The sequence below is a fragment of the Pinus tabuliformis genome, chromosome 3_1 (assembly GCF_031772625.1).
Source record: "Pinus tabuliformis cultivar Carrire ecotype Pingquan chromosome 3_1, CPIR1, whole genome shotgun sequence".
Lineage (NCBI taxonomy): Eukaryota > Viridiplantae > Streptophyta > Pinopsida > Pinales > Pinaceae > Pinus > Pinus tabuliformis.
The window spans coordinates 70459698-70748055 of NC_142301.1; the positions used below are offsets into that span (position 1 = coordinate 70459698).

General features: G+C 39.0%; 1 protein-coding gene across 1 annotated transcript; it reads right to left on the bottom strand.

Moving 5' to 3' along the window:
* Window positions 1-2812: 2812 nt before the first annotated feature.
* LOC149185829 (Transducin/WD40 repeat-like superfamily protein) lies at window positions 2813-196675 on the bottom strand. The gene is made up of 10 exons (XM_089410806.1): window positions 196499-196675; window positions 195844-196356; window positions 105394-105606; window positions 105020-105220; window positions 102272-102379; window positions 102027-102164; window positions 101683-101934; window positions 3592-3912; window positions 3330-3513; window positions 2813-3163 (listed from the first exon to the last, which is right to left on the bottom strand). Exons 1-9 carry the CDS (start codon window positions 196529-196531, stop codon window positions 3346-3348), a joined length of 1947 nt encoding a protein of 648 aa, XP_089266932.1. The 5' UTR covers window positions 196532-196675; the 3' UTR covers window positions 2813-3163; window positions 3330-3345.
* Between the last annotated feature and the right edge of the window lie 91683 nt (window positions 196676-288358).

Genomic DNA, 288358 nt, shown 5'->3' on the forward strand with positions numbered 1-288358 from the left:
TGCATCATGGTGTGATAAAATACAAATTTACTCCATTCAATTTTTTTTTCATATGTTGGTTGATGTGTTAGGTGAATTGAACAAATTGAACAAAAGACTTTTCAAGAAGAGAATGTAGACATTACAAGTATTGGATTAGCTTTTGAAGTAACTATAAGTACATTGTCTGGATGGTTTTTGAGAAAATAAACATCTACAAAAAGTACAACATATCTTTAAAAAAATTCAAGTGATTCTCAATATAGATACATTGAAATTAAAAATGAAGAGGTAGTCATAGATGGACATGAATTAGAATACATCTCTATTTCAGCTATAAAGAGATTATATGGATATAAGGAAACAAACTATGAAACTTCATATTGAAGGCACACAAGAGTTGTCAACCACTCACAGAGGGTTATATTGAGTCTCTCATAGACCTTTGAATGAAAGATTTTCATATCTTCATCTTTTTAATGTAGCAAAATTGTTCAGTCCTTGCTATTATTCAGAAGATCGTCATATTCATGAGAAAAAATCAAAGTGTTGGCTTTTAAAGCTTTTTCAACATTTTTAGCATACAATATCAAAAGATGATGGGTTTGTACCTTTATTTGATGTTATAGCATGTAAAAGAGAGTTGCACCCTTTTGTTAGAAAATCAAGGCTAGGATTGAATACACTAAATGTATAAATGAGAATATCTTTGGATGGACTTGAATTCTCTAATATTGGTTGGAATGTAATATATCGTATATGGAAATATACAAAGTCAAAAAGAATTATTGAGCTTTGAGAGTTAATAAGTTAATCTTCTTAATCTTTTATTATGACTTGTTTTTCTCTTGCAATGCAATTCTAATTGTGTATGGAATCTTCTCAAGCATGTTCAGGGGAGAATTGAAGTCAAAATACCTTTAGTAAGCTGAATTTTGACTACAAAAGATTTTAAAGTTTATATTTTCAAATCAAACTACGTATGTGTTTTGGGGACCTCAAAATGTAGTTATTGATGAGGTTTTTGTAATACCTTTGAAAATGTTTGATTTCCAATGAAGTATACTTGCAATCTAAATTTGAAGATTCTCCTTATAAAATGGTTGAACAAAATGAGGTAACATTATTTAATTGGTCAATACTTTCATTATATTTTTTCACTATAATCTTTAATGTTTGAATGTATAAAGTTTTAACTGACATATAAATTAAATATAAACTATGTGTATCCTGCCATATTTCATATATTTTGTCTAATTAAATATTATTTCTTACAAGAAGGTAGTTTGTAATTTCTTTTTCTTATAATAAGGTAAATTATAAAAAGATTGACCTTCAGGTGGAAACATTTGTCATTAGTCATTCCAGTTGGAACATTGGTGGCCATTTTCATGAGGAAATAAATGAGTAAGTTTTTTATTTCTTAAATAAAAAATATTTTGATAATTTAAAAATGATTTTTTGAAAGGAGTGTTTCTCTATAACCTATTTTCTTTTCCTTCTAATTATTTAGACGTTTTTTAATGTTATTGATACAATTATGCATTTCAACGTGCTATAAGAAAAATAACAAATTTTTCCATGTTGTTTAAAGTTATTAGGACATCTTCACTAATATTTTATAATACTTTACTTTGTAAGATAATACCAGAAACAACGATATTTATTATTATTAATATTTATTTATATTTGGTTTCTTTAAAAAAAAAAAATCTAAAAACATGTGTTCATCTATAAATAAAAAATAAATTATATGTAATATAAAAATAATTTGACAATCTTATACTTAAAACGTAAATTTACCAGCATGGAAAACAAACAACTATCCTCAAAAAAATCCATTGGACACGCAAAAAACAATTGGAAATTCTAGGCCTGCTTCCTCACAGACACTGCTGCACACAAGAACCTAGGCAAACTGCTGCCATATATGCTGTTGTACAGATCTGCATTAAATGCACCCTTTCTGCTGCTGCTGTATGAGCCTGCTGATTATGTGCCCCCTGGCACCATGAAAAACATTATCGGAGCTAAGCAACGTAAAAATATAACACAAACTTCATCTCCAAATAAGAAATCACTTATAAATAAAGACGCATATAAATCGGGCTTTCTAATAAAAACCTCAGCTTCAGACAACAATTGGCACTGGGGAAAAATCGTGATACTGTTTCCCTGCCATATATTTAGAAATAATTTCATGTTACAATATAGCAATATGACCTTGGATCAAGAGAAACCTCATCTTTTACATCACTGTTAGCAACTACTCAGCACATGCATTTGAAGAATTGAAGCGTCAACAAATGGAGAATATGAAACTTTCACCCCTCCCCTCTGCAGTGCCATTCGTGAACATGCCTCTGGGTTGGAATATGAAACTTTCCCCCTCCCCTCTGCAGTGTTATTCGTGAACATGCCTCTGGGTTGGATGGCTTCTTGTAATACAATATCATATCCTATTCTTCGTTGTTATCAGCAATGACCCTCGCTTCATAGGTGGCATCTGGGTACCTTTCAAACATTCGATATATTGCTTCTTAACAAGTTGAAAGTCCAGCTAAGCTCCAATTTTTTAGTTCAATTTGCGTGATAATGTAAGTAGAATGATTAGGAACTAAACTTGAAAACAATCACCAAAGTAGCATTTCAGAACAATAACCTAACCATAAATGCACAAGAAGTCTGTCCGAGTATATTGACAATTCTCCCATCATGGTATGCAAGATAGTATGTGTTTTTCACCCTATTTCCAAACAATACACCAGTGTCTTGCAAGCGTTTTTCAATGATATTATAAAAAGCTCAACACGGAAGAATTGCACTGCCAGTATTAAGAAATAGAGAAAGGATTGATAATATAATAAACTAAGTATTTCATAAACAAATTATAAATCATATAAACCGAAAATGTCTTGCCACCTCTCCAAAGCTTACATGATTACATTAAGTTAAGATGTTAAACTAGGACAACCCTGTTGGGTATTCAATTGCAGACATTACAAGAATCAGTTAGATAATATACAAACAAAACATTATAGACAAGATCTCTTGTTTGGCCTTGTCATAATGCAAATTTAATATTGTAGACCAGCTCTCTTATTTTTGCCTTGTCAACTGCACTCTATTCAATAGTATGTTGCACTGAAATTGGAAATTGATAGACCCGGATGAATATGACCCACTGCAATTGCAATTGACAATAAAAATAAGCTACAATCTATTTTAGTTGATATAATATTTAGCCAATGAATTTACGAAGAGAACAATGGATTGCCAAGCAGCACAAACATAAAGCTAAAAAGTCAACACTATCTGAAAATTCAGGCCAAAAAGGATATCATAGATACCATCATCAGTTATATATCATTTCTGTTCCTCCTCAGAATCAGTTTCAGCAAAAACCGTTTCCGGCTGTGTCTGTGCATAAGCAGGTGCAATAAACTTGGGATCTTTTGCAGCAACATCAGCATATTTCAGTATAGCCTCTCTTGGGTCTTCCTCCATCCACGTCTCCTTAATCAGCCCCCCTTCCTGTAATCACAAAATTGGACATTAACTGATTGCCATTCATGAGACATAGCAAATATGCAACTCTTCAAAATACCATACCTTGAGAAGGTATTGTGTCAACAAACTGCCCTTCGTTGATCCAACCCTCCCACCAAAACCAGGACCTGTGACTGGCAAATCTGGCCTCTGTGACTTGATGGGATCCATCCGTGCTTTTTCCCGTTGCCTCTTACGACTTGGTTCATCTCGAAACAAGGGAAGAGCATGTGGGTTGTGAATAACAGGTTTGGCTTCAAAATCATCCAAGGACTTTTTCCTGGGTGCTCTTGCAACACAAACAAGTGCCCCCCTCTCACTCAAAGCTGGATCATATAGTATATGTGCTCCACCTTCTTTTTTATCCCCAACTGTAGCAAAGACCTTCATAAAAAGTATAGCACATTCAAACTATTCAACTTCAAAATACCAGTAAGAGAAATTTGAAACAAAAATCAACTCACATGTCATGCAGAATACGTAAAACACTTTTATACGGAACCCACAACATTTTAATCATTTCAACATTGAAAATAGTGCTGATTTCTGAAAATTGAAGTAAACATTGAAACAATATGCCAAAAATAAACATGAAAAGGTTAAGCAACACTGCCTAGAAGAAATACATATACTAAGAAATAGAATGCATTTGTGCCAATTCTTGAACAATTTCCCACCAACAGATTTTTGCCAAGATAAAAGGCAAGTCTTTGTTGAAGTTAACTACCCAGTTCAATATCAAAATCACAGAAAGATATGAAACTTGAATTTGAAACTAGCAATTTCAAAAGGATGAAATGATTTTCATTACCAAAAGAATACCTGGTAGGTGCATTTATTTGTTGTTAATAACTTGGTAAAAAGAGAACAGTTGAAAATTGGATTATCGCTTATACATGGTAAGTAAGAAATGAGAGACCAGCATATTTTTAATTTTTTTATTTAGCATTACACACATGCAAGCCCCTGGACAAAAACACATCTCCCCCCACTCAAGGTACAGAGCACAGCACATTTTTTTGCCTGAGAGTTTATATCCTAGTTTCTAAAGACAAGGATAAATATTGTTGGGAAAAAATAAACTTTGTTAAACCACAGCCAAAAGCCACTTAAGCAATATTTGAACCAGTCAGATGCTGCAGATTTTTAAATCACATTTTGGTATCCAAGCTCCAATATTAGATCAATCTACAGAGTGGAGTTGATTGATCAGTTCCTTGGTGTTTCTCTTACTTCCATTAGTCCCATATGCATACAAGCTTATTGCAGTTTTACTTGCCTGTGTCAATATGCTTTGCTCTAACATGCAACACATGTTTAACTGCTGACAATTTATGTACACCGAGCTCGACTGTGAGGGACAAAGTGGAGTTGGAGCAGTTCCACGTCTTTTGATTTCTCACTTGAATCAAGTTAGGAGGTTTCCTTTCTCATTTCTAGTTTCAAAATTCAAATACATGGAGAGTCTCATATTTTGCCATTTATGTTTAGCTACATTGAATATATCACCCTTACAGTTTCATTTGAATCTGAGTTATTGTAATATTTGAGATTATGACGATATGGTGCATATACCCCTAGAATGGGGACAAGCCACAGATACAAGCTTTCAAAATCGTCAGAGCTTCAAAAACGGCACTTCCAAAACTTCAAGAAATGGGAAACAACAGATAATAGATCTTAGTCGCATAACATGAGGACACAGAACAAGGAGCACACAGAAAAATGGGTGTCTAACACAAAACACGTTGACCCTGGAAACAGGACACATAGGACATGTTTTATACATATTTTAAGAATTACAAATACAAAAATAAAATATAGACATAAAGATCCAACTAGAACTTTTACAAAATATTAATACAACTAGTTACTACATCAATGACTATCAAATCACAAACACACAAGCAACTAGAACCATAAACTGCAGTTTTCTCTCTAAGTCATCTAAATCAAAATGTATTACATAGATATTGAATCACTAATACTATAGGTAGGAATGCCAATGGCAAATACAAAATAGGGTAAATACTAGAACCATATATGGAAGAATCTCGTAGCTCATGACCATTAGTAGTCCTCCTCCATGTCAGAATCATCAAAATCACCACCACTACCACTGCTCTCCTCTCTGTCACCCCCCGCTCTCCCAACCCTCCTCATCCTCCTCTATATCCTGTTAGATTTTGTGGGCACTAAACTCAATGCGCGCACACACAAGATCCGGCAACAGTCTGAAATTAACTTTAACCCAGCAAATTAACTGAAAAACACTGATGTGCCTAACCAGAAACAAATTATCCACAGCGAAACTTATAAAACCAGCAATTAGATCATGCACAGTAAATATATTACGCACATTCTACCCAATCAACGTTCTTCATTAAATTCTTCTCAAAACCTACTCAGGGTCCCTTGCTAGGAATCAGGATAATGGCCTTTGAAGAAATTACAATTACCTTAGATCTGATCCAGCAGATCAAGCCCTAGATCTGTCCAATCTAGATCTCGTTTGTTATTTCATGCTCTTTCCTCGGACCCGGCATAACTGAGTATCTCACTCTCAACAAACCTGCAATATTACTCATGCAGATCTCTTGCTTGAGAGAATCTCTCTCTCAATGTCTCGTGCCCTTGCACATCTCTATGCCTTTCTCAGCCCTCTTAACTCTGCTCGACCCTCTCAGCCTTGCTCGGCCCACTCAGCGCTCTCACCCCTGCTCAACCCTTTCAGCCCAACTCGACTCTCCTTACTGTCAACAGGCCCTCTTGACACTCCACGAGGCCTCTCAGCCCTCTTCATTGTCAACAGGCCTCCTCGGCCTTCTCCTAGTAGAGCTCAAAGGAACATCTCACTTCTCCTCCAAATCTACAAGTTGTGTCCCCACTGTTGGTGTTGTTGGTCCATACTAAACCTTAGGAGCCTCTTGCTCCTGATCCTCTACCCCCGATGGCTCGCTCAGCCCTCTCGGCGCTTCTAGCCCTTCACAGGTCTTCTCGACCCGTCACAGACTCTCTCAGCTCTCTTTCCAAGCTGCACAAATGAACCACTCAACCTTATGCTTTTCCAAAGGGTGCAATACCATGGGTCTATAACATGGATTATCAAAATACAATGAGCAATACCATGGGTCATCAGAATACCATGGGTAATACAATGGGTCTATAGGTGCAAAGCCCAATCACTTAGCCCACTTGCCCCACATGTGAAAATCCTCTCAATGCTACCCAAAACATCAACACTCCCTCTTAGCGAGGGATGTATTCTCACAACACCACTTGGAAGTGGCTCTGCCTTCCAACCTGGAACACATTTCCACCCTTGATCTGCTACTTATGTCACAGGGTTCGCCGAACTTGAACCTTCAGGTTCGAAATTCGGCGAATCTAAAAAAAAAAAAAAAAAAAATTCGTTCAGGTTCGTCGAACCTAAAGGGGAACCTCATTCGAATTCGAACCCCATGTGAACCGAATCGAATTCGAACCTCAACGCGAACTTGAAGGCGAATTTTATCGAATTTGAAAAAAAAAATTGGGATTCGATCTTAGGGTTCGTGGGTTTTATTTAACTATTTAGCAAAAAAACCATGGGCGCACAATGGTTAGAACTTAGCCCGTGGGCCGTAGCCATGAGGATCAATCTGAGTGTGACTCGAGTCTCATGCATCTTGCAAACTAGAAACTTGAGTCGTGACTACGTGTTGTGTGCTGCGTGAGTCGTGTTGCGTGAGTCATGCTGCGTGCTGCGTCTTGCATCCTGGAGTGAAGCACTGAGACTTGAGCAAAAGAACGATGTGGGATGCAACTTACCCTAGTTCCACAGGCTGCAAACAAATGTCATATTCTGATATTCAAACCCTGCAAAAATCCTTGCAATTATTTATGTAGCATAAATGACCAATTCGTCACCAAAGCCCAATTTTGCATTTTCCAGTGCTTCATCAATCCAATTTCTGTTGAGCCCAATAGGGAGTTTTTCATTTAATATTATTCTAACAGAATTGTCTTATTCGAAATGCATCTTGGGTGTGAAACTAATTCTTGACAGTGAGATTGAGGTACTGTGTTAAAGCATCAAAGCATTGACTAAAGATCTTTAAATGGTGAAAATATTTTCCAGGGGTAGGAAGATTCATTAGCAATTTTGATGACCCCAAGAAATCTCCATATATAAATGGCAAACAACCTGAGAACCTGAGATTGTATAGCAGATTGTTTTCTAACATTTGCTAGATTGGTATGTCATTGGATGACTGAAGGATCCTCTTTCCCTCATTTTCCCTCCAAATCTCATCTTCCAAATTCTAAAATAATGACGGGAAAAGAGGGTCCACCTGTTCTTCACACAGTTGGAATATTACATCAAGAACAGAAAACAAAACATCCCTTGTAGCATTGAGAAGCAAAGTTTGTGTCCATCCTGGTTTCTTATCAGAACATTTAGAAACCTCTTTATGAAATTTTTTATTCGTCTTTTCATCGGTGACTCTCCTATCTAAGTAAATGAGAGGTAGAGGCATAATATTACCTTCTCTTTGTTCATCAATTGTTACCATACAAGCACCTGCCATTTTTGCTTGTGCATCCCTATTGTATTTGTGACCACTCAGAGCTCTGGAAAGGCAGAATCAAACACTATATTGTTTACAAGATTGTGTCAATTCACATTTACCTACCTTGAAATTTGGTAAATGTTCTTTTTCATAAATTGTCTTCAAACACTATATTTCATTTTTTCATTTGCAAACTACTATTGTATATGTTTACATTTAACTAGATGTTAGAATGATTACATTATTCATGTATGTTTACTAATAAGAATTTGTATTCATGTGTTTATGGACCGATTTTGAAATTTTTATAATTTTGTTATCTATATATATATATATATATATATATTTTGAAAAATATGTATAGTCGAACCTAATGTCAAACCTCATACGAACCTGATCAGAAAGTTTGAATTCGAATCGAACTTAATCGTTGTCGAACTCGAATTCGAACCCGAACCGTGTGACATAGTCTGCTACCACATCTGCTCCATATGACACATAAGCAATTATGGTTGTATGACAGGGATTGTTCTTTGAAGGCATCTTGCTCCTAGAAGCCTCCCACTTTTGGGCATCGTGCATGGCCATCTTGTACCATGACTTCCTAAACCTGAAGGTTGTCTTCATCTAGGTTGTTGACTCCCTCTGAAGACTGACTCCCTCCTGAGCCTGCTCACTCCCTCGGAAGCCTAACTCACTCTAACTCCCAATTGCAAGCCTTCTTGGCCCTCAAGGTTTCTGCTTGACCTTCACTCCAAGTTTCTCACTTGCATCTCCAAGGGTGTTAGAAACCAAGACAATACTACAATACTAAGAGGGGAGTGAATCAGTATTGTCCTGCTTTCTAACAAAGGGCTATCTCAGTTGTCTAAAGTATTTGCCCGAGCTACAAACTCTAACACTCCCTCTTAGTGAGGAATGTAATTATGGAAGAACCATCTAGAACTAGCTTACCCTTTGGTTCTTGCGCATCGTCCCAAGCCCCATTCTCCATCTTGTATCTCCCAGTGCTAGGTCTATTGAGAAATCTAGGGCAGCTATTTTGGGTGATTTTTCTTACTTTGATAACTGCTTGTGATGTATTTTTACTTGACTTGGTTAGCTTCTTCTTTCACTTGATTACTATTATTATTATCTTCATCAAATAGCTACCAAACCATAAAGAACGATAAGACAAAGGACACAAGATATAAGCGATCAGCCATGGCCAAAACCTCTCCAACTAAAAGACAACCCACAAGAATTCTTCTCTTCTTATAGAACCTTCAATAGACGAATTCCAAGACCAATGACCCTTGACCAAGACCCTCCAAGACCAAGTCAAACCTTTATTCCTTAACGAGCTTTCCTTCCAGCAATTTCGACCTCCCAGTAGATTCTTCTGCAACTTCGACCTACCCAACGAATTCTTCTACAACTTCGACCTACCCAGAAATTCTTATGCAACTTTGCACTGCCCAACAAATTCTCCCGGGATTTCCACCCAACAATTTCTTCCTAGCACTTCGACTTGCCCAGCAATACTTTGACTTCCCAACAATACTTTGATTTTCCCAGCAGCACTTCGACTTCCGTAGCAACACTTCGACTTTCCCAACAGCACTTTGACTAGCCCAGCAACACTTCGACTTGCCCAGCAATAGTAGAAGCCCTAACACAAGAGATAAAGAGAGGCCCAAAACTTCGATCTTGTTTTACTTCTCCTTTTTCATCCTTTTGCAACCTCTATCTTCAGGAGATTGAACTTGCTTGAGTGAGTGTGCTAATGAGGTCAAGTTCCTTCTTATTTATAGGCTTTTGAGGGGTACGAATTGCTTCCTTTAGGCCGACTTGTCCACTTGTGTAGGTCGACTTGATGACAAGGTCTTGGAGGGTCTTTTGACTCTATTTTGACTCAAATAAATTTTTCTTTTCAATATGTAACATGCCCAAAAGGGTCTTTCATACATGACAATGACTCATTTGACTTGTAGACTCAATGACAAACCCTAGAAGCACTCAATGGGTGCTTGACCTAAAAATAAATTTCCCTTGAGCATGAAACCCATGCCTCAAGAATAACAATAATAAATTTATTTTTCTCATTACATAAAATACATAAAATCATGATTACATATGTCATTATGAAGATCGAACCTAGTTACATATTTCAACAAGGTCTCTCTCACATTGTTGCCAAATCCTTGACTAGTATGGTCTCCCTCTCTCCACCAATCCTACTTGAAAATCTTTGTACATTCTATGAGGTTTCTGCTAGTGGCCCTCCCAATTGCTACCAGCTCCATCTGCTTGTACTTGTCATGGCAAATCCTTTGCCTAGCAACTCTTGTTGCCCAATGCATCCCGCAATTATTTGATCAAGCCCAACGCAACATTCTTCCAATGACGTGATCCTCCTATGAACAATCTACTCCATGTCTCACTAGGCTTGTTGATCCTCACCTTCACAACCCATACAAGCAGTCTGCCATACTTAGCCAACTCTCTTGGCATGGGTATTCAAAACATTGTTGCTAGCTACAACAATTCCTACAGCTACCTCTCAGAGTTGTCACCTGTGCAAATCTCAAATCCAACTACTTTTCTCAAAGACCATGCTTTGATACCATGTTAGATTTTGTGGGCACTAGACTCAGTGCACGTGCACAGCCACACACACACACACACCAAATCTGGTAACCGTCTCAAATTAACTTTAACCCAACTAATTAACTAAAACACATTGATGTCCCTATCTAAAAACAAATTACACACAGCAGAACTTATAAAACTAGCAATTATATCATGCACAATAAATGTATTATAACACATTCTGCCCAATCAATAGTTCTTTCATTAAATTATTCTCAAAACCTACTCGAGCTACCTTATTGGGATAATGGCCCTCAAGGAAATTACATTTACAACAATTACCCTAGATTTGATCTACAAAATCAAACCTAGATCTTTCCTCGATTTGGCTAACCTACATCTCCTTTGCTACTTCGTGCTCTTTCCTCCAACCCGACACCATTGAGTATCTCATTCATAACAAACCTGCTATTGAGAAATCTAGGGCAGCTAGATTAGGGGTGATTTCTCTTAACTTGATAACTACTCGTGACATTCTTTAACTTCAACTTGTAGAATTTATAATTAACTTCTTCTCTTGATTATTATATTGTTCTTATCATCAAACAGCTACCAAAAACATGAAGATCAATAGAACAAGTGGACACAAGATATAGGTTGCTAGCCAGGGCCAAAACCTCTCCTAGAGAGGAAAACCCACAAGAATTCTTCTCTTCTTATAGAATCTTCAAATTACGAATTCCAAGACCTTTAGACCCTTAGATCAAGACCCCTCCAAGACCATGTCAACCTTCTTTTAGATGAGCTTCTCTTGCACAAAGTCAACCCAAGTCAAACTTCTTCAAAACTGCTACAACTTCACTTTTGATCTTACAAAAATAGGGAAACTCAAGCAGAGTAAGACTTATAAGAATTACTTTGAATTCAGTATGAAGATTATTGAGCAGCAGATCTGAAACACAAGATTTCTTCTCCTCAACTGAACATGCGAGCACTACGACCTCTCTCTTCAGGTCTTCAAAACGCCTTCGCCTTACAGTTCCAGGTTCTTTCAGATGACAGAAACTGTCCTCAGACAGGCGGCCCAGTAGGCTTCAATATTAATTCAAAAGAAAAACTTACAGAGCTTGAAATATTACAATATCAGATTGAGAAGCACTCCGACCGATGCCTCTCTGTTTTCATTCATCCTCCTTTTATAACTCTCTAAGGAATCTAAATCTACCTAAGACATGACGCAAAAGTGGAAATAATTGAGGGTCCTGTCGGTATTTCTTTCACCGACGGTGTCTACTCAACCTTTCCAGTACAATAATTTAGCTACAACATGTGACCACATTATCACATTGCTAGCTAATTGTACAAAGATTCTACCAGTCTCCTTTCGGACTCCGGTCAGAATCGTAGTCATCAAACTCATCATCACTAGAGGACAATTGTCTTTCAAATGCTTTCTTTTCAAGATTCACGAGATAGTTGTATTCCACCATCTTTTCGTATTCTTTGTCCCAACTGAAATCATTCGGATCCTGTGCATCTGGATAGCTGTCTTGGAAAGCCTGAAAAGTAGATTCTTCAATTTTGCCTTTACCTTTGGCATCTGCTTTAGCTTTAGATGTCTATCCTTGGTCCGAATTTACTTTAATTTTGTGGAGGTTTTGTTGTTGTGGAGTAAACATTACGTCTTGCTTCTCCCACTTGTTAAGAAAGGGTAATGGATTGATATCAATATCCAAAAAGGAATCTTTAAAAACTTTTCGGAACGCCGGAGAAGGCTGAACTACCAACTCAACACCATCTAGAAGCTCCCATTTGAATATTTGAAACATATTAGTAACCGATTCCACTGAATGTTGCACCCAAGATTTACAGTTTTCATTAATGAATGCTTTAGATTGCCATCCGAGTTCAAAAATTACTGAAGTACAAATTTTATTTGAAATCAACAAACTGATTAGATGAACGACATTAGTATTCCAGTTTCCTGAAATAATGCTGACCGTGATTAACGCAGTGTGGTTAATCATAAAGCGTAAAACCTTGGGTTCTCCTTGAAGTTCATCTAATTGTTGCAACACCTGTCTTTTCTGTTAGTTTTAACATCCCAAAATCTTTAAACCAAAGAGCCAGTTGTTTAATTCTCTCAATATTATTACTGGTCTTTATTTCTCCTATAGTTTCTTGACAGAAAACCTGTGAAAATGGATTTGGAGAAATTTGTTCTCGAAACCGTAAACTCTGATAATCCCAAGGAGATGAGAAAGTCCTTAGGTATTGTAGAGTTCGTTGAACACATTGGGATGTTCTTATCGATGGCTTTTTTCGACAAAATCCTCCTTTGATTTCCCAATCAGCAAAATTTTCAAAAATTTCATATTGAGGGAAAGTATCATTGGGGGCATAATTTTCATCATTTCGCTGTAAAAAGGATGCTTCTAGTTCTTCAAAAATATCAGGAATCCTTAGCGACCGAAGATATCTTTCTAAGTCTGCTTTGATTGGGATGGCTTCTAAATCTAGCATTTGAGCTCCTGTATATATGCTTAAAGCAAAATCCACCCCTCCAATCAACTGATAATAATTTAATGCCTTTAAAATCCAAATCATATTTTCAGTGAATTGGGATTACCACATATCAGTCAAATGTTTAAAATAAATCTTCACTTCTATATTGGGCAAAGGATATATATTAACCAAATCAATATCTAATCCCAAAGATATGCCAACATTTTTTGAAGTCCATGCTTGACATCTTCTAATCCACTGATTTCTTCTTAGTCGCAGACCTACCACTTTCTTAATTTCTTCTGTCAAATGGCTTGCATGATTTTCCAGAATTCTGAATCTCTCAACAAATGTGCTAAAATTGTCATCCTGAGGCCCCTTTCTGGGTAAAATAAAATGACTTTGCAGAGCTGAAACAAAGGCTTTATTCATGTCTCTGGTTGAAGAGTCTGCTAAAAAATTGGAATTGTCAGGTATCCACTCGACATCAAAATCAAATTGCTGGAACCAAATCTGCCAAGAGAGTAACCTTCCTCTAGCAAGTTGTCTTGAAATTTTGGCAGATAAGAAATATTTAAAATTCATAGAATCAGTCCTTATGAGAAATTTCACCGGTGCCAGATATAATTCAAATTTTTGTATTCCATTAAATATTGCTAACGTTTCTTTTTCAGCAATATAATAATTCTTTTGGCTAGGAGAGAATTCACCTGATGCATATGCACAAAGTATTTCTTCTTCCTTTCCATCTTCATTCTTCCTTCGCTCAAAAAGAACAGCTGCCCAGAATTCATCAGAAGCATCTGTTTGTAGAATCAGAAGGCCATTACCTGGTGGTTGAAGCTTGGGAAGCTTTTGACATTCTGATTTGAGTTCCTTAACTGTTGCAGTGGCTTCTGCTGACCATCCTTCTCGAAGATGCTTTCGGATTGGGGTTGTTTTTTCTGACAATCTGGGAATGTATCTGTGCACATAATTCAAGACACCTAAGAATCTTTGAATAGTTTTAGTGTCTTTTAATTCATCTGGAAACTGAGACAGTTTTGTAAGAATATGGGGCTGCATCTGAATTTGTCCATTAACCACATTAATCCCCAAGAAATCTATATTGTCTTGGAATAAAACCATCTTTTTCTCAGACAGGACTATACCATGCTTTTGAACTTCAGTGATAAAAATTTCTAAATGCTTTACATGAGTCTCTAAATCTGGACTATGTACAAGAATATCATCAATATATGTTACAATAAAATCATATTTCCCAAAAATAAAATCCATTCGTCTCTGAAAGAATGCAGGAGCATTTTTTAGACCAAATGGAACCACCTTCCACTGATAAAAACCTGCAGGACATGTAAATGCAGTTTTGTGTCTATCCTCTTCCTGGATCTGTATTTGGTAGTATCCCGATTTCATGTCGAATTTACTGAATACTCTGCTATGCTGAATTTTCTGCATGATTGTTTCTGGTCTTGGTAGAGGGTAATGAAAACCTTGAGTTATGGCATTCAGAGGTTTATAATTAATTACCATTCTTGGTTTACCTCTGACTATTTCTGAGTGATTTCTAACCAGAAATGTTGAACAAGAATAGTGAGACATACTAGGTTCAATAAGGTTCATACTAAGCAGCTCACTTATTTGTTTTCTGATTTCTTGTTCATCTGCAGGGGTGCATGGGATCAATTTTCCTTTGACTCCATTATCGTGTAGAGTCACTATTTCTTGTTTTGGACTTTCAACGGTCCAAAACTGCTGAGGATTATTTGAACAGCTTTCCATCAGTCTTTTATGTATATCAATCTGCTCTTCGGACCATTTTGGGTCAATGCAAGCCTTTTGTTTTGACTCCACTCGTTTCTCATATAATTGCAGAACCTCTTGCCAATTGTTGGAGTCTTTAATGGGTTTGCGTGCGCCTACTTTCTTTTGACTATTCTCATTTCTTGCCTCAGAATTTGCTATGGATAGTCTGGGCACAGCAACAACCTTCTTTTTTAAATTAATTATCAGTTTATCTTCACTGATAGTAACTGGTAATACAGAATTGATAAAAGGCATGCCAAGCATTAAACTTGCAGATGGATCAAAATGCTGAATAGCAGAAATTTTAACAATACTCCCCCCAACTTTTAAAGGAATATTATCCACATAGTGTGTTAACTGAACAGATCCTCCAATGGTTTCAGAGACTAGAATGTTTTGTAGTGGCTTCCAAAGAGATTTAAATAGAGAGGGTCGAGCCAAATTATTAGATCCACCAGTATCAATAAAAGCATCTACATTTATCCATTCATGACGAACTTGGACTTGGACTGGAATGTAGATCAGACTATTGGTTTTGATGATCTTTTTTAAGAGAGCATTTTCTTCGACTCTGTTAAACGTTGGGACTGGACAACTGGTAGAAGCAGCAGTACTCTTTTTATATGGACAAAAAGAATTAAGTTCAGGCAATTTCTGAATTGGCTGCTTACCTATTGGCTTTTCATCAACAGTTGTATCCTGAGAGTCGTCTTCAGAAACATCTGTAGTTTCTTCTATTTCTTCAGTTTCACTGCTGTTAGTCTGATCACTGTAGTGTAGTTCTTCAGAAAAATCACTATCTGTACAAGAAGGGCAAATATTCATTTTCTGTACAATAGGCGGATTGTCTTCTTCATCTGAAGCTTCTGTTAAGATATATACATCAGAAACTTCATCGTCTGACGCAACTAAAGACCAATCATCTTGAAATTCCTCTATATCAACACAGGCTTTTAGCTTGGAGGAGGAATTGTTAGGACATTTTCTAGCAAAGTGGCCTTCCTGCTTGCAAATGAAACAACAATTGTTGTTTCTTGGGTTTTTTCTCTTTTTCAAAAATTTAAATTTTTGGAAAGGCTTCCAGGGATTGGAGACTCTTTTGGGTCTAAATTTTCCATATCTCTTTGATTTCTTCTTCTTTCTAAATGGTGTCCAGGGCAGCATTGTTTTGCAGACCTCTGAACTAGGTGTAATATCATGTGCTTTCTTCTGCCAGCACAGATATTTAACCTTTTCGGTACATCTAAAGAGAAGATCAACCCAATAGATTTGATCTATCCTTTTATTCTGAACATCAAGATCTTTCATAATTAGATCTCCTAAATTTCCGGGAAGCTTGGACAAAAATGCAATTTTTTGAGCTATGTCATTGGAAAGATTTGCTTTAAAGACTTTTGCCATAAAATCTTTACCAAATTGATCAAGATATTTCAAATCTTTTAATTCCATACGGCTTAAGTCTATAAGCAATTGTTTTTTCTCATCCACTGGCTCAGGGACAAATTGTGTCTTTAGTAAAAGCTCTAGAGTGGCCAGTCCTGCTTCCATGACAGCTCTCCGTTCTTCATCAGATGGTCCTATCCACCAATCATATACAATGCCAGGCCATTCTTTTCTCTGCTAGGACCATGATAGAAACATTATCTAATTTGGTGGTGACCTGCATCTAATATAGAGCACCAATCCATATCCTGATTGATTCTTCAAGATTTGAAGAGTTATCTAAATCAAGAATATACCCACTAGTGTTTGCAGCATATAAATCTTCTTCAATGCGTGGGTATTTTGGAACTTCTTTCAGGACATGAGCTTTATTCTGATTGTTTATCGAAGGGAGAATAAAAGAAGGAAACTTAGAGGCTGCCTGATCTAGAGTCATGATTTCTTTCTTTGAGGAAAATTGTTTATCAGCTTTATAGGCTTCCCCCTTTACACTAGCCAACTTACTTGAAGGTTTTGAAGTTGACCCTTCTGCACTAGTGGCTGTAAAGGCTCCTTCGATATCTTCATCCTCTTCTTCTCTATCCCAATAATTGGGAGTGCTCATATCAAAAGTAAATTTGGAACTTCTTGTGCTTTTTTCTTTTGTCTTCTTCTTCTTCTTTCCTCCTTTGCAGATTTCTCAGACTGTTGTTCTTCATATAGTAATCTAATATTTGCATTAATTAATTCTGATTGTCTACCCAAATCATCAAGAACATCTTCTGCATGTGCACACTAGGTGGTAAGATAGTTTCCTATCTGGTGGACTTCGTCAAGATCAATGGGGCTTTGAGAGTTATGTTCAAGGAGTGGTGCACATTCAGCTCGGGTTGGTGGTTGTCTAGACTGAGAGGAAGAAGTACAGAACTTTGTTTTTGGTGGCCATTTTCCACCTTTGACATATCTATGATTTGCATATTGAAATTCTTCAACAAGAGAGAAATTAGATACATATGTTCTAAACATCTTATTAATGGCAAGGAATGGCTTTTCTTCTGGAATGTACAACTAGTCTGATGAAGTAGATACAATGGACTCTGTAGATGGATGGCTATATACATTTTTTGAAACAGATTTACGACCGTTGGTTACTGGTTGCTCAGTTTCAAAGATGGCTGGTAGCACGTCTTTTAGGCATAAAAATAGGTAGAGGTATTGATGATCTATCAGGCAATATTCGGACATGGCCATCGCTTACAGACATTCTTCTTATTTTGTTTTTCGGAGTGTCTGTTGATGCCAAAGATTTGTATTGAATATACCAGTCATTAGGAAGAGGTTCTGTATCATACGTAACTCCTTCTGCCTGAGCATTACTGACTCCAACTGTGACACAATATTTCAATACAGGTTGCTTTAACTTGCGATGGACAGTATTTGTAAGCTGGAAAGATGCTTGGACTAACACAGAAAGAAATTCACTGCCTTCTATCATTTCAAGACCTTGGACTCCGACTAATAATTTCCAACAATCTTTAGATGTGGATCAGACAGATTGATAGAATAATCGGGGAAAATGGTACCATGTTGACAACCAGAAGACAGATTTCCTAATATTGTTCCGATACGAGCATGGTCATAGTCCTGATATCGAGTGTCAAACACCTCAAATATACATGGAGTATTAAGGCCATGACGAAACAGTGGACCTAGTCCTATCCTTATTCCTCCAAAATGCAGATAAGCAAACCATTTTTCAGCTACATATTTTTTGAATTTTTTTATTTCATCCTCGGAAAACAAACTTAAACCAACAATTTGGACAGAAGGGCCAGAAATCTTAAGTTTTAGCTCAACTTCTTTCAAATAACTCTTCTTCAATAGACTGAACAAAGATGGAACTTGATATATTTCTTTTGAACTTAACACAGGGGGGTTCCAATTCTCAGGATCTTCAACTATTTCATGTTCATTTAAATCATTTTCAACAGAACGAGAATCTACCTTAGTAACAATGCGTCTATCAATATTTGAAAATGATCTTAAGAAGTTAGCCATGATTATAAACTAGACCAGAGATTGACTAAAGCAGCTTTTATCTACTCAGCAATTGTATGACAAGAGCTTTTCGAAGGCTTCCTGGCTGGCTTTAGGCTCTGTCTGTAGTTTATAAACTTAGGACCTGAACGGGGCTCTGATACCAAAAATAGGGAAACTCAAGTAGAGTAAGACTTGAAAGACTTACTTTGAATTCAGTATGAAGATTATTGAGCAACAGATCTGAAACACAGGATTTTAAATTCAAACCTGCAACTTCTGACTGCATATCTCAGCCTTACTGCAAAAACCCTAATTCAGACGTGTGAGTGAAAAGATGGTAAAAGAGGTCTTCTTCCTTCGCTTAGGGTGCTTCTTTCTCCTTAGAATTTTGGCTTCCAAGCTTGATCCTTTTGATACCAAACTTTGGCTCCTTTAGATGACTGCAATTTTATCTTGTAGCAACAAAATGTGCCCTAATTTCTTCGCACGTGTGAGGGAGAGAGTAAAATTTCAAAATTTTGTTTCTCCTTCTTGAGATTAGCCCTTCACTTGTTCTTTCTTCTTCTTTTCTTGCTTGATCGAACCTCTTGGATGCTCTACTTAAATGAGGTTGAATGCACTTACCTTTCCATGAGGCTCGAATTGCCCTTAATGACGATGACTTTTTCTCTGTAGGCAGCCTTGATTTTGGAGGGGTACTATGACACATTTTGACTCTAAATAAATTATTTTGACATGATACAAGATGCCCAATGGGGTATTTTACATATGACAATGACTCTTTTGACTCCTAGATTCTATGACAAAACCCTGGAAGCACACAATGGGTGCTTGACCTAAAAACAAATTGACTTAGAGCATGAAACCCATGTTATAAAATAACAATAATAAATTTTCTCTCTTTTACAACAAATACATAAGATCAATAGTACAAAAGACATTATGAAGACCAAACCTAGTTACATTTTTCAACACCTGCAATATTACTCATGCAAATCTCTTGCTTATTTGAGCGAATCTCTCTCAATGTCTCATGGCCCTGCACATCTTTGTGCCTTGCTTCACCCTCCAGCCCTTCCAACCCTCTCATCCCTCTCGACTCTACTCAACCCTACTTGGCCCTCTTAACTCTACTCAACCCAACTCGACTCTCTCGGCCTCCAAAGGCCCCTCTAAACCCTCTTCGTTGTCAATAGGACCTCTCTACCTACTCGACCTTCTCCTAGTAGAGCTCAAAGGAACATCTTACTACTCCAAATCTACAAGTCGTGTCCGTGTTGTTGGTGTTGCTAGTCCATACTCAACCTTAGGAGCCTTTTGCTCTTGATCCTCTAGCCTACTAGCTTGCTCAACCTTCTCGACCCTTCTAGCCCTTTACAAGCCCTCTTTGCCCTTCACGGGCTTTCTTGGCTCTCTTGCCAAGCTACATGCATGAATCACTCACTCTTGTACTTGTACTTTTCCAAAGAGTGCAATACCATGGCTTATCAAAATACTCTGGGTAATACCATTGGTCATCAGAATACCATGGGTCTATAGGTGCAAAGCCCCATCACTTAGCCCACTTGTCCCACGCGTGAGAACACTCACAATGCTAACTAAAATAGCAACATATCCAATCCAAGATCTACATCCACTAGTGTGGAGGATGATCCTTCAGGAGGATCACCATCATCAAAATTGACAAATGTAGTTCAAGCAACTTCATGCATAATTTCAATGTGAACGTGCAAAAAGTGGTTTGAAAATTTTCTTTAGTAGTCGCTTAAGAAAAGTGGGAAATAGTTCTATCTTGTAATTCACATTAAAAATGAAAGGAAAAGTGAAAGACTTATGTTTTAAAATCAACTAGGCTTACGAATCTAAATGAAATGGATGGCTCAGGTTGATCTGCTGATCAAAGCAACAAGCGACACGCTGAGCTCTAGGGTATTTCAAATGGTAGAGCAATGTGTTGAATAAAGTTGTCATTGATGGCATCATAGTTGAATTGTTGAATCAAACCCTACCTCTAGATATTGTGCAAACCCTGGGACACTAAAACCCTAACTCTAAGCTATATGATAAAACCCTAAAGCCCTAGCCCTAAATTGTTAATGCAAGCCCTAGAATTAATGTTTGATATATGATGCCCTAGACTTGTTAAAGATGCCCATGATGCCTTGTTGAAGATGCCCTAATCCTAATAAATGAAGAACATGTGTGAAGGAGTCATTATCTTGCAAGTCCTAAACTTGGCACCCTAAGTCTATAAAGGAGCCCTAGCATTATCCAAAACATAATGATAAAACCCTAAAGGTTGCCATGGATGAAATAATAATGGCAGTTCACAAATATTATTTTATTGATGGTGAAATGACCTTAATTAAGGATGGAGTTAGCATAAGCTCGTAGAAGACATTGAGCTCTTTCCAACGAGCACTTACAAGCTTCTAACTCCTCATAGGCTGAGAGAAAATGATTTTACAAGTTGGAATATAATAATTTTTTATGCTAGCCAACATGAGCCTACATATGCAAGTCGACCCCTCCTCCAAAAGATGTGTCTCTTAGCAAAAAGGTCAAAACGTGTATAAATGAAAGGTTGAACTCGTCTTTCTAGCATCCAACTCGGTGAAGATAACCACATGAGCAGAAAAGAAGAAACTTAGTTCACAACTCGTGAACTAGAAGGACTAAATAAATCAAAATTTGTTGGACCTGTCTGATTGTGATTGGGTATATCTCTAGACTTGTAGCATAGACCTGTGGAAGCTCGGATAAAACTGTGGAGGCTTGGTTAAGCAACAAAACTTATAGCTTGTTGGCTTGAATGTAAAAATACACAAGAGGTATTTGGTAATAATAAATTATTATATATATAAATGTATAAGTGATGTTGAATGTTACAATGAGGACCCGCATATATACTAGACAGGTGTCCCTTCACAATTAAAAGACATGCATGTTCACTTAACTTGATGACTAATTAACATAATCATTATTTGATTATTTATCATTTATTTTATTTTTATTTATTTATTTTGTTATGAATTATTTTCATAACATTGCATTTTCCTTCGAAAAGCTTTGTCCTCAAAGCTTATTTGCTAATAATTTCTTCCTTGCCCATGTCTTCCTAGTATGTGTAAGTCATCGGTACTAATGTCTTGGAATCCAGGAATTTTGATTCCTCCTTTAGATTTTTTTTATAATAATAATATATATATAGTTTTTATTTATTTATTTAATAATTTAATTAAATAATTCTAGTTAATTAAATATTTTTAATTAATTTTAATAATTTTAATTAATTAACTAAATTATGTGAATATGTAATTTACGGTGTAGTATACACTGAGCAAAACTCAACCCACGCTGTAACTATGCGGTAACACTTATATCAACCCACGTTGTAACTATGCGGTAACACTTATATCGACCCACGCTGTAACTATGCAGTAACGTTGCCACGCTATACGGTGTATCAATGGAATTAAGCATATATATATTGACTAGATTATAATAGACCAAGCCACTAAAAGACACCTCATTGACTTTTATCGTAACCGTTGACCAAAAGACGCAACCCTCGTCACACCGGTCGACAGAGACTTTACCGCAAGCGAAATGTCAACAGGGTTCTGTGTTGGTGTGGACGCGTTCATACTCAGGGTGCAGCAACTGGACGAGAAATCGAAGCCGAGATAGCGGCACAGGCCATTGGGGGACCGGTCGTCCTCCGCCACTTCTTTGTGATCCACAGGCACGTAGGCCGTTGGGCGACCTGTCGTCCTCCGCCACTTCTTTGTGATCCATAGGCACGTAGGGGTAAAACGGCAGAGCCTCGAACACCACGACCTGCAGATAATGCATCTGTTTCAACTTTTCGACTATGAAAGTGACAACAAATAATTCGATGTTTTTTTTATTTCTAGAATTTGATAAAACGGTTTTGATTTCTGCGATGATTTTCTGCTCGACGTGGGGGTGGTTGTGTAGAAGCCAAAAGACCCAAGAGAGCGCCACGAAAGAAGTGTCGTGGCCTGCTAGAATGAAATTAATGCATATGTCGTGTAAAAAACGGTGGAAATATGGATTCCCTTTTTCCTCCTTGAGTTGCATGAATATTGTGAGCAGATCCGGGCCGGCCTGATCGGTCGTCATGGTCTCTGCTAATTGTTATTTTTCTGGGCTCTATGACACAACCTACAAAATCATTAACCATAGCTCTTTCGTTGTCCATCGGTGAAAGTCGATGTTGAAGTAATGCCAACCTTGCATGTGACTTTGTCGTAGCCTTGACCTCAAGGATACCCGCAATAGATATACTTACAGGGTTTCCATAGCCTGTCTAGAAAAGAAATTGATGAGAATCAGTTTCAGGAATGGAGAACTTGCTCTTGTCCACAATTTGACCTGGCACATCAAAAGAGAAAATAGGGTTGTCCATGCACATGGAAGCAGATCCAATGCACTCTTGAAACTGGTATTGACCAACATATCCTACATAGTTTTTCTATTTTTCTTTGCCATCCCATGCATCACTGATAATAAGATCACCTCCCATGCTGGTTGTGCCAAGAACAGTGTCTACTTTTCTGGTAGCAAATGGTGATGATTCTGAGGGATTTTGAGGAGCTAACTAAAACATGCCAACAGTGTGATTGTCTTCATTGATGCCATGAGTGTTGTCTTCACTGAGAGTGGACTTCACTTTCTGTGTAGAGGAGCTTGCCAACTTTACAATATTTCCTGTAGCAGCATTAAGCACAGATATAGTATTACCAATTGTTTGAGGCCTGGAACTACCATGTGATTCTATTACATCTAAAGGAGGAACTATAGACGAGGATGATATTACCAGGCCATTTTCTGCAGCATCATCACACACTTTGATGGCTTTACCCATTACTTAGGGTTTGTGCTTTCCATGTGATTCACGTGCTCCTGAATTAGTATCTTTGCAAACAATAGACTGTGCTCTCATGATGGAAGATAAATTTGAAACAGTCATGGGATTTCCTACACAATTGTTGTTGTCTCATTCGTCATATGAGTTCTACATGTCTTACGTAGCCGTTGCCCACTCTCACATGAAGCTTCAAGGATGGTCGGAGGTGACACTTCCTCCAGAAGTTCCTTTATATGCGTTGTATGCACCTTAACATGATTTTTTTCTTCTTCCCCTTTTTTCTCTTTATCATCATTAATGCCTTCTTCAACATCTTCCTCATTGTTATGATATTGTTTATCTTCTTGTTTCTCAAGGTAGTCCTCATCCACATCATCTTCATCTAGATCCTCATCTTGATCGATATCCTTTTCATATTCATCATTATCTATCACATCTTCATGTTCATGATCAAAGTTTTCTTCTCCTGCTTCACCTTGTTTCGTTTCTCCACTGTTGCAAGCATCTTCCTTATTAATGATTTCCTTTAGACATGCTTTAAAGTTTAACTTTTGCATATGATTTTTCTAAATGTTGAATTTTACTAAACTGCTCAATGCATTCAGGATGTAAACGTAATGGCATATTGTGCGGCGAACAACGTTCAAAGTCTCGCTTGGTTATATTGTGTGGCATGGCTCTGATACTACTGAAGCAACAAAACTTATAGCTTGTTGGCTTGAATGTAAAAATACACAAGAGGTATTTGGTAATAATAAATTATTATATATATAAATGTATAAGTGGTGTTGAATGTTGCAATGAGGACCCACATATATACTAGGCAGGTGTCCTTCACAATTGGGCATGTCTTTTAGACATGCATTTTCACTTAACTTGATGACGAATTATTATTATCATTATTTGATTATTTATCATTTATATTATTTATGTTTATTTATTTTGTTATCAATTATATTCATAACACTCGGATCGACCTGTAGAGGGTCGGTTTTACAAACCTGTGGAGGCTCGGATTCATTAACCTGTGATAGCTTCAGATCTGAGGGGTCAGACTTAGCATTCATATCTCGTGAACTCACATAATATTAATGAAGAAATTGCGTATTTGAAGAAGTTGTGTATCTGTAGAAATTATGAACCTGTTAATTGAAAGAAGTGTTGGACTGTTGATTGGACTAGAGATCTGGCAAGACAGTGACGTATCTATTGCAAAGGAAATTGCTGGCCCGAATCACATCTTTAAGAATAAAAGCACACTCTACGGAAGTTGTCAGTTCCTCGTCGGCTTTTCCTCTCACATGTCGGCTCACCTTAAAGACATATCAACAAACCACTATAAATGCTCAATGTCTCTTCCATTTTGACCTTAGCTCGGATCAGTGAAAAAGAAGCAGAGTTTGGTGAAGGACAGAAAAAATCTCGAATCCGAGGCTAGAAAGAAAAAAAAAGGTGACTGGAATTTCGGATCTGTGGAATACATTTGCGCTTTGGATCTCTACAACAATTATCTCTGTTGCCTTTTGTAGACCTTGAATCAACGGCAAACTCTAATTTGTCTAAAAAAAGAATTTGGATTCGTTCCTGAACAAAGTTTACACCAGTTTGAAAACAGATATTTATGCACACTCTTGATGTCCTTTGAAGCAGTCATAAAGATCCTTTGGAGCGGTATTTTGAAGACTTTTCTAGTGCTTCTTGTAATGACAATTTGAAGAAGACTTTGATGATAGTCTGAGCAAATTTTGAAGGTTTTCTAGAACAGATCTTGGAGCTTGTGTGCAGTCCGGAGACACCTTTTAGAACGAGAATTGAAGGCACCTTGAAGTACCTTGTGGAGGAGTCTTGAAGACACGTTGGTGGAGTATCAACCTAAAGCAGATTTTGAAGCTAGTTCTGTAGCATCTTATTGAACAAAACTTGATTAGACCTTAAAGTGATCTTAAAGGAGTATTGGAGGACAAACAAGATGCATGTTGAAGTAGCCTTGTTGAAGTGTGTTGAAGAAAATGTAACTAGGTCCGGTTTTCATTATGACTTGTAATTATAATATTATGAAGAAAATTATTATTCCTTGCATCATGGGTTTCATGAGCAAGATGTGTTTACCATATGTCAAAGACTTCTTCTTGACATCTTTAGGAATTTATGTTTCATCATAAATATTATGAAAGTCACGCTCCAAGACAAGTGTCACTATCCTCGTGCAAATCCACTTTACAAAATGCAGTGATCTCCTTGATATGCCGGTCTAGATTCAAGGCACACCTGTTGGCTCAACACACCGTCGTTGACCCATATATATAAGGAGTAATGTGGAGTCAATTGAGAGAAGTCTTCGGATCAGTTCATATATTACAATCAGCGAACAAGGAAACGAATACACAGTGAACAAGGTAATATCTCAGAAGTGTCAAGTTCTCGGAAGTCTGTTCCTGGAATACACAGACAGCATGTCAAGTTCTTCGAAGTTTGTTCTCAGAATACATAGAAAGCATGTCATGCTCTCAGAAGTTTGTAAGCCATCCACAGTGATATATCTTGAAAGTCTGTAATCCATCCACTGTGATAAATCTCAGAAGTCTCTCGAAAGTCTGTAAGCCATCCACTGTGATATATCTCGGAACTCATTGAAGAACTGTGCAAATATATACACAGTGATTGCAGTCAATACAACTCTCGGTGGTGGTCTACCTTATCACTATTGTATGGAATGACATAATCGAAGAACTGTGGCAGCCAAGCAAAGAAGGTGTTGAAGACAGTGACTAGACAGTGAAGACATAAGGAGAAGGAGTACAGTGATATCAAGACTGAATTGTAGACCAAACAGAGCAAAGGATAGTGACAAACATCTTCGAGGTAACCTTGTGTCTATTTTGTCAAGGGTCTTGGTATTCATCATCTAAAGATCTATAAGAAGAGATTCAAGGGTTTTACTCTCAAGAGGAGAGGTTTTGCCCTAGCTTGGAGCGAACATCCTGTGTACTTCTATTGTTGATCTTCTATTTTTGATAATCATTTGATGATTGAAGAACACTAACATAACAAATTTAAATGAAGAAGACAACACAAATTGTTATCAATAAGTCTGAGAAGAATCACTAAGTCATGAATTTCCCTAGATTCTTCAACATGGTATCGGAGCTATGGTTCATGAAGGAGATCAACTATATCACGGAAAAGCTTGTGAAGAAGTCTTCATCCCAGTGAAGGGTCACGATGCCTATATATCACAGTCTTGGTTAGAAGGGTCTCAGTGCTATCACAGTCAACACTGTCTCGGAAGAAGTGTCTATATCACAGTCACAGAGGAAATATCTACAATACAGAGATGTCTATATCACAACCTCGGTCTCAGGCATATCACAGTCTCAGAAGAATCACAGTATGTCACAATCCCGGGTATGATGAAAACACAATGCTAGTTCAGACTCGAAGCAGTCATGAGGATGTGGTGTCAATAAAAAGAATGCCACTGCAAATTCAGAAATAAGAAAGATGCCACTTCAAAGACATCACCTTGACTTAAGTCATAACACGACAGCAATCTTAGAACTCTCCTCAAATACACCACAGTTTTGATAATACTTCAGTCTCAGCCCATGAGGATGCTCCAGTCTCAGCCTATGGTGATGCTACAGTCTCTTCCTAACCTGGAGATACCATAGTAAGAAAGGTCTCACTGATTCAATGTCATCAATGATCCTCTAAAGATCTGAAGTAACCAAGTAAGTATTGAAGTAACCAAGTCAAAGGCCACTATTAACTATTCTAAGGAAGGACTTGCTAAAAGATCAAGGAGTATGAAGGAAGGTATCACAAAGGTTTGTCAAAAGTCAATGGTATGTCTATTATAAAGTTTTGTTATTCTCTTTGTCAAATCCTATCTACACTACTAACGCTCATCTTGTTTAGCTCTCTTGAATCGTAAAAGATTCTTGTTTGAGGTCATTCATCATCCGATGAATCTACCACCCTATTACTCTCTAAATTGTTTGAATGAAAATAACCTTGAAAGTTCTCTAGAAACCCTAACCTAAGCGCATATTGATAGGATGTCAATCCCTAAACCTTCTTAAAGATATTAATGATAAAAATTGCTACACTGAATACAGTGATGTGTGGTGAGGCGGTTGGGTTCGTTGGGTGAAACCCATGAGGTCAGGTTTCAAATCACATTGAGTATACTGTCTTGCTATGGTGTGTGGCTCAAGGAGTAGGCTCCCTCATCAGCGTGAGTCTCGACTCTTGCCAAAATCATAAGAAATTAGTATATCTGGCTTGCAGGTTGTTGGATGTACTCTTGGTGTTATAGTGGCAGCTACGAGAATTGATCATGGGTCTTCCTTAGATTAGGTCTAGCAGTTACCGATTCACCACGTTGTTAAAAAAAAAAAATTGCTACACTAATTGACATTAATTGATGATGTGTGAAACCCTAAACCTAATTAGGGCTATCAATGAAGAAATTCCTATACTGGTTGATTTATTGGTAATGTCATATTCGAGTTTTTTATATGATCATGGAAGCTCTAACCTATTAAGGTTGAACCCTTGAAGCTCTAATAGAATAAGGATTTGTTTTAACAATGAATCAAAACACTAAGTTTTGGTTAGGTCTAAAAGCAAGATCCGTGCCATGAAAAGTCCTAGGAATGAAACCCTAGGTACATATTTATTTTCCTAGCTTAGTCTTGGTCAATGTATTGTCTAACTATATGATGATGGCTATGTGTTGATCAATTTTTCTAAAGATTATGGGATCCAGATAGTCAAGCCCTGCTCAAAGTTTTAAAGTTCTAGGATGATGATTGAAATCTAGGGTTTGTAACTAAATCCTAGTAATGATTAAATTCTCTAGTATGTGTATTCATCTGAATCTATAAATTGTGCGCTGAGAATTTATAGATGGAAAATCTAGGGTTTACCTCAAACCCTAGTAAGAAACTCTTTATATATGTTGATAATTGATTGAAAATCTAGGGTTTACATCAAACCCTAGTAGAAGCAATTCATGCTGATAAAATCTAGGGTTTACCGAAAACTCTAGTAGATAGTCTATCATATGGTTTCTCAAGTTATCTAATCATGATTGAATTGTTGATATGACTTAGGGTTTGTATCAAACCTGGTCTAGATGATTGAAGTAATTAAGAGTGTAATCTCTTGTTGATTATGAAAATTATAAATGCTTCTGCTACTATAAAGTTTTTGTTATGACCAATTCGTGCTTCTACAGAATTGGTTTGTACTTGTTGTCTAAGTGGTGCAGGTACATCATATTGGTAAAGAAGCTAGTAAAAGAAGTTGACATGATCAACATGAGATCAAGGAAGTTGTTGGAAGAAGCCTATATGACCTAAAGGTAAAATGAGGTATGTATGCTTGTATTTAATTTTATAATGTCATGTCATATGGTTGCAGGTAACATGGATCACTACTTCTATCTTAAGAAGCATGATCAAGAGAAAAAGGATCTCCTCCTCTGAAAAGATGCAGAAAAGCATAAGTCACACTAGATGAAATCAACATAATATGTTCTCATATAAAGTATGAGGTGGTTGACTACAATTACAAGAACTCTGATTAGAAACCCCTGGGAATGGAATGAGTGAGGAAGGAAGAGATCGTGAGCTATGCAACCATGATGAAGGCAATCAACATCCAAAAGACCAAGAAGAATTGACTAGGAAATCTCCCAGAAAGATATAAAGATTCTGATGAAAGTCTGAAAAAGATGGAGACCCTTGACGATGTATATCTTTGGGAAATGTGTCAACAAGTATGCAGGATCTTGATACTTACTGAAAAGATGTCATGATAAAGAGCCATCTTGAAAGGTACGATTTGATTTAATGCTATGTTTTGATTCCTTGAATAATATCTAGATGAAGGTCATGCAGGGATACCAGAACAAGATTTGTAAGTACAAGTAAATCCAACATTCATGCGATGAATAGAAACTCCTGAAAGAAGCGTGAAGAGAAAGAAGTAGCCATAAGAAGAAGGTTCCAGGAAGGCCACTTTCCATGAAGAAAGGAATGACATGACGGAATAAGAAGGAAAGGGGAAAGTAATCGATGGTCGTTGCCCTGCAAGGAAGAAGCTCGAGTAAATTTCATGACATCAAGGAAAGAAGTTGATCAAGCAACTGAAGGACCCACGAAGAAGAAGTTGTTGATGAAAGAAGAATCCCTAATTAAGAGGGAGCCTGAATTGAGTCACCCCTGATTAAAAGGGAGTGATAGATGTGTTTTACCATTTCATGTGTCATGCACTAGACCAGCACTAACAGCATGCACTAGACCAGCACTAACAGCCGTAAGTCTTAGTGAAGGCCATGAATGGAAATGTAAACACATGATAGACACAACATTCTTGTCTTCACCAGGGAAGAAAGAATGGAGGATTAAGTAATCATTTGGCATCTGATACTCTTTGAGGATGTGTAAGGTATCCAAGATAAGAGTAGGCAAGAGGATAGATATTCTTTGATGGATGGGGACCCAAGATAAGAATAGTCCTAAAAGGTCATACTCAGTGAACACCTGGGTGGGTATGTACCTTGAGAGACAATGATGAAGGTGTCTATCATCATTGGTCTCGCCAACATTGTGCTCTGATCTATTGAGAGATAGAGTTGTTAGTCAAGGCCTTGCTATGTGACAATGTTGGTTATAATGATGCTATATAGATGGATTACTAGTCCGACTCTTTTTATGAGATCTCTTTAGTGTTGAATAGCCTTGTACCATTTAATGAATACCTCCCTAGTTAAGAGGGAGTGTTGAAGAAAATGTAACTAGGTTCAGTTTTCATTATGACTTGTAATTATAATATTATGAAGAAAATTATTATTCCTTGCATCATGGGTTTCATGAGCAAGATGTGTTTACCATAGGTCAAAGACTTCTTCTTGATGTCTTTAGGATTTTATGTTTCATCATAAGTATTATAAAAGTCATAAGGTCAAAGGTTTACACTCCAAGACAAGTGTCACTATCCTCATGCAAATCCGCTCTACAAAATGCAGTGATCTCCTTGATATGTCAGCCTAGATTCAAGGCACTCTTGTCGGCTCAATACACCATTGTTGACCCATATATATAAGGAGTAATGTGGAGTCAATTGAAAGAAGTCTTTGGATCAGTTCATATATTACAGTCGGCAAAGGAGGAAACGAATATACAGTGAGCAAGGTAATATCTCAGAAGTGTCAAGTTCTTGGAAGTTTGTTCTTGAAATACATAGAAAGCATGTCAAGTTCTCGGAAGTCTGTTCTCGGAATACATAGATAGCGTGTCAAGCTCTCGGAAGTTTCTAAGCCATCCACGGTGATATATCTCGGAAGTTGGTAAGCTATCCAATGTGATAAATCTCGGAAGTCTCTTGGAAGTCCGTAAACCATCCACTATGATATATCTAGGAACTCATTGAAGAAATGTGCAAATATATACACAGTGACTGCTTTCAATACCAATGTTGCGAACATCACGATTTTTTAAGTCTACTGATAACATCACCCAATTTTTATGAAGTTCTTTTTCGAAAAAATCACCGAAAAAATCGCGATTCGAGCAGAAAAAATCATGGCCCTCCAGGACAACGTATTTTAAAAGCGATTTCATGAGTTTTATTCTAAGTTGCACGAAACAGGGAAACAGGGACGAGTTTCCGAAACGGGCACAGGTACAAAACCTGACCCCCCAAAATTTTGGAAACGGGGAAACACAATTTATATATATATATATATATATATATATATATATATATATATTAGGACATTTAAGAAATAATGTGCAATCATAAAGCATATATGATACATTCTAATTTATTACATTATGATTAAATTGTCAATTGTCAATACATAAACTATAAGTCTCTAAATTTACATCACATTTACTCATGAATTATCACATAATGAAAATAGCAATATCCAAAATCAGCCACGAGAAATTTCTAATTTCTTGTCTCGTGCTTCATTGGGAGTCTCCTCCTACATAGTCGAACGACCTTAGTGCTCTTGATTAAATACAAGTTCCATACCCTAGTAACCTACGTGCTCTTGATTTTTGGGAGTCTTCCCTGCATAGAGGGGTTGGTTCTCTTCATTAAATACAAGTTCCATGCCCTAGTACATGACAAAATCCAATGGAAACATTGCAATCCCCCCAATCTTGAAATCCTGAAAAACAAATAAGTCTGCTAGATTTTGACTGAGATCTAAAATTCTACTTTCTCCATATGAAATCCAATGAGGGCGAAACCACTCTCAAACAGCCTAAGTCAATTCATGGTAATGTTAAAAATTTAAGTAAAAGGATGAAAATGAAAAATAAAGGAGAATGTCACTTTTACTTTAAGAATTTAACACTACCATGAACTGCATATCAACACCAGGGCCATAGGCTTGAACATTAGGCTGCGCCACTCAAAAAAATCCTCTTTTTTATAACTTGAGAGGCATCTAGAAGCATCCATAAGATATTTTAGTCGGCCAATAAAAAATTAGAAGCGAAAAAATAAAAAATAAAATACAAGAAAAAGTCAAGTTAGAAGAGGAAACTTCGTCGTACGACCTAGAAACTCGTTTCCAACTGTACTGGCCACGTTTCCTCCTCGAGAAACAGGCCAATACGGCCGGAAACGAGTTTCCAGGTCGTACGATACGAGTTTCCTCGTTTCTGTTTCGTTTTTGGCCGGAAACAGACTCTTCTCCAACGTTTCCGGCAACTTAGGTTTTATTTGTCATTTTTAGCAGACAACGGACTTGTTTGAGCGCTGAGGAGGAGAGGAAGGCGACTACTAGGGTAGAGGAGGAGAAAAACGGGAGATTTTAGCATCCCAAGCAAGAGAAATTCGTGTTTGGACCAAATTTCTTTGGAAAACCATGGTTTCAACTATGTTGTAGGAAACGTGGGGCAGTGGTATGTTTCTGTATGGAAACTGGTACGAAACGGTGAAACGCGTTTGGTACGGCCGTGAAATGCGTTTCCGGCCGTACTGCCACGTTTCACGAAACTGAAACGTGGCCAGTACGGCCATAAACGCGTTTCACGGCAGTATGACCCACGTTTCAGCTTTTACTTGTGTTTCCCAAAATCGCGATACGCTTTTGAAAATCGTGACACGACCTCGGATTCGACGTGTCAGAAAAGGACACGACGTGTCATATGATTTGGACACGAATCTGGACCGAATCGTGTCGGATTCTCTGGATTCAGGATTCGTAGGGGGTTTAGGACGAATCCGGTGACTTAAGACTCAAGATGTTTGAGCGTGGTTTCACCCGCATTGGATTTCATATGGAGAAAGTAGAATTTTAGATCTCACTCAAAATCCAGCAAACTTACCTGTTAGAAGAGGAAACTTCGTCGTACGACCTAGAAACTCGTTTCCAACTGTACTGGCCACGTTTCCTCCTCGAGAAACAGGCCAATACGGCCGGAAACGAGTTTCCAGGTCGTACGATACGAGTTTCCTCGTTTCTGTTTCGTTTTTGGCCGAAAACAAACTCTTCTCCAACGTTTCCTGCAACTTAGGTTTTATTTGTCATTTTTAGCAAACAACGGACTTGTTTGAGCGCTGAGGAGGAGAAGAAGGCGACTACTAGGGTAGAGGAGGAGAAAAACGGGAGATTTTAGCATCCCGAGCAAGAGAAATTCGTGTTTGGACCAAATTTCTTTGGAAAACCATGGTTTCAGCTATGTTGTAGGAAACGTGGGGCAGTGGTATGTTTCTGTATGGAAACTGGTACGAAACGGTGAAACGCGTTTGGTACGGCCGTGAAATGCGTTTCCGGCCGTACTGCCACGTTTCACGAAACTGAAACGTGGCCAGTACGGCCATAAACGCGTTTCACGGCAGTATGACCCACGTTTCAACGTTTACTTGTGTTTCCCAAAATCGCGACATGTTTTTGAAAATCGTGACACGACCTCGGATTCGACGTGTCAGAAAAGGACACGACGTGTCATATGATTTGGACACGAATCCGGACCGAATCGTGTCGGATTCTCTAGATTCAGGATTCGTAGGGGGTTTAGGACGAATCCGGTGACTTAGGACTCAAGATGTTTGAGCGTGGTTTCGCCCGCATTGGATTTCATATGGAGAAAGTAGAATTTTAGATCTCACTCAAAATCCAGCAAACTTACCTGTTTTTCAGGATTTCAAGATTGGGGGGATTGCAATGTTTCCATTGGAATTTATCATGTACTAGGGTATGGAACTTTTTATTTAATCAAGAGAACCAAGCCCTCTATGCAGGGGAAACTCCCAATAATCAAGAGCATGTAGGGTACTAGGATATGAAACTTGTATTTAATCAAGAGCACTGAGGTCGTTCGACTATGTAAGAGGAGACTCCCAATACAACAGTGGTCCTTCTAAAGAATGGGATGTGGATGCAGAAAATCCTGATTTGGATCTCTCTCTTGCAACCTTATCGTCTTTATTGTACTTGCAGCCTCATATATTAATATAAATAAACGCTGATTTTGAGATTTGGATATATAATAAAGGTTGCTTTTGGATATTCCAATATTTTATTTTCATTATTTGATCATTCATGAGTAAATGTGATGTAAATTAAATCTTAATGTTTAAATGTAATAAATTATAATGTATCATTTATGCTTTATGATTGCACATATATATATATATATATATATATATATATATATATTCACATTTCCCCGTTTCCAAAATATGGGGAGGTCGCGTTTTGTATCGCTTCCCGTGTCGGAAACTCATACCCGTTTCCCCGTTTTGTGTAACCTAGGTTTCTAGGTATGGGCACCAAATTTGGCTTCTTCTTTTTTTCTTGTTTTTGCTTGGGTTTCTATAACCCATTGATTATCAATGATCTTTAAGCGAATTTTTTATTTTTATTTTTTTGCATAGAGTGGAGAGGATTTATTTTGGTCAAAAATGCAAAAACTTGATTGTTAGATTTATTAGTTTAATTTTTTCTTGTGCTTTATTTTTTGCATCATTTTTTATTGGGTTTGAATGCGCATTATTTCTATTATTGTTGGATTGAGTTGAGGTTTTATTGGTCAAAAATTCAATGTGTTGTGTTATGTATGTAATTTTTTTTTAACTTGCAATTCTTCTTGTGCCATAGGTTCAAGTTTCAAGTTTCAACTTCAAACCAGTGTTGTGAAAATCGCGAAATTTATACGAATTTATCGCGGGTATTTTTTTTGCCCAATTTTTTGGAAATTGTCACGAGTTTTCAAATTATCGTGATTTTTTGGAAATTATCGCGATAAAATCGGAAATTATCGCGAGGGTTCGTGGCAACGAGATTTTACAACAATTTTTAATTTTTTTGTGAATTCATTTGCACAGTCACGCGCACGGAGGGCAGAGGAGCATTGGAGAGGTGTGGGAGACATTGCTGGAGAGGGTTTGAAGCTTTTCCAAGTGCTTAAAGGAGAAAATCAAGAGGAGGAGACTGATTTCTCCATAGAAACGGTATGGGGATCAATTTTTTTTGCTTTCATTGTTTTTAAACATTGTTTTTGTATTTTTCATTGTTTTTGGTTGGGTAACTTGGTATGGGCACCAATTTGTTTTTGTTTTCATTGTTTTTAAACATTGTTTTTGTATTTTTTCAATGTTTTTTGTTGGGTAACTTGGTATGACTATGGGCACCAACTTTTTTTCGTTTTCATTGTTTTTAAACATTGTTTATGTCTTTTTTCATTGTTTTTGGTTGGGTAACTTGGGTTTGGAATGGTTGTTTTTGGTTGGGTAACTTGGGTTTTCATTGTACAATGTAAAAATTAAAAATTAAAAATTAAAATACTAAATTGTAAATTTGTAACTTGTAAATACTAAATTGTAATCCTTATTTTCCCATAGGTTCACAACTTCATTGAAACACTATTCAAGTTTGCAACTTCAAAGTTCAAAACCAAACATGCCAAGGAAATTGGATCCTTTCTGGGAATATGGTGAACCTAAAGCTCCGAATGATAGACTAAACTTGACTTGCAAGTTGTGTGGCCACCCTATGTCCGGGGGGGTGTACAAGTTGAAGTTTCACCTTGCACAAATCCCTAGAAATGATGTGGGGCCTTGTTCAAATACAAATCTTGAACTCATCCAAAGAGCCATGAAAGCATTGGAAGTTTTAGACCAAAGTAGAGAGGCCAAAGAAGAAATCAAAAAGGAACTAAAAAGGTCAGTTGAAGCAAGTGGCACTGGTTCTACTGCAGCATCAACCAATCCGGTAGCTGCCACATCATTTTTTGTTCCTCGAACCACACCTGGTTCACAGCCATCTATCAGTTCAATGCTAAAAAGAACTGAGAAAGAACAAGCTGACAAGTTGCTGGCAAAATTTCTCCTCTGGAGTGATATTCCTTTCAGCGTTTTAAGGAATAATCCATTTTTCCAACCTGCTGTTGATGTTATTGCAAGTGTTGGCCCAGGGTACAAAATCCCTTCTTATCATGATTTCAGAGGCCGAATTCTTCAAAATGAAAAGCTTGACTGCACCCTAAGATTGGAGGATTTTAGGGCATCATGGGCACAAACAGGACGCACTGTTATGTCAGATGGTTGGACTGACCAAAAGGGGAGAACCCTTATAAACTTCTTGGTTAGTTGTCCCAAGGGGACCATGTTTATCAAATCTGTTGATGCATCTGCACAAATCAAAGATGCAAGAACCTTATGTGATTTGCTAGATGTTTTATTTTGGAGGTGGGTACAGAAAATGTTGTCCAAGTCATAACGTACAATGCTACAAATTATGTTGCTGCTGGCAGGATGCTTATGGATAGGCATCCTACTTTATTTTGGACACCTTGTGCTGCACACTGTATTGATTTAATGTTGGAGGACATAGGGAAAATTCCCTTTGTCAAAGATAGTTGATTCATCCAAAAGCATTACAAAAATTATATATAACCATACATCTATGCTTAGCTTGATGAGAAGATTCACCAACAACAAAGAGTTGGTGCGCCCCGCCATTACACGGTTTGCCACGAGTTTCATATCTCTTCAATCCCTCTTGAATTCTATGTGGGATGTGAAGAGAATGTTTCTTTCAGAGGAGTGGCGTGCTTTGCCAATGAGCCGCAAACCAGAGGGAGAGGCCGTATGTAGACTAGTTTCATACCAGGAAGACTTCTGGGCGGGAGTGCAGGAGGTGTGCGCCATTACTGAACCTTTGGTAAAGGTTCTTCGATTGGTTGATGGTGAGAAGCCCGCAATGGGCTATTTGTATGAGGCCATGGACAGGGCCAAAGAAGCCATTCGGGCCTACTATGATGATAAGGGAGATGATGGGTTTCAGAGACAACTCCTCCTATGGGGAGTGATTGATGAGCGATGGAACAACACACTCCATCGTCCCATTCATGCTGTTGGGCTTTTCCTGAACCCTGCATTTTCTTACGCATGTGGGTTTCTATTTGATGTTGAGACCATGGATGGATTCTTAGCCTGTGTCCAGAAGATGGTGCGATCTCCAGAACAACATATAGATATCTCTAAAGAAATTGAGACATATAGGATGGCAGGTGGCACATTTGGCTTTGAGATGGCTATCATTGATAGGACGATTAAAATGCTAGGTATTTTTTAGTTTGTAACTTTGTTTCAAATTTCATTGTCTCTTCAAATTCCATTTTTTTCTTATGTTTATTTAAAATTTTATTTGTAATTTTGTTGTAGATGCATGGTGGAGAATGTATGGTGGCAGAGTACCCCTTCTGCAAAAGCTTGCCATTCACATCCTCAGCCAAACATGTAGCTCCTCAGGATGTGAGCGCAACTGGAGTGTATTTGAAAAAATACACAACAAGAAGCGCAACAAGTTAACACTTAAACATTTAAAATATTGCAAATTTCCAAATAAATTTTTGAATTCATTAAACAATATTTTTTTTATAATTATTGATTATTATTTCATGATCTTTGTATAGGTTGGCGTCCCAACGACTTAATGACATGGTCTACGTCTACTACAATCTTCGATTGTGGGTGAGGCAGCTTGAGAGGACACCTAATGTGGAGGCCATCTCATTGGATAGGATTGACACCACTGCTGCATGGAGGGTTGAGACCGAGAGGCCTCTCATGGAGTCTGCTGATGATTGGTTAGTGCAGGATGTAGTGGAGGGGGAGGAGGAGCAGGAGCAAGAGGAGGAACAGGAGGAGGAGGTGACACCACCTGCCCGGGCTACCCTTGCCACTAGTAGAGGACGTGGTCTACCTCCTATAGCTCCTACTTCTAGTTCTTCAGCTTCTAGAGCACATCAAACTCCATTGCCATCTCCATTAGCATGGGCACCAGCATCTACATCTAGAGGGAAAGGGAAAGCTATGGCATTTTCTTGCAAGAGAGGCAGAGGAAATCAATAGGATTAGACTTGAGTTATTTTCTTCATTTTATTGTATATGACATTATGACATTATGAGATACATTATTATATTTTTTGTTGATATTTTGAGGCTGAGTTGGGACTCAAGAGTTAGGACTTACTATTCAGGACATGATTCAATGTTATGTGTGATTTTAGCACTAGAAATGATCTTAAACATCTTATATATTAGTTCTTTTATCATATTTATGTGTCAATGTATTTATTTTATGTTGTAGATGGTTTAAATATTAAAAAAAATGAAAAAAAAATGAAAAAAATGAATATTTTTGTACCTAACAATTATTTCCCAATTATTTCCGATTATTTCCCGATAATTACGATTTTTTCAAATTTTTCCCTCGCGCCGATATTATCCCGATAACGCTTAATGCAACATTGCTTCAAACTTCATCTTACATTAAAACTCAAGAGTTCAACCAAGTTACAAACATGCCAAGGAAATTGGACCCTCTATGGGAATTTGATAAACCTGATGGAGGGTTTGATAGATCAAACTTGTCTTGCAAGTTGTGTGGGCATCATATGACAGGGGAGGTTTATAGATTGAAGTATCACCTTGCACAAATCCCTGGACATGAGGTAGGGCCTTGCACCAATACAAATGCGGAAATCATCTGAAGAGCCCTTAGATCATTGGAAGAATTAGAGCAAGCCAAACTGTCCAAGTCAAATCCAAGGAAGCAACTAGCAGGGAGAGTGTTAGGAGGTGAATATGAAAATAGCACTGGTTCTACTTCAATATCAATATCTACAACCAACCCTGTAGCTACCTCATCATTTTTTGTTCCTAGAACCACAGCTGGTTCACAACCATCTATCTCTTCAATGCTTAAAAAAAAAGAGAAAGAAAAAGCTGACAAGTTGTTGGGCAAGTTTCTCCTTTGGAGTGATATTCCTTTCAGCGTTGCAAGGAATAATCCATTTTTTCAGCCTAGTGTTGATGCTATTTCAATTGTTGGCCCAGGGTACAAAATCTCTTCTTATGATGACTTTAGAGGCCGCATTCTTCAAGATGAAAAGGTTGACCGCACCAAAAGATTGGAGTTTAGGGCATCATGGGCACAAATAGGATACACTATGATGTCTGATGGTTGGACCAATCAAAAAAGGAGAAGCTTTATGAACTTCTTGGTTAATTGTCCCAAGGGACAATGTTTACGAAATCTATTGATGCATCTGCACATATCAAAGATGCAAAATTATTATGTGATTTGTTGGATGTGTTTATTTTGGAGGTGGGTGCAAAACATGTTGTCCAAGTCATAACGGACAATGCTGCAAATTATGTTGTTGTTGGCAAGATGCTTATGGAGAGGCATCCTACTTTATTTTGGACACCTTATGTTGCACATTGTATTGATTTGATGTTGGAGAACATAAGAAAAATTTCCTTTGTCAAAAATATTATTGACTCATCAAAAAACATTACAAAATTTATATATAATCATGCATATGTGCTTCATTTTATGAGAAAAATCACCAACAAGAAGGAGTTGGTACACTCCGCCATTACACGGTTTGCCACTAGTTTCATATTTCTTCAATCCCTCTTGAATTCTATGTGGGATGTGAAGAAAATGTTTTTCAAGTGAGTGGCGTGCTTTGACATTTAACCGCAAACCAAAGGGAGAGGCCATATGCAGATTAGTTTCATACCAATAAAACTTTTGGGCGGGAGTGCAGGAGGTGTGCAGCGTAATTGAACCTTTGGTAAAGTTCTTCGATTAGTTGATGGTGACAAGCCCACAATGGGGTATTTGTATGAGGCCATGGACAGGGCCAAAGAATCCATTCAGACCTACTATGATGATAAGGGAGATGAGGAGTTTCAGAAACAACTCCTCCTATGGGAAGTGATTGGTGAACGATAGAACAACACACTCCATTGTCCCATTCATGTTGCAGGGATCTACCTGAACCCGGCATTTTCTTACCCATGTGGATTATTATTTGATGTTGAGATCATGGATGGATTCTTCCCGTGTTTAGAGGATGGTGCGATCTCCAGCAAAACGTGCAAAAATCTCCAAAGAAATGGAGATATACAAGATGGCAAGTGGCACATTTAGCTTTGAGATGGCTTTGGTTGATAGGAAAACTAAAATGCCAAGTATTTTTTAGTTTGTTTCAAATTTCATTGTCTCTTCATGTTCATAACTTCATATTTTGCTTCAACTTTCAAATTTCAATTTTTTTCTTAATGTTTATCTTATTTGTAATTTTGTTGTAGATACATGGTGGAGAAGCTATGGTGCTAGAGTACCCTATCTGCGAAAGCTTTCCATTCGAATCCTCAGCCAAACGTGTAGCTCCTCAGGATGCGAGCGCAACTGGAGTGTATTTGAAAAAATACACAACAAGAAGCGCAACAAGTTAAACTTAAAACTTAAAATATTCCAAATTTCCAATTAATTTTTGAATTCATTAAATAATTTTTTTTTATAATTATCATTTTATGATCTTTGTAAGGGTTGGAGTCCCAGCAACTTAATAACATGGTCTATGTCTACTACAATCTTCGATTGTGGATAAGGCAACTTGAGATGATACTTGATATGGAGGTCATCTCATTGGATGGGATTGACACCACTGCTGCATAGAAGGTTGAGGCCAAGAAGCCTCTCATGGAGTCTACTGATGATTGGTTAAAGCTGGAGTCTACTGATGATTGGTTAAAGCAGGAGGTAGTGGAAGGCGTAGAGGGGGAGGAGGAGGAAGAGGAAAAAGAGAAACAGGAGGAGGAGGTGACACCACCTACCCAAGCTACCTCTGCCACCAGTAGAGGACGTGGTCTACCTCCTATAGCTCCTAGTTCTTCAACTTCTTGAGTACAGCAAAGTCCACTGCCAACTCCACTGACAACTACATCTAGAAGGAAAGGGAAAGCTATTGCATTTTCTCGCAAGAAAGGGAAATCAGTAGTATTAGTTATTTGGTTCATTTCATTGTATATGACATTATGACTCATGATATGAGATACATTATTATATTTTTTGTTGATATTTTGAGGCTGAGTTGGGACTCAAGAGTCCGGACTTACTATTCAAGACATGATTCACTGTTATGTGTGATGTAGCACTAAAAATGATATTACACATCTTATATATTAGTTCTTTTATCATATTTATGTGTCAATGTATTTATTTTATGTTGTAGATGCTTTAGATATTAAAAAAATTGAAAAAAAAATGAATATTTTCGTATTTTCCGATTTTTATCGATTTTTCCCCCTCGCCGATTTAATCTCGATCGCGACTTTCACAACATTGTTAATACAACTCTCTGTGGTGGTCTACCTTATCATTATCGTATGGAATGACGTAATCGAAGAACTGTGGCAGCGAAGCGAAGAAGTTGTCGAAGACGGTGACTGGACAGTGAAGACATAAACAGGAGGAGTACAATGATATCAAGACAATGAATTGTAGACCAAACAGAGCAAAGGTTAGTGACAAACATCTTGGAGGTAACCTTGTGTCTATTTTGTCAAGGGTCTTGGTATTCATCATCTAAATATCTATAAGAAGAGATTCAAGGGTTTTACTCTCAAGAAGAGAGGTTTTGCCCTGGCTTGGAGCCAACATCTTGTGTATTTGTTCTATTGTTGATCTTCTATTTTTTATAATTGTTTGATGATTGAAGAACACTAACATAACAAAGTTAATGAAGAAGACAAAACAAACTTGTTGATTTGTGGTAGCATCGGATGTGCTCTAGCCATGAAAATCGGTGGAGAGTGTTATAGATCTGACCTGAAAATAAATGATAATAGAAATATAGCCAAAAATAACAAGATCTGAATAGATAGAAATGTTTCTTTATTGATCAAACCCTTGAAGTAGGGAAACACCATACATTTACTCTTTAAGGAAGGATAACACTCCACAAGTCATATGCTCGTTCATACAATATTCCTTGACATCTCTCAATGGGGAATCTCTAGCTTCTATATAGGCTTCATACATACAATATCATGGGTCATTACCATGGTTCCATCAATACCATCTATCTAATACAATGGGCTTATTACATTATTGCTATCTACTTGTGGTCCCTTACATGATACGGGTTAACCATTTTATTTATTACTATGGCCCATCTCATTATTACATTATTCGCTTAGGTACCTCCCTCTGTACCCCATTACTATCCCCTCTAGGTATACTACATTCCACCCCCCTTAAACATGTTTCATCCCCGAAACATAAGAAGAACACAAATAATAAGATCTACTCAAAAGAATAGTCCATTGGTACTATCCACATGCATCTAGCCATCCATGAGGAAGATGAACCCTCGATCTAGTTGGTGCCTCGCTCGCTTGAGATGGAAGTTGATCCTGGCGACTCTTCTGTGTTGGTGTGTTGTGGGTGGATATTCACCCCTCTATCTGTCATGCGGGTGTTGTTGTCCTTGTTGCTGATTCGTTGCCATCTTGTAGGTTGTTTCTTGCGGGGTGATGTGGGTAGTGATATGCTGAAGTTTTAACCAACGGTGTATCTTTCTTTAATTCACCACCTAATGGACCCTGATTGGTATCTGGTACATGTTGTGGCGCCTGTTGTTGTTGCTTATCTTCCAATATTACTTCAACCACGGATTCCTCATCTGATATATCTGTACCTGTAACATTTTATGCTTCAGCCTCCTTGGACTCTCCCTGTATTTCTCGTACCTAGTTTGATGTTTGTGTTTGATTGTCGACCATCAAGGGCTCATCATCTGATGTGTCAGCCCTGGGAACATCTTCTGCTTTAGCCTCCTTAGACTCTACATGTTTATTGATAGAAATATCTTGTAATGTAATTTTCTTCTTTTTATACCAGAGCTTTAGGAATTTCTTCTGCACATTATTATTGATAGTACCCACAGATTCCATTCAAATGTATCCCAAAACAACATCCCCATTAGCTATATCTGAAGCATAAAAATCAGAATGCAATAATACATACTTGTCCATAGAAATCTTCAAATCTTTATAAACATGCACCTCCTCATTATTAACCTATGTGTGCTCCAATTGTTTTGCTGGAACTTACAATTGTTTTGCCAAATTGATATTTATAAAATTTTGCTTGCAATTAGGATTTATAGACACAATGATCTTCTCCATTTGAATATATCCATGAACATGTAATAAGCAGATACAAGTAGAAAAAGACCCCACATGTTTCTCCTTATCTTGTTTTCTAGCATAAGACCATCTGTCTAAAACAAATTTCTCAAATTCTTCATCGGGCAGGTTGAAACACTTCTTTCTGTTAAGTAATTCTCACCATGTGGCCGCCTCATCTTTAAAATTAACCACTACAAAAAAATTTCAATGTTTTGTCCATAATGACTTTTGTTTTTCTATGAATTCTTCAATATTAGGACCATTATCTTTTCCTGTAAAATATAGAACCGCCATGAAGAGGGTTTTGAAAAAACTCACTTACTTGGCGAAAATTTAAAATGGCTACAATTTAGTTAATATTGCTCAGAATCCCTATTATGACCTGTTTTCGGAAATGGAACAACCATTCTGCATCTTCCCATGCAATAGAAATCCCGATTTAGGCACTAAAATTTGAGATTCACGCTGCAACTGTCCCGCCGTCACAAAAATTTCTGAACAAAAAAAAAAAACTGATTATAAATCCATGATATCTCCCTCATTCGTACTCCGATTCAACCGATTTTTTTTTGAAATTGGGTATTTTTTCGCAAAGAACCCAAATCTGCAATTAGATTCTGCAAATGTTACTCCAGAATGTACAAATATGATCTACAAACTCGCCACGCCGAAAAATGTCTGCAACATCGTTGATTTTTAAATTAGCGATATCTCCCTCATCTGAACTCCAATTCAGCCGATTTTTTTTTCAAATTGGTTATTTTTTCGCAAACAACCCAGATCTGGAATTAGATTCTGCCAATTTTGCACCAGAATGTACAGATCTGATCTGCAAACTTGTCGCCCCAAAAAGTTCCTACAAAAATAAAATAAAAAAATCCGCTTTGCCCAAGAAAGTGCTCTGATACCATTTGTTATTGATCTGACCTAAAAATATATAAAAATGATACCAATATACCCAATAATTGTAAATAAACACCAGAAATAACAAGATCTAAATAGATAGAAATGCTTCTTTATTGATCAAAACCCTTAAAGTAGGACAACACCATACAATCATTCCTTAAGGAAGGAGAACACTCCACAAGCCATATGCTTGTCCATACAATATTCCTTGACATCTCTCAATGGGAAGTCTTTAGCCTCTACAATCACTCCTTAAGAAAGGAGAACACTCCACAAGCCATATGCTTGTCCATATAATATTCCTTGACATCTCTCAATGGGAAGTCTCTAGCCTCTATATAGGCCTCATACATACAATACCATGGGTCATTACCATGGTTCCCTCGATACCATCTATCTAATACAATGGGCTTATTACATTATTGCCAACTACTTGTGGTCCCTTACATGATTCGGAATAACCACTTTATTTATTACTATGGCCCATCCCATTATTACATTATTCCCTTGGGTACCTCCCTTTGTATCTAATACTATCCTCCCTAGGTATACTACAGCATGACAACTCTGAAAAAGGAAGAAAAAGATCAAAGGACCCTTGACACCTATGAAGGCCTTGGAGATATGAAAGGTGCAGACAACTGATTCTACTCTACAAAGATGTCATGATGAAGAAGCCATCCAATAAAAGCACCATTTAATGTTGAAGCGATATCAAGATGAAGTCATGAAGGGCTACTAGATCAAAGCATGGGAACAAGCGAGTACAAAGAAGCATCCATGCAAAGAGTAGTGTGAAGCATAAACAAGATGACAAGGAATAAACAAATGACAAGAGAACCTGATATATGACACGAAGGCCACTTTCCACGAAGGAAGTAATGACATGACTAACCAGGAAGGAAAGTGATCAATGGATGATGCCCTACCAGGAAGAAGTTCGAACAAAGACTTAATGACATCAAAGGAAGGAAAGAAATCAAGCAGCTGAAGGACCCACGAAGAAGAAGTTGTTGATGAATGGACGAGTCCCTAGCTAAGAGGGAGTTATAACAAGTTCCCAATTACAAAGGAACTTGGGCAAGTACCTTGTCAGAGGATACTTGGGCATGTCTTCCTCAATTGAGAGGAAGAGATAGACACAACATTCTTGTCTTCGCTTGGGAAGAAAGAATGGGAGGATTGGGTAATCATCTGGCATCTGATACTCTTTTGAGAATGTGTAGGGCATTGAAGACAAGAGTAGGCAAGAGGACAGATATTCTTTCAGGGTTGGAAACCCAAAATAAGAATAGTCCTAGAAAGTCATACTCAGTGAACACTCGGGTGGGTATGTATCTTGAGAGACAATGACTAAGGTGTCTATAAGTCATTGGTCTCACCAACATTGTGCTCTGATTTATTAAGAGATAGAGTTGTCAGTCAAGGCCTTGTGGAAACAATGTTGGTTATTATGATGCTATAACAGATGGATTGCAAATCCGGTTTCTCTTATGTGAATTCTTCAAGATTGAAACATAGCCAAACACCTTGTAATGTTGTATGAATACCTCCTTAGTTAAGAGGGAGCGTTGAAGGAAATGTAACTAGGTTCAGTCTTCATAAATGTACTTTTGATATTTGTATTTATTGAAAAAAAGAAATATTATTTTTATAATATATGTCAATGAGTTTCTTGCTCATTGAAATAGGTCTAGCACATGTTAAAGTGCTATAGGTGAGTCAAATAGTCAAAAGAAAATGTTGAAGACCTTAAGGGCATGTTACACCATGTATGTTTATATATTAGAGTCAAGAGAATACCTCCAAGCAAAGTTAGCAAGTCTCCTCCATGTAACGACACCTACAAAAGAAGTAATCTGAATTATAAATGTCTAGTCGGCCTAAAAGGAGGGAGAGTCCCCCATATATAGAGCTTGTCCACTCCATTACAATGTCAAGTAAGAACCTTTGAAATCTGCGAAGAGAAGGCACAAGGAAAGGATAGAAAAGAGAGAAGAAAGGGTCTCCAAGTGTAGCGAAAAGGAAGGGTACACAACCAACCTCAAGAGGATTGTTTCTAGGACAAGCCGTAGTCACACATGCGAAGATAAAGAGGGTATCTTTGCTGCCTTAGCAGCCCTCCACCACAGTCACACATATTTCATTGGTTGGGCTAGAAAAGTAGGCTTATAAGGCCTCTCACTCAAGTGAAAAGGAAGCACACTCAAGCGAAGAAGAAAGGAGGACCTCCACATAAGAATCTTGAAGGAATCCCCTCACACATTCGAAGAAACAGTGATACACTGCTGTCATATCAAACCTGCATCTACATCTCAAGAAGGGGCTCAGTTGGAGGAAGGATAAAGTGCTCTTCATATGTAAAGGAATCTACCAAAGAAAAAAGAGGAATATCACTTATAGAAGATACCTAACAAAGACTAATATCAGTAGTCGGAAGAAGGTCGAAGTGCCAGGAAGCAAAGTGTCGGGAGAAGGAAGACTAAGTGTCAGGGAACGAAGTGCAGAAAGGAGGAAGGACTTGACTTGTGCTTGGAGGACATTCTTGTCAGGGGTCTAGGGTTTGGCATTGATCAATAAGAAGCTTCAATAAGAGAAACTTACTAAAGGGTTTTCCTCTCAAGAGAAGAGAGGTTTTGGCCCTGGCAGAGAGCCAACATCTTGTGTTCTTGTTCTTATGGTTTTGGTAGCATTTTGATGAAGTACACACACATGCATTAATAAGAAGAAGAAGATTAAGCTAACAAGAAAAAGTAAAAAGACTTCACAAATTGTTATCTAGTCAAGAAGAATCACACTACACCTAATTGCCCTAGATTCTTCAACAGTTTCCACCTAAAAATTCTGGTGTCTATTGTCTATTGCTTGTTTATGCTTTTGAATTGATGTTGAAGATTGATTAATGCTATGAAAAGATTAATAAGTTACTAATCGCTAAGAAATATTGATTCACCCCTTAGTATTTCCAACACAAAGGCCCAACCGCAAAATGAAGAACCTCCAAACAAACTTCTTGGGGTTACAAGCCTCAATCGCAAAAGCAACGAACTTAATGTATGGTTGATGGCCAAAGGCCGAGATCGGAGAGTGAGACTCTGATACCAATGTGATTGTTCTGCAAAGTGTGCAGGAACATGTTATCGTGAGAAGCAAAGCAAGGTGGACCTTCAGGATATTTTATGTGGCGGATACTCACAAACTGCCTCATAACTTCGAGTTATTAGAGTTTTTTATGAAGTGCTCAGCCATAGGACTTTCCCCATGGCTCCAGAAAAGGCTAACAAAATTCTTTGAAGGTTGTGCATAGACTGGCCTATATTTATATGGGATTCGTTGGTCAAATCGTGAATCAATCAAATCTTCTTCAAGCTCGGAAGGTGGAAGTTGGAGAAAATGTCTCTTATATGTGCTACCAAGGTGGAAGAAACCAATGCACCCAGTTATCTATTCAGCCTATTCACACGTTGTTTCAGGCTCTAAAGTGTTAATAAAAATGGTTGTTTCAAGATCTCATAGAATTGAAGAAGTTCAAATGGTACAAAAGCCAGTGAAAGGTTCTTGCTTTCTGTTATGAATAAAATATAGACATAAATAATGTAAATATAAATAATAATAACATATCATAAAGGCAAAAAGATGATGGTGAGGAGCGATGAGGGTTTTGGCTGCAGGAGTTGGAATCGAACCAGGGCAGCCTAGGCCGATGGCCTAAGGCGCTGCAGACAAGATTACAAGCCGGATGACGGAGGCAGGATCGTACGAGGTGGGTCAGCGTGGGTCTACAACGAGGCAGATGACTGGAAGGCGAGCATGATGAGGACAGCTGGGAGTTAACAGCAGGGCGGCCTCGGAACGTGGAGATTTTACCCTTCACTGCGCAGGGAGATGGTTTTAATCCTGGGGGCAAATGTGCTGGCACCATCTCCAGTTTACCCGAGGCTCAATATAGAATTCGTAGGAGGAAACGGACCGTTAGCGGTTTCCTGTAAGTGTCTGCAGCAGATTAATTACCATGGTAAAACCTAGAGAAGCAGTCGACCTAGACCCTGCACCGGAAGACATTTTGTCGGTTTGGGGCAAGGAGATAACCGCCCAGAATATTGACAAGTTTTTTGGGTCAGCTGGCAGTCATGCAACCGAGAAATTCGCTCCGGAAGGCTCATGGAGTAACAGAGCACCAAAAGGGTTATTGGAGGAAAGCTTGGAGCTGGCCGGGCTGAACAGTCAAGGAGAAAGGGGTCTGCAGGAGCCGGTTTTCAGGAGGAGGGTTTCCATCTGACAGGAAAACCCTACGTTTCTCAAGTAAGTAAAGAAAAACCCTATTTTACTGCTCCTTTCTTATCTGGAGGGCTTGAAGACATTGTTAATTACAAGGCGAAACAAGGGATCTGGAGATCTGTGGGAGGAGGTCTAAAATCTGACATAGCAGCGGCAGAGGGGGGTAGGACGCCGGCAGTTACCAGATCCATAATCGCAAAAGGGTCGTTTAGCCCCAGTCTGGGTACTGGTTTGGTTGGTTTAGGAGCGGGTGAACCCTCGGAGCTCAGGAAGGAACCCTATGGATCGGATATTGGATCGCTGGAAGAGGGCACCGGTTTTGCAGAGGGACTAGACAAAGGAACTGGAGGAAGAACCTCAGCAGACAATTCAGCCAAGGGAAGGCACACCCAGGACAAGGCCGAGCACGAACAACTAGAAGAAGCGGTCAAGAGTGCCTCAAAAGCACAAGATAGGGAGGAGAATTCTGAGAAAGAAAAGACCGGGGAGAAAAGGAAAAAACAGAAGCCCATCAAGAAGAAAAAATTCGAAGCCAACTTAGTTTTGGGTATGGATGTCCAGGTAGAAGATGCATTAGAGGTGGTTGAATGCACTCTGGTAGGGAGAGCTAGGGGTAAGAGTTACTCAGGCAAATTCATAAAACATTGGGCGGAACAACAGTGGAAGACGGCCCCGGTTAAAAGTTTCAAGGTAGCAGTTCTAGTGAAAGGGTGGTTTATGGTGAGATTCGAGAGCAAGGAAGCGGCGGACTGGGTAGTGGGGAGGAATTGGGCTTTTGGGAATCGCCCAGTGCTATTCAAACGGTGGACTCCGCTATTTGACGCGAAAAGGGAGAAGGTTGATGAGTTTCCTGTTTGGGTTCGGGCACCTGGACTACCCCCGTTCCTCTGGGTGGAATCGGTGTTTAGATCTATAGGAAACTTCCTCGGCACATTCCTGGAGGCGGACATGTCCTTTATACAAACACACAACAGAGCCATGGCTCGGATCCTGGTCAGTTTAAACCCAAGAGAAGGTCTTGCGGAAACCATCAATCTTCAGTACAAAGATTATGTCTTTGAACAACCGCTGGACTATGAACATCTACCATTTAGATGTCATAGATGCCACGAATACGGCCACCTGGCAAGAGACTGTCCATTGGGCAATCACAGAAGGACTCAGAAGATTGTCGAACAGGAGGAGAAGATAGCGGAGTTGAAAAAGGATTCCGGGACAGAAGAGATATCTGAGGAGGACTCTATGGATGTGGACAAAAATCACAGAAGGGAAACCTGAGGAACAGGCCCGAGAAGATCCGCCAGGTAGAGAGGAAGCGGCTGAGGACCAGCGCGGATCAGAGAACCTGACAAAGGAGCCCATCAATGAAACAGCAGTCACCCCGGTCGAAGACTCAAAGGGTATGCAACTAGACTCAAGTAATCCATCTTTATCTCCTTCAGAAATTAAAGATGCTTGCTTGATATCTGGCTCACAAATCAATAACTGTATCTATGATGAACAATTAAATGTTGATAACATCACTGCTGCTATTCCTTCATTAGACCTGAACTGTGACGATGTTCCAAGTAAGAATAAGGAACCTGTTCCCTCCTCCCCTGTATGTCATTATAATCTATGATCCCTTGATAAAAAGCCTGCGAACCTAGAACCGGTCGGTGGTTTAGGTCCAACCTCGTCTCAGGCTTTTAAAAGGAAGGCTAGGGGCAGGAAATCAAACCTGTCCAAAGCACAGGTAAAAGCAAAGTTTGATGTGGCTGACGGAAAGCAAATGTCTATCCCTGGGGCGCTTAGAGCAGTGAATCCCTATGAGAATGTAATTAAATGATTTTTTTATCCTAGAACTGCAGGGGTTTAGCCAGTAAACCCAAAAAACTGGCTCTCAAGGAGATAGTTATGCGTTATAATCCTGATGTTCTTCTACTGCAAGAGACTCTCGGTAAAAGTTTAGATGTGGAGATGACCCTAAGATCTATTCTTCCAGGCTGGCACTTTCTAGCAGTAGATTCTGTCAGACATTCGGGTGGAGTGGCCATGGGGTTCAGGGAAGGAAGGCTGCAATCACTTAACCATTGGGGAATGGCTCATGCGCTAGGGATGGAGTTCCAATCACCAGAGTTCGGTTTCCCCCTGTTGATTTTAAACATCTACGGGCCATGCCAGGGAAGGGTAAACTTCTGGACCGATCTACTGTCAAAATCAATGCTGAAAAGACAAAATTTGATTATAGGGGGTGATTTAAACTTCTCGATGGGGAATGCTGAAGCCTGGGGTCCTTCGGCCAGAGAAGACCCGCTCTCTGAGTTCTTCTTAAACTCACTCTGCTCTCATAACCTGATTGATGTAAACCTAATCAAATTAAAGCCTACCTGGAGGAATCGAAGAGCAGGGGATGAAAGAATAGCAAAGAGATTGGACCGCTTCCTGATATGTGAAGATTTGTCATCCAGAATTCCAATGTTTAGACAATGGGTGGGTGAGGGAGGAAATTCGGACCACTTCCCAGTTCTTCTTGAGCTCTCCAAACCTCCCCATAAACCAGCGGCTCCATTTAAGTTCAATGCATCTTGGTTGCAAGAGGATTCCTACAATAGACTCTTCCGGGAGACATGGAAATCCCCAGATAGGAATTCAATGGAGAGTAAAGGTTTCCTATTCATGGAAAACTTAAAAAGACTAAAGAAAGCTACTATGGATTGGGCGAAGATCAGAAAGCAAAAGCAGAATGAGGAAATTACCCAAATCGATGCAGAACTACGGGAACTGGAAGGCACTGAGTCGGATGGGTATTCAACGCAGGAATCCAAGGAAAGAATTTTGATGCTTGAAAGGCACAGGAACCAAATATTGCTGGCCAGAGAGGAGGATTGGAGGCTGAAGAGCAGGGCGATTTGGCTTAAAGTCGGGGATGAAAATACGAAATTCTTCCATAATTATGCAAAAGGGAGGAAAAACGCAAACACGATATGGAAGCTAAAAGATGATGAGGGCAGAGAGGCCAACACTTTTGAGTCTCTCTCCAATATGGGAAGGAATCATTTTCAAAACCTGTTTGCTGACCAAGGAGAGATAACATTAGCAGAAGTAATCAGAACTGCCCAATGTTTTCCCCGGTATGTAGAGGAGGAAGAAGCAGAGAATTTAAACAGAGAAGTCTCCAAGGAGGAAGTGGAAAGCATTATAAAATCAATGGCAAAAGATAAGAGCCTGGGCCCGGACAGGTGGACCATAGAACTCTTCCAACATTTTTTCGAACAGATCGGAGCAGAATTAACTGAGGTGGTGGAAGAGTCGAGGAGGAAAGGAGAGATTTACGCCCCTTTTAACTCAACATTCATAGCCCTAATTCCTAAAAAGGAGGATCCGGAATCTTTTGAAGATTTCAGGCCTATATCATTGTGTAACAGTATATATAAAATTATTGCAAAAGTGATAGCTGTCCGTTTAAAACCGATTCTGTCAAAATGCATTTCAAGTGAACAGTTTGGATTCCTGGACGGTCGACAAATCCATGAAGCCATTGGCGTAGCGCAGGAGACAATTCACAGTATCAGGCAGACGAACAGGAAAGGAGCTGTGATTAAAATTGATTTGTCAAAAGCCTATGACAGGATCAGCTGGACATATTTGAGGATGTTATTAACTCATCTAGGCTTTAACCTGGATTTCATCAATTGGGTAATGGGATGCATCACTAGTGTCAGTTTTGCAGTTTTAATTAATGGGGCAGCATCCTCCTTTTTCAAAGGGCAAAGAGGACTAAGACAGGGATGCCCTTTGTCGCCTCTGCTCTTTCTTCTAGTAGCTGAAGGCTTAAGTCAACTGATTCTGGAGGCCAGAAGAGAAGGTTCGGTAAAAGGTTTGGAAGTTGTTGTAAATATGTTCATTTCACACCTCCTCTTTGTAGATGATATTTTATTATTTACGAATGGGAACTTGACTGAAATTAAGGAACTAAAAAACATTCTTGATCTGTTCATGAAAGCGACAGGGATGCAAGTAAATCTCAGAAAGTCTCAGCTAATCATGGAAGGCTTCAATAGACATGAGAAACACCTGATTACTTCTTTTCTGCCTTTTGATGTATATAACATGGAAAATCCCTTCAAGTATTTGGGCTTCTGGCTGAAGCCAAATGCTTACAAAAAACAGGATTGGAACTGGCTGTTAGCTAAAATCGAAGCAAAAATCTCACATTGGAGTTATAAGTGGCTATCTAGAGCAGGTAGGTTGACCTTAGTCAACTCTGTGTTACAAGCTATGCCAGTTTTTTGGGCAGCTTTGACTTGGGTTCCTAAAGGGACTCTGGACAAGATAAGAAGGATCTGCAGCAGATTTCTTTGGTCCGGCTCAAAGGAGGACTCAGTACTTCCTTGGGTCGCATGGGAGAAAGTGGCGAGGCCAAAAGAATGGGGAGGATGGGGAATCAAAAATCTCTCTGATTTTAGCCTCTCCTTGGCTGCCAAATCTGGTTGGAGAATCATCAACACGGAAAACCTTTGGACGAGAGTGGTGAAGCGGAAATATATAGACCCTGTCCCTCTTGAAGAATGGATCAGGAATCCAAATAAGAAAGGAAGGAATGTTTCGGTGGTATGGAAAGCTACTACAGAGGCTTTTAAAGTTATCGAACAAGGTTTGGCTTGGCAGGTTGGAAATGGAGAAAATCTGAGAATAGGAAAGGATCCGTGGGTCGGTTGCAATGGAAATTTCGCTCTTTCCCCAGGACTGGTCAGACATCTTGAATCCAAGGGCATCCTTTTTCTAAATCAGGTTGAGAAAATCGGTCAGTCCACAATCTGGGGGCAAGCGTGGAAAACAGGAGAAGAACTAGATCTCAGACCTTTCTGGTGGAACGAGTGGAAGGCATTTACTCAAGAACTCTCCAGAACAAATGTAAGACTGAAAGGCAGTCCAGATCAATTGGTATGGGCTCATGCGGAATCCGGAGCTTACTCTCCAAAGTTCGGTTATAAATTTTTAATGTCAAAGAAAGGATGGGAAGAACCGGAATGGTGGGCCAAATTGTTATGGAAACTCAAATGCCCAAAAAAAGCCAGGCTATTCTTTTGGTGTATCCTCAAAAGGAAGATTCCAACATGGGACATTCTCCAATCCAGATATAAGCAAGGCCCGGGGAGATGCCCCTTATGTAAAGCTGACTCTGAGACTATAAGACATCTGTTTTTAGAATGCCCTTCTGTCAAAAAGATATGGGGGGAGGTCCAAAATCTTATTCAAAAACCGTTAAATTGGGAAGGGGAAAATTTATCCGATGTTTGGGAAAAGTGGTGGCGGCAGTATTCAGAGGGGAATTTATGGAATCTACCCCCCATCATTTGCTGGGGAGTCTGGATTGCAAGGAACAGGTGCATTTTTTCAGACAAGGAAACCCCTGCTGAAATAACTGCACTTCAATGTACTGCAATTCTCTCAAATATTCCAGAATCAGAGGAGGCAAGGAACCCCAAACAAATAAGAGAAGAACAAATCAAAGCAGGGGTCCCATGGGCCTATTTTGATGGGGCTTCTCAGAACAATTCAGCAGGAGCAGGGATGATCATTCACCTAAATGAAAACCAAATTTTAAAAGCTTCAGTGGGTCTAGGCTCCGGATCAAACAACTTTGCTGAATTATCTGCCTTAAAGCTCCTTCTTTGTTGGCTTATTCACAGGAACATCTTCACAGTTCAGATCTTTGGGGACTCTTTAAATGTTGTAAAATGGGTTAATGGACAAAGTAGATGTCAAAATTATATGCTGAGACCTTTATTAGAAGAAATTCTGAATCTAAAGATTTCATTTAATGTTTTTTCACTTTGCCATATATACAGGGAACGGAATGAAGCAGCAGACAAGCTTTCTAAGGAAGGTTTACAGCAAAATATGGGCAGCTGGCGAATAGCAGAGGAAGATTATGGTCAGATCCGTGTGTCGGATCAGCCTCCCTATGCATAGTCTTTTTTTTGTTTTTGTCTGATGATATATATATACTACCAAAACTGTTGTAACTGGTTGCGAGTACAGCTGCCTTTTGGCAAACTGTTGGTATTTTTTTTCTGATTTTCATGGTATCTATTTCCAAATTTGGGTTGTTTTCCTCATTGAGGAGACCCACGAGTAGATACGTGACTTAGAACATTGTTCAGTTTTGGTTTATATGGGCTGATTTTAGTGATTATCTGGAAATGGGAGCTGAAATCTTTTGGCCCAGGTTCCAGAGCCTTCTTTTCCCAGCTTTTGTACAGAAAAGGTAGTCTCTTTTCTGGAATAGCTTTATGATCTGATCATACAGCGAACTGAATGCATTTGCATATACTATGTAACTTTTTATCGATCATGAATAAAAAGTTCGATTTTTTCTTTGGAAAAAAAAAACATATCATAAATAATAATTAATTAGTAATTAGTAATTAATTAATGAAGAGATATGTCCCTAAGGACATCATCGTTCATAAAGGGACAACTACCTAGAGTATATAAGCAGGCCCTCACTTTCATTTGTAACATCATTCTCATTCATACACTATAATATATATTCTTGTATCTTCAATGGAGATCTTCATATTCCAAGTCTTCTAGAATGTTTACCTTGCTATAACGAACCTTGTTCGTAAAATTGGTATCAGAGCATTCCTCTGAGTATACGAACTTTGTTCATTACATTGGTATCAGAGCATTCCTCTGAAGTATACGAACTTTTTCATTACATTGGTATCAGAGCCATATCAAAATCGTCTAGCCACCATTCTAGCTTTTTCTCTCTCCCCTACTCAAACCACGATGACCAGCCACCGTCCTTGTCATTGCACCCCATCTATCGCTCAACAGACAGGCACCACCTTAACTGTTGTTGGGTTATTTTCATCCAGCTGCCATTCAAGATTTTTCTCTCTCTCGCCTACCCAAACCACAACGCCCAGCCACTATCCTTGTCATTGCTCCCTATCTATCGCTCAACAGACAAGCACCTCATTAACTGTTGTTGGGTTATTTTCGTCCAGCCGCCGAGTCGTGTCACTGCCACATTGTACGATTTATGTAAAACCTATACGTTTTGTTTCAAACACCAATTCGTACAGTTCCCTCGACCTCCATGTTGATCATCTTTCCTATCCACTGGGTCTGATCCTTCATGGCCATTCATCACTTCTTCGACGTACTCGACCGTCACGACCAGTCATCTTGCCACCCATCCGTACAGTCGACTCCGTTGAAGGAAATGTAACTAGGTTCGATCTTCATAAATGTACTTTTGATATTTGTATTTATTCAAGAAAAGAAATATTATTTTTATAATATATGTCAATGAGTTTCTTGCTCATTGAAATAGGTCTAGCACTAGTTAAAGTGCTATAGGTGAGTCAAATAGTCAAAAGGAAATGTTGAAGGCCTTAAGGGCTTGTTACACCTTGTATGAATATGTATTAGGGTCATAAGAAGTCCTCCAAGAAAAGTCAAAAGTCTTCTCCAAGCAATGGCACCATCAAAAGAAGCAACCAAAATCATGTCAAGCAAGTCGGCCTCAAGTCTTCATGTCGGCCTCTAGTCGGCCTAAAAGAAGGAGATAGACTCCTATATAAGGAGCCATTTGACCTCCTCAAAAGAGCATAAGATCATCTCTGAAATCTGCGAGAAAGAGGATAAGAAAAGGGTACGAAAAGACAAGGGAAGAGGCCTCCTAGTATAGCGAAGAAGAAGGAAGAAACACTGAAGGTTTAAGGACTTTTCTAGGGCTAAAAGACAGTCACATGTGCGAAGAAGGAGAGGGTCTTCCTACTGCCATAACTACCCTCTATCAATACATACAAACTCCATTGTTTGGGTGCAGATCATAGGCCTAAAGGGCCTCCCACTCAAGCGAGAAAGAAAGGAAGGAGAGTGAAGTAAATAGGGCTGATCTAAAGCTTATAACAGCCACACGTGCAAGAAAAGAAGGAAAATATGCAGTCATCACAGCCACATATATCTCATTGTTTAGAGTTCAAACTAGGCCTACAAAGGCTTATCTCTCAAGCGTGGAAGAAGGGTATGCAAACAAAGAAGGGAAGACAAGTCTAACATAGTTTTGTGAGGAGAATCACTCACACGTGCAGAGAATTAGGGTTGCATTGTTGCTGCCCTAAGCTTGCAACAGTTGCCAGAAGAAGTGTCGAAGGGAGGAAGACAAAGTCCTGTAAGAGGAAGTGATCTTGAAAGGACTTGAGTTGTGTTTGGAGGATCTTCTTGTAAGGGGTCTAGTCTGTCTAGGGTTTGGCATTGATCAAGAGAAGCTTCAATAAGAGAAATTCACTAAAGGGTTTTCCTCTCAAGAGAAGAGAGGTTTTGGCCCTGGTAGAGAGCCAACATCTTATGTTCTTGTTTTTATGTTTTGGTAGTAGTTTATATGCTCTAATAAGAAGAAGCTAACAAGGAAAAGTAAAAATACTCCACAAATTGTTACCAAAGTAAAGAAGAATCACACTACACTACTTTGCCCTAGATTCTTCAACATCGTATCGGAGCTAAGGTGATACATAAAGGAAAGGGCAACTCAAGAACACTCATCAAGGAGAAGCATCTACAAAGTCGAAGCATCAAGCCTAGAAGTCTCAATCACTTCGACGACAAGAAGGGTCTACAATCCATCATTCATCAAGGAGGTCTACAAAGCCAAAAGAAGAGCCTTACATAAAGGCACCTACAGAAGAGAGGATTGAAGTAGGACCTACATCAAGCTACAAGTCATCAAGCAAATCTCATCATCTAGCAAGTCCACTTGAAGAAGGCAACTTGAAGAACATCAAAATCCAAGGAAGGCAAGCCATCAAGTCTTCAAGGAGGAAGCAAATCCACTACATTTCAAGATCTATCAAGTAAGTACATGTCCCCTTCTGAATATACATCAATGTCTTTTTGCAAGGAAAGCAATAAATTGGTAAGTACCAATAACTTTCTTGCATGGAAGAAGAGGATTGATCTACTTCTCAAGGAGAATGGACTCGTAGAACATGTCAAAGGGAATATCACTATCCCTGCTAAGGAACAAACTCAAGCCTTAGCCAAGTACAATAAGGATGAGCCAAGAGCTCAAAGGATTCTGATAAAATCAATCAAAGACTCTCTCATTCCTTATGTCTCCAAGTTTGAGACATCAAAAAAAATTTATGATAAGCTAGTAGAGATATTCTCGGTATCCATAACCGGAGAAGTAATATCTCTAAGGAATGAATTGTACAAGATGAAGATAACAAAGGAAGGAATAGCTCCCTACTTCATGAAAATCTCTAAAATGAGAGATCAACTTCAAGAGCTTGGGGAAGTCATGTCTGACAGCAAGATGACAACTGTAGTACTCAATGCTCTACCTGAGGAGTGGGGAAACTTCACATCAACCATATATGCCAAGAAGGAAGCAACCACTCTCAGTGAAATGTGGTCTCTATGCAGAACAGAGGAAACCAGACTTAAGGCAAAGGAAGATGCAAGATCAAAGGAGCAAGCATTTGCTACCATGGCCAAGAGAAAGGGAAAATTTGGCAAATTTGGTCCACGAAGAACAAACAGCAAAGACATGTTCAAAATCCAATGTTTTCGATGCCAAGAATATGGACACTACAAAAGGAATTGTCCTAAGCTTAAGAAGGACAACAACAACAAAAGAAAAAGGGAAGAAGCTAACATGACTCAAGAGATGAAAGAAGAAGAAAAAAGCAAAAGAAGGAAGATCCTCCGGATCTCTACTATGACTAGGTCAAACTCTTTACTTCTAGACTTCTTTCAAAGTTTTGAGTAGTATAGGAGCATGTACTAATAGAATAAAATTGCATGGCTAGAAACATCCTCTAGAATCTACAAGCATGATGTACATAGAGTTCTAGATACTCATGAGGATGTAGGATTTATAATAAGAATAAAAAATGCATGGGTAGAAATATCTTCTAGAATATAGGAGCATGGCAGATATAGCTCAAGATATTCATATAGAAGAGGCATGCCTAGAATATGACCTCATCCACGATGAAAGGAAAATTGATCATGATTACGAATCCTAGAAGACCTCCATCATTAAAAGGAAAAGAAGCATTTGCAAGGCAAGGATATTTAAGATCCTATCTTCAAAAGAAGGTTCATAAACCCAAGCAGATGTCTCATTAGGAATCTCATTCATGGGATTCAAGAAAAGGATGATATGCAGGCAAGCTAAGATGAAGCAAGAAGGGCCACACCAAGGACAGTCAAATGAAACTAAGATGATCAAAGGAGAATCAAGATGAGGTATGTATGCATCAAAGTTTAGTCATGTTATCATTTGTATATTATTGAGTCATGGGATAATTCTATAACATGATCAAGAATGAAAGAACCTCTTTCACCAAGAACATGCTCGAAGGGATGTACAACAATGCAATGAAGGTCAACAAAAAAATATGCTCACATAAGGAGCATAAGATTGCTGACTAAAAAGCAAGAAGAAATGTTGACAAGTCTAGAAAGGCAAGCAATGAAGGAATACTCTCACAAGAAGCATTAGATGGTTGGCCTATCTATCTAAGAAGAAGCATATGAAGAAAGAGATCAATCATGTGAAGAACATCATGATCACCAAGAATCACAATTTGACAAGATACTTTGAAGATATCTCCCAAAAGAAGGCAAGACAACTCTGACAAAGGAAGGAAGGACCCTTGACACCTATGAAGGCCTTGGAGATATGAAATATGCAGATAATTGATTCTACTCTACAAAGATGTCATGATGAAAAAGCCATCCAACAAAAGGAAGAGCAATGTTGAAACAAGATCAGGATGAAGTCACGATGGGCTACTAGGTCGAAGCATGTAAATAAGCAAGTACAATGAAGCATCCATGAGAAGAGTATTCCGAAGCATGGACAAGATGACAAAGGAGTAGCCAAGATGACAAGAAAACCTGATGAATGACAAGAAAGCCACTTTCCACAAAGAAAACAATGACATGACAAACCAGGAAGGAAAGTGATCGATGGATGGTGCCCTACCTAGAAGAAGTTCGAACAAAGACTTCATGACATCAAAGAAAGGAAGGAGATCAAGCAGCTGAAGGACCCACGAAGAAGAAGTTGTTGATGAATGAAAGAGTCCCTAGTTAAGAGGGAGCTCTGACAAGTCCCTGATCAAGAGGGAGTTTTGGATCACCCTTGATTACAAAGGAGTGACATTTGTGTTTTCCATCTCATGGGTCATGCACTAGACCATGACTAACAGCCGTAAGTCTAGATGAAGGCCATGAATGGAAATATAGACACAAGATAGACACAACATTCTTGTCTTCACTTGGGAAGAAAGAATGGAAGGATTAGGTAATCATCTGGCATCTGATACTCTTTGAGGATGTGGAGGACATCCAAGAGAAGAGTAGGAAAAAGGACCGATATTCTTTGAGGGTTGGGAACCCAAGATAAGAATAGTCCTAAAAGGTCATACTCGGAGAACACCGGGGTGGGTATGTCCCTTGAGAGACAATGATGAAGGTGTCTATAAATCATTGGTCTCGCCAGCATTGTAGCTCATGGTCTCGTAAAGAGATGGTGTTGTTAGTCAAGGCTTTACAGTATGACAATGTTGATGAATATGATGCTATAACAGATGGATTGCAAATCCGATTTCTCTTATGTGAATTCTGCAAGGCTGATAATAGCCAAACACCTTGGAATATTGTATGAATACCTCCCTAGTTAAGGGGGAGTGTTGAAGGAAATGTAACTAGGTTCGGTCTTCGTAAATGTACGTTTGATATTTGTATTTATTCAAGAAAATAAATATTATTTTTATAACATATTTCAATGAGTTTCTTGCTCATTGAAATAGGTCTAGCACTAGTTAAAGTGCTATAGGTGAGTCAAATAGTCAAAAGGAAATGTTGAAGCCCTTAAGGGCTTGTTACACCTTGTATGAATATGTATTAGGGTCATAAGAAGTCCTCCAAGGAAAGTCACAACTCTTCTCCAAGCAATGGCACCATCAAAAGAAGCAATCTGAATCATGTCAAGCAAGTCGGCCTCAAGTCTTCATTGTTGGAAATACTAAGAGGGGGGGTGAATCAGTGTTTCTTTTTAATTGTTCCTTGTTTCACCAAAACATTTATATATGGAACACAGAAATAGATAGCTGGAATACATGCTTTTATTAACACTGATGACGACTACGTGTCAACGACCCATAGCAATACACCCCCTTTTTTTCGCAAAAGGGATAGCGCTTGAACAATGTGTCTGTGTCGTTCAACTATCATCACCAACCTGATCATGTTATATTGTAAACCCAGTCTGCATGTATAAATTGTAAATAATCTCAGCAGATTGTGTCATGTATGTAATTGCCTAGGTAAACCTAATTTTCGGGTGATGATTTACATTCCAGAAGGTTTTTTGTCTCACCGATCCATGATCGGCAGAGTTTTCCTTCAGCCTTACCCCAAAGCCGAAATGGATTTTGTCATTAGAATCTTAGGGGAGTCCTAATGTGTTAGATCGAGTCTATGTAAAGGTGATTTGGAAATAATCCTAACTATTTGGTTAAGTTATTTTATTACAAATTGCTTAATCTGCTAGATTATGTTTGTGTCACAGAACTGGGTAGTTTATGAGGGGCTATATCAAATGGGTTTTCCCCCTTGAGATGTAAAAATGTAAAATGTCTTGAGGGTTAGAAAAATAATTTATCCCCTCATAAGTCCTAAGTCCTAGGTAATTTTAAATTTTCCAAAGGGTAAATTCGAGGGTTTTTTAAAAAATTAAATTTTAAAAGGTCCAGGGACTTAGGTTAATTGATTATTTTGCTAAAATTTTATGCCCTTGGTCCCTAAGGTTAAGTCAAAGTCAAACTTTTGAGGAAATTAATTCAAAATTTTAATTTTTGAATTAATTAAAATGCATTTAATTGATAATTTCGAAATTTCCTCAATATTTAAAATTTTGACAGATGAGATTAAAAGAAGTTTTGATCCTCATCAACGGTCGAGATCACTTTGACAAGGATCACTCGAACTAGCCGTTGGAAGATTTGTCTTTAAATAGGAGGTCAGTTGTCAATTGAGATCATTCGATCTTGAAGTCGTGTGCTAAGTGAAAGCTCTCTTGTAATCGGTTTTCATGTGCAATAAAGAAAGACTTTGGGGTTAATTTCTGCTAGTGTTACTCTTCGTGGAAATGTTGTAAGATGTTTTATTTTCATGCATAGATTTACTTTCAACCATTGATGATAGCTTTATGAAGAGTGATTTAAGCACAAGTATCTTGTTTGGTCACTGGGGTTTGAATGCTAGTTTAAATTCTAAATATAATGGCAGGTATCTCCATTAGATCTGAATTTTATTGTCGTTTTCTCTCTCTATGTTAATGGTTGAATCGAGTTGTGCAGGAAATTTTTTATTTTGAGATCATCGGGCGTTCGAGGAAGTTTTCAGTTGGACCAGCCAACTCCCGATCAGCATTTTCTGAAGGGCCCAGCTTGATTGAATCCCAGGCTTGTCATTAGAACTTCCATTGTTGATGCATGAAGGGTTTCCTCTGAAGCACCTCACTTTACATTTAAACTTTGAAACATATGTGTGGCAAAATGATAGATCTGGCTGCTTAGAGCCTTTAGCCTGTGAATATTGTAATTATTTAGCTGGTTTTTGGGGTTTTTAGCTTCATATTTTGTTTCTGGGCGTTTTGTTTTTGCCATTGCAGGTTGCAGATCTAAAGAGGAGATTTTGTTCGAAGCCAGATCTAAGCCCTGGAGAGTAAGATCTAGCCTCAGAATCAGCTCTTGCAGGGATATTTATTCAATGTTCCACCAAGGTTCCGGGACGAGGGGGCGAGGGAGCGAGGGGGCGTGGGAGCGGCCTATGCAAAAGCTCCCTACCATTTTTTAGGAAACGTGGGGGAGCGTCAGGGTCTTAAAAATTTATAAATATAAAATATAATTTATTAATTGAGTCCACTATGACAATTTGGTTTGGCTTGAAAAGCTGCAAAGCATGATCATTGATATGAATATCATTTGACATTATCCAAATTTATAATATCATATAAAATAATAAATTTAAAATTCTAATTCAGCTTGGTCAAATTCTAATTTAGATTTTGGTCAGACAGAGGGAGAGCTTCAGCTTGATAAGGTAGCCACTGAATTCTGTGAAAAGGTAAATAAACAGATCAGGAACACTGCATTGGCAGTAGAAGGGGCAACTACAATGGGTTGTCCAGCTGTATTGGATCCAACAGCTAGAAAGTTTGTTATATTATATATAATATAGACAGTACACCATATGCTGAAAGAAGAGTTTTAGTTCTAGGAGAGATGAGAAGATCACATGAAAGAGTTTCTGATAGTTTACTACCAAATGACATTGACTGCAGGATGACCATCTGCGAACCAACTTGGGCGACCAACGATGGCATGGATAATTTGTCTACCTTATTAGAGCAATGCCATGCAGTTCAAACTTCAAACTAGCAGTGTATTTCAGGGGTGAAAATAATTTTCAGACCTGAGAATTCAAGCTGAGCCACTGTGCTCTGTGTAAATTTTGTAACTGTATAAATTCATATATAATGATAGTTCCTAAGATTTCTTGTTGCCCATAGTATTTTGTCATGCTTGCAATAAACACATGTTAGTCTATAGTCCACCCAACTATTTCCCACATGACATAGGTGCTGCTTCCATAGTTTGTATGTCAAATGTCATGCAAATTAAAAAGACAAACTGAATGTCATATTCTTTGCTTGTCACTCCAGTTATCTCCCCACTGTAATCCAGCCATCACTTGAGAAAAAAAGGAGAAGTTTTAAAAGGGAAAATTCATGTACGTGCTATATGGTCCAGCAAATTTCCATGATACTGACCCTCTAAAATAACGCTTGTTGAAACCAAAAGACAGCACAAGACGTTATCCCCATACAGAACATGAGTAGCTTTGTACCACTTTAGGTCTATTAAATCATAAACTATAAGCAAGGCCATTTTTTTGGGAGCGTGGGGAAACGTCCCCTCAGGGAAGGGAAACGTTTCCCTGGCAAGTCCCCCCGAGTTTCCTCCATTTTGGGAGCGTGGGGAAACGTCCCCTACTCGTCCCCAAGTCCCCGGAGCGCGGGGGAGCGAGGAAACTAGACCCCTAGGAGGGGGGGCGAGTCCCCGTGGAACACTGTATTTATTTCAAATCTGGAAAAATAAATAAATAAATAAAAACAAAAAAAATTGTGGAGTTTTTATCAGGAAATCTGACGCAGGAAAATTTAAAATTTTTATTAAGATTTGTTATGAATATAATTCATAACAATTAGATAAATAAAATGAATATAATTATTAAATAATTAAATATTATTTAGGTTAAATAATCATTAAATTAAGTGAAATGTCTAAAAGACATGCCCATTCACGAAAGGTCACCTGCTGAGGTATAAAAAGTTAAAAACAGGGCCTCATTATAACATTTATATCATTTTATACAATTATATATATTAATAAATTATTATTATTAAATACCTGTGTGTATTTTTACATTCAAGTTTTCAAGCTATCAGTCTTTGTGCTTCAGCATAGTTTTTATGCTACAGTGGTATCAGAGCCATGGCACACGATATAATCATGCAGGCCTTTGAACGCAATTCGCCGCAGAATGTGCCATTAAGTTCACATCCTGATTACGTTGAACAGTTTAGTATTCAAGAAGCATTTCAGCGTTTAGAAAAATCATTTGCAGAAATTAAAGCATGCCGAAAGGAAATTTCAGTTGAAGAGGAAGGGGTTAGTGAAGGTGAGGATAACCAAAGTGAGGTCAGTGAGTGTCTATCTAGTGAAGATGAAGGTGAAGAAGAAGAAGCTGTAGAAGATTCTAAAAATTCTAATTCAGAGACTGAATCTAAACCTACTAGGGAATGCAAAGAAAAAAATGATGAAGACTTTGAATTCAATTGGGAATGTGAAAAGGACAACTCAGACTCGGAATCCAATTGGGAATATGAAGAAGAAGAAAAAGAAAATGATTTTGATGAAGAAATAAAAACTGATATAAAAAATGAGGACCAAGGTGTGCTTGTCAATATGTTTTCTAAGTTATCTGTAACCTCAACCTCAACCTCAACCTCCAACGATGGAGATAGTATAGTCCCATTACATATAAAAATTGCAAGGAACTGTCTATGGAAGAGGCACCTCATCTTTGAAACGGAAATGGAAAATTTTGGAGATGAGGATGTGAAGTTTTTATGCTGTGGGGTTCCCTCTCCAACAGCTAACTGTTTCTTTTTCTTGTTTTCCCTTCTCCTCCCTGTTACGTTCGTTCACATATTGATGGAATCTCAGAGGATGATGGAGGATGATCTGCAAAGAAATGGCATTGCGAAGATTAAGATGACAGACATGGAGAATTCCAGAAACTATTTGCAGCAACTATGTGCCCGAGAAGTGAACTATCAACATCAAGCTATTAGGTTAAAGGGAAAGCATTTATTCACAGGATTTCACGCCAAGAAGATATACCAAATGTTCACACCAGATGGGAAACCTCAGATGATTAGATGCCTTGCTGCATCGGATAGATTATTGTTTGTGATGGGAGTACAAGCAAAAGTGGTGGCAATTACTCATGATCAGAATTATAACCCTCCACTGATATATCAAGTCAAGCCTGAAATAGCAGAAGATGATGTGAAACTGGTTTACTCTACTATGTTTTATGATAGTGAGAATGAAAAGTCAATCTACAAGGCTCTTGAAAAGGGTGAAGGAGAGCTTAAGGTTTTGTATGTGACACCAGACAAGATATCAAAGAAGTGGAGAAAGACATGAAACAAAGTTTTTCCGGCAGTAGTGGTGCTTCGAGCAACTTGCACCCAGGCCTTTGATACAGAGGTTGAGAGCAGTAGAAACGACACAAGTTTCATAGTCGACAAAACACGTGGGATCATTCTCACCAAACGTCGTGTGGTCAATCCTAGACCTATTGTTGTCGACGCTACGTTCCTCAATCGTGAGGAGATTCCTGTTTATCCTTTTTACCGTGACCCTGTTCACGATTTTGGATTTTTGCGTTTTGATCCAGTGTCGCTTCAGTTTATGAAATGTGAAGAAATCCCTCTTGCGCCAGAAGCTGCGGTGGTTGGATTGGATATCCGGGTGGTGGGTAATGACGGTGATGGAAGTCTTTCCATTATGACAGGAACCTTGGACCGAATGGATCAAGAGGCCCCTCACTATAAGAATAATGGCTATAACGACTTCAATACATTTTATTTTCAAGCAGCGTCAAGGATATACGGAGGGACAAGGGGTGCACCTGTAATTAAATGTGAAGGTCGAGCAGTAGCACTGAATGCTGGCGGCAAAAATGACAGTTGTACAACATATTTTCTTCCGCTGGACAAAGTGCAAAGAGCGTTGAAAATTATACAAAACTCTAATGATGGTAGTGCTGTTGATATTCCTCGAGGCACGCTCCAAATGACCCTTGTTCACAAAGGATTTGATGAGGCGCATCAATTAAGGCTTCAACGTGAGACTGAAGAGCTTGCGAGACAGACCTCTCCTTCCGAAACGGGAATTCTTGTTATAGCTTCAGTGGTCCCTGGAGGTCCTGCTAGTGCTCACAAGATGCCTTTGAACGTCGGGTGTGTCCCTAGTCAAACACTGGGTCATACGATACGTCGGATCAATTTTTATACTCCGGATCAACACCAATTTTGCCAATTTTCTATTCCATTAATTCTCCCTCACGCAATTCATCGTTTAACTGTGGGTCAAACGCTGGGTCAAATGCTAGTGCGTCACGGTGTTTCGGATTCATGGCATGATGATATATAGTTTGGTTATAATTAAAAGAAAAATTAATATAGAATATTAAAAAAAAAATCAATCAGTATTAATAAAAATTATATATATATATATATATATATTATTATTATTATAAAAAAAAGGTTAAAAAAAAATCCAAGGAAATATTATCGATGAGCTATAAGACAAGAGGATGGCCAAATTATACACATTAAGACGCCAAACACTAAATGAAGAAAATTCACAACAATATAGCTTTTAGGGAGAGGCTATGTTATGAATATAATTCATAACAATTAGATAAATAGAATAAATATAACAATTAAATAATTAAATATCATTTAGATTAAATAATCATTAAATTAAGTGAAAAGGCATGTCTAAAAAACATGCCCATTCACGAAAGGTCACCTGCTAAGGTATAAAAGCAGGGCATCATTGTAACATTTATATCATCTTATACAATTATATACATTAATAAATTATTATTATTATTAAATACCTGTGTGTATTTTTACATTCAAGTTTTCAAGCTATCAGTCTTTGTGCTTCAGCATAGTCTTTATGCTACAAGATTTTTGGAGAGTTTTAAGGGTTTCCTAGGCCATGTCTGCTGCTACCTAGGATTTCATTTTCACAGAAAAATTTTGAAATTTTTTTTAAGGTGTACAGTGTAAAACCCTCGAGCTGTTGCCCACAATCCCTGCAGCTTTCCTCATTGATCCCTCACGCAGTGCTTTTCCTCCCTCATCACTGCCATCGCAGTTTCCTTTTGCTGCCCATCATATCACACTGCTGCCATTGATCTCCACGCATCCCTAATCTCTGTGTGATCTCCTTGCATGCAGCGTGCCTTCACCCGCGAGCTGCTCTTCCTTCTCGCAGTCTCTCCCGCAGTATCTCTCTATCATTCCCACGCTGCAAATCCATCCAGCCTTTCTTCCTCTCGTGCATCTCAGCTCCACCCATCCACTGGCCATTTCCCTTCACGCAGTCATCTTCAGCTTCAACATCCAACGCTCAGCTCCTTCCTTGTTCCATCGCTCCTTTGCTACCTCTCGACAACTATCCATCCACACAAACCCACAAATCAAAGCACGCAGCTCCACATCTGCCCATTATCGCTGCAACTCTTCGCTCCACATCCCTCAGGTTTTACGCAGCTCGCATCGCTCAGCCTTCTTCGAGCTAAACTATCGTCGACCAAACCTGCAAACACACATGAAAGTCATTGTTTGATGAGCGTCCTATACTCCTCAGCCTTCCGCATAGCCCTCTTCACGATTTGCCTACAAACAAGCTGTCGCAGACCTCCATTCTCTCTTCCGCCGTCAACCTATACTTGCAGTCACATAACCAAACATTCGATTGTGATTTCTTTGTCTATACGTTTTTAGTTTTCATGGTTAGGGTTAATTCATTTTTTTTTCAATTTCATTTTTGTGTTATATATACTTTAGTTTAGTTTACTTATACATGTTTTAACTTTTATTAGATTAACATTATATTTAGGATTCATTAGGTTCCATAAGAAATTTCGATTTTTTGTTTTCGTTTAGATTTTGATTTTTGTTTTATTTCGAATTTGATACAAAAAATCTATAAAATATAAAATAAAATAAAAAAACTCCTAAAAGGCATAAAAAATGGTTAAGTCTTTAGGTTTTGATTTATTTTGTTTAGACTTTCGTATAAAATAAAATTAAAAATTAAAAAGTCCAAAAACATTTAAAAAAATATATAAACTTTTGAGCAAACTAGATGTGTTTGGTCACTTTAAAATTGAAAATCTTTTGTTGATCATTTATTGCATTAAGACTTGCTTAGCAAATTAAAAAATATATATATTTTCTAAGTTTGCGGATTTAAAACTTCTTTGTGCTAAAGTTTTTGTGGTATTCGTCATAGTTAAATGTGCTTAGATTCTTATATATAAAGATTAACTATTCGAAAATGGTGATTGGTTAGCATTTGAATTTCATGGTTGAGTAATGAATTCGTATCTTTAGAAATTTAATTGCTGGAGCACTGCTAAGTTGTTAAAATTGATAGTTATTGCTTGAATATTCTGATGTTCGTTACATGTTAGATGTTTGGCAAATATTTTCAAGCAATCGTTAATTATTTCCTAAACAATAGCTGATAATCATTTACTTGGATCATCGATTTCATAAGGCACTGGTGTTAATTATTTAAAAAATATAATCAAGCTCTAAATCTCGCTGAGCCTTAATCAAGCATTTGATTGCCTCACTGTGTCTCCCAAGTCGATTGATTCCCAGCTGGTTCTCCTTCACCCCATTCATCCATAGGGTCTACCCCCCTTAGCTTACTGTTGGGAGACAGCTTAAACAGAGAGATCGGGAATAAGGGTGACATCACCCTATCTGAGCGTTGTCGTAGTGTTTGGACACTCTGTGTGAAAACATTTTTTGGCACCGTTGTCGGGAATAGAGTTTTTCTGTCCTTGGTTTCTTCGACATTCATCTCATTTCTTTCCTCTCATCCTTTCGTCTCTTGCCAGGATAAGTTTCTTGTCCTTTGCTCTTTCCTTTCGGGTTTTTTTGTGTTAGACTTTTTGTCCGGGTGGCGACTCCACTTCATCTATCTTCCGCAAGGGTGTATACTAGAAGACATCCAAGAAGTTTTGTTAATCCTGCTCCTGATCCTGATCCTGAAAGAGCTCTCAGAGTATGATTACACAAACTCTCTTCTCGTACACTTCTTGTTAATATCGGACAAGAAGCCCTCTCTGATATCCGCTTGCTTTTTACTAGCCTGGTCGAGCACGACATCATGGACATATTCGCCTCTTGTAACTTTGCTAACATTCAAGGTTATCCCAATGATATTCCTAAGCATGGGATGGACAAATTGCCTATCTTTCAGGGCAGTAATGAAATTAGCGCTAATTCTCATCTAAAATCTTTTAGTTCGTGGCTGGGTAAATATGCAAGGGCTACTGATTTTAATCATGAAGATGTTAAAATGACCCTTTTTGTTCTTACTTTGGAGGGCGATGCTTTAGATTGGTTTACGGAAAAGCCTCAAAATTCATTTGACTCTTTGCAATCAATTGTTAATGCCTTTAAGGAAAAGTATGGAGATAAGAGAGAAGGAAGACACCTTGTGAAAGCTATTAGTATCATTAAAAAGAGAGAAAATGAAACCGCAGAAAAATTTAACAAGAGGTTTAATGATATTATTAAGGAATTACCTTAAGATTATAAACCTACCGACAAATCTCTTCTAGACTTTTATATTGATGCCTTTAGCCCTGAGCCCTCTTATGAGCTAAGACATGTTAAACTTCCTGATTATAGGGATTGTCAAGCTTTAGCAGTAGACCTTGAAAAAGATAAGGCAACATCTGGGAAGTCTAAAATCCCAGGTTTTGATAGGCATTCAATGAAATTGAAAGAACCTAAAGGAAAAGAGGTTCAAGAACCTGATAATGACCTTGTTCAGAAATTGATGCAAAAGATTGAAAGCATGGAGATTAGCCAAGCGAAATTAACCTCTAACCATGCTAAGGAAATGGCTACTTTGCAGAATAGGTTGGTCCAAATGGAAAGAACTCAAACACAATTTCCAGCCTAGAAATAATAATAATAATCGAAACAATAATTGGCAAAAAAAGGGTCAATCTAGTGAGCAGAGACCACCTAATCCGCTTGAACATACTAATTTGGTTGATGATGCTCCGTCTTACTATCGGGCTTGTGATGCTCTTCATGAGGAGACTACTTGCCCCATCGTTAGAAGAATTTTGGATAATGGAATGTTTGGGGCAGGTAATCAAATAAATGTAGTGGGTAAAGAGTTTCCTTTGTCTATGAAAGATTGGATGGAAGTTAAGGAAAACAGCCGAGATGTTATGCGTCCCGCATCAACTTTTCGTATAAATAATTTTGAGAATGAAGATGATATCATGGTTAAATTATATGGTGAAAAACCTTCTCCAGAGCAAATCATGGAAATTGCTAAAGATAAGGGTTTAACTTATCAAAGAAGGGATAAAGATCAAAGTGGGAATCAGATTCCCCCTCGAATTTTTAACCCAGGTTCAAACTCTAGATTAGATGTCTATTTGGGAAGTTGGTTTAATAATGCAAAAATCTGGGTTCCTGTCTCCGAGATTGTGAAAATTCCTTCACAAAGAGCTAAGTTACTAAAAGTTATTGAAGGTCCTCAAGTAAATGTTTCTCAACAAAAAGCCCCGGAGGTTGATTATCAGGATGCTCCTATATATTTGCAAAGTTTAGATTCAGATAACAAGGATCATCAGCCATTCTTTATTACTTTGATGGTCAATGGATATAAACTAAATAATTGCATGCTGGATTCTGGATTCTGGTGCATCAACTTGTGTCATGACCAAGAGGGTCATGGAACAGCTTAATTTAAGAGTTTCTAGGCCTTACTACAATATATGTGCCATGGATTCTAAGTAGATTGAGGTTCACGATCTAGTCAAATATTTACAAGTTCATTTATTAGTTTACCCTGACATTATGATTGTTATGGACATAGTTGTTGTTGATGTGCCTGATGCTTGGGGTATGCTTTTATCTAGAAAATGGGCCTCTGATCTAGGAGTGAGTATTCAAATGAATTGGTCATATGCTATGATTCCTTCTCCTAGAGGTGATGGATTTGTGAGACTTAATAGAGAGCCCGAGAGAAGATTCCATGTTGAAGACGCTAAAAGACTTCATAATGAGATAATTAAAGAACAATCTGACATTGGGAATTATGTTATCATGTCTAATTTCATAATTCTTCCCGATGATAAAGTTGATAAAAAGATTACGGATCTCAATGATAAAGTTTGGTACATGTATTTTGATGGTGCATCGTCTAGGCATGGTAAAGGTGCAGGAATAGTGTTAAAATCACCCTTTGGTCACATTTTCAAGTTTGCCTATCGATTGGAATTTGAAGCAACCAACAACGTCGCTGAATATGAAGCTTTATTGTTGGGTCTTGAGTTGGCAAAGGCTTTAAGAGTTAAGTTGCTTAGCATCAAGGGGGATTCTGACTTAATTATCATGCAAATTAAAAATAAATTTACATGTAAAAATCAATGGTTAAAGAACTATAGAAATGTTGTATGGGATACTATGGAATACTTTGATGCCCTCGACTTGGAGGCTATCCCAAGAGAGCAGAATAATTCGGCAGATGAGCCTGCTATAGCTGCTTCTACTTTGCAGTTATCTGATGGGTTGATTAAGGATAAGATAAAAATGGAAGTTATATTTAGGCCTTCTGTTCTAGATAACTTAGAGCATTGGCAAGTTTTTGATGATGAGAAACAGGTGATTCATTTTCTTGACAATTTGGATGAGTTTGAAAATTTTCGGATAGATTCTAAGGAGGATGGATCTGATGATCATGAGGATATCATAAATCCTACTCCTAAGAATGTGGTTTCTTTAGAGCAACACTTTGATCGGCATGACGCCACAAAGTTGAGAGAGGAAAATAAAATGGATCCAGGCAAATACATCGAGGTAAACATTGGTACTTCTAGGGATCCAAAGATTGTTAAAATTGGTAAGGGTACTAATGTTGAAGAAAGAAAAAAGTTAACCAATTTACTTCGTGAATATCGGAATGTTTTAGCATTTTCTTATGATGAATTGAAAGGCTCTAGGAAAGATATCATGGAACACACTATCCCCTTGAAAGATGAAAATCCTAAACCTTTTCGTCAAAAGCTTAGGCAGATAAATCCTACATTAGCCCCTCTGGTTCAAAAGGAGCTTTCAAAGATGCTTGCAGTAGGAATTATTGCTCAAACAAGGCATTCAACATGGTGTTCCAACCTGGTGATTGTTAGGAAAAGGAATGGTACAATAAGACTTTGTGTCGATTTTCGAAATCTTAATCTAGCATGTAAGAAAGATAATTATCCTTTTCCAAACATGGAGACTATTTTGCAAAGAGTAACTAGTTCTGGAATGATGTCATTGCTAGATGTTTTTCTGGATATAATCAGATATGGGTTAAGAAGGAGGATCATCACAAAACTACATTCACCACACCATGGGGTACTTTCGAATATATTAGAATGTCGTTTGGATTAACCAATGTTGGGGCTACGTTTCAAAGGGCTATGGATTATGCCTTCAAAGGTTTGATTGGGAAGTTTATCGAAATTTACCAGGATGATCTTACTGTTTTTTCTAAGGATGGTATTAGTCATATAAGTCATCTTCGACAGTTTTTGATAGATGTAGAGAGTACGGGATTTCTTTAAATCCGGCTAAGTCTGTTTTTGGAGTAACTGAAGGGAAATTACTTAGTCACATCATTTCTAAAGATGGAATCAAGATTGATCCTGAAAGAGTTGAGGCAATCCAAAAGATTCCTCTTCCTCATAATCTTAAATCCCTTCAGTCTTTTCTTGGAAAAACAAATTTTCTTAGAAGGTTTATTCCAAATTATGCAGAAGTAACTAAAGCCTATTCAAAGTCTTCTGAAGAAAGATGTAAAATTTGTTTGGCAAGAAGACAGCAAAAAGGCTTTTCAGGAAATCAAAGGTGCTATTGCAAGAGCCCCTGTTTTGGTTAGTCCCGATTACTCTAAGGATTTCATGATTTTCTCTTTCGCTTCCGAGGATACCATTGCTGGTGGCTTATTGCAAAAAAATAAAGATGGTCACGAGCAGCCTATTGCTTTCATGAGTAGAGCGCTTCAAAATTCTGAATTAAAGTACAATACCATGGAAAAGCAAGCCTATGCCTTAGTCAAATCTCTTAAGCATTTCAAAACTTATGTGGGTGATTCTAAAATCATTGCTTTTGTCCCACATTCTACAATTAAAGATATATTAACTCAAATTGATTGCTTAGCGACTCGTGCTAGGTGGGTTACTAAAATACAACAATATGATTTAGAGATTAGACCCACCAAGTTAGTCAAAGGCCAAGGCTTGGCTCAAATGATGACCGAAGGTAATGAAAAAGCTCTTGGTTTGATTTGTCTTAATGATTCATCTTCGCCTGAGTTGCAAAGATTAGGAGAGCATGAGTGGTACAAGGAGATTGTCTATTACTTGATAAACCTTACATGTCCTAACCATTTAGTCGCTCATAAGAGAAGGGCTCTTAGATTAAAAGCCACTAAGTATTGCTTCATGAAGGATGGTCTTGGATGGAGAAATCCTGAGGGCATAGTACTTAGGTGTGTTGACGAAATTGAGCCCAGGAGGTTAGTTTCTGAGTTTCATCCAGGATTTTGTGTTGGTCATTACGCTGCTAGAACTACTGCCCACAAAATTCTGAGAGTTGGTTGTTATTGGCCTTCGATTTTTTCTGATGTGCATAAGTTTGTTAGAAGTTTTCAAGCCTGCCAACTGTTCATTAGGAAACAGAAGCTTGCTACCCTGCCCTTACAACCTATGGTTGTGGAGGCACCTTTTCAGCATTGGGGTCTGGACTTCATTGGGAAGTTTCATGAAAATTCTAGCAATGGCTACTCATGGATTTTGATTGCTATCGACTATTACACTAAATGGGTTGAAGCCATCCCTGCTAAGAATGTCATTGAAAAGGTCATTATGGATTTCATTGAAAATAATATCATTACTAGATTTGGTGTCCCTACTAAGATTACTACTGATAATGCCAAGGCCTTTAGTTCTTCAAAATTTTCATTTTTTTGTTTCAAGTATGGCATTGTCTTATCTCATTCATCAAATTACCATCCTCAGGGTAATGGTCTTGCTGAATCAAGTAATAAAAATTTCATTACCATTATCAAGAAAATAGTAGGAGATAATAAGCGGGCTTGGGATAGCAAAATCAAGCACTGTTGATAATATCGGCGATATTCGGAAATATCGCGATATTTTCGGCAAAACGATATATCGCCGAGAAAATATCGCGATATTTTCTGTTTTGAAAATATCGCGATATTTTCAAAATATCGGCAAATATCGGAAAATATCGGCAAAATATCGGCTATATTTAAAAATTTGAAAAAATTATTTTTTATGCTTGCCGATATTTGCCGATATTTTGCCGATATTTTCGCCGATATTGCCGATAAGATATTTTCTGGACCCTCGCCGATATTTTGCCGATACCGATATTTTCAACACTGAAATCAAGTATGCCTTATGGGCAGATAGGATCACTAAAAAGAAAGCTACTGGTAAAAGTCCCTTTGAATTGGTTTATGGATTGGATGTAACCTTACCTGTGCACCTAAAATTGTCAGCTTATCAACTCCTTCAGCATTTTTCCGCTAATAAAGATGTTGTTCAAAATAGAATTGATCAAATTGTGGAGTTGGATGAAGCTCGTAGGACAACTTTTGATAATATATGTAAAAGTAAATTTAACATTAAGAAAAGCTTTGATAAATCATCTCAATCTAGATCTTTGCAGGTTGGAGATATGGTACTTCTTTGGGATAGCAAGAATGAAAAACCAGGAAAACATAAGTTTGACAGTTTGTGGTTGGGACCATACATTATCTGAGACATTGTTGGACCAAAATCATTCCACTTGAGCAGATTGGATGGTGAACCACTTGACTTACCTGCGAATGGCCAAATGCTCAAGCTATTCTTCAAAGATGACATCTGATGCCATGGGGCATCCTCTGTATTATATTTCTAACTCTACACCTTGTCTTTTCAGCATTTCATTTCTGTTTTAGGATTAGATTTACTTTTCATGTTACTAGATAGTTAATAAATGAAGAGCTTATATCTTTCATGTGCTTAATGTTATATGATGATTTTTGGATGGACGCTACTTATGTTTTGTTGTGTGTTGCGTGGATGCAGATTCTGGATTCTCACATTCCTACAGTGCAGCAACGTGTCCCCAAGTAGAGCCAAATGTTGACCACTACATGTCAACGACCCACAGCAATACACCCCCTTTTTTTCACAAAAGGGATAGCGCTTGAACAATGTGTCTGTGTCGTTCGACAATCATCATCAGCCTAATCATATTATATTGTAAATCCAATCTGCATGTGTAAATTGTAAATAGTCTCAGCAGATCTGTGTCATGTATGTAATTGCCTAGGTAAACCTAATTTTCTGGTGATGATCTACATTCCGGAAGGTTTTTTGTCTCGACTCTCACCAATCCATGATCGGCAGAGTTTTCCTTCAGCCTTACCCCAAAAGCCAGAATGGATTTTGTCATTAGAATCTTAGGGGAGTCCTAGTGTGTTAGATCGAATCTATGTATAGGTGATTTGGAAATAATCCTAACTATTTGGTTAGGTTATTTTATTACAAATTGTTTGATCTGTTGGATTATGTTTGTGTCGCAAAACTAGGTAGTCTATGAGGGGCTATATCAAACGAGTTTTCCCCCTTGAGATGTAAAAATGTAAAAACCATGATGTTAAATGTCTTGAGGGTTAGAAAAATAATTTATCCCCTCATAAGTCCTAGGTCTTAGGTAAATTTAAATTTTCCAAAGGCTAAATTCAAGGGTCCTTTAAAAAATTGAATTTTAAAAGGTCCAGGGACTTAGGTTAATTGATTATTTTGCTAAAATTTTATGCCCTTGGTCCCTAAGGTTAAGTCAAAGTCAAACTTTTGAGGAAATGAATTCAAAAATTTATTTTTGAATTAATTAAAATGCATTTAATTGATAATTTCGAAATTTCTTCAATATTTAAAATTTCGACAGATGAGATTAAAAGAAGTTTTGATCCTCATCAACGATCAAGATCACTTTGACAAGGATCACTCGAACTAGCCGTTGGAAGATTTGTATTTAAATAGGAGGTCAGTTGTCAGTTGAGATCATTCGATCTTAAAGTCGTGTGCTAAGTGAAAGCTCTCTTGTAATCATTTTTCATGTGCAATAAAGAAAATCTTTGGGGTTAATCTCTATTGGTGTTACTCTTCGTGGAAATGTTGTAAGATGTTTTATTTTCATGCATAGATTTACTTTCAGCCATTGATGATAGCTTTATGAAGAGTGATTTAAGCACAGGTATCTTGTTTGGTCACTGGTGTTTGGATGGTAGTTTAAATTCTGAACATAATGGCAGGTATCTCCATAATATCTTAATTTTATTGTCGTTTTCTCTCTCTACATTAATGGTTGAATCGAGTTATGCAGGAAATTTTTTGATTTTGAGATCATCGAGCATTCGGGGAAGTTTTCAGTTGGACCAGGGAACTCCCGATCAGCATTTTCTGAAGGGCCCAGCTTGATTGATTCCCAGGCTTGTCATTAGAACTTCCATCGTTGATGCATGAAGGGTTTTCTCTGAAGCATCTAACTTTACATTTAAAATTTGAAAAATGTGTGGCAAAATGATAGATCTGGTTGCTTAGAGCCTTTAGCCTGTGAATATTGTAATTATTTAGCTGGTTTATGGGGTTTTTAGCTTCATATTTTGTTTCTGGACGTTTTATTTTTGCCATTGCAGGTTGCAGATCTGAAGAGGAGATTTTGTTTGAAGCCAGATCTATGCCTTGGAGGGTAAGATCTAGCCTCAAAATCAGCTCTTACAGAGATATTTATTTCAGATCTAGAAAAAAAAAATTTGGAGTTTTTATCAAGCAAATCTGAAGCAAGAAAATTTAAAAATTTTATTAAGATTTCTAGAGAGTTTTAAGGGTTTCCTGGGCCATGTCTGCTGCTGCCTGGGGTTTCATTTTCACAGAAAAATTTTGAAATATTTTTTAAAGTGTATTGCGTAAAACCCTCATGCTATTGCCCACAATCCCTACAGCTTTCCTCACTGATCCCTCACGTAGTGCTTTTCCTCTCTCATCACTGCCATCACAGTTTCCTTTCATTGCCCATCATATCACGCTGATGCCATTGATCTCCACGCATCCCTAATCTCTGCGTGATCTTGCAAGCAGTGTGCCTTCACCCACGCGCTACTCTTCCTTCTCGCAGTCTCTCCCGCAGTATCTCTCTATCATTCCCACGCTGCAAATCCATCCAGCCTTTCTTCCTCTCGTGTATCTCTGCTCCACCCATCCACTGGCCATTTCCCTTCACGCAGTCATCCTCAGCTTCAGCTCCCAACGCTCAGCTCCTTCCTTGCGCAGTTTCCATCGCTCCTTTGCTACCTCTCGCCTCCTATCCATCCACACAAACCCGCAAATCAAAGCACACAGCTCCACATCTGCCCATTATTGCTGCAACTCTTCGCTCCATATCCCTCAGGTTTTACGTAGCTCCCATCGCTCAGCCTTCTTCGAGCTAAACTACCGTCGACCAAACCTGCAAACACACATGAAATTCATTGTTTGATGAGCGTGCTATACTCCTCAGCCTTCCGTGTAGCCCTCTTCACGATTTGCCTACAAAAAAGCTCTCGCAGACCTCCATTTTCTCTTCCGCCGTCAACGTATACCTGCAGTCACATAACCAAACATTCGATTGTGATTTCTTTGTCTATACGTTTTTAGTTTTCATGGTTAGGGTTAGTTCATTTTTTTTTTCGATTTCATTTTTGTGTTATATATACTTTAGTTTAGTTTACTTATACATGTTTTAACTTTTATTAGATTAACATTATATTTAGGATTCATTAGGTTCCATAAGAAATTTAGATTTTTTGTTTTCGTTTAGATTTTGATTTTTGTTTCATTTTGACTTTGATACAAAAAATCTAAAAAATAAAAAATAAAATAAAAATAAAAAATTCCTACGAGGCATAAAAAAGGGTTGGTCTTTAGGTTTTGATTTATTTTGTTTAGACTTTCATATAAACAAAACAAAAACAAAAAAAAGTCCAAAAACATTTTTAAAAAGTATATAAATTTTTGAGCAAATTGGATGTGTTTGGTCACTTTAAAATTGAAAATCTTTTGTTGATCATTTATTGCATTAAGACTTACTTAGCAGATTTAAAAAAAAAATATATATATATATATATTCTAAGTCTGTGGATTTAAAGCTTCTTTGTGCTAAAGTTTTTGTGGTATTCGTCATAGTTAGATGTGCTTACGTTCTTATATTTAAAGATTAACTATTCGAAAGTGGTGATTGGTTAGCATTTGAATTTCATGGTTGAGTAATGAATTCATATCTTTAGAAATTTAATCGCTGGAGCATTGCTAAGTCGTTAAAATTGATCGTTATTGCTTGAATATTCTGATGTTCGTTACATGTTAGATGTTTGGCAAATACTTTCAGGCAATTGTTAATTATTTCCTAAGTAACAGCTGATAATCATTTACTTGGATCATCAATTCCATAAGGCACTGGTGTTAATTATTTAAAAAATATAAACAAGCTCTAAATCTTGCTGAGCCTTAATCAAGCATTTGATTGCCTCGCTGTGCTCCCAAGCCGTTTGATTCCCAGTTGGTTCTCCTTCACCCCATTCATCCATAGGGTCTACCCCACTTAGCTTGTTGTTGGGAGACAACTTAAACGGAGAGATCGGGGATCAGGGTGACAGCCCCTGATCTGAGCATTGTCGCAGTGTTTGGACACTCTATGCGACAACAAACACAAACAATGCAATGAAATAGATACAATATATAAATGGTTGCAATCAGTTGCCAAGCACCAACTTGGACTTTAGTGAGGCTCCAACCTCTAGAGCACCAACTCTGTTTTGCCAAGGCAATAGTTCTGCACTTAGGAGCACCAACTCCCAAGGATTCCAATCCTTTTAGTTCTGAGGCTCCAACATTAACCTGGTATACACTGTTTTTGTTGTAGGTCTCCGCTCCCAAGCCTGCTGAGCTTCTGCTTCACTCCTGTTCTCCTACTTCTCCTACCTCTCTTGCCTCTGCCTAAACTTCGGCTTCCTCTTGCTCTAATTATACGCACACACACAGTCCTTTCCTTGTTTTTCCTGTTTTATGTATTCATGATGCCTCTAACTGTTCGTTTCTGCTTTCCACTAGCTCTTCGGCTTCTTCAACGCTCGCTTCAGCTTCCTCTACGCTGGCTTGTCCTTTGGCTTCCCTTTTCTTCATCGCTTTGGCTTTTCGGTTTCCTCTGCATTGGCTTACCCTTCAGCTTCCCGACTTTTCGGCTTCCTCTATCTCTTCATGTTCACCAACACTTCAGGGACACGTTGATTCCATCAGTAAGAACCAAAAATACTCAGAGAAGATTGTTTGCATTTTAAAAACTGTAACAGAGGCCTTTTTTAATAATAATGTGCGAATAGCGGACTTTATTGTTTACGGAGAGATTTCATTGGTGAAATTGTACCAACAAGGAGGCCCCCACCTGCCACGTCACCATCACAATTGCAATTGGCTCTGTTCAGGCCTATTGAACTATCGGAACCTTTATTTATGCATTTTTGGCCTTCAAACCCCACGCAATGTAATTATTTAAATACACAGGAAATATATGAAAATCCCGACCAAAACGCTTAATGGCAGACTTCAAGGGACTCTACATCTGCATCTATAACTGCTTCAGGTCCGCCTTTGGTTGCTATTGCGAGCCCACTGTTGATCTGCGGGATCCTCAATCCAGCGGTCAATATTCATTTTCGGGTGGCCCAGAAGTACGGAGGTTACCTGCCCGATGAAAGCGGTTTCTCTCTTTCCTCCGCCAGCCACGCGTCACCCATTGTATGGGATCGGGCGGAGCCAACCCAAAACCATTTACCGCCTAAGGCCCGCCCGAAATCCCGCTTACAGAACTCAAGTATTATAGGGCCGCTTCTAAAAAACCTTTTGGGTCCGGTCTTTATCGCTTCGGGGCTTTTCCTTTGTATTTTGGTTTTTACACCGAAACCCGCCAATACACTGAAAATCCCTTTATGCACGGAACTCAAAACTTATACAGTCGGGTTTATAAAACCCATCGGGTCCGGCTGTGTAATCGCAATCGGCAATAGCGGCTTCTAGAGGTCCTTTATACGTCGAGCCCATGACATCACCGATGGCCGACGACCGATTCTCCTGCAGATGCGATATAGCATTGAGCCATGTTACAATCGAACCATCAGGTCCGCGGCATATATCGCAATCGGCGCTTTCAGGGGTGACACCCCTTTGTATTATTGTGATGGGCGGATGCGATATAACATTAAACCATTGTATAATGTTGCAGCGGGTCCGCAATCTATCGCAGTTATATGATATTCATGTAAACTCCGCCTCCGATAGTGTATTTGCATACATATATGAGTTTTCTGTCTCCGATAGTGTATTTGCATACATATATGAGTTTTTGCCTCCGATAGTGTATTTGCATACATATGTGTTTTCTGCCTCTTTTAACTCTTCCACCTGCTTTAACTCTTTTGTGGCATATATTGCTCCCGATAGTGTATTCTATTTGCTCCTCTCTTTTGCTCCTCCGATAGCTCTGTTTGTTCCTCTCTTTTGCTCCTCCGATAGCTCTGTTTGTTTACTCTGGCTCCTCAAATATTGCCATATTGACATCAATGACAATCTATGTCAACAATCTTCCCCTTTGTTATTGATGGCAATATTCTTCTTCTCTCCCCCTTTGACATCAATGGCAAAGGAATGCATATGGACTTCCCCTATCAAACTGCTCCCCCTATCCTACACCATCTTTATGAATGAACTTGAGTGATGCTAAAGAGATAACCCCCATCTTTTGACGAAGATGTTCAAATGCTTCTCGAGGAAGAGGTTTTGTGAAAATATCAGCTATCTGCTCCATATTATTAATTTATTCCAAGATGATGTTTTGTTCAGCTACTTGTTCACGAAGGAAATGATACTTGATTGGTATATGTTTGGTCTTCGAGTGCATCACTGGATTTTTGCTGACACTGATAGCACTTGTGTTATCGCAATAGATGGTAATTGGTTGATCTGCATCTATGTTGACATCTTTTAGAGCTTCCTTCATCCATAGTATTTGAGTACAACAATCTACTGCAACTATATACTCAGCTTTGGCTGTGGATAATGATATAGATGTATGTTTTTTTGCTGAGCTAGGATACTAAACAGTCTCCCAAGAAGAATGCATTTCCACTAGTACTTTTTCGATCATCTACACTTCTGGCGCAATCAGCATCGGTGTATGCAGTTACAGTCAGTGTACATCTCTTAGGGTACCAAAGACCGAAATCAGGAGTTCCTTTCAGATATCTGAGAATTCTTTTTACAACTAGCAAATGGGATTGTTTAGGAGCAGATTGAAATCTTCCCACCATTCCTAATGCCTGCCTTATCTCAGGTCTCGTAGCAATTAAGTACAGAAGGGCTCCAATTATTGACCTGTAATGAGTTGCATCTACTGGAGGGGAGTCATCATTTTTGCTCAATTTGCAATTTGTGGTCATAGGTGTGCTCATGGGTGCATAGTCTTCCATTCCATATCTTTTAAGCATGTCTTTAAGATATTTGGCTTGAGATATAAACAATCCTGCTCTGGTTTGAGATACTTGTAGTCCAAGGAAGTGAGATAACTCTCCTATCATCGACATCTCGAACTCTTTTGACATGTTTTGAGAAAATTCATGGCTCATCTCATCATTATTGCTAGCAAAAATCAGATCATCAACATAAACAAGTGTGACTAGTAACTTACCTTCATCCATCTTTATGTAGAGATTACTTCTTGCCACTCCCTTCTTGAAGCCTTGTTGTTGTAGATAGTGATCCAATCTTGCATACCAAGCTCTGGGAGCTTGTTTCAACCCATATAATGCCTTTTTCAACTTACAGACTAAGTCTTTTCCTTCTGTTAGATCAAATCCTTCTAGTTGCTCCATGTAGACTTCTTCCTTGAGTTCCCCATTCAGAAATGTTGATTTTATGTCCATTTGATAGATTTTGAATCCTTTTGAGCAAGCAAATGCCAAGAACATCCTGATAGCTTCCATACGAGCTACTGGTGCAAATGTTTCTTCAAAGTCAATTCCTTCAATTTGTGAATAGCCTTTGCAAACAAGCCTTGCCTTGTTTCTGATGATTTGTCCATCTTCATTCATTTTGTTTTTGAATACCCACTTGGTTCCTATAATGTTTTTGTCCTTTGGACGAGGTACCAGCTCCCATGTCTGATTCTTCTCAATTTAGGACATTTCTTCTTCCATAGCTCTTACCCAATGAGGATCCTTGCTTGAGTATTGATAAAATTTCTGTTTTCCCACCCCGGTTTTCAGTTTCTCCTTATTTCTCCCATGTAGTTAAATGCCCATTCCCATAACCATACATTTAACAGACTGAAAAAAATAAATATTGCTGAAAACACAAATTCTGAAAATTTTTCAGAATGCTGGAAATTGCAAAATTAAAAATCAGCAATCAAAACAGCCATTAAAACACATTAAAACACTGATATTTTTGGTCAACTTGACCCTAGAAAAACCCCCTACAACTCTTGGAAAAAACCAGTTTGAGAGCTCTTCTTTATTTCTGAAAATTGCCTTTTTACAGTGAGAATTATTCAGCAAAAAATCAGCAAACAAATTTACAACTTATCTCCTTTCCCGTGCCTCACAGCAATCTGGAAATTACAGCAAACAGGACAGCAATAAATGCTGTACGGCCTCCGTTTTGTGTGCAGAAAAATCAGCAAACTGCTCCTCGATTTTTGTGCAAAAATCTGCCTTTCACTATGTGCTGAATCAGCTGTACAAATCTGCTCAATTGCTGCCTTGGAATGTGTGCCAAGCTGCTGTCTCCTTCTCCTCCCTGCTCAGAAATCTCTCTTGCTCTCTTGCTCTCCTTCTCTCAATCTGCTCATGAAAGAATGAATGACCTTTTCCTCCTTTTCCTCCTTTAATATAACTCCAAGTGACTTTTGGGTGATCCAAGTGACTTTTGGGTGATCTCTAAATCCAATGGCTGAAATAGATTTAGATCAATGGTTGAGATTAAATGCTCATTTAAATCTCACTTTCTATTTTTTAATTCACCCCACTTTAATAAAGACCCACTGCTCAATTGCTGCCTTGGAATGTGTGCCAAGCTGCTGTCTCCTTCTCCTCCCTGCTCAGAAATCTCTCTTGCTCTCTTGCTCTCCTTCTCCCAATCTGCTCATGAAAGAATGAATGACATTTTCCTCATTTTCCTCCTTTAATATAACTCCAAGTGACTTTTGAGTGATCCAAGTGACTTTTGGGTGATCTCTAAATCCAATGGCTGAAATAGATTTAGATCAATGGTTGAGATTAAATGCTCATTTAAATCTCACTTTCTATTTTTTAATTCACCCCACTTTAATAAAGACCCACTTAGTCATTTATTTCCAAAGTCACTTTTCCTTTCTAATTTTTCATTTACTTTATAAAAGTTACTTTAAAATTAGACTTAGTAACTTTATCACTTAAAGTCACTTTTAAATTAGATTTAACTTTATAAAATTATAAAGTCACTTTAGGAGAAAAATTAAATTCTTTTCGACACTTTTCCCTAGGCCAAAGATCAAAGCCTAAGGGAACCACCTGTCCTCCGGTACCAAATTTCAACACTCCCTCTTATCGAGGAAGGTGTTCCTCACCACACCCATCTTGTCTCTGAAGTAGACATCCTTGCCCCGTGGTAAGGCTTTGGTAAGAATATCTGCAACCTGCTCATCAATGGAAATATACTCAAGTTTCACAACTCCCTTCTGAACATAGTCTCTGATGAAATGATATCTGATCCCGATATGCTTTGACCTGTCATGAAATACTGGATTCTCCGTGAGTTTAATGCAACTCTGATTATCACAGTAAATCACTGAAGGTCTCAACGGCTGACCAAATAAGCCAAACAACATCTTGCGAAGCCAGATGGCCTCACAACTAGCTAGACTGGCTGCGATATACTCTGCTTCCGCTGAACTCAGTGCTACTGACTGCTGCTTCCGGCTGAACCATGACACTACTGCTGAACCCAACCCAAAACAACACCCTGAAGTGCTCTTCCTATCAGAAGCACAACCTGCCCAATCAGAATCAGTGTATCCTGCCAATCTCACTCCATCTCCCTGCCTGTAGTCCAGACCATAATCCACTGTCCCCTGCAAGTACCACAAAATGTGTTTTGTAGCCACCCAGTGAACCTTCCTAGGCTCACACATAAACTGACTCATCGTGTTGACTGCAAAACAGATATCTGGTCTAGTGTTGACCAAATACATCAAGGAACCAATCAGCTGCCTGTACAATGTGGGATCCACCAACTCGGAATCCGAAGCATGAAGCTTCTTCCAGTTGGTGATCATCGGTGTCGACATGGGTCTACAATCCTCCATGTGGAATCTGCTAAGGATGTCCACAATATACTTCCCCTGCCCCAGGAAGAAATGCCCCTCCTCCTGCCACACCTCCAAACCCAAAAAGTAATGCATCAGGCCGATGTCCTTCATCTCAAACTCCGCCGCAAGATCTCTCTTGCAGTGCTCTATGAGTCTCTCTGCACCTGTAATGATCAAGTCATCCACATACAGCACCAGAATGAGAGGCTCCTCACCAATCACAATGAAGTAAAGGTTCGGATCTGCCTCACTCTTGGTGAAACCCATCCCCTGCAAGTATGTATCTATCCTGGAGTACCAAGCTCTGGGAGCTTGCTTCAGGCCATAAAGGGCATTCTTCAGTCTGCACACATGGGACTCCTTCCCATGCACCTCAAAGCCCTGTGGCTGCTCAATGTACACCTCCTCCTGTATGAAGCCATTGAGAAATGCGGTCTTCACATCCATCTGGTGGATCTTCCAACCCATCTCTGCTGCTATCGATATAATGGAGCGGATCGAAGTATATCGAGCCACGGGAGCGAAGGTCTCCCCATAATCAACTCCCTCTACCTGGGAGAACCCTCTAGCCACAAACATCGCTTTGAATTTCTCAATGCTGCCATCTGCAGCATGCTTTACCTTGTAAAGCCATCTGGAAGTAACCACGGATTTGCCCTCAGGCCTCGGCACCACCTCCCAAACATCATTCTTCATGATAGAAGAATACTCCTCCTGCATGGCCTCTCTCTAGACCTGCTGGCTAGCTGCCTCTTCATAACTAGAAGGCTCAGAGTCAAGGATGCTGGTAACCATCGCCATATAGCTACAAAACCTCTCAGGTGGTCTACTCTCTCTCACCGGCCTCTTCGGCTCAGCAACAGATGTGGCATCTCTCAAGGTGTCCTGAAGCCACTTGGGCTTCCTCTTCCCTGAGCGCACTTCTCCCACTGGAAAATGAAACTCCTCCTCATCATCATCCGTAGCCTGAACTCCTGACTGTCTGTCTGTTGTCCTCCTGCATGCACCTGAACCTGTAGAAGCTGAGGTACCGTGTGAACTGTCCATCAATGGACTCCCTAGTGAACTGCTCTCAATGCTGCCCGGAGCACCACCCCTCTGGCTCGATGAGCCACTGCTCATTGACGGACCCGACATCCTCATAGATGTACCTCCTGATCCTTCTGATCCCTGCCCACTGGATCCCTGCGACTGAATCAACTGCTGCTGAGGGTCTGGCTGATCCAGATACTCTAACTCCCGTGACCTCCTAAAGGCCCTGTCCTCCTCGAACTTCACATCCCGTCTGACAACAACTCTCCTCTGTGCAGGAATGTAAATCCGAAAGGCCTTTGAAGTCTCACTGTAGCCCACAAAGATACCCTTCTCTGCGGTGGGCTCTAGTTTGGTCCTCTTCTCCTTGGGTATATAGGAGTATGTAATGCATCCAAAGATATGAAGATGACCAAGATCAGGCTTCTTCCTAGAGAAAGCCTCCTCCGGAGTCATGTGCCCCAAGGCACGATGCGGACTCCTGTTCTGCAAGTAAACAGCTGTGTTGCAGGCCTCTGCCCACAAGAACAATGGCAACCCCTGATCATGTAACATGGCTTTGGCAGCCCCTATGATGGATTTGTTCTTCCTCTCCGCAACCCCTTTCTGCTGGGGGTTGTAAGGAACAGTGAACTCCCTCCTAATGCCTGCCTCCGCACAATAGTCAACAAACTCTCCAAGGGTGTACTCTCCTCCATTGTCCGACCTCAAGGACTTGATCTTTCGACCTGTCTGAGTCTCCACAAGAGCTCTGAACTCCTGAAACCGCTTGAAGACCTCACTCTTGGTCTTCAAAAAATAAATCCAGGTCCTCCTGGAGTGATCATCAATGAATAAGACATAGTACTCATATCCACTCAAGGAAACATGAGACATCCGACCGCTCACATCGGAATGAATCAAATCAAGTATCCCCGTCGCTCTGCTGTCACTGCTGGGAAAAGGGGATTTGGCAAACTTGCCCATCGCACAACCTCTGCAAGTATCAAAGTGATCAGTACTGAAATCTGGCACACCTGTAGTGATCTCCCGCAATGTCCTCAAGGCTCCATGATACATATGTCCCATCCTGCGGTGCCAAATCTCACACAGCTCAGAACTGCTAGCTCTGCTGTCGGTACTACAGCTCAATGCCAAAAGGGGTTGGAATGCAAACTTGTACACCTTTGCATGGCGTACACCTATCACTCTAGCTGAATCAGCTGGAGTGCCCCTGGGATACATCAACACCTGTCCTCCCCTGAACAGTACCTCATATCCTCTGTCCTCCAAAGCTGAGACGGATATGAGGTTCTTCCTCATCCCTGGCACATAAAGAACCTCTGACACCTTCAAGGGAGGTTTGGACTCCCTCTGAAATGTCACTGTCCCCACCCCGACTGCTCTAACAACTCTGTCATCACCGAGTACTACCTCAATATCAGTGCCACTCTCTGAAAGCTCTGAGAAGTACTCACGGACTCCTGTCATATGACGTGAAGCCCCACTGTCCACATACCAGATACCTGAAGATGCTCCGCTAATCGAGGGAAAAGCATGCTCCGTCTGAACCTGTGTGGCAGGTGATCCTGCACTAGAGGACTCACACGTAGTGAACGCAAACTCCCGGTCAAAACGACCTGCAAAGTTCTCAATCTCTGCTGAAGCTGCCACGTCCTGGTTCTTCCCCTTCTTCTTCTTCTTCTCCGGACACACAACTGCATAGTGTCCCATATTTTGACAATTCCAACACTTCACCTTGGAATAGTCCTTCTGTGTGTTCCCCTGTTTACCTTTACCTTTGCCTTTCTTGCCTCCTGCCACCAGTGCTACGTCCTCATCCTGCTCAACTGGCTTGGCTGCCCCAAGCTGTCCTTTCCTAATCTATGTCTGAATACAATCATCCCAAAACCTCTCCCATGTGGGAAGGGTCTCACGTGCACAAACCCCATCAGCAAAGTTCAACCATGAACGGGGGAGGCCATTCACTGCAATACGCACCAACTCAGTGGATGGAATGGCCTCTCCAATCGCTGCCAACTCATCTCTCACATTGGTAATCTTTGTGAGATATCCAGCTGCACTATCATTCCCCATCTTAATGTTCTTCAGCTTCTCCTTCAAGACCATCTTCCGGTTCTCATTGGTACTCTGGTAGAGATTGGACAATGCTGTCCACATCTCATGGGCATTGCTCTTTCCTCTCACATGAGAAATGCAATGGTCTTTGATTCCGTCTAGAATCAGCCTCTTACCCTTATTGTTCTTCTTTTTATACTCAGCCAACCAGTGTTTTACGAAACGGCCGTACCGAAACGGAAACGGCCGTTTCGTTCCGTTTCATTAAAAAAATTTCTAACCCGGCCTTTGACCCGGCTCGGCTGGCCGAGTCAGCTATGACTCGGCCAAGTCAGCCAATGACTCGGCCGGGTCATAGCTGACCCGGTCAACCCGGCCGGGTCAGGTCAAAAAACGGCCGTTTCATATGAGATATGTTTTTGGTCGTTGCAGTCAGTTTGTGTTTGTGGCAGCTTGACACTGTCAAAGAGAGAGTAGAGTTGCGGCCTGTTGCAGATGTTGAAGTACATCCTGCATTGGATATCTATCAAGTTTCCACAAGGATGTTGAGGTACATCCTGCATTGGTAGTTGAGTCAATCTTGTCCCTTGGTGGTATCCATTTGACTAATGAACCTCAACCTGATCAAGCACGAGAAAGGGAACAAGCTCGTGTTGTCATCATTGTTTTTTGTCTTTGTGCTAAATGGTGTGAGAGTTTACTTTTATCTTGGCTTTCATCATTATTTTTACGTCTTTGTGCTCAAAATCCTAGATATCCTCCCTGTAATGATGATATTGGTAGTCTGCAGCATCAGCGTTGTTGAAATCTAGTATTATACCACACAATGGCTCTGCTCCCATCTTCTTTTACTGCACCATCATACTGGAACATTGAGGCCCACCCACACCTCCAAATTGTCAATAAACACCTCTACCCTGATCGGATCCACCAGAGCAAGACTGATGTTGGAGTCCACTCTTGCTTTCCATATGTTGCTCGTCCTAATATAGATTGCGTAAATGCACTTCCCCTCATAATCAGTTGAATCTCCATATCCAATGGTTGAAGAAAAAAGGAAAACACGGGCAAGAAGATTTTGGATAGGCCATGGCTCTCGACCACATTTCCAAATATAAAGGCAATATATTTTTCAAATCTAATAATATTGCTTCTCTCCATTGGGTACATGAGCCATTTTGATATAATGGATTGGTTCATGAGCCTACTTTGATCATATGTTGTCTTCCATGTATATTATAATGTTGTGTGTTTGAAAACTTGAATGAAAATCTTTAAAATTATGTTTTTTTATAAAAAAAATAAATATTTAATGTATTTTTTACAACGACCGAGTCATTGAAATCGAGCCGGCCGAGTCATTGCCGTTTCCGAGTCCGAGTCCGAGTCGATCCTCGGCCGAGTCCGAATCCGAGTCCGTTTTGTAAAACACTGCAGCCAACTAAGTAACATCAGTGGGCACAATAACAGGGTTCTGTGCGGTATGCACCATGATATCCCAGACTTCTGCCTCCTCAACGATACTCTGCATTCTCTCCTTCCAAACGCTGTAATTTATATGCCCATCCAGCCTATCCTCCACCCTCAATCCCAATGACATCCTGCTGTCCTAAAACTGAAAAATAGCACTGCTGTAGTAAAGATAAAACTGTTGTTTGTGAAAAAATCAGCTTGCTGGAATTTTCTGAGTGAAAAATCAGCAACTGTAATTTTTCCTTTTGCTGTCCCAAACTGCCCTTCAGCACTCAAGCTCTGATACCATGATAAAATTTCTGTTTTCCCACCCCGGTTTTCAGTTTCTCCTTATTTCTCCCATGTAGTTAAATGCCCATTCCCATAACCATACATTTAACAGACTGAAAAAAATAAATATTGCTGAAAACACAAATTCTGGAAATTTTTCAGAATGCTGGAAATTGCAGAATTAAAAATCAGCAACAAAACAGCCATTAAAACACATTAAAACACTGATATTTTTGGTCAACTTGACCCTGGAAAAACCCCCTACAACTCTTGGGGAAAACCAGTTTGAGAGCTCTTCTTTATTTCTGAAAATTGCCTTTTTACAGTGAGAATTATTCAGCAAAAAGTCAGCAAACAAATTTACAACTTATCTCATTTCCCGTGCCTCACAGCAATCTGGAAATTACAACAAACAGGACAGCAATAAATGCTGTACAGCCTCCGTTTTGTGTGCAGAAAAATCAGCAAACTACTCCTCGATTTTTGTGCAAAAATCTGTCTTTCACTATGTGTTGAATCAGCTGTACAAATCTGCTCAACTGCTGCCTTGGAATGTGTGCCAAGCTGTTGTCTCCTTCTCCTCCCTGCTCAGAAATCTCTCTTGCTCTCTTGCTCTCCTTCTCCCAATCTGCTCATGAAAGAATGAATGACATTTTCCTCATTTTCTTCCTTTAATATAACTCCAAGTGACGTTTGGGTGATCCAAATGACTTTTGGGTGATCTCTAAATCCAATGGCTGAAATAGATTTAGATCAATGGTTGAGATTAAATGCTCATTTAAATCTCACTTTCTATTTTTTAATTCACCCCACTTTAATAAAGACCCACTTAGTCATTTATTTCCAAAGTCACTTTTCCTTTCTAATTTTTCATTTACTTTATAAAAGTTACTTTAAAATTAGACTTAGTAACTTTATCACTTAAAGTCACTTTTAAATTAGATTTAACTTTATAAAATTATAAAGTCACTTTAGGAGAAAAATTAAATTCTTTTGGACACTTTTCCCTAGGCCAAAGATCAAAGCCTAAGGGAACCACCTGTCCTCCGGTACCAAATTTCAACAAGTATATGTTTCTGGTTCTATCATGGATAGAAGAGCAATATCATTTTTCTTTGGTGTATTTATCATCCTTCTTCGGGTTTGCATCCCTTCATCTCTATTGCCAATAATCTGCTCTTCTGGATGATATTTCTAGAGAAACTTCATCTTTGAAGGGGTATGAGGTGGTTCTTTTTCCTCTTCTTCTTCTTCCTGATCTATTTCTTCTTTTTCTGGTTCTTCTTCTTCAATGAAAGGATCAACTTCGTGTTCTTGAATTTCTTCTTCTGGAAGGTCTTCATCAATCTTTACATCAATGCTTTCCACTATTTTCCTTAGTCGATTATTGTAGCACTTGTAGGCTTTGCTCCATGTAGAGTATCCAAGGAAGATCCCTTCATCAACCCGAGAATCAAACTTTCCTGGTGAGCCATCATTGATTTTTATGAAGCACTTGCTTCCAAAGATCTTGAAGTACTTTACTGAAGTAGGTCTTCCTTTCCATAGTTCATAAGGAGTTTTTTCACTATTTGGTCTTAATTGAGTTCGATTCAAGGTATAGACAGTTGTCCTGACTGCTTCTCTCCAGAATTTTGGCTACAAATCTGCTGCTAATAGCATTGTTCTTGCCATTTCTTGAACTGTTTGGTTTCTTCTTTCAACTACCCCATTCTGCTAGGGTGTTCTGGCAGCAGAGAATTCTCTTTTAATTCCATGTATTTTACAGAATTCATTAAATTCTTTTGATGTGAATTCTCCCCCTCTATCTATTCTGAGGCACTTAATCTTTGTGTCCTTTTCATTTTCTACAAGAGCTTTAAGATTCTTAAAACACTCAAATGCTTCAGATTTATATTTTATAAAATATATCCACATCATTCTAGTATAGTCATCAACAAATAAAACAAAGTACCTTTCTCCTTGGAGTGCTTGATTTCTAGTTGGTCCACATAAATCAACATGGATGATCTCCAAAGGCTTTGATGTAGAGAACTCCTTGGTCTTGTGGCTAGTTCTGGTTTGCTTTCCATGTTGACATGGACCACATACTCCTTGATTTGGTTTGAATAGCTTTGGGATGTCTCGTATAGCTTTAATCTTGCTGATATTGATCAAGTTCTCGAAGCTTGTATGTCCAAGTCGCTTGTGCCACAGCCAACTTTCATCTGTTTGACTTAAGTAGCATTTATCTTCTTGAATCTTATTCAGAATGTAAATGTTGTCTAGTGTTCTAATCCCTTTTGCCACAAGTTCCCCTGAGGAAGAGTTCCTTATTTCACAGTGTTTGGTGCTAAAGACAACATTATGTCCTTGATCACAAATCTAGCTAACACTCAGGAGGTTGTGTTTGAGCCTGTTTACTAGCAGAGCATTTTGGGCTTTTCCTTTTCCATTGATAAGAGTAACAGTTCCCTTTCCAGCAATTCTGGCAGATCCACTTCCAAAGGATACATTTCCTTCCTTTTTGCTCAATGAGACAAACTTCCTTTTGTCCCCTGTCATGTGTCTGGAGCACCCACTATCCACAAACCAATGATTTTCATTATTTTGAGCATATAGAGCCAGGCCACATTTATCCATGTTGGGATTCTCACTACTTGCTTTTCCTCTTTTGAGTGGGCAATTTTGTTCATAGTGTCCATTATTGTAGCATAATGAGCAAATCAGATCAAATTTGGTCAAGGGATCAAACGAATTGAAGGTTTTGATTTGTCCTTGCCTTTTGGGGCCATATGGTTTGATTATTTGATCCTTTAGCTTTGGTGTTTCACTCTTGCGAGCCATGCAATGTCTAGCTTGATGACCAAAGTTTTTACAATGAAAACAATGTCCAAGAAAGATAGTTTTGTACCTATTGTAGTAGCCACGATTTGAGTCAACTTCCTTCCTTGGAATTACTCTCGCTTCATTCTTTGGATTTGAGATGGGCCTTTGATGGAATACTAGTTTGTATCTGTTGTAATATCCATGATTCAAATCCACATTCTTCTTTGGAGTTATTCTCTTCATTCTTTGGATCTGGGATGCGCCTTTGATGACATACTTTTTCTTCTTTTGGGTTGCTGGAAAGTACATCGGCATAGCTTTTCGCACTATTCTTAGTGCTTGATGATTCTCCTTTAAAACCTATTCCAGACCTGTCATGTTGAGGTTTTTGACTTTTTACGATAGTCTCAAGTATTTGAGAGCTTTTCCAACCCTTTTTAACTTGCTCCAATTCCTTCCTCAGAGATACTATTTCGGCTTCACGTTCTTCGCAAGTCTCTTCTTTTTCTTTTAGCTTTGTTTCCAAGAGATCTTCTCTTCTTCTTGTTTCCTCGTTTTCTACCTTGAGAGAAATGATTTTATTCCGTAATTTCTCATTTTCTTCAATGGCACTTATTAACAGTTCATCTACATTTCCTTCTAGCCCTGAGTCATCATCATTTGTGAATGCCATGAATAATGTTTCTTGGCTTTCATCATGGTCACTTTCCTCATCTGATTTCTTTTTGATGACTACAAATTCATCCTCATCAGACTCATCTTGCTTAGAGAAGAAGTTCTTCTTATTGATCCCTTTCTTTTTGTATACCATTCTTTTAGAATTTCCTTCATCATCACTATCATGTTTATGAGGACATTTTGCAGCATAATGACCTATTTTTCCACATTTGAAACAGATAAGAGGGTACTTACCTTTTAGCTTAGATCCTTTCTTCAGCTTTCATACAAATTGAGCCAATTCGGATTCCACATCGAAGTCATCACTACAGTCATTCCTTTCTTTCCCCTTCTTTGATTTTGAAGCCTTGAATGCTGCATCTTTGGAGCTTGGGCCACCTTTTCTCATCTCATAGGCAGTGAGGATTCCATGGAGTTCATCCATCTTGAGAGTATCCAGATCCTTTGCTTCTTCTATGGCACTTATTTTGGAGTCAAATCTGTCTGGAAGAGATCTTAAGACCTTTTGAACAATGGTACTTTCTTCAATCTTTTCGTCCAATCTTTTAAGAAAGTTGACCACTTCAGCGACTCGGAGAAAGTATGATGCAATATCTTCATCTTCCATTTTCAGACTTTCAAATTGCCTTCTATGAGTTTGAAGCTTTGCCTTCTTGAATTTTAAATCCCCATCGTATAAGCCAATTAGCTTATCCCACATTTCTTTAGCAGAGTTACAATTCGTGACTTTTGTAAACTCGGAATCAGTGATTCCACTAGTGATGGAGTTCAAGGTTTTTGCATTTGCAATGTAGGCTTTCCTCTCGTCTTGATCTGTTGAAAAAGTGGGAGGAATTGGGTACTCATTTAGAACGAAATGCCAGACTTCATGTCCAAGGGACATTAAGTAGTAGGTCATTCTCTTTTTCCAGAAACCAAAATTGGTGTCGTCGAACAAAGGAGGTTTTCCTGACGCTTCATGATTTCTCATCATGACTACGAATCCTTCTTCAAGCTGTTAGGCTAATATGAAAAAGCCCGCTCTAATACCAATTGTTGGAAATACTAGGGGGGGTGGTGAATCAGTATTTCTTTTTAATTGTTCCTTGTTTCACCAAAACATTTATATATGGAACACAGAAATAGAAAGTTGGAATAAATGCTTTTATTAACACAAACAGTGCAATGAAATAGGTACAATATATAAATGGTTGCAATCAGTTGCCAAGCACCAACTTGGACTTTAGTGAGGCTCCAACCTCCAGAGCACCAACTCTGTTTTGCCAAGGCAATAGTTCTGCGCTTAGGAGCACCAACTCCCAAGGATTCCAATCCTTTCAATTCTGAGGCTCCAACCCCGTGGGCTCCAGCCCTAACCTGGTATAAGCTGTTTTTGTTGTAGTTCTCTGCTCCCAAGACTGCTGAGCTTCTACTTCACTCTTGTTCTGCCACTTCTCCTACCTCTCTTGCCTCTGCCTAAACTTTAGCTTCCTCTCGCTCTGATTATACGCACACACGCAATCCTTTCCTTGTTTTTCCTGTTTTATGTATTCTTGATGCCTCTGACTGTTCATTTCTGCTTTCCACTAGCTCTTCGGCTTCTTCAACGCTCGCTTCAGCTTCCTCTGCCCTAGTTTGTCCTTTGGCTTCCCTCTTCTTCATCGCTTTGGCTTTTCGGTTTCCTCTGTGCTGGCTTACCCTTCGGCTTCCCAACTTTTCGGCTTCCTCTGTCTCTTCGTGTTCACCAACACTTCAGGGACACGTTGATTCAATCAGTGAGAACCGGAAATACTCAGAGAAGATTGTTTGCATTTTAAAAACTGTAACAGAGGCCCTTTTTTAATAATAATGTGCAAACAGCGGACTTTATTGTTTACGGAGAGATTTCATTGGTGAGATTGTACCAACAAGGAGGCCCCCACCTGCCACGTCACCATCGCAATCGCAATTGGCTCTGTTCAGGCCTACTGAACTATCGGAACCTTTATTTATGCATTTTTGGCCTTCAAACCCTGCGCAATGCAATTATTTAAATACACAGGAAATATATGAAAATCCCGACCAAAACGCTTAAGGGCAGACTTCAAGGGACTCTACATTCGCATCTACAATTGCTTTGGGTCCGCCTTTGGTCGCTATCGCGAGCCCACCATCGATCTGCGGGGTTCTCAATCCAGTGGTCGATATTCATTTTCGGGTGGCCCAGAAGTACGAAGGCTACCTTCCCGATGAAAGCGGTTTCTCTCTTTCCTCTGCCAGCCACACGTTGCCCATTGTATGGGATCGGGCGGAGCTAGCCCAAAACCGTTTACTGCCTAAGGCCCGCCCGAAATCCCACTTACAGAACTCAAGTATTAAAGGGCCGCTTCTAAAAAACCTTTTGGTTCTAGTCGTTATCGCTTCGAGGCTTTTCCTTTGTATTTCGGTTTTTACACCGAAACCCGCCAATACACTAAAAATCCCTTTATGCACGGAACTCAAAACTTATACAGTCGGGTTTATAAAACCCATTGGGTCCGGCTGTGTAATTGCAATCGGCAGTAGCGGCTTCTAGAGGTCCTTTATACGTCGAGCCCATGACATCGTCGATGGCCGACGACCGATTCTCCTGTGGATGCGATATAGCATTGAGCCATGTTACAATCGGACCATCGGGTCCGCGGCATATATCGCAATCGACGCTTTCAAGGGTGACACCCCTTTGTATTATTGCGATGGGCGGATGCGATATAACATTAAACCATTGTATAATGTTGCAGCGGGTCCGCAACCTATCGTAGTTATATGATATTCATGTAAACTCCGCCTCCGATAGTGTATATTGCATATACCTATGTTTTTGTGTTTTCGGCCTCCGATAGTGTATTTGCATACATATATGAGTTTTCTGCCTCCATTACTGTATTTGCATACATATATGAGTTTTTTGCCTCCGATAGTGTATTTGCATACATATATGTGATTTCTGCCTCTTTTAGCTCTTCCGCCTCCTTTAACTCTTTTGTGGCGTATATTGCTCCCGATAGTGTATTCTTTGGCATACATTGCTCCCGATATAGCTCCTTGGCATATATTACTCCCGATATGGCTCTGGTAGCTCCGATAGCCCTGTTTTGCTCCTCTGATAGCTCTGTTTGCTCCTCCCTTTTGCTCCTCCAATAGCTCTATTTATTCCTCTCTTTTGCTCCTCCGATAGCTCAGTTTGCTTCCTCTGGCTCCTCAAATATTGTCATATTGACATCAATGACAATCTATGTCAACATTCATGTCGGCCTCTAGTCGGCCTAAAAGAAGGAGACAGACTCCTATATAAGGAGCCATTCGACCTCCTCAAAAGAGCATAATATCATCTCTGAAATCTACGAGGAAGAGGATAAGAAAAGGGTACGAAAAGACAAGGGAAGAGGCCTCCAAGCATAGCGAAGAAGAAGGAAGAAACACCGAAGGTTTAAGGATTGTTCTAGGGCTAAAAGACAGTCACACATGCGAAGAAGGAGAGGGTCTTCCTGCTGCCATAACAGCCCTCTATCACAGACATACAAACTCCATTGTTTGGGTGCAGATCATAGGCCTAAAGAGCCTCCCACTCAAGCGAGAAAGAAAGGAAGGAGAGCGAAGTAAATAGGGCTGATCTGAAGCTTATAACAGCCACATGTGCGAGAAAAGAAGGACAACCTGCGGTCATCACAATAGCACTATCACAACCACATATATCCCATTGTTTAGAGTTCAAGCTAGGCCTACGAAGACTTATCTCTCAAGCATGGAAGAAGGGTATGCAAGCGAAGAAGGGAAGACAAGTCTAACATAGTTTTGTGAGGAGAATCACTCACACGTGTGGAGAATTAGGGCTGCATTGTTGCTGCCCTAAGTCTACAACAGTTGCCGAAAGAAGTGCCGAAGGGAGGAAGACAAAGTGCTGCAAGAGGAAGTGATCTTCAAAGGATTTGACTTGTGCTTGGAGGATCTTCTTGTAAGGGGTCTAGGGTTTAACATTGATCAATAGAAGCTTCAATAAGAGAAATTCACTAAAGGGTTTTCCTCTCAAGAGAAGAGAGGTTTTGGCCCTGTACGAGAGCCAACATCTAGTGTTCTTGTTTTTAGATTTTGGTAGCAGTTTGATGAAGTACACACATATGCTCTAATAATAAGAAGAAGAAGAATAAGCTAATAAGGAAAAGTAAAAATACTCCACAAATTGTTATCAAAGTAACGAAGAATCACACTACACTACTTTGCCCTAGATTCTTCAACAGTCTCTGTGTCCATATACCTACCACCGTCACGGTTATAGTAAATAGCGTTGAAATATTTCATTATATATATTCAAAATATATATAAAGTTCAAGTTCCATCTAAAGGAAGTCATAAAGTTTGTATAAATTTTAGGTTCCATTTATAAGAAAGTTAATGAGGTTTTATTAAACGTTCAATTGAAGAGAATTATTAAAAAAAATCGCCAAGTCAGTCAAGCCTTTATATAAAAAAAATTGAAGAAAAAGTACAAGGGATTACAAGTCAACACTTGCCACGTATTTTAACAGTGAGTTAGTGAAATAAAACAAGAACTACTTTTAAAATTTTACTAAATATTAATTTAGTGGAATAAAATATATATATATATATAGAAAGAAAAAAAAAAAAATAGGAAAGAGTGTATCTTTTTATATTCTCAAATCTCATTATAAACAAAAGGAAGCAATTTATAAAATAAGAATAAGAATAAAAGGGTTGCCTTTTAAACCCTAATTCCATCTCAAAACAAAACAAAATGGAGTCAAACATTGAAGAGAAAAGAAGGGATTCTCATCTTGAAATGAAGAAAGAAAGATTCCCAGAAACTTCATATAACTATGCCTCAGTGCTATTTAGAATTAAAGGGTCTATTACGAGAAAAGATGATACTATCGCTATCTCGCTAGCCAAAGATAAAAATTATATAAAACCTAAAATCGCAAACCACTTAGTGATTCTCGAGTCAAATATAATTGAAATATTAGATTGTTATGACAACAAAAAATATGACATAACCAATTCACAATTAAATATTGGAGATTATATATTCATATCACAATTCTCAATTCAAAACCTATGGAGTGATCAACGTGACATTATTTTAGGTTCAACCTAGATAGAAACCCTAGGTTCCTTCACCCTAAATATGAAAAAGAAGTTTTTGACATTTTCATACAGAAAGAAAAAAATAACACTACAAGATGTTACGTTGAAGCCAAATTCAGTAACACCAGAAGACATACAAGATATTTCAAAAGTAATTTTTCAAGAAGGTGAAAAAGTACTACAAAATATGCAAAGAGAAGTTGAGAAGATCACTACTAAAAAAAATGAAGAAGTTTCTCAACTAAAAGACCATAGTGAAAAACTACTAACGCAAATTAAGAAGCTTAAAAAGGACAAGAAGTCAATGGAAAACATGGTACAACAACTTATCGAGAATGAAGCATTGAATGTAGAAGTCCAATTTGAAGATAAACGAATAAATACCGATCGAGTGAATATCACAACTCAAGAAGAAGACAAGCTAGTTGAAGAAAAGACACACTTAGATGTTGTAGTTCAGACGATGAACATCACAAGTGAAGGTTCTATAACCAGCTCAACAACATCGTCACCTGAAGTAAATCAGAATATTGTCACACACATGATAAAGAAAAGACAAAACAAAAGAACTACTTATCTACATCCGAATCACAAAAATAGGCATCTCAATCAATCTACAAAATTGTATCACTTAGAAGTTAGAACATAAACAACAAACTTATGTTCCACAGAATATTGAAGTTTGCACAATTCAATCCAGTGATAATAGTTCATTTCAAGTTTCCAGTAACCGCAAGATTCCGCAGAAGATTGATTTTGAATGGTCAGATCCTTTCTCGATTCGACAATTTTACTCATCGCTCAAAGGATCCTATCATTAGGTATCAACAAAGATGACAATTCTGACATGAAAAGACATTCGAAACAAACAAAGAGATCAAGCCTTTTCATTAGTAAGCTTTGAGGACAAAGCTTTTTGAAGAGGAAGGAGATGTTATGAATAAAATATAGATATAAATAATGTAAATATAAATAATAATAATTAATTAGTGATTAGTTAATGAAGAGATATGTCCCTAAGGACATGACCGTTCATAAAGGGACAACTGCCTAGAGTATATAAGCAGGCCCTCACTTTCACTTGCAACATCATTCTAATTCATGCACTTTAATATATATTTGTGTATCTTCAATGGAGATCTTCATATTCCAAGTCTTCTGGAATGTTTAACTTTCTATAACGAACCTTGTTCATAACATTGGTATCAAAGCATTCCTCTGGGTATACGAACTTTGTCCGTTACACTTTCCTATGCAATAGTGGTTAGATGTAAGTTCACTCTCTATGCAATAGTGGTTAGATGTAAGTTTGTTCTCTATATTAGTGCTTTCACAAATAACAGAAGTTGCATGTACATCAAAACTAGAAATAGGATTAGTTAAGGACTGAAAGAGGTCTCAGACAGGGCTGCCCCCTCTCCCCTTTACTATTCCTGATTGTCATGGAAGGACTCAGTAGACATATTGACCTGGAAAAGAGAGAAGGTAGACTTGGGGGCTTAAAAATAAATGACTTCCGTCACCTCACTCATCTACTTTTTGTGGACGATGTCCTCATATTTCTTGATGGCAGCATCAAAGGCTCAACCACCTTCTCATCTGTACTTTCCCTCTTCTCATTGGCCACCAATATGCAGGCAAATCATGGGAAATCCACCATTACTCTAGCTCTCACTTCTATTCAGGAGTCTTGCTTTTCTCAGCAACATTTTCCCTTTTGTATCCTTCCTCTTGACCGTGGATTCAAATACCTAGGTTTTTGGATCAAACCCCTCAGCCAAAAGATAGCAGACTGGATCTGGTTGGTTATTAAGTTGGAAAAAAAGCTCACAAATTGGTGCCACAGATTCTTATCCAGAGCAGGTAGATTAGTCCTTATCAAATTGGTCTTGGAGGCCACACCAGTATTTTGGATGGCATTGGCATGGATCCCCAGAAATATCCTTGCACGTCTGCAACAGATTTGTAGCAAATATCTATGGAACGGTCAATAGGATAAGAGAATGTTTGCCTGGGTCAGCTGGGCCAAGATTGCTCTGCCCAAAAAATGGGGAGGATGGGGTCTGAAAGATCTTGCTCTTTTTGCACAAGCTCTGGCTGCAAAAATGGGTTGGACTCTACTAACTGGGCAGAATCTTTGGACCTCTGTCACTTACTATAAGTACATTTGGCCTCTCCCGATCATGGATTGGATTTGCATGCCTCGTTGGCCAAGGACAGGTATATCATCAGTCTGGAAGGCTCTCTTACACTCTATCCCCATCATTCACAACAATCTGGCCTGGAGAATAAATGATGGAACAAAAGCTCGTATAGGTCTGGATCCTTGGACCGGGGGGGAGGAAGATTTCAACTACCGAGAGAGTTAATTCAATTTCTCAATCAGCAAGAGATAAGGGTCATAGCCCACATCGCAAATCAGGAGAACACTACCATCTTTGCACAAGGGTGGAAATCTGCCCAACAGCTCAGTATACCTCCTCAATGGCACCAAGAATGGCAAGACTATACAACTACTCTGATCGAATCCCACATCAGGATAAAGGAAGGCCCTGATGAACTAGTTTGGAGTCTTGCGGAGAATGGATTATACACCCCTAAGGCAGGCTACCTCGGGCTTATATCAAACAGACAACCAGAGCAGGTTCATGCGTGGTGGTAGAGCATTTGGAAGCTTGGTTCCCCCCCAAGAACTAAGTTGTTCTTCTAGTGTGTGCTCAGTAACAAGGTCCCCACCGGGGAATCCCTATCGCACCGCGCTTTCCAAGGTCCACACTAGTGTGTCCTTTGTAAGAAATCATCGGAATCTACATAACACCTCTTTCTTCGCTGCGAAACACTGGGTAGCCTCTGGCAGACCGTTTCCTCTTCAATCCAATTGACTAGTAAATGGGAGGGCGAAAACATATGCAGAGCCTGGGAAGTTTGGTGTAATTTGCACCGCGGGACTAAACTATTATGTCTCCCTCTCCTCATCTGCTAGCACACCTAGCTAGCTCGGAACAGAATAATTTTTGAAAACTCTGCTGTTAGATGGCCGCACATCTCGGCCCAGATCATTTCGGCTTTCCATGAACTGCTTGATCCCTCCGATTCCCAGCCTAGGAGACCTCGTGCTCCTCCCCCCATTGACAAAAACACACCTTGGGCTTTTTTTGATGGAGCCGCACAGAACCAAGGATGTGGGGGTGGATTTATTCTATACCTCACGGATCAGCATTATTTTAAGGTTAAGATGGGGCTTGGAAATGGAACAAATAATTTTGGAGAACTCATTACACTTCGACACCTACTACATTTCTCTCTTGGTCATGATTGCATGAACCTACAAATATTTGGAGACTCAAAAATCATAATAAATTGGTTCAATAATATTATTGTTTCTCATTCTCATACTCTCAGTAATATATTGGATGAAGTGAATATGTTCAAAGCTCAGTTTAACACTATTTCATGTCAACATATTTACAGGGAACATAACTGCTGTGCTGACAGGATTTCCAAGGAGGCCACGATATTACCCAGAGGACAGTGGTTGATACACGAACAAAGGGGTACAAATGAGTACCGTTACCATCACAGGCCCTACATTGATCAGATATATCATAGGGCAGAGAGTCCCTAAATTTTGCAACTTTTGGACATGCACAGACTACATATATGTATATATTTACAGTATGTTTTTATTTATGCTTATCTTCAAACCATATATTTATGGACTTTGCCCTGCGTGGTAAAGGTATATATTCTTGTAGATATCAGTTTAACAGTCTCATAAGAACACCCTGCGTGGTGAAATGCTGAATAGATACACATGCACCAAATATTGGAAAGGCACAGCTCCATTTTTGACTGATGGATGAGGTCAAATGATGCATATGCTGAAAAGCATCTACTACATGTAATTTTTCAAATATAATGAAAGATTACGATTTTTCCAGTGGAAAAAAGGATTAGTTAAGGGCTATGGAATTGACACCATGCCAGCATTTTGTGAAACCTTTTGAGAGTGTCCTTGTAGTGATCAACAATGTTATGTATAGTGGATTAGGCCCTAGAGTGATAGGAAATGACATTTGAAGGCAGCAATAGGAAAAGATGCCTGATATATAGGTTTATTAAACTTAGTACTTATACTTGTTCAGAAGATTATATGCAGTACTCAAATTTTGATTGGAGAATAAACAGCACAACTTTCTGCTAGGCTTTATATTCATCACTTTAAGCTAGCAAAAGACTAGAATTTCGTGTCCAGCAGTGCAATGGTACACTAAAAGAATAAAATCAAGAATACTTGCCTGATTAAGCCGTGGATGCCAAGTACAACGTACAACACTGTGCACTGGGGACACACCAATTCTTAACACCAATTCCAGTGTTTGCCTATCATAGAAACATAATAAGCCTCCAGAATTACCATCCCTTTCAACAGAGGTCCCTGTAAATATTAACCTCTCATCTGGACTAAATGCTACATTAGTTTGAGCATAGTTGTTTGGAAGATCCCTGAATACTTGCATTGGAGTTATAGCCTTCCGTAGATCCCAAACCTGAAGACAGATAGAATTTAATAACTACAGCACATCAAAAAGAGAGAAGCTACAAAAAGAACAGCAACAGAAAAGATATATACAATAATTACCTTGAGTGTTTCATCAGTGCTTCTGGTCAGAAGGATATTTCCATCAGCAGAAAACTGGAGACCTGTGATATCGTCATCATGTCCCTTGGCAACATATAAATCTGGTCTGCTTCCCCATCCTGGTTTAAGATTCCACACCTGCAATGTGGATAAATTGCTTGGATCAACACTATAACCAGTCTTTGATAATACAAAGCAACATTTTTTCTCAATTCAAAATCAGCACATCTAGAAATATAATGCACCTGTATTGATCCATCACCAACACCACCTGCAATGCATTTCCCATCACGACCCCATGCACAAGCAGTCACTGGTACTCTTCCAGGTTTCGCAAGTTTAGGCTTAATGACCTGAAACCCAAAATGAGATTTGCTATGTTAGAATTTAGTATACATCAAAAGGACATAGAGCTGTACAAAAGGTTTTTAAAAAGCTTAATTCAGGACATTAGTTTGGTCTGCACATAATATCATTCAAATAAAATAAGCTAGCTACCATTAGCAGTTCCTTTGATAAATCATAAAATTTAAAGGCATTCTTGATGAATCAACTTAAAGTCCTAAACAGTGTTCTCTAGCTACTTCCATAAGGTGCAGAACCACTTGAGCTTTGTCTTATGGGAATTCAATTAAAATCAAGCAAAAGAAATATATAATAGTTTTGCTTTGAAATGTGCTACCAGATGGAAGGTGTTACCCCTCTCTTTGGCAGAGGGTAGCCCTTGTGCATTTCTTCACTAACCCTTGCACTTTTTGCTTAGGAGTCTGGACAGCTGCGGCGCGCACTCGTTTTCATGGACACCGATGGAGGATTATATTTATTGATGGACAATATGATGTGGCACTTGATGATGCCTAAACTCTTATTGAGGCATCGTTGAGTTTGGTCATGGCATTAGTTTCATTCATATTTTTGGGCATCTTCACATATCCTAATGCAGTTCACATTTATCGAAGCAGTAAACAGTTCCCAAGACATTGGTCAAAATTATTTGGGATATTCTTCATGAACCAGAGCTTCTCATGCCATGCCACATTCCAGATTTCTGAAAACTCACCTTATTCACTCATTTTGAGGCATGTGTCACATCATTTGATGGTATGTCCACCGTGGAGTTTGCATGGAGGTTTCATTTGGCACGTGTGGCCTTGTTAGTCCATCCCTTGACTTAGAGAGGACGTTGGCATGATTTAAAGAGGGTGATTGCACTTGTTTGGCTTCAAATTTGATATCTTGGGGCTAATTTAAATGAGGCCGTCCAATTTTGAGGGTTACATCCATCACTTTTAAAACTCCTTTGCCTTGAAGAGTCATGTGTCCACTTTAAAGGGTCCCTAAAACCTTTGCACTACACATGAAGAAGAATGTAGCCTAACACATGGTATTTGGAGCTGATTGGAAGGGGCCGACCCCTCTTGAAGGAACTTATTCATGATTTTGGGGAATTTTTCACTTTGGAAGTCACACATCCACCTTTGGAGGAGACCTAAAGAGATTTAATTGCATGATTCAAGGAATTAGTTAAGGATCGTCTCTTTGGAAGACTTTGGAGGCTAAATGTTGCACCTTCGAGCTACATACTTCCTTCTTTAGAGGAGATGTCCCTCTCTTTGTGGGTTATTTCATCTTTGATCACTGCACATGTGGCTTGACCACTTTATTTTATTGTTTTTTTGGACTATATAGTTGTAGGAAAATTATATTTTACTTTTCTTAGGCTAGATTTGAGGATCTCACATGAAATAGTACTATTCTATTGTAAAGGAAGCTGAGCATCACTCTATAACTAGAGATGCCCTTACTCATTATCTATCACTCCTGGTTGGATTTTTGGAGCTTCCACTCCTTGGAGCTTAAATGATGTATCTTCCTTAGAGCATATGGCTGTGAAAAGGGTTCTTTCTTTGTGGACAATTGTTGTCAAGTCTTGAAGCTTCTCTATCTTGGTTATCATTTGGTGCATAAGAACCAATGGTGAAATGTTCAAGTCTTCTACAAGCCTCCAAGATTGATCCAAGAGGTAAGTCTACCACTTGGAAGGAAACTGTTCTAGGGTTTTTCCTTCCTTCTTCCTTTGTTGGATTGGTGATTATTTGGTACCTTGCTTTGTTCTTTCTTTTGGTTCCCTGGCGAGAAGTATTAAATATATTCATCAAATAATAGTTGATCTTGCTGGTGAAAGTTTTTCCATCAAGATTATCTTCTCGTAGACCTTGATTTCCATTGTTAATCTTGATTGAGTAAAGGATTACTCTTCCTACTTGTTCTATTCTAAGCCTACACCTTAATGAAATAAACCAACTCTTGAGAGGGTTTCTTCTTTGATTCACCTTGATTCCATTGCCCTTGTTGGATTTGGCACTTGCCATCGGCTCTTCATCGAGCCAACAGACTTTGTTGAGTTCCTTCAGTGTTATTCACTTAGCCTCAGATGTTAGGAAAGATGGGTCTGATCCTCAGGCCTATTAGCTCCTGGATCTTCTCCGCTAGGGCCAGATGTTGATTTACTTCATGCATTGTATCTTTTATAGGAGACTGTTTGGTTCTCTCGCTTTGTATATACGTCAGTGTACTCAACAGTCCCTTTGACCTACTTTGTGGTCATTAGTTGGACATAAATATAATTATCTTATCTTATCTATTCCCTTCCATCACTTGTTTCAAAATCCTAAAAACCCCAAAGTTCCATTTTACTAAGGCTACTCTCAACTTCACCTTGTGCTTCATTGCTTGGTCTTAGTAATCCTACTAGACATACCTGCCTTGAGCTGGAGGAGAAGTGGCCTCAACTGCAGAGGATAGGTGACAGTCATGACCATCCCAACAGTTGCCCTTGATTTGTACCTTGTGGATTAGGGTTTTATCATTAAGTACAATTTGAGTGGTAATGGATGGAATACTTCATTAATTAGAAAAGGAGTACAATTTAAAATGAGATTTCTTAGGAAATGAGAAAAAGTCAAAAGCTGGGCAGTGAAATGCATTCAGACCTGCTTCTGACTATTAAAGTCATTTACATCCCAAATGCGAAGAGAACCATCCTCTGAGCACGTCAATATTGTTTGCTTCTCCTTAGGGTGCCATTCTCCACATGTCAGGCCTGATATATGCCCCTTCGTATTCTTAAGGTCACGCAAATACATGTCACCTTTGACAAACTCTCCTAAAGTGAGGCCATCACGATCAAAAATCTGCATCAATAAAACAAAAACTTCATTAGTTTTACATCAAAATGTCTGCACATAAAGTTTTAGAAGACAGTTGTAAAAGAAGGCATAAACCCATTTTTCTTTAAAAGTTAAAACTCCTGTCAGTAAAAGAAATTATGAAATAAAGAAGCAAAAAAAATATTAGAGCAATACACCTTTGCCTGGGCTGATCCAGTTACACACAAAAATCGATCAGAAGTTGGGCTCCAGCTTAAACTACGAACTTGATGACCTTCAGCTGGTTCTAGTTGTCTAAATGACTTCAGCTGAGAAGTCATACCTTGAAAATCATACATACGAACAGAATAGTCATAGCTACCTGTAAGAACCCGTGATCCTGTGTGGTCAATAGCCAAGGCTGAAACAACCTGCACCCAGTTCCAATGACAGGTCAAGTACTTTACACCTTTTCACCACAACTTTCCGATTACAAGGATCTTTATATACTGGAACAATCTTCACAAAAAATCTGTACTTATAATATTGGGCAATCAGAAACAGAATATACGCATTCACCAAGGTAAGAGAAAGCATTTCAATGCAAAACAAATTGACTTGAATAATGCTGTCTAATATATAAGATATACATTTATTTGTTCTAAATCAGAAAAATCTCCACCACTAAGAGAATTACGAAATGAGAAATAATATAACAAAAACAATTAAAATGGAAAAATAATTCCACAGGATTAAAGAAGGAAAATTAACATTAACAGAGGCATTAAAAAGACTTCCCTCAACCATGGGACAGCAAAGGAAAATCTTGGGAGAGAAGGCCAAATTCTATTTAGATTTGTCTGCTGTGTAGGGCAAAAGAACCAAACAATGTAGCAGAGGCCCTTGGATTAAAAAGATTTCCCTCAACCACAAAGCAGCAAAGGGAAATCTGGGGAGAGAATTCCAAATTCTATTTAATTTTCTGGTGTATAGAACGAAAAACCAAATAAAGTAGCAGAGGGCCTTGGTCTTTTTACAGGCTTGGAATTGACCCTTGAAATTGACAATGAGATTCAGCATCCAAAATATTCAAGTGGCAAGTGACTCAAAGCTCATGACTAACAATGGGTCATCTAGACATTAACCCCATATATTGTCATCTTTACAATAATATTTATGTTATGAGGAAATTTTTAATATACTGTACAGGCCAATTGAATAGCCAAGCATGGGACAAATCTTCGCAAAGAAGTTTCAGATTTAATTCAGGTTAGAGGAGGTTTTGGACCTGCATCTCCCAGTGCGCCCTCATGAAGCTGTGATGACCTTTTTAACCCTGCATTCTCCAACGAAGTAGCATTCTTGTTCAAGTGCATCACTTGCGGACCTTTCTCATGGTCTGGTGCTCTGCCAGGCCTTCTTCTAAATGCTTATTTTCTAGCTTGTGCCTGCCATTAACCAGCATACCTCCCCAGCGGCATATTATTAACATTGATAGTCTGGTAAAAGAGGTCAAGGAGCTCTTTCTAGAGTTGAAAGCCGTTCAATCTCAATTTGAGACCATGCAGTCAGAAATGCATACTTTGTGAAATCCTCCACGAAATGCAGCAGACAGTTCTTGTCACTTGGGATGCGAAAGCAGAAAGCCCGTTGATATTGTAGACAAATTCACTATAGCAGACCTAATAGATCACTAAGAAAGAATCAAGGGACTGCAAGCAAAGCCTCTATGCCTCAGATAGCATTGAACATTTTAACAAAGGATATTTTAATTTAATGTAGAGGCCAATTAAATAGTGAAGCATGGGAATCATCAAGGGAGTTTCAGAGTTATGACAGGTGAGGGGAGGTCCTGGCTATGCATCACCCAACACACCCTTATGATTTTGTGAAGACCCTTTTAACCCTGCATCCTCCAATGAAGTAGCATACTTATTCAAGCGCATCACTTGCAGAGCTTCCTCACAGTCTGGTGCTCTGCTAGGCTGCCTTCTCAATGCTTATTTTCTAGCTTGCACCTGCCATTATCAGCATGCCACCACAGCACATGTTCTCAACATTGCTAATCTGGTCAAAGAGCTCAAGGGGTTCTGTCTGGAGTTGGATACCATCAAATCTCAATTTGAAATCATGCACTCAGAAATGCATACTTTATGAGGCTGTCCAGGAATTGCAGCAGACTGCTCTAGAGATATGAAAGAAGAGAACCACTGGTATTGTAGATAAACTCACTATAGCAAACCTAGTAGATCAATTAGAAAAAGAATCAAGAGACTGCAAGCAAAGCCTGCATGCCTCAGATAGCACGTAACTTTATAATAAGGAGATTTTTAATTTAATGTTGAGGCCAATTGAATAGACAAGCATGGGACAAATCTTCACAAAGGAGTTTCAGAGTTAAGTCAGGTGAAGAGAAGTCTTGGTTCTGCATCACCTAGTCCACCCTCATGATGCTGTGAATACCATTTTAGCCCTGCATTCTCCAAAGAAGTAGCATTCTTGTTCAAGTGCATCACTAGCAGACCTTCCTCACAGTTTGGTGCTCTGCCAAGCCTTCTCCTCAATGCTTACTTTCAAGCTTGTGCCTTCCATTATCCAGCGTGCCTCCTTGATGGTATATTAACTGTCAAAATTTGGATCCTTAGATGACTAAGGTCCTTTTGAGCTCCATCAAACAAGTAGACTACTAAATTTAATTGATGCTGAAACTAAATTTCAGACCATAACATCAATCATGCAATAGCTAAAAATGAAACAGTGGAAGCATAAAAATTCATTTCACGCATACACAAGTAATTACTCCTTAACAGAGTGGAGTGTGATGGAGCTGGGACCTAGGTTTACTGAGGAGTTAGGGTTGCAAAGCAGCGCAGGCCGCCGCCGCCACCTGTTGGGCGACAAGGATACTCTGCCGGATGGACGAGATGTGGCATCTGCAAGCCAAACCATAAAAGCATGGCGCTCCATGCTGAAGAAGGTTGCAGCTTTGGGCAGAGAGATCTTGATTCAAAGGGATGCAATGCCCGCTATGATTCGATGGGTGATGGAAATACTGTGTGGATCTCTCAAATCCATGAACGTTTTGGCAGTAATAAAGTAAAGAACCTCCATCCGGCGGATCACGATATGCACAGAATACGGAAGTGCTGAAAACAGTGTGCCCATTTGCTGGGCTTTTCCTGAGGACATGACCCATGACGCCCGGATGGGAATTTCGGTTCCCCGACCCTGTCATGGGTGTGCAGGAGCCGTCATTTACGGCCACACATAGCACAGATTTTCCAGGTAAATCCCTCCATCCTCACCAATCTAACAATTTTGAGCTGAACGAAACATAGGAAGAGCCGGATCAGGGAATCTTCTAGATTTTCATTAAAAATATTAATTGGAAGTTCTGGATTCAGGGCTCAGACTCGGTCAAAAAGCTGAAGCAGCACATTGAGAGCAGAATGGGCATCCCTACAAATTCCCAGTGCCTGCTGTTCGAAGGGAAGATGCTTCAGGATTTTTCCCAGATAAAGGACTACCACATCACAAGCAACTTTACCACAATCATGAACTTGATGCTGCAAGGAGGAATTGTGGGACCCAGAAACTCTAGTGGATCTGCCTCCTACAAGGATGAGTCGCAAGGAAAGGCTTCTAATCCTACAAACCCACCTCAATACAACCCAGGACCCAGGACCCCAGAGGTAAACTACCTTTTTTCTGCTCTCCAATCCAAGGTTGTTCTATGAAGGTTCAATGGCTTCTGGCCTAGATCTGATGCTTTACACTGCCCCTAACTGTGATATCTATTTATGCTCCAAAGGTTTTGTTATTGTCCAATTTGATACTCAAGAAGGCTTGGAGAAAGTTTTGAATGAGGGCCCTGGTTTTGGGAAAGAGCAGGGCTCTTCATCACCCATTGATTTCCAAATTTTGATGCCTCAGAAGTGGTGGTTATGAATAAAATATAAATATATAAATAATAATAAAGAATATTTAATTAAATAGTAATTAGTTAATCAAGAGGCATGTCCCTAAGGACATGACCATTCATGAAAGGGAACCTGCCTAGGTATATAAGGCATACTCTCATCTGTAACATCATCATCTCATATCAATTCTTTTATATACTATTCAATATACAATTACTTGTCCTACAATGGATGTCCTTATCTTCAAAATACTCTGAAGATTATTACTACATAAATGAACTTTGTTCGTTACATTGGTATCAGAGTTGTTTGACCCTCTGGTCGCTCCACCGCTGTAGAGAACCAGTTGGATCCGGCCCTTGGCCATCAACATTCCATCAACCTTGTTGTCGTGAAATTGAAAGCATTTCACTATAGAAGTTTTTGGAGTTGCTCCATTTGCTGATTTTGTCAGAGGCCCTTGGCCATTTAAGGAAAAAAAGGGAATAAAACAAAATATATTTAAAAAAAGGGTCCTTGGCCATTAAAATATATATACATAATGATAATAATAATAACAAAAACAAAACAAAAAGAAATTGAATTAAGAAAAAAACGTTATAGAAAAAAAGGGAAAAAAAAATTATAAATATAAGGAAAAATAAAAAAGTTAAGGAAAACAATATATATATATACAAATTATAGAAAAAAATAATAATAAATAAAATATTGTTAAAAATAAAAAACAAAACAAAAAGGAAAAAGAAACACTAAAGGTTGCACCCACGACACCATTCTTGAAGCAGTGTCGCCCGAACGAACGTCTAACAACCGCCAACAGACCACGCAGCAATAGCAGCCCAACAACGATCAGCAGCCAAAATCGACCACCTTTGTCAACCCTTCCGCTGTTTCAGCAACCAAACAACCGCATCTACCCAAAATTATTTTCTGCTCCTGCAACCTGCCCCAATTCTGCTCTTTCATAATCTTTTTCTTCCCAGCTATAGTCTGCAGTACTAGCCGCCACCACTATTATCAAATATTCACCAATTCACCCATGCTATTGGGAAGGGCAACGAGTCAATCTAAAACTATCGAGCATCATTGTACCATTTTTCAAAGACTTCATTCCAAGCCTTGCGCCATTCCATAAAAATTGCCCAGTTACTACCTTAATTGCTATAGCTAGCATCAAACGTGATTCTTTTATTTTCAATCTTGATTATACATAAATGAATTATATGCCATAGGAGTGGGAGTAAAGGGTATAGCATAAAAACCATAACAAAATAATTAATATATGCCAAAGGAAAATCCATTTTATAAAGTGTTTGGATTATAAAGGAAAAATAAAAATAAATGGTAAATTAAAAATCATGTTTGTACAGTTACCACCATAGAGTCAACTTAAAAGGTGTGTTATGCAAAGGGGAGTTAAAGTTAACAAGAATAAGATAAGGTTATAAACTTATACATTTATTTAAAGGAGTTATAATATTAAGAAAAGGAAAGAAATGTCTTATTAAAAAGGGTGACGTATATCTTTTGCAAGGATATATAAGAGTATAAAAAACAAAAATATGAATATTATTATTGAAAAAGGGGTATTATTATTATAGAAGGAAAAGTAGTTCTTACAAAAGTTGAAATAGAGTTAATTTAAAGAAAAAAGGGAATACCTTTTAAGTTTGAAGTCAATTAAAAGCTTGACGGGTAAATTAAAGGAAATATAACTCAAAGAAGTCAAGCAAGAACAGAAGATGAGTTCCACACAACAATCATAATTTTGGAATAAATGTTTATTTTGTATAACATACATTGAATATCCATCGATTCATAAAAATTGTGAATTATGTCGTCCAACATGTGGAAAATCACTTAATGCGAAAGAATATTAGGATGATGTACTGATGCAAATGACAGAACGAGAGGAAAAACTTGCAAAACTAGAACAAAAATTAATAGAAAAGGACGAGGAAATTTTGCGTCCAAGAGACCATAGCCAAAAATTACTTGCGAAGGTCAAGAAGTCCAAGGAAAGAAAGAAAAAATTAGAAGAAGAAAAGGAATGTGTTGAGAAGAAATTCAACGAGATTCTATCAGACAAGGAAGAAGAAAATTTGCGCTTAAAAGACCTAAATCAAAGGTTATTAGAACAAATCAGAGATCTAAAAGATGAAAAGCTTAAAAGTCAAAACATTGACAAAAGGTTGATGAATCAAAAGCCAAAGAACTTCTACATCTGAGAAACCATAATCAAAGTCTACTCACTCAAATTAAGAAACTTAAGGATGACAAGAAATCACTAAAAAACAAGTTTGAAGAACTACTCACGAAAGAAGTATCAAAGTCCTTAGACGTAATAGTCCAAGTCGAAGAAAAGGGAACAAACACAAATCCCATTAATCTCACAGTTCTGAAAATTCCAAATCCAACTGAACTTAGGACGTACTCAGAGGTTGCAGTTCAAACAATGGAAATTAAAAGTGATGATTCAGTAGTCGAATCAACAACATCAGTAACTAAATAAAATCAGGGAATTACCCCACACATGTTAAATAATGGTCAAATAAGAAGAACTCCTTATCTACATCTGAATCACAAGAGTAGACACCTCAATCAATCTACGAATCTATATCGCTCTAAACATAAACAACAAAATTATGTTCCGAAGAATACTGAAGTGTGCACAATTCAGTCCAATGATAACCATTCACCACAACTTTCCATAAATCGAAAGATCCCACAGAAGATTAACTTAGGATGGTCACATCCATTCTCAATTCGACAATTTTGTTTATCACTCAGAGGATCATATCGTCTTGTATCAACGAAGATGATAGTTCCGAGACGAGAAGACATTCAAGACCAAAGAAAGAGATTAAGCCTTTTCATCAGTAAACTTTGAGGACAAAGCTTTTTGAAGAGGAAGGCAATGTTATGAATAAAATATAAAGAATAATTAATTAAATAGTAATTAGTTAATCAAGAGGCATGTCCCTAAGAACATGACCATTCATGAAAGGGTACTTGCCCAGGTATATAAGGCATATTCTCATTTGTAACATCATCATCTCATATCAATTCTTTTATATACTATTCAATAAACAATTACTTGTCCTACAATGGATGTCCTTGTCTTCAAAGTGTTCTGAAGATTATTGTTGTGCAAACGAACCTTGTTCGTTACAAGGTCAATCTCCCGGAGGTAAACTACATTTTTTCTGCTCTCCAATCCAAAGTTGTTCTATGCAGGTTCAATGGCTTCTAGCCTAGATCTAATGCTTTACACCACTTGGTCTTTTCTTCTTAGACCCCTAACTGTGATATCTATTTATGCTCCAAAGATTTTTTTATTGTCCAATTTGATACTCAGGAAGACTTGAAGAAAGTTTTGAATGAGGGACCCTGGTTTTGGGGAAGAGCAGGGCTCTTCATCCCCTGTTGATTTCTAAATTTTGATGCCACAAAAATGGTGGTCTCAACAATGTCGATATGAGTGAGGCTATCAAATCTCCCCCTCCCTTTTTGGCACCACAAGGTTATAGATGAAATTGGAAACACCTTGGGAAAATTCAAAAAATTGGACCTCTAAAGAGCAGAGAAAGGTCTATTTTCCCTTGCCAAAATTTGTGTAGAGATAGACCTCAGCAAAGGTTTACCTAATCACATTCTACTAAACCATAAAAACGTTTAGTGGACCCAAGTACTAGATTATGAGAACACAACATTTAGATGTCAAATATGCTACCAAACAGGACACTTGCAGAACACATGTCCACAAGCAAAAAAGATCCCGAAAAGGAAACAGGGGTAGCCCCACAAACCAAAAGGATGGCAACGCTCAGATCCCCACTTCTCAGAAGAAGAAGAATAAGAAAAAGAAACCATGGAGAACCCTCCAAATCAAGCAAAAGTGGATACACGGGACCATAATGGAACCATATCCCACTTGCAAAATGATATCTAATTACAAGAGACCCAGGTATCAAAATCACAAAAAAACGAGGAACATACAAATAATGGGATGGGGCGTACAAAGAGAAAACATGTTCCTAAGAGCTCTGACTCGAACAAGGAATCCCCACCGATGACAATAGGAAGTGAAATGGCAATGGTTCCTATTGAACCAAACACAGGGGGATGGCAGAAAGTGTAATAAAAGAAAGGCAAGAAAAAGAAGTTAAGTGATTATTATCACACTTAACTTCGAAAGTACAATTGTAACTTTTTCAATTTTTTTTTATAGCACATAAGCCAAGAGGCTTATCTTTCGAAATGCTCTCAGCATCTACAAAATGTAATTTTGTTCCTTGTTTCAAGATGAATAAAATTACGGCTTTTTCCCCTTTGGAAAAAGAAAAGTAATTACTCCTTCAAATCAGCTTTTCATTCCTTTGAAAAACTTACAAGGAAACCTCCATGCGCTACCCCAAAAAAAAGCACTTTACAATTACCAAAATCACCCTGAACTTGAGCTTCTATAAGATGCTTGAGAGGTACAGTGCCTAAAAAAATAAAACAACAATTATCTACCATATGGCCAAGTTATCCACCGAAGGGTGGGTAACCCATAGGAGCAAATTGTTCTCCTCTTTGGACAGACAGCCAGCCAATAGCCCTATATGATCAGGACATAACATGATGCCAAGATCCTCCACTTCTTGATCTTGTCAACTTTCTCTCCCATACGACATCAAGAGGTATTTTAAGCATTTTTGCAAACATGTGCTTTCACTTAATGTTATGGGAACCGGAATACTAATATGAATCAAGGGGCAAACTAGATACTGACTAATCTCGATTGTATTCATGTTCCCTTACTTCACCTAAGAGGTTAGTCTTTGAATCTTGTCCAGGGGGACCTCCTTTAAGGCCTTAGGGTTTTAGGAAGGGCGCTACTAGGGAAACATTGATTGAAGTAGTATGCCCAAGATAATCCATGCTTACCACTTTCCATCCTTTCCCTTATTCATCTTCATTCTTTGGGTTGGTGGTCATTGATCATTGGGATTGGCAACCTTCATATTGATCCCTGAGCCAGGGCCTAAAAATTTAGCCTTGGAGGTTGATGCAACTAAAAGAATAATAAAAGCATAAAAAAGCCACAATGAAAGAAAAATGAAAATGCAAAAGATGGCTAGGACATTTATTTAGCGTGTGGGCAAAAGCCTAGCATGAGCTCTACCCCCCTCATTAGCCATTACCCAGATCCTCAAGCATTTAGTGCTTCATCTAAAAAATGGAACTCTTGTATGTCCCAACCCGAATGACCGATAAGTTGCTTCATATTAAAGGGCTAATGGAAAATTTCAAAAGCAAGCATGAGCTCCTAAGCTATGCACCCAAATAAAAATAAATCATAAAATGTAAAAGGCGCACCAAAGGGGTGGAAAAAACAGGTCGGGGAAAGAGGTAACTCATGCCTCCACCAAGGTTGCGGGGGAGCGGTCCCAGCTCAAATCCGCTCCTGAAGTGTGCTCCGAGTGGGAGCGCATCGGGAGCACACTCCCACAAAAAAAATCACTCCCTAGCTTTCTTCACAAAAAAAAAATAATAATAATAATAATTCGCAAGGATGTTCCAAGCGCAAATTATTTTCAAATAAACAAGAGCTTTTGGGTGGGGCAACCTAATATTCAAGCTTATGGCCCTAGTATTGATATGCAATTTATAGTAATGTTAAATTCTTAAAGTAAAAGTGACATTCTACTTTATCTTTCATTTTCATCCTTTTACTTAAATTTTTAATATTACCATGAAATCACTCGGGATGTTTGAGAGTGGTTGCAACCTCAATGGATTCCATATGGAGAAAGTAGAAATTTAGAACTCACTCAAAATCCAGCAGACTTATCAGTTTTTTAGGATTTTAGGATTGGAGGGGCTGCAATGTTTCCATTGGATTTTGTCATGTACTATGGTATGGAACTTGTATTTAATCAAGAGCACCAAGCCCTCTATGTACCTTGATGTTAGTGTCATTGGCTGTCAAACTCCTCTATCGTGACCCTGGTAAAAATGTACCCATCACTCAAACAAAATATTGACTTGGCATGCTGTGTTTTTTCTATCTTATGTTAATGCTTAGAGGGTGATATTAATGACAAAGATCCCAAAATAGGCAATGATTTTGATGATATGTAGATATTTGTTGTAGCATGATTTTTTTGGATGATAGAAGCCATCTAGAGCCTGTTTGTAACTTTGTTGATGTATTTTCGACTCAAAGATGGATTGCACTCGATGTTATTTTGGTTATGTGCACGCTTACAGGCTATATAAATGAGAACTTGTAATTTGTGGACCTGTGGTTGATGAAGATTATAACTAGTAGATGAATGAAGTTATATGGTTTAATCCATGCTTTTTTGTTTTTTATCATTAACTCATCATTCTACATGCTTTTGTTGATATATATGCATCAAAATATATAAAAATATATATTATATAGAATTCAGTCCCAAAATCGCTCCTGACTCGTGAGCTTTTGAAATTGTCGCTCCCCACTCCTGCTCCCGCCCTCGCTCCCAAGGAACCATGGCCTCCACGATTGTTCCCTCCTTACATCTATAAACTCGGTATGTTGGACCCCCATTAGTCGGTCACATGGCTATAGCACCTTGCCCTTAAGTCTTTCCCAATCTGCAACCATCATTATCACACGTACCTAAGAATTGATGGGCTAACCTGGGGCACATCATTCCCCTTGGGGCTGGAAACACCTAATATGGTTGTGGAACTTACGATCCCTAATATAAGTCAAGCAACTTATTTACATGTCCCAATCTACTTAGAAGTTTGAAGGTGAGTTTTGTGTGAAGTATATTGTGCTCCAAACATTAGGTGCAGTCCACCATGATGCATTTATGGTTATTGTCCCTAATAATTGTTGATTTCACTTGACCTTGAGACGGTTTTGTTAGGAGGTGTTTTCACAACAGCAAAGGCCTCCGAAGAGATGATTCTCATCCCATTCAACAGCTTTTCTATTGGTCGGTTTACCCCATACAAAGATCAGTTCAAACCTTGTTGATGCAACATTACCCACTCAGATGAGAGTGTTGGACTATGAGATGGTCACATGGTACTTGACTCATTTGAGTACCCCTGGATGCTAAAGTGCTAAGCCACTAAGACTTGGTGTTGGATTTGTTAATGATATGCCCAAACAGACCCAGGATGCCCCTAAGCTCACCTTGAAAATGTCTAATGGGTATTACTTGTTCCGGAGCCTAGATCATGATGGTTATCCTTGAGATGATAGGGGAGGGATTACACATCACTGATAGACCCCAACTCTCAATTATTATGGTGCCACATCACCCCTTTGCCTTTACAAGGGTGACGTAAGGCACCTTGGTGATGACGTCACGGTTTTGGAGGTACTTTTGGAGACATACCCATGAAATTTCAGTTATTCTTTGGAGTATGGAGCACTCCATTTGTCACTTGCTTGCGGCATATTGAGCACTTATTGAGCATAGTGGAGCTTATTTTCCCACATGTGTGGGCTTTTGGGAATTTATTGTTATGTTTTTTGAGCTATATTGAGGTTGGCTTGTAACCCCACACTTGTTCAATAATCAAACAAACTTGTTTCAAGGCTTTACTTGTAAAATTACTGGAAATAAGGTGAGTTACTCCTCATATAAATAGAGGAGACCTTACATCACTTTTAATCATCACACATTCATCACTGTTCTTTGTCTAAAGGGTGTGAATTGGTCTCTTTTCTCTACTTGGGGTTGTTGTTGCAAAATCTAGCAGGTCTTGGAGAAGGACACCCTACAAGGCTAACACTACGCTAAGTGACAACAATTGAGTGATGACCCACTGTCACTACAGCGAAAACACCCTACTATTTGTGGATTTTCACCAATGGGAGGGGTCCTGGTATGTGAGAAGGTCACCTAATGGGTATTCTAAGGTTAGGGTACAAGATGACACAATTAGGCTTTCTATAAGAGTCACAATTTAGCTTCAAGGCTCCAATAGGAGGCAATTCACTTTCTTGATAGAGGCATATTTAATGAGGCGCAAGATCTAGGGTTTGTGTGATTTTTTGAGTATTGGAGTAGCCAAAGGTCAAAGCTAGGAGAAAAGGTTTCCAACAATGTATATTAGCATGTCCAAGGCTCACAAAACCTTCAAAGAAGCCCCTAATGTGAAGCAAAACTAAACTAGGGTTCCCCCTTAGGGCAAGGAAATTTATGGATAAGATTGAAGTGGATGCCCACCAAAAGGATAGATTTTGTGGCAAATGCAATCCCCTTGATGTTTAGGCTCTCCAATCCCACAAACTCACCTTACCTAGGGATTCGCACCAAGCCCTAGTTAGCAAGCTTGGCCTTAAAGGGGCTGAATTGGAGAAAGAGAATTTATGGATAAAAGAGAAGTTTGATCACCAACGAGATGGACAAGTCCCTTGTCCCTTGGGAGTATGGAGTCTATGATGTGATAAATCAGCTAAAAAGTTTCCAAGGAGGTCGAAAATTTGATGCCCTAGCAACAAACCTCAAGCATTTACCTATGCAATGGATAATGGATTTTTCATGGGAGAGCTACCAAGAGTTCACCAATAGGAAATACATTCACATGTTATGTATGAGTAATGCATGCAATAGATCATCTAGATAGCATTCAATATATCTTCAACAAATTAGGGCATAATTTGCATAGCCTAGAATCAACATTATTCCATACATTAGACATGTAAAAAAATAGATATTCAACAATTAAGTACACTTACAAGATAACATGCAAAGATTCCATCCATAGATCCAAAGAATAGCTCCAAAGATAAGCAAATCAACTCCAAATATCAAAATGCATTCATAGATCCCAAATCCTCCACAAGAAAAAAGGCTAAATTCAACTAAGGAGGCCAAAAATCCCAAGTGTGTGATGATGAATGATACAAATGACTACTCTATTTATATGAGGTTGGGTTCTTATTTTAGCTTATTATCCCCCTGAAATCATAAAATAATGTGCAAGAACAAGTTAGGTCACAAGTCGACCTAGTAGTCAATGAGAAAACATAAAAGTCTTCCCACGTGTGAGTTGTAAGGGAAGAAATGTTGACATCATCCATGCGTAGGCTTGCTTAGGGCAAGCATTGAGGGCTCAGGGTGCCATGATCTGAGTAGAAGCCCTCTAAAATCATCTTCTAGGGGTTGGCCCCTAGATCTCTGTCAATCTCCCTCTATGGACCCCAATTTTCATTTTGGGGCACAAAAGTGGTCTCATGGGTCTCCAGGTGGTCAAAATACCTGTCTCTGCTCCAACATTGAGCGCTCTCTAGGTGGTGCTAGCATTCCCATGTCTCAAGGTGTGAGACCATCCTTCATTGGGCCCAAGATCAATTGTCAATCCCTCATGAAGTGCTATGCCCGATGGGGGCATGCCTGGTTCAGGTGCATCATCCCATAAAAGTCATCAATGTAGGGCAAAGTGTTGGAATGTTGTGGGTGTTGGAGGTACTCATGGCGACGTGTGATACTCTGTTACAGCGTAGAAACCCATGGCTCCCAACACCTCACCTGTGGGTGTCAATATGCTACTCTGAAGGACTTGAGCCCCAATTAAGTTGCCCAAGCCATGGATGTGGAACCACCTGACAATTACACAATATACAGTGCTAACATATACATCATCATGTACATTTAATCAATTTTGCATCTAAGTGCACCAAGCTTGCAAGTAATGGGCAATTTGACAATTCAAACGAGACTCTCCTTCCAAAAACAAGGCTTTGAACTCGAAATAGTGTTACCTCCCTAGGTAGGAGTGGCTAATAGACCACCCTATTAGGTGTTTCTAGCCCCTACGAGGAAATGACATGTCCTTGGTCCACCCTTCAATTGATAGGTGTCATGTGAATAATGATGGAACAAAGGAAAAAAGACTTCATGGCCAAGTGCCATGGTCAAAGGGACCAGTTATGATGGGCTCTTCATCCTGACTATATAGATGTGGGGAGGGAGCAATAGTCGATGCATGAGTTGCCAACTCGGCCATTGTTTTGCCACCCCTCTTGTGCACCTTTTACTTTTTCTTGATTTTTTCTTTGTATTACTACTCATAGCTCAAAGTGTTAGAACTTGCTTTGTATGATGTATAGCATTAATTACCACCTTAAGGGTGAGGCTACTCATTGCCCACTAGGGGTTGGGACATGCAAGGGTTCCTTCTCATAATACGAAGAGAAACATGTGTGCAGGAACCGGGTCATGGCCATAATGAATGAGGTAGAGATCATGATAGGCTTTTGCCCACATGCTAATGTATATGTCTCGGCCATCTTTTGCATTTTGATCTTCTTTGTTTTTACTTGTGGCCATCATATGATTTTTCTTGTTCTTTAAGCTACATCAACCTCCCAAGGCCAAGTTCCTGGTCCTACCCAAGTATGAGGAACTATGGTGCCAATCCCAATGAACCAATGGTCAGTTAAACCCGAAGAAAGAAGGTGGAATATAGGGCACGTAATGTAATATGGAAAGTGTTAAGTATGGAATAGGGAGAAATGGGACTACATTATCTCAATCGGGGTTTCCCAAGTAGTGCCCCTCTTATACCCATTGGGCCATTAGACAACGTCCCACTAAACTAGGATGAAAGATTAACCTCCCATTTCAGGTGAGGGAACAAAATGATGGTCAAAACCTTTCTTGCTTCCAGGTTACCCCATAATCCATGCCAAATAGCCAAAATACAAATAAGCATAAGCACCCAATTGCAAAATGAATAAAGTACCTTTTGATCGGAAGTCCACCTTCCAACGTGCGCTCTTACCAAATGGGCGAGGAAACATATGACTGATGCAAGTGGCGAAGATATGAATGGCACATCATCATCAGCTACTAGTGGTTGTCAGGGGTTGTTGGTTGCCAGCTAGAAGAGATGGCAGGAGAAAATTTTCTCTTGTGGGGTCACCCACTTTTAGTGGGTAACAGGGCTGAAATGTGATCTTTCTATGGTGCAAATTCTCTTGGAGATGGAATTTTGTATGGATATGTTTTCTTGGGATTGAATGAAATGTTTCTTTAGAGAATTTTGTAAGTTTCAAGCCTGTTTTCTATATTTTGCATATTGTATTTGTGTAGTAGGGTTTTTATTTTATGCCATGATTAAATGCTAAATCTATGTTGAAATCTTGCTCCTCTATAGCATGCAAAATTGTTTTCTTTGAAACCTAGAAGGAAAGTGCATTCCTTATATTTAAATTATCTCCTCACAAGGGAAATAGTTAGGGTTTTAAAAGTGAATGCCCTAGTCATCCCCCCTTACTCCATAAAGCCATTTTCATTGACTTTTGCCCTAGAAGACTCCACTTAGCCAATTTAGGATAAGGCACTAATCATAAAGTGTGTTGATCATCCATTCAATTAATCAAATTACTTCTTTATATTTTTCCTAGATACCTAGTGTTTGCAGCTAGGGTTTGTGGAAAATTGTCTAAAATTGACTTTATGTTTGATGTTTATGGTTCATAAAGTAGGAATTGCATCAATAAAATATAAATGCAAAATCTAGCATTGTGGTAAAACCCTCCACTTTAGGGTTGATGGCATCGATTAGTTTGTTGTTTATGAGTGTTTTCAGTGATAAAACTACACTAAAAACCCCTAATCCTTTGTGTCTATTTGAAGGCCTTGCGTCCTTTCTTGATAATTCATCAAAAGGCCTTTTCGCTTAACTGTTTTATGGCACATGTACCCTATTATTGAAAATCAACAAAACCCTAACTTATAACAGCCATCAAATTGGTATACGAATAGAGTACTTGAACTTTGGCATAGAACATCTAGGCCTTCTAGGCTCCACTAGTTCTTTATCTCGTCTTATAGACCTGATATCTATCACCTTGAGCAATAGTCATTGAATATTCTTTAGGTGAGTTTAGGGAAGCCTCCCTTGTGGTCAAATACCACTAAAGAGAAGGAGAAAAGTTGTTGAGGTGACAGTGGCAACCCCTTTTCTTGTTGCCATAAGATCTGGTTCTGCCTAGTGGGGAATTGCACTAGGCTTGCTAAATTGTGCAGCGAAAGGCCCTATTGTACAAATAGTACAACAGTTATACAAATTTAGTACGACTGTAAGGGTCTATATTATATTATGATTTATCCATACAATTGTACTAATTGTTTGTACTGTCCATACAATTGTACTAACTTTTGTACAATTGAATGAAATTGTTCTATACAACTATACGAAATTGTGCAATGCCCAAAAATGCCTCTTTCCTAGCTGCCTACACTCTCTCGCTCTCTCTCAACTGCTCATGTGTGTTAAAAGCCTCTACCTTACCCTATCTTTATACTTTTAGGAAAGAATATATTTTTAAGATTACTCATAATCTAAGCCATGCATGACATACACTTTAAGACTCAACTACTAAATACAAGACTTTCACTTTTTTTACTAAAGTGGATTACAAAATAGAATTACTTTTCCAAGAATATAACTACTTTTCAAAAATATTTTTACCTAGTTCTGGCATCCACATTGAACATGTGAAAAATTTCTTGGTCGAGCTATAATAATCAACACTCCCTCTTAACTATGACGAAATTCTGCACTAATTCAAGTAAGTATTTGAATGCCTTGATCTTCCCTTTTGCTAAAAAAATTTGTCAAAATATCAGCAACCTAATCCTCCGTGGGGATATGCTAGAGCTTCAATGCTCCCTCCTAAATCTTGTTTGTATGAAGTAATATATGATCTTTATATGCTTGGACCTATCATGCAACATTGGATTCCCACCGAGTTTGATACAACTATAATTATCATAGTATATCACTATGGGATCCAAATTGTGAGTAACAAGCAAAGCTAGATGGCCTCACAAGATATAGTACTAGCTACAATGGATTCTACCTCTATCGAACCAAGTGCCACAAAAGTCTACTCCTACAAAAATACCATTGTTGATCCCAAGCTAAAGTAGCACCCTTAGGTGTTCCTCCTGTCAGTTGCACTACCTGCCTAATCTGAGTTTAAATAACCCTGCAATTCACTTCACCATCTCTAAGATATCTAAAACCATACTCCATCATGCCCCTCAAATACTCGGTGATATGTTTTGTTGCTATCCAATGTCGTTTTTCCTTAGTTATACCATGAATTGACATAAGGTGTTCACTACAAAACATATATCTGACCTATTCTTGATCAAATACATCAAGGAACCTATTAGTTACTTGTACATTGAGGGAACCACCAACTCTGAATTTGAAGTTGTCACCTTCCTCAGCTTAGCGATCTTGGGTGTGGCCATAGATTTGCAATCCTCCATCAAAACCTCCCCAGGATCTGAACTGCATACTTACCTTGCCCAAAGAAAATCTCCCTCGGTTTCTACCAAACCTCCAACCACAAGAAGTAATGCATCATGCCAATGTCCTTCATCTCGAACTCGCTACCATATTTACTTTGCACCTTCCAATGAGTTTCTCTACACTTGCCAAAAACAAGTCCTCTACATACAACAACAAAATAAGCAAATTAGTCTGGCCAAATATATAATATAATTTAGAATTTGTTTCACTTTTGGTCAAGCCCATACTCTACAAATATCCATTAATCCCGAAATACCATTCTTTCGATGTTTGCTTGAATCCGTACAAGGATTTCTTAAGCTTACAAACATGGGACTCCTTCCCATCTTCAAAGACCTGGGGCTACTTTATATACAATTCTTCCTCAATGATACCATTAAGGAAAGATTTTTTTGTTAATTTGGCAGCTCAAGGATAAATTCCCTTCATTAGACAAAATTCCTCATTCAGAGAGACCCAAAATTGCCCTTGGAAGCACTCAATTTGGTTAAGGAAAAATGTATTTTTGATGAGAAAACCCACAATGGCACAAATGTCCAAGTCAGCGTAAAAGCAAAATTGGCACCCCTCCAATGCATATAAATACAAGTTAAGGCACACCTCATTTGACATGATCATCAACACATCATTCTTCTCTCTCCTCTTCTCTTTGGTTAGTACAGCTATGAAGATTGCAAGTTGAATTCACACGTGCGAGCACCTTTGAGGCAACTCTAAAATTTTTGCGTTGATTTTATGTTTGGGAGACTTTGACCAACGTTGACCTTGATGTTTTAGGAATGTTTTGACTTCGATCATTTGGGAGAAATTATGTTTGGCTAGGCCGGATTGTTTGGCACAAGAACTGAGGCATTTTGGCACTTTGACTTGCGTTGACCGCGGGCTTAAATATAAATTTTGACCACAAGGACTATCTTTCTGTTGACTAGGTCTGACCGCTTGGATTGGGACTGTTTTGCCTCTACTTGACCAGCATTGAAGGTCGAATTTGTTGACTATCAATCGAGCTCTTGGAGGATTATTTTGACCATTGACTTGGATTGGTTAGGGCACATTAGATTGTTGTTGACTTGAACAATATTGCAAACTTTGACAGTTGACCAAAATTGACTTTTGAGACTCATCATTGGTTGGATATAAGGTTGAATTTTGACTCACTTTTGGATTCGATTATTGTACTCTTTGTTGAACATTTTATGACAATCTAATAAGAAGAAGAATTCGAAACGATTTTCCCCCTTGTGGGGTTTTCCCTAGTTTTTGACCAAATTTGGTGTCTCTTGTCATTGTTGCTAATTGTCTCTTAGTGTTCATTGTATTTACTGTTCTATCTACAATTGCTATTGATTACTGGAAGATTGATTTGATTGCTAATCAAAATTAAGAATTGGGCTAAAGTGATTGTAACAACATAAAACAGTGTAAACTTAACATGGAATCAGCGTTAAAGTGAAGAGCAAAGCCCAAAGAGACAAGAGTCAATAGCTATCATCTTTGAAAGAAGTTGAAGGAACCTATTTGATTTGCACAAGATGATTACCTCTTTCTTCAAGGACAATGAGAAGCTAGGAGATTCATCAAACTTTGTAGCATGGAAGATCAAGTTGGAAGTTATATTGGATGACAACGATGTTTTGGAATATGTGAAAGGGAAGATTCCTGAGCCTCCAAAAAATGCTCCCGCTGCCACCAAGTCCAAGTATAAGAAAGGTGAGATCAAGGATAAGAAAATTATTATTGATGGTTTGCAAGATCATTTACTTGTTTATGTTGGCAACTTGAAGAAGTCCAAGGACATTTATGATAAGTTGGTTGGGATGTATCAAGTCAACAACTTGAACCACATCATCTCCTTGAAGAATAAGCTCAAAGAAATGAAGATGAACAAGGGAGAATATGTGTAGTCCTATGTAATGAGGGTATCCTAATTAAGGTATCAATTGCAAATTGTTGGTGAGCCCATATTTGACAGGGAGTTGGTGATGGTCACTTTACAAGGTCTTCCTCCGATTAGGGAAATGCAACAATAATCAATTTCCTACATTTGATGATCTGGTGGGAAAATGCACTCAAGAAGAATCTAGGATGATCTCAAGAGGAAGGATTCGAAAGTAAGAAGGAGAGCCATCAACATTTGTTACTCAAGATAAGAAGAGGAAAGGTCGAGAAGGTCCATCTAATTCAAGGAAGTTTGCTCCAGCACCTAGGGACTCCAATAGAAGAAAAACAAGAAGAGACAAGGATATGTCAAAGATTGAGTTTTATAATATTCACAGGTTTGGGCAATGTGCTCAAGATTGTCGAGAAAGGAGGGATGCTCCAAGGTCAAGATACAACAACTGTAAGGACTGAAGTTAAGATTCAACTAGATGGACAAATATTTTTGTAAAATTCTATCTGATTAATTCTATCAAATTAAATGCAATTGCATCCCTGATTCTCCCATCTGGTGTCAGTCCATGTTGCTCCAAGTTTACCAAACCAATCGATTCCTCCCTGCCTATCTGGGATCAACTTCTGCGGTTCCTAGATCCAGAGGACTTTGAAATGGAAGTCCACTGGCCCCCGTGCCCAAAACTCCAAGAACAGCTCAAAATTTCCCAATTTACAGTTCAAAATCGAGCCCCTGGCTCATCCCTCAAACAGATTTATTTTCAATCACCATTCACTGAATTTCCTCCTCCTTGCACTCTATTTCCAAAGGTGAAGGTAATCCTCTATTTTTCCCCCAAAAACTGATTTTATTTCCCCCATACTTCTCCTTTCGATTCTTTTATATAGGGAAGATTTCTTCCCTCCCAAGAAACCCCACCTTCCTTTCCTCCAATTAATCTTCAGATTTAACCTTATCCCTTATCCATTAAGATATTTTTACTTGAGTTGGTCATTATACATTAAATGAGATTTTTAACTTTATCATCTCAACCGACTTCGAGAAGAGTATTTTCTTTTAAGTACCTTATCATGAATTGTCCAAAGATTTATGAAGTAAAATAAATCTTGTCCATTGTAATAATAATTATTTATTATTTAAATAAAATTTTATTAATGAAAATAAGTTAATATATTTTATTGTACTACTTAATAAATAAGGTATTAATTAATACTTTTAAAAACTAATTCATTTTCTTATATAGACATTTATATAATTAAATTAATATGTATACTAGTGCAATGCCTGTGATGCATGTGTATGTAGCTATCATACACACGTCTCGTAAGCATGCTAATAATCAGTAACTCAAGTTGGGTCACTACATACACCCCTCCTTCAAAAAAACTGTCACGAAGTTGAGTTTATATAGTATATTAGTAATTATTTTAACGATTAATATAATTTGTGTAAGGATTATGTCCCTTGATAAATTTTTATTTTTATTTTTTTTAAACATTTATAAGTTTACAACTTTAATAGTCATACCTTGTCCCAACTAGGTTCCCAAGCTATTCTAAAATCATCCTATCCTTCTTAATCTCTTCCACTCCCATCCTATCCGTCCTCTACTAGAGTGTGCCATGGCATCAATTATACTGACCTAACCATTCATAACTCTAAGGATGGCAGCGTCGACTATATCGACCTGATTTCCTCGTAGGCATCCGGCAGTCATCATCACACGTCTAGGGAAGCGTGACTCACACAGTCCTCCCATGACTCCAGGTTTTGGAGGATAAACGGTGGACAACACCTCCACCCCTCCTAGTAAAATTAGGTTCAATACCCTATCATGGAATCTCATTGAGCCTCAATTGTTCTTGGAGTTTTGTCATCACATAGTCGGTTTGGTAATGATACTATCTGCAATGTAAACACTTGCCCACAAATTATAACATATGCATCGATATATTCAAAATCAATTGTATTCAGATAACGATTTTCTATGCATTTTAATAAACTCTCATCTATGATATTGATCTTTGAGTTCATATAACATACTTGGCTATGTCTAACCAATATATTTGTAAGTTCATTTTCACATCTAGTAGTCAAGTGTATTCATCATTCATGTTGATATATAAAATAAAAATAAAATTAAAATTATAAATATCACATCCATAACATAAGTCATGATTTATATAGGTATCCATGTACCAGCAACGTTAAGCATAATAATTGGAAATCATTCTTTCGTGTATTGATTGTGCATGAAACTTATGGCTTTCATTCCTATATGTTTAATGCTAAACATAGGTATAGCTGTTAGTTGTAAAAATCCAAGGGTGTTGAAGTAGTGAACGAATAATAACATTGAAATGACTCTGAGTACATAATGTGGAGGAAAACTTCATCATTGAAAACCTTGGAAAGGACATCAAGGAAGCAACAGTAGTAGGGTCAGATGTGCCATGCGTGACGGAAAAAGTTGCTGACAAAGATGAAGAAGAGATTGAGAAAGAAAAATTCAAGGTCAAGACTTTAAAGATTGGTGTTGAATTTGTTTCATTACAACTGGAGAATGTGGGCTCTCACTAGGTAGTGTGTTCCCAGATGATAGTGAAGAATCTGTGAAGGAGTGTGCCATTCCTTTGGTGCTTTGATCACAGTAAGAATGCAGTAACTGAGGTAGTTTGTTCAGAGTCCAATTTTATGTTGTTTTTGAATGTGCAAAACCCAGTGGACATTAACGTCAGTAGTCAGTGAAATTAACATCGATAATGCAGTGAAGCATATCATAGGGGAGAGACAATAGTTTATATTTGTCACTGGATGAATCCAGTCAGAATGATGTAAGAATGCATGTTACATATGCTCTGGATGAAGTTTCCACAACAGTACATTTGCAAAGATTGCCATTGTATGTCTAATAATAAATAAATAACTAATTTTAGTGAAACTCTAAGAAGTTTCTGTGGAGGAATTGGGAGAAATGCCTGTTCGATTATCAGAGAAATGATAAATCCGAAGCATAGTAGAATTTGTAGGTGTTATCAATATGCTTGAGTCATAGAATTTGAGAATTCAAATGCAAGAAAAAAGAAAAAATATATATATATATATTATAGCTCATTTTTGGATAAAAATTGTCAAGCTATTCCAGAGATGCATGCCATGGAGATTGTTGAACTAGACATCACAAGGTTGGATTGCAAGAGGTTTTAAAACCTCTGGTTCACATTAATGAGAATCCTCCTAAACATGAATTTAATTAAGGGTTTAAAGGAGAGTCACTTGGATGGATTACAATTGTTAGGAAATGACAATGAACAAACAATTGTCAATTCTTGATGGATTTTTTTTTTAAATTTCAGACTGCTCACGTGCTTACCAAATGGAAATCTCTGACCAAAATTCAATTTGTCATGGAAGAGGAGTTTGCAGTCATAGATGTAGAAATGGAGAATGATAATGAGTTTGTTTGGAAGAAAACACTTGGTACTGATATTATTATGCTCCAAAACGTTGAGGATCTGAAGGTTTCGTAATTGACAGAATCAAAGAAATTTAACAATTCTGTCATTGCTAATTTGAGTGAAAGTGATGTAGTGAAAACTCAGAACACAACAACAACAACAACAACAAAAATCTAATTCGATAGAACCTTTCCCTTTCCAAAAGGTGAGTTATTACAAGTCTAAATATAAAATGAGGGAAAGCATTTCTCATTCTCCTTTTATTGGGCTCTTCACAGATTGACACGGATTAGAAGCCTCATCTTAAACAGTAGTTTAATGAATTAGTATGGAATGTGTGGATAAGTGCAACTGACACTTGTAGACATATTATGCAGATAGTCAAAATGAGTATGGAAACATAGGATGGAGGTATTGATAAGACTTATCCATTGATAGATGAACCTGAAAAGATTGAGAGATCAGCTTAGTTTACGTTCTTCCATAAGCATTAAACGCTTATCACCATTGAACCTTTCAGCAAAGCCTTGCAGGCCAAGATAAGATCTACAGATATTCAAGTACTCCTTTCACCACCCCTATCAAACTAAAGGAAAGTTGTTATAAGTTAGGGTTTCAATGATATGCAAATCTTACAGCCTACAAAAGCATATAACAGCCAAAGAAAAGCTTATAAAAGATAATCTCAACAAAGGCTTGAGGATTCTTGAAGATATAAGCAAGGGATAGGTTAACAGGCAGTTTTTTTTACTATTGAGACATTCACAATATTTTAGTTCCATTGTTTATCTTGAATTCAAATTCCAAAGAATCAAGATTTTATAAAGGATCTCTACAGAAGATGAGATTTGGAAGTTACTAAAAGATGGTGGAGAAGGAGACTTCCAAACCACTTGTAAATTTCGACAATAGGCCCATGAGTAATTGGTGTTGCAAACCATGTTTCATAGAGGTGCTCAAAAAGTTCTATGATTGTTCCAACTTTCAATACATTCTACTAGTATTGGGATTTGTTTCCATTTTTCCCCTATTACTGATCAATAGTGGTAAAGTCTGCAGGGGTTTCCCAGGCATGGAAACTTAATGACCTTACTTTTCACTAGACCGCTAGATTTTGCAGTAATATTTCCCTTAGCAGATATTTCAAATCTGCCACTATTTTGTTCATACATTAAGAAGATTTGAATAAACCTATATATAACAATTTTGTTCAAATCTACCATTGTTGTTGTTGAGCTTGAGCATATATAATTTGTTGCACATTGGACATAAGCAACATGAATAAATTTCTCATTTGACAATCCAGCAATTGAATATTACAATTGACTCTGTTCTGCATCTTACCTTTTACTGTGTTCACAACACATTCTGATACTTCATATAGTATTTTTGTTTTTTAATTTATTCTATTCTGGTTGAACTTTTGAATTTGCTCTCATACTTTTGTTCTTTTTCTATAGTGTCTTGTATGGTTGATGATGATCCTATATCTACTCAGCGCCTTCAAAATTTCCTCTATGATATGCTCATACAATATTCTGGAGGAAAAGCAGCTCTTGTATTTTGCTCTACAAGAAAAGAAGCTAAAGAAGCGACATTCCATCTCTCTCTCAAACAGTAAAGAATTTTGGATTTTCAAATTCTTTTATAAAGTCAATGGACCAACTTGAAAGACTACAATCAACTGTTCTTTCAAGCAGTGATAAATAAATGTAAGCTTGTATTTAATGCGGTGTGGGGTATCACAATGGTGGTCTTTGTTTAAATGATAGAAACCTTGTTGAAGGCCTTTTTCTAAAGGGTGATTTACAGGTTCTATGCACTACAAATACACTAGCGCATGGTATCAATTTGCCTGTACATACAGTAATCATTAAATCAACACAATACTTGTATCTTCAAAACCTTCCTTTGATTTTGGTTTGTTGTCCATGTAAAAAAAAAGTTGTGATGCATTACTGAATCAGAGGAGATATCCGTTTATCTGAGTTATAACTTCAATCAGTTCTATTTTCATGTGAAATTTTCTTCCGGTAATAGGGAGAAGGGTTGGTACCTAGAGTATGATCGTTCCACGGCCTTTGGATTAATTTATTGGATACCATTCAGTTGCGACAGAAGACAAAGCAATGGCAGAGCCACAGCCGAAGGTCTCAAAGCATGAATCCACAATCTTTCCGGTCTCCGAGTCAACCTTTATCTGCAAATTGGCCTCCCCTTGACCCCGATCCATGACGTGTTTGGAGATTTATTGGATACCCGAGAAACATACTCTCTCAAAGAAACAACTACTACGGCGATAAATAGTTTATGAGACCCTTTAGCGGTGATTCATGATTCCGCCCGTCATCTTGAATTGAAAAGGAGCCGAGCACTGGATAACGCTATACGTAAGGAGGATTTTCAGCGTAGAGTCGAACAATGAAGGATGTAAAACCTTATACATTAAACCCATCGTAAACCATCTCCGCAAAAAAAAAATTAATATCTCGAATGGTGGTGTAACCTAACCTCATCGATGGATTTTAATCTGTGTGTCGACTCGCGGATGCATAGATGTATCGCCGACTTAAAAAGGATACATCGTTGTGTGGCATCTTTAACAGGCGGTGGTTGACATACGTCATAGGTTTAGATTATTATTATCATCGTTCGACACCACGCCACTGAGCCATCCGCAATATCAACACCGACATAGTACCCGATCCTTGCTTTATCCCACTTGATCAAATCACCTCCCTTAGGTACCGCAGCTATAAACTTGCGATGCCTAACAGAAAAGCCGGTCTTTGTTCTCCTCAATTCAACAGGTTCCTTGTAATTTCGATACTTACCCAGGACGACTGGGTATCTCAGCATATCAAGTGCATCCTACAGTGTAAAGGAACTGATATCTTTGATCTTCGTCTCTTGTGAATACTGGTAAGAGCCCAATGGTGAGTGTATTGCAGGCGGCCTGTACCACGATCTGACTGCAAACATGAACTTGAGGGAGTTGTTATGATCTGGTCGAACACCGCCATAATGTTTCCTCAAAGGAATTTGACCACATACCTTATATTTTGTGATTTCAACGTGACCCATTCTTTGATTGTCATATATGGGTCGAGTAATTCCTGTGGTTTGGTGCATTACTACTCCTTATTACTGCTATAACAATGGTGAATCTTCTTCAAGGCTGCCAACAAAAGTGTTGGTAAGGTTTTTGATACTGAGGCTGTCGGTTAGGTTTAGGCAATAGCAGCAGCAGAGCAATGGGCTCATCTACGGTCATGAAAAAGGAGCTCGTGGAGCTCTTTGAGATGGCGCAGAAGGCCCCAAACAAAGCTACCACAGATGAAGCAGAGGAACAACACTGTTTGAATGCCTTTATCTGTGTTGTACCTAAACAATGGGTGTTCTTGTTTCTACTTAGAGAATGGAGAGAAGAAAGCATACGAGTCTCTTCAATGGTCAATTCAAGTGTGGATCCTGCTGGAAATTCAGATAGATGCTCAACTTCATGTTAATTAGTTTTACAAGAATTAAGTTACTTATGGAGAAACGACAAAATCTTGGTGGCCTTCCATCCAAAGCATTTGAGCATATTTAACGAAGGGCTTGACATTGATGAAGCTTATCCTTACACAGCTAAAAATGGTATTTGTAAATAAGATGCAAACAATATTGGTCCAAAGGTTGCTAGAAGTGTCAATATCAGTTTGGGAACAGAAGATGAACTCAAATCTACTGTGGGTCTAGTCCTGCCTGTCAGTGAGGCATTCCATTCATTCAGGACTTCTGATTTTTCAGGACTTCAGATCAGCAAGGACTTAAATCAGATGCAAATCACCGACCTTGGCTTCTTCTCTGAGGAAATCATCTTCTAAAATCGCCATCAATGTGCCATTAATAATACTGAGGAGGCTTACATAATTGTTTCTGAAGCTTAAATAAACTTGTATTACTAGTTCTGACTTACTATATATATGATTTTTTTTGTACAGTGATTTGTTATTTATTTTTTTTGCTCTTTGGTGTACATATATTACATAACGTATGAGTTATATCATTACAGGGACAAATATCTCAGATAATAAATCAATACAGTGACAGATTCTCACACTAGCTGATATTTGAATTAAACAACATAAGAACCTCTAATGAGACCCTGAAACCCTGTATGTATTATCGTGGAGTTTTCAGCAATAAGATAAGTAACCTTCTTAACAGACTTAACAGATCCGAGAGTTTGAACTGGCTCTGATACCAAATGTAAGGATTGAAGTTAAGATTCAACTAGATGGACAAATATTTTTGTAAAATTCTATCTGATTAATTCTATCAAATTAAATGCAATTGCGTACCTGATTCTCCCATCTGGTGTCAGTCCATGTTGCTCCGAGTTTACCAAACCAACCGATTCCTCCCTGCCTATCTGGGATCAACCTCTGCGGTTCCCAGATCCAGAGGACTTCGAAATGGAAGTCCACTGGCCCCCGTGCCCAAAACTCCAAGAACAGCTCAAAATTTCCCAATTTACAATTCAAAATCAAGCCCCTGGCTCATCCCTCAAACAGATTTATTTTCTATCACCATTCGCTAAATTTCCTCCTCCTTGCACTCTATTTCCAAAGGTGAAGGTAATCCTCTATTTTTCCCCCAAAAACTGATTTTATTTCCCCCCATACTTCTCCTTTCGATTCTTTTATATAGGGAAGATTTCTTCCCTCCCAAGAAACCCCACCTTCCTTTCCTCCAATTAATCTTCAGATTTAACCTTATCCCTTATCCATTAAGATATTTTTACTTGAGTTGGTCATTATACATTAAATGAGATTTTTAACTTTATCATCTCAACCGACTTCGAGAAGAGTATTTTCTTTTAAGTACCTTATCATGAATTGTCCAAAGATTTATGAAGTAAAATAAATCTTGTCCATTGTAATAATAATTATTTATTATTTAAATAAAATTTTATTAATGAAAATAAGTTAATATATTTTATTGTACTACTTAATAAATAAGGTATTAATTAATACTTTTAAAAACTAATTCATTTTCTTACATAGACATTTATATAATTAAATTAGGATGTATACTAGTGCAATGCCTGCAATGCATGTGTATGTAGCTATCATACACACGTCTCGTAAGCATGCTAATATTCAGTAACTCAAGTTGGGTCACTACAACAACAAACGTGGCTTCAATAATAACATGTTCAATAATAGAAGAAGAGATGCTTCGGATGATCGTGAAGAAGGCCATCGTCCTCAAAAGAAGTCAAGGAACTCTAGGTATGAAAGTAATGCAACTGCTAGTCAATCTGAATATATTCTTATTTTTGCCCTTTCTAGTTCTTCCCCTTCGGATTTGTATGATAGTTGGCTGGTAGATAATGGGGCTTCTAGACACTTCTTCGGGTATAAGGAAGTCCTCTCAAATCTGGTTGAGAGGGAGACAAGTTTGAAGATCATTCTTGGAGACAATTCTTCATATCTTGTGAAGGGCTTTGGATCTGTCAAATTTGATTTGGACTCTGGGGAATTTGTTCTTCTTCATGAAGTAATGTATGTTCTGGAACTAAAGAAGAATTTGGTATCTATTTCTGCCTTTGGAAGACAAAGGGATGAGAGTAAACTTCATAAGAGGAAAAGTCCTCACCTGGCCAATGGAATCTCAAATGGGGAATGCTTTTACTTTGGGATCTAGAGTTGAAGGACTCTATTGGCAATGGTCCACAATACCAATCATCAAAGCAAGCTATGGCACCGAAGATTGGCACATCTTCATTATGAAGCCCTACCGAAATTGAAGAAGTTAGTCTCTAGGATTCCTGATGTTCAAGCTAAACATGATGGAGTATGTCCGAGATGTGCCAGTGGAAAGAAGACAAGGGGACCATTCCCCTCAAGCAAGAACAAGACCAATGACATTCTCCAACTCATTCATTCCGACCTATGTGGACCCATGCCTGTGCATTCTCTTGGTAGCCATCTTTACTACATAACCTTTATCGATGATTTCTCCAGAAACACATGGACATACTACTTGAAGCATAAGGATGAGGCCTTTGATATGTTCAAGGACTTCAAGGCATTGATCAAAAATCAAACAGGGAAGAAAATCAAGGTCTTTAGGCCTAACAATGGTGAGAAGCATATGTCAAATGAGTTTGTTGACTTTTGCAACCAATTTGGAATCAAGAAAGAAACTATTGTGCCTTATAATCCCGAACAAAATGGAGTGATTGAAAGAAAGAACGGGTCCATTGTGGAAGTTGCCCAAGCCATGCTGCATGATCAAAAGTTGTTGAGGTTCCTTTGGGGAGAAGCAACAAATACAGCGATATATGTTCAAAACGGGGTTTCTCATCAAGCATTGGTCAACAAGACTCCCAAGGAAGTATTCACTTGTGTGAAGCCCGACATTGGACATTTCAAGATATTTGGATGCCTTGTATATGTCCATGTGTTGAAGGATAAACGGAACAAACTAGAAGCCACTGGAAGGAAAGGTACATTTGTTGGGTACTGTGAAAATTCTAAAGCATTTAGAATACATACCTAGTCAAAGGAAGATTGAGTTTAGCAGGGATGTAACTTTCGATGAAGATGTTGCCCTTGGAAAAGCAAGGGACCTCCCTCCGCCTCCTCCTCCTGAGAAGAAGGATGATGATATGGATCTACTAGAAGGTCCTTCCGTGCTAGAATCTGAGAAGGACATTGTTGATGATCCCATGGAGCCCATGGATCCTTTGGACCCTCCTCCAAGTGATCCACCTGCCAGGAAGAGACCATTATGGCTTCAAGATACATTGTAGGATGTTGAGAAACATATTCCCGCCAGAGCGACCTTTAGAGAAAGCAAGAAGCCATGTCGGTATCAAGGATATGGTGTAGCCATAAGTACGATCATTCACGCTGAGCCTTCCACCTTTGAAGAAGTTGCGAAAGAACAAGTTTGGAAGGATGCAATGGCCAAAGAGTATGAATCAATTATGAAAAATGATGTATGGGATGTTGTTTCGAGATCGAAGGAAAAACCTGTTGTGACTTCGAAATGGCTATAAAATCAAGCATGGAGCAGACGGAACCATTGAGAAGTATAAGACAAGGTTCGTGGCCCAAGGGTTCTCCCACAAAGAGGGAGAAGAATATGATGATATATTTGCTCCAATTGCCCGCTACACCATGATTAGATCAATTGTTGCCCTTGCTGCTAGTCAAGGATGGACTCTTCACCAGATGGATGTGAAGACAACATGTCTTCACGACACACTTCAGGAAGAAGTTTACGTTGAGTAGCCACATGGATTTGAAGTGAAGGATCGGAAGATGCATGTTTGCAGGTTGAAGAAGGAATTATATGGCTTGAAGCAAGCCCCCAGAACATGGTATGCCCGCACCGATAGCTACCTGGTGAAGCTTGGATTCACGAGAAGCAGTGTCGACCCTAACCTCTACTTCAAGGTGGTCCAAGGTATGCCTTTAATTTTGGTTCTTTATGTTGATGATCTATTCTTGACAGGTAGTGAGCCCATGATGCTCGAGTATACAAGGGAGTTGGCCTCTGAATTCGAAATGAAGGATCTTGGTATCATGCATTACTTCCTGTGATTGGAAGTTTAGCAAAGACCTGGAGAAATTTTCCTTTCTCAAGGAAAATATGTTGTGAAGCTGTTGGAAAGATTTGGAATGTTAGATTTAAATCCTTGGCCACCCCAATGGAGATGAATTTCAAGAAGTTGTGTGGAGATGTTATTGGACCTGACCTGGCTAACCCCTCTGAGTATCAACCACTGATTAGGGCTATGATATTCCTTGTGTACACCCATCCGACCATATGCTTTGCAGTGAACACCTTGAGTCAATTCATGACTGAGCCCCTCCATGCACATTGGGTTGCTGCCAAACACATTTTGAGATATTTGCATGGGACGATTAACCTTGGTCTGAGATATTTTACCAAAGATGTACGACTGCATGGATGTACTGATGTTGATTGGGCTGGAAACATTATTGACAGGAAGAGCACTTCAGGGTGTTGCTTTAGTTTGGGATTCGATGTGATATCTTGGATGAGCAGGGAACAAAATTCTATAGCTTTAAGCACGACCAAGGCAGAATACATTGTTGCTAGCATGGCTAGTTGTGAGGTATTTTGGTTGAGAAATCTCTTTGGAGAGCTATTTGAGCAGGTCTTGGCCACTACAATGATATATTGTGACAACAAGAGTGGGATCTGATTGGCAGAGAATCTCATATTTGATGACAAGTCCAAGCACATTGAGATCAAGTACAACTACATTCGAGACATGGTAAAGAGAGGAGTTGTAAGACTCTATCATATATCGACCGACGCGCAGTTAGCAGACATACTCACCAAGGCTTTGCTGAAAGGGAAGTTCTTGGTTTTCAGAGAGCAGCGTGGATTGATGGATGTGACCCTCCCGGGGTAAGGGTCTCAGTTGATCGAGAACACTGAGCTATGCTCTTCCCCACTATTTGAGCTCATAGGGAGAGGAATTGACCCTGAGAATTCCTAGGGTTGAGGTATCTCTAGACAATAGGATGGTTGTGATCCTTACTCTTTGTGGTAAGTAGTATATCGCCTATTGTCACCATAGGGTGTGCATAATCCTTATCATTTGTGACAAGTTAGGTATCTTCCCCTATCATGATTGATAGTGTATACCCCAGCGTGCATCCTACCCATAAGCAGAGCTTGTTAAGAATGCCTCCCCACCTGACCAATGGGTTGAGATGACTTGAGAGGGTGTGATCCTTGCATAGCAAGTGGTATCGCGCTCGATTATAAAGGATGTCGACGTTTTACCACTTGACTCTTCAAGGTCAACTTGGGAAGATCAGCAAACCTTGGGATGGTTGTGATCTCTACCCTATATGGCAAGTTTGGTCTCGCCTGTTGACTAGACAATAAGATGGATGTGATCCTTGTTGGTAGATTGATCTTGCCCAATTGTCATTGGACGATAGAATGGATGCAATATCTACCCTATATGGCAAGTATGGTCTCAGTTGTTGACTAAACAACAAGATGGATGTGATCCTTGCTAGTAGATGGATCTCACCTACTGTCATTTGGATAGAGGGTTGTAGTTTGAGCTCCCTTATGATGTCAAATTTTTCTTCTTTTAGATTTGATAGTGTTCAGCAAATGAGCAGAGACAAAATTTGACTTGATGATGACAAGACATGGGACATATTTTGCAGTCGGAAATTTCTCCCTAGCTGAGAGGGAGCGTTAATTTGGCAGCTCGGGGATAAATTCCCTTCATTGGTCAAAATTCCTCATTCAGAGAGACCCAAAATTGCCCTTGGAAGCACTCAATTTGGTTAAGTTAAAATGTATTTTGATGAGAAAACCCACAATGGCACAAATGTCCAAGTCAGCCTAAAAGCAAAATTGGCACCCCTCCAACGCATATAAATACAAGTTAAGGCACACCTCATTTGGCATCATCATCAACACATCATTCTTCTCTCTCCTCTTCTCATTGGTTCGTACAACTCTGAAGATTGCAGGTTGAGTTCACACATGCGAGGGTCTTTGAGGTAGCTCTGAAATTTCTACGTTGACTTTTTGTTTGAGAGACTTTGACCAATTTTGACCTTGATGTTTTGGGCATGTTTTGACTTCGATCTTTTGGGAGAAATTATGTTTTGCTAGGCCGCATTGTTTGGCACAAGAACTGAGGCATTTTTGCATTTTGACTTGCGTTGACCACAGGTTTAACTACAGATTTTGACCACAAGGACTATCTTTCTGTTGACTAGGTTTGACCACTTGGATTGGGACTGTTTTGACCTCTATTTGACCAACATTAAAGGTCGAATTTGTTGACTATTGACCGAGCTCTTGGAGGATTATTTTGACCATTGACTTGGACTAGTTATGGCACATTTGATTGCTGTTGACTTAGACAATATTGCAGACTTTGATAGTTGACCAGAATTGACTTTTGAGGCTCATCATTGGTTGGATATTGGTTTGTCTATTTGGATAGTCAAAGGTTGACTTTGACTCACTATTGGATTGGATTATTGTACTCTCTGTTGGACATTTTATGACAATCTAAAAAGAAGAAGAAATTGAAAGAGTTGTCCCCTTGTGGGGTTTTTCCCTGGTCTTTGACCAAATTTGGTGTCTCTTGTCATTGCTTCTAATTGTCTCTTTTCGTTCATTGTATTTACTATTTTATCTACAATTGCTATTGATTACTGAAAAATTGATTTGATTGCTAATCGAAGTTAAGAATTGAGCTAAAGTGGTTGTAACAACATAGAACATTGTAAAATTAACAGTTTTCACCTCCAATCTGATGCATCTTCCATCCCATAAATGAAACCAAGGGCATAACAACTCTAATAGACGTGCACATGGTGATTGGAGCAAATGTCTCCTCGTAGTCCACTCCCTCTCTAGGAGAACCCTCTCACCACAAACTGCACTTTAAACTTATCAACATTGTCATTTGTAGCATGCTTGATCTTGTGGAGCCACCTAGAACTCACAAATAGCTTCCCCTCCAATCTTGGCATTGTGTACCGAACATCATTCTTTATGATAGAGGTGTACTCCTCCACTAGAAAATCCTACCATACCTATTAATTTGTTGCCCCTAAAAACTAGAAGGTTCAAAATCTAGAATGTTGATCATCAATGCCATATAGTTTGGAAACTTCTTCAAAGGTTTGCTCTCTCTGAATGTGCCCCTAGGAGTCTCAACATGCTCCTAAGTGTTGAAATTAGCAACAAGAAATGATAAAAATAGAATCCAAAATATTCCAATTTTAATTTGTCCTTGAATTAAAATTGAGAATTAAAATTCGAATTTAGTCTCACTAGCTGCTTGAAAAATAATTAATTAATTCATCTTGAGTTAATTAGTTGGAGAAATTCAAGTTAGAAGTCTTTCTGAAGTCATGCAACAGTAATCCCTTAAATTAAGGAGATTATCCCTTAATTAAGGAGATAAGATTGAGTTATATTTGAGTTGTAATTAGTTAGCTCAGTTAACTGAGTTAAGTCCAGTTAACTTAGTCCCAAACAGGTTGAAGAACTAATTGTGAGTTCAGTTAGTTAATGCATGCATGCATCCAACTAGTGTACTCTAGATAACTGAAGATTCTCTCATCGATAACTCAGGCATGTCTATTATGAGAAAGACCCAGTTGAGATTAAAGACAGGGACATTGTACTATCTCCTTCAGGATTTGCAGTGATTTTAGAGGTCAGAGCAGTGTGTGAGGATTATTACACACAGGTGGTAGCTTGAGGATCCAGGAGAAATTGCGCAAGGAAATAGGAGGCTTGGAGGACTGAAGGAAGGCATATGTGTTGTCTATTCTGTCTATGAGCAACAGTGAGGGATTGTACTAAGAGCTGAATATCTTGTGAGCTAAAGCTTTGTGTAATCCTGAGATATTTCCACTTGCATGATAATACAAATATCGGGGTTTTTAGCTGAGACTTTCCCCAGAGTATTCTTTTGTGTTCATGTGTGATTGGTTTCTTCTTCATCTATTATATGTGTTCTATTTGATCTTGCTCAAAATCGATTAAGCCTCCACAAATTTGATTCTAGAAGTAGATTAAGTATATTGCTTTAGTTACATTGCATTATCAGTTTAATCTACAATGAAATTTCTACATGGTATCAGAGTTGAGTTTATCGGAGCTGTGAATAGTATATGAAGAAGAGAATTCAAAGTAATGAAAAACAAAACAAAAAAATTAGGCCGCGAGTTTCCAGACAAGATCTGAAATTTTTTTGTGCAAAATTTTCAAAAACAAATAGCAGATCTGGATTCCTTGTAAAAAATATGCAAATTCAAAAAAAAATCAGTTGAATCGGAGTTCGGATGAGGGAGATATCGTTGATTTAAAATCAACTTTTTTTTCTAGAAAATTTCGTGACAGCGGCAAAGATGAAACAGATTGGTGTGATAGCCAAGAACCTGTATGCTCTTGAGGTTCAAGATGCATGCACAGTCTTAAGGAGCAAGGTAAATGTTAGAGAATTGGTGGTTGAGAGAAAGAGTAAATTACCTCTCAACATGCAATGCCAGAAGAAGTCTCAGACAATTGTGGTGGAGCCACAATTGGAGATGTTGAGAGGAGACCGAGTGGAGGCATCCACTCATGCAGAGACCTCCAGTAGGGGGAAATTTCGAGCCAAGTGGGCAGAAGGATCACATGCAGCCATACCTCCAGGTGTAAGGTGGGGCGATGTGAAGTGATAGTCCCAAGAAGGCTAAAATTGGGCAGGGTCCATTGAGAGGTTTTATCTCATGGATCGTACCTTGCTACGGGAGCCCAAAGTACATAGTAGCGGGACGAATCAATGGGATTGATGCAGTGAAAGATCAAACTGACAGAGGCTAGAGCAGTCAGATACTGAAGAGTGCAGAGAAGGATTGACAACAGTGCAGAAAGGTTGAGTCAGCAGAAGCGTAGAGTTTTTCACTTGACAGAGGCAATAGCAGTCAGAGACTTTGATGACACATGCATCAGGTTGGATGTTTTTTTGTTTATGTAGATTGTTGGAGCAACAACACTTGAGACAAGTGTTGCATGCAGAACATTCCAAAGGTTCAGGATCGGGATCGAGTTGAATTCCTTTCTTGTGAGAGGAAGTGTTGAAAATAGTAACAAGAAATGATAAAAATAGAATCCAAAATATTCCAATTTTAATTTGTCCTTGAATTAAAATTGAGAATTAAAATTCGAATTTAGTCTCACCAGCTGCTTGAAAAATAATTAATTAATTCATCTTGAGTTAATTAGTTGGAGACATTCAAGTTAAAAGTCTTTTTGAAGTCATGCAACAATTATCCCTTAAATTAGGAGATTATCCCTTAATTAAGGAGATAAGATTGAGTTATATTTGAGTTGTAATTAGTTAGCTCAGTTAACTAAGTTAAATCCAGTTAAATTAGTTCCAAACAAGTTGAGGAACTAATTGTGAGTTCAGTCAGTTAATGCATGCATGCATCCAACTAGTGTACTCCAGATAACTGAAGATTCTCTCATCGATAACTCATGCATGTCTATTATGAAAAAGACCCAGTTGAGATTAAAGACAGGGACATTGTACTATCTCCTTCAGGATTACGCAGTTATTTCAGAGGTCGGAGCAATGTGTGAGGATTATTACACACAAGTGGCAGCTTGAGGACCCAGGAGAAACTGCGCAAAGAAATACGAGGATTGAAGGAAGGCGTATGTGTTGTCTATTCTGTCTATGAGCAGCAGTGAGGGATTGTACTGAGAGCTGGATAGCTTGTAAGCTAACGTTTTGTGTAATCCTGAAATATTTCCACTTGTATGATAATATAGATATCAAGGTTTTTAGCTGAGGATTTCCCCAAAGTATTCTTCTGTGTTCATGTGTGATGGATTTCTTCTTGATCTATTATATGTGTTCTATTTGATATTGCTCAAAATCGATTAAGCTTCCACAAGTTTGATTGTAGAAGTAGATTAAGTATATTGCTTTAGTTACATTGCATTATTAGTTTAATCTACGGTGAAATTTCTACACTAAGCATCCCTCAACATCTAATTAAACCATCAAGGTCTCCTAACAGAAATAAAAGGGGCTCTTATCTCCCATCTTCACCTAAAGTTGTTGTACTACCTTAGAAATCATTGATGAACCCAACTCAAAATTTGAAGCTTCCTACTCCTTATTCTCTATTACTGAAATAGGCTCATGGGACTTCCTAGTTGCAAAGTCTTCCTCAAACTTTACATCTCAAATCACTGTTGTCTTCCTCTGCTCTAGAGTCTAGAGTATAGACCCCATAAGCCTTTGATGTCTCATTGTAACCGAAAAATAAACCCTTCATGTTGGAGGGCTCCAATTTGGTCCTCTTCTTGACTAGTAAATGGATACAAACTAGACAAACCAAAGATGCAAAAATGACTCACATTTGGCTTCACACTAATGAATACCACCTCTAGTGTCTTGTCCTTCAAGATACTGTGAGGACACCCATTCTAGATGTAAACTTGTGTGTTGCATGCCTCTACCCAAAGACACATTGGCAAGTCACGGTCATGTGTCATGGCCTTAGCAGCCCCTGTGATGGAATAATTCTTCCACTCTACAACCCCATTATATTGTGCATTGTATGAATTGTCAACTCCCTCTTGATTTTTGCCTCCTTGCAAAAGCACTCAAACCCGTTCTCTCCCCCATTGTTCAATCTCAAGACTTTGACCTTCTTCCCTATCTAGTTTTCAACTAGAGTTTTGAACTACAAGAACCCACTAATGACCTCATTGCCAATTTTTAAGAAGTAGATACAAGTCCCGCAAGAGAAATCATTAACAACAAAAACATAATGCATGCTTCACGTTATTGACATTGTTGATGTTTGTTGCTTGTGCAAGTACTTATACACAAGCCTAAATGTCCTTATACACTTACTCTAATGTGAGCAAGTTGCATTTGTAACTAAGCCTAGGTTTTAACCTAGGAAAAGCACATAATTGTTATGTTGGCTAATTGAGCTACAGAAACGTTAGGAAAAGTAAAGTATTTACTTTAGTAATTGTGTTTTAGACTCAACCCTTGATCTCAAGTGAGACAAGGTCTAATCTTAATCACTTTGGAGATTAAGGTTAAGGATTTAGCTCAATGTGAAGTTATAAAAGCAAGGCTAAGGAGAGGAAGAAAACACACCATACAATCGGAAGAGACATTGAGAAATGCATCTCAATGGTGAGTGGAGAAGGACTTCCATTCTAGTGTGTTGGAACCGAGGAAAGGGGCAGCAAGGAGATCTAGATCAGACAAGGAAGGCTTGATCAGCTACATTAGATCTAGTTGTCGTTGATCCAGGTGGATGTTGGTGGCCACCCACCTATCCCATTTGGACCCCCACAACTGTCTCTTTCAGTCTTTTCAATTTCCTAAATTGTAGCACAGTTTACTATTTTTAGCAGTTTTTCGGGTCTAAACTTCCAAAGCCGTTTTGAGGCCCTAAACGACGTTTTTTGGGAAATCTACCGCGAGCAATTTTTCTATTAAAAATCGTCTTTTCCGTCGTAGTCCTCGAAGAGATCTTTCCAACAGGCTATCATGCGCGTCAAACGGAGATAATATGACCAATTCGCGACCCCGGAAGTTGATGTACCAACTTACCGAGAAACGGAGCCCACAATTTGGCATTTCATCTTCTAGGGTTAAGTTTTGGAATGTGAAGGGTTTTCCATTGTTTCTCAACAATAAATAGGCCTTCGAGCCTCATTGTAACACAGTTTCGAGGCATGTAGCCACCACATCTCTTCTCAGAGATAAGCTACCATCGCCCTAGCTGGTTTCTTTCCATTACTGTTTGTAAGCATATTTCAGTATTTTACATTACTGAAATGAAGTATTATTTCCGTTGCATATCTGTGTTTATGGTTATCTTTGTAATTTGTTGCGTTCCTGTTTAAGTCCGGATCAGTTGTACATGTAATTTCCTCTGTTGAGCCATTATCCCAAGACAAGAGCCCAAGTAAGTTTTGAAAAAATTAATGAATAACCAATTTGATTGGGTAGTATCTGTTGTCATTTTTGTGAGATTGGTTATGCTTTTGTTTCCGCTAATTAAAGTTAAGAACCTATTTGTGCATTCATTCAGTAGATCTATAATCTCTAGGCCCATGCACTGTCGGGTGTTAGGTATTTAACAAAATTTAATATGGTATCAGAGTGATAAACTCTGAGAACTGATCTCAAGGTGCCAAGTTCATACGTCAAAGCCAGGTTTGGCCACAATCGTACAACTACAAACAAACAAAAAAGCCGAAAGAATCTCGACCATATGCAATCCATATAGAGGTACGAACAACAATTTTTTTAACACAACAAGGTTGTGTATGGAGGCACACATACATGCAGAAGAAATTGTGCGGCAAGGAGAGTGCAAGTCAACACAAGGTCGCAACTCATTGTATGACAAACACAAGAGGATGTGAACATGGACATAAGGCAAGTAGCAAGGGCTAGTTGCTGCCAGAGCCGACAAACCATGGGTTTGGCAAATGCAAGCAGAGGTAGAGAAGTAGGGACTTGGGAGGCAAGTTCCAGGCAGCGGTGCATTGTCGAGATTGAGGATAGGTTCAAACTACAAGAGAACTATAGAAGGCAACTCATTGTAGGGACGTGAGCAGGTAACAACTAAAGAGATTAGCAGAGGTCAACCCTCATATGCGCAGAGAGAGAGTGTACCACTCAAGGGTGCAAAAGCATATTTGGGTGCCTTAAGGACCAAGCAGAAAATTCTTTGGCGAGATTTGCTAAGATGACTGCAATAGATCTTTAGTTGAAGACAAGTTGGACGATGTTTCAACCTTCCTACTTTGGAAGGCTAGGGTCACCTTGGTTCTCAAGGAAAATAATTTGTAGGAGATTATTGAGACCGAGATCTCGGAGCAGTCAAATCCTCAATGGACATCCTAGCAAAGAACAGGATAAAGGCACAGAGGGTACTCTTGGATGCCATGAAGGATCATTTGATCCCTCACTTAACAGAGAACTTAAATGCGAATAGCCAAGGAGATTAAAATTACTTTTAAAATCTCAAATCTATTACATAAACTCCCAGATCTGAAAATTAGTTTGAAATCTCATAACTATCGGTCCTTCTTCCAATAGTTGATTTACCACTACAAATCCTTGAAAATCTCAATAGGAGAAGTTAGCTTTAATACCATGTGAAAATTTGAAACCCTGGGTGACTAATGTCCTTGTGATCTCAATCAAACAAGTAGATCATTGGATTTAATCAATGCTGAAATTAAATGTCACAATAGCATCAATCACAAAAAACTAGAAATTAAATAGCAAAAGCATTACAAATTAAGTTCACACATACACAGGTAATTACTCCTTCAAACAATTACTCATTCCTTTGAAATACTTACAAAAAAACCTCCAAAGCTAACAAAAAAATAGCATTGTATGGTTACCAAAATCACCCTGAACTTGAGCTTCTACAGGCTGCTTGAAATGTGCACCTGCTGAAAAAATAGAAACTATTGAGAAATCTAGGGGCAGCAGTAGTAGGTGATTTCTCTTACTTGGTGATAATTGGTTGTGAAGACTTTTTACTTTTCTTGATTATGTTGTTCTTTAGCTTGATTATTAGTGTGTTCTCTTCATCAAACAACTATCAAAACATAATAAGCAATGAGACAAAGGCCACAAGATATAAGATATCAACCAAGGCCAAAACCTCTCCAGACTTGAGAGGAAAACCTGTTGAAAATGCAGCAAGAAAATCTAGTTTTGACTTTGCCTTGGTCAAACTAAATTCAAATTCAAATTTCAATTTTAGCGGAATACTTGGAGGTAGTTAACTGAGGTGACATGGATCTTATCACTCAATTAACTCAGTAAATTCGAGTTGGAGACACTTGAGTTCAATTCAAGATGATTGATTGCTAATTTGTAGTAATCTATTTCAGTTAATTTGAGTTATTGTCAGTGTAACTAGTTTTCACTATCAGAAGAACTAGTGGAGGTGTAGTTAAGGGTGTGTAACTTTTTTCACACTAAGTGATGATCCACTTAACTGATCAATCATCCCAAAATTTGTTGCATGCAAAGAATTCAAGTTACCAAGTTGAGATTGGAGTTCAAGGGTAGTGTACTATCAATTGTAAACTATTCCAAGTTGTACAAGTCATGCATGTAGTCAAAGAAGGACCTAGAGGAATTGTGCAATCCAAATTGAGGAATTTCCTAAATAATAGGGGCTAATTCCTTGAGGAACAACACAAGGAAATAGGAGCTTGGAGGCTCGAAATTTTGGCTAAGTATTGGCTAAGGTCAGTGAGGGAGGTAGAGGATAGAAGATACAGGTGCAAGTTGAGCTCAAACTTGAGCAAAGCATATTGTATTCATCCAGATTCTTTGATTAATGCAATACAGATAGATCGGGGTTTTGAGCAGTTGCTTTCCCCTAGATAAATCTCTATGTATGTGTGTTGAATCTTGATCCATGTTAATGATTTGTGTTCTCAATCGTGAATTTACTTCCGCATATCAGTAGAGTAGCTTCTAGTCTTGTGATTTAGAAAATTTCATGAGCAATTTAGAATCTACACATTAATTTCTACATGGTATCAGAGATAGATTCACAATAGAGAAGAGATTTTGAAGTTGTCATTGCAGGAGGTTCGAATTTGAAGATCAGTGTTACAAGTTTTCTCCAGGACTGAGAAGATGGCTTTCAATGGACTCAAGCTTGAGTATGCTTTGGAAGGAACCACAAATTTTTTGGCATGGAAGATCTGCATGGAGGCAATATTAGATGATAATGGGCTGCTAGAATACATCAAGACAGATGTAGCAAAACCCCCAACATTTGATGCCTAGGATCTTGCTCAATGGAAGAAGGATGTGGCTAAAGCGAGGAGGATCATATTGGAGGGAGTTCAGGATCATATTGTCTCGAATCTCCATGGGAAAGAGACTTCGTTCATGATGTGGAAAACACTGACAGAGTTGTTTGAGAACAATAGTGACCACAGGAAGCTGGCACTCAAGGACAAGCTTCGAAGTATTAAGATGCAAAAGAATGAAACAATTATGCAATACCTTAGCAAGTTTACGCAGTGTCATTATGAACTTGGCGGGGTCGATATCACTGTCTCTGAAGAAGATCTAGTAGCTCTAGCCCTCTTGGACCTTCCCAAGCACTGGCATAGTTATCAAGATTCGATAAATGGTAGAGAGAAACTACCAAGCTGGGAGTGGTTATGGTTTGATCTAGTGCAGGAAGAAATAAAGTGGAGCAACAGAGAAGGGACTTCATCCAAGGGCGAGGATGAAAAGAACTATGCCTTGGCTGGAAAGGAAAAGAAAGGGAAAGGGAAGAAATCCCAATCCAAAGCAGAATTTGGTCAAGGGGGCAAGAAGAAAGACTTGTCCAAAATCAAGTGCTTTCACTATCATGAACTGGGACACTATGCCACGAAATGTCCACACAAGAAGGTAACCAACAAGACCGACGGAGGAGCAGCACGTGAAGCCTTTGTTGATTTCTGGTAGCATCAGATGTGCTCTAAGTCTCAAATTTTGCAAGAAGGCTTAAGCACATGTATTCCAAAGAACCCAGAAAACGTTTTCGAAAATTCCGCACAGAAATAGTTTTATTAAAATAATTAATTATTTTTAAAGGAACGCTACGTCTAAACTTAGGAAAATAAAATAATTAAAGGGTATTAATATAAACTGTGGGTGTAACTTCAAGCCATTGATTAGCTTATAATCTGGGTTGTTGAATGTCAACAAGGAGATTATTTAAAGAGGCTTGAGGGTCACTTGGAAAAACACCCAAAGACTTCAGAAGTTCGATTTTCTAAATCAGAGCAGAGGAGCTGCCGAGAGAATTTCGATAATGAGTTTTTGCAGTGAGGGGCAGGGATAGTTGGGTTGGAGTATCTTTTCCAGAGCCCAAGATACACAACAAAAATGCAGAGAGTCACCAGGAGGAGGCAATGCAGACCCAGGAGGGGTTGACGTTGGGCCAGAAGGGCCCACACAGTGCTTGACGCATAGCTAGAAGGGCTCAGGCAGAAGCAGCACAGTCTTCTAGCAGAAGTCTGAGATTTGTCAGGGAATTGATGTTTGTGTCGGGAGGGTTGACGTCAGAGCTCCATGAGGCAAGTAGACCAGCGCAGAGTTGACGCAGAGCCTTTGAGGCTGACACAGGGCCTATGCAGGCCAGCGCAGAGATAGCCAGGGACAGTTGGTTCAGCTGCCGGATCAGTCGGGACTTGCTAGAGTGAGGTAATCTCACTAAGTTTTTCTATCAGTTTATTTCTCTGTAACTGGATTGCCAAAAGGGCATCCAAAGTTGTATTCAGAAACTACTGCTTAATAATATAAAACCCTCAGAGTTGTTGCATCGGTTTTCCCGCATTGGGTTTTTCAAGGGACCTTTGTCCAAAAGATATTGTGCCACTTGTGTCTATTTTTCTCTAGTGAACGGGATAAGAGACCAAGACAGACTGGACGGAGCCTCAAACTTCGTACTCTGGAAGGCCATAATCTTGTTCATTCTAGATAGGAATTGTGTCAAGCACTTTGCTTTGAGGACAATAGCGATCCCAGTTGACCCAGCGAGGGCCAAGAGCATCATCCTTGAAGGGGTCAAGGACCATGTAGTACCTAAAGAAATGAGATGTGGGAGGCCCTAAAGAAATTGTACCAGCACCCTTCTGTGCAGAGAAGGATGCTACTTGAAAATTAGATGTAGTCATACCAGATGCAAAAAGGGGAATAGATCGACAACTTCCTCGGTCGATTGAAGGAGATCCGGGATCAGCAGACTTCCATAGGTGCCACACCAGATCAAGAATTGATGGTGAGAACAGTGTTGAACGCAATCTTTGAAGACTAGGAGGTGTTTGTCTAATGCATATTGGGCAGGACGACCCTTCCAAATTGGGAGGAAATGTGGGCGACTCTTCGCCAAGAAGAGATCAGAAGGCTGACCAAGGCAGGAAGCAACGGCAAAGGGGTCAGAATCAATAAGGAGGAAGAGGAGGATGTTGCCCTAGCATCTGAGGGAAAGCAGGAGAAACGGAAGAATGACCTCTCCAAGGTCAAATTCTTCCACTGTGGGGAACTAGGTCACTATGTGAGCCAGCGTCCGAGGAAGAAGAGCAAGGGAGAGGCTTCTGAGACCAAAGCTGCGCCAGCAAGAGCGGAGAAGGAAGTGGAGACAGATGATAACTGTGCCATGAGTGCTCACACGCCACTTGAGAGAAAGTGGGGAGACATCGAGCTGTAGTCAAATGGACTATAGGCGATGAGGGGCAGGATCCTCGAGGTACCCAGCCTCTTGGATTATACCTTGCTACAGGAGCCCTAAAGAGGAGTAGCAGTACTGACGGATGCAGATGGAGCGATAGAGGGAGCTACAGTGCAGGATTCCCAGGACAGTGTGAGGCAGCAGTGCGAGATGCATGGAGTTGTTGCAGTAGCATAGAGGTCAAAGAAGGGGCACTTGTTAGTGACAGAGGGAGTTTCAGCATCGAGGGTGTCTCTAGCCTGACAGAGATGTCAAAGTTGGGAGATCAGTTACTTACTTCTCAGTAACTGAGTTGCAGTGCAACAGTTAGCAGTGGCAATGCTATGGGCAGCACGATGCAGCATGGTGAGAGGGTTGTCATACAAATGCAGCAGTGGCGGTGGCAGGGCCATGGGTAGCAGTACATGATGTAGCAATGATGTTGGGCAGCAAGCCTAGCATCAGCACAGGGACCGATGTCGGATGATCAGGGTGATACTCAGTGAGGAGTATTACTAGAGCACAGTCCTCGCTAAGAGGGAGTGTTGATTTGGGGTAGCATCGAATGTGCTCTAGCCACAAAAATCAGTGGAGAGGCTAAAGCACATGATATCTCCAATACCTAGAAATGGTTTGGGTAGATTCTAAACAGTTTGGGAGATATTAAAATAATTAATATTTTTAATGGAGTCCCTAAGTCTAAACTTAGGGAAAATAAAATATTAATGTGAATTAATATAAAACTATGTTAGAAGGGTCCAAAAGTCATGGATCAAGTCAGAGTTAATCTTAGCCGTTGATTAGCGACTTAATCTCGGTCGTTGAAGTGTCAATGAGAAAAGTATAAGAGGAGGCTTGAGGGTCACTTTGAGAATACACCTCTGGGGTAGGGTTTGCTGAGGAAGTCGAAAGAGTGATCAGAGATGCAGCTAAGGGGCGATGAATACAAAAGCAGAGAGGCAGAGATAGTACTAGGAGGATCAGCTCAAAAGTCGGGAGAGAAGTACGCAGAGCCAGCCAGAGGTTCACGCAGAGCCAGCCAAGGCTCACGCAGAGCTAGCCAGGAGCTGCACAGTGCCTCAGAGAGCCAGTGTGGGTGACGCAAAGGCTCTAGGGGCTAACGCAGTGCCTCCAAAGGCTGACGCAAGGCGAGCTAGGGTGACGTTGGGCAGACGCTGGGCCAGAAAGGGCTGACGCAGTCCCTTGAGGCTGACGCTGGGGTTTTCGTGGGCCAGATTGGAGATGGGAGCTGTCGAAGTGTTTATCCGGGGTTTCAGCCGGAACCTCGATCTCCCATTGAGAGGTACTACTGTCGAAATTATTCTTTGTTGGATGAGCTGGTTTTAGCAACCCGATTGTATTCTGAAACTGCTTAATAATACAAACCCTCAGATAGTTGCACCAGTTTTCCCGCATTGGGTTTCTCCGGGGACATTAGTCCAAAAACAATGGTGTCACTTGTGTGCTTGTTTTGTTTCCTTCAGTTGATGATCTGTAATGTGTTGAGCATGTACTTGTATTTATTTTAAATATTTACATGGTAAATAACTTGTTAATTAATAAGAACAACTAGGCAGAAATAAATCAGAAAGTACATGAAGAGTTTCTAACGGGTTAGACTTAGAAATTCCAACAGTTTTGGGCAAATTAATTAATGAAGTGAAGGTTGCAGTTGTCTTAGCTTCGATATTTGTTGTAGGAAGCAGTAGATAATTTGTTTCAGTAATTAACAGATAGGAGAAGTTTAATCAGTTGTTGCAGTAGTAGATTTGGGTGACGATTCCTCTAATTTTCACATGGTATCAGAGCGAGTGAGGTGAGACAAGAAGAACAGTGCCAAAGAACCCAGCGCTGAGCAAAAAAGGGAGATTGAAAAAGTTGCAGGAGGCAACAGTTCGAAACCTCAGAGGGTTTGCGCAGTCCTAGCCGAAGGGCTAATTTTCAAGGCAGTCTCTCTCTGAGTGAGTCGACAAAGAGGAAGGACACCCAATTCGAAAGTTGTCGAGGCAGAGGAAGCAGCGTTGAAGCCTCAGCATGAGGAGAAGCTGGTGGGACGCAATCTTTTCTGCAGGCCATTTTTGTTGGGCAGAAAGACGTCAAAATAGAAGGGAGAATCACGATCCAAAGGCTGCGCCCGTGAAGATCGAGGAAGAGGAGTTTGCCATGACAATCGAGATACCTCCAAGAGGGAGGTGGGCTGATTTGGAGCTATTGTTCAAAAGAGCTACAGATGGGCAGGATCCTTGAAAAGCCCACCTCTTGGATCAATTCCTTGCTACGGGAGCGCAGATCAGAAGTAGATTGATGAACTAGTATCGGATGCTGCCGAGGAGAGTCAGAGAGACAGTTGCAGTGACTAGGAGCACCAGAGACTGAGCAACACAAAGCAAAGTTGGGAGCAGTGCAAATGGCATAGAGCAGAGGTCAGCAGCAGCACAGTAGATTTAGAGGGTCAGTGTAGAGACTAGCAGCAGTTAGATTCCAGCATTCACATGGTATCATACTGAACATAGTTAGTTCAGTAATTTGGGATGTTTTTCCGCTGTTGATGGACTGGCAGCAACAGTTGGCAATGCAGTGGCAGTTGGCAATGGCAGTTCTAGCAGCAGCAAGGATGCAGAATTTCAGAGGGAGTTGCAGAACAGATGCAGTGTTGATAGTGGCAGGGTCAACAGCCATATAGATGTAGCATTTGCGCAGTGGTTGGTGGACAGCATGTCAAACATCAGCAGCGCAAAGGGAGATGTTACAGAACAGAGTGATGCTTCAGCATGTTGCATTATTAGAGCACATTCCTCGCTAAGAGGGAGTGTTGATTTATGGTAGCATCGGATGTGCTCTAAGTCTCAAATTTTGTAGGGAGGCTTGGGCACATGTATTCCAAAGAACCCAAAAAGTGTTTTGGGAAATTCCACCCAGAAATAGTTTTATTAAACTAATTAATTTTTTTAAAGGGACCCCAAGTCTAAACTTAGGAAAATAAAATAATTAAAGGGTATTAATATAAATTGTGGGTGTAACTTCTAGAAGAAGACGAGGATCAAGCAGAAATGATCTTAGCCATTGATTAGCTTCTAATTTGGGTCGTTGAATGTCAACGAGGAGATTATTTAAGGATGCTTGAGGGTCACTTGGAAAAACACACAAAGAGTTCAAAAGTTCGATTTTCTAAAGCAGAGCAGAGGAGTTGTCGGGAGAATTTCGATAGTGAGCTTTTGCAGTGAGGAGCAGGGATAGTTGGGTTGGAGTATCTTCTCTAGAGCCCAAGATACGCAGCAGAGAGGCAGAGAGACACCAAGAGGAGGCAACACAGACCCAAGAGGGGTTGACATTGGGCTAGAAGGGCCCACATAGTGCTTGACGCAGAGCCAGAAGGGCTCACGTAGAAGCAGCGCAGTCTTCCAGCGGAAGTTCGAGATTGTCGGGGAATTGACATATGAGTCGGGAGGGTTGACGTCAGAGCTCCAGGAGGAAAGTAGACCCAGTGCAGAGCCGACGCAGTGCCTATGCAGGCAAGTGCAGAGATAGCCGAGGACAGTTGGTTCAGCTGCCGGATCAGCCGGGACTTGCCGGATAGAGTTAGGTAATCTCACTAAGTTTTTATGCTAGTTTATTTCTCTGTAACTGGATTGCCAGAAGGGCATCCAAAGTCGTATTCAAAAACTACTGCTTAATAATATAAAACCATCAGACTTGCTGCACTGGTTTTCCCGCATTGGGTTTTTCCGGGGACATTTGTCCAAAAAATATTGTGTCACCTATGGATTTTTCTCTATTGTTTTGTTCTTGTTTTGGGCAAATTAATTAATTGAGGCTGAAGTTGTATTAGCTTCGATATTTGTTGTAGGAAGTAGTAGATAATTTGTGTTAGTAATTAACAAATAGGAGAAGTTTAATCAGTTGCTGCAGTAGTAGATTCGGGTGACAATTCTCGAATTTTCACAGCCTTGGCTTCATAGTTCAAACTTGATTTTACCCTCATTGCATGGCAAGCACAGTGATGGGTAGTGTGTGGTATCTCGACAGCGGTGCCTCATTCTACATGACAGGCAACAAATAATTTTTCATTGACTTGGAGAAGAAGGATCTCCAAATGCACATCCAGATGGGTGATGATTGAAGGTATAGCGCGACCGGCAGTGGTAATATTATTTATCAGAGGGAGTCTGGATCCCCTCTCAGTCTCAAGGATGTGATGTATGTACCGAGTCTGAAGAAGAATCTAGTTTTCGTCGTCCTGTTGGAAGATCGTGGCTATGATGTAATATTCAATTTCAGCAAAAGGAAGGCTTTCTTGAGACACATCTCCACGGGGCAAGTGAAGCAGATCAGGGTTCAAGTGAAGAACCTCTACAAATTAAATGTGGAAGACTGTGCGTCATTGAGCACAAAAGCAGAGAAGGTGCAGAGCCGAGATGTCGGTGAGTTATGGCATAGAAGGCTTGGCCATTTGCATCATGGCGCTTTGAAGATCATGCAACATATTTCTACAAGCCTCCCCAATGGAGCACTAGAGCAGTGGGATACATGGAAAGGGTGTACAATGGGGAAGTACACAATCGACCTTCAATGATCGGGACAGCAGGGCGCATGCAATCCTTGAAAGGATCCACTCTAATGTATGTGGACTTTTCTCGATAGCCTCCACTGCCAAGCACAGGTTTTATGTTATATTTGTAGATGATTTCTCACAGAAGTGTTGGATCTACTTAATGTAGAAGAAAGACCAGACATTCTCCAAATTTGTTGAGTTTAAAGCACATGTTGAGAAAGAGACTGGCAGAAAAGTAAAGGCTCTCAGGAGCGATAATGGTGATGAGTACGTGTCGAATGAGTTTAAAAATTTCAATGCGAAGGAAGGCATTCGACGGGAGTTAATAGCACCTCATAACCCACAACAGAATGGGCTGGCTAAGGGGAAGAACAAAAGTATTATGGGAGCAGCACAAGCGATGTTGCATGACCAAAGCCTACCCTCTACACTTGTGGGTTGAAGCAAGCAACGCAGCGATCTACTTGCAAAATAAGTGTCCTCACAGGATTCTTGGCATGAGTACACCAGAGGAAGCTTTTTCAGGGAAGAAACTATATGTCACAATTCGGGATCTTTGGATCATCAATTTACTGCCATGTTTCCAAGGAAGCAAGTAAAAAGCTAGAGCCGACAGCGAAGTTGGGCATATTTGTGGGGTACACTGATACACCTCACAACTATCGTATGTACTTGCCATCTCTCAAGATAACAGTAGTTAGAAGAGATGTGAAGTTTGATGAGGAGATGGCAAAGGTGTTCTCTTGAAAGGGAACTTCAGTTGCAGCCCGATCAAGAGCTTTTGGCTCCAAAGGAAGAACCTCAGGAAGTTGTGGAGAAGCCACAAGCAGAAGAGCAGAGAGTGGAGTCATGCACTCAAGCAGTGACATCTAGAGAAGGAAGAAAGCGAACCAGGGAAGCTAACAGATTATTACAGGATGCTAGAGAGAATGTGGGAGCTTCCTTATCACAACGCAGGGAAAGGAGGTCACCAAATCGGTACACTAGCTACATGGCTCTTGTTAGCACTTTGCAATTTCCTTTAGGCTAAGATCCAGCCCTATTAACCTTGGAGAGGGCTCTCTCACTAGGGTTTTTCTCAGTCAACCTAATCACTCAATATTTTTTATCTTAGGGTGGTTATGAGGATCAGAAGAGCAGATTTGATTTACTATTTTCAAGGCGGGTAAGAGAAGAAAGACCCACAAAACTAGTTTCAGCTAATGATTTCAAGTGAATAGGGATAGTGAAGGTGATTTAGGCAGGGATAGGATAGGCAGTTTTTCTGATAATATAAGTTGATTTCATTGTAGGGAGGGTGAGTGTAGAATCATGAGGATGACAATCAGAGCATCAAGTCACAGATGAATTTAAATTGCCATTAAGAGGAAAAAGACACATAAAATGTTCAGCTTATATAAAACAGAGCACAACAGTGAATTCTGCAATATTTACTCTTAAGCTAAAACATGAAGACATATGTTTAAACCATGGAACCATAAGATAAAACTGATAGCACAGAGGACAACATACCAACAAAGGTCTGACACAAGAATCCCTGTCAAACTCCTTCTTCCTTCTTCTATTCACTTGAGAAATTGATACAAAATACAAAATAGTAGCCTTGCTTCTTCACACTGACCAACATAACCTTTTTCTTAGTTTTTTACATATTATATACATCAAAATATTCCACTCCCACCTAGCAGGGTCGAATTTCTCAAAGGAAAACCATTCATCATCTAGATACATTGAACTGTCACCTACTTTGCAAAAAATAGGAACTAATTACCTAATGCAATTTTTAGCATGAAACATCATCAAAATTGGAATATTCATAACAAATCATTAACCATGCCATCATAAGGATTAATGACACCTAATAGCATGATTAAACAACTTCTGGAACCCAAAAACTCAAATTTACAAGTCAAAATGAGTACTGTGTCAAAAACGCAACATTTGTTGTGAATCTTCTAGTTTCGCAGCAACTTTTGCAACATTTCAAGTTTTGCATATTTCCGGCCTATCTCTGAAAAATTAAACTAATGGGTCATCTTGGAATGTCCCTGTGAAGGTTATGAACCTATGAAACAGCCCAAAAACTTAAAACCTAGCTTCAAACCACCATCTCCCTTTTGCTACCAAATTCACAGCAAACTTATGCAGCACCTCTCCTTTGACTGATATTTTTTCAATATCTCCTAAACAGTGAATCAGATTGAGCTGAATTTTTTGTCAGCGGGTTAATATCATCATAATGCTTCTCCACAAAACATTTCAGCCAAATCCAACTCACGGATTTCGAGAAAATCTAAAAATGGTTGTAGGTGACAATAGCTTGTTTCTCGAAAACCATGAAGCATTTTGGGTTGAAACTAACTGAGTTTATTCATCTCAACCCCATGCATCTACTATAAAATTTCAGGGCAAATGGGTACAGGGTTTAAAAGATATGGTGAAAATACATTTGCATAACGCACTTGCGCGACGAGCTGTCTTTGTGTGGCTTTAATCACATGCTTGAACTTTTGCTAAGCAAAAATGGATGATTGATGATGTTGCCACCCTTGTAAACCACTTTTAAGTTCCCACACACAAAAATAATGCCAAAAAAAATGAATTTTAATTAAACCCTAATGCTTCTGACAGTTTCGCAACAACTTGTGCAGCAGAACACACAACAGTCATAGCTTAGGATGGTTGGAGGGAATCTGAAGGCCTTTGATCTGTTTGACAAGATGAACTAGGGCACATACAACATAAAAAGTCTCAAAGAAATAAGAGAAACCCTTACTCGTGACTGGCTTGACGATTCCTTGAAATGTGCAGCAATTCTCTTAGTTTGCACAGCAGAACCTTGACTTGCACAACAGTTTTAACTTGCAGACATGCAACGTTCTTCTTCTCAACCTCCAAAGTGTTTCAAAGCAAAGGATGTGTTTCAAATGAGAGAAATGAGGGTGAAGAAGCACATTTAAAACCTTCATGCACTTTTAGGATCTTCTTTAGGGCAATGATGACTCACTTCTTGATGTGAAAAATAGATAAGTGGTGTTTTTGAAATGATGGCAACATGACATGACTGACCATAATTGATTCCCATAACTGACATGACTCGGCTAACTAACTCATGATGACCAAAATCTTTCATGACATGACCTTTTAATACTCTTTCATGGTGACCAATGACCCCTTATGATTACCCTTTTAATGATGATCCTTCATGACATTACACTTTGGATTTTAGCAAATAGACCCTTTTGACTTAAAAACTTTACATGACACTCAATCCAAATCTAGAACTCTTATTCACAACAGACCCCTTTAGACCATAATACTTATGAAATCAAGACTGACATTTACAAATTGACCTCAAATTAATAGAAAGACTGAAATGACTAAGATCCCTATAATATAGGACCCAAACATTGGCTTCAATGCGGATGGCATCCTCCCTGTGAGGTGTCAAGAACACCATAGACCAAGTGCCTAATCCATTGGACTATTCCAAATCTTGAGAACTTGCAAATTGATTGTTGTTGCTTTGATTTTCAACTGAAGCCAAATGCAAACTAAAACTCAAACTAGCAACCTGTTCCAATCCTCAAACTGAACCAAATCCATTCTTCAAACTGAAACCTAAACTGTACACTGAACACTGAAAACTCTATTGCAAACTGAAACTGAAAAGAATGCTCAGGGTGCTAAGCTTATTCATCACACCTACCTACTCAAAATTTCTGGAAACATCTATTAGATCAGGTAATAGAAAAATGTCAGTGTAACCATAAAAGCAAATGGTTATTTGATTGCTTTCTGCTCATATTTTCCTCATGCAGAAAGAAAAATTTGGAGAATGGCAACTCAAACTCCATCCTGAATCCAATTCTTGTACTGGTGAGCAACATAAACTCCCTTGATAATTCCAATAAGCAGGAAAAAGAATCTTTAAGAATAGGAATATTCATTATGTTCATTTCTTGTTGATGGGCAAAAGGAAGAAGACAAGCTTCATGCTCTCGTTTCATTTCTTCAATTTCACTTCAATCTTCATGATCATTTTCAAATGAAAAAACATAAGTCTACTTTAAATGTTCTTGAAAAAACTTTGAATGTTCTTGAAAGGCATCTAATGAAACAGTCACATCATGGACAACAAGAATGTCAAAAATTAACCCTTCACATGATTCAAGAAGCATGAAATCTTGAATTGTTTCTTTATTTTCCAAAGGGTCTAAGACAACTTCCTCTTCATTATCCTCTTGTAACTATGGAGTGTAGTTGTCATTGTTTAGGTCACTGCTTTCATGAATAACACCTTCATATTCATTTAAAGTGAGCTCACTACTTTAAGTTTCTATACATAGAATTTCAGCACTCAAAATTTGATAAGTTTCTTCTTGGAATAAAGATCAAGGAAATAAAAGAGCTGATGAAAAATTTGATTGTCTATCCTGTTCTTTCTCTCGGTGACTTAACATCGACAAGACTGTTGTAAATCATCATCAACTTCAGAGGATGAAACATGATTGTCTACATCAGGATGTCGATCTACTTCATTTTCAGGCAAGAAAAAACTTAAAAAGCTATATTTGCTTGAAGTTTTCTTGAATATGATGGCAACTAGTCTCTACTTCTTCTTCCTAATAGTTAAAAGGGTTCTCATGAATAGCCTCTATAATCTCATCATCCATAAATTGATCATCTTCATAAAAACTTTCCAAATGCTCAATAAAATTGTCAAAATGTGTGCAACAATCTTTGACCAGCAACAAGGAAGGATGATGTTCTTTATATCTCTCATAAAATACTGTATGAAAATCTCTAAGAGAATATAAACAAGCATTTGGCAAGCTTTCATACAATAATTGTGCATTTCCCTCCAAGGATACCATGAACATCTTCATGAGACAATCTTCATGAAAATCAACCTTTAGCTTACGCACATGCATGTGAAATTTAACCAAGTGAAGTGCAGCATCATCTCCTACCTGATCTTTGAATCTTGGCAAATAAGTTTGCCAATCTACACAAGGCATGTGATTTGGAAATCCTGGAATATGAATGCGATGCATAGGAGCATACCTTGCAGATCTGTGATCCATCTTGAGCCAATAGAGTTGCCAGTAAAACCCTAATTTTGGATCCTGCTGCCAGTGGAGTCTTTGGATCAGGTTGAAACTTGATTGGAGTTGCCAGGTGAATGGTGCAGCCTTCATCTGTTCGGCTTTTGTTCACCATCAGAAGTCAAATATGACCTTTAGGATTCTTTCCCGGAGAAGATGGAACTTTCGCTCCCCGACAACGCTGCCACAATGTTTGCACTTTGTAATTTCCTTTAGGGTGAGAAAGGATTACAAAGGTAACCTCATAACACTTTTAGGCTAGGATCCAGCCCTACTAGCCTTGGAGAGGGCTCTCTCACTAGGGTTTTTCTTAGTCAACATGGTGACTGAATGATTTTTTATCTTAGGCTGGTTATGAGGATTAGAAGAGCAGATTTGATTTACTATTTTGAAGGCAGGTAAGAGAAGAAAGACCCACTCAACATAGAACCAATTTCAGCTAATGATTTCAAGTGAATAGGGATAGTGAAGGTGATTTAGGCAGGGGCAGGATAGGCAGTTTGCTGATAATATAACTTGATTTCGTTGTAGGGATGGTGAGTGCAGAATCATGACGATGACAATAAGAGCATCAAGTCACAAATGAATTTGAATTGCCATTAAGAGGAAAAAGACACATAAAATGTTCAGCTTATATAAAACATAGCACAATAGTGAATTATGCAATATTTACTCTTAAGCTAAAACATGAAGACATATGTTTAAACCATGGAACCATAAGATAAAATTGATAGCACAGAGGACAACATACCAACAAAGGTCTAACACAAGAATCCCTGTCAAACTCCTTCTGCGTTCTTCTATTCACTTGAGAAATTGATATAAAATACAAAATAGTAGCCTTTCTTCTTCACACTAACCAACAAAACCTTTTTCTTAGTTTTTACATATTATATACATCAAAATATTCCACTTCCACATAGCAGGGTTGAATTTCTCAACGGAAAACCATTCATCATCTAGATACATCGAACTGTCACCTACTTTGCAGAAAAATGGGAACTAATTACCTAACACAGTTTTAGCTTGATACATCATCAAAATTGGAATATTCATAACAAATCATTAACCGTAACATCCTAAGGATTAATGACACCTAACAGCATGATTAAACAACTTCTAGAACCCAAAAACTCGAATTTACAAGTCAAAATGAGGATTGTGTCAAAAACGCAGCATTTAACCACCATCTCCCTTGTGCTACCAAATTCGATGCAAACTTGTGTAGCACCTCCCCTGTCACTGATATTTTTTTAATATCTCCTAAACGGTGAATCAAATTGAGCTGATTTTTTGTTAGCAAGTTGATATCATCGTAATGTTTCTCCAAAAAACATTTGAGCCAAATCCGACTCATGGATTTCGAGAAAATCCAAAAATGGTTATAGGTGACAATAGCTTGTTTCTCAAAAATCGTGAAGCATTTTGGGCTGAAATTAACTGAGTTTATTCATCTCACCCCCATGCATCTACTATAAAATTTTCAGGGCAAATGGGTATAGGGTTTAAAAGATATGGTGAAAATATGTTTGCGCAGCGCACTTACATAGCGAGTTGTCTTTGCATGGCTTTAATCACATGCTTAAACTTTGGTTCAGCAACAATGGATGATGGATAATGTTGCCACCCTTGTAAACCTCTTTTAAGTTCCCACACACAAAAATAATGCCAAAATTTTGATTTTTAATTAAACCCTAATGCTTCTGACAGTTTTGCAACAACTTGTGCAACAAAACACACAGCAGTCATAGCTTAGGATGGTTGGAGGGAATCGGAAGGCCTCTAATCAGTTTGACAAGATGAACTAGGGCACATACAACATAAAAAGTCTCGGAGAAACGAGAGAAACCATTACTTGTGATTGCCTTGACGATTCCTTGAAATGTGCAGCAATTCTCTCAGTTTGCGCAGCAGTTTTAACTTGTAGACATGCAACGTTCTTCTACTCGACCTCCAAAGTGTTTCAGAGCAAAGGATGTGCTTCGAATGAGAGAAATGAGGGTGAAGAAGCACATTTAAAACCTTCATACACTTCTAGGATCTTCTTTAGGGCAATGATGACTCACTTCTTGATGTGAAAAATAGATGAGTGGTGTTTTTGAAATGATGGCAACATGACATGACTGACCATAACTGATTCCCATAACTGACATGACTCAGCTAACTAACTCATGATGACCAAAATCTTTCATGACATGACCTTTTAATACTCTTTCATGGTGACCAATGACCCCTTATGATTACCCTTTTAATGATGATCCTTCATGACATTACACTTTGGATTTTAGCAAATAGACCCTTTTGACTTAAAAACTTTACATGACACTCAATCCAAATCTAGACCTCTTATTTCCAACAGGCCCATTTAGACCATAATACTTATGAAATCAAGACTGACATTTACAAATTGACCTCAAATGAATAGAAAGACTAAAATGACTAAGATCCCTATAATATAGGACCCTAAGAGCTTTGATGAGCGAACTTGCAGAGACTGAGCCATCATCATTCAAGGAAATTGTAGAGCAACCAGTATGGGTTCATGTTATAGTAGAGGAATATGATTCCATTGTCAGAAACAATGTTTAGGAAGTGGTCCCAAGACCAGCAGACAAATCAATGGTTGGTTCGAGATGGCTTTACAAGGTAAAGCATGCAGCAGACGAGAGCATAGAGAAACAGAAGGCCAGATTTGTGGCCAATGGGTTCTCTTAGGTGGAGGGAATTGACTATGAGGAGACCTTTGCTCCAGTAGCAAGGTACTCATCCATCAAGTCAATTCTAGCACTGTTAGCATAGATGGGGTGGAAGATTTACCAGATGGATGAGAAGGCAGCGTTCCTCAATGGAGTTATTGAGGAAGAGGTGTATATTGAGCAACCAGATGGGTTTTAGACTTTCAATAAAGAGTCACATGTGTGCAGACTCAAGAGAGCGTTGTACGGAGTCAAGCAAGCACCTCGTGCTTGGTATACCAGGATTGACGGTATCTCACCGGTTTGGGCTTCACCAAAAGTGAAGCAGATGCAAACCTTTATCACACTGTGGTAGAAGGTAAATTATTGATTATTGTGTTATCCGTCAATGACTTGATCATCACTGGTGATGAGCAGCTAATCAAATGTTGCAAGGAGGACCATGCAAGAGAGTTCGAGATGAAGGACATGGGCCTCATGCACTACTTCCTTGGTTTGGAAGTATGGCAAGGAGATGGGGAATTGTTTGTCTCTCAAGGCAAGTATGCCAACGAGATACTGAAGAAGTTCTGCATGGAGAGCAACAAACCCATGGACACTCCTCTAGCAGGTAACTGGAGGAAAGAAGATGTCACTTTAGGTGAGGAACTGGAGGCTACCATTTACAGGGAGCTTGTGGGTTCACTTACATTTTTGGTGAACACACGACCAAATATGTGTTATGCAATTAACCAACTTAGTCAAGCCATGGTTAAGCCAACAAATTGTATTGGAAGGCAGAAAAGCATGTGTTGAGATACCTCAGAGGCACTACTCAGTTTTGTCTTTGGTACAGACGGACAGAGGGAGTGAAGCTGCAAGGCTTCACAGATGCAGATTGGGCGGGGGGAGTTCATCAAACAGGAAGAGCACTTCAAGAGGAATTTTCAGTGTTGGGTCAGAAGCAGTTTTTTGGCATAGCAAGAAGCAGAGATCTGTGGCAATCAGCTTAGCAAACGCAAAGCACATGGCTGCAAGTCAAGCAGCATGTGAGGCTATCTAGATGAGAAAGATTCTTGTTGGGTTATTTGGTCAGAAGATGGATCCTACAGTGATTTATTGTGACAATCAAAGTTGTATCAAACTCTCTGAGAATCCAGTATTTCATGATTGATCCAAACATATTGATATCCGGTATCACCATCTACAAGATTGTGTGCAAAGGCAGATTATGGCGTTGCAATACATTCCAACAAAGGAACAAGACGCAGATATTTTGACAAAGGCCTTATCAAGAGGAAAATTCGAGTTCCATTGAAGCAGGATTGGGGTATTTGATAATCCCTTTTTTGCTGAGAGGGAGTGTTGAAAATGCGGCAAGAAAATCTAGTTTTGACTTTGCCTTGGTCAAACTAGATTAAAATTCGAATTTCAATTTGAGTAGAATACTTGGAGGTAGTTAACTGTTAATTTTTTATAACAATGGTATGTTCCATGTTTTAGCACAATTTACTTCAATGTTCCTTATCAGCCCAATGACAATTTCCAATATCCAATAGCAATCACATTAACTTAAACACATTGACAGTAAATGTAGATAGAACATAAAACATGTATAGAAGACAAGAGGACACAAGATTGGGCAGATGCCAGGGAAAAAACCCAATGTGGGGAAAACCCTTTTATCAAATCTTCTTGTTATTATTCAATAGTTCAGCAAAGAGAGAGTACAAATATCAAATTTACTTGACCAAAACAGTCCTGTCAAAATCAGCAGTCAACAACAGTGAACTGCAACCCTAACCAAAAAGTCAATGTTGGTCAAAGCAACACCAAAATGTCCTACAAGCAGCTCAGTCAACAACAATCCAATTCGGCCTTCTAGGAGATTCAAAGTCAACCCAAAACAATTTGGTCAAACCCAGTCAAAGGAGAGAGAAACATTGTTGTAATTTCTACCTCCTGCCACACGTGCGAAGAAGAGAGAGGTTGTCTCCAAGCTATACACACCAATCAAGAGAGGAGAGAGAGGTGTGATGTGATGAGTGATGTCCAAATGAGGAGAGAGGTCACTCCTATTTATACAATTTGTTGAGGGTGTGGAGACACATCTATTGGGCTTTATTTCACTGAGGCTGACGTTGATAATTTGTGCATGAGAGAGAATAAATTCAAAATTCTGCTTCTACTTGTCAAAATGAGATGATCTTTATATCAAAATTGGTCCTCTCGAAAAGAGGAATCCAATGCAATATTCATCTTTGTCATATGAGTTGTCTTAAGGTGGAATTTGGCCCTAGTTTCCAATTTTAACACTCCCTCTCAACTAAGGAGAATTCCACTAGCCAATCCATCTGTCATCATCATGCCATCCTGTCATCATGTACCATCTCTATCATCACTGCTTTGCTTTGCTGAACCATGAAGTAATAATGAAGAAGAAGTGATCGAGAGTGAGTCATAAGATCATACCACTCTCCACTAACAAAAGTCAGTCCTTGATCCCAGATCAAGTTGTTGAACGCCATGCATCTTAGTCATAGGGAATACGGCAATACACGATGTGTCCATCAGTAGTGCTATGGTCCCTAACCATCTTTTCCCAACTCATTGGCCAAATGAGAGGTACTTCCCATGAGTCCCAGACTCCATGGGTAGGATGTGTGCTGGGGCATCGACAGGAGAAGGTGAACCACTCATCCTGCTCATATGCCATAGGAGAAGGTAAACAACTCATCCTGTGCATATGGCAATCGTAGGGGAAAGTGAACCACGCACCCTACATACATGTGTCCGCAATCGTAGGGGAAGGTGAACCACTCACCCTGTATCTAGCGCACCACTAGGGGTAGGTGAGCCACTCACCCTATGGTCGCTCATACCTCCAAGAAGTACCCCAAGCCCCCAGGAGCTCCCAGAGCTCAGTGTCCAACTCAAACGAGACCCTCATAGGAGGATCGTTCCACAACTCCAAATCTCTCTCAAAAGGTTAAGAATTTGACCTTCCCTAAAGGCTTCGTGACAATGTTTGCGACCTGCTCATATGTTCTAATGTGATAAAGCCTTATTGCTCCTCATTGTACCATATCTCAGATAAAGTGGTACCTAATATCAATGTGCTTAGAGCGGTCGTGGAACACAGGATTCTCTAATAGGCGAATCCCACTCTGGTTGTCGCAGAAGATCACAATGGTATCTAGCACGTGCTCAAATAGCTCACTGAAGAGCTTCCTCAACCAAACAACTTCACAACGGGCTCTGTTTGCTCTCTGTCTCAGCACTGCTTTTTCTCTGTCTCTATCAGTCTGTGGCTTTAAAGCCAACTAGCACTGTCTATTCATTTCCCCTTCTCGGGCTCTCTGGCTCCCAGCCTCTGTCTACTCGAATCCCCTTCTAAGCGTTAGCAATCATGGCATAACGTCTTCAGGGAAGGTGGCCACCTGTTCTGCAACGGAAGGGACCATCGGGCCTTTGAAATCCCCAAAAATAGCGTTTTTTGTTTACACAGAGAAACACTGTAAAACACAGGAAAAATCCGCCAAATCATTGTTCATCGGACTTCAAATATTATGAATTTCGCCCTATATTCCATCGGGTCCGCCTTTAAATCGCTATCGCATGTCATAAATGCTCGTTCCATGGTTTTCCCTTTTTATTTGAAAAATACATTAAAACACTGAAACTCCCGCAAAATGGCTTTATCGCGGACTTGAAATGTTATACATTTGCATCTATAAGTTCCATCGGGTCCGGTTTTATATCGCGATCGCATATCCACCATTGATCTGCGTGATCTTGATCCAACGGCTGAGATTCATTTCGGGCGGCGAAGGCATACGGAGATTACCTGCCCGAAAAGGCGGTTTTCTCACACCACGTGTCGGCCAGAGCCCATCCAATACCACTTACCGCCTAAGGCCCGCCCGAAATCCTGCTCATTACGAAACTCAAAACATATATATCTGCATGTATATCCCCTTCGAGTCCGGATTCATCACTTTATTCATATTTCCTTTGTTTTTCATTTATTTACGAAAATACGAAATACAAAGGAAAATGTCGTTTTCCGAATCTCAAATTATATAAAATATCATTTATAATTTTATTGGGTCTGGCTATTGCAGTCGTATGTATATCGGCCCCGCTCCTTTGTATTTTGCCGATGCAATATCGCGAGTTAATCTGGATCGTCGATCTGCGCGCTTGATCGACGGTCCTCGTTGATTTGCGCTGATCGCTATCGCAATTTTCATATGGTCATCGCCAATAGCCTCCGCCTGTCACCGCCAATTGCGATATGCCAATCGGATCTGGACCATTGATTGGCCAAATCCGACGACTCCTGTGCAAAGTTGTTTTGACCTCTGATAGGCTCTATTTCCACTGTTTTCTTGTGTTTTTCACTCTCGATAATGTAATCCATCATTTTTAAAGATTCTTCTTATGCGATAGTGGGTGTTTAGAATCCATTTTGGATCACGCCTTCCGACTGAAAAAGCTTTTGGACCACCAAAAGTTGGTTTTTAAGCATCAATCAAGTGATGATACAACTTCCTCACTTGTCCAATCTATATCCGTCTTGCACTAATTGGTTTTGAACCTTTGAGTCCGATTCTGAGGTACTCAACATCCCCTCTGCACGTAGTTCTCACCTTCCTGTCCAGAACTGTATCTTCCTGCAACTCATTGAGATATTCAGACAACAGATCATCAATAGAAAGCAATTGACTTTGCTCTTCGGGATCTTCAATCAATGAAAGTTCAAACAGTCTCAAGTTCTCTGCATTAACTACTGAATAGATGTGCATGTAAGCTAGCAAATCAAGGTGAAAAGCGTTCTCACCAATTTTCTCATGTATCTTGAAAGGCCCATACCTTATTGGCTTCAGCTTCTTTCCTTCACCTTGCATTCTGTCTTTGCTGATGTATAGTCAAACTTGATCACCAACTTGGAAGCTATGCTCAATTCGATGCTTGTCATGCCTTGCCTTATACTTGGCCTGGCTCTTTTCCACCTGTTCCTGCACTACCTGGTGAATTTCTTGGATCTGTTCAATGAACTTGGTACACTTTGTACACTTTGGCCCTTAATTGGCGAAGAGTTTGCCAACTCATCATTGCTTGCTGCATATAAGCTAGTGGATAGAATTGTTTTTTAAGGGCAGAAACAAATTCACTCCAGGTAGAAAGAATTTTACCATGCTTCTTCAAATCAGCTTGTGTCCTGCCTTCCCACCACACTAGGGCAGTTCCTCCAAGGCGAAGGCTAGCCAGCTGAATTTTACTCCTTTCTGAATCAATGTTTTGCACCCTGCAATACACATCAATCTGTCTAATCCAGTTATCTAGCTTTTCTACATTTAATTCTCCATCGTAGATTGGCCAATCAAAATTTACATTTAATTTAATCAAAGTTGTTTTCTTCTTTTTCTTTTCAGGGCTAGAAGGAGGAGTTGATGGAGGAGGCTCTTCCCCTTTCCCTTTGCGTTCTGAATGGGCAAATAGAAGAGGTTCCTCTACACCCTTGCCTTGTTCAGGTGTTGAAGTGCTTCCACCTCAATCCTTCATACAATACATTTCTTCCACCATGGCTCTCATGGTCATGAAACTGTCCATGAACTGAGGTTCTGATTCCAATTGGACTTCTCCGGCCATTCTCCTCTGAGCGTAGACTCTTCCAATTTCTGGATTAGCCTCAACAAGCTCTCCTTCTCCTAGTTTGAGCTTTGAACTAGTTAGCATTCAACAATCCAACACAAGCTTGTCTAACCTTAGCAAACCTAAAGCTCTAATACCACTTGATCTGAAAATATGATCTTAGATTACTTTTAAGGTATTATAGACTCGTGCATGGATTTGCCTACATTACTTAGTGCAATGAATCGATAAGATTGCGAATAATATAGGCAATGAAGCAGTTAAAAAACATAATAGACAAACACACATAACACAACAAATTTAACATGGAGTTCACCCAAAATTCCTGGGCTACGTCTCCTGGTCCAGCCTTAAGTGGTGACCTCTCTATTATGTCTTCAAGAGCAGAGTTTTACAAAATGTGAGCTCAATTTGAGTCTCACACAACAGATACAAAACAAGAAGGCTTTACTTGGATCCCCCAAGTCTTTCTGAGTACACAGACTCTCCTCACTGGCTCTCTGCCCCTGTTTGCTCTCTGTCTCAACACTGCTTTTTCTTTGTCTCTATCAGTCTGTGGCTTTAAAGCCAATTGGCGTTGTCTGTTCATTTCCCCTTCTCGGGCTCTCTGGCTCCCAGCGTCTATCCGCTTGAATCCCCTTTTGAGCGTTAGCAATCATGGCATAACGTCTTCAGGGAAAGGGACCCTCGGGCCTTTGAAATCCTAAAAAATAGCGTTTTCTGTTTACACAGAGAAACACTGTAAAACACGAGAAAAATCTGCCAAATCACTATTCATCGGACTTCAAATATTATGAATTCCCCCCTATATTCCATCGGGTCCGCCTTTAAATCGCTATCACATGTCGCAAATGCTCATTCCGTGGTTTTCCCTTTGTATTTGAAAAATACATTAAAACACTGAAAATCCCGCAAAATGGCTTTATGGCGGACTTGAAATGTTATACATTTGCATCTATAAGTTCCATCGGGTCCAGTTTTATATCGCGATCGCATATCCACCGTTGATCTGCGTGATCTTGATCCAATGGTTGAGATTCATTTCGGGCGGCGAAGGTGTACGGAGATTACCCGCCCGAAAAGGCGGTTTTCTCACGCCACGTGTCGGCCAGTGGATGGGATCGGGCGGAGCCCATCCAATACCACTTACCGCCTAAGGCCCGCCCGAAATCCTGCTCATTACGGAACTCAAAACATATATATCTGCATGTATATCCCTTTTGGGTCCGGATTCATCGCTTTATTCATATTTCCTTTGTTTTTCATTTATTTAAGAAAATACGAAATACAAAGGAAAATGTCGTTTTCCGGATCTCAAATTATATAAAATATCATCTATAATTTTATCAGGTCCAGCTATCACAGTCGTATGTATATCGGCCCCGCTCCTTTGTATTCTGCCGATGCAATATCGCGAGTTAATCTGGGTCATCGATCTGCGCGCTTGATCGAAGGTCCTCGTTGACTTGCACTGATCCTATCGCAATTGTCATATGGTCATGCCGATAGCCTCCGCCTGTCACCACCGATTGCGATATGTTGATCGGATCTGGACCGTTGATCGGCCAAATCCGACGGCTCCTGTGCAAAGTTGTTTTGACCTCCGATAGGCTCTATTTCCGTTGTTTCCTTGTGTTTTTCACTCCCGATAATGTAATCCGCCATTTTTTAAGGTTCTTCTTATGCGATAGTTTTGAATGTTTGAAGACTTAGATCCATTTTGGATCAGCACTGCAAACTCCTATACATGATGTTGCATCGTGCTATTGCTGACTACTACTGCACTGCAACATCATACCCATTTCTGCTACTGAAATGGATTCTTTATCATCCCCATCTTCTCCCTGAAATAATCAAACTTGGTTCTTCCAAGGGCCCTGGTAAGGATGTCTGCCACCTGTTCTCCTGTAGGAGTGTAGCTCAACTGTACAGCTCCTCGTTGGACACAATCTCTGACAAAGTGACACCGGATATCAATATGCTTTCACCGATCGTGAAACACTGGATTCTCAGAGAGCTTAATGCAACTCTAATTATTGCACATCATCATGGTCACCTCCATTTTTCTTCTGAATAGGTTCACAAGCAGTTTTCTAAGCCATATGGCCTCACACGAAGCTGTGCTTGCCGCCATATATTTTGCCTCAGATGAGCTCAGAGCCACAGACTTTTGTTTCCTACTGCACCATGAAGTCATCCCTGAGCCAATGTTGAAACAATACCCAGAGGTACTTCTCCGATCCACTGAACTTCCTGCCCAATCTGCATCAGTAAATCCACTCAATCTGATATCCTTACCCTTGGTGTACAGGAGTCCATAATCGACTGTTCCCTATAAATACCTAAGAACATGTTTGGCTGCTACCCAGTGCGCCCTCTTTGGTTCCACCATGAACTGACTATGGGTGTTGATAGCGTAGCAAATGTCTGGCCTGGTATTGACCAGATACATCAGGGACCCTATGAGTTGCTTGTATAAGGTGGGACCAACATCCTTGTCTTCTGATGCATCAATCTTCTTCCAGTTGGTGATCATTGGAGTAGCCATGGGTCTACAATCCTCCATCCTGAATCTTTTCAGGATTTTTGTAGCATACCTCCCTTAGCCAAGGCAGATCTCTCCCTTCTGTTGCGAAACTTCCAACCCTAGGAAATAATGCATTTGTCCCAAATCCTTCATATCAATTTATGTGACTAGATTCTTCTTGCAGTCCCCAATGAGCCTAGATGATCCTGTCAAAAAGAGATCATCCACATAAAATACTAAGATTAGCAGCTCATTCTCTACAACCAGATAGTAGAGATTTGGATCCGCGTCACTCTTGACAAATCCCATCTTTTGCAAGTAGCCATCAATTCGACCATACCATGCTCTAGGTGCCTATTTCAGCCCATACAAGGCTTTCTTCAACCTGCATACATGAGACTTCTTCTCATGTGTCTAAAAGCCCTCTGGTTGTTCAATGTACACCTCTTCTTCTATTACCCCGTTTAGAAAAGTCGTTTTCACATCCATCTGATGAATCTCCCACCCCATCTGTGCTGCAAGAGATATCACGGTCCTAATAGATGTATACCTGGCTACCATAGCGAAGGTTTCCTCGTAGTCAATTCCTTCCTTTTGAGCATACCCCTTAGCCACAAACCTAGCCTTATATTTCTCAACACTATTGTCTGCAGCGTATTTGATCTTGTACATCCATCTCGAACCTACCACTGATCTGTCTTGAGGCCTTGGCACTACCTCCCAGACATTGTTCACCATTATGGAGTTGTACTCCTCTACCATCGCATCTAGCCAAACCTGATGTTGAGTTGCCTCCTGGAAACTGGCAGGCTCCCCATCCTGAGCTACTAATGCCTGATATCTATCTAGTTGTTTTCGCTCCCTCTTATTGTTTCTTGGCGCACCGATGAAGTCCTTTGCATCTCGCAGAATCTGACGAAGTTCCCTACTAGTTCTTCCTCTACCAGCAGGTGCTTCTGTTAGCTCCTCCTCATCCTGTGAATCTTCCTGATCCGAGGAAGAATTCTTTACTTCCATTGGTTGAAGAGGTTTAACCAACAGCTCCTCTTTTGACTGCTCCTCAAAAGGCATCTCACGAGATTTTCTGAAAGCCCTGTCCTCCATGAACTTCACATCTCGTCGAACCACTACCTTCCTACTCCCTGGAAGATAGATTTTGTATGCCTTAGCGTTCTTGCTATATCCCACTAGATATCTTTTTTCCGCAGTTTGATCCAACTTTTTCCTCTTTTCCTCGAGTATGCGGCAATATGTTAAACTCCCAAAATATCCTGAAATGACTGACTTTAGGTGTCTTCCTTGTGAAAACTTTGTCTGGAGTAATCTTGCCCAATGCCCGATGAGGAATCCCGTTCTGAACATAGACTGTTGTGTTGCAATCTTCCGCCCACAGGAATTTTGGCATATCCTGATCATACATCATTGCTCTCGCTGCTTCTACAATATTCATGTTATTCCTTTATGCTCCGGATTGTAAGGAGTTGTCCACTCTCTTCTGATGCCCTCCTTAGCGCAAAAATCAGTGAAGTCCTTATCGACATACTCTCCACCATTATCTGAGTGCAAAACTTTTATTTTCTTCTCAGTTAGATTCTCCACCAGAGCCTTGAACTCTTTGAATCAACAGAAAACCTCGTCCTTGGTTTTCAGAAAATAAATCCAAGTTTTCCTTGAGTGGTCATCAATGAAGGTAAGGAAGTACTCAGCACCACTCAAAGCTTTAGTGGACATAGGTCCATAGATATTTGAGTGTATCAATCCTAGTACACTCTTGGCCCTATTTTTACTTCTAGGAAATGTTGCCTTGGCATACTTTCTTAGAGCACATCCTCTACATACATCATCTCATTTTGTACTACGATCTGGAACTCCTGTTACAGTGCTCCTGAGAATTCTCAAAGCCCCATGGTGCAAATGTCCCATTCTTCTGTGCCATAGTTCATTCAAGTCCTTGTCTCCATGACTGCCTATTAGTGCCATTGGTGATTCTAGTTGTAATCTATACAACCTATTACTTTTGATCCCGATCTACACTTTCTTTTTCCAGCTTGGGGGTTTGACGTATACTTTCTCCTTGATGAAGAAGACGTCATAGCCCTTGCCTTGAAGCTGCGACATGGAAAGTAGGTTTATCCCCAATACTGGTACATGCAGCACATTGGTAGCATGGAACCGTTCTCTCGATTCTGTTTGAAAAACTATGGTACCCGTCCCTACTGGAGTACACTCTGCCTTGTTCCCCATGGTGATCTAAAAGTTCATCTTCTCTTATCAATAATCTGAGAAACATTCCTGATTCCTGTCATATGCCAAGAGGCTCCACTGTCTATATACCATACTTCTGATGATGCAGAACTAGTCATACAAGCCACTCCTTCTTCCAGCTTGGAAGCCAAGATAGAGAAATTGAAATCACTTTCTCTTGTCCAGATTTATGAAAATCCATGGGAGTCTCCTGACGTGGATGCCTCCGCATCATGGTCTTGACCCATAACTGATTTTCCCTTCCTATCTCTGATTACTTGCCCTGATACCATGTGAAAATTCTATCACTGCAACATCTGATTTACTTTGCCTACTTATTTCCAATAAGTTATTTATGAAATTCCTTCAATAAACATTAAAATAAATTCTATTGCAAATATCACACCATAATTCAGAAACAAACACATGCACAAGAATCAACACATCGACACAGTTATTTTGGACAATAGTCCCCAAAAAAACCCAATGTGGGAAAACTAGTGCAGCAAGGGAGGATTTTATTATTCAACAATTCTTTCATACAACAGGGTGCCAAACTGGCTTACCCAACGAGAGAAAAAATTCTCCAGCACTTCTCCCAGTCCCAGCGTCAGCCTGGCTGACCTCTGCGTTGCTCCCAGACACTCTGCGTCAACCTTGCTTGTCTGCGTCAGCCCTGGGCCTCTCTACGAGACCCACGCAGGCCCTCTAGTGACTGAGCAGTCTGCTGCTGCCTCTGCGCTGGTCTTCTGGTGTTGATCCTGACTCTCTGTTCTGTACTTGCTGCCTCCTGCTGCTCTCCAGACCACTAGTTAGAATTTCTCAGCTGACCACACTCCAGAAATCGAACTGACTGGTCTCCCTCAGTGTGTCCTCCAATTGACCCTCAAGCCTCTTCTTATACTTTTCTTGTTGGTCCTTCAACAGCGGAGATTAAATCTCTAATCAACAGCTAAAATTAGATCTGGCTTGATCCATGACTTTTGGAACCTTCTAACCCAGTTTTATATTAATACCCATTAATATTTTATTTTTCCTAAGTTTAGACATAGGAACTCCGTTAAAAATATTAATTATTTTAATATCTCCCAAATCAATTAGAATCTGCCCAAACCATTTCTGGGACTTGGAGATCTCATGTGCTTTAGCCCCTCCACCAATTTTCATGGCTAGAGCACATCCGATGCTACCCCAAATCAACACGAATGGATGGTGGTATATCAGGCAACTAGTGCAAATATCTCATCATATTCTACTCCTTCCTTTTAAGGGAAGCCTCAAGCAACAAATCTGGCCTTGAACTTTTCAGCACTCCCATCAGCTCCATGTTTGATCTTGTAGAGCCATTTTGAAGTGACCATTGACTTGTCCTTGGGTCTAGGAACCACATCCTAGACATCATTCTTCATGATCAACTCATACTCCTCGTTCATCGCATCCTTCCAAACTTGTTGTTTCATGGCTTCTTCGAATGTACAAGGCTCAGATTGTACAATGGTACTCATGGCAACTAAGTACCCTTGGTACCTGTTCGGCTTCTTGCTTTCACGAAATGTCCCCCTCGGTGCAATATGTTTCTCAGCATCTTCAAGAGTATCTTTGAGCCACAAAGGTCTTTTTCTTGAAGTAGAGGGCTCACTAGGAGGTGGATCAATGGGATCCATCGAACCTTCCACATCAGGAATCGCGTCATCAGACAAAGGCTCATCCTGCTTTCCTGCATCATCATCATCATTGCCCTTCCTAGGGATAGGAAGATCTCGGACTTTCCTAAGGGAAGAATCTTCATTGAAAGTGACATCATGACTTATTTCCGCTTCCCTTTGACCGATTCTATATGCCTTTGAAGTTTCACTGTAGCCCACAAATGTTCCTTTCTTCCCAGATGCATCTAGTTTGTTTCTTTTCTCTTCTCACACATGAAAATATATGGGACAACCAAAAATTCTAAAATGAGAAAGATTAGCTTTCTTACCAATGAGTACTTCTTCAGGAGTCTTGAAGTCCAATGCTTGATGTGGGCATCTATTTTGGACATACACAGCGGTGTTGGCAGCTTCTCCCCATAAGAACTTCGACAGACCTTGGTCGTGAAGCATGGCATGGGTGGCTTCTATGATAGTTCGATTCTTCCTTTCGGCAACAACATTTTGTCCAAGAGTATATGCAGTAGTGGTCTCCCTCTTAATGCCAGCTTCTCTACAACAGTCTTTGAATTCATTTGACTCATATTCGGTCCAATTATCGGTCATAAATATTTGATATTCTTCCCTATTTGATTCTCAACCAAGGTTTTGAAAGAGCGGAACCATTTGAACACTTCGTCCTTCTTCTTTGAGAAATAGATCCATGTTTTCTAAGAGAAATCATCCACAAAATTTTGAACACTTCGTCCTTCTTCTTTGAGAAATAGATCCATGTTTTCTGAGACAAATCATCCACAAAAGTTGCATAGTACAAATATCCACCCAAAGATGTCATAGGCAACATACTTGATAGATCATAATGGACCAATTGAAGAATATCAGTAGTTTGAGTTTCACTTGAGGGGAATGGTCCCCTTGTATGTTTTCCAGCTTCACAACCTTGACAAACACCTTCATGATCTAAGTTGAATTCGGGCATACCTGTGACCATCTTCCTTACATCAAGTAAAACTTTGAAATGAAGGTGAGCAAATCTCTGGTGCCATAATTCGGATTGAAGAAGTATCACAAGTCATTGCTCCCAACAAACTTCCTCCAACCTGATAGAGACCTTCAACCCTGAATCCAAGAGTGAATGCATCTCTTGGGTTCTTTTGCCAAACACGAACCTTCCCATCAATGAATGTCACCTTGAAACCTTTATCTTCCATCACGGAAATAGAGACCAGGGTCTTTTTCAGATTAGGTACATACAATGCTTCTTGTAAATGAAAAGTTTGACCTTGATTTAAGTGAAGAGTAACATGTTGGAAAATCAAAAAGGCAGTAAAGATTTTCTTGATCTTGATAATTACTTGTGATGTTTCTTATTATTACGATTCTATATATCTTCTTTCTTTAGTTCATCAAGCAATTACCAAAAGTAGCAGCGCATAAAACAATGGACACAAGATGTAGGCATATGCCAAGGCAAACCCCCCCTCGAGGGGAAACCCCAATCAAAGTAATTCTTCCTTTCAATAGCATTCATTGAGACTCTTCACCCTAGACCAAGACCAGACCTTCCCTCCACACCAAGTCAGCCTCCAGAAGTTTGACCTTTTCCCAGCGACTTCGACTATGCAGCAACTAACAGCTTTCGGCAGCAGTCCAACTTGGAAGACTTCGATCTCCCAATCCAGAGCACAAAACAGAGAGAGACCACCACCAAAATTTCGATTTTCCTTGTCTCCTTAGACTCACCCAAACTCACATTCACTTCGGCTTCCCGGCAACAGACTTTCCCAACAACAAGAGAACTTCGCACTTCTGCGAGAGATTTTTGCACTTCTGCGCAGTAAAGAGAATTCGAACTTGATGAGAAGTGATGCTCCAAATGAATTCGATGTTCTTCCTCTTATAGGCTTCTTGTTGGGTCAAATAGAGTCTTAGGCTGACTTGATCTTCCCTTAGGACGACATGGTGTGGAGGTTCCATAATTCATATTTGACTCAATACTAAACCTTTTTTCATGATTCAAAGCCAAGAAGGGTCTCTTTAAATGTACAATAATTCTAGACTCATAATAAATCTTAGAAGTCTTCAATGGGGACTTTGACCTAAAACATGGTGACCCAATCATGAAACCCATGCTTTAATAAGTCACAATAATAATAATAATAAAATATTTTCTTTATTCTTTTGACAAGTACATTACATAATGACTTAAGTACATTATTAAAGACTGAAGATAGTTACATTTTCCAACACTCCCTCTTAACTAGGGGAGGTATTCATGATGTACAATAGAAGATCACAAACTATATGAACCATGAAGAACTTTAGGCACCGCAGTGCCATCGACTAGATTCTTGACCAAGGTAATCTATCCAAACAATCACTCAATAGTTTAGGCACCGCAATGGCAAGGACTAGATTCTTGACCAAGGCAATCTATCCAGGTGGGACTAAGATGGACTCAAGCTTTCATCCGTTCTAGGTACCAACAGGCTTACTTGCTAACCATCAACCCAAAAATCCAGGTGCGTATCCAAAAACAGAGCTCTTTGATTAACATCGCCTTTCCAACTTCTAGACATCAACACAATATGTCGGCCAAATGTCCTCTGAAGCAATGCTTCACTCACAAAGCCTCAACACCCCTTGATCTAGCAGATCAAGAATAACCAATCTCTCCCAATCAAACTAATTAGTAACCAGCGCCTTCGAGAGATTCACCTATAAAAACACAACCCCAATCAATAATATACTTTCGCATGTACATAATCAAATACAAACCTTTGGAGTCTTACAGACAACTTGATGTTGCTTCTCAACTTTTCATAGTAGGACTATCAACCAAAACTTTGACAGAAGATTCCTCGATCACATGTTTTCCTTCCTACTTCTCATGCAACAACATATCCTTCAAAATTCATTCTTCAATTAATACGAAGTTATGCTCTCCCTCTCGACTAGGAAGCACCTCTTTATTTGGACTCCCTCTTAATCTTAGGGAGATCTCTTCTATTCATGCTTCCTCCAGGAGATCAACTTCTTCTTTTTCGACATCAGAGAATCTTTCGTGGCTTCCAACCATTTTATCAGAGTTATCATCATCCTCATCATACTTTATCACATCAACGAGCATCTCCACCAAGTTCGAGATTGTGTACCTGCACAACTTAAATAGCGTACAACCAAATCTATAGAAGCATGATGCTAGCCATATCAAAACACGGAAGCATTTCATCTTTATATATAGATCAGATACCCAAACTCAATTACAAACAAGAGACATATACTCTTCAACATCTTGCTAGGGACATAGTTATACACCCTAGACTAATTCATAACAACATTCATTCCATCTAGGGTTTCAATATGTCTTCCAAAGGTATGACATACGTTACTACAACATATAGCAAACCCTAGAAACAAATCACACAAATATATATCTACAAAGCATCTAACAATCTTTAAAGATATATATGTTAGACTTCTCACTAGGGATTCATAAAAATCCTAGATTTCATACAAAAGAATCAATCAAAGTCAACCACAGCTTAGTCATTAACCTGACCAGCTTCCACTAGGGTTAGTTCCAATCCCTAGATTTTCACTAACAATCAATCAATCACTAACATGACCAAATACTACTAGGGTTAGTTGCAAACCCTATATATTCGATCGGTCATAAATTTCATCAATATTTCATAAATCTCAAACTTTCATATATTCATCGGACATTTCTACTTCGACTAAGGTTTAACTCCAAAACCCTAGAATTCCAATTTCACAGTCTCAGCAAATCTTACACAAATCTCAAGTCATCATATTTCAAATATTTTACTATGACTAAGGTTTAATTTCACACCCTTAGAATTCCATTTTGACAATCTCAACGATCATTACATACATAGATCTCAACTTGTTACATTTCACGCTAGACAATGTCACTACTAGGATTTAACTGCAAAATAGAATTCCATTTTGACAATCTCAACGATCATTACATACATAGATCTCAAATTGTTACATTTCACGCTAGACAATGTCACTACTAGGATTTAACTGCAAAACCCTAGATTTTCATTTCCAACAATCACTTAATAGATTTCAGATTGTTATATCACACATACTAGACAATATAACTTCACTAGGGTTTTAGCTATAACACCCTAGATTTTTGAGATATTGTCATCCTAGAAACTCAGAACTTCCATTAAATCCTAAGAGTCATGACCATCAATGACTAGGTCAACACATATCTAGGAATTCATAACCATACATAAGCATATCATATGTCCAACAACATAAATACATCTTTCCCAGCAACAAGAGAACTTCGCACTTTTGCCCAACAACAAGAGATTTTCTCACTTTTGCCCAGTAAAGAGAATTCGAACTTGAGGAGAAGTGACGCTCCAAATGAATTCAATGTCCTTCCCTCTATAGGCTTCTTGTGGGGTCGAATAGGGTCTTAGACCGACTTGATCTTCGCTTAGGCCGACATGGCGTGGAGGTTCCATAATTCATATTTGACTCAATACTAAACCTTTTTACATGATTCAAAAGCCCAAGAAGGGTCTATTTAAATGTACAATAATTCTATAGACTCAGAATAAATCCTAGAAGTCTTCAATGGGAACTTTGACCTAAAACATGGTGACCCAAGCATGAAACCCATGCTATAATAAATCACAATAATAATAATAATAATTCTTTTCTTTATTCTTTTGACAAGTACATTACATAATGACTCAAGTACATTATTGAAGACCTAACATAGTTACATTTTCCAACATAACAGTCCCAATTCTTTTTATGGGATATGTGGCATTATCCCCAAGTATAATCTCCATATTTGTCTTCTTTTCAATCAAGTTTGAGAGAGCCTCTTTGTACCCAGTGAAGTGCCTTGAGGCACCACTATCAATCAACCAATGATCTAATGTATCTAGAGGAGAGGCGGTGGTGAGGGTAGAAATAAGATAAAATTCCTTTTGCTTTTCACCAACATTAACTTCTTCATACCTAGAGTTTCTCGACTTCTTGGGAGGACGACCATTTCCATTTCGAGCAGCAAGAGCATTCCTCTTTCCTTTGTTGTTGAACCTGTTGTTCCTTTGATTTCCATTTCCCTTGTAGTTGTTGTTATGGTTGTCATCATCTCTTGGAGTATCCTTCTTGTGAGGACACTCTCTAGCGAAGTGGCCAAACCTATTACAATTGAAGCATCTTCCTTTTCTTCCTTCTTTGAATCCCGAGTTGAACCCTTGACCTTGTCTTCTTGGACCAACATTGTTCTTCCTCTTAGCATGAGTGAAGAAGGTGGTAGGATTGTTTCCATTGGAGGGCTTGTCTCTTTCCATCATCCTTATTTCTTCTTGAGTGCATCTAGCCAATAATTCATCAAATCCCGAAATCTTGTCATTGTTGAGGATGGTGGTGTTAAACACGTCACATTCTCTTGTAAGGCCTCCAAGAGCAATAAGAGTGAGCTCCCTGTCACCAATGACTTCTCCAATAGATAGGAGATCATTCTTGATCTTGGTAATCCTCATAAAATAGGATTGAATGGATTGTCCTCTATCCATCTTGATGTCTTTCAACTTGTTCTTGAGAAAGAGAACTTGATTTGCATTATTCTATCCATCTTGATGTCTTTCAACTTGTTCTTGAGAAAGAGAACTTGATTTGCATTATTTACTTTGAACATCCCAACCAACTTGTGATAGATCTCCTTAGATGTTTCCAAATCAGAAATATAGGCAACCAAAGGGTTGTGAATAGAATCGTCAATAATTTTCTTAGCTTTAACCTCACCTTTCTTGTACTTTGTTTTTGCAATTGCGGATGCAATTGAAGGAGGCTCCACTACTCTTCCTTTGACATAGTCCATGGTAGCATTTTCTTCCAAAGTCAAATCTAGAGACATCTTCCATGCATGATAGTAGGATTTTTCCTTAAGCTTGTCCTCCGACTTGAAGTAGGATGTAGTCGTCATTGGGACTAGTTTCAAGTTCTTGTCCAACAACTCCCTTTTGTGATTCTTTTCTTCACCCTTGCTTGGGCTTTGTCTTCACCTTAGCACTGATACCATGTTAATTTTAGATAACAATGGTATGTTCTATGCTTTAGAACAATTTACTTCAATGTTCCTTATCAGCGCAATGACAATTTCCAATTTCCAGTAGCAATCACATTAACTTAAACGCATTGACAGTGAATGCAGATAGAACATAAAACATGTATAGAAGACAAGCCAAGATAAGAGGACATAAGATTGGGCGGATGTCAGGGATAAACCCCAATCTGGGGAAAACCCTTTTATCAAATCTTATTATTATTATTCAATAGTTCAACAAAAAGAGAGAGTACAAATATCAAATTTACTCACCCAAAACAGCCCTGTCAAAATCAACAGTCAACTACGACCCTCTCCAGAAAGTCAACGTTGGTCAAAGCTGCACCAAAATTTCCTCCAAGTAACTCGGTCAACGGCAATCCAATTCGGCCTTCCAGGAGATTCAAAGCCAGCCCAAAACAGTTCGTTCAAACCCAATCAAAGGAGAGAGAAACAATGTTGTAATTTCTGCGATCAAATATGAAGTCAACATTGGTCAAATTGTCCCAAACTCCTCGATTTTTGTTCCCATAAATGCAACCTCCAAAGATCATAATTTTGCCCTAAAAACCAAAGTCAACAGAGATCAAATGAGCCCCGGTCAACGCTGGTCTATTCCTCTGAAATTCGACCTGTTATGTCCCAAAAAAATTCGACCCCCTGCCACACAAGCAAAGAAGAGCGAGGTTGTCTCCAAGTTGTACGAACCAATCAAGATAGGAGCGAGAGATGTGTGATGTTATGAGTGATGTCCAAATGAGGAGAGAGGTCACTCCTATTTATAGAATTCATTGAGAGTGTGGAGACACATCTATTAGGCTTTATTTGACTACAGCCGACCTTAACAATTTGTGCATGAGAGAATAAATTCAAAATTCCACTTCAGCTTGTCAGAATGACATGGTCTTTATATCAAAATTGGTCCTCTCAAAAAGAGGAATCCAATGCAATAATCATCTCCATCATATGAGCTGTCCTAAGGTGGAATTTGGCCCTAGTTGCCAATTTTAATAGGTGACATGGCTCTTGTGTTAAAATTGGCAACTAGGACCAAACTCCATGTGGGTCATCTGATTTATGGCAGCTGATATTTTTCTTGGATCCCTCTCATCGAGAGGTGTAGGATTGATCTAAAGATCATCCAATTCTGATAAGTATTCATGGAGTTATGAATTTATTTGTGTTATAAGACAATTCGTCAAGGTCGGCTAGCAACCAAATAACCCCCACATGTGCTCAACATTTTAGTATAAAATGAGGTGACTTGATAGTCATTTCTACACACACTTCACTCTTGATTTCTCTCCACTTGTTCTGGGTTTTAATGGCAAGAGAAATCTAGATGATGGAGCCCTAGACGCAGGGGGAAAGGAGACTAAGGGAGTTGCCCTAAAGATGATGCCCTAGCAAGGAAAACGCAGTCCTAAGGAGGATGCCCTAGCCGCAGTCCTAAGGAGGATGACCTAGCCGCAGTCCTAAAGGATGTCTAGCCGCAATTTGCCATAATCCAAGAAGACGCAGTCATGTTGTGAAGGAGATAGCCCTAAGTTGGAGGCAAGGGAAATTTGTCTTAGCTACAGCAAAGGAGAGCTAAACAACGTGGTCACAGAGGCCTGTTTCATGATCTTTTGGAGGGTCGAGTTTGCTATAAGGGAGGCCGAGATTACTCCCTAAAGGGCCGAGACAAGGAAAGGTTGTTGCAGCCTGCGTGGAGGAGTTCTTAGGTGTCTAACTCATGGTGATGGGTTGTGTAGGTTGTTGTGGGTAAGCCACAAGCCCTACAAGCAGTTTAGAGGGCAACGTAAGGTGTTTTGAATGGGTTGTAGGTGGCAGCAGAGGTCTGTGGTAGGCCGCAGGCCTAGCCACTCCAAAACAGGCCAGCGTGGAAGTGTTAGGGGCTGCCATATGCCCAGAATAGCAACATGTGGAGGCAGCTATCTACCTTGACTAGGCCGCAGTTTATTGAGGTTGTTCAAGGTATGTTTTGGGCATGATTGTTGGGTTGCTGTAGGTTACAATGGGACAGCAACAATGGCATAGCACATTGGGACAGTAGCTATGACATGGTGCAGCAATGGCACAATGGGACAGCAGCAACAACAAGGAGCAGCAACCACATGGTAGCAAGCATGGTATTGCAAGCACATTGGGACAGCAGTATGGTAACCAAGGTGCAGCAAACACATGGTGGCAAGCATGGTGTAGTAAGCACATGGGACATTATGGCAAGCATGGTGCAGCAAGCACATGGGACAGCAATGGCAAGCATGATGTTGCAAGCACATGGGACAACAGTATGGCAACAGCATGCCACATGGGACAGCAATATGGCAACAGCATGCCACATGGGACAGCAGTGTTACAACATGGTGCAGCAATGGCACATGGGACAGCAATGGTACATGATGCAGTATAGTGATGGGTACAGTCATGATTGGTGAAGCTTGATGAGATGCAGCATAGTGATGATGGGTGCAGCGTGATGCAACACAGTAAGGTGTAGCATGATGAAGAGGAGCAGCACAATGAGAGGTGAAGCATGGTAATGGAGTCACCTAGGAGAATCAGTGGACGCAGCATGTCTTCAACTACGTTCAGCTACCTCATGTATCATCTACTTAGAGATGATCTATGCTCTTACTTAGATAAGTCAAAGTGTTGACTTTTGTTGTATATGTACTATCTCTGTCTCTCTCTGCTGAACTATTGAAGAACATATAAGAAGAATTGATCAAGGGTTTCCCCACATTGGGGTTTGTCCCTGGCTAGCGCCACATCTTGTGTACTCTTGTCTTGGCTTGTCTTCTGCGATTTATGTTTATGTCCTATATGCAATTTACTATTATGCTGATGTGATTGCTAATTTGGAAAAGATATTGAGCTAACTGTGAAAATTGAAATAAATTGCTCTAAGCATAAAACATACCTAAAATTAACATGGTATCAGAGCTGAGGTGAAGACAAAGCCCAAGCAAGAGTGAAAGAGCAATCACTGAAGACGGTTGGGAAAGGACAAAAGGTTCAATGGGTTCCTCATCCCCCTTCAAATTCACCAAGGGTGAAGTCGAAGCAGAGAATATTATCAGAATGGCGCAGCGAAAGCTTCTGATGGCCTACCTTAAGATCACTTCAATGGGAAGTCCGGATCTCAGGTTGGAATGAAAAACAGATGCCTTGTTTGTAATAAGTTCGGCCATTATGTGAAGGAGTGTCCGAGGTAGGGACACATCACTTGATGATGATAACAATCATTCCAGGGACATCTTCAATGATCAGAGGAATGACAGGTAATGCAGGTCATCAAGGAAATAGCTGACTCTTTAAGAAAGCAAGGAACCCCGGGTATGAAGAATCAAATATTGTTTCTGATAAGATAAAGAAGCGTTATCTTGTATTGGCCCTCTCCTTCAAACTCTTTGGGAATCTGGCTTATTGATTGTAGTGCTTCAAGGCACTTCATCGAACAGAAGGGTGCACTCTCTAATTTGGTAGAGATGGAAACAATTGTGGGATTATACTTGGAGTCAATGCCACCTATCCCGGAAAGGGTGTATGGAATGTTACCCCTCAATTGAACGAGGGTAACTCAATTCATTTACAAGAATCTCTTTTATGTACCTGATCGCAAGAAGAACCTAGTGTCCATTTCAGCAATGGAAGACAAAGGTTCCAGGGTTGGCATTTATCGATGGAAAGGTACGTGTTTGAAAATAGAATTTTCAAATATGCTTTTACTCATGGGTTCAGGGTTGGAAATTTGTATCAAGTTGCAGGAAGTCCATTGGGGACCATGTTAGTTGACACATCTCATCTACAGCACCGGAGGTCTATTATGGGGCCCTACTCGATGTGAGTCAGATGGTGACAGGGATGCCTGAATTCAAGAAGAGCATGAAGGTACGTGTTTGAGATGTACCGAAGGAAAATCTTACAAGGGGACCATTCCCCTCATGTAGCAGGTCCACAGATTTGGAACAACCTGAGGGGTTTGAGATTCATGATCAGGAATCTCATGTATGCAGGTGGAAGGAAGCCCTATATGGCTTGAAGCAAAACACCCCGGGCTTAATATGAGAGGATTGATAGTTGTTTGATGAAGATGAGATTCACTAAAAGTGAAGTCGATCCAAACCATTGCTTGAAGGTTGTGGATGATGGACCTCTCATACTGGCAACTTATGAGGACGACCTCTTTCTGACAAGTGCAAACCCTCTCATTTGCAAGAGTAAGAGGGAGTTGGATTCCAGATTTGGAATGGTGAACTGCAAGCTCGTGACTACCTTGATGGATCTTAACTTTCAGAAGTTATGTGGTAGTGATGCCAAACCTGATTTGGGAAATGCCTCTGAGTTTCATAAACTCATTCTAGCATTAATGTTCTTGCTGAACTCCCATCCGGATATATGTTTTGCAGTTAGCATGTTGAGCTCATATATGGATGAGCCTCACTGGATTGGTGCCAAGAATCTTCTGAGATATCTTCGGGGCACAATCTCTCATGGATTGAGATACACTACCAGAAATATGAAGTTGCACGATTATTCGAATGATAACTAGGCAGGCAGTGTGGAGGATCGCAAGAACACTTCTGGGTGTTGGTTCTCTTTAGGTTCTGCTCGATATCCTGGATGAGCAGGAAGCAGAAGACAGTTGCTTTGAACACCACTGAGACTGAATACATAGCTACAAGTATGACCTCGTGTGAAGCTGCCTAGTTGAGGAAGCTCTTCAGTGAGCTGTTTGACACATGATGGATACCATCGTGATCTTCTATGTCAACCAGAGGGGATTTGATTGTTGAGGAATCTCGTATTCTATGATTGCTCCGGCATATAGACATCAGGTACCACTTTATCTAGGATATGGTACATCGATGAGCAAGAAGGCTCCATCGCATTGAGACTGATGCGCAGGTCGCAAACATTCTGTCAAAGCCCCGGGGGAAAGGTCAAATTTGTGACTTTCCGAGAACAACTTGGAATCATTGAGGGACCCTCTTATGAGGGTCCTGTATGATGCATGCATTGAGGTCTAGGAGCTCTGGGGGGCTTGGGGTACTTCTTGGAGCAACAAGCGACCATAGGGTGACTCACCCTCCCCTAATGGTGCATTGTGTATAGGGTGAATGGTTCAGCGTTCCCCTATGATAACCCGTGGCAACTTATGGACAGGATGAGTGGTTCTCCTATCAAGGCATCCTACACATGCAGTCTGGGACTCATGGGAAGTACCTCTCATCCGACCAATGAGTAGGGAAATGGAGTTAGGGACCATAGTAGTACTATTAATGGACGCATCGTTGTATCTACCGTACTCCCTATGCTAGGATGACCTACACTGATCTGGGATCAGTGAGAGTGATATAGCTCACTCTCTTTTGATATTGATCTGGGATCAATGAAACTAACTTCGAGTCAGTATGAGTGGTTTGAGACACTCTCTTTTGATATTGATCTGGGATCAATGAAACTTACTTTGGGTCAGTAAGAGTGATATAACTCTCTTTTGGAACTGATCTAGGATCAGTAAGAATGGTATGACACACTCTCTTCATATGGGACTGAGACATTCTCGATCAATTATTCTTCTTGATGGTTTAGCAGAGCAGTGCAGGGCACTGATGGCAGAGATAGTACAGTTTGGCAAATGGATCAACGAATGGAATTCTCCCTAGTTGAGAGGAAGTGTTAAAATTGGCAACTAGGGCAAAACTACATGTGGGTCATCTGATTTATGGCAGTTGATATTTTCCTTGGATCCCTCTCATCGAGAGGTGTAGGATTGATTTAAAGATCATCCGATTCCGATAAGTATTCGTGGAGTTAATTCTTGTGTTATAAGACAATTCGTCAAGGTCGGCCAGCAACCAAATAACCCCCACATGTGCTCAACGTTTTAGTATAAAAGGAGGTGACTTGATAGTCATTTCTACATAGACTTCACTCTTGATTTCTCTCCACTTGTTCTAGGTTTTAGTGGCAAGAGAAATCTAGATGATGAAGCCCTAGACGTAGGAGGAAAGGAGACTATGGGAGCTGCCCTAGAGATGATGCCCTAGCAAGAAAAATGCAGTCCTGAGGAGGATGCCCTAGCTGCAGTCTGCCCTAATCCAAGAAGACACAGTGATGTTGTGAAGGAGATAGCCCTAAGTTGGAGGCAAGAAAACTTTGTCTTAGCCACAGCAAAGGAGAGCTGAACAGCATGGTTATAGAGGCTTGTTTCATGATCTTTTGGAGGGTAGAGTTTGTTGTAAGGGAGGCCGAGATTACTCCCTAAAGGGCCGAGACAAGGAAAGGTTGTTGCAGCCTACGTGGAGGAGTTCTTAAGTGTCTGACTCATGGTGACGGGTTGTGTAGGTTGTTGTGGGTAAGCCACAAGCCCTACGAGCAATTTAGAGGGCAACGTAAGGTGTTTTGAATGGGTTGTAGGTGGTAGCGGAGGTCTGTGGTAGGCCGCAGGCCTAGCCACTCCAAAACAGGCCAACGTTGAAGTGTTAGCGGTTGCCATATGCCCAGAACAACAGCATGTGGAGGCGGCTATCTACCTTGAATAGGCCGTAGTTTATTGAGGTTGTTCAAGGTATGTTTTGGGCATGATTGTTGGGTTGTTGTAGGTTACAATGGGACAGCAACAATGGCATAGCACATTGGGACATCAGCTATGACATGGTGCAGCGAGGGCACAATGGGACAGCAGCAACAGCAAGGTGCAACAAACACATGGTAGCAAGCATGGTGCTGCAAGCACATTGGGACAGCAGTATGGTAAGCAAGGTACAGCAAGCACATGGTGGCAAGCATGGTGCAGCAAGCACATGGGACAACAATGGCAAGCATGATGCTGCAAGCACATGGGACAGCAGTATGGCAATAGCTTGCCACATGGGACAGCAGTGTGGCAACATGGTGCAGCAATGGCACATGGGACAGCAATGGTACATGATGCAATACAGTGATGGGTACAATCATGATTGGTGAAGCTTGATGAGATGCAGCATAGTGATGATGGGTGCAGCGTGGTGTAGCACAGTAAGGTGCAGCATGATGAAGAGGAGCAGCACGATGATAGGTGCAGCATGGTGATGAAGTCACCTGGGAGAATGAGTTGAAGCAGCGTGTCTTCAACTGAGTTCAGCTACCTCATGTATCATCTATTTAGAGATGATCTATGCTCTTACTTAGATAAGTCAAAGTTCTAACTTTTGTTGTATATGTACTATCTCTCTCTCTATGTTGAACTATTGAAGAACATAGAAGAAAAATTGATCAAGAGTTTCCCCACATTGGGGTTTGTTCCTGGCTAGCGCCACATCTTGTGTCCTCTTGTTTTGGTTTGTCTTCTGCGATTTATGTTTATCTGGAAAAGATATTGAGCTAACTATGAAAAATGAAATAAATTGCTCTAAGCATAGAACATACCTAAAATTAACATCTTGTCACTTAGTTAACTCAATAAATTCGAGTTGGAGACACTTGAGTTCAATTCTACATGATTTATTGCTAATTTGTAGTAATCTATTTCAGTTAATTTGAGTTATTGTCAATGTAACTAATTCTCACTGTCAAAAAAAACGAGTGGAGGTCTAATTAAGGGCATGTAACTTTTTCACAGAGTGATCATCCAACTAATTGATCAATCAACCCAAAATAATTGTTGCATGCAGAGAATTTGAGTTACCCAGTTGAGCTTGGAGTTCAAGCGCAGTGTACTATCAATTGTAAATTATTCCAAGTTGTACAGGTCATGCATGCAATCAGAGAAGGACCTAAAGGAACTGTGCAATCCAAATTGAGGAATTTCCTAAATAATAGGGGCTAATTCCTTGAGGAACAACGCAAGGAAATAGGAGCTTGAAGGCTCGAAATTTTGGCTAAGTATTGGCCAAGGTCAGTCACGCAGGCAGAGGATAGAAGATACAAGTGCAGGTTGAGCTCAAGCTTGAGAAGAGCATATTGTATTAATCTGGATTCTTTGATTAACGCAATACAGATAGTAAGGGGTTTGAGCAGTTGCTTTCCCCTAGATAAATCTGTGTATGTGTTTTGAATCTTGATGCATGTTAATGATTTGTGTTCTTGATCATGAATTTACTTTCGCAAATCAGTAGAGTAGCTTCTATTCTGTCAGGCCAGGAGTAACTCCAGTTTGGCAGAAAACTGATACAATTTATTTCATTAGGTAGCTATTGTTATATACAAAGAATGTGACTGCTCAGTTCATCTTCTGATGACTGTTCACATTCCAAATTCACCCAATCTCAGAGGATTAGGTGTCAACATTCCCCCCCTTAATCTGAAGGGATGTTGGTGAGTCCAAGCATCGTTATGAATCTTTCAAGCTTTTCTCTTCCAAGCGCTTTGGTGAAGATGTCTGCAATTTGCTCATTTGTGGAACAATGACGGAGATGGATTGTTTTGGCCTCAACATGATGTCGGATCAGATGATATTTAGTATTGATGTGCTTTGTACGATCATGGAACTTTGGGTTCTTGGCCAACTTTATTGCAGAGGTGTTGTCAATCATGAGTGGAGTTGATTGTACTTGTTTTACCTGCAAATCTTCAAGAATTTTTCTGAGTCACACAATTTCTTTCGTTGCTTCAGCTGCTGCCACGTATTCTGCCTTTGTTGTGGAATCTGCTGGAACTGATTGTTTGCGTGATCTCCAAGAGACAGCTCCTGATCCAAGACTCATAGCATATCCTGAAGTAGATACCCCAATTTCTTTGTCTCCATCGAAGTCTGAATCAGAGTATCCAATCAAGCTGAAGTCATCCACCTGTGTATACTTGATTCCAAGGTCTTGAGTTCCGTTCAAGTACCTTAGAATTCTTTTTGCAGCAGACCAATGTCCCTCACAAGGCTTTTGCATAAACCTGGAGAGGATTCCAACAGCAAATGAAATGTCTGGTCTGGTAGTAGTGAGGTAGATGAGACTTCCTACAAGTTGTCTATACTTTGTTGCATCCTCAAATTCCTTTCTTTCGATAGATGTGAGCTTTAAGTTTTGTTCCATTGGAGTAGAAAGAGGATTGCACTCTATCATGCCAAATCTGTTTACCAAATCTCCAATGTATTTCTTTTGAGAAAGAAATATGGATTTTGGATGTTGGGTTACTTCAATGCCAAGATAGTAATGAACATAGCCCAAATCAGTCATTTCAAAACTTTTCCCCAATTCCTTCTTTATGGATGCAATGTAGCTTTCATTATTCCCTGTCATTAAAAGATCATCTACATATACCACAAGATATACAATTGTTTTGCCAACTTTCTTGACAAATAAAGTTGCATCATCAAGATCGAAATGATTGAAGTTGAGTTTCAGAAGATGCTCAGTTAGTTTTTCATACCAGGCTCGCGGTGCTTGTTTGAGGCCATACAAGGACTTCACAAGTTTGCATACTTTTTGTTCATGTCCTTTCACAGCAAATCCTTCAGGCTGGGACATAAAAACATTCTCTTTTAGATCTCCATTCAAGAAAGCAGTTTTTACATCCATTTGATGGACTTTCCAACCGTTCTGAGCTGCTAGTGCAAAGAGTGTCCGGATGGTGGCCCATTTTGCTGTGGGGGCAAAAGTTTCCTCATAATCGACCCCTTACTTCTGTGCAAAACCTTTTGCCACAAGCCTAGCTTTGTGCTTGTCAAGTGAGCCATCAGCTTTGTACTTGTTCTTGTAGACCCACTTGTAGCCAATTGGTTTGGTTCCAAATGGAGGATCAACTAGCTTCCAAGTGCCATTCTTTATGAGGGCATCATACTCCTTTTGCATCGCTTCTTTCCATTCATCATGAGAAGCAGCTTCTTTGAAGGAAGTTGGTTCAAAATTTGTAGACAAGTTCAATTCACAATCATAAGTAACATCCATATCAACAGGTGGATTAGAGTCATCTACATCACCTCCATTTTGTCGATTTGAATTTCTGGTTCCTGTTTTTCCAATTTCATCAGGATGAACACTTTCAAGTGTCTTTGTCAGCCAATTTGGGGGACCTTTCTGAGATGGTCCAGGCTGCTCTATTGATTGAGTTGGGACTGAATCAAGATTGAGTCTGCCAATTCTATCAATTACATCACTTAAAGCATCATCCGTTGTTGGAGTTTCATTCGGGGGAGAGTGTTCTTCAGAAGAAGATTCCACATGTTGATCTAGTATAGGAATCCCCCCTTCAAGATGTGGAATCTGATTATCAAATTCTTGAAATGATTTCGTTTTTGCGAATCTATCCAAGCGATCAAGTTGCCGCTCAACAACATTGTCAGATTTGGATGATTCAAGAAAAATTACATCTCTAGATACGACAAACTTTTTATTTACTTCATCATAGAGGCGGTATGCTTTGGAGGTGTTTGAATACCCCAGGAAGATACACTTACGACTTCTAGCACCAAGTTTGTTTCTATGTACCTTTGGTATCAAAGCATAACAGGTGGAACCAAAGATCCTGAGATGTTTTACCGAAGGAACATGTCCATACCACAATTCATAAGGAGTCTTGTTTCTTATAGCATTAGATGGACATCTATTCTTTATATACGCAGCACATAGAACAGCATCAGCCCAAAACATTATCTTTATATTTTTGAAGAAAAGCATGGATCGTACCATATTCAAGATTGTTCTATTCATTCTTTCAGCTACACCATTCTGTTGGGGATTATAAGGCACAGTTGTTTGATGTTTGATCCCATGTTGGCGAAGATAGTTTTCAAATTCATTTGATGTATATTCTTTTCCATTATCAGTGCGAATAGACCCAATATGAGATTGTGCATCATTTTCAATCCATTTATGAAAATTCTTGAATGTTTGAAAGGCATCAGATTTGTTCTTCAATAAATAAACCCAACACATTCTGGTGTAAGAATCAATAAATGTCATGATATATTTATTTCCATTTGCAGAAGGAACAGGCATTGGACCACATAAATCTGAATGAATGAGTTCAAGCTTCCTATGTGCTCTTGAATGTGAATCATGAAAAGACTGTTTGCTATGCTTTCCTAGAATGCAAGCATCACATTGCTTATGTTTCCTAGGAATTGTAGGCAAACCAGCAACACCATTTTTCTTCAATAAGCGGAGACTGTCATAGTTTAAATGTCCAAATCTAGCATGCCATAATAAACTTGATGGAAGTGTACCTTCTTCATGATGAGAAATATATGAGAAATGTTGTGCATGAGCAGAGGTTCCTTGCAGTTTGAGAAGCCTTTCTTCTTCTATTCCCCTCATGACAAGTGAGTGGTCAGATGCTTTTCTTACCTCAAGCTTGCCATCAAACATATGAATGGAGTGACCTTGTTGGCGGATGTGGACCAAGGACAGCAAGTTTCTTTTGAGCTGTGGGAGATATAGAACATGATCCAGAAGAAAGTCTAGAAGACCAGGCAGTTTAAGCCTGATTGTGCCAAGCCCTGATGGCTTGATTTTTGACTGATCTGCAAAGTATACTGCTCCATCAACATTGTCAGTGAAATCTTCAAAAAAATCTTTTCTGAGTCATATGACAGGTTGCTCCTGAATCAAGCAACCAATCATTTTTCGAAGAAGCAAGTGAAGCATTAAACACATCTTCATTTACTCCAATGTTACATTGTGCCTCAATATAGTAAGCGGATTCAGGTGCTTTACCTTTGTCTGTATCATCAGTTTTACCTTTCTGTTGGTTTCTTTTCTGCTCAAGTTTGTCCCATGGTAGCTTGCATGTAGAAGCATCATGTGATCCATTTCTTTTGCAGCGAATGCAGTGTAAGTCTGCCTTTTCTCCTTGAGAATGTCTGCCCCCCCTGCCTCTGGAGTATCGTCCTCTTCCTCTTCATCCACCTCTTCCTCTTATAGAATCTTGAGCAGGATGCTTTTCTTTATGAGCAAGGCACACAGTCTCTTCAGAAGATTCAGGGGCTGCCTTCTTTCCAAAGGCTTTCTCTCTTTCAGCAAACTTTTTCACAAGAGAGTCAAAGGTTATATCTTTAAGATTTCCATTTGCTTGTAAAGACTCAAGATAATTGGAGTAGGTAGGATAGAGTGCCTTGAGAAAAGCAATAAGAGGGATATCCAGCTCAACCTTAGTGGATTTGATATCATGCATTATAGACTTTACTTCAGATGCAAGAGCAAGAGGATCATTATTTTTCAGTTCAAGAGTGAAGAGTTTAATCATGAGCTGAACAACTTCAAGTGCAGAATGTGAGTCATAGAGTTCTTTCAGCTTTTGTAAAGCTTCAAAGGCAGTTGAATATGATGAAATATGGCGACTCACCTCTTCATTTACAGATGTTGTGATTAATGCATAGGCTTTGTTGTTCTTGTTTTCCCAAATGACGAGCTCTTTGTCTGATGTAGGCTGCACTAGGTCATTGTCTGCTTCTCCGACACACACTCCTTTCCACAACTCATTGAAGATGAGGGTGTGTTTTATCATCTGGGACAATTCAGGATAGTTCTCCTTGCCAGTGAGAACTATTCCTACCATAGAGATGATTGAATGCATTCTATAAAAAATACTTCTGCTAATAAAAAAAACTTCCGCTAATATACAGTGAAATTGTACTCAAAAGATTTCTGTGGGAAATAACTTTTGTTGTTTAAAAATAATCAGTCATTCACCGCGAGCTCTACAAAGTTGGAGCAGCAACGGTATTAACCGCGAGCTCTACAAAGTTGGAGCAGCAACAGTATTACAATTTCAAAGTTCACTGAAAAGATAAAAAAAATCACCATAAATCCCTTTGATTCTCTAGACCAGTAATAAAAATATGGCAGCGTTAAAGTGCAGACATTCTCTCCAGATTTCACAAGAAAGGATGACAGGCGGGAGCTCTGTTTTCTTGACTAATTGCTGCCATTAAATGATAAAATCTATGTTCAAAGAGTTTGAAGAGTATTTCATTCAGAAAAGACTAAAACCAATCGATCAGCACATCATTATTCGAAAATTTGCTTTTGCATTGGCAGAAGCATGTCGCCCTTGGCAGAAAAATCACAATGAAAAAACAAGTTTTCACACGCATTTACATATATGAACAGTTATATGATTTAAATGCGTTGTTCAAAAAATATACCAATCGATATATTGAGTCTCATTTTCACACGCATTTACATAGGCTCAACTTTTTCACACGCATTTACACGCAGGCAACATTCTTGATTGCGGGATGATGGAGCAGCTACTGTACATGAGTCAAGAATTCACGCTTTCTATCCCTCGATTTAAATGCGCTGTTCAAATAAATATACCAATCGATGCCAGGTAGAGGATCCAGAGAATCGCGCAGAGGCCGATGAAAGTCCCGACCAATCCCACTACTGTGAATGCCACCATTCCTTTCGAAACCTTTCGCCGCGGTGGAGCTGGACTAGCCGGTTGCTGAGACGGAGATGCAGGAGGTACAGGAGTCGGAGGGTCATAGCATGGCTGGCAAACGTCCTGCGATTCGCCACAAGAACTCAAACCGGGTAACACACCGCACTTAAAACATGCTCACAATCACGCTTCCAGCAGTGAAGTGGCCGAGAGCATTCGCTCCTTTGCGGATTCCATTGTGAAGCTGAAGCAAATGGAGGTGGTTTGAGGGTACGCAGAGTGTGCAGAAGCTCGTATTCACCGTTCAGACAGATGGAGGGTAAGACGAGATCACAGCTATTGAGTGAGGACAAGGTATGACCCTGCTGACTCTACGACAGAACAAATCTGTTACAAACGGATGCACAATAGCAGAAAACGTATATCATTCAGGCGTTAACCAAGCAATCAAGGAGGAGCGGTCAGTGATACACAAGACAGGCCATGACAGATGCGTTGATTATGGACAGAGCCCAGTGGCGCAGGAATATGGAACGGTTTTGGATTCTGAGCGCATTCAAATGAACAGGGCGCAAAAAATCATAAATAGAATATGTCAGGGCAGATGGAACAGATCAGGAGTTACAAAGACATAAAGGGTAAACAGGGAGCTGGCTCTGATACCATGTCAGGCCAGGAGTAACTCCAGTTTGGCAAAAAACTGATACAATTTATTTCATTAGGTAGCTATTGTTATATACAAAGAATGTGACTGCTCAGTTCATCTTCTGATGACTGTTCACATTCCAAATTCACCCAATCTCAGAGGATTAGGTGTCAACATATTCTCGTGATTTAGAAAATAATTTTATAAGCAGTTTAGAATCTACACATTAATTTCTACAAAACCCACTGAATTCTTCTTCCTGTAGAATCTTCAATTTATGAATTCCAAGAACAAGACCCTTAACCTAAGAACCTTTCCAAGACCAAGTCACAAGGCTTCCTTGAATCATCTCTTCTTCCTCTTCAAGTCAATACTAGTCAAACTCACTTCTGCACCTCTGGTTTCAGCTTCTCTAGAATTTCAGCCTCTTTTTACAGACCTGTAATTTTCAGCCTACCTGCAACTATCAAGATGTCACACGTGTGAGGTTGATTGGGCAGATTTATGTGGCTCTTCTCCTTCACTATGCTTGCACACTTCTCTTGGTGACTTCAGCTAGTAGTGATGTTCTTTTCTTGACCTTTATCTCGGTTCCTTAGAGGACTGATGTAACCCTACTGCAGAAACCCTAACTGCAGTCACACGTGTGGGAGGAGAGACCCAAAAACAACACAAAATCCTTCGATCTTCTTCTCCTTCTCTTCGTTGCTTAAGAGGTTATCTTCCTTCCTTTCTCACACTTCTTTCTTCTTCGTGGATGCTTGATGGATGATACTCCAAGTGAGGCCGAGTCCTCCTTTATATAGTGATCTCTCCATGCAAATGAGCCAACTTGTCCTCATGCCTAGGGGCCAACATCTTCTTCTAGAATGATCCATATCTTCTTTGGAAGTCTCACTTGTTTGAGTACTTGTGACAAGGTCTTGGAGGGCCTTTTGACTCTTGTAATGACTCAAATAAATATGTAACATGCCCAAGAAGGGTCTCTCATACATGACAGACTCAGTTGACTTTATGACTTAATGACCAATCCTAAGAGCTCACAATGGGAGCTCGATATATCTAAAAATAAAATTCCTTGAGCATGAAACCCATGACTCAAGCATAACAGAAACAATTTTATTTTTCTTCTTTACATCAATTACATAAAATCATGATTACACATGTCATTATGAAGACCGAATCTAGTTACATATTTCAACAGAAACAACGGTTCTTTGTTGCATGGCCTTGTTGTACGTACTATGTCACAGCCATACGACCCTACTGTATGGATTTTCTGTGACTATATGATCTGTACAGTACTGTCCATATGACAGTGCTAACTTATATATGCTTGTACAAGATTGTTCCATATGACTGCACGTAACAGTGCGCTGCCCAGAAACCCCAGAAACACCTCTTTCCTAGCAGCCTCCACTCTCTCTCTCTCTCTATCTTTCAATCACCCAATGTTATCCACTACTTATGTGTGTTGAAACTTGAAACCTCTAACTTGCCTTGTCTCTATACTTTTAGCCGAGATTCTACTTTTAAGGTTACTCCTAGTTTAAGTCATGCACGAGAAACACTTTCAGACTCAGCTGCTAAATATAAAAACTCTCATTTTTTTTACTGAAGTGAATTACAAAACAGAATTATTATTCCAAAACTAGAATTACTGTTTGAAAATATCTCAAACTATTTCTCACACATTCACACTGAAACTGTGCAGACGTTCTTGTCCAAGCTATAATTCTCAACCTTAACAACTCACTAGTCTGGTCAAAGAGCTCAATGAACTTTGTCTGGAATTGAGTGCCATTTGATTTTAATTTAAGATCATGCACTCAAAATGCATATTTTGTGCGGTCCTCCAGGAATTGCAACAGACTTTTGATGGAATGCAAAAGCAGAGAGCCATTGATATTGCAGACAAACTCACTATATTAGACCTAGTAGACCACTTAGAGAAAGAATCTAGGGACTGCTAAAGGAGCCTGCATGCATATAACAGGGATTACAAACTCGGATGAAGTAAATAAACTGTCAGAAGAGAACAGCTCAAGGGGATGCGCAGAAAAATTATATAAGCATTCGTGGAAGTTTGGTGACCCTACACTGGGTGAGTCCTTTTTGGACTCTAGTATGAGACTCGGAATGCTGGAGATGGTAGAAGAAGGGAAGGTTAATTCTTCGACAACCACAATATGATAACAGCTACTGGTAAAAGGGATGCAATTATCCCCATTTCAGTTTTAGGCTTAAGTAGAATTTTATTATCTGTTTTGTAAGAAGTGAACATCTTCAGTATGTAATGGAATGTTGTATGGAACTTAATTCCATTTTACTGTTTTGCAAGGGATTGAATACCCCCTCAGCTTTTTATGGTTTCTGTCCCACTGGGAAGGTTTTTGTAATACTTGTTTTGACATCAGTTATATCAACTGGTATGACAAAAGCAGACACGGAGAAGCTTGTATTCCCTGCAGTTTGGGGCCCTCCGGGTATAGCTGAAAGGATTTTACTGTTTCTGTAGTATCATCAAATTTATTTCCCCGCATTTCTGAGAAAATAAAATCCCCTCGCCCGCTCCCGGTAGAACAAAAAAGGAAAGAAGAAAAAAAGAACCCAGCCCCAGAAATTGCTGGAAAATGATAAAAATGATAAGTTTTGTTGTTACATGAAACCCTTTCAATTAAACGACCCATGGTTATTGGATTTATTATCATAAAGTTTGCAAATGTTGCACACAAAATATGATTAATCTATCATCGATATCTTGAAATGAGTTGAAACTCAAACCTTGGTATGGCCTCTGAGCACAATCTCATTACTTAAAGGCACCCTGAAATCGACAGCATCGTCTCCATCATCAGAATCACCGCTGGTTTCGTCGTCGCTTCCGCGTTTGGAAGGTCCAACCATTTGGTCAGTCTCCTCTCCCTTTTCTAAATATGAAGGCTTTGGAGGACCTATGGTCTCCTCGTTATCATGGTCATCGCTATACTGAGCAGGCGGTCTTGGAGGTCCTATCATGATCTCCGCCTCACCATCGTCATTGTCGTCTCTAACGAATTGGGGCGGCCTTGGAGGGCCTACAAATCTATCAGAATCCTCTTGTTCTGCCAAAATAGAGGGTGGAGGTCTTGGAGGACCAAGCTGTCGTCTGGGCCGTGGATCCTCTGGCCTTTTGGTGGCGGAGTGTATGGATTCCAAAGGGGCCTGTTTCTTCTCTTGTTTACCAAACGACAAAGGAAAACAGGCCCGCAGACCGTCCTGTACTTCTGCTTCATCGACAACACCCGGAGCCTCTTCCTGTTCATGAATTTTACATGTGAGCCCAATTCATCAATCCGTAGAAAAAACCAGAAATCTGTGCATAACCTAAAATCACAGAAAAAAATTCGTTATAGAAGATGGCATCAGAAGAAAAGAATTGTGACTGAAATCGCCTTACGTTTTTAAACCCCTCTTCGTCGTCTGAAGCCATGAATTGTCGAGAACTCACTGCTGCAAGCTTTGATGATGATGGATTTTCCCAGCCAAATGACTTCAAACAGAATAAATGTGAGTTTAGAGTTTAGCGGCATAAGTCAATTAGTCCGGCTCAACGCTTCAATAACCGCTCAAGCCATCGTTACATGGTATTGTTTTAAATATTATAGTGTACTTAAGGGAGTGGCGCTTGACTTATTAAAATTACTGTTTTTTTTAATATTGTTCCGAGTGTCTGAAACATGTGAATAAACAAAATAATTTAAACGAATATTTTATTTACTTGCGTAAACATATAAATTATAATTTATCTTCATTTATTTCAAAAAAAAAAAAAAAAAAAAAATACGCTGAAAATTTTTAATATATATTTTTTAATTAAAAAAATATTCCTAAAATTTAAGCTTTCTACGTAGAGTATCAATTTAAAAATAGAGGGTTAGCTTGGCTCTCATGGATGAGCCACGAGAACAGGGAGTTGCAGGTCAGAAGGTTCAAGTTTTTGCTCGGAGGATCGTATTACTGTAATACAATGCGTTGAATGGAACCAGGTCGATGTGAAGAGCGGGAGATGGTTTACGAAAGCGAGTCCGTCGACATAGAACCAGCGCTAGAAGACCTTCTCGCTTGCTGGGGTCATGATGTGTCCGAGAAAAATCTGCAACATTTCTTTCCGAATAGCGCAGCGAACTCACGTTTACTTGACGAGGCGGTGGGAGAAGGGGGTTTGAAAAAAGCGCTCAGGAAAGGGTCCCTGTAAAAAACCTTATTTTGAAAGGGCTGCTCCCCAGCCTGTCGAGGTCTACGTCCAATGAAGAGGTAGGAGGGGAGCCGAAAGGATCCGGAGAAGAGGGACAAGTGCGAAGACTGGCCTCAGCCTCTGGCGTTGGGGTAAAAAGGACAGTTGTGGAGGCGGATGAAGGCAACAGTGACCCTGTTGGAAGGCGAACTGAGCTGCTTGGGGCAGAAGAGGCAGATGCTCCTGTTAATCAGAATCCAGGAGAGGGAGAAGCCAAGAAGGAGGTTGTGGGTGGGAAGCGGAAGAAGAACAAACCTATCAGAAAAAAGGAGGAGCGCCCTAGCTGCGTTTTTGGAGTGGATATTCGTATAGATCAGGCGATGGAAGCCTCGGAAACCTTTTTAGTTGGCAGAGTTCATGGAAGAAAGTTCTCGGTAGACTACATCAAGGTTTGGGCTCAGTCAGAATGGAAAGAAGCACCGGGTCAGCCAGAAGAGATCAAGAATCTGGACAGAGGTTGGTTTTGCATTCGGTTTGGGCAAAAGGAGCATGTCGAATGGGTGCTGGAAAAGAACTGGAGCTTCGGGAAGAGGCCAATTTTATTCAGAAGATGGACGCCCCTGTTTGATGCCCAGAAAGAAAAAACGGTGGAGTCTCTAGTCTGGGTCAAATTACCGGGTCTCCCTATGCAATTCTGGACTGACTCGGCCTTCACTTCAATTGGTAATACCCTGGGGAAGTTTCTCGACATTGATAGATCATATTTACGAACACATGATTGGAGTGTTGCTCGTATCCTGGTAAGTCTAAACCCCAGAGAAGGTTTGGCGGATGCTATGAACCTGAAGTATCGAGGTCTAGAGTTTATTCAGACCCTGGACTATGAAAACCTCCCTTTCAGATGCCATCGTTGCCATAAATATGGACATCTGGCCCGGGAGTGTCCTCTCGGACACCGTCGTCGCCGAAGACAAAGGAGAAGTGGAAAAAATCTGGAGGCAAATCAGAAGGTGTTCACACAGGAAGAAGGGGCTCAGATCAAGGAGAGCGATCCTAAGGCAAACGCTCAGGGGTTGGTTCCGGAGCAAGTGGAGGAAGATGAACAGGAACAGCCTGGGTTTGCAGCAAGTGAGTCTATCTCAAACCCGATGACCTTCCTGGGACCCTCAGCAGTCTCTGAAAAGGCAGGGGTGGCTCAGGCGAGTTCACTTCTATCCCCTTCCTTCTCCTTATGCTCTTCTATTGCTTTATCTCAGTCATGTTGTGATGAGTCTGGTCCTTTCAGGCAGCTCTTGAATGATCTGCCGGACCTGAGGAAGGGTCAAGCCTCTTTAGATAGTGTTATCATGGCCATTCCTTCCTCTCCTAAGTTGACCTCTATTCCCATGGATGCTGTCTCATCTATCCCTCCTATTGTCTGGAGCCCTGAACCCCCCTATAATCTTAGACCTTTGGCCAACAGAAAGGGGAAAGGGCTTGCTGTGGGAGGTCTGGAGCTGGACATGGTGTCAGCAGGCCCGAGGAAGCTAAGAGGAAGGAAATCTAATCTGTCGAAGGCACAGTTGAAGGCTGTCATCGATATTGCTGACGGGAAGTAGATGTCTCTGCCAGGGGTGCTTAGAGCAAAGCGGCAACCCCCTGAGATTTTTTGATGATCATCTTATCCTACAATTGCAGGGGTCTAGCTAGTCTACCCAAAAATCTAGCTCTGAAGGAACTGGTCAGGTCCAACAAACCTGATATTATTCTTCTCCAAGAAACTCTGGGGAAGGGGGAAGAAGTTACAGGATGCCTCGTTAAGCTTCTTCCGGGCTGGAGCTTCCATGCCATAGATGCTAATGGTCATTCGGGAGGGGTGGCACTGGGTTTCAACGCGAAGGTACTTCGAGAGATCTCCTCTTGGGGATCAGAAAATGTCTTGGCTGTGGAACTATACTCCAACGAACTATGCATCCCTTTTCTTATTCTTAATGTCTATGGACCTGTTTTGGATCGGGAGAGGTTCTGGAACCCCTTCTTCGCTAAATCTTTTTTGACGCACCCAAATCTTATAATTGGAGGAGATCTAAATTTTTCTTTGGGGATGACAGAATCTTGGGGGGTCAGAGCCAGGGCAGATCCCCTTTCTGATTTCTTTCTAAATAAACTGGCCTCATCTCTCCTGGTGGATGTCTCCCCGCTTAAGTTGCGCCCGACGTGGAGGAATTGAAGAATAGGAGAAGAATGGATTGGGAAGAAACTTGATCGATTCCTTCTCTGTGAATCGCTGGCAGAAAATTTACAGGCTTTTAGACATTGGGTTGGGGAAGGTGGTCTCTCGGATCATTTCCCTGTCTTCCTGGAAGTGAAGGGAGCTTTCACTAAACCGGGCACTCCCTTTAAATTTAATGCCTCTTGGCTCTCGGATGCTTCTTTTATTAGCCTCTTCCATAACACTTGGAAGAAAGATGATCTCAATGAAGATGAGAGTCGCAGCAAGGTTTTTATGGATAATTTAAAAAGGATGAAGGTCGCCTCTAAGCATTGGGCCCTCCATAAGAAACTGAAGGAAGAAGAAACCCTGGAAAATGTTAACTCTGAGATTGCCCTCCTTGAAGACCCAGGTGGTAATGGCTATGGAACAGTAGAGTCTCGGGCTAGACTTCAAGAGTTGGAGATGGAAAGGAGGAGAATCCTCCAGCTCAGGGAGGAAAGTTGGCGCTTAAAAAGTAGAGCGATCTGGTTGCAGGTGGGGGACGATAACACCAAATTTTTTCAGAATTATGCTAAAGGAAGGAAAAACTCTAATACAATCTGGGAAATGAAGAAAGCTAATGGTGAACTGGCTCGCTCTTTTGAAGAGTTGGCCTCATTAGGGGTCAATTATTTCAAGAATCTCTTCAAAGCACCAGAGGAAGTTTCTATTGCAGAAGTTATAAGAGTCGCCCAGTTCTTTCCTAGGTTCATAGAGGAGGAAGGAAATGACTCCATCATGGAACCTGTTTCTAAGGAGGAGGTAGAAGACATTCTCAAATCAATGCAAAAGGACAAAAGCCTAGGCCCGGATGGCTGGACTGTCGAATTTTTCCAACACTTCTTTGAATTCATTGGAGATGAGTTAGTGGCAGTTGTGGAAGATTCCAGGCGTACAGGATCAATCTATCATCCCTTCAATGCCACCTTTCTAGCCCTCATTCCCAAATCTGATCTCCCGGGCTCTTTTGATGAATTCAGGCCCATTTCCCTGTGCACCTGTGTATACAAAATTATTGCAAAAGTTATTGCCTCCAGGCTAAAACCTTTCCTCTCCATGAACATTTCCCTGAGCAATTTGGCTTTCTAGATGGCAGACAAATTCATGAAGTAGTAGGAGTTGCTCAAGAAACTCTTCATAGTCTAAAAATTGGGAAAAAAAAAGGAGTCGTTGTGAAAATCGATTTGTCAAAGGCTTATGACAGAATCAACTGGATGTACCTTAGGCTTCTGTTAACTCATCTGGGTTTCAGGTATGATTTTGTGAGATGGGTTATGAGCTGTGTTTCTTCATCTTCCATAGTTGTCCTGATCAACGGAGCGGCCTCTAGTTTTTTTAGTCCTGAACGTGGCCTGCGTCAAGGTTGCCCACTCTCTCCCCTTTTGTTTCTGCTGGCAGCAGATGGCATCAGTCTTATGATTCATGACACAAAAAGACAGGGGACTCTCAAAGGTATTGAAGTAGCTGATAATTTTTGGGTCACTCACCTCCTCTTCGTGGATGACATAATTCTGTTCAGCAATGGAAGTCTCAAGGACTGTAGGACGCTCAAGAGGATCTTGGACCTTTTCCTGAAGGCTATTGGTCTCTGCATTAACGAGAGAAAATCCACACTCACATGCACAAGTTTGTCCAGAGAGTTGGTGTGCAGAGTGGAGTTGGTCCTAAATTTTGAAGTCAAATCGCTGGAGGATACTTTTAAATACCTGGGGTTCTTTCTAAAGCCTGATAATTACAGGATCAATGATTGGAAATGGATCCTTGCAAAAATCGAATCCAAACTGAAACATTGGAGTTTCAAGTGGCTTTCCAGGGCAGGTAGGCTAGTGTTAATAAAATATGTTCTGATGGCAGTTCTAGTCTATTGGGCTAGTCTGACATGGGTTCCCAAAGGAATCTTATCCTCAATTGACAAATTATGTAGCAGGTTTCTGTGGGCGGGGTCCAAGTCAGAGAAAGTTACCCCTTGGATTGCTTGGGATAAAGTGGCACGTCCTAAAGAGTGGGGAGGCTGGGGTATAAAAAATCTTGCTTGCTTCTCCCAATCTTTAGTAGCAAAGCTCGCCTGGAGGCTCATTTCCTTTGAGAACCTGTGGACCTCTGTTTCTAAAAGAAAATATATTGATCCTCTATCAACGCTAGATTGGATCAGATTGCCGCAAAAGACTTCCAAAAACTCCTCGGTGGTTTGGAAAGCTGTGGTCGCTTCTGTCAAAGTTATAGAGAAGGGTTTGGCTTGGAGTGTGGGGGATGGAACTCAGATCAGGCTGGGTAGAGACCCCTGGATAGGATGTACAGAGAGTTTTTCTCTATCTCAGGGGCTGGTTTCGGCTTTAAAAGATAGGGGACTCTACACTTTAAATCAGGTGGCTGATCCCTAGGTTTCCACCATATGGAGTCAAGGGTGGATTCAGGGAAGAGATTTACGTTTGGATGAAGAATGGCTGGAGGAATGGGACTTGTATAGAAGGGACCTACTCAACTCATCAGTCAGGCTCTCTGACTCTCTGGATGAACTTAGATGGGTCTTTGCCCAGAATGGGCTTTACTCTCCAAAGATGGGGTATAAATGGTTGATGTCTCAAAATGGGTGGGAGAATCTGGCTTGGTGGGTTAAACCGCTTTGGAAGTTAAAAGGGCCAGCTAAAACAAGACTGTTCTTCTGGTGTGTCCTGCTACAGAAAGTTCCTACTTGGGATTTTCTTCAAAGAAGAGGAAGGATTGGTCCTGGCTGGTGCCCCCTCTGTAAAGATAGTATCGAAACAGTTCAACACCTGTTCCTTTTATGCCCTTTTAACACTAGCCTATGGGCCGAAATGTTAAGGTTGCTCAAAATTCCTTTTAGATGGGAAGGGCAGGGGTTCTTGGAAGCTTGGCAGAGGTGGTGGAATGAAGCTACAAACGACAGAGAGAGATCCATTCCGCTTCTCATAACTTGGGGGACATGGCTTGCTAGGAATCAGGTCATTTTTAAGGATTCTGTCTTCCCGATTGGAAGACTGGCTGCAGAAGGAGCTGCTATTTATGATAGTATCCCTGTTCCGCAAGCTCCTCCTACTACCAGAGCTGTTCGTCAAGAATCTATTAGATATTCAATTCTGTGGGCTTATTTTGACGGGGCCTCTGACATTAATGGACGTTGCGGGGCTGGCTTGATTATTCATTTATCAAAGGAAAAGATTGTTAAAGCATCTGTTGGTCTTGGCCAGGGTTCCAATAACTTTGCTGAATTGAAAGCCTTACACTTCCTTCTTTGTTGGCTTATCCTTAGGAATGTGAGAGAAGTCCAGATTTTTGGGGATTCAATGAACATTGTGAAATGGTTTAATGGGACTCAACATTGCAGAAATTTCATCTTGCTTCCTCTACTTAAAGAAGTTTCTCATCTTAAATGTCACTTCACGGAGATTTCTCTTTGCCATATCTACAGGGAAAGGAACTATGAAGCTGATCGCCTTTCTAAAGAGGGTGTTGAACAAGATATGGGGTCGTGGTCAGTTTTGGAGGAAGAAAATGGGGTGATTCGACCACTCGAACAACCCATTTTTGTTTAAGCTTTTGTTTAACAGAAAACTGTTATTGTGTTTTGTACATAGTTTGAAACTGTTTCATTTTGTTTTTGCTACATTTTTTGAAGAACTTCTTCAGGTCTCCTGGGTTGTTTTCCTTTAAAAAGGAGGCCCGGGCCGCTGTGTAATCTCATTGTTTTTTCTTGAGTTCGAGAATCCTTCTAGTGCTTACTATGGATTCTCTGAGGACGTTGTTTGCCTCGCTGATCTTTCGGACTCTCAGCTTCTGTCTTTTATCATATCTCTTCTACGTGTTATCCTCTTTTGGATCCTGGGAGGTGTGCATGGACAGGACGGGTCGTTTTGCTTGTTTTGATGGTGAGACTAGTGTGCAAATACTTCGCATGCATGTATTGTCAACCAGTTGAGACTTTTCTTTCTCCCTATTATAAGGTGAAAAACGAGTCTTTCCGAAATGCTCAACATTTGCTTTGTAACTCTCTATGGTTAATAGATGGTTCGCTTTTTTCCTGTGGAAAAAAAAAAAAAAAAAAAAAAAACAAAACAAAAAACAAAAAACAAAAAACAAAACAAAAAACAAAAAACAAAAAACAAAAACAAAAACAAAAAACAAAACAAAACAAAACAAAAAAAACAAAACAAAACAAAAAAACAAAACAAAACAAAACAAAAAAACAAAACAAACCCAACCCAATTTAAAGATAAAATGGGAATTTTTTTATTTTTAAAATTATTTTTTGCCAAATTTTAATTAGAAGTGTTTATAAGGCATTCCATGGTGTTCGAAATTTCATGGACAAAAGTTTAGTCATCCTAAAGGCTTGTGTGGTTGAGCCTAAGTGTGATCCTCGTCTTCTTTAGATGTAAGGAAAGAGTGAAAACTTACATCTTTACAAACCATAGGTTAGCTTGTATTCGTGGATATAGATGTAAGGAAAGAGTGAAAACTTACATCCTTACAAACCATAGGTTAGCTTGCATTCGTGGATATAGATGTAAGGAAAGAATGAAAACTTACATCCGTACAAACCATAGGTTAGCTTGCATTCGTGGATATTAGTCAATGATGGTTATCTCCACTTTTGGTTTGACAATTAAATTATGATAGTGTATAAATAATAATAATAATAATTTAATCATAAATAAATTGTGAAGCATTTCTTTAATTTATAAATAAGATTTAGAAAAGAGTGCCTAGCATTTCTCAATCCCTTTCAATTGAAGAATTGAGTAAATTAGTAAATAATGTTATTTGGAATGACAAATTTAAGTTGGTAATTCTTGTTATGCCACATATATGTTGTTAGTAGATGACATTCTAATATTTTGTAAAGATTCAAGAATAGTGGTTAAGATGTTTAAAAGTAATTGTTGAGATATCCTATGTAACCACTAAAATGATAATAAGCATTGCAAAGTCAACAATATCTCTTTAGGATATATGTGATGTGGAAAGAAATTGTATCACTTATGTATTCTCTTACAATATTGTTAACTTAGAGGTAAGTTTGAAACATTTGGGCTTCCAACTAGAGGCCAATATATGAGACTAGTAACGGTTGGTAGTAGGCGTGATGAAAAAAAGGGGTGGCAAGAGTAGGAGGGTTCATTCTAGATCTCGAAGGAAGAGAGGAAATGCATTTGCTTAAGGTGGAGGGATAACATCTAATAACCAAGTTGAAGCACTAGCATTATATCAAAGATTGAGCCTAAGTATTATAGATGAATGAAAATATAGAAGCATACTTATTATTGGAGATTTATAAGGAGTAATTAAAGCAATGGTTGAAAGTCATAACAAGGCTCAATTTATGTTGTCACACGTATTCACCAATATAGCTAAAGAGATCAACAGATTTGAGAAGGTAAAGTTTTATCATGTACTCAAAGTTTTGCACAAAGAAACAAATGAATAAGAAAACAATGCTAGTAGGTTGAACTAAGGAGTGTTTTAATAGAAGCATAGGCAAACCATGGTCTTTATTTCCTAATGAAAGGTTAAAAATGGTAAAGGCATTAATTTAAAAAAAAAAAGGTAAGGTGGCAAGTCACACACATCTTGGAATAATTACTTAAGCAACAAGGATCAATGGGCATACATGCCAACCCAATAGCTAACACATTTGCATGAAGTCGCATTGACTCAAACCTTAGAGTTAGTGCATGAGTTTCCAATCATATGTTTGACAACCAAATTTGGCTCACCAAGGTGATATCCAAAATATTTGTAAAATATAGTGATGGACGAAGCTCTGAAAAACCTTGTGGCAGCTAGGTTTTTTCCCTAGCCGACCGATCCATACACATATTGTGCAAATCTCCCCATAGATTTTTATTGTATGACCCCTGCATACCAAATAATGGTGAATCTCCATGATTCAGTGAAGAAAATGGTATCTCTCGAAGGAATGGCAGTTGGTTCTGCAAACTCTGCCTCTCAAGCAAATCAAGCCAAGGTTCCTTACAGTGCTATGTTGAAATCTGAATAGGTTCTACTGACAATTCAAGAAGTGTATGCCTTCGATGTTCCCTTGTGGGATGAAGCCTTTATCTGTGATTTTTTTTTCAGAACAAGGTTTGGTATGTAGATTCAATGCATTTTGGCCACGGCTGACTAATCTCGACAAGTGGATTTTTGATTCGTGGAAACATCTATTGTCTTATGATTTGAATATTTACCCTCCAACTTGGTATTTTTTGTGTTGTCTTTGACAATCTTGAGGATAAGAATATTATTTGGTATTTTGGGCCCTAGTTTTGGGGAAGTGTTTGTCTCTTCATGCAGCTTGTGTCTCCTACTTTTGCTCTAGTCATAATGGCAATCTCCTTAGCTCCAGTTTGGGTAAGGTTCTTGAATCTTGCCCTACATCTTTGGAATCTCTCATTGTTAACTTCTACTGGAAATGCAATAGGGAAATTTTACTACCGTAGTTTAGAAACTGAGCATTTCCTCAAGACCTATGCTTGAATATGTGTGGAGATGGATTTTAATAAAGTTTTTCATGCTAAGATAAATCTAAAGGCGTCAGATTATGTATTATGGGTTCAAAAGCTTGGTTATGAAAATGTTTCATCCCAATGACGAGCATGTTATGAAACAGAGCATGCAATCAAGAATTGCCCCAAGCGAATGCAGAATAATAGTGTTTGTAAAAATAGTTGGAGGCCCAAATGGTGGGAAGGTTCTCAAATAGAACATTAAATTGTATACAAGGAAGAAGAGACCCAAACCAAGGAGGAAGTAAAATAAATTGAGGAAAAAGTGCATGTCAAAGAGGATTCATCGAAGGAAGTAAAAGACAGTAAGGAAGAAATGCATGTCAAAGTGAACCCAGTGAATTCAGAAACATATGAGGTTCAAGCCCAACAAATTCGTATGAATTCTAGATCCCGCAAAAACAGGTTGGAGATACAATTTCCTAAGCTGATCAGGCATACGAAAAATTTGATACAGACAACAAAGTCCATTCGTAGAAGAACAACTCCACAAAACCATTAGAAAACGCAGGCTGGAGTCAAGTTGGGAAAAAGGGAAAAAACATCTCACTAAGGAAAAAGGAAAACAAGAAGTCAGATAAAGTCAAATCGTTAAGTAGTAAGAAATAGAAAGCAAATGTATTTTGATCTTGGGGGTATTTTGGAAAATCTTTAGTTAGAAAGGGAATAGTTTTTTTGTGTGTTTGAAGTTCTCGCTTGAGGGTTTGGATTGAGTCTACATGTTCAATCTCAAACCCAGAAGGGATATTATCAATTTTGAAGAAATCTCAGCTTTCTTTTTTAATAAAACTTTTGTATATGTTTCTTTAATATGTGTGTGTGTGTAAAATTAAAGATATCCATTTAGGATAAATAAATATATATTGAATAAAGTGTGCAAAAAAATGATACGATATGAATTACAAATGAGGGTCTCGTATATATAGCTAGGCGAGTGTCATGTCATTGAGAGTCATATCTTTTAATTGGGGCATATCCTTTTATATGTCCTTTCATTAACTATAAGATATTATTCTCTCTCTCTCTCTCTCTCTCTCTCTCTCTCTCTATATATATATATATATATATATAACGCTCCCTTTATGAATGTTTTATCCTCATCACTTGTAATATATTTACCTGTTTTTTTTTATGTTGTCATGGTTAATGATATGAGGCGGTATGAATCTCTAAGTGTTGAGCAAAATTGTTGAATCGAAAAAATATCTAGCCATCCTAATTCAATCATTTGTGGTACATTGCATTTACACAAGGAGTTGTTATCATGAGACTTCATTGCCCTAATATCAATATTTTCAAAAGATAAGTCAATTGTTTTTGTCATGAGTGATATTGATACATTAATTATTTAAGATATCTACTCTTATGATTTAGATGTTGATAAGGTGTGTTTGTAGTGTGACTTTCCATTATCGTGCTTGTAGCACTTTCTTGGTTTATTTTTTGGTATAATTTATTCTTCACACATTGATCTTGCTTGGTTGGTTGTTGATTCTCCACTTGGAATTTCCATCATTTGCACCCCAACATCCAAGTATATATTACTTCAATTGGAGTGGCATCTTTCTAATTCATGATATTAATGGAGTTTATATTTGTTCCCTTCTCCTCAACTTCAGTTTTTTCACCTCATGACTTCGATACTTTTTTTCTGGATAAGTTGTTCTATTATGTTTTCCAATAACTATTTATCATTTTTAAGTTTATTTATTTATATAAGTAGATTTCGGTTATGGTTCCTTAGACGTGAAAGTTCTTTAGTTTCTAATTCATTGATTTTATCTTTAATGTTTCGATATTCAAGTTTGTCATTTTTTAATGCTCTAATTTCTTTGAGGAACTTTTGATTAAGGCTCTTTGAGTAAGAATTTTCTTCAACTTGTTTTTATAGGCCTTCTTTGAGTGCCTTCTAAAGATCTTACTTTTCTTGTTCTAATTTTTTAATTACTATGCTTCTTAGCCTTGGATCCCTTGACTTGTGTAAGTAATTTCTAATTGTGACCTTTGAAGCGAGAAATTTCCTCGTTTTTATCTATGAGAACTTTGTCAAAGTCTTTTTGCATCCTTAATATTAGCTTTTAATTTTCTCGAAGGATCACCTTCAAGATATATTTGAAGTCTTTTAACAATGGTATTATTGAATCTAACCTCATTGCAATGTCTTGGATAGTCATCATCGTATTCTTATAGGAAAATGTCGAAAATCTTTTCTCCATGTGTAAAATGAAGGTACCTAGTTTTTTAAACCTGGGAACTTGAGAATTATGTCAATTTCTTTTTTATATATAGTTGTAAAATTGAATAAACATGTATATTGACAACCATCATTGTTACTTAGAAGTCCTTAATTTCATATTGTCTCTTGTAATATTAAGTGTTTCTTTTTTTTCAATTATATGTGACTCTTGAATTAATAATTGATTGGCCAAATCGATTTTAATACAATTTTCCTCAATAATATTGTTGATAATGATATTAGTCTTATTTATTTGAATATTCTAATATTAATCTAATTAATCTAAAATACACAATTGGGCAACTTTTATAAGAGAATCTTCCTTTCTTCATTTCCAAATTATCCATTTTTTTATATTATTACTACTTTCACATTTTTATAAAAAATATAATTCCACTAATATGTATAATTTTTTATGACAATATTTTTTTTTCTTCATAAATTTTCTTTCCCATTTTATATATCACTTTTCTCTTTTAAAAGTTACTTTCAAAAGTATATATGTGTGTGTGAGTGGGAAAGAAAGAGATAAGTACTCTTTTAATTTTTGTATATATCTTTATCGTTTAAGTTTGTTTCTTAATTCTTTCATTATTTGAAATTATGTTTTCATAAAAAATCATAGCTTGTATGTATATGAGTCACAATTTAGAAGTCTACAAGGTGATTCTTACATTTTCAATAATGAAGATTGTGGAAACTTTACAAACTAGTATAGAAGCAAACGTGTATGAATGGGTAAGAAATGGTAACAATAAAAAGTTGTACATAAGCAAGGATACAAGAAAAACTATGTAGATGGACTGAGAGAGGAGTGAATTGCGAACATCATGTTCTAATTAATTCATTATTGTATAGATCTTATTGGTTAATTTAATAATTATTGTAAGGAGATGTACAATAAACTAACGATTGGGATTTGTATAGACAATGATTAAATTTTTGTAAGGACAATGATAGTTGGTGGCAATGGACTATGTGGCTCAAATCACATATTAAGTAACAATAAAGTGTACAGATGGGAAATTGGCACAACGGTTGTATAGTGGCAATGCTTATCCTTTATACATACTCGCTTTAAATGTGAGTTGTCAGGTTTCACCAATCATACCTCACGGTTCCCTAGTCGTACATCATGGTTCCGCCAACATGAGTACGACTGGCAAAACCTTGGCATGCGGCTGGCAGAACTGTGAGTAATCTTTGTGGTATCTGACAACAGGTATGGTAGGGGGAGTATGTATAATGCATAGGCTCTTCTGTTATATATTCTTAATCTTATATGGCGGTATGGATGTGAAATTGACGCAACGGGTGTATACTCTTAAGTTGTAGTCTATCTATTAGACATTTTGGAGGTTTTTCAATCTATTTTACTATCTAATTTTCCTAGAATCCGACAAGGAATTGTTGGAATCATAAGTTTGATTTGTGAAATCTCCACAATATAAGTGCCCCATGGGTTTTCCAGAGTGTCGAATTCATATATGCAGTCAAAAACTCAGTTTAAACAACACAAATCAAGATTTGACAAAAAAAAAATCATTGGATTCTGACAAAAAACTCCAAAATATATAATAATTAGACAACGCCTACTCTTAATACTATGTAATGGTAGATGGTATGATTTCGATTGAGGATAGCACAGTTATGCTATATGGACTCTAAGAAAATTAAATCAATTGATTGTATGGTGTACAAATGTGTAGGTGGCAGAGGTCAATGTTTTGGTAACAGATTTTTATTAATGGTAGCATATGACAACGTCAAATTAAATTGCACATCTTATAATTTTTCTAAAAGACACTAAATTTTAACTACATGGCATTGCAATTCAATCGTGCTACATTGAAATTTAATTGTATGATGAGATTGCACCTAGCCTATTTCACCCTTCAATTTATGAATATTGTCGAGCAATGACAACAACTTTGACCCTTGGTTGTAGCAACCTTGTCGATTTGATGATTATGATCTAAGGGGTAATTAATATATGTACTATAACTACAATAATGTTAACGTTGATTGTTCAGCGGTGGCTAGAACAAGTGATTTTATAACTCGTAAGTAAAAATAAAAATAAAAATAAATCTCTATACATATGTTTTTTAAATTCCAGAGTCACTCTTCAAATAATAATTTTTTATTTATATATTTATTTTATTGCGGTGAATAATTCTTTTTCCTATAATTATTTTTTTATGTAGACTTTTGAAAATAGGTTAGGACCTAATTTTGGTTAAAGACCAGATTCAGAGAAGCTATATGAAATTTAAACGTGGCTAAAAGCCTATGTGACCAATGGCCAAAATTAGAAATCAAGCTATGATAAAAGTGTAGCCAAAGGTTGGATTAGAAATGGAGCTATGATACTAGATGATAGAAACAAAAATAATTTATATTGCTCTAAGACATGAAAAATATATAATAAAGTAATGAATATGAATGTATCGATAATACGATGAGGGAGACCAACTTAAATATGTCCCGAGGTGCATGTTTGAAGAATTGTGACTTTTTTAGTCGTGACCCTTTTATTATTATTATTACTATTATTATTAACAACAATATGTAATAGATCGATATGGTGAGAGATATATCCACTTCTTACCATAATTATTTTTTTGTGCAAGTGGGATAATGGACGCAATGGGAGATGAACTTATTGCAGTGAGTTGGAAATTGTATTGGATTCATGAAACTCTATAGTGAATTGGACATTGTTTAGGGAACTCTTCAGTGTCATTTTGAAAGATTGATGACCATGGTGGATTTTGATGCTAGTGACAAGGATTGGACAAGGGAGGAATAAACTATCAAGTTGTAGAGCAATTTAGTAGGACAAACTAGTGTTGGAAAATTTAAGGTGACTACAAATGGAATTGAGTCATAAACAAGCACGAATGTATAGAGATGGGATGGAGTAGAGCTAGGATTCGATATGAGATTGGATGGATAGAGCTAATACTAGATACTCCAAGTCGAGATTAGAATGCAAAGATGACACACAAGCATCTTGGCTTATGCCTACTCTATGAAAATTCAAAGCTAAAAAGATTGGTTAGGATGTACAAGACCATTATTTTATATCTAAAGGAAATTGTGAAGGGGTCATTAGAACAAAATCAAAGATAGGAGGTAGGAAAGAACCAATTATTGAGGTAGCATTGCTAAGAAGAAGAAAAAATGTGGACATGAAGGTAGGATGTGTCCTACTTGGGTTCAAAATGAATAAGATATCTAGTATTAAGAGTGTGTCACTTTCTAGGATGCTTACTTCTGTGGACTCAAAAGGAAATGAAGAAGTAGAATTAGTGCTACAACAACATAGATTGGAACTGGGAGTGAAGCAAAGATCAACACAAAATTGAACCTTTAAGGAACCAAGGAAATATGTTGTGTATTTCAAATATAGCATTTTAACATGAACCTCTATTAGAATATACCCCTATAGAATTAGGATTCGATTTATAGATTCTACAATGCTACTTATGATATTGTTTCCTTTGCTATTTTGAAAACAAGAACGAACTATTTATTATTATACTAAATAATATGACTACGACTTTTAGATAATAATCTAACTACTTCTCTTTAAAAAAAAGGTGTGAAAAAACTCAATCTAGGGTCCAATCGAGGGTTATCAGAAGGAGGGTATTTGGTATTAGTAAAATTTGTTTTGGAAGCAATTTTCATGTATTGGATGTCACTTACATGGATTCCAAAAGGTGTTATGGAACCAATTAGAAGATTACCTTACAAATCCATTTGATGAGGAAATCAAGTGAAAAAGGCCATTGATCTAGTTTCTTGGAAAAAGCTCGCAGTTTCAAAAAAAGAAAGACGACTAAGGATTAGATAATATATTCTTATTTATCGAGGCTTTAATTGCAAAGAATGTTTGGTGATTAGTACAAGGTGAAATGTTTTAGGCTCAAGTGATTAAACACAAGTATATATCTCCCACATCTCCAAAATTAGTGGAAGAATGGGTCATGAATCTTATAAAAGAGCTTACATAATGCCTCTATCATTTGGAAAGTGGTTGTAGTAGCATTTTCTTTAGTCAAAAATTTATTGAGATGGAAAACGGGGAAAGGAAACAAAGTTAGAATTGGAATAGATCCCTAGATTGGAAGTAGGGAATTGCATAGGCTACATTTTCAAGTGATTTGGGATTTAAGAGATTGGGGTTTATATAGTTGGAATAGGACCACCATTTTGTAACAAGCTTGTCTTACTTAGAGGGAGGTTATATTAAGCAAGAGGATGAAGGCACATGGAAAAGGTAGATTGACAACCTTAAATATTGTTTTATAAGACCAATGGATGAAGAGGATTGGATTTTATGGTCTCTAAACCCAATAAGGAAATATGTTCCAATAATTAGATATAAAGCATTAGCTATAGAGGGTAGAGATGATTTAAAATTTTGGTGGTGGAAATTGGTTAGGAAATTAAAATGTTGATCAAAAGCCAAAATATTCATGTGGTTGCAATAAAACTCTTACATGTGATATATTGTAGAGGAGGAACTTTTTAGGTCAAGGTTGGTATTATCTATGCAAATAAGATGAGAAAACAAATTCATGAATTATCATGTCTTGTCCTCTTACTAAATATGTATGGAGAGAAGTGGAAGGCATAACATGTATGAAAAATTTATGGATTGGAAACACCATTGAAGAGGCTCTTAGGACTAAGTGATTGGTGAATAAATAGTGAAACAACAAATTTTAGAGCTCTTCCTTTAAACATTGCACGAGGAGTTTGGTTGGCTAAAAACACAAAGTTATTCAAGGACAAGGATACCTTACCCTTAAAGTGTGTAGTGTGAGTTCTAATTATTTTATTTGCTAGATTCAAGGAAAGAAAAATGTTAGATAGTTTATTGTAGGAGAAATTAATAGATATCTTCCTTGGGCTTACTTGAATTGAGATTCATAAGGGATACCCCTAAGGGTCGAGTAAGGGGAACACTTCATCTCTTTGTATCTCATAGTCTCTTTTTCAAAGCTAGAGTGCGTCTAGAACAAATAATTTCTTTGAACTTACGACACTCAATATTGTATTATTACTTGCATAGAAACGTGGAGTACCACATATACAATATTTTGAGGATTCGTTTCTTGTTAAAAGTGGATGAGGTAGGAGTTTTCTCTAAGAAACTTCGCACTCCGGCCTTTGTTTCTTGATGTATGGAATCCATAGCTAGCTTTTTCTCATATTTATTTTGTTCATATCTATAGGGGTAAGAACATGGCCACCAATGGATTATAAATAAGGGCTAGAGCAAGATTATGCCATATACATAATGTAGGAATTTACAGGGTAAGTTCCTCAGACAGAACACCAAAGGCACTGCTCACAACCAGATCGCAGATCAATACACCAGTATTTTTGACGTGGTTAAAACCCTCAAAGAGGGAAACAGTCCATGGCCTGAGCCAACGCGGCCACTTCAGGCAATTTATTAATAAAAGAATGAAAATTTACATATGTTTCTCTCATGCACGGATTACCCTACAAATGACCCTCCATGCGCTTTAAATAGAAATCATGGACCAATCGGGTGTCAAGCCACGGATCAAGTGTCGGTAATACCGAGGAGAGAATGAACCGTCGGATCACTACATATCGTGACCGTCGGATTGTAAGTTACAAAATGTACAACGGTAAAGAAACACACTTTACCTAACTCTATACTAGACCAAGTTGTACTTAACTATTTCCTATGTGTCGGAATATCCTAACATCCCCCCTTAAGAACAACTTGGGATAGGATTGAAGGATTTACAAATATGACACAATAGGAGAAGGAAGGAGGCACTAGAGCCTATCCCCCCTTAGTGACAACTTCCTGAACTCCAACCATAAATCGAAGTTTAGTGAACTTCGCCTCTGTGAGAGCCTTTGTGAAGATGTCTGCAACTTGATCATCTGTTGAACAATATTGCACTTCAAGAACATGGTCGTGAATGATCTTTCTGATGAAGTGCATGTGCAGTTCAATGTGTTTGTTGTGCTGATGTTGGACTGGATCTTTGCATAGCTGAATGGCACTTTGATTATCACACCAAAGTGTAGTCGGATGCTGCTGCTCAAAGCCAAACTCTGACAGGATCTGACGAAGCCACGAGGCTTCCTTACTAGCTTCTACGGCACCACGATACTCTGATTCTGCTGATGAAAGAGAAATGGCACCTTGTTTCTTGCAAGCCCATGTAATATGTCCTGAACCAAGAGTGAACACATAACCGGCAGTAGACTTCCGATCATCAGGGTCACCAGCCCAATCAGAATCAGTGAAACCAACCAATAGAGGAGATGCTTCGGCACTGTAATGAATCCCAAACTGAACTGTACCTCGAACATAACGAAGTATTCTTTTAGCTGCTTTCCAATGACTTTCACGGGGGTTTTACATGAACCGAGCAACAAGGCCAACAACAAAGGAAAGGTCAGGACGAGTATGGGTTAGATACAAAAGTTTTCCTACAAGTTGACGGTATAAGGTAGCATCAACTTCAGGAGAAGTACAAGTGACTGAAAGTTTGACTCCAGACTGAAAGGGAGAAGGGGCTGGCTTACAGTCTTCCATGTGAAAATGGCGTAGAATATCATAGGCATACTTGGACTGGGAAAGAGAAATACCCTCCTTGGATTGCAAGACTTGAAGACCGAGAAAATAGTGTAAGTGTCCTAAGTCTGTCATTTCAAATTTCCTTTTAAGGCTAGACTTCACATGGTTTATAAGGTTGGGAAATCTACCAGTAAGGATAAGATCATCAACATAAAGAACAAGGATGATAAGAGAGTTGCCCACTTTCTTGGTGTAGACAGTATTGTCAGAATGACACCTAGAAAAGCCAGATTCTAAAAGAAAGCTATCCATTTTGGCATACCAAGCCCGAGGAGCTTGCTTGAGACCATAAAGGGATTTCTTAAGTCGACATACAAGGCTGGAGTTTGTTTGTATGAAGCCAATGGGTTGTTCCATATAGATTTCTTCATGCAAGTCCCCATGCAAGAAGGCAGATTTAACATCCATCTGATGGACTTCCCATTTGAAAGAGGCAGCAAGGGAAAGAACAAGGCAGATAGAGTTCATTTTGGCAACAGGGGAGAAGGTTTCAGTGTAGTCAATGCCTTCAACCTGTGAAAAACCTTTAGCAACAAGACGAGCTTTATTTTTATTAACTTTCCCATCTGGTCCATACTTGGTTCTGTAAACCCATTTGCATCTAACAAGTTTTCGTCCCTTTGGTAGAGGAACAAGATCCCATGTATCATTTGCCAATAATGAATGATATTCTTCATTCATAGCTGCTTCCCAATCTGGATGGCCTGAAGCTTCTGCAAAGGTGTCAGGATCATAATTTACTGGAGCTTGAGCCAGTAAAGAAGAGGCTCTCTCGAACTGAGAACGTGTGCGTTGCTGATCTGTAGGATCACCGGCAAGATCACCTGTTGTATCTCGAGTAGCACGAACCCATTTTGGAAGCTCAAGAGCTGAAGGAGGATCCTGAGATGGTGTGGGAGGATTGTCATCCTCACTTTCATCATCTGAAGAAGAAATGTTTTCAAAGGTAGAAGAGATAGGGAGAGGTGGTACATCCGCCGGACTAGGCTCGCAGGCCGATATATTTTCATCAAATTTTACATCTCTTCTAATGATAACATTTTTGGACTTAAATAGAATAAGTCTATAGCCTTTGACATCTTCAGAATATCCAACAAAAGTTCATTTTTCACTCTTAGGTTCTAAAGCTTTATGCTTTTCATCTGGAATATGGGCCCACGCTTCACTTCCAAAAACACGAAAGTGACTTACATCTGGTTTGATTGAGCTCCATGCTTCTTCTGGAGTGATGTTCTTTAAAGCCTTAGTAGGAGTGCGATTTATTATGTAATTTGCACAGTTAATTGCTTCTGCCCAAAAACTAAGACCAAGTCCTTTAGATTGTAGCATACAATTAGCCATTTCCTTTAAGGTGCGATTCTTCCTTTCAGCTACACCATTTTGTTGTGGAGTATATGGAACAATATGTTGCATTTGAATTCCATTCTCAGTGCAATAGTTGATGAATGTGTTTTTAACATATTCTCCGCCATTATCAGATCTTAACTTAAGAATTTGATGTCCAGATTGTTTTTCAACAAAGGCCTTGAAGGCCAAAAAAGTGTTAAATACTTCACTCTTGAATTTTAAGAAGTATACCCAAGTGCGTCTGGAGAAATCATCAATGAAAGTTAAGAAATACTTGCAGCCAGAGAATGACACAACTGGAAGTGGACCACATAAATCACTATGCACAAGTTGTAAAGGGGCTGAGGCGTGCCAAGAGGCACGTTTTTCAAAACTGTCCCGATGATGTTTTCCGAGTACACATCCGGAACAAACACCATCTCTGCAAGATACCATAGGAAGACCTGTCACCATATTTTCTTTACATAGATGCTGAAGGGAGCGATAGTTTAAGTGACCAAATCGCTCATGCCAAAGTTTGCTCACTTCATCGTTATGAGCAACAAATATGAGGGAAGATTTGATGACCCAAAGTTGTGAAACTTATACAACCTTGTAGAATCATCAGCAATGCCAGTAGCCAAAATCTATTTAGGATCTCTTAAGTCCTTGATTACAACATCATGAGGTGAAAATTCAACGATTTTACCTTCACCTGAATGAGTTATCTAATATACAGATAGAAGGTTGCAGGATAAGGTTGGAACACATAATACATCATTAAACTGACCATTGTCTAGATGAACAGTTCCAGTCCCTACAACATTAAGAGATCTATCATCACCAACATATATATTTTTGGTATTACAATTATTTAAAGAAGAAAACATGGCTTTGTTTTTGGCCATGTGATAAGAAGCTCCAGAATCAATGAGCCACTCATGAGAATGAGAAGAAGAAGATACATTTAATGCATAGCCAGACCGAGATGCTTGACAACCACATGCAGAAAGTGCCATTCCTGAAGATGAAGTTGAAGTTGAAGATTGCCCCAAATGGATGTTATGCTTCTTCATTGCTGCTTCCAAGGCTTCCATCTTCTTAAAGAATTTTGATTCTAAGTGGCCATCTCGATTACAAAAATTGCAATGTCTATCAGTCTTCTTCCCTTTGTTTTTATTTGTCTTATCATTTTGTTGAAATGATTTTTCATTTTGGGGTTGAAATTGCTTAGGACCCTTGTTTGGTTTAGGACCATTCTTTTTAGGATATGACTTCTTAGGATTCTTTCAATTTGGTTGCTGTTGGGCGGCTAACGCTTTCTTGGAAGAGTTTCCAAGATTAAGAAGACCAAGATGTAAGAGTTTTTCTTGTTCTCTTATTAAAGAATCACAAAAAGAGTCAAAGGAAGGGGACTTGTAGTCTATTCCTTGAGAAATGAAGGCTTCTCTTGTAGAATGGAAGGTGGAAACAAACACAGAGTAGGCTAGTCCCAACTTTGTAAGAATGGAATAGATAAGGTTACTATCTTCTTTCTTAACTTTAACACCTTCCAAGAGATATCTAAGAGTCTTGAACTTGGACAAGAAATCTTCAATGCAAGAAAAATTATTAGGGTCCAATGTAGGCAACTCATTTTCAAGTTGATGGGCTCTCAGTTCATTTTTAATCCCAAAAACTTTATTGATTTGTTTCATTGCTTCATCAGGAGTATCAAGTTCTGCAATATGGAATCTAAGATCTGGAGAAATAGACATCCCTATCAATCCACGTGCTTGATCTTGCCTATTTTCCCATTTAGCAGCCTTATCTTCATCCTTCGGTTTCTTTTCTTGGCCTGAGGCTATTCTGTAGAGACCTTTACTTCTAAGTAAATCCTCAATGTAGGCCAACCATTGGAAGTAGTTGGTTCTGTCAAGGGTAACTTGGTATTGACTTTCCATTTCAACGGAAACTGAAGCTAAAGATGCTGAAACTAAGTGTTCCAATGGATAGATCTCGAAAAATTAGGCTGGTTTAAAAAAACGGCTCTGAAAACGGCTTCCGGATGAAGAAGTTATGGCTTTTTTAAAAAAAATTGTTGAAGTTGCCGACGAGGTGCGGGAATGTGCGGAAATGAAAAAGTCCGCCCCCACAAAATGGAGACTTGAACCCAAGACCTCTACTCTCTTAGAATAGCTTTGAACCAATTGAGCTATACAAAAAATTTGAGAGAGAGAGAGAGGGGGGGGGGGGGTTGATGCTTTGGGTTGCGTGCTTGCTTTGAGAAGGCTCTTTTTCCCTACAAAACAAAAAACACAAAACCCAACACGGACATGCAAAAAAAACGAATCTTACGGCTCGAAGTTAGCTTTAGCCGAAAAACTAAATATTTTCAAAAATGAACCTTGCGGCTCAAAGTTAGCTTTGGCCGGAAACTAAATATTTTCCTCAATGTTTCTGATTTTCCGAGATCACCCTAAGGTGCAGGGAAAAGAGCATACGCATGAGAAAAATCCTTCCTTTCTGTTTCTGATTTGCCCAAATCGCACAGAGTCGCAGGGCAAAGAGCATACGCAGAAATGAAAGGTATAGATCCGGTAATAAAAAAGCTAAATAAACCGAAACCGAAATAAACAGAGAGAAAATAACAGTAAACTGCAAATAAACACTGTATACCTCCAGATCTTAAAAATGATGCAGCTAGGGCTACCGGAAACCTTTTCACGTGAAACGAAAGGGGTTCCTCACTGGAACAGATGCTCCCAACACAATAGAGCAGTCCTCTCGACCCGAAAGCAGTCAGAAATAGCAGATCTAGGAAACAGCAATCGAATGCAGTTCTACCGGCTTCAGATTTGGATCACCAACGGACGTGGCCCTCAAATAGCTCTGATACCATGTAGGAATTTACAGGGTAAGTTCCTCAGACAAAACACCAAAGGACACCGTTCACAACCAGATCGCAGATCAATACACCAGTATTTTTGACGTGGTTAAAACCCTCAAAGAGGGAAACAATCCACGGCCTGAGCCAACGCGGCCACTTTAGGCAATTTATTAATAAAAGAATGAAAATTTACATATGTTTCTCTCATGCACGGATTACCGTACAAATGACCCTCCATGCGCTTTAAATAGAAATCATGGACCAATCGGGTGTCAAGCCACGGATCAAGTGTCGGTAATACCGAGGAGAGAATGAACCGTCGGATCACTACATATCGTGACTGTCGGATTGTAAGTTACAAAATGTACAACGGTAAAGAAACACACTTTACCTAACTCTATACTAGACCAAGTTGTACTTAACTATTTCCTATGTGTCGGAATATCCTAACACATAATGCCAGAGGAACGATGTCACCATCACTCATAAACATACATGATCATTGGTTGTAATAAAATGTTGCTTTAATTTAGTGTTGGGATTTTGTTTGTAACACAAGGCTTGATGGATGGAATATATGTCAAGGCTTATGAGCTAAAAAGTTATATTTATGACAAATATGTAAATATAGGAAGAAGTAGTTTTTCGGAAAAAGATTGTGAATTTTTGGAGTTGAAGTATGCCCTCTTTTTATAACGGGAATTTATCAGCTCAAACAATAATAGGCTTGAAAGGCTACTGTAATTTTGTTTTTACAAATAAAGTTATAAGACTTTTTTCTTGGATAAAAAGTGAGTTTTCACACAAATTTTATTCCAAAAAAAATAACCACCACGACCTCTTTTTAAAGTATTCACATTCTACAATTGAGAAATGAAAAGTGGTGACCTATTAATTTATGTTAACCTAAATTAAAGGGTAATAAAAATATTGGTACTTCAAAGTTTTTGGTTTACCAATCATGGATGAAAATCTAGTCTCAACACTAATACAAAGAACAAGCAAAATAATTATGATAAGACTTAGTTCCCGCATATTTTGAACCATTAATATATTTTTCCAAAGAAAAAGAAATTATATAATTGTATTATAAATGAAAAAAATTAGATAGTCAGATGTCAAAGGCATTCAAGGGTGCACTTAGCCAGAATAACTCTTCATACTTGCCTTTTCAAGCATAACTAAAAACTATAGCAGGGATATTACATGTGTATCTTATAACAAAAGCCAGGAAAATTACATCAGTCAAACTATAATCCTAAAATTATCCTCTATCTTATACAAAATTGTGTAATTGTATAAATTGAATCAAAGATTCATGCATATATTTAGTTGTGTGTCCGTCCTAAAGTATTTATATAATGCAGGTTCATCAATTTAGTCATAATCCATCTTTTGATAGTTTGTGTGTTATCATGTTCCTATCCTTATGCATGTGAGACAAAGAGATGTGCGAAAAAAGTTGTAAATAGAAGATGTGCATCTTCATACTGATCCAGGTGGATATTGGTGGCCACTTGCCAAGTCCACCTGGACCCCCACCATTGTTTCTCTCAGCATTTTCAGTTTCCTTAATTGTAGCACAACTTACTATTTTTAGCAGTTTTTTGGGTCATGAACTTCCGGAGCCATTTTGAGGCCCTAAACGACGTTTTTTGGGAAATCTGGGGCAACATGGGTCCATGGTCCATTGTTGTCTCCCAAAGTGGTAGTGCTCGGATAGATCTTTCTAACGAGCTATTGTACGCGTCAAACGGAGATCGTATGCCAAAGTTACGACCCCGGGAAGTTGGTGTACCAATTTACCCAAACGGGGCCCACAGTTTGGTATTCATCTTCTAGGGTTAGGTTTTGGAATGTGAAGGGTTTTCCATTGTTTCTCAACAATAAATAGGCCTTCTAGCCTCATTGTAACACAGTTCAGAGGCATGTAGCCACCACATCTCTTCTCAGAGATAAGCTACCATCGCCCTAGCTAGTTTATTTTCATTACTGTTTGTAAGCATATTTCAGTATTTTACATTAATGAAATGAAGTATTGTTTCCGCTGCATATCTGTGTTTATGGTTATCTTTGTAATTTGTTGCATTCCTATTTAAGTCCAGATCAGTGCTATTAGAGCGGTCTGCTCTTTCTCTGTTTTTCTTTGCATGTCCCCAACAAGGTCGGAATATAAGGAGTTAGGGCTTGAACTGGTCGAACCTTTATAAGACCAACCTCGCAAATCCCGACGGCCTCCCATGGCGGATGAGAAGAAAGACGAGGGGGCAGAAGATCCTATCAAAATCTTGCTCGAAGAAGCCCCCGAGCGACAACAGAACGCGATGATGGACAACTTTGCCCAGATCCTTCAGCGGCTACCCAGAAGTGACGCATCGGCTTCCAGCAGCTACTCTGGAAACGCCATGCCCTTTAAGGTACAAGTAAATTTTGAAATCCCCATATTCGAGGGTCAGATAAACACAGATGCCATAGATAAATGGTTAAGTCTGCTAAAGGGTAATTTTTTTGTTCATGAATTTTCGAGTCGGGAAAAGATTGTTTTCGCTCTTCTCAAAACAGCCCCCCACGTTAAGGACTGGTGGGAAACCTACTGCGAGGAGAAGGATGAAAGTACTGGCTCACTATTTTCAGCCGCACCCACCTGGAATTCATTTCGGGATGCCATCAAGGAGCAGTACTACCCTGTCGGAAGCTATGAGGATGAATACATAAAGTGGACCACGCTGCGGTAGGGAAGGGACCAAGACGTGCCAGAGTTCACCAATCTTTTCCATACCCTTCGCAAAAAGTTGGGTATCAAGGATTCAGAGCAGCATTTGATACTCAAACACCGTGACTGCCTGCACAAGTACATCCAGGAAGAAATACAATTCCTGAACATCTCCTCGCTCGGCACAACATACCGATATGCTGTCAAGGTCGAGCAGAAGTTTAAATAAAAGAAGCGAGACTTTGGATCTGCGAATCCAAAGCAGGGGAAAGGTGCCCCTAAACCACAGAACAAAGGACAAAGCCAAGGCGGGGCATCCCAAGACAACCCGCCGAAGCTGCAAGCAAAGAATAGCGTCGCGGAGCTGAAAAAGGACACGGGAAAATGGTGTGAGTTCCATAAGAGCTCCACTCACAACACAAGTGAGTGTCGGGCCAAGCAGTCACTGGTGGCTGAGCTAAAGGTTTCAGAATCAGATGCATGTTCTGACTCTGAGTCAGAACCTGACAAGGGGAATGAAAAAGGGAAGCAGATCATTGATGCGGATCCCAACACCACTGTTGCTACTGCCAAGATCCATAAAAATGAACCCGAATATGCAGAGGAGGAGGAGCGTCTCTTCCACTCCTAGATGTGGGTAACGGGCTCCCCGCTACAGTTCATTGTTGATAGTGGGAGCTAAAAGAATTTCATTTCGGCAGAGGTCGTGAAGCAGTTCGGCTTACCGACCACAGCACATCCACAACCGTACACCATCGGGTGGCTTCACCAAGGACGAGATCTTCGCGTGAGCCAGTAGTGTCGCCTTCCATACAACATCAAGCCCTTCACGGATGAGGTATTATGTGACATTGCTCCCCTTGAAGTTCGTGATGTATTATTATGACAGCCATACTTGTGGAAGCGACATGCTGTGTATGAATCAAGGCCCCGTGCTGTTATTATTACATTGGGAAATAAGTTGTACAGGATACCAGAGGTAGCACCACCTACCACCATCTCTTTGATTACTGCAAAACAATGCAGTAAGCTCATTTCCAAAACTGGGAAATTTGTCTTCCTGATGATACGCCCTCAAGGAAAGAAGAAGATGGTGGCCGTGGCCTCCAGATAGGGCCCCTCCGCATGACAACTACAGATGGACAAGGTCGTGGAGGAGTACGAGGACATCTTCACCTCCCCCGCAGGGGTTCCTCTGCACTGTCAGGTCAAGCACTCCATTGATCTGACCCCAGGTGCGCTGCTGCCCAATGGACCAATTTATCGGCGCTCCGTTCTGGAGAACGATGAAATCAAGAGGCAGATTCAGGAGCTCCTGCAGAAAGGTCACATCCGTCCGAGTTCATCGCCTTGTCGAAGCCCGATCGTGTTGGTACAGAAGAAGGATGGGACGTGGAGACTCTGTATTGACTATCGGGCGCTGAACAAGATCACTGTCTGTAATAGGTACCTGATCCCGTGGATTGATGACCTCCTGGACCAACTAAAGGGGGTGAAATATTTCAGCAAGATTGATCTCAAGTCAGGATATCACCAGGTACCAATCGAACCCTTTGATGTGTGGAAGACTGCCTTCAAATCCAAGGAGGGCCTTTTCGAATGGTTGGTTATGCCTTTCGGATTGACGAATGCTCCTGCAACCTTCATGAGGCTAATGGATGACATCTTGCGGCTATTCACCAACTCATTTGTAGTAGTATACTTGGATGACATTCTAATCTTCAGCCAGAGTTGGGAAGAGCACCTCCACCACATACGACAGGTTCTCCAAACACTGCGACAACACAAGCTATGTGCCAATATGGAGAAATGCACTTTTGGCATGACCCAGGTTCAGTATCTGGGATACATCATTGATGAACAGGGGGTGCATATGGATCCAGCCAAGATCCAAATCATTCGGGATTGGCCATCTCCAACCACTCTAACAGAGCTCCGCAGCTTTCTAGGTCTTGCCAACTTCTACCACAAGTTCGTGTTGGGGTTTTCTCATATTACTTGGCCCTTGAGTCAAGTCACCAAGGGAGGAGCAAAAGCAAAATTCTTTTGGTCTGAATCTCAACAGAAGGCATTCATAGAGTTGAAGGATCGGCTTTGCACAGCACCAGTGCTCGCTTACCAGATTTACAACAACCATTTGAGGTCGAGACAGATGCCTCTGACTATGCTATTGGGGCAGTACTTACTCCACATGGACATCCAGTGGCATATCACAGTGAAACACTTTCAGACAAAGTCTGGAAGTACCCCACTTATGATAAAGAGATGTATTCCACTGTGCAGGCATGCCGACAATGGAAGCATTACATTTTGGGGAAGGAAACGGTCATCCACACAGACCACCGACCCCTGCAGTTCATACAGACCCAAGGGAAATTGCAGAATGATCGCCATCAAAAGTGGTCTACATACCTGCAACAGTTCCACTTGAATATCAAGTATAAGAAGGGCAACACCAATAATGTTGCAGATTGCCTCAGTCGACCACCAATCATGGCGTTAACCACCGTGCTCAACTCTTGTGGGCACGAGACTTTTGATTGGTCACTTCTCTACAGAAGTGACCTAGAATTCGGCCACACATACCAGACACTCTTGGAGGGTCGGCATGTTCCAGATTTTCACCTCCAGGATGCCCTGTTATGCCACCTGGGTCACCTTTGTGTTCCTTCAAGCGAGCGTGCCAAGATGATTTGGGAAGCACACTACAGTCGGGCTGCTGGGCATTTCGGGGTTGAGAAAATAGTGGCAGTACTGCAAAATTATTTCTATTGGCCGAATCTTCGACAGGATGTTGGGAAGTACATTAGATCATGTACTGCCTGTGCCATTGCCAAACCGACCATCAAGAAGCACGGTCTCTATACCCCGTTGCCTACCCCTAGTCGACCTTGGGAATCCATCTCCATGGATTACATGTCAGGCCTTCCTTCCACTAAGCATGGAAATGACTGTGTTTTTGTGGTCGTCGACAGGTTCTCGAAGATGGCCATTATGGCAGCCTGCAAGAAGAATATCACAGCAGAAGCCACTGTTAAACTCTTCTTTGAACGAGTGTGGGTGCACTTTGGGATCCCACAGTCTATCATCTCAGATCGGGACAGTCGGTTCCTCAGCACATTTTGGTCCAGTCTCTGGTCAATGCTGGGCACCAAATTCACGAAGTCCACAGCCTTCCATCCTCAAACTGATGGCCAGACAGAGGTTGTCAATAGGATGATTATGCACATTCTGCGCATGTATAACTCAAAGCATCCACGCACATGGGACGAGAGCCTCCCCTATGTTCAGCACAACTACAACCGAGCTCTTCACAGCTCCACTGGCCATATCCCTTTTCAGGTGGGTTTGGGATTCCAGCCACTATGCCCCATTGATGTGGCCATGCCACTTGCAGCTATTCACATAAATTTAGCTCATGTCCAGTCCAAAACAGATAAGGCCACCGGCTTCATTGAGCGCATCCAATATATTCGCCAGCAGGTCCATGACATTCTGGAGAAATCAAATGCCAAGTACAAGCAGCGACATGATCAACATCGGGTGCCACACAAGTTTCAGGTGGGCGACAAAGTTTGGTTGCATTTGCAAAAGGAACGCCTTCCTGGAGCCTATCAGAAACTAAGACCACTCCGATATGGTCCTTACACCATTACTAAGGCTGTGGGAGACAATGCATTTGAGGTCAACGTTCCCCCATTCCTTGGCCTGCACCCAGTGTTCAATGTGGACCACCTTCGGTCATACTTTCCACCATTGCTAGACACATCTGACATTGCAGAACAGCTCACACCCATAGAATTAAATCCAGATTGCATGGAACAAGCTGCAATTGATCAGATCATGGACACACAAATCAAGAACACTCGCCAACAGAATATCCAACTGTATCGAATTGTCAAAGTAGGACAACTCCTTCACCAGGGAAAGTGGCTCACCAGGGAACAAGTTCAGCAAAAGTTTCCTCATCTCATGGAGGAACTCAACGTAATGGGGACCATTGCTTCCTAAGGGGGGAGGAATGATCCAGGTGGATATTGGTGGCCACCTGCCAAGTCCACCTGGACCCCCACCACTGTTTCTCTCAGCATTTTCAGTTTCCTTAATTGTAGCACAACTTACTATTTTTAGTAGTTTTTCGGGTCCTAAACTTCCGGAGCCGTTTTGAGGCCCTAAACGACGTTTTTGGGAAATCTGGGGCAACATGGGTGTACGCATCAAACAGAGATCGTATGCCAAAGTTACAACCCCGGGAAGTTGGTGTACCAATTTACCCAAACGGGGCCCACAGTTTGGCGTTTCATTTTCTAGGGTTAGGTTTTGGAATGTGAAGGGTTTTCCATTGTTTCTCAACAATAAATAGGCCTTCGAGCCTCATTGTAACACAGTTCAGAGGCATGTAGCCACCACATCTCTTCTTAGAGATAAGCTACCATCGCCCTAGCTAGTTTATTTCCATTACTGTTTGTAAGCATAGTTCAATATTTTACATTAATGAAATGAACTATTATTTTCGCTACATATCTGTGTTTATGGTTATCTCTGTAATTTGTTCCTGTTTAAGTCCGGATCACATACACTAGTTGTAAATTGAAATATGTTAGTATTGTTTCCTTGTGCAACACTTGAATAACTAAGAGTGAATCACCAAACATATGAATATATGATACATTAAACTCTTGGATCAACCTCAAAACTATTTTGAGACATATTTAATTCACAGCAATTATTAGTTCCCAACTTATCTAGGCTTTGAATGAAATGCAATAATTTGAATATATATATAGAATCCCTTCATCCTCCCTTAAGACGAATCTCATGTGAGGCATCATCAAAGCATGCCCATGGGATGCCCTCTTTGATCACCTCATGCACATTGGATGATTTGTAAACTATCATGGATATTCCATTGGACAATTTGTCACAACAAATCTACTAAAATATATTTGAAAAACCGAAATCGACGCTATGAGGATTTATCTCTCCTTAGATTTTTGGATCTGTTAATTATTGTTTATTACATATGCATGCAAATTATAATTATGCAAAAAATATAGAAAAATATTACAATCACACAAACCACAATAACATAAGATATGACCAAAAAATTGCGCTGCTTGCTGAAGGACCTGCGCAGCCCTAGCCAACAAACACAACAAGAAGCACGTAGCAGCATGCAGCTGCCCCTCAGCGGCCTCCTGCTGCTGGGGATTGAGCACCATGAACGCATCAGAGGACGGAGAGCCTCTTTTAGATTAACAACATGAAAATGAAGGAACAACAAAAGCTTTCGTCTCTCTCATTTCTGCAATGGGCCCGACAAAGAACAGACCATCAGTCACTAAGTTTTTTAAAAGATTGGAAGACATTCTTGAAATCTCACTCCCTCCCGCCCTTCCCCGTAAAGTAGCACTTTCTCTGGCAGAGCATGGATTAGTGGGGCAATTTACTGGGTTATGGCCATCGCCCAAAACTGTGAAAAAATGGGTAGAAAGCAACTGGATTGCATCAATAGATGGGAAAATCTCAATCAGGTTCTGTGGAAGAGGTTACTACACCTTTCACTTTGAAACCAAGGAGGATCGAGATCTGATATTTAGGAATGGACCTTATTTTATGGATACAAGGGGATTGTATCTAAACAGATGGACGCCAGATTTCGATCCAGAAATGGATGTACCCAATGTCATCCCCGTTTGGGTCAGATTGCCACACCTTCCCCTTCACTGTTGGGGAGATGATTCAGTCAAAGCCATAGGAAATGCAGTTGGGAAATATATAGACAGGTGCGAGCCAAAGGAAAATATGCATGCATGTGCCAGAATCTGTGTAGAAGTGGATCTTGGGAAAGGGCTACCAGAAGCCATCAAAATCAAAGTGGACCAGTGGACGCACATACAACAGCTGGATTATGAACAAATCCCCTTCAAATGCAAGGTATGTCATGAATATGTTCATTTTGCAAATAGATGTACAAAAAAAAGGAAAATGAAAATGAAAAGAGTGAAGATCTGGAATGCAAATGGGAATTTGGTTAAAAGAAATAAGACAGTCCACAAACAGCGAAATCTCTCTTCCTCGCAGCCCTCGATATCCTCCAATCTCCATCCTCTATCACCAAAAGAAGACAATAATCCTCTTGCTAGCCTTAATCCTTTTGAGCCTCTGGATCCTTCAGCCCCCCCATCCCCTGGACCAAGATCCAGATCCAGATCCCCACAACATACCCCCAACCCCCCTTCATCCCCTCTAGTCTCAAACACTCATACCCCTCCCCCCCCTCAGTAGACAAAATCCTAACACGAAAGTAGTGAAAGGAAGCACCCCAAATGTAGAATATAAAAAAAAAGCAGGAAGAAAGACAAACAAAGAACTTAGGGATGAAGCAGAAGCAAAGGAAATGGCATTAGGAACACAACAACCTATAGAAACCTTCTTAGGAAGGAGTACTGGAAACAACGAAAAAAGCTAGCAAAGAGGGAAAGGGGCCATGCATCACCCAACAAGCAAATAATGATAGTGGTCTCCTGGAATTGTAGAGGAATGGGATCATCCGTCAAAGAAAATGCCACAAGAGACATTCTGGCAAAAGAAAATCTAGACATCCTTATGATTCAGGAGACAAAAACAAATAGCCAAGAAACTGAAAATATCAACAACAAAAAATCAGAAATTATGAAGGGGAAGCAATATAGGCAACAGGAGTGTCAGGAGGTATCTGCACAATATGGAAAAAAGGAACCTGGGAATTAATAAAACACAAAAAATATCAGCACTGGATTCAAACGGATCTAATGCAAATCAGTACAAAAGAGAAGTACAGTGTCATAAATATATACGCCCCAAATCACTACAAGGAAAAAGAGCAATGCTGGGCCACCATAAAAGAAGCACTAAAAGAAATGCAAGCTGGGAAAATAATACTAGGAGGAGATTTAAATTTGGTAAGAAGTATAGAAGAAAAGTTTGGAGGAACATATCACACAGACCCATCCAGGGATGTTCTAGAAGAAATAATGGAATAGCACAATTTAATAGACATCCCACCAAGCAACGGGAAATACACCTGGAGCAATAAAAGAGTGGGAAAAAGCAACATAAAAGAAAGGCTAGATAGGATTCTGATACAAGAAAACATAGCAGCAGTGTACAACTCCATCAAATCAAAATTTTACACACCACAGCATTTGACCATAAATCGATGACAATAGTCATGGGCAAAATGGAAAACCAGGGACCGCTCCCATTTAGATACAGCTCAATTTGGGACATCAACATAGAAATCAGCGAATTAGTCAAGGAAGCATGGGAGCCAAGAGTAACAAGATCACCACAGTATATTTGGGAAACAAAATTAAAAACTGCAAGAACCAAGCTAAAGAAATGGGCAAGAGCAAAAAAAAAAAGAAAAGATTTACAACAGAAAATGGACAACAGGAAAATTGAAAAAGAAAGCAAAGAAGAAGGCAAGCAAGATTATCTAAGAAAGAAGGAAATATTTTGGGAAATATATAGGGAAAACATGAAAGAAGAAGAAGAGGCAAGATTGAAATCCAGAAGTTTGTGGCTTGAGGCAGGGGACAAAAACACATCATTTTTCCACAACACAATGAAGATTAGAAGAGTAAGAAACCAAATAGAAAAAATACAATTTGAAAGCGAAGAGGTCAAAGGTGCAGAGGAACTAAAAAAAAGCAGCTCATCAGCACTTTAAAAGCTTACTTTCAGCAAATGAAGAAATGGTTGAAAGTGAAGATTTCTTAAAGCACACAATTTTTTTTTAAAAAAGATCAAAATGTAGAAATGTGCAAGGATCCCACAGAAGAAGAGGTGGTGGCGGCCATATGGAGCCTACATCCGGACAAAGCCCTAGGGCCAGATGGTTTCACAATAGCATTCTACAGATTTCATTGGTATACCATCAGAAAGGATTTCTTAAGAATGGTTAAGAATGTCTTCAAAAAAAATAAATAGGAGGCAACACAAAATCCTCCTACCTTGCTCTAATTCCAAAGGAAGCAAACCCCTCCACTTTCAACAGGTTTCACCCTATCTCTCTTTGCAATTCATCTTATAAGATAATAACAAAAATAATTGCAAATAGAATCAAGGAAGTGCTTCCAATAATCATATCTGAAAATCAAGGAGGATTCGTGCCCAACAGGGAAATCATAGATAACGTAATTATTGTACAGGAAGTTGTACACTCTAGTATTATAAGGAAAGAAAAAGGCCTCATAATCAAACTAGATATGGAAAATGCATTTGACAGGGTTAGCCATCCATATCTAATGGATCTCCTCCAAAAACTTGGGTTCTCAAGAGAAATAATGGAAGTCATACAGGCATGCATTTCTACTCCATGGATTGCCCCCCTCATAAATGGAAGGTCCAGTAACTTTTTTCAAAGCACAAGAGGCCTTAGGAAAGGATGTCCTCTCTCCCCCTTCCTATATATTATAATGGCGGAAACATTAAGCAAGGCTCTGGAAAAACAAAGAAAGGGAAGAAACATCACAGGGATCAGAATAGCAAAAGGAGTAAAAACAATAAATCACTCACTCTTTGCTGATGACACATTGCTGCTGGGAGGGGCATCAACAATAATAGCAAGGAGGTTCAAAAAAGTTCTGGATGATTTTTTATAGGTTTCAGGTGGGCTATTAAACAATACAAAATGCAAGATATATGGATGGAATACCCCTCCCAGAACTATGCAAAGTATCTCACAAATCTTAGACATCCCTGTACAGGAAAAATGGACACAGTTCTTTTACCTGGGACTTCCAATCTCAAAAGAAAACATGAAGGCAGAAATATGGACTAAACAAATTGAAAAAATGAAAACAAAATACAAAGCTGGGGTATGATGTGGCTGAATATGGCAGGAAGGGTAATATTAATCAAAGCACTCCTTGCAGCACTACCTATCTACCAATATGCAATAATCATGGCTCCAACAAGTGCCCACAAACAAATGGAGTTAATCTTAAGAAGCTTTTTGTGGCAGGGGGGAAGCAAGAAAACAAAAAATTTAGCCTGGTTAGGTGGGAGCAAGTAGTACTACCTTATGAACAAGGAGGCCTATCAATACGGATACCTGGGCTCATGAATGCAGCCCTGGGAATGAAAATAGTATGGAGACTAATTACAGGAAAAGAGAGCTGGTGGAAAAAGACTCTTATATCAAAATACATGGATGGCTCCAGGAAAAGACTGCTTAATGGAAATATCCCAATAAGACAATGTACCCAAGCATGGAAGCTAGTTAAAAAAACAATTCCTTTAATGAGTAGATACATCTCTAAACTCCGAGGCAATGGAAAAACAATTTCAATTTGGGAGGACAGAATCATGGGAAAAGAACCACTACAGACTCATCCAGAAATTGAAGACATACAAGAGTAAATGAAAGGTAAAGGTTTCAATACTTTACACTCAATCTCTCTATGGAACGAAAAGGAGTGGCAAGACTGGAAAATCTCAGCAATTCCGGTAGATCTGGAAGGGCAATGGCGCAAAATCAGGCAGCTCCTAAAAGGGGCAGTGCCAATCCATCATGATGAGGAAGATGATTATCTTTGGGACCTAAGCGGTGGACACTACACAATTAGGATTGGATATAAAATCCTTCAAGAACAACCAAATCAACAAGATTGGGATTCTTGGAAAATAGCATGGAAATTAGAAAATCTGCCTAAGATCAAAATGTTCATTTGGACTCTTTTAAAAGGGAGAATATTGACCAGTGAAAACTTAAAAAAAAAGGCTTTCAAGGTCCAACACGATGCCCATTATGCATGCAGGATGAAGAAAATATACAACATTTATTCCAAGAATGCACTTTTGCCAAAGAATGTTGGCAACAACTGATAAGTCCATTGGAAATAAGAATAAATTTTGAAAAGCCCTTGCCGGATTTTCTTTAGACCTTTAAGAAGGCCTATCCATACACAACAAAGAAAAAAGTCACAATTCAGAGAATATGGAAGTGCATTCCAGTGGTTCTATGTTGGAAAATTTGGTTGACATGAAACAAGTGCATTTTCAAAAATCAAATTCCAAGGATAGGGAAGACCCTCTCAAAAACATGGGGATTAACTTCTGAAATCCTCAACGTCAAAGGAACAACACCAACAGATTATAACACTCTTCAACAAGAAGAGCGAGATTGGCTCAACAAAGCCATAATAAATAATAATGGGCAAAAAGGACAGAGGAAGATAAACTCAGGAAATATATGGAAAATAAGAATGAGTGAAGAGGAACTGGCAAATTCGAGGAAAAATCAGAATTGATAATGTCTATACTTTGATGGGGCCTCAAAGCATAATCTGGGATACGCAGAATAGATATATAAATATTTTATTAATAAGATGAAATTACAGATGATGATTGATTACAATGGGGTTTCTGGCTTATATACCGCCATGGCACCCTTTGGGAAAGGGCATGATCTTATGATCGTGCCCTTTCGTCTAACTAAACCTAAAATTAACTAATTTTTTACATAACATTGCCTTCCTCTCGAAAGAATGCTTTGTCCTCAATGCATGCGCAACGACGGATGTTGTTGACAAAATGCTTCATTCTACCAAGAAGCGTCTTCTTCAGTAAGTCCTTCCACTTGATTATATATTCCAAGATGATCAAGGTCCCACACTTTAAAAGGTCTTGGATTAATCTCTCAATTTTCGTTTTTTGGTGATGTGAATATCGGTATGGCTTGATGTTGACAGGGTCTGATCTTGCCTTGACTTCTATTGTATGCTCAATTTCTCTATTAGGCGGCATCTTCATAGGTAGGTCTTGAAATAATTTTTCATGCTTCCGAATCAGATCTTGTATCTCTGGTGACTCTTCTCGACTCAGCTTCATCATCTGAGATGATGATACAACTTGATTTTCTGGTGCTTGGAATCCGTGTAGCTTGTACTTCTGACCTCCCCATTTGAATTTTATAAATTGTACTTGATGGTTGGCGGCATAAGTACCTAAAGTTCGTAACCATTGGATACCTAAGACTACATCTACTCCTCCTAACGGTACTGTGAAGAATGGAGACTCTAGATTAAAGTCTTGAATCTGCAAATTGACCTTATGGCATTTCCCTACCTTTTCAATCTTCTTACCATTAGCTACCATCCCTTTCATGTTTGGTAAGGGAAATGAAAAGATATTGAGTCTCTTTGCCACGGTTGCATCTAAAAAATTGTGTGTGCTTCCAGAGTCGATGAGAACCACTACGTTGTTCTTCTTTATGTGTCCTTTTAACATTAAAGTCTGAGGTTGTGATATACCTGTCATAGCTAATAATGACACTTGCGGAATACTTCCGTCATCTAATTCTGGTGAGAATTCTGGGGCGTCTTCTGTGTCTTCTATGTCATAATATTCACTGTTTGAATCATTGGTTGCTTCACAATTATATAGGTTCTTTGGTTCTTTTCCTTTAGCACATCTATGTTTGGGGTCCCATTTCTCACCACAGCGTTTACATTTACCCTCTTTTATTCTTTGCATTTCCACATTAGATTTTTCATCTTCACGACGATGCGCTAGAACATATCTTGTATTATTTGAGTCCACATACTGGGGTATCCTTCATCTTGCATAAGTTTTTTCCGCTTTTGACCAAAATATTGGTTCGGATTTCTTTTCGGCTGTTTTTGCTTTTCGTCTTGCTACGTCTATAGATGTAATGTCATGCATCTCAAGTTCTACTTGTAAATGGGTTTTGAGTCCCGAGATGTATGACTGAATTAGACGAGATTCTGATAACCCAGGTACTCGTGTTACTAAGGTCTCCCATTCTTGAGTGTATTCGTCCACACTTCCTTTTTGTCGTAACTTGATGAGTTTTGAAAAGAACTTTTCTTCCTTTACACCTTGGAATCTTTTGAAGAATGCATCTTTAAATTTCCTCCAGCTAATGACGTGTGTTGTCTTTTTCCACCACATATACCAGTTATATGCTTCTCCCTCCATTTTCATGGATGCATGCCTGAGCTTTTCGTCATCGTCATTGATGTCATATATCTCAAAGTATTCTTCTGCTTTATTTATCCATGCAACATTGTTTTTTTCGTTTCCATCGAATTTAGGCATCTCAGCTTTGGCCCTTCGCTGGTATGTTGCTAATAGTTGAGCGAAAAAAGGGTGTTGATTGGTAAAGTTATCCCAGAGTTGCTTGTTTGTAAAAGCTGTGTTACTCGCTTCTTGGTGGGGTGTCGCTGATTTTTTTGGGGATTCAACTTTTTCATGAGAGTCTGTTGACTTTGTTGAATCTGACGAGATGTGTTCTTGATTCTCTTCACCTTCTTTTAGTAGTTGTTCGGGTGTACAATTTGACCTTTTACACAAAATTTTCAGCATTGTTAAGACCTCTCTGATGCCTGCTTATGTCTGAACATGGTAATTTTCCATCTTTATTTCTATTCGATTTGTCGTATCGTGAAGATTTTTGATTTTATCAGCTTGCTCCCCAAGCTTGATCTAGAATTTATTTAATCTTTTATTGACCTCATCGTGGTTTCTATTTATCTTATGCTCTGCATCCAACATTTTTTTTGGAAATCCGCCATTGTCATTGTCGACATTGAGCGGGTTTGTGGGGGCGTGTATTTATTTGCCAGCGAAAATATTTTTCTTCTTTTTTTTTTATTAGCTAAAATAAATTTTATACATATAAATTTTAATTAATTAAAATAAATTTAATTAATTAAATTAACATACATATATATATATAAAACCTTATAATTAATTAAATTATGTATTATATATAACATAATATATATATATATATATATATTAACGTGTTTATATATAAAATATATATATATATATATATATATATATATATATATATATATATATGTTATATATAATATATATAAATTAACGTTATAATAAATGTTTAATAAACGGTTTGGTATGAAAAGTCACGTTCGAATGTATGAACAGTGACGTCAATTAAAGACACGTTATTGTTGACCGCACGACCATCGACCTTGTGCGGATATCAATGCAGAGCCCACCGTAATGGAAAAGAACTTACGGACTTCACCGATGGTTCAGTGTATTACCGTAGAGCCTACGCAATGGAACCGCAGGTTAAGAAAAAAAAACAACGCAGACCTCACCCTTCGCAGTCTTCTGCTGATGTATCAGCGTATCACCCAGGCAAAATACACACAGCCACCGCACTGCTGTTTTATGGAAAGCCCGTGGGGCCTGATGCCCAGCAGAACAATAGAGCCGAGGAGCGAATGTGCTCTGATACCAGATGAAGCAGAAAACTTTGATACGCAGAATATATATATAAATATTTTATTAATAAGATGAAATTACAGTTGATGTTTGATTACAATGGGGTTTCTGGCTTATATACCGCCATGGCACCCTTTGGGAAAGGGCATGATCTTATGATCGTGCCCTTTCGTCTAACTAAACCTAAAATTAAACAATAAACCTAAAATTAACTAATTTTTTACATAACACAGGGGGAATAATACTCGATCCTAATGGGAAAGAAAATGTCACATATGAATAGCGATTGGGACAAATCTCAAATAATAAGGCCGAAGCATACAACTTGTTGATGGGAACAAGAACAATAAAAAAAAGAGAAATTCAAAATCCTATAATAATAGGAGACTTAGCCATAATAATAGAGGCAATGGCAAGAAACAAAACTCTAAGCAATCAGTTCATGAACAAAATTTTTAGAAGAATCAGGAAGAACTTGGAAGGTTCTAGCGATGTAATCTTCAGACATGTCTTGAGAATTCACAATCAACAGGTGGATTATTTCGCAAACCAAGCAGTGGAAAAAAATGAAGGGAATGTTCGTGAAAACCAAGAGGAATATCACAACTCTGTTCCATAATAATCAGCAAACAAAAAACCACAAGTATGAAGCTCACCAAAATCAAGGGAAAAATCACAATGATAAAAGCAATAAATCAAAAAACAACAGTCAAAAATCAACAAAGGACACATCACTGCAGTGAAAGCCAGAAAATCACGAGAATGCAAAGGAAAAATCATGAAACTTCAGAATCTTGCATGAGCAACAGCAGGCAGGACGATCGCAATCCTAGTCACAAGAACCAAGTTGCAATCTATCCCATCAAAGGCAGGTCTCGAGCTGCGCTAAATCACTATAAGAATAGAGGGTGCATTAACAAAAATCGTAACAGCAATCTCAGCGAAGAAATCTCCATTTCCCATGTTAGCATAGTGTTACTTTTGTTTCAAAGCCCCTCCCTGTCTTCTCTAATAGCCCGCAACGTTTCCTCTGTTCAGCGTGCAGACTTCCCCTTAAGCCCCCACCCTCCTTCTTACCCAGCTCGCTCACCCTGCATCCCTTCACTCCCTTCACTCCCTCCACTCAGCGATCCATTGCAGCGCAAAGCCTTTCTGAGCACCCTCGCCCTCCATCTGCCCCTCCCATTATCTCAACCCTCCTCCCTGACTGTTATAAACATATTTTGGCCATCTTTCAATTCTGTTATTCACAGGGACAAAGCTACAACAGGTAGGAAAGTAGAGGACAAAAGGAAAGCAGTCAACATCAGCAGAAGAAGAAGTACCTCAGGCAATACAAAATCAAGGAAGCACAACAAAACAAGGAGTAGTAAGCAGAGCAATAGGAAGAACAAGCAAACAAATCAAATGGAATTCAACCCCATTGAAAAGGCAGCAAGGAATGATGCATGCCCAGCATGCAAAGCAAATAAATTCATGATTCAACGCCTGCAAGAGTCACTCAAGGATGTCAGAAACGAAATGAGAATGGAGTATAGTTTCTAGAAAATAAACATGGCAATGCAGAAAGAAGAAATCATGGCACTAAAAACTAAATGCAAACATTTAGAAGAAGCAGTGGCATATTACAAAAACAACACTATGAGCGATAAAGGAGAGAACTCGGTCAATTATGACAAGAAGAACCAGCCAACTCAGGAGCAATCAGTCTACAAGCCATGAAAAAGTGTCAGAGAATCCATGACATGTAAATTTCTTTTCCTAGTAGGTCAGTTTGTTAGGCAGTACACTAGAATACTCATAAAAATACATGAAGTTTTGAACACAAGCTTAGGAGAAGAGACTGCGTTCCTATGTCATGGCTTATATGTTTATCATGCTACAGTTGATTGTAATAGGAGCTTGCTCCATCAAAGCTTTTGGTAATATATCAACTACCCGACCTTGTTAAAAAAAAAATAACACAAGATATGACCAGGGAATTTTTTTTTGAAAGAAAACCCAATTGGAAGGTGAGGTTGCTCCGTTGATCAGGGGCCCAAAATTATGCTAAAAAATCAAAGTGTCAGAATTTTTTAAAACTTAGCTTCAAATCGAAGAGCTTGTCATTTTGAATCCAACGGTGTGAACGTCACTCAAATCCGAGCTCATATGCAGAAGTTAGAGCAAGTCAAAGTTCATGTTTGACTTGTCCATATGGCAGGATTGGGTGACATGGTGAAGCCCTTCAACGAATGAGGATGCGCAAAGTGGCAGGCCGGCATTGGCCCCCACATCTTGCAAATCGCAAAAGATAGGAGGAAAGGTGTTAGCGAATCAACCCTAAGCAAAGAAGGATGTGATGTGATAAATCGCAATTAGAGATCGGCGAGGGGAGGACAGTTTTAGTAATCGGCCTGGAGTTTGCGATGCGATGGATCAGGCGGGGTTGCGACGTGATGGATCGCAGATCGCAATCACAACTCGCAGGAAATACAAAGACCCGCAATAAGTTATCTGCCAATTGCAAAATGTGAAAGGGATCCCAAATGCGATTAGATTATAGGCTTCAATTAATACTCTCGTTGGGTCCACGCACATCGTAATAACACATCGTCGTCATGTTTACAGACCTTAAGCCCGCAAAACTTTGCTTATTACAATTTGCGATTCGGGCGACAGATTATGGCCCGTCGTGTGGTGAAATTTTCACCCAGTTAGCAGATTTTAAGCCGAATTTGATGGTTAGTGGTCAGAAAAGGGGAATTTGTTGAGCAAATTGTGGGAGAAGTGGGAGAGGTCATAAATTATTTATATCTTATCCAATTAGGTGCAAAAAGAGTCAATTCTAGCAGTTTTGGCAATTATGAAATCATAGAGACAATTTTCAGAGGCATTTGAGCATTGTAAACACACTTTTGTTGTAATTTTGAGCATAATAGAGAGGCCCAAGCATTAGAAGCAAGACCAAGGAGACGTAGCCTAGGAGGGGTGAACTCCTCATCAAATCTCTATGTTTTGTGTTTTATTTTGATGTTCTTTGTTGTTATTTTTCTATTGTTCAGCATATGTTAAATTGTTTAAAAAAAATAACATAAGAAAATCTCATGGGAATCAGTTAATTAAGCAAAAATGGTGAATCCTTAAGCACTTGATAAGAAAATGATAAGTATCTTAGGTTTTATTCTAAATGGGGAATTAGCATAGGATTACTAATCTGGTCAATTTCACATAGTAGGTATCAGAGCATTAGTTTTTGCTTTCTAGATTTGCTTGTGCAAAGAAGGAGTATTGTTTGCTAGTTTTGTGTCATGCTAACAAGATTAAAACTCAAAAGAGGAGAAGGGAAGTTGGTTGAAAGCCCTGTAGTTGGCTCAAGTGGAAGAAGAGAAAGGTTTCCAAAGTATTCTACACCAATACATCCTCAAGTTGCAGTTGAGACTCCAAAGATCATGTCTCATGAAGGAGAACCTACAAACATGACAGAAGATGAGAAGACCTTCAGAAAGGATTTATTTGATATGGCAAAGATGGTGAGGGTCCTATATGAAGAGAGGAATAGCAGGTTTCAAGGAGAAAGTTCCAAACTTCCTAAAGGAGAAGGCTCTTTAGGGGGAGGTAATGGTAATGGCGACAAACCTTCACCATCTCCACCATCTTCTTCATCTTCTTCTTCTCAAGCAACTTCACATCCTTCCACTAATACAACCCTTACTCATACTCATCATCATTATTCAAAAGGAGTTGGAAAATCACCTCTACTTAAACTAGATGTTAAATTCGAGTTGCCCATGTATAATGGTGAAGTGAATGCAGAGAAGCTTGATAATTCGATTCGTTAGTTGGAGGTGTATTGTAGAATTCAGAACCTTCAAGAGGATGATATCAAAATTCAGTTGGCTTCATTGAGAATGGAGGGTGCAACACTCATTTGGTGGGAAGAAAGGACTCAAGACAAGAACCAAAAACAAGGTAAGATATCTATTACTTGATCTGATTTCACTTCTGCTATAAAAAGACAATTATACCCTTTAGCTCATATGCAAAAACCTATCATGAATTGGCGAAATTTCATACAGTTAAAACGTCAAAATGTGAAAGAGTATACCCAAGAGTTTAGGAGAAGAGCTCTTATGCTAGGAGTAGACTTACAGTCACAAGATACTTTGCTGAAATACATAGGAGGTTTGCATAGCTATCTTCGACACACCATTCTTATGTTTAATCCTACAAATATTGATGAGGTATGTGTTCAAGCTACACACCTTGAAGCAAGAGGGAAAAATGTACAAGAAGAAAGTAAGAAGAAGCCATTCCAGAGTGGTGAAAAAGGAAAGTAGAAGAAAAATGCTTTTGTTAAGAAATAAGGGGAGAAACCCGTGTGCAAGAATTGTTCCAAAGAGGACCATGATGAAGCGCATTGCTGGAAGCTTCATCATGAATTAAGACCGAAGAAATTTAACAATAAAGGGAAACATAAGACAAATGTTGTTGTACAACAAGAGTTGGGTTCCGACTCATGTAATGAAACAAAGATTGCATCCACAGTCACTAAAGGAAAAGTCGTGGCAAAAACAAGCAAATAGGAAGTCGTGGCAAGCACCAGCGCATCAAATAACTCCAACAATGCTTCAAATGAAGAAAACATAATTGAGTTGTTCCATATCAGAGTTATTTCCAAACACACCAAGATTGATACGCTATTTGAGAGTGGATCCCAGGAAAATTTAATTTCTATAGACTTGGTCAAGAAGTTGAATCTGGAAACCATGCCTCATCATAAACCGTATCTGTTGGGTTGGATAACCAAGGATGCAAATCTTTAGGTCACAAGGAAATGTGTTTTCAGGTTTGCTATTACTGCCAATTTCATTGATGAAGTCAAATTAGATGTAGTGGCACTGGATATTTCTAGAATTATGTTGGGAAGCTTGTATTTGGATGACCGGAAAGTCGTTTTCCATAGATTTGAGAACAAATATCATTTTTTCAAAGATGGAGTGGAGTATATTGTGAGAGCCCATCGTAGAAAGCTTAATATGTCTTTAGCAAGTGTAGGGCAAATGAAGTGACTGGTCAATTCCAGCAATAATCTCATGCTGCTTATGATCAAGCAGAAGTATGAGATGGAGCATGAATCCTTTGTAGGCTGTGATGTGAAGTTGAAAGCCGAATTGGTTGATGTGGTCAATCAATATGGAGAGATTTTTAAAGAACCAAAGGGATTGCCACCAAAAAGGGGTATTCAACACGAAATTCAGCTACAACAAGACTGTCCACTCCCAAATATCGGTATGTATCAAATGTCAATTATGGAAAGTTTAGAAATTAAGAAACAAGTCCAGGAACTGTTAGATAAAGGTGTAATTCATCCCTCTACTTCACCATGTGGTTCACCAGTTGTTTTGGTACCTAAGAAAGATGGAATCTGGTGCATGTGTGTAGATTATCGAGCTTTGAATCCAATTACCATAAAGAATCGATACCCACTGCCCAGAATAGATGATTTTCTAGATCAGTTGAAGAATGAAAAATATTTCACTAAATTAGACTTGAGAAGTGGATATCATCAAGTTAGAATAGTTGAGGAGGATATTTGGAAGACTGCTTTTAAAATCAAACAAGGATTGTTTGAGTGACTGGTTATGCCTTTCGGTCTTTGCAACGCTTTAGCTACATTCATGAGAGTTATGAATGTTGTTTTAAGATCCTTTCTTTACAAGTTTGTAATTGTCTATTTAGATAATATTTTGATATTCAACAAATCATGAGAAGAGCATGTCAAGCATGTGAGGAAAGTGTTGGATGTCTTGAAAAAAGAACAATTATTTTTGAAGATGTCTAAATGTGAATTCAAGAAAACTTCCTTAGTATATTTGGGATACATAGTTGGAGGAGGTGAACTAAAGATTGACCCCTCTAAAGTTTTGGTCATTGTGAATTGGCCGATACCTAAATCAGTTACAGAAGTAAGGAGTTTTCTGGGACTAGCGCAGTACTAGCGGAAGTTCATTTCCAATTTCTCTTCCATAACAACTCCACTACATGCTTTGACTAGCGTGAAGGTTGTTTTCCACTGGGGAGGCAAAAAGCAAAAATCATTTGATGCTTTAAAACAAAAGATCATTTTAGCCCTAGTTTTAGCATTGCCGGATTTGAAACAACCATTTGAAATACAAACAAATGCAAGTGACTATGCCATGGGTGCAATTCTTTTACAACAATGTAAGCCCATTTCATTTCATTATGAGATTTTTAATGGTGTTGTTATTAACTATCCTACATATGATAAAGAGCTTTACGCATTGGTGCAAAGCATGAAGAAATGGAAGCATCACTTAATGGGAAAATAAACCATTATTCACATCGATCATCAACCTTTGCAATATCTTTAATCTCAAACAAAATTGCAGCAATCAAGGCACTTTCGTTGGATGGGATTCTTACAACAATTCCACTGGGTAATCAGGTCAAGAAAGGTATTTAGAACGAAGTTGCTGATATGCTTTCTAGGCCAGTTGTTAATGTAGCCATTTTACTCAAGAATCATTCTGTTTTGCTTGAAAGTTATGTTGAACAATACACACATGATGCCGACTTTCAAGAGGTATATTCAAAACTTGAGTTAAGGCCACCAAATTGAGGAATTAGACTACCATGTAAATGATAATCTGTTGTATCATTTGGGAAAATTTTGTGTTCCACAGGGAGAGAGAGTAAATGTCACAAGGGAAGCGCACGCTTCTCTTATTGCTGGACATTTCGGTGCAATCAATAAACCTAGTAATAGGAAACTAGGATTGTACACAACACTTCCAGTGCCTTCACGTCCATGGGAGAGTGTTTCTATGGATTTTGTAGGAGGTCTTCCTTTATCAAGAAAAGGTCATGATTATTTGTATGTAGTTGTGGATAGGTTCAGCAAGATGTGCATATTAATGCCTTGTAAAAAACAAATTACAGTTGAACAAACAACTCAACTTTTCTTTCAAAATGTATGGGTTCATTTTGGATTACCTACTTCTATTGTAAGTGATCGTGATTCCCGATTTGTTGGGAATTTTTGGTCAAATTTATGGAACTTGATGGACACCAAGTTGAAGAAAAGTACAACCTTCCATCCACAAACAGATGGTCAAACTGAAGTGGTTAATAGGACAATTATTCATTTGCTAAGAGGATATTGCAGCAAACATCCTAAGTTGTGGGATGAACAGTTGCATTATATTCAGCATGCTTACAACTGAGCAAAACACTCTTCTACTCTAACTTCACCTTTTGAGGCATGTCTTGGTTATTTGCCTAAACCGCCTTTGGATTTCATGATCTGGATTTAAACAGGAATGCAACAAACTACAGATATAACCATAAATACAGAGATGCAACATAAATAACACTTCATTTCATTGATGTAAAATACTAAAATATGCTTATAAACAAAAATGGAAATAAACTAGCTTAGGCGATGGTAGCTTATCTCTGAGAAGAGATGTGGTGGCTACATGCCTCTGAACTGTCTTGCAATGAGGTTCGAAGGCCTATTTATTGTTGAGAAACAATGGAAAACCCTAAACATCCAAAAACCTAACCCTAGGAGATGAAGCGCTAAACTATGGGCCCCGTTTGGGTAAATTGGTACATCAACTTCCCGGGGTCGTAACTTTGGCATACGATCTCCGCTTGATGCGCACAATATCTCGTTAGAAAGATCTATCCAAGGAATACAACTTAAGAGTGAGAAACATTAGTACTTGGACCCATGTTGCTCCCAACTTTCCCCAAAAAACGTCATTTAGGGCCTCAAAATGACTCCAGAAGTTCAGGACTTGAAAAACTACCAAAAAGAGTAAATTGTGCTACAAATAAGGAAACTGAAAAACTGAAAGAAACAATGGGGTAGGTCCAAGTGGAATAGGTGGGTGGCCACCAATATCCACCTGGATCATTCACCCCCCCTTAGGAATCAATGGTCGCCATTGCATTGAGTTCCTCCATGAGATGAGGAAACTTTTGCTGAACTTGGTCCCTGGTGAGCCACTTGCCCTCGTGAAGGAGTTGGCCTGCTTTGACAACTCAATATAGTTGGATCCTTTGCTGTCGAGTGTTCTTCTGTGTGTCCATAATCCGATCAGTTGTGGCATGGTCCATGCAATCTAGATTTAACTCTATAGGTGTGAGTTTTTCTGCAATGTCTGATGTGTCTAGCAATGGTTGGAAGTATGGTTAAAGGCGGTCCACATTGAACGCTGGGTGTAGGCCAAGGAATGGGGGAATGCTGAGCTCAATGCATTGTCTTCCACAGCCTTGGTAATGGTGTAAGGACCATATCCGAGTGGTCTGAGTTTCTGATAGGCTCCGGTAAGGCGTTCCTTTTGCAAATGCAACTAGACTTTGTCGCCCACCTGAAACTTGTGTGGTACCCGATGTTGATCATGTTGTTGCTTATACTTGGCATTTGATTTCTCCATAATTTTTTGTACCTACTGGTGGATATGTTGGACGTGCTCAATGAAGTTGTCTGCCTTATCGGTTTCAGACTAGACATGAGCCGAATCTACTTGAGTAGTTGCAAATGGCATGGCCACATCAATGGGACATAGTGGCTGGAATCCCAAGCCCACCTGAAAGGGGTTGTGGCCAGTTGAGCTGTGGAGAGCCCGGTTATAGATGTGTTGGACATAGGGGAGGTTCTCATCCCATGTGCGTGGATGCTTTGAGTTGTACATGCGCAAAATGTGTATGATCATACTGTTGATGACCTCTATCTAGCCATCAGTTTGGGGATGGAAAGTTGTGGACTTAATGAGCTTGGTGTCCAACATCGACTAGATAATAGACCAAAATGCACTAAGGAAGCTATTGTCTCGATCTAAGATGATAGATTGTGGGATCCAAAAATGCACCCACACTCGTTCAAAGAAGAGTTTAACAGTGGCTTCTGCTGTGATATTCTTCTTGCAGGTCGCCATAATGGCCATCTTCGAGAATCTGTTGACGATCACAAAAACACAGTGGTTGCCATGCTTAGTAGAAGGAAGGCCCAACATGTAATCCATGGAGATGGATTCCCAAGGTCGACCAGGGGTAGGCAGCCGAGTATAAAGGCCTTGCTTCTTGATGGTTGGTTTGGCAATGACACATGCAGTACAGGATTTGATGTACTTCCCAACATCCTATTGAAGATTCAGACAATAGAAATACTTCTGCAGTACTACCACCATTTTCTCGACCCCGAAATGGCCAACAGCCTGACTATAGTGCACTTCCCAAATCATCTTGGCACACTCGCTTGAAGGAACACAAAGGTGACCTAGGTGGCATAACAAGGCATCCTGGAGGTGAAAACCTGGAACATGCTGACCCTCCAAGAGCGTATGGTACGTGTGGCCGAATTTTGGGTCGCTTTTGTAGAGAAGTGGCCAATCAGAAGTCTCGTGCCCACAAGAGTTGAGCACGGTGGTTAATGCCATGATCGGTGGTCAGTTGAGGCAATCTGCAACATTGTTGGTGTTGCCCTTCTTATAATTAATATTCAAATGGAACTATTGCAGGTATGTGGACCACTTTTGATGGTTATCATTCTGCAACTTCCCTTGCATTTGTATGAACTGCAGGGGCCAGTGGTCTGTGTGGATGACCGTTTCCTTCCCCAAAATGTAATGCTTCCATTGTCGGCAGGCCCGCACAATGGAATACATCTCTTTGTCATAAGTGGGATACTTCCAGACTGTGTCTGAAAGTGTATCTCTATGATATGCCACTAGATGCCCATGTTGAGTAAGGACTGCCCCAATAACATAGTTAGAGGCATCTGTCTCGAGCTCAGACGGTTGTTGCAAGTCTGGTAATGCAAGCATTTGTGCCGAGCAGAGGCAATGTTTCAACTCTGTGAATGCCTTCTGTTGAGATTCAGACCAAAAGAATTTTGCTTTCACCTCTTCCTTGGTGACTTGACTCAAGGGCCAAGTGATATGAGAGAATCCTAACACAAACTTGTGGTAGAAATTGGCAAGACCCAAAAAGCTGCGAAGCTCTGTCAGAGTGGTTGGAGATGGCCAATCCCGAATGACTTGGATCTTGGCTAGATCCACATGCACCCCAAATTCATCAATAATGTATCGCAGATACTGAACTTGGGTCATGCCAAAAGTCCATTTCTCCAAATTGGCACATAGATTGTGTTGCCGTAGTGTTTGGAGAACCTGTCGGATGTGATGGAGGTGCTCTTCCCAACTCTAGCTGAAGGTCAGGATGTCATGCAAGTATACCACTACAAATGAGTTGGTTAATGGTTGAAAAATTTCATTCATCAGCCTCATGAAGGTTGCAGGAGCATTTGTCAACTCGAAAGGCATAACCAACCATTCGAAAAGGCCCTCCTTGGATTTGAAGGCAGTCTTCCACACATCGGAGGGTTCGATTAGTATTTGGTGATATCCTGACTTCAAGTCGATCTTGCTGAAATATTTTGCCCCCTTCAGTTGGTCCAGAAGGTCATCAATTTGTGGGATCGGGTACCTATTCCGGACAATGATCTTGTTCAATGCCCGATAGTCAATACAGAGTCTCCATGTCCCATCCTTCTTTTGTACCAACATGATCGGGCTCCCACAGGATGATGAACTCGGTCAGATGTGACGTTTATGCAACAGTTCCTAAATCTACCTCTTGATTTCGTCGTTCTCCATAACGGAGCGTCGATAGATTGGTCCATTGGGCAATGGTGCACCTAGGGTCAGATTTATGGAGTGCTTGACCTGGCAGTGCAGAGGCACCCCTACGGGGGAGGTGAAGATGTCCTCGTACTCCTCCACGACCTTGTTCATCTGTTGTTGTCATGCAGAGGGGCCTTGTTTGGAGGTCATGGCCACCGTCTTCTTCTTTCCTTAAGGGCGTATCATTAGGAAAACAAACTTCCTAGTTTTGGAAATGAGCTTACTGTATTGTTTTGAAGTAACCAAAGAGATGGCGATAGGCGGTACAATTTATTTCCCAAAGTAACAATAAAAACACGAGGCCTTGACTCATACACAACATGTCTCTTCCACAAGTATGGTTGGCCTAATAATACGTCACAAACATCAAGGGGAGCAATGTCACACAATACCTCATCCATTGAAGGGCTTGATGTTGTATGGAAGGTGACACCGCTGGTTCACGCGAAGATGCCGTCCTTGTTGAAGCCACCCGATGGTGTACAGTTGTGGATGTGTTGTGGTCGGTAAGCCCAACCGCTTCACAGCCTCTGCCAAAATGAGGTTCTTTTGGCTCTTGCTGTCGATAATGAACTGTAGCGGGGAACCCTTTACCCACATTTAGGAGTGGAAGAGGCATTCATCCTCCTCTAGATCTTCGGGTTCCTCCTTCTGAATATCGTGGTGGCAAAGGAGGCGTTGGGCTCCGCACCAATAATCTTCTTCCCTTTGTCATTCCCCTTGTTAGGTTCTGACTCAGGGTCGGAACATGCATCTGATTCCAAACACTTTAGCTCGGCCACCAGTGACTGCTTGGCTTGACACTCATATGTGTTGTGAGTGGAGCTCTTATGGAACTCACACCACTTTCCCATGTCCTTCTTCGGATTCTTGGTGTTGTTCTTTGCTTGCGGCTTTGATGGGTTGTCCTGGGCCACCCCGCCTTGGCTTTGTCCTTTGTTCAACAGTTTGGGGTCAACTTTCCCTTGCTTTGGATTCGCATATCCAAAGTCTTGCTTCTTCAGTTTAAACTTCTGCTCGATCTTGACAGCGTATCGAAGGGTATTAAAAATATTGGTAAACTTCGACATGTCTTGGTCCCTTCCCTACCGCAGCGTGGTCCACTTTATGTATTTATCCTCATAGCTTTTGACAGGGTAGTACTGCTCCTTGATGGCATTTTGGAATGAATTCCAAGTGGGTGCAGCTGAAAACAGTGAGGTCATACTTTCATCCTTCTGCTCGTAGTAGGTTTCCCACCAGTCCTTGACATGGGGGGTAGGTTTGAGAAGAGCGAAAGTAATCTTTTCCTGGTCAGAAAAATCATGAACAAAAAAATACCCTTCTAGTAGATTTAACCATTTATCTACAACGTCTGCATCTATATAACCCTCAAATATGGGAATGTCAAAGTTAACTTGTATCTTAAAGGGTGTGGCACTTCCAGAGTAGCTGCTGGATGTAGATGTTTCGCCCCTGGGTAGCCGCTGAAGGATCTGGGCAAAGTTGTCCATCATCGCATTCCTTTATTGATCGAGGGCCTCTTCAAGCAAGATTTTGATAGGATCTCCTGCCTCCTCGTCTTTCTTTTCATCCGCCATGGGAGGCCGTCAGGATTTGTGAGGCTAGTCTTGCAAAGGTTCGACCAGTTCAAGCCCTAATTCGTTATATCCCGACCTCATTGGGGACATGCAAAGAAAAACACAGAAAGAGAAGACCGTTCTAATACCACTGATTCAGATTTAAACAGGAATGCAACAAATTACATATATAACCATAAATACTGAGATGCAATAGAAATAACACTTCATTTCATTGATGTAAAATACTCAAATATGCTTACAAAAAGAAATGGAAATAAACTAGCACGGGCGATGGTAGCTTATCTCTGAGAAGAGATGTGGCGGCTACATGCCTCTGAATGGTCTTACAATGAGGCTTAAAGGCCTATTTATTGTTGAGAAACAATGGAAACCCATAAAAATCCGAAAACCTAACCCTAGGAGATGAAGCACCAAACTATGTGCCTCGTTTGGGTAAATTAGTACATCAACTTCCTGGGGTTGTAACTTTGGCATACGATCTTCGTTTGATGCGCACAATACGTCGTTAGAAAAATCTATCCAAGGACTACAAATTTTGAGTGAGAAACATTATTCCATAGACCCATGTTGCTCCCATTTTTCCCAAAAACGTCATTTAGGGCCTCAAAACTGCTCCAGAAGTTCAGGATCCGAAAAATTGCCAAAAATAGCAAATTGTGCTATAATTAAGGAAATTGAAAAACTGAAAGAAACAATGGTGGAGGTCCAAGTGGAATAGGTGGGTGGCCACCAATATCCACCTGGATCATTTCATCTTTGAGAAAGATGTAGTTGTAGATGGACATATCGACATAGGCAGAGCAAAGAAATTCATTGAGCAAATTCAGTTGATTCACCAAACAGTTCAAGAACAACTAGAAAAGAGTCAAGACAAGTATAAGGCAAGGCATGATAAGCATCGTGTGGATCATTAGTTTCAAGTAGGTGATGAAGTTTGGCTTTACATTAGCAAGGAAAGGCTTCAAGGTGAAGGTAAAAAGCTGAAACCAATCTGTTATGGTCCATTTAAAATTCTGGAAAAGATTGGTAATAATGCTTTCAAGCTTGATTTGCCTTCATATATGCAAATTTATTCCATTGTTAATGTTGAAAATTTGAGATTGTATGAGCCTCCTTTGATTGAAGATCAAGGATAAAGTGTACAGATTCCATTAATTGAAGATTTTTCTCCAAAATTTCTTGATGAGCTTCAGCAAAACACCATACTTAACAAAAGAACAATATCATCAAAGAGGAGAAATGTTGATTATCTTTGAGTGGGTCTCAAAGGTACAAATCCATCAAAGGCCAAATGGATTGAAGAGGGGAAGTGAGGGAACAATACCCTCATCTTTTCAATAACTGAATGCAATCTTTTGGGGTCCAAAAGCTTCCAGTGGGGAGGAGTGATTAGTTGCTCAAAAATCAAAGTGTCAGAATTTTGTGAAACTTAGCACCAGATCAAAGAACTTGTCATTCTAAATCCAACGGTGTGAATGCCATTCAAATCCAAGCTCATATGCAGAAGTTAGAGCAAATCAAAGTTCAATTTTGACTTGTCCATATAGCAGGATTGGGTGATGTGGCGAAGCCCTTCAACGAATGAGGAGGCGCCAAGTGTTAGGCCACCATTGGCCCCCACATATTGCAAATCACAAAATATAGGTGAAAAGGTGTTACCACATCAATCCCGAGCAGAGAAGGGATGCGATGCGATAAACCACAATCACAAATCGGCGAGGGGAGGACAGTTTCAGTAATCAGCACGGAGTTGTGATGTGATGGATCGGCTGGGGTTGTGATGCGATGGATCGCAATCGCAACTCAAAGGAAAAATAAAGTCCCACAACAAGTTATCCGTCGATTGTGAAATGTGAAAGGGAATACACATACATTTACAAGTTGGCTATTATCTTCCCTACAACCTCGGAGGTGTGAACCTATTTCATCAACTATATCTGCTCACCTTTATTTTAACCCATTCTGAAGATGGTAGTCAACTACGCTATCACCATAATGTATGTGACTTTGGCTTTGAAACTATTGAAACACCTTCTTGAAGTCCTCATTCTCTGTGCATGCCTCTCTATATGCATAATGGGTGAAAGGCTCCATGCGCAAAAGAGTTTCCAAAGTTGCGATCTTTTATGTGGATGGCCTTGAAAGAATGTTAGCCAACTTGTTGGTGCTTCCCTTCTTATATTTGATCACTAAATGAAATTTTTGTAGAAATCCCATCTGCTTGTAATGCCTGGGCTGTTGTAGGTTACTTTGGGCATGCAAGTACTATAGTTGCTGGTGATTTGTGTGGATTACTTTCTCCTTTCCTCATCAAATAGTGTTTCCACTTCTTCACAACTTTCATCAAGGCATAGAGCTCCTTGTCACATATAGGATATTTGAGAACTACCCCATGAAATGCTTCAAAATGGTAGCATATAAGCCTTCCTCCATGCATCAAGACTACTCCCATAACATACCCACTCACATTTGTCTCCACTTCGAAAGACCGTCACAATTTTGACAATGCTAAAACTCATGCTTGATTGATCTTCTTCTTTAAATCCTCAAAGGTCCTCTACTGACCCTTTCCCCATTAGAAACTCTTTCCACTCATTATTATGGTGTGGTGTGGTGTTGCTATTGTTGAAAATGAGGCTATGAATTTCCTCAAGTATTGTGTAGCTCTAGCAAAACACTTTACCTCATAAACATTAGTAGGCACTAACTACTTCATGATGCTCTCCATCTTGGTAAGATCTATCTTCATCTCCTCTCCACTTATCACATACCCCAGAGACACCAAAGATTTATGTGAAAACTCACACTTCTTGAGATTTTCGTGCAGTTGGTGCTACTTTAATGTATCTAGCAACTACATCAAATGCGGGATGTGCTCCTCTTAGGTAGCATTGTATAGCACTATTTCATCCAAATAGACAATAACAAATGCATCTATAAAAGGTCATAATATATCATTCATTAACCTCATAAACATAGCTAGCACATTACATAGGCCAAACAAGATAACTAATCACTCATACAAACCTTGCCTGGTTTTGAAGGCAATTTTCAAGTTATCTTCTTCTTTGACCTGAACCTAGTGATATCTTGACTTTAAGTCCAACTTGGTGAGGTATTTGGCTTGCTGTAACTGATCCACCAAATCATCTATCATGCGCAAGGGTCACCTGCTCTTGACCATGATTTTGTTTAAAAACCCCATAATCAATACACATCCACCAAGTCACATTTTTTTAGCACAATGGTGATAAATGACCCACATCGTGAGGTACTTGGTAGAATAACACTTTGCTCCAGTAGTCGTTGCAACTACTTCTTCACCTCGCTTGCTTTTATAACATACTGCCAATATAGCCCAATGTTTGGCAATGAGGGAATTTGGCAATAACTAGATATCATGCTCCACTTCCCTCTTTAGGGGTAGCCCTTTAGACTCCTGACACACACCCCTATATGAATGTAGCAACTCTTCTAGTTGTTGTTTATTTTTCCTTAGTACACCTATCCAAGGAAGAATTTTCTCTTATTGACCACTAGATATTGATTTTCTCTTAAAAATAGTAAAACATCTCGCTATGAATAGTTTCTTGGCTTGGTTAATACTTATTAATGGAATTTTGGACTTGCCCTTATGTGTGTTGACGGTGAAGGATTTTCCATCCTTTACGAGGTGGTACTAGTTGGCTCTTTGAATAAAGATTGTGTCTTGCATGTACATATATGGACTTCCAAACACCACTCCACATACATTAGGGGTGTTTGTGTTATGTATCCAAATCAAAATAACACAAAAACATAAGAAAATATAGATTAACAACTAGAAAATAAGTAACTTTGAGGGAGAAACCTCCCTTTATATCACATAAGAGAACAATTCTTGGATGATTCAAATGACAAGACCTCCAAGGTATATATAGGATTCTAAAGGGTTAAAATATAATTAGGGCCTACATAACAATAATAATGCAAGGGCACAATAATAACAATATGGGGGCAACACTAGTATTATAGGGACCTAACATGCCCCTCTCCTTCAAAAAAGTGTTGTCCTCAATGCTTGAGTAGTTCTAGATGATTTTATAGGTTGGCTTATCCCTTCATCTTCCCATGTGGAATCTTCAGCAGGTAAGTTCTTCCACTTAATGAGATACTTTGAAATTGATTGATTTTGTAGCTATTCGATTCTTGTTTCCATGATTTCTTCACACTCCAATGTGATTTTTACTTCTTGGCCAAGTACTGGAATTATAGTGTGAATTGGGGGCTTGTCACCTATAACCTTCTTTAAGCATGAAACATGGAAAACTGATGTAGTTCTGAAGATGCAAGCAACTCCAATTTTTATGCCATTGTACCAATATTTTGCAACACCTTGTAAGGGCCATAGTACTTGGGTGATAATTTCTTATCCTTATTAGCTTGGTTGAGGGATATTTGTTTGTATTGTTGTAGCCATAAAAATACCCAATCGCCCACGTCAAAACTTCTTTCACTGCAAGGCTGATCTAACTGTTGTTTCATTCGTTTTTGCGCCATAGTCAGGTTATCCTTTAAAAGTTGGAGAACTTGTTGTTGATGTTCGATGCGATATTCCACTACTTGAACCTTAAAATTTTCTCTTAAAAGCGACGTGATGGATGGTGGATGATATCTGTAAAGAACCATAAATGGGGTCATTTTTACTGCAATATGGAAGGAAGTGTTATACAACCATTTTACCATAGGTAACCACTTGACCCATTGTGTTTGCTTATAATATACAAAGCAATGAAATTATCCTTCCAAATATTTGTCCATCATATTAGTTTTTCCATAAAATTGAGGATGATAAGATGAGTTATGAGTTAATTGAGTACCAAGACAAGAAAATTAAAAATTCCAAAAATTTCCAGTGAAAATGGGATCTTTGTCACTTACAATAATATTTGGGTTACCATGTATCCTTTGAACTATTTCCATGAACGTAGTAGCAACTATAACGGCTCTGAAAGGATGAGATAGTGCACATAAGTGTGCATACTTGGTAAATCCATCAACTAATACCATGATGACACTCTTTCCTTCGAACTTGGGTAAACTTGATTCGTAAACTGCAACAAATATTCCACTGGACAATTCGTCACAACAAATCTGATAATATTATATTAAAAATATGAGGTTCTACACTATTACAACTTCATTTAATTTCTAGATATGTAAAACTAACTATAATTAGTGCATGCATGTAAAAGTAAAATCAATCAGAGAAGTAGAGAACGGAAAAATAAGCTCTCACACACATAATACACAAGATATGTTCTCTGGGAAACCCTTTCAGGAGAAAACCCAGCTGGAAGGTGAGGCCTCTTCGCTCTCTTTCTCTATCTGGAAATATGGCTACAAACACAAAGAAGTAATGTTTGTGGCCCGTGGGCTGCTATAGTGCATAATACCTCTTTGTGTTCTCTACCTCCTATCTCTCCTGGATATCTTTGCTCAACTATGGAACAAAATGCTCTCAAAAGAATCGAATGTCTCTTCCTCCTCGTGGCTCGGTTGTAACACAACTCGATACCCTACTAGTGGTTAAGTTTGACTACATCAACTCTTAAATAGAGTTAGAAAATAGACTCTTATAGAGTCTTTTACATCACAAACACGTGGCTAGCTCCTTTTCCATGAATAATGGGAGTTGATGCGGCATCCTCTCAAACTATAGGTGTGAAAACAAGAAGGTCAACTTCTGAGTGACATAACTTTTGCATACGGACTCCGATTGATGTGATTCTTGCGTCATTGGAAATATTTATGTGTGTAGAATAACTTGTTAAGGAGATGCCCTAAATAGAAAAATTTTTACCCCCAAAAAGTCTTTTGATGCCTCAAAACGCTTCTGGAAGGTTTTGGACCCCATTTCGCCAAATTGGGTCCCACCGGTAAAAACGGTCCCATGAGCTGATTCCTCCACTTTTTCCACTCCAAATGCATTGAGATGGATGACAAAAAATATAATGATCCAATTCAGATCACACCTCCCCATTTTGGGAGGCTTTTCGTCCCCAAAATCTTGTACTGAATGAGGTGAGGAAATTTTTCCTCCACCTTCTCTCTGGTGTACCATTTAGCTTTGCCTGGAAGTTGTCCCTTCATCCCAATCTGCCAAAGGTATTTTTACCCTTGTCTTGTAGTTTGGACCTCTTTTTCAAAACTGTATCTTTTGTCAGCTCTGCCTAAACTTCTGGTGTCAAATCCTCCACAAAAGGTAGGACATGTTCCTCTTCCTCATCTAGCATGGAAGGTTCGTAGAGTTTCAAAATCTCTACATTCAAAACTGAGTAAATGCACATATATGGTGGTAAACTAAGTTGATAAGCATTATCACCCACCTTTATCAGTATCTCAAAGGGACCATATCTTAGAGCCTTGATTTTCTTACCAGGCCCCTACAGTCTCTCATTGTTCAACCGTAGCCATACTTTGTCTCCCACCTCGAATGATTTCTTTGTTCTTTGTTGATCACGCCTAGTCTTATACTTCACCTACAACTTCTATATTGTTTCCTGTACCTGTTGATGGATCTTCCTAATCTTCTCTATAATTTTTTTAGCCCTCAAAGCATCTCCTGTAATGTCTTCCTTCACTCATCCTTGCTGCCCATATGCAATATCCAAAGGTGAAGGTGGCAAATATCCAAAACAAGTTTCAAATGGGTACTGTCCTGTAGAAGTGTGGACCGATCTGTTATAAGAATGTTGTATATATACCATATTTTCATCCCAGGTCTTCATATGCTTCTGGTTATAACCCCTCAGAAGCTGCACCAAAGTCCTATTAACTACTTTCATCTACCCATATGTTTGTGGATGGAATGTTGTAGATCTCTTCAACTTCGTGTCCATCTTCTCCCATAATGTAGTCTAGAATGCACTGAGAAATCTTGTATCCCTGTCTGAAATGATGCTCCTTGGTATCCCAAAGTGTACCCAGACTTGTACAAAGAACAAGTTTGTTGCTTCTTGTCTGTTGATGGTCCTTTTATAGGGCATCAGAACACACATCTTGCTGAACCTGTCAACTACCACGAACAGGTAGTCATGTCCCTTCCTGGTTGTCGGTAAACCTCCCACAAAGTCCATGGAAATGCTTTTCCAAGGATGAGTAGGTACAGGTAAGGGATGATACAAACCATGTTTCCTGTTGCTAGGCTTGCAGGTACAACAAAGCATGCATCCTCGTATGAACCTATCTACTTATTCTTTCATCTTGGGCCATGTTGATGCCTCGAAAATCGCTGCAACAACAATGGGGGATAACCACCCAGTCCGGACCTTAAAGCAGCTCCTTTTCCGTTTGGTGTGGTGGCTCCGACTGGTTTAACTAGGTCCAGTTACCTTCTCCCTATTGCTATTGGTTTATGATGTATCTTTACCTACCAATAGACAGGGATATCAGATCACTTCTTCTTGCTGATCAGGCAAGAGAATGACCCTTAAGCTGATTTGGGTTCAGCCAAGCCACAACTAAAATTTTGCCTCTTTGAGGAGAGGACTTAAAAGAATGTAGAAATTACTCTAAATGCAAGCTTATTCTATGATGCAAGCAAAAGAAACTAATCTAAATCCTATCTTAATTAGGCAGATATAGATCTAACCCAACTAAGAGCAAGATAATTAAAGTATTGGGATTTAAATATGTCTTGTTTATAATGAATATCAAGTTAATGAAGTAGTTCAATTAACTGATATTATGGTTACCAAAACACATCCTATTGAGACCTATCAACTGAAATAATAAACCAACAACATTCCCGGAAGTAGTTCACAAAAATGATATTGATTATCATATCAGTAAATCCAATAATTAAACAATAATATGTGGAAATAGTTCACAACACATTACCATTCAATAAATCAGTTTTATAAGACAGATTTCTAAGTAAATAGTTACTCAGAAATCAGATTTTAATTCATAAGAACAGAGATACCTAATAACAACATTGAGACAAATTACCCATATTGACAATAGTGTACAAACATGAATAAAATGAGACATTCCTGTTACCATAAAAATGAAACTGATATTCGAAACAATAGTATTAGAAATACCAATTTATTGCATTCATTTCTCTGTCCTTGGTCTCCAATAGTCCTTTACATTGCTTGAACTTCTGCCTTCAAAACTAGAGCCACAATAGTGCAAACTCTGCCTCTCTTACATAATTCAAGATACAAAGGAAAAATCCCCAATAATCCCCAGATCTGAGATTTTCTCTCCTCTCTTCTACAACTCTAAATTCCTATTACAGTAGTGTTTTTAGAAGTCTAGAATTTCAGAGGAGAGCAGCCCATATTACATTCTGCAATCTATTATTTATACTATTTGCAAAGGAATTTTGGAGAGGAGAGTTTGTTGAAGAGAAATATGCTAAATCCAATTTTACTTGCTTAAAATTCTGATCTCCAATTGCTGGAGCATTCTCATTGATTGAGATCTTTTTCTCCGTATTTCTTCCACTGTTTTCGTGCAAAAAGAAATCAAAATAAATTAAGATGCAATCAAAATATCATTTCTGGCAATTAAATCAAATCCAATCTAATTCAATTAAATAAATAATTGAAAATGAAATGTAAGCTTTCTATTGATGCATGTGATGATTTGATTGGCCAAGGATATCATTGACGAGTGAATCTGCAATTAGAAGAGGCTTGGACAAATGAAAATGAAGAAAATAACTCAGAAAATTGATTTTGTTTTAAAATTCGGAGCTTGATCTTCTCCCTGATTTTTGACCCAATAAATGATTAAATCTATTAGTGAAACCTCCTCAAAAATGTTCTCCTTGATTTTCTCTTTCCAATGAGCTGTCCTGGGCCTCATTTGGCCAAGTAAAACTCAATCTATGGGCCTCCAAAGTAGGTGAGTCAATTCTGGCACAATTCTGGAATTTCTGTTGCTGGGCTAAAAATCAAAATTCTAGTTTAAAAATTAAATCCTAAATTAGAATTCTAATTATCTAATAATTAATTCTAATTTAATTGTTAATTATGAACTAAACTAATTAATTAATAAACTATTATTAATTAATCTTAATATAACTAATTAATATAATCTATTTATAAACTAATTAATACTAAATAAAAAATAAATTTTAATTTAATTCAATTTTATATATTAATTAATTTTAATTAATATCATACATTAAATATTAAATATAAAAAATTATATATATATAAAATAACCTACCACTCTACTTGTAACTCATTCGTATGAATGAGTTTTAAAACTAAAAAACACAAGGGTCATGAAACTTTGGCCAGTGCTTTTAAGTTCTGTCGTATTGGCAAATCGGGAGGATATAGCCATCGGGTTTTTTAAACTTTGGTATTGAAAAGCCCCGATGCGATGCCTTTTGACTTTGTTTATCAGCGATCGGGGGTATGGCGATCGAGGGTATGGCTATCGGGCTTTTAAAACTTAATACAATACAAACTCCCCGATCTGATATCGGGGTATGGTGTGTATCGAGATTTTTAAAATATGTTCAATAAAACTTCCGACCCAATCCTCCGATGCGATGAAAATTATTTTATTTATTTATTTATTTTTATTATATTATATATATTAAATTTTAATTAAATTAAATTAATTATATATTAATTTTTTTTTTCTCGGTAAAAAACTAGCTAGTCTATTGTATTATATTTACAGGTAAACTTTACAAACAGTGAGACATGCCTTCCAGGGCCAGCAGTTGCACCTTGGATAGCTTAGCTTTGAAACAAAAAGCTCCCTCGTAGGGGCAGCACCTACAGGACTTCCAAAATCCCTCCAAAAACTTACTGAGGCTGGAGACCAAAATGACATGACTAACATCAGAACCTGGAACCGCATTGAGTTAAACATGAACGTGACGGCCCACGCAGGGGCTTCCATCCAAAACTGACTGTGGACCGTGTCCATCAAAGAACTTACAATGGACCGACATGAACAAGATAGTATTAAAAACTGAGAGTAAACAAGACCGACATAAACAAGACATTATTAAAAACTGCAAGTAAACAGACACAGTGATGACCAGAACCCCAATACCCGCAGAGACTTTTATCCTGGACCCGAGCTGAGAGAGAAAGGCATGTGCCGGTGCGTGCGTCGGAGGCTCAGTCATCGCAGAGACTTTTATCTTCCACGATATAGCTCCACCCTTGGCCCTCAGGGATTCCTTCCCACATGGTGGTCCATGGATCCTTTGCAGTGCCCTGAGGTTCCGGCTCCAGGGGATGTGGGGGGGCGTGCAGAATCTCTTTCCCTGAGGTGCCCGCCTCAATTGGTGGCTGCAAGACAGGGCTCTCCTCACCAGTACCTCCTGGAGGCTGCTCCACCGATCCTGGAGGTTTTCCAACAACATTTCCTTCAGGGACTTTAGTGAAAAGAACTGAAATGTGAGCATTGATACCTGCATTATCCTTTGAGCTGCCCAGAGTGAACACGACTGAGCCAAATGCTGGAAGCACTGGCTCTCCTTCACTTGAGCTGCCAACCTCCGTGAATTGCCCGGCTGGAATTGGTGTGGCTCTTGCCCTCCTATAACAGTAGCAGCAGCAGCAATGGTGGTGCTCATCAGCTGCAGGGGGTCGAGAGGATGAACCACGCCCTGGTCCCCTTCTGCTCGGTTGCCGTTCCCGCAGCTTTGCCATGAACTCCCTGCTGCCTCCTTCGAGTACCTGAAGTGAATTGTAAAAACAAGCACAGTGCTGATTTCGCCCCAAACCACACACAGGCGTGACAACCACTGAGCAAACTTCGCCGGAGGGGGAGATTTCACTCCTCGCATCCAATTGTCCTTGAATGCTCTTGAATTGCCGCTCCCACCTAAGGCAATTCCTTGTGTTGCAGCGGCGGAAAGCCAAGACTGCGTGATGAGGTGGTAAGACATCCACCCACCTCGAATTCCTCTGCGCTCGCACCTTCCCAGCTTCACCATGCCAATGAGTCTGCGTCGCCTCACCTGCCCCTTGATATCGAGCATCATTCCCTCGTTGCGAGCGTCCATTAACTGCATTCTGCAACGCCATCGATTCACTCTGCTCGGCATTGAATGCCCAGAGCTCGGGTAGCGAAACATGAAACTATGACGGCGGTATTCCATTAAACATTAAGGTTAACACGGGGCGTCACATGCTGGGCATGTGGCTCGACCCCCTCTGACGTGCCAACACCCGCATCCGGGGTAATTATATATTAATTTAATTTAGTTAATATTTAATATTATTTTTCTTATTTTGGTTTTATTCTAATGAAATTTGGTTAAGTTGTGAAATTATTGAAACTACAGCCACTTGAAAAATAAATAAAAAAAATAAAAATAAACTACAGCCACTTGAATGTTATGGGTTTTCGAGATTAATAATTGATTTGGAAATTGGAGTAAATTTCTTAAATCCCGATAATTAATGATTTGGCCGCATAACTAAAAATGGAAAAATGTTAGTAAAAACTCGCTATGGGTTAATATTTGAAATGAATGCGTTATTGAACTAATTTATTTACAAAATGCAATATTGTACATTTTATGCATTTTTAACCCAGGCTACATAAATAATCAGATTTTCAAAGGAGTGTCATTTTCAAACCAGTTGACCAAATGAGACGAAACAAGCGTCAATGGGAAGCTTATAAAAAAATCGATTACTAACAAAGCAATCAAAACAAGAATCCAAAGAAAATGAAAAATTTGACCATAGAAAATTTTAGGGGCGAATGTTCGCCCTTTGGCGAAATTAAGGGGTTTTAAATTTTTAGTGGGCAAATATTTTGTATCATAGTACATTTTTACAAATAACTTCAAATAGCCCACCTTATTTTAAGGGAGAAGGTAAAAAAGGTAAATTTAGCCCTTGAAATTAGGAGTTACAACCTTCCATTCGCCCATTTTCAAGAATAGGTTTTATTTAAGTGAATCCATTCGCCCATTTTCAAGAATAGGTTTTATTTAAGTGAATCATATGGGCCAAAGGCCCAAATACCATATTTATAAAAGAGGTATGGTAAATTAATAAAAATATAAATAAATGAGAAGTATGGTAAATAAATAAAACATTTTTTATATTTACTCCATAAGTCAAATAAATAAAACCTCTTTTTATATTTAGTCCATAACCCTCGGAAGGCTCAAGAAAGAGGTTTTATTTAAGTGAATCCTATGGGCCAAATACCATATTTGTAAAAGAGGTATGGTAAATTAATAAAAATATAAATAAACGAGAGGTATGGTAAACAAATAAAACAATTTTTTATATTTACTCCATAAGTCACCTTATATTTACGAACACTAAAAAAATGCGTTATATTTAGGTGAAACCTATGGGCAAAATACTATGGGACAAATACCATGGACTAATACCATGCAAAAAAACATTATTAACCCTAATATTAGTATTAATAAAAATAAAAATGGCACATGGTATTGACCCATGGTATTCACCAAAATGGCACATGGTATTAACCCATGGTATTCACCTGGAATGTAGCCTATTTAAATGGGGGAATTAAACGAGCATAGATCCATCTTTACTTTGGATCTACTAACCCCTGAGAGGTATCAAATATCGTGATATGCAAACTAGCATAGAGTGGAAAAATATTTGATCCGATCAAGAGTAAAAATGGATGTTGTAATTTAATGTATGTTAAAAATCCTAGCTTGGTTAAAATAAAAAAATAAAATAAAAATCAACTATTAATTTTATTAATTTTTATAAATTACTAATAGTAATTTTTAAGCTCCAGGTTTATGATAACCCATGGTATTGACGCATGGTAATACCATGGTATTCATGTGAGCATAGACTATTTAAAGGGGAAATTCTATCAGCTTAGATCCATCTTAATTCTAGGTCTATCAAGTGCTCAGAGGGATAAATAGATTTCATCCCCCTAAGAGTGGTAGATGTGGAGTTAAGATGGATATAGGTTGGGTTTTATGATAATGAAGATATTAAATAGACTTAGGAAATTATATTGTAAAAACATCTTAAGGTGAATGGTTAAAGCATAGACATTGGACAAGTATATTTGTATAGTTTGGTTTTAAACTGAAACAAATCCAGGGCTAAAAGGAATGGATTGATTGCACTAGTCATCCTTCTATAACTTTCCAACATATGCTGGAGTAAACAGATTGTAATTTGGGTAATTTTTCTAATTGCAAAAAGGAACATACTTGTGTATTGGCAGGGGGGCTACGAGGTCCCTAGAAGTGATGAATTTGAATTTTCTTGAATTTTTCTTGGTTTTATATATAGTATTAGGTTTTTTCTCATGCTTTCTGTGAATGGCACGGGTGAATTTTATCCTACACCCACTAGGTTATCGATATGTAATTTCGGTAATTTTAATTTGAAAAGATATCTTAAAGAAATGCAATGATTTCATTTGTGTATTCAATAAACAAAACATTTTATAATTGAGTAAAATATTCGCCATGCCTGGTGAGAGATTCGCCAAAAATTATATATACATATCATATTATTGATAAAATCGCCTTCCATTTTTCCTATATACCATGGAGATTCGCCCATTTATTATACATGTAAATTTGGGGGGGGGGGGTTCTTAAAATTTTCCCTGAATTTGACAAATGCGTAGGGCAATCAACAAAATAAAAGTCCAAAAAGGTGTTTAGCCAATTTTTTTATAGAAAGGGTTCCCATTATTGATGTGTTCACTTCAAAAATGGGGGGGGGGGGTTGTGCTTTTAGCACAACAATGGCGACACACGGGAGAAGAACCAATTATCTCTGTTTGATATGAATAAGATTTTCCTAAAATTAAAGTAAAAATAATTAAGGAAGAGAGAATTATTTTTTGGAATGCTTGACTAAGTTCATTAATCTTAATAAAACAAGAATCATCTAACTGTAATTTTTCTCAAAATTTCTCATAAATTAAAATATTTCAAAACTCTATATCTTTTTTTTTAGACAAAGATCGGGTGCTATATATTAATCTGAAAAAAGAAGGCAGATTGCCATACATAAGATGCTTCAAGAGCGTTTTGAATCCAAGGAATCACAAAACAGTTTCTTTCCTTGATTCTGACTTTAGTTTGACTGCTCCTAGTGCTACTTATACTACTATAGATTTCTATAAAATGGCGACCCCAAAATTTACATCTGCAACACATTACTAATCAATCTTAGTTTGGCTTATCTTCCTCGCTGTTGATCCTTCTGGATCCTGGTCAGTTGCTATCGGCTTTGCGCTGGAGGAGGGTGTCACATCTTTCTTTTCCATCATGTATTTGAGTATTGAGATTCTTTCTTCTGCATGACTACATCTATTGCTCAAATCACTGAACTGCTCATGAAGGGAGTGTACCCTGTGTAAAAAGAGACTCATCTCCGCTCTATATTTGTCGTGGAGGATTTTACATTGGTCTTCAAGCCTGGTTTCTAAGCTACGCACTTGGTCCTCCAACGCTCTCTGTTGAGCTCGAACTTCTTCAAATTCGGCTTGCAGATCCCTGCAGTGAAAACATTGCTCCTCCATTGTGCCCTTTGAGTGGTTGCTGGCACTACGTCTTTGCTTATCTCCGTGCCTCTGAGGATTTATCTTGCTGTTAGTGAGAGCAGCACTGCTCTCAAGGATGCTAAAAGAACTTGGGTGTAGATGCTCGGACTGACAGAGAGTAACACAGATAGCTTGGTGAGACTCAGCTGGGATTCCGCTCTGAAGCCTACGAAAATAAGTTCCAACTGTGGGATGTTGAGGCTGCATACCGGGGATATATAAAGGATTTCCCTGAATGCAGTGATGGGAGGGGGAACTGCGCATCCCAATGTTCCTCTGCACCTTCCGACACATATCTTGATCAAAATCTAGTGTTTGATGGCGAGGACGATTTCCTTCTTTGTGAATCCTGGTTCCCATGCTCTGAGCTGATTGCCTGATCGGGTTTCTGATGCTATTCCTTTCGACCTTATCTATTCTGTCCTCTGCTCTGCTGATTTGCCTGCAGTTGCGGATTCTATTGGTTACGGTGCCCCATGTGCTGACTATGTGCGCGTTCCTCATGGCAGTGGTTGGGTGGACAAGATATCATTGCAGCTGAGTTGGCCTTTGGGGCGTTCACAGGCCTTGTTGGCATATTTATCAGCATCTTTATTGAGTCCCCGTAGGATATGGTAATAACGGGCTTCCTCCAACATGTCGTGTAGTATCTGGTTTCTGCTGTTGATTTGTTGCAATAGAGTATTTGGCGAGCTCTGCCTTTGCACCATGAGCCGAATTATGATTGCGGAGTCGCCAAAGACAATCGCCTTCTTGATTCCCAGCTTGATCAGCTGGGTGAGTCCTTGGAACAAGGCCAGTCCCTCAGCCCTGTTGTTGGAAAGTTCACCCAGCCCCCATTCGAAATGCAAGATAGACTCTCCATTAGCATTGCATATGTGGCCCCCTGCGCCTGCTAGGCCAGGATTTGATTTTGAAGCGCCATCGAAAAATAGGTAGAAACTGTTGCAATTGCTAAGCCAGAGAGCAAATTCTTCTTCTTTGGGCCTCAGTTTCCAAACATTAGTTGGCTCCTTCGACTGCAAATTTTCTTTTCTTGGATCCTGGGCGCTGATAATGCAACCATGTCCATAATTGATCAAATTTCTTTCTTCTACACTGTAGTTGATGACCTCGATTTTGCCTTGGGTGCGGGCTGTAACAGCTTCCACCGCTAAGCTCTTGGCTTTGTGACACATGATTCTAATGTTGTGTCCTTTGTCTTGAAAAACCTTCTTATTTCTGGCTAACCAGATACTCCAAAGAAGAGTTAAAGGTATTGTGTTCCATATCCGCTGTGTTAATTTGCTCTTCCTGCTTTTCCATGGGCAAAGTTTCTTCCAATTGTAGACTGTTTCTACTATAGATGCTTTTGGATCCCATGTGACTTCCCCAACTGAGGCCATATCTTTCCAACAATTTACTGCTACTTTGCAATCTATGAACAAATGTTGCATTGTTTCTTCTGCTTGGCAACAATTTGGGCATCTGGAAGGGCCCAGAATGCCCCTTTTTTTTAAGTTTTCAGCTGTAAGGATCTTACCTTTCAAGAGGAGCCAGAAGAAGAATTTGACTTTCGGGGGGGCTTCCGCCCTCCAGACCAATTTCCAATGACTCCAGATGGCCTGTGGATAGGCTCTTTCACACAGTTGGTGATACCCTGCTTTAGCTGAGTAAGAGGTTCCCGTAGGATCCCAGCGATAACTGTCTTTTTTCCCTCTTTGAATTGGAGCTTTACTGTGCAGATGGTTCTTTAGTGCGAGGACACTTGTTTCTAGATCCCTGGGGTAATCTGGTAGAGTCCAGCCTGTCCAAGCTTGAGAGGGGTTTCCCCATTGCGTAATTTGAGATAGACACCAGATTCCTTTGCTGTTCAGCCAGTTTATGGCTGGAATTGCATCTATGTTGGATCCGATGGGGCGCTGACCTAGAATTCTGTCATTGGAGATGCTTATGCTGTTCCCCCCTCCTGGGACTTTTGAGATGTGTTGGACCATAAAGGGAATGATTTTTTTGCATAATTTCCATATGTTGGAGCTGTCTCTGTTGGGGATATTGGTATCCAATAGCTGAAGCCTGTTGCTGTTCAGATACTTGGCTTCTAGAACTGATTTCCACCAAGCTGTGTCTCCTGAAATTAGCCTCCAAACAATTTTAGCCCCAAGAGCTAGGTTCAGAAGTTTTGGAGACCTTATTCCAAGTCCTCCTTTCTCCTGGGGTTGGATAACATTCTTCCAGTTAACCAAGTTAAACTTTTTCTTTTCCGTTTTTCCTCCTTGCCAGAGAAAGTGTCTAAGGGCTTTTTCCATTTTATGATGGAAGGTCATTGGAGCTTGGATCAAAGAAAAGCGATAAATGGGTAAAGAGATCAGACCTGATTTTAGAAGAACGAGGCGTCCTGCTGGGTTCAGCCACATAGATCCCCACTGCTGAATTTTCCTTTTGATTTTATCCAGGATTTCATTCCAAGAGTTGGCGTTCAGAGGTCCCAAACTCACCGGCATCCCTAGATAGGTGAAGTGGCTCCAGTCTAACTTGTATGAGACCCCTAACGTGTTTGCAATGCTGTGTATGGTGTGATTTGTTGCATTCCATCCATAGATGCAGCTTTTTACTTGGTTAACTTTTCCTCCAGAATAATCCATGAATTGATCTAGAATCTTTTTGAAGCGCCTTGCAATGGTGTTCGAAGCTCCTCCCATCAAGAGGGTGTCATCAGCAAATTGGGAGTGGTTGATATTCTTTGTGCCCTGCTCGAATTGGATGCCTGTTATTAGGCCTATTCTTCGGTTGTAATCCAAGGCTTTGCTAAGGGATTCAGCCATGAGTATAAATAAATAGGGGGACAGGGGGCAGCCTTGTCTGAGGCCTCGGGAGGATTGAAAGGCTGCACAAGGTCTTCCATTCACCAAAGGGGAGATCCAGGGATTCGAGATGCAAGCTTTGATCATGTTAATGAAGGAGGTATTGAATCCCATTTTGTGCAAAACTGCAAACAGAAAGGAGTGTCTGACCCTGTCAAAAGCATTGGCAAGGTCAAGCTTTAGGACAAAACCTTTTTCTTTTCGACTAATACTAGAATGAATGGCCTCTTGTACGAGAAGAATGGAGTCAGAGATGTGTCTGTTGGCTAGGAAGCCTCCCTGGTTTTCTGAGATTAAAGAAGAGAGATGAGGCTTGAGTCTTGTGGACAAAATTTTTGTAATTATTTTGTATGCAGAATTGCATAAGGATATGGGCCGAAATCTAGAGAAGGTAGAGGGCCTGTTCTCTTTTGGGATTAGAGCTAAATAAGTTGAGTTGGTGTAACCCCCCAACTTGCCTTTCCTAAGGACCCAGCGTATCATCTTTAGGAGGTCCTTTTTGATCAGATGCCAATATTCTCTGAAAAAACTAATTGGAAACCCGTCGGGACCTGGGGCTTTGTCCGGGTGGAGACTCCAGATAGCTTTTTGGACCTCTTCCTCTTCAACTTCTTGGGTGAGCTTGCTGTTCATTCCTTGAGTGACTTCTCTAGTCATATATTGGAGTAGGCTTGAGTAGTCTTCCTCACTTTTATCCTCTGTTAGTAGATTTTTGAAATGAGTGGTTGCTGCTGCTTTTATGGTGTCCTGGGTCTCATAGCTGTTCCCTTCACTGTCTTTAATTGTGCTCACTGTATTCCTTGCCTTTCTGACTGTAGCTTGCTTATGAAAGTAAGAAGTATTTTTATCTCCTTCACGCAGCCATATCTGTCTTGACTTTAACCTCCATTTGATCTCCTCATCTCTAACTGTTTGCCGCAGCTGGGCATACAAATTTATCTCATCTTCTTTTGCTTGCTGGGAGAGTCCTACCTCTTCAATATTTTGCTGTATTACCTCAAGATCTTTTTTGATGACCTTTTTTATCAGCTCGGGTTCCTGATAGTTAGCCTTTGCCCATGATTTAAGGGCCTGCCTCGTTTGCTTCAGCTTTGTTTCCCAAATGTATGTTGGGGAGCCTTCCACATGCTGTAACCAGGCTTGCCTCACCACTTCTCGAGCTGCAGAGATTCGGTTCCAAAGGGAGGAATATTTAAAGGGGAGGGGTCCAAGCTGGCTATGACTTTGCAAGGTAAGCGTGATTGGATAATGGTCCGAGGCGGAGATATTGAGAATGTCTGACTGACCGTTGGAGAAGGAGGATAGGAATGCGATGTTAATGAGGAAACGGTCAAGCCTTTCCATAATATTGTCGGCTCCTAAACGCCTGTTGCTCCAAGTGTACCTTCGATTCTTGGGTTTTATATCTACCAGATCTTTCTCCTGCATGATATGCTCTAACCGGTTTCTAAAAGGGTCTGAGCTGAAGTTTCCTCCTCTTTTCTCATTGGAATGCATAACCAAGTTTAGATCCCCTGCTAAGATGATGTTGTTGTCATGGTCTTCGTCTAAGCTTGCTTCCAGGGTATTCCAGCTTACTTCTTTTTCTCTGTAGTGATTCGGTGAATAGACATTGTATATTTTAACCTCTGTTCCATTTTCCCTGCTTTCCAGTTTTACACTTATCCAGTTCTGTTGGATTTTGGTGAAGTTGCAGCTCCACTTGGTGTTGTCCCACATTGTTAGGATGCCTCCCGAGGCTCCTCTTGCTTCACTGGCGCAGCCACAGTATTGCCTTTGTTGATTAATGAGTCTGCTGATTTCGGACTGATCTAGCTTTGTCTCTTGGATAAGGATAATTTCGGGCTTTTCACTTTGGATCAGCTCCTTAAGGGCCGATTTTTTTGAGGGGTGCCCTAATCCCCTGCTGTTCCAAGACAGCATTTTCATCATGATTTACCGGTGTTGTGGAGAGGTGCTCGCCTCTCTTTGCCCTTGTTGTTATTTTCCTTGTCCGAGATTCCAAGGATGTAGGATTCTATAGGCGTCTGTGATCCCATTGCTATATCTTTCTGTGTACTTTCTTCTCTGTGCTGTTTAGCCGACTTCCTACCTGGTCCATGCTTTTTTGGAATGTCGCTGGACGCACCATGGTCCTTTGATGAGCTTCTAGTGATCCTTGTTGATATGGTATCTGGGGAGGGCTGGGAGGAATGAGGGGGTGAGGAATGGAGATGCTGATCAGAAGAGGGAGGGTCCTGCTCGGGCTCATCTTCAGAGAGGGATGCGAAAGGGTTGGAAGAAGGAGGGATGGAGGGATCTGAGGGCCGAGGGGAGGAGGAGGGGAAATGAGGAGGGGGCTGCTGAGAGGACGAGGGGGGTTGTTGGAGGGGTGATTTCAAAACTCTATATCAATCCTTAATTAGTTGTAGAGATAAAGCAGGGGTCACTTTACATCTTAGCTTTTAAAATATACTCATTTTTCACAGGTAGAGCCACTGCTGCCATCAAACATCTATAGTCTTGACAGGGTTACCTTTCAATCATCAATGATTCAGAATCCCATCTATTTAAAAATTATTGATCTAGAAATAAATCCATATATATATGTTTATTTTTTATTTTTGTTATAAATCTTTAAAATCCATTGTCCTGGTTTGGTGGCCAGATAGTTGACAATGCCATTCACTGGTTATAATCGGACCGAACAAGCTGGCTCGTGATGAGACCCCTTGTCTTATAATTGTTTGCAATCATAAGCCATTACCCTGGTTTATTTAGCAGTGTTGGTAATGTCAGCCTATTTTTCCCCTATGATCATGGTAAGCAGGCTCATGATGAGATCTCTTATCTTTTAAGTTTAAATATATTTCTGGATTATACTCTAGAAAAATAAGACTCTTTGGGACATGGAGAATCATTGACTCCTTAAGAGTTAAGAATGACAATTTCAGAGTTAAAGGTGCTTTGCTGTAAAATGTCTTTACTTGGTTATAAATAACTTTTCTTGACTAATAATAAAACTATGAAAGATCTTAATAAAGTTTTGAAATCTCAAAATGATTACAATTTGATGAAAAAGAAATTTTCAGATTTTATGATACTTTGCCAACTTCTCTCGATTGGTAATCTCTTCCTTAAATATGTCTACTTTTATAATAAGAAAATCAAACTTTACTAAGAGATTTAAGAAAACACTAATAGGTAACTATTAACAATTTTTCTCCATGAATGCTGACCATAGTTTGGTAACAAGAAGGCCTTCCATATAAATCACGACAAAGTCACCAAAATCAAAACCGAAAATCAAAAGAAAAGAAGTCTTATGCTAAAGTGAGAAAAGAAATCAGCAAACAAAACAAAAATGAAGAAATTTTAAAAAATGGAAAGGAAAATCCAAGTTTGAAAGATAAACTCAAACAAGAATGTTTATACCAATCTCTTCAACAATATGAAGAAAAAGAAAATAAGCATGTAATCAATCATTCTCATGTCGAGATTTGGGTAAATCATACCTTGCAGGGTTGTGAGTGTTTTAGGCTTTTTGAATAGCAGCGACGATAAAATTCAGCCACAATGAAAACCTTTCTGTCTGATATTATTCTTCTTGTTTCAAAGCATCATCTTGATCATTTTTTAATAACATGAATGCTCAAAGAAATAAACTAAAGGTTCAGAAATTCCCTGGTGTAGCTATTTCGATGAAGATTATCGCTGTTTCTTGAAATTAAGCCAGGAGAAGAGTATGGACTTCGAAAATATGATCTGGCGGAGGGTTGAAAGTTTTTATGAAAAGCTGCAAAATAGATTTATATATCACAAAAACAACACTGAAACTAAAGTAACGAAATGGAAATTAATGAAAGTGGGTACATGAATCTTACCATTAGATAATTTCTTTTGATCTTACCTAAAAGGTATCAGTTTCTCCAAACTGGCTGACTTCTTATTTTAATTAATATTAAAAACATGAAGAAGTCAAACTAACCGAAATCCTGTAACCCAAAATCATTATTTATTTTATTTAAACTAAAGCAAGCAGTAAAATGTAAAAATGGAATGCCTAGTGCTCAAGGGAGTTGAAATTAAAACAAATGCATAAAAAATGAGAATGAGAATTTGCAGTGATGACTGTTTCTCAAAATATTATAAGTTTCATATAAACTCCATGATTTTATAAATTGTCCGGAATCAAGACCGAGTCCAAGATAATAAAATTTAAATATGAAGATAGAGAGGTCTTGAATTCCATTTTTAATTATGGAATTATATATTTAAAATTGAAATGTATGAGAAATCAAAATGGTTTAAATATCCTGCAAATTGGTCATTAACTGCTTTCTTACCATAGTGGTTACCCAAGCTCGCTTTTAAAATAACACATCGCTGTATCGGATGATTCGCATCACATGTCTCTTTATCATGCTTCAAGTTTAATTTGCAAGACTTCACTTTTGTTGCTATGCCATATATCGATTAAATGTTAATGGCTCAAAGGCATGCATTGGAAGCTATCGCATCGAAGATTGCAATGGAAAATTGCCGATAAGAACATGTGCAATGAAATGAAGCGATCGCATTATTAAAGAAATATTATATCGGGGATAGAAGAATATTTACATTGTGCTTTCTGTATCGCAAAACGCATATCGTAGATTCAGAGAAGTGACGTGAGCATAAAAAATGTGATGAAACGATTGCAATATCGGCGATGCGATGGATGAAGTAGCTAATCGGCAATGGGCAAACTTTGGGTACCCGATGTAACACAATATATTTCTTGCAATGCCGATATGTGATGAAGAGCGGACCCGATAAATTTTTATGATGGGATTTCAATAACATATCGGATCCGAGACATCAACCCTTTTAAAGTTCTGCTCCTACCATTATTGCGATTGAGCGAACGCGATATTTTTTATGAATTTGATTTGAATTTCATATCGGGTTCATAATTATGTGTTCATTGCAATATCGGTAAAGTGAATTATCGGAGGTCAGCGATTCATGATAATGGAAGTATACTTCAACTGCAAAGCTCCGATATGCGAAATGAGATACGGCATATGAGTAAGATAATACATCAGAGGTATTTTATGAATGATTTGTTATCAAAAGAAATGCTAAGAACTACTTCCGATGAAATCTTATGATGTGAATGGTCTTATGATATTCCTTGAAATTTCAATTGGGTTTTCTAAGTGAATAAAGCAAAGTTAAAGAATGTGCTTAAATTCTAATGCATCATAAATAAAATTTCCCTGAGCCTGTTGCAAATTTGAAATGGGTTTACTGCTTACTTTATGTTTTGAAAAGAAATAAAAACCTGTAAATAAAATAGAACACGAATCAAAAAATAAACTAAGAAAAAGAGATGAGGACAAACTTGTAAATGCGTACTTGGAAGGAAATTGTCTGCAGATTTTACCTCATAAATCTTCAAATTCTTCCTTTGATTTATCAAAATTTTTCCTTTGTTTAAAATCATCTCATTATTTATTCTAAATCTAAGTGTGCAATCAACCTAAATAAAATCTGTTTATTCATGTTCAGGAAATATAAAATTTACTAGAAATAAATATAAAAATAGACTCCCCTTTTGAATTGAAACAACAATTTATTATCTCTGCCTATTTTGAATAACTTGAGAATATTCCATATTGTTATAGCGACTGTTTAATAATACCTTTAGTAAATGAATATGATGCGTTTTGTAGCATCAAATAATAAACTAAAGATCAGAATGGGATAAAGCCATTAATTGTGGAAAAATATCAAAACAGATTTGAAGGTGTGCACACAGCAGAATGGACATCCTTAACAAATTTCGAGGAATATGAATTTCATATGATTACCGCAAAAGATTAGACTGACTACTAATGATTGAGTCAGAATTAAGCTTATCATAGACAGTCATACATTTCATGGGATAATGAGATCATGAAGCTCTTATATCCTCAACCTTTATCATATAAATTCCAAAAGAAAATCTTAGAAGGAAATCTCGAAATGAAGAAAAGTGGCTTTGAGGCGATTGATGCCAAGTGCAACCTTAATTGAATTTAATCAAGACATTATTCAAAATAAGCAGAGTAGAGGTATTGCTGCAAGAAATTTAAAAAGGAAAGCAAGAATTAAAACTTTCTGATAAGGAGAAAATGTTTCAATGAACATGCATGAGAAGGCTGATTGCTTTGTTTTATTTTTTAATCTACAAAACTATTAAAACAAATTAACTATACAAAACAAACTAACTAAATTAATTCTACTCCTATTCTAACCATATACATGAAAATGACTAGGTATAGTCATATTTCCAGTGTAGCCATTTTCTCATTTTAATTGCTGCATGTATGTACAGTTCAAATGTTAGTAATAAAAATACAAATCTAATTAAACTAAGAAAATTAAATATGAAATCAGAATTTACAGTTATTGTTAGCAAGTTGATTAAAATCTCTTTCTCATGAAATTTCCTTTCCAATTGAATACCAATTGGATCATAGAAATCTGGATGGATTTCCATTAATGATTGGGAAACGTTCAAAAGAGGAGATGACATGCCGAATTGTGGATATGAGTTTTCAAATTCAAAGGCCTGAAAAAAATTGTTAGTGTTATGTACAAATGTTAAGCTATTAACAATCTCATTTGAGAGAAAAATTTCCAAATATTTTTCAAATGAATTAATGAAAAATGGATGGAAATCTTTCAAATGAAATGGAAAATTATTAATTGAATTAGAATACTGGGCAGATTGTAAAAATATATCCTCTAGTTGAGATTGTCTTTGAGGAAATAGAAGCCTTTGATAAGAAATGAACATCAATTGATATTGACATGTTAACAACTTTTGATGTTCATAGTTATAGCATGAAACTTCAATTTCCCAATAAAGTAATTCATCATTTAAGTGTTTGACAGTAAAATGCTCAATATGGCAGCATAAAGTGTTAAAATTCTGAAAAATAAAATCAAAAAATAAATCTAAATTTAAACAAAATAAGTGTGAAAGAAAAACTAAAATCAAATCACTATTTTTACAACTAATGTTACAACACAATTGGGATTGTTTTGAAATGATTTCTTTTTCACAAGGATTGGCCAAAATTATGGAATTTGAGTAATTTCGAATTCCAACTTGTGAACTAGAAAACGAATTATGATTATGAGTAGGAATGAGAGCTTGATTATGATATGAATCATAGATTGGAATGTTTTCTTGAATGGTGAAATCATGAAGATAATTTGCTGCTCTAAAATGAGGATTGGTTGGGATAATTTCTAAATTGAAGCGTTCCCCATTCTCAGATGTTATCCGAAATTTATCATGAGGATTCTCTTGAAAAGAATAGAAATCAACATCCTCAATGTCAGAGTAATTATCATAAATGACTTCACAATATTCTCTACAATTCCCTTCTATCTCATCCAATATATCCAAACAAGGCGGAACAAGAATTTCATGTTCATTAGTGGCAAAAGAATGATCAATAATTGCTTCTCTATCTTGATAAAAACCTAACGGTAATTCATTTAGATCAGCCTCTGTATTTTCTGAAATATCATTAATACCAAGAGGGGAAAAATTACCATCATTAAAAATATCAGGATAAAGGGAAAAATGTGAACCTGAAATAATGTATTTAAAAGTGTCTCTATTTGAGAACTCTTGTGCATTATGCTCATTGTAAATTTCAGATTGCAGATCATTCCTTTGCGTGCTTATGCTTTCTTGAAGAAGGCTGCTTTTTTGCTCATCATGGAAAAATTCAGAAATTTGTACAGCAGTTTGCATTTTATTATTTACTTTGATTGCTGCTTGTACTTGTTGATTCGCGATCTGATTTTCTGAATTGACCGCAGAGTAATTTTCAGATTCCAAGGCAGTTCTTTCTCCAAAATCGTTGTTGTTGTCTCCTTGCATTTGATTAGAACTATTTTCCAAGCTTTGTGAAACCACTTCATCACAATTTATTTGCACATCCAAATTGGGATTCTCATTTATATTGGAAGGGGATGGAACAAAGCTTGAATTAATTTCATATGGATTGGGAATGGGTGGAAGAGAACAAATATATTCAAACCAATCTAGTGATTCTTCTTCCATAGGTTTATCTTCATCTTTAAATCTTAAACAATTCAAGTGAAATCGAATATTAAAATCATTAATAGACTCATTTTCAAACCTTCGTAGATATTCAATTTCATCACATACCTGTTCATAATCATAGCCGTCAAATTTACAAATGAAAATTGTAACAAATTGATCCCAGCTGCGAATTGAGGCAACTGGAAGAGTTTTACACCAGTTTCTGGCTTTTGCCGCAAATGTGAGAGTAAAAATTCTGCATAAGATGCCTTCATCAATTCCTTGAAAATCATAATTTGAAACATTTTGAATAAATTGAAAGACATGGTTAAAAGCAGAAGAATTTCTCTTACCATTGAACTTTACCTGAGACAAGAGTCTTACCACTTCGGGTGGAGTATTGGAAGATGCACGTCCATGGATACAACTCCAAATTGGAAGTTTAAGAGGAGCCATCACAATAAATAAAATATTAAAATTGAAAAGACTCCAACAGACAAAAAGTCTCAGGCCCTCCTTCTAGTGCCAAAAATGTTGATGCCTCGAAAATCGCTGCAACAACAATGGGGGATAACCACCCGGTCCGGACCTTAAAGCAGCTCCTTTTCCGTTTGGTGTGGTGGCTCCGACTGGTTTAACTAGGTCCAGTTACCTTCTCCCTATTGCTATTGGTTTATGATGTATCTTTACCTACCAATAGACAGGGATATCAGATCACTTCTTCTTGCTGATCAGGCAAGAGAATGACCCTTAAGTTGATTTGGGTTCAGCCAAGCCACAACTAAAATTTTGCCTCTTTGAGGAGAGGACTTAAAGAATGTAGAAATTACTCTAAATGCAAGCTTATTCTATGATGCAAGCAAAAGAAACTAATCTAAATTCTATCTTAATTAGGCAGATATAGATCTAACCCAACTAAGAGCAAGATAATTAAAGTATTGGGATTTAAATATGTCTTGTTTATAATGAATATCAAGTTAATGAAGTAGTTCAATTAACTGATATTATGGTTACCAAAACACATCCTATTGAGACCTATCAACTGAAATAATAAACCAACAACATTCCCGGAAGTAGTTCACAAAAATGATATTGATTATCATATCAGTAAATCCAATAATTAAACAATAATATGTGGAAATAGTTCACAACACATTACCATTCAATAAATCAGTTTTATAAGACAGATTTCTAAGTAAATAGTTACTCAGAAATCAGATTTTAATTCATAAGAACAGATATTTCTAATAACAACATTGAGACAAATTACCCATATTGACAATAGTGTACAAACATGAATAAAATGAGACATTCCTGCTACCATAAAAATGAAACTGATATTTGAAACAATAGTATTAGAAATACCAATTTATTGCATTCATTTCTCTGTCCTTGGTCTCCAACAGTCCTTTACATTGCTTGAACTTCTGCCTTCAAAACTAGAGCCACAATAGTGCAAACTCTGCCCCTCTTACATAATTCAAGATACAAAGGAAAAATCCTCAATAATCCCCAGATCTGAGATTTTCTCTCCTCTCTCCTACAACTCTAAATTCCTATTACAGTAGTGCTTTTAGAAGTCTAGAATTGCAGAGGAGAGCAACCCATATTACATTCTGCAATCTATTATTTATACTATTTGCAAAGGAATTTTGGAGAGGAGAGTTTGTTGAAGAGAAATCTGCTAAATCCAATTTTACTTGCTTAAAATTCTGATCTTCAATTGCTGGAGCATTCTCATTGATTGAGATCTTTTTCTCCGTATTTCTTCCACTATTTTCCTGCAAAAAGAAATCAAAATAAATTAAGATGCAATCAAAATATCATTTCTGGCAATTAAATCAAATCCAATCTAATTCAATTAAATAAATAATTGAAAATGAAATGTAAGCTTTCTATTGATGCATGTGATGATTTGATTGGCCAAGGATATCATTGACGAGTGAATCTGCAATTAGAAGAGGCTTGGACAAATGAAAATGAAGAAAATAACTCAGAAAATTGATTTTGTTTTAAAATTCGGAGCTTGATCTTCTCCCTAATTTTTGACCAAATAAATAATTAAATCTATTAGTGAAACCTCCTCAAAAATGTTCTCCTTGATTTTCTCTTTCCAATGAGCTGTCATAGGCCTCATTTGGCCAAGTAAAACTCAATCTATGGGCCTCCAAAGTAGGTGAGTCAATTCTGGAATTTCTGTTGCTGGGCTAAAAATCAAAATTCTAGTTCAAAAATTAAATCCTAAATTAGAATTCTAATTATCTAATAATTAATTCTAATTTTATTGTTAATTATGAACTAAACTAATTAATTAATAAACTATTATTAATTAATCTTAATATAACTAATTAATATAATCTATTTATAAACTAATTAATACTAAATAAAAATTAAATTTTAATTTAATTAAATTAATTAAATTTTATATATTAATTAATTTTAATTAATATCATACATTAAATATTAAATATAAAATATATATATATATATATATATATATATATATATATATATAAAATAACCTATCATTCGTATGAATGAGTTTTAAAACTAAAAAACACATGGGTCATGAAACTTTGGTTATTGCTTTTAAGTTCCTTCGTATCGGCAAATCGGGAGGATATGGCCATCGGGTTTTTTAAACTTTGGCATTGAAAAGCCCCGATGCGATGCCTTTTGACTTTGTTTATCGGCGATTGGGGGTATGGCGATCGGGGGTATGGCTATCGGGCTTTTAAAACTTAATACAATACAAACTCCCCGATCCGATATCGGGGTATGGTGTGTATCGGGATTTTTAAAATATGTTCAATAAAACTTCCAACCCAATCCCCCGATGCGATGAAAATTATTTTATTTATTTATTTATTATATTTTATATATTAAATTTTAATTAAATTAAATTAATTATATATTAATTTAATTTAATTTAATTAATATTTAATATTATTTTTCTTATTTTGGTTTTATTCTAATGAAATTTAGTTAAGTTGTGAAATTATTGAAACTACAGCCACTTGAAAAATAAATAAAAAAATAAAAATAAACTACAACCACTTGAATGTTATGGGTTTTCGAGATTAATAATTGATTTGGAAATTGGAGTAAATTTCTTAAATCCCGATAATTAATGATTTGGCCGCATAACTAAAAATGGAAAAATGTTAGTAAAAACTCGCTATGGGTTAATATTTGAAATGAATGCGTTATTGAACTAATTTATTTACAAAATGCAATATTGTACATTTTATGCATTTTTAACTCAGGCTACATAAATAATCAGACTTTCAAAGGAGTGCAATTTTCAAACCAGTTGACCAAATGAGACGAAACAAGCGTCAATGGGAAGCTTATAAAAAAATCGATTACTAACAAAGCAATCAAAACAAGAATCCAAAGAAAATGAAAAATTTGACAAATACGTAGGGCAATCAACAAAATAAAAATCCAAAAAGGTGTTTAGCCAAAATTTTTATAGAAAGGGTCCCCATTATTGATGTGTTCACTTCAAAAATGGGGAGGGGGGGGGTTGTGTTTTTAGCACAACATGCCAATACACATACCTCTGCAAGTTAGCCATGGTCTTTCTTGCACAAAGGTGCCCTGCAATCTTGGAGGTGCAAGCCTCTCTAATTAACTGCAAACACTCACCTTTAGGAACACATAACTTATCCATCCTGTAGAGTAACCCATCCCGGAGATGGTATTCAACCTTGTTGTCGCCATTGTGCACATGACTTTGACTCTGCAACTGCTGATACACCTCCTAGAAGTCCTCAACTTCTAAATATGCCTCTCTGTATGCACCATGGGTGAATGGCTCCATGTGCACAAGAGTCCCCAATGTTGTACTATTTGATGTGGGTGGCCTTGAAAGCATATCGGCCAACTTGTTTTTGTTGCCCTTCTTATAGTTAATCACCAAATGAAACTGTTGTTGAAACCCCATCCACTTGTAATTCCTGGTCGGTTGTAGCTTATTCTAGGCCTGCAAGTACTCTAACGGCTGGTGATCTGTGAGAATTATTGTCTCCTCTCCCATCAGATAGTGATTCCACTTCTTCACAACTTGCACCATGGCATAAAGCTCCTTGTCATAGGTAGGGTAGTTAAGAATTTCCCCATGAAATACTTCAGAATGGTAGCAAACGAGCCTTCCTCCTTGCATCAAGACAACTCCCATAACATACCCACTCGCATCTGTCTCCACTTTAAAGGGTCGTTGCAAGTTTGGTAATGCCAGAACTGGTGCTTCGCTGATCTTCTTCTTTAACTCATCGAAGGCCTTCTACTGCCCTTTTGCCCACTAGAAACTCTTGCCACTTGCTGTTATGGCATGTAGCGATGCTACTACCACTGAACACAAGGCTATGAATTTCCTCAAGTATTTTGCTGCTCCAATGAAACTCCTAACCTCAGTAAAATTAGTATTTCATGATGGCCTCCATATTAGAAGGATCTATCTTCAATTCTCCTCCACCAATCACATATCCAAAATACACCAAGGACTGTTGCACAAACTCACACTTCTTGATATTTTCTAGTAGTTGGTGCTTCTTTAATGTTTCCAACACCTGCTTCAAATGTGACATATGCTCCTCCTAGGTAGCACTATATACCAGTATATCATCCAAATAGAAAATAACAAATGGCTCTATAAAAGGGTGGAGTACATCATTCATTAATCTCATAAATGTAGTTGGTGCATTACATAGGCCAAATGGCATAACTAACCACTCATACAAACGTTGCTTGGTTTTGAAGGCAGTCTTCCCTGTATCTTCTTCTTTGACTCGAACCTAGTGATATCCAGACTTCAAGTCTAGGTTGGTGAAATACTTTTCTTGCTGCGACTAATCTAGTAGATCATTTATCCTGGGTAGGAGGTATCTGTTCTTGAATGTGACTTTATTCAACACCCTGTAATCTATACGCATCTGCCATGTCCCATCCTTCTTTGGCACAATGAAGATGGGTGACCCACATGGTGATGTACTCGGCTGAATGACACCTTATTCTAGCAACTGCTGCAACTATTTCTTCACCTCATTTTCTTCTATAACAGATTGTCTGTACAACCTAATATCTGGAAATGGGGAATTTGGCAATAGTTGGATATCGTGCTCCAACTCTCTCCTAGGGGGTAACCCTTTAGGCTCTCGGGACATGTCCTTGTATGCTTGTAACAACTCCTCCAATTTCTGTTTTATTTCTTAGTACACCCGTCTAGGGATGCCTTGCCTCTTATTGACTCCTCTGCAGTCTGACCTTCTCTTAAAAACAATAAAATATACTTCTTGTTGGAACTGATCAATTTCTTGGCCTAGTTGGCACTTACCAATGAAATTTTTGACTTGCCTTTGTGCTCATTGATGATGAACAATTTTCCATCCTTGATGAGCTAGTACTTGTTAGCTCTCCTCATTAATATTGCATACACATGTACATGTATGGACTCCTAAGCACGACTCCACATACATCAAGGAGAACCACATCCATATATAATTCATCAATAAAATCAACACTGATAGCAAATCTAATTTTGCACTGTTTTGTTACCTTCAACTTTGCATCCTTATGTACCCATCCCAGTGGATATGGGTTTGGATGATCACGAACTTCCAACCCCAACTGCTTGACCAGATTTGCTGCAATGAGATTTGTCCGCAATCCTGAGTCAAACAGAGCATCAATCTTCGTCTTCTTGACCTGTATCTTTACATCGAAGAGTTTGGTAATTTCTTTCTCTTCTTGTTGCTAAAGGCTACTCAGATTCACCTCCTTCTGCACTGACATACATGCGATCTTCTCATCCACGTCCGAGTTGCTTTCAACTTGGTTTATCAAATTAGTGGCCATGAGATTCTTCCTCTTATTATATTTCTTCTTATTCTTCGGGTCTAGCTCTGGATGCAACTTCCAACACTTATCCTTTGTATGGCCATCAATGTTGTAGTGGTTGCTAGGATCTTCGCATTGGTGTGTTGTGGCTATCGTCTTTTTATCTTTTCCCCCTTTTTGCTTCTTCTTCCCCTCCTTAGAAGAGTCTTGTTTCTCCTTTTGCTTTGATCCGCTCGATTTCGCTCTTTTCAGGTCTATGTTCTCCAGGTATTGTGCCTGTACACAAGTCTCGTCCACTATTTTGGGCTTTAACAACATCAATTGCTCACACAGATGGTGGTGTAGACCCCCAAATACTTGAGGAGTACATCTGGGTTGTTTGGAGAGATACCCAACATTATAGCTATCTTTTTGAATTCTGTGGTGTACTCCTCCATGCTTTGGCCTGACTTTTGCCTGAAGTAATGCTACCGGATCCACTGGTCTTCCACGTACCCATTGGGATAAAATTGTGACTTAATAAGGGTTTTGAAATCCTCCCAGTTAGTCACTGAAGGTTCTCCCTTGATTCTCAGGGTTTCTGTGTGGCTCTCCCACCAAGTCAATGCATGGCCCTCCAATTTCAGCCGTGCGAATGAGATCTTCTGCCCTTCCTCGATCTGATAGACACTTAAATAATATTCCAATTGCTGCAACCAGTTGTTCATCTTCAAAGAATCGATCTTGATGTGGTATGGCTTGATATTAACTTTTGCTTCCAATTTAAACAGGGATTGATTCACGACACTCGAACTGGGTTGATATTTTCTGGGTTCTTTCGTCGGCTGGTTGTCTGCGTCTTCCCGATCTCCTGGTCCCCCTTCTAATTTTTCCTCTGCATTTAAACCCCCTTCTTCTCCAAATATCCCCAACTTATTTCTTAGGGCTGCCGTGAGGAGGTTTACATTGAGGTTCATATATGTGACTTGTTCTTCAAGCCGCGAAAACCTCACCTCTGCAGGATCACGAGGTTCGTTTACAAATTCGTCACCCATGATTAGGGTTTTATGATTTTCAACCTTGTTGATCTAGATCCCTGCAATCTCCACAAAATACACAAAGAAACCTTCTCTTATAACAAATGATCCATAAACTGCCATGGATATTCCACTAGACAATTCATCACAACATATCTGATAATATTATATTAAAAATATGATATTCTACACTATTACAGCTTTATTTAATTTCTAGATCTATACAAATTAACTGTAATTAGTGCATGCATGTAAAAGTAAATCAAGCAGAGAATTAAAGAATGAAAAAATAAGCTCACACACACATAATACACAAGATATGCTCTCTAGGAAACCCTTTTGGGAGAAAACCCATCTGGAAGGTGAGGCCACTTCACTCTCTTTCTTTGTCTGGAAATATGGTTGCAGATACAAAGAAGTAATGTTTGTGGCCTGTGGGCTTCTATAGTGCACATATCCTCTTTGTGTGTTCTACCTCCTATCTCTCCAGGCTATCTTTTCTCAACTATGGAACAAAATGCTCTCGAAAGAATTGAATGCCGCTTCCTCCTAGTGGCCCGGTTATAACATAGCCCGATAGCCTACTAGTGGTTAAGTTTGACTACATAAACTCTTAACTAAAGTTACAAAATATACTCTTATAGAGTCTTTTACATCATAAACACATGGCTAGTCCCTTTTCCATGAGTAATAGGGGCTGACGCGACATCCTCCCGAACTATAGGTGTGAAAACAGGAAGGTCAACTTATGAGTGGCATAAATTTTTCATACAGACTCTGATTGATACGAATTCTTGCGTCGTTGGAAATCTTTGTGTGTGTGGAATAGCACGATAAGGTTCTATGCGTTGGCGACAAAGTGTTAGCCCCAAAAAATGTCGTTTGATGCCTCAAAACGCTCCTGGAAGGTTTCAGACCCTGTTTTTCCAAACTGGGTCCCGCCAGTAAAAAAGGTCTCATGAGTTGATTCCTCCACTTTTTCCACTCCAAATTCTTTGATATGGATGAAAAACAATATAATGATCTAATTCAGATCAAAACCTGTGATAAAATCCATTGAAACCTCCTCCCAACGCTGAATTGGAATGGCTACTAGTTGTAAAAGACTCGGGGTCTTAATTGTTTTAACTTTATTTTGTTGGAAAACCAAACACTCTGCCACAAAATACTGAATATTAGATTTAAGGCCATACGAAAAAAATCCTTCTTGACCTTGTGGTAAGTTTTTAAAAATCCCGAGTGCCCTCCTATAGGATAAGTGTGCAATTCCAAAAGAAGCTTTCATTTGAGTTGGGAGTTCTTACATAGATATAAGTGATCTTTATACCATAGTGAATCATTTTTCCAGATAAATATATTAGATGCGCTAGGATCTTGCTGCAACTTTTGAATGAGTGTCCGCACCTCTTCGTCATTCTTCCACTCATCCCTTACTTTATTTATCCAATCAGGTTGGATAATAGAAATGGCACATAACAATGCTTCCACATACTCATACCTTCTTGAGATTGCATCTACAACAACATTTTGCTTCCCTTTTTTGTAGATGATTTAAAAGTCATAATCCAACATCTTTGTGATCCATTTTTCCTGCTCTTCTGAAGAAAATATTTGCGCCAAAAATATTTAAGACTATCATGATTTTTTTTTACCTTGAAGTGTCTTCCCATTAGGTAAGGGTGCCATTGCTTCAAGGCATGCAGTATTGCCAATATTTCCTTCTCATATATAGGTTTATGTAAATACTTTCCCTTGATTAGACAACTTTCAAAAGCAATGGGTCTTTCATCTCACATTAAAACAACACCAATGCCAATTTATGAGGCATCACATTCCACAATAAAGGTTTTTGTGAAGCCTTTTGTAGCTAAGACCGGAGCTCGACACATTGTCTCTTTAAGACAAAGGCATTAGTTGCTTATGGAATCCAAAAAAATGCATCTTTTTATAGTAATGTTGCTAGAGGTGCTACTATTTTCCTATATTTCTTAACAAACATGTAATAATACCCTTTCAATCAGAGAAATACTCGAATATGCTTTAAGGTTGTGGGGATTTTCCATTCCTTGATGCCTTTCATTTTGTTAGGGTCTACCTTAACACTCTAATGAGATACAATATGACCCAAATATTCCACTTCAAGTACCTAAAAGAAACATTTGGAGGGTTTTTTCATACAATTGTTTCTCCTCTAATAGTTTGAGAACCCTGTCAACATGTTTAACACGATCTTTCCAAGACTTGTTGTAGATTAATATATCATCAAAAAATACTAACACAATTTTTCTAGGGAAGGGTTTGAAAGTGGAATTCATCAAACCTTGAAATGTGGAAGGTGCATTAAAAAGGCCAAAAGGCATGAACAAAAACTCATAATCGCCTTCATGGGTTTTGAATGTTATTTATAAAATGTCTTGTGTCTTCATTCTAATTTGATGATACATGAACGAATATCTAGCTCAGTGAAGTAAATTTCCCCTTGTAGTTCATCCAAAAGTTCATCAATGACAAGAATGGGAAATTTATATTTAATAGTGAGCTTGTTGAGCTCTCTATAATCCAGACACATACACCATGATCCATCCTTCTTATGCACCAATACTACTGGAGAAGAGAAAGAACTTTGGCTAGGTTGAATTATACCTACCCCTAACATTTCTGCAACCATACATTCATTTTCTCTCTCCTAGGCATAGGGATATTTATAAGGTCTGATGTTTGGAGGAACACTTCTTGGAATCAAGTGAATAGCATGATCATAATTGAAAATATCTGGTAAATCTTTGGGGGTCTCAAATACCTTGGAATGATTGCCAAGGACTCTTTAGACATTTGGAGAAATGTATGACTTAGATGTTTGAACATCTAGCGAGCATAATTGTACAATCATCACTTGTTATTCCTTCTTCAAAATATTTGTCATACCATTAGAGCTTATGCTCTTCCTACATTTCCCTGTGATACCCCTTAATTCAATTTCCTTTCCTTCCCAATTTTTTTTCAAGAAAAGTTCTTGAAAATTAAAGGTTATCGTCCCCAAAGATTTTAACCATTGGACTCCTAATACAACATCAACACCACCTATTGGAATGGCAAGCATTGGAAAATTCAATACATATTCCCCCATGGTTAGATTGATATTATGGCACTTCCATGAGTAATTTATAGTTCCTCCATCTGCAACCATCACTTGAAACTTTGGTGTTGGATATAAAAGGAAAATCAAATCCTTGGTTATCTTACAATTATTAAAATTTTAGGTATTATCATAATCAATGAGTATTATTATCTTTTTCTTCTTGATATATCCTTCTCTCTTGAGAGTTTGAGGAATGGTAATTCCTGCCATTCCATTACAAGATATGGTTGGATTCATTTCTTCTTTTTCAACCCATGGGTCTGGTTCTTGGTGTATATATATATATATATATATTTTGTTGGCACACTTATGACATTTAGTGTCTTTGTTATCACAACTATAATAAAGCCCTTTTGCTCTTTTTTCCTCCAATTGTTGTGGTGTCAACCTTGTTGGTTGTGGGATGTTAGGAGCGATAACACTTCCATCTTTATAGTTGCGAGTGGTAGACCTCGTTGTTGCCATAATTTTTCTTTCAACTTTTCTTGCCACCTTGAATGCATTCTCCAATGAAATAAGTTCTGAGAAGTGAACGTCATGTTGGATGTTATCCTTTAAAGTCCCAATGAAGACATCAATTAGATGCTCCTCTAAAATATCATTTACCTTGATATTCAATCTTTAGAAGTCCTCAATGTTATTTGTCATTGAACACTTTTGTTTGAGATTTATCAATTGGATAAAGAAGGTATTGCTATTTTTATCCTCCTAATGTGCGATCAATTCCTCCATAGAAATTGTCCAAGTGACAAGTGATTTACGAGAACAAATCCATCGATACCACACAAACTGATCGGGTTCTAAATATAAAGATGTAATGTGTACCTTTTTTGCGTGTTGCACATCATGTAGATGAAATAATTGCTCCATTTGTAGTATCCATGCTACCAAATCCTTACCTTTAAAATTCATCATATTGATATTTGGAATATGGTTGGTCTTCAACCCAAAATTAGAATCTCTAAAATCATGATACACATTCCTTTTGTTCCCATGATGAGTTTCATGGAATACCTTGTCACCATAAGGAAACATTTCTTGTAGCAACTTTGTCAAACCTTCCATTTATGCTTTTAAAACATCCTTCAAACCTTCCATTTCCACTTTTTTTTTGCTTATAAACCATCCGTCTTAGCTTCCAATTCATTTTGATCGCTCTTTGTGATAGCGGAAATTGTTGCACTCGTTCCTGTAATTTTGATATATCATGTTGCATTTCTTCCTCTTCTTCATGTGTCATAGTAGATATTTTTGACGGTTTAATGGGTATAAAAAAAAATTGTTTTGAAGGAATTTTATAACAAATTAACGATATTTATGCTTCACTATGCCCTTTTAATCACTTCAAATTGTTTTTTCAAACAAAAGTTATGCTTATTTAAAGATACACATCATTTAAGATCTTGATTTTGAGCTTATTGATCAAGCTAAACTTGAAACTATTTTATCTAATTGATTTTAGAATCCCAAGCTTTGCAATTCCATCCTGAGGTAACTCTCTATGTCTTATTTGTAACTCCAACAAGTTAGATTGAGATTGGATTCTTCAAGATAAAGTTATGCCAATTCTCCCATGATGACCTGATTATGGATTGGTTCATTAGAGTGAACTTGTATGGACTGCCACGTGTCACTATTTTAACCTTCGACCCTGAAACCTGTGCCTAAAAAACTATAGTCTGTTCCCTTTCATTCACTTCTTACACATTTCAAATCCGATCCTTGAGGAGAAAGTTATGACGATTTTCCCCGAGACACCTATTTGAACTGAATTCTAAAATATACATAAGACGTAATTTCCTTGGACCATATCTCTGAAAATGTAGTGAAACAAGGTCTGAAATTGTAGCTAGATGTTCATCAAGATTTTGTGTCCCATTGGTAACAATTTCATGTTCTGAAGCTTCACAGGAAAATTTTTTATAGTGAAAGTACCACGATGACCCGTTTGAAGTAGCAAAACCCTAGAATCAAGGGCTTTGATACCAAATGTTATGTATCCATATCAAAATAACGTAGAAACATAAGAAAAGATAGATCAACTACTAGATAATAAGCCACTTAGAGGGGGAAACCTCCCTTTACATCACATAAATGAACAATTCTTGGATGATCCAAATGACGAGACCTCCTTGATATATATATGAGTCTAAAGGGTCAAAATATAATTAGGACCTACATCTATTTTGATCCATTTGATTTCCCTTTCTTCTAGCCTAAGTTCTCTAAGTATTGTGTCTGTACACAAGCCTCATTGATTGATTTGGGTTTGAAAAACATCATTTTCTTCCACAAATGGCTGTTTAGACCCCTCAAATTCTTAAGGAGTTAATCTAGGTTCTTTGGGGAGATATCCAACATTATGGCCATCTTCCTAATTTATGTGGTGTACTCCCATACACTTTTCCCTTGCTTCTGCTTGAAGTAATGCCACCGAATCCACTGTCCTCTATATAACCAATAGGGTAAAATGACTACTATGAGTGTTTTGAAATCCTCCCACTTAGTCATTAGAGGATCTCCCTCCAACCTCAAGGTCCCCATGTGGCTTTCCCACCAGGTTAGGGCATGGCACTCTAATTTCAGTTGAGAAAAAAATTCTAGAAGGAATGTATCATGTAAGAGAGGATAGGTGAGTGTCATTAGTTTCTATGTAAAGGAATATACTTAGCCAAATTAAGATTTTTTTAGATAATCTAGCAAAACAAATTGAATTTGTTAAGTTGTGCATCATAGTTTTATGTAAGACATTTTTAATGTAATTAAAAGGAAGTTAGAGAGATTAGAGAGGGAGAAGATTGGTGAATGATTTGATAATCACCCTATGAGTGACATTAGTTAAATATTTATTGAACAAAGGTATTACATACTCATGTGCTGGTGTGTGTTCTATGTTATTTAAGCAACAGATCAATCAGATTGCAAATACACAGACACTTAAATGGGAATACAACAGAGAAATATAGTAAGCAAATACAAGAACATAAGAAATTAATAAGGAGTTCACCCTATCCTCCAAGGGTACATCTCCGGTCCAGCTCTCAGTGGTGGCCTTATTTTATTATGTTTTAAGCAGAGAATTACAATGCAGGAGCTCAATATGAGTCACCTGAAACATATTTTGCTTGGCAGCGTGGTCCTTGGATTTCCCAAGCCACTGGAGTGCACAGACTCTGTTCCTTGCCAGCTCTGTGACCTTCTGGTCTACAATGGAGAGAGCCCAATGTGGTGCTCAGTCCGGACAGATCCTCTCTAGGATGGCTTGAATCTCTCAAGCTCTTTGGTGCTCGACACTGCCTTTGGTTAGCTCGGCCCTCTGTCTTCTTCTGCTTTTGCTTCACTGTCTTCTTTGCTTCTCTGTGTTCTGTCTTCCTCTCTGTGTTCTAACCTCCTCTCGGGGTTCTCTCTGTCTTCTTTCTTCTATTCATGGCTTTAGATGCATTCGTTCCCATTCTGTTCAGTTCCTCTTCCGCCTCCGTCGAATCGCCTTTTGCAATTGCGCTTGGAGTTCCCTGGCTCGGCGTCATCATCGGCTCACAAGGAGTGGCCACATGTGCTCTTGTAATGTGCTAGCCTGATTCGTCGGTTCAGTTCTTCGGTTACGTCGTGGAATGAGTCTTCCTCCGCCATGGCAGTCAAACAGACTTCAAATTCTTTACAAACTGCAGCTTAATCCCTAACTGATTCCGCTTCTCCATCGGGCACTATCTCAGCCGTTAGATCTGGGGTCTCCAGATCTGACGCCATACACACGTTTCATGTGGTTGACTTTCTCAACCGTTAGCACGCGATGAATGGCAGTTTTCTCTCTCCTTCGCTCGCCATGCATCGATCGCTGAGTGGGATCGCTTCGCTTCCATCCAAAACTGCTTACCGTTTGAGGGTGCTCCGATTAATACCGCCAGTTTTTCGGAGCGGGTCCCGCCTTTAGCTTTTAGCCCTTTTTTCTTTTGCCCTACAGTTCTCTGGCTCCCCACACAACTGAGTTCTCGAGGCTTCCTCATTTCGAGCCTTTTTGCCCAGCGATGCGCTATAATCGCGCATCAAAATCCACCTCTGTTTCCTGATCCGGGCCTCCTAGGGGCTAATTCGGCCTCCCGCGTAGTCTCCATGGGCCTCAATCAGCGCGCTTTGACCGAGGTTCTCGTCGTTCCACACTAGCTGCCACTGCCACTGGTTCAGGGTGTTTTTGATCGCTGTTTTCGAATTCTTGGACGTTCGTCCCGACCTGATACAGTCATGGTTCCTTTGACAATTCTTTATGGATACAATTCAGATCACGACCTTCCCACTAAAAAAGCTTTTGGACCACCAAAAGTTGGTTTTCAAGCATCGACTAAGTGAGCGTATTACTTTCTCACTTGGCCAATCTCAATCCACTTTGCACTGCTTGGCTTCGAACCTTTGAGCCCAATCCTAAGGTACTCCACATCTCCCCTGCGCGTCGTCCTTACCTTCCTATCCAACAATGTGTCTTCCTGCAACTCATTAAGATACTCAAGTAGCAGGTCATCAATAGAAGGCAATTGACTTTGCTCTTCAGGGTCCTCAATCATTGAAGGTTCAAGTAATCTCAAGCAATATGCATTTACGACTAAGTAGATGTGCATGTAAGCTGGTAGATCAAGGCAAAAAGCATTTCCACCAATCTTCTCAAGTATCCTAAAGGGTCCATACCTGATAGGCTTTAGCTTTTTACCTTCACCTTGCATCCTGTCCTTATTGATATACAGCCAGACCTGGTCACCAACTTGAAAACTATGCTCCATCCGATGCTTGTCATGCCTAGCCTTGTATTTGGCTTGGCTCTTTTCCAGCTGTTCCTGTACTGCCTGGTGGATCTCCTGGATCTGTTCAATGAACCTAGTTTCCCTGTCCACGTCAATGTGTCCATCAACCATGGTATCTTTACCAAAGAAAAAATCCAAAGGAGACCTTGGTGTGAAACAAAAACAGGTCTCAAAAGGATATCTTTGTGTAGAAGAGTGTTTTGCTCTGTTGTAAGCATGTTGCACATAACACAAGTATTCATCCCAAAGCTTAGGATGTTTGATGCAATATCCTCTCAGTAACTGGATCACTGTCTTGTTAACTACTTTTGTCTGGCTATCTGTTTGTGGATGAAAACCTGTGATTTTCTTCAGTTTGGTGTCCATCAGTTCCCACAGACTCGACCAAAACTTCTCCACAAATTGGGTGTCTCGATCAGATACAATAGAAGTGGGTAATCCAAAATGAACCCATACATGTTCAAAAAATAATTTTGTAGTCTGTTCAGCTGTAATCTGTTTATTACAAGGTATCAAAATACACATTTTGCTGAACCTGTCCACAACAACATATAGATAATCATGACCTTTCCTAGATTTAGGCAGTCCTCCAACGAAATCCATGGAAACACTTTCCCAAGGGTGAGAAGGTACTGGTAAAGGAGTGTACAAGCCTAGTTTTCTATTGTTGGGCTTGCTTTTAGCACACATAGCACACCCTCTTACATATCTAGAAACTATCTCATTCATTTTCGTCCAAT

What these genes read in the sequence shown, in the direction of transcription:
- LOC149185829 (XM_089410806.1), bottom strand. Translation starts at nt 196,531, where the DNA reads ATGGCTTCAGACGACGAAGAGGGGTTTAAAAAC. An exon ending in TGCTCAGAGGCCATACCAAG is followed by an intron (nt 105,607 to 195,843) that starts GTTTGAGTTTCA and finishes AACTGGGTGCAG; the next exon opens with GTTGTTTCAGCCTTGGCTAT. An exon ending in GGCATCCACGGCTTAATCAG is followed by an intron (nt 3,913 to 101,682) that starts GCAAGTATTCTT and finishes CTTTTTATGAAG; the next exon opens with GTCTTTGCTACAGTTGGGGA.